Genomic DNA, 288,358 nt, shown 5'->3' on the forward strand with positions numbered 1-288,358 from the left:
CGGCAAAATCCTCGGGTAAGATTTTCTGACGGTCCTATCCCAACCACCCATTACAGTCCAAGCACGTGAGTCAAAACAGAAGGAAAGTGTGCCATTTTATATAGTGCCTTTCATATCCTCAGCATGTCACAAAATGCTTAGCATTCAATTCATTATTTTGAGATGTAGTCACTGTTGCAGCCACTGCCGATCTTCCTCTCTCCATTTATATGCCACGCGTTTCCATTGCAGTTTCCTGACACCCGACCAAGAGGCCTGCTGATCTCTTCCCTTTCCTCACTCCCAGCCCACCCTCATACAGACGCTGCTTCCTCCCCACTCGCACCTTCTCCTGCACAGGTCTGCTAATGTCTCCTGGGGGAACCTAAGCCTCCCTACACATTGTTCCTGTGGCTGAGTTGCTGGTCATTGATTCTGGGTCAATGGATCCTGTGTGAAGGGTAGGGTGGACTGTGGACCATCCATCTCCTACATGATGCTCTGACAGACTTCTGTTTTCCTTACAGAAGTACTCTGTACCCTATGCCTGCAAGTGCTTGTTCTTTTAAATCAGGATCCTAATTGCTGATTCTGGTTTTCAGGCAGACACATATCCCATGAGAATATCACTTGGTTGGGTAATTTTGGTTGGGTGACTGAGCAGATGCTGGTATTGTGTTACCTCCCTCGTGTGAGAGCCTTTCGATCTCTGGGGTAGGGATCGGTGGTGTAAGTGCTGATTCTGGAGTGATGCTTGGGGTTGAAGAATGCTCGTGCTCTCTCCTGAGATATAATACTGACACTTACTACTGCCCGTAGTCTTTATTATTTTGCGTTAAACGGTTGGACAAAACCTTTGTGAAGACACGGGGAGTCAACACCGAATTGTAACAAGAAACAAAAGTTTATTTACAAGATTCAAGGTACACTGCCCCTGGTCGTACCCAACCGTGTCTGAGATGGCCAGTCCAGAACTGGCCGACCTTATATATAATGTTAATTGAGCTTCCCCCGCTCGCTTCGCGGGGAAGCCCGTATTCCACAAGGGAATACAAGCGTTCCCACCCCGTATGCCCCATGCGGGTGCAGGCTATGACAAAAGCCGCTTGAATCATAATTGGCCAATTCTAACCAAGGAAAGAGCATTTTTGAGTCATCCAAAACAAATAACCATTAAATAAAGATGAAAGAGGAGGAACATCAACAAAGACTTCAATTGCAATCTCCCTATCCTGGACACAGTCTTGCTTTTTCTCAGGATAAGGCATACAACAGGAAAGGAGCTTGCATTCCAGGCAAGAATATAAATCATTGTAAACGTAATTCATAAGTAGGCTATTGAGAAGCGTAATTGAGGTCAGTTTGATGTGTAAATCGAGAGAACAGCCTGGAATTCCACAAACAAAAACTTCGCGAACAATTCTGGCAAATTGCAAATCTGAAAAGCATTTTATCCTGAAATGTTAGGTATAAAAAATAAACCCCATGTGAGTTAATTTTACTGCTCATCTTTCTGATGGATATAACATGGTTAGTGGCATTCACTAATATCATAAACATTGAAATATTTTATATTAAGCTACTTTGTTCCCCAGTTTTTTTTCTCCTCTTCCTCGAGATGAGTTTCCCAACCAGCAGACACACTTTAAAGTTTCATCAACAGGCGGCTGGATATAGCACAATAGAATGGGATCAAAGGCTGTGGGGGAAAAGCAGGATTAGGCTATTGAGTTGGATGATCAGCCATGATCGTGATAAATGGTGGAGCAGGCTTGAAGGGCCAAAAGGCCTCCTCCTGCTCCTATCTTCTATGTATCTCTGAGCCCAGGGGCATCACACCTAAATCCTTCCTTACCCAACATTTAGACAATTTAAAACCAGAACCACTGACTCGAGACGCCTGGCTGATTTTTTTTCTTCTTTCCTCCTTAGCTGAGCCAGTCTCAGGCTAAATGCAGGTTCTCACCAACAGAGCTGGTTGAAATCCATATAGACCAGACCATAGACCATATAGGGGCAGAATTAGGCCATTCGGCCCATCGGGTCTGCTCTGCCATTTGACCATGGCCGATAGGTTCCTCATCCCCATTCTCCTCCCTTCTCCCCATAACCCCTGATTCCCTTATTAATCAAGAAATCTCCTTATTAATTAAGAAATCTCCTTATTAATTAAGAAATCTCCTTATTAATTAAGAAATCTCCTTATTAATCAAGAACATTAGATTTGTGCTTGAGGTGCTGTTACCTACAGGGCAATAGACCAAGAGCTGGAGGGTGAAATTTGATAAAATAGTTCTTTCTTAGAACGTAAGAACATAAGAACCAAGAGCAGAAATAGGCAATTTAGCCTCTTGAGCCTGCTCCATTGCACAATACGTTCATGGCTGATCTCATTATGGCCTCACCTCCACCGCCCTGCCTGTTCTCCGTAACCCTTCAACCCACAGCTAATTAGAATATGTCCAACTCCTCCTTCAATTTACTCACTGTCCCAGCAGCCACCACACTCTGGGGTAGCGAATTACACAGATTCACGACCCTTTGGGAGAAGTAGTTTCTCCTCATCTATGTTTCAAATTTGCTGCCCCTTATCCTGAGACTATGACCTCTCGTTCTAGAATGTTCCACAAGAGGAAGCATCTGCTCCACGTCTACTTTGTCAATACCTTTTATCATCTTATATACTTCCATTAGTTCTCCTCTCATCCTTCTAAACTCTCAAGAGATTGGCCTAAATTGCTCAATCTCTCTTCATAAGACAAACCCTGGGCGGGATTTTCCGTTGGCTGACGCTAAAATCACGGAACACGATTGGGCGGAGAATAGGTTGCGACACCAAAATCGCAGCGGGTGCTAATTTGACGCCAAATCGCAATTCTCCGTCACCTCGACAGCGGCGTCAATGCGGTCCGGAACGCAAGTACAGTAAACACCATTTGCATGTCATTAGTGGGTCTAACCCGGTACCTCCTCCGATGTGACGAGTTCCCGATGGCGTGGTTCACTTGAAACTGGCTTTATGGCTGATGAGGGAGAGAGAGGAGGTACGACAAAGAGAGGTGAGACTGTGGGCTGCCGGGCTGGACACTGGCCGGGCTGGCCGGAGGGGGGGGGGCCTGCCAAGTCCAGGGCAGGTGGGGTGATGGGGGAATGGGCTGAATGGCCGGGGTGACCCCCCAGGGGACTGTGGCAGTGTTTAGTCATGGACCGCCAATACCGCGGCCTGCAAGGCAGCCATCGTACTGACCACCCACTTGGCTTCTGGTTCTCCAGAGTAACACTGGCCGTATGGGTACCCACAACCATCCCCACCCAGCCACCATCCGCCGGTGGGCATCAGGCGGCCCACCCAGGGCAACGGCCACAGTAGCCCTTATGGGGGCGACAGGCGGGGGCTGCGGAGCGTACCGCTGGCAAGGGCAATGCCAGCCAGTGGTACCCCTTGCATCAGGGATGGGCGCCAAGGCCAGAGGCCCCCATGGTGCTGGGCACGGTCGGGGCCAGGGATGCGGAGATGTGGGGGGGAGGGGGGGTGATGCACGGGCAGTACCCGCAGTGCCAACCGGAGCCACCAGGGTGTTCAGCGGGGTGCGCAGTACGATGGCTGCCTTGCAGGCCGTTGTAATGGCGGTCCATGACTAGACACCGCCACAGTCCCCTGGGACCCCAGAGTGCGGTTGGTGCTGGACCAGGTTTGGCATGGGAGTATGCACATACAAAGATGTCGGCCTTTCATCCCCTGCAGACACTGAGTATTGGAATTCAAACAGAAACGGTGGCCTTCCTGCTCGTCGCCTCAACCCTGGAGGATGTCCTGCGGCTGTACGAGCTGGTGCTGCTCGAGGAGGAGGAGGAAGCTGCAGCAGCACAGCGTGCAGCAGAGCAACAGTAGGCAGCCGCCCAGGGTGGAGAGCCAGCTGCCCAACAGGCCGAGGAGCAGGAAGTGCAAAGGAGGCGCTGCATGAGGCCTTGGGTGTACTGGCACGCCTGACATTTGAGGACCTGCCGTCGAAGACTCCGGCGAAGAAGAGAGACAGTGCGACATATCTGTCAGATCATGGCACACCTGACACCTGGGGGATATGGGGGAGGACACCCTTCCCGGTGGCGGTGACGGTCAACCTGAACTTTTATGCCATGGGGTCCTTCCAGGCTCCAAGTGGGGACCTGTCCGGGATCTAACAGACCTTGGTGCACAGGTACATCCGTCGTCACAAAGGCCCTATATGCCCAGGATGCTCAATTAAACCACTTCAATGTGGACTGAGCCCACCAGGATGTCTGGGCAGCAGGTTTTGCCACCATCGACGGGATGTCCCGGGCCCAGGGGGTGATCGACGGGATGCATGTCCCTCTATGGGCACCTGCAGATGATAGACCACTTTACACAAACCGAAAGGGGTTCCCCTCGATGAACGTGCAGCTGATATATGACTGTCGGCTGCGCATCATACACGTCCGCACCCGATACCCAGGCAGTGTGCACGACGCCTTCATCCTGGCACTCTATCATTCCTGACATGTTTGAGACATCAAGGGAAGGGTGGGGGGGGGGGGCGGGGAAGACAGGCCAGGGGCACGGACATCGCATCCCATCCACACACACCCTCACTCACCCTTCCCCCCCCCCTCCCCGCCTGCAACTCCCTCCGTGAAACGTATCTGCCGCACCGTGGGGCGGGCGCCCTGGGTTGACAGTAACAGCTGGTCTGGTCCATGGGATGGAGGATGATGACAACCCGCTCTGTGATGAGCTCTGGAGCTCCGCATCGTATGGCGAGGTCTGACTCCTGCCCACGGTAGCACTTTCCACCGTCCACTTGGGTGATCCCTGCATGTGAACTGGCCATTCCATCACGCGGTCCCATCGAATCCCTGTGGTAATGGTGATGGGGATGTTTGCGATGGGGGGAGGCGGGGGGGTGGGAGGTTGGGGAGCACGGGCCACCCACAACGTACCCCCTCTCTGGTCAGCCCAGATCAGCCCACATCTTTTCACCATTAGACAGAGCAGCAGGCAGGTAACAATGGTAGCTGGTATTTAATGTGAAGAATTATACACAGATATGTGCCCTAGCCCCTATACCTAAGCTATGCCCTGCACCCGTGCCAACTTAACTTGTCTAACCTTCTGGCCTTAAGGGCCCTAATGCTATATCGAGGTGGACCCCCAGATGGTGCAGCAGGAGTGGAGGTGGCCTCCTGTGATTCTCGCCCTACGACCTGGATTCATGGGCATCTTCTGGGGCGACCGGGCCTGGATGGGCCTGGCTGCTGCTCGGGTGAATACCATTCCGCCCGCTGTCCACCAGATACACTGGGGACAGGAGGGGGAAGAGTCCAAGATGCTGTGGTGTTCTGGCACGTCCCCTGCTGGAGTCACCGGCACGTGCCCCATCATCTCCCCCTCCCTCAGGGTGCCCGATGGCCCCTGGGATACTCCATGGGATGGGGGTGCGAGCAGAGCTAACCCCCGAGGTTCCCCTGCCAGTTAGTGCTGCCACTCCTGGAGGCCCGCCCGGGTCTAGACCAGGGTCTGCATGCTCGTGGCCATGGAGCACAGGAGGACCATCTCTGCCTGGGACTGGCCACATAACCCATTTACTGTGCCACCACCTTCAGGATTTGTGTCACATCAGCCAGTGACTACGCCATCTCCCTCTGAGACAGGGCCACCTCCCACCGCTGACATTCGCAGCCATGGCCTGCTGTGATTGGGCCATGCTCAGGAGCGCCGCTGAAATTTCCAGGTGGTTCTGGCACATGGTCACCTGTGAGTCAGCGACCCTGTCAGTGCACAGAATGCCTCAGGCCTTGGACAACACCCGTGCGGTGTTGGCCTGGGTGACACGCATGGTCGGCACAACCTCCTGCTCCTGCACGCGGTTGGACTCCTCCAACTGCATCTGTAGGTGCTGGATGCTCGCCGACAACCCCTCATGTAGTCCCTGGCTCTGTGACTGCATCTCCACATTTGATAGGACTGTCCGTTCCAGAAGCCCGAAACCCATCTGGATGACAGTTAGTTCCTGGGGTCGACCCACCCTCTAACCGTCCGCCCTCTTGGGTTCCTACCTCCCCCTGCTGTACCGGATCAGCTATGTGATGAGCACCAGGAGACTTCAATAAAGTGCCCAACCGAGGTGAGTGTTTCTGGGATACTGAAGGGTGTTGGAAACACCTGTGACGGAAAGTCAGTGTCGTCCTGAGACTCGAGCTCCAGGGCCTCCTGGGTCTCAGGCGAAAGGCTGCCATCCGAGCTGCTCTCGCCGCTGCGCGGCTCAGGGGGGGGGGTCCGGCTGTGGCACTGGCTGGGGGTGGGGGACACCGGATGCAATCGCCCCATCTCCAGCAGCACCTGCAAAACACAAGCCAAGACACGTGATTAGACCTTGGGCTGTGGGGTGGTCGGGGTGAACGTGTGGGTCGGGGTGGAAGTTGGTGAGGGTGGGGGTGGTGTCGAGGGGTTGAGGGGGTGGGAGTGTGTGGGGTGGGGATGGAGTGGGGTGGTGTTGGGGGGGTGAGGGGGTGGGGGTGGTGTAGGGGGTGGGGGGTGTAGGGTGAGGGTAGAATGGGGTGGTGTGGGGGTGGTGTGGGGGTGAGGGTGGTGTGGGGGGTGAGGGGGATGTTGGGGGGGTTGTTGACACATGTGTCATGGGGAAGAATCCTAAGTGGAGTCTCACTTCCTCGCCCGCGACAGAACTCCACCCCGGCGATCTCCCTTTCCTCCGGACTGCCGACCACATCCAGGGCCCTCCATGGTTAGGGGGCACAAGTCCAGCGGTCCCCCTCCTGTCATCTCCCGCTCCTAGCGTTGTGGACTGCCATCTCCTGGGGGGGGGGGGGGACGACAGAAAAAACAGTGTTAGACAGTCCGATGCAAGCAGGGTACCATTGTGGATAGCACAGTTGCTTCACAGCTCCAGGGTCCCAGGTCAATTCCCAGCTTGGGTCACTCTGTGCGGAGTCTGCACAGCCTCCCCGTGTGTGCGTGGGTTTCCTCCGGATGCTCCGGTTTCCTCCCACAGTCCAAAGATGTGCAGGTTAGGTGGGTTGGCCATGATAAATTGCCCTTAGAATCCAAAATTGCTCTTAGTGTTGGGTGGGGTTACTGGGTTATGGGGATAGGGTGGAGGTGTGGACCTTGGGTAGGGTGCTCTTTCCAGGAGCCGGTGCAGACTCGATGGGCTGAATGGCCTCCTTCTGCACTGTAAATTCTATGAAGCAGCACAGGGGTGGGTAGCTGGTGGCCTCAGTGGCCAAGACACTCGGCCATGGCAGCCGGTATAGGTGCCAGCATGTGGTGCAGGGTGTGGGTTCGGACACCCTCCAGGTTGGGGGGGGGGGGGGGGGGGGGGTGGGGGGGGCGTGTGGTAGGGCTACAATTGTATGGGCCAAGGGTTCGTGCTAGGGGCACAGTGCTGCCTACGCACACTGGACGTCTTAGGTGACGTCCTGAGGCCGTCCCAATGGCGTGCGGCGGCGTACTCAGCAATGATGCCGTTTTCGAGGGGGCGGAGCATCCGGAAAGCGGCGCCGCCCCACCATTCCGGCGTAAAAATGAATTCTCTGGGCAATCTCCGAACGTGATTTATAATATAATAATAATAATCTTTATTGTCATAAGTAGGCTCACATTAACACTGCAATGAAGTTACTGTGAATATCCCCGAGTCGCCATATTCCGGCTCCTGTTCGAGTACACAGAGGGAGAACTCAGAAAGTCCAATACACCTAACAGCACGTCTTTCAGGACTTGTGGGGTTTCGGCTTCGGCAATCGGAGAATCCAGCTCATTGTCTCAGAAATGAGAATCCGCCCCTCATCGAGCACAGTGGTTAGCACTGTTGCTTCACAGTGTCAGGGACCCGGGTTTGAGTCCCGATCTCACGTTCATCCACGTTCAATGCCATTGCACCTTCTATTGCTGTATCAAAGTCGTTAATAGATTGTAAATTGTTGGGGCCCAAGGACCGAACCCTGTGGCACCCCATTAGTTACATCTTGCCATCCAGAAAAATAACCATTATCCCGACTCTCCGTCTTCAGTCCGTCAGCCAGTCATTTTTTTAATATCTTTATTATTGTCATAAGTAGGCTAAGCCTCACTTTGTTTTTCTCTGTCCCTACCATTCTCTCTGTGCTCTTTATTGTAGTCCTGCCTCTCTCTCCGCGCTCTTTATTGAAGTCTCACCTCTCTCTCTGTGCTCTTTATTGAAGTCTCGCCTCTCTCTCTGTGCTCTTTATTGAAGTCTCGCCTCTCTCTGTGCTCTTTATTGAAGTCTCACCTCTCTCTCTGTGCTCTTTATTGAAGTCTCACCTCTCTCTCTGTGCTCTTTATTGAAGTCTCGCCTCTCTCTGTGTGCTCTGTGATGAAGTCTCCCCTCTCTCTCCGCGCTCTTTAATCAGGAATTGAATCCAGGGCCTGCGGTTCTGTTTGGCTAGACTTTGAGGACATTAGGGATAACCCATTTGGATTATATTAATTGAAAGAAATCTACTTGACTGGAGAACAACTTCCTGAGCACGGGATATCCTACAATATCTTGGCCAAGCATCCTTCACTCAAGTCTGTACCTTACAACTGTGGACGGCGTCACTACCAAATCCAACCCTATCCTCATCCAGTGCTCACGCGCATATTTTCAGCAGGAATTGAAAGCTGGGTACTTTGTCTTTTCCAGCCCAGCTCATTAATCAGACAAAGTGGCATGCTTGCCCTTGCTTGAGCTTAAATGAGTTCTGAGTGTGTTTTATGTACAGTGTTTTTTATATTTCTAACTAGTGTCACGGGTAGAACTTACGTTTTTTTCTTACTTGCCCGTGATTGGTGCGTTTTGTATGTGAGCGGTGTGTGTTTTCTTAATCTTGAGTGATGATCTCAATTTAAATAATTCCAGCAGCAAATCTTTTGTCAATTTTAAAATAAGGAAGGTTATTTATTATCACATACTTTCCCTCGAGTTTTAAAACATGACATCTCACTCACCTGGCTCACCTACATGATCACTCGAAAGCTTAGATACAGACGTGGGGGAAAAAACACAATGGTTACAATACATGATTGCCTCAGTCTCTCTTTCATTGCAGACCTGTAGATTCTTAGATGAGCTAATGCTCTGGTTGAAGTGAAGGTCTTGTAAAGCAGAGGATATTCAGTAAGCAGTGAAGCCTCTATGTCCTCCAGGAAATTGGTTCTCAGATGAACATACAGTTGGGACAGGTTACAGAGGGCCCTTCTCCCACTTTTAAGATGCAATTGTTCATTACCTTTACTGCATAGGTGATGTGCAGGTGGTTCTTTGTTTTGTTCATTCATGAGATGTTGGCATTGTTGGCTCGGACAACATTCCACTGCAGTCTTGGAAGTGTTGGTGGACCACCTTCTCGCAGACAGTTGCTGTCCATTTGGTGAAAGTGCTGTTATAATGCTGACTTCGGGTCAGACTCCAGCGCTCCCTCCTTCTGGACAATGCCTGTAGAGCCCTGGGGTCACCTTGGGACAGAGTGGCGGCTGTAGTGGCCCCTGCATCATATGGCTCTGCCAATCCTGACAGCTCCTCAGTGTATGCACTATGGTGTCGATGCCCTCAGTGATGACCCTATGTGACTGGGCCATGCTGTGGAGTGCCTCAACAATGCCCACCTGGGACTGGGACATGTTCTGCAGTGCCCATCTGGGACTGGTACACAAGACCATAAGACATAGGAGCAGAATTAGGCCATTCGGCCCATTAGGTCTGCTCCGCCATTCAAACATGGCTGATATGGTTCTTATCTTCATTCTCCTGCCTTCTCTCTATTCCTCCTGATCCCCTTATTAATCAAGAACCTATATATCTCTGTCTTAAAGACACTTGGTGACTTGGCCTCCACAGTCTCCTGCAGATTCATCACCTTCTGGCTGAAGAAATTCCTCCTCATCTCTGTTTTAAAGGATTGTCCCTTCAGTCTGGGGCTGTGCCCTTGGGTTCTAGTTTCTCCTACTGGTGGAAAGATCCTCTCTATGTTCACTCTACATTCCCCGAAGCTCCTCGGCAATGCCCACCTGAGACTGGGATATGCTTTGCAGCACCTCGGCAAGGTCCACCTGCATCAGGGACATGTCCCCCAGCGACCGGAACACGCTGTCAAGGTGCTCAGCCATGGCCGTCTCCGACTGAGCAATACCTTGGATACCACCACTCATGGTGCTGGCATTGTGCTCCAGGCCCTGCACTGCAGTCGCCACCCTTGCAGTGTAGGCCTTGGTGCCACGCATTGCCAGCGCTATCTCCTACTCATGTAGCCTTTGGGATTCCTCAAATCATGTATGGACCCACTGAGGGTTGCTGACATCTCCTTCTGAATCTCACGGCCGCACCCTAGTGTCTGCACCGGCTCCACGATAACCTTGTTCAGAGGCTCGCCATCGGATTGGGACCCAGCTGGGTCCTGGGATCCAGCAGGCATCTGACTGCTGTCCCCCCAGATGTTCCTGCGTCCACCTACGTGCATCAGCAACTGTGTGGTGCTCTCCAGATTGTGCCTCAGGAGCCTGTCCACCTCAATGGTGGCATCTTGGGAGCTCCCCTCCGAGGTGTCCTCTTGGAAGGTAGGGGGTGCGGGAAACCATGGATGGGCTGGCACCATTGGACGACTCTGTGGTAGAATGGACATATGGTCAGTGGAAGGGAAGGATCATTCTGTCTGGCATGAGCAACTCACATGTGACAGGTCATTTGGGTGGGGGCCAGGGGATCCTCACCTCTGCGGTGCAAGCCAAGCTCAATCCTCGGTCACCCTCGTGACCGCCAGGGCCCGTTCCATGTAGGAGGTGAGGACTCTGATGTCAGGTACCCCGCGACCCTTCTGGACCCTTTCCCACCGATTGTGTGTCAACTCCTGTGGAGTGTGAGGTGCACGCTTCATCCATCGTGAGGGCGGGGGGGGGGGGGGGGGGGGGGGGGGAGGGTCTATGGCAGGGGACAAGCGTGGGCGTCGCTGCTTGGCATGGTGATGTGTGGTGTGCTGGTGGGTGCTAGGGTGTGCTGGGGCTCAAACACAATACCGAACTGGGGCGGGCGGTGGGGGGTGTCAACCATTGGATCCTCGGAGGGCGGTGGTGGCACGTGGGACTGGTGCCAGGGGGCCGATGACAACTTACCCTTGCTGTTTGGTGGACGTTGTTGAGTTTCTTGCGGCACTGGGTGCCGGTCCTCCTGGTAACACTCCCTGCACTGACGGCCACTGCCACTACCTCCCTGGCAGCACCAACTGACCTGTGGCTGACCCTTCAGCTCCCTCGGGGCAACAGGGTGTCACGTCACGACTCCACAGCATCCAGCAGTCTGGCCAGATCGGCATCTCCGAATCGTCGTGTAGGTCTGCGCGGTGGCATGGCAGTGCTGTCTGGGGTTTGCTCTGCGAGATCAGTTTAAGAGTTGCTCCCACTTGTTAGCGGGGTGCTGCCGGGTGCAATCCAGGCGAATCAACTGGCAGGACAGCCATTTTTGCCGCTCAGCCCGTGGGGCATCATTACCAGCCCTAACTGGCATGAGATACTGGCCACAGTCTCGTTGGGTCGGCCGCCGGCAAGCACCCGGCAATTCTCGCTCGCTACCGCACTTAGTGCTTCTCCTGTTAGATCGCGCCCTTTATATATTAACATCCTGAGTGCAGCGGTAATTGGATTCATGGGACTAGTGTTGGGCAGGCCTCATGACGCACATATTCCTTTAGCATGCCCTGGTTTTTCAATCCGATTTCGGCCATATTATCCAGCTTTGATCACAATAAGGGAGGATTAGTGAGTTCTCTTGCTACATCCTGCTTTTATACTATCATATACTTGGATACTGGGCACACTCGCACATGAAAAATCAGATGCTCAGATTACCAACAGAAATCACCAGAACCACTGGACCCCAGCAGATCTGAAATTTGTAACACCTAGGCATATTGAAGGGGTTGATTTGTGACCGACACTTTCTTAAAACAACCAGTGCTGGAGGCAGTGTTTAAAAAGACCAAGGAATCTAAACGATATTGCTAGCTCTGACATTGCAATCAGTTCGGGGCTAGTATTAAAGAAATTAAAAATAAACATAATTGTTTCATCTTCAGATTTTATTGCAGTCACTATGGAACCTAAGGATGCGAGATTGCTGGAAGGGCGTGTTCTAACATATATTTCCTCAAAGCAATCCCTATAAACTCACATCCAAACTACATTTTACAATTCACATTGATGCAATAGTAAAACTGCTGAGTTGTAACACAACTGATTATCACAAGCAAAGCTGTGTGCGAATCGCAGAGAGGCATTAGGAGCGAGGGTTTTGGCCTAGGTTGGTGTCAGTACCAGTACAGGCTTAGAGGGCCGAAGGGCCTCTTCCTGTGCTGTATTGTTCTTTGTTCTTTGTTCAAAAAGAATAAGATAAATTGCAATGCCATTTAAACAAATGCGGCAACATTTAAAATCATGTAACATCAAATTAATTACATTTTTTAACCTTAAATGAATGGATTGTATTGCAGAGTTCAACAGGTCTATGTGAAAGTTTTTTATAACATGTAGCAAAACCTTCTATTTAAAGATGGTAAACTGACTTGCTTTTAAATATTGTGAAAAGTTTTGAATATTAATTCTGCATTAAATAGAAGTGCTCGGGGCTATTTCCCTCACTGAAGAAATGGCAGTTTAGGCACTAAAGAGTCTTCAAGGTGACCAAGATGGAATCCTGATGGAAATGTGCCAGCCTGCTTTTAGACCAAAGCATCGTGCTGTTCTATGAGTTTAAGCATACGCTAAGAACAGCTGTTAGATAGATGATTAACCCCGTAATCAACAGTTAAATTGGCCCCAACACTCATTGAAGAGGTTACATGCTATTTTGCTGGCTAATGATCTCTCCTAGAGACAACCAACTGAATCAGACCAAAAACGCTGTTGGTGGGGATTACAAGTGCTACTTACAGCCATACTCAGCTTCCACTGTTCACAGGCTAATTGAGATTGACTGGTCCATTACATTTGAGGAGGACTTTTGACATAAAACTGGGAAACTTTCTGAGACATCTGGGACAAGGTGTCACCAATACTCTACCAATATTTGTTTTCTGTAAGTTCACTAAGGACTTCACCGACAGAGAGACAGTACAGTGCTATTGTACCATAAGGCAGACCTTACAGGCGTCAGCAGAGAAGGGGCAGTACCAGAGGACACCTGCAGCACCAGGAAACATCTCTCTATTCAATGGCATTTTGTCATTTCTTTTGGTCGTGGGAAGATTTCCTCCATGGAGGCTGCACGTAGAGGCTCCTCGCAGATCATGGTGCCATTTCAGAAGACTGCCCTGATCTTCCCCCTCTCCCCACCCTCCCCCTTTCAGGTCCCCTCCCCTAACCCCGCCCCGTTTCCAACTACTCACATCCCCAACCTTGGGGAGGCTCCCGCAAGTCCCTTCTAATCCCCACTCTACCTGGTAAGGCCTCTCACCCACCGAGAATGTCAACCTGGCACCTGGGCACCTTGGCACTGCCATCCTGGCAGTACTAGGGTGGCACTGCCAGGGTGCCAGGTTGGCAGTGCCATGGTACCCAGGTGCCAGAGGGTGAGCCAGGGTGCCACTCTGCCCACTCTCTGACCACCCAGGAGTCTCCAATAGATTGGGATTCCCCCCAAAGGTGCCATTATGCCTGGTCCACATTTGTTTGGACAAGTACTAAACAGTTCCAGGCACAGCCATTGAGTCCTGGGTGCCAGGTGGATCCAGCGAACCAAAATCTAAATGGCTATATGGCTCATTAAAATATGTTTATCTCGATCACACCCAGTGAGGGCGTGATCCAGATGCAATGTCTCGCGAGTTATCTTTCAAGCATTGCAAATCTCACAAGAGGTTCTCATCATGAGATTCAACGGTCTCGTCCCAACACCAAGTCGGGTTCGTCAAGGCCGCTGAATCACATCCATGGTTGCAAAGTGACCACGGCTAGCACCTGAATATTCAAGGGTGTTTGACATTTCAGAAGGACAGATTGAAAGGAAAAGGAGGTAGGGTGACTTTGTTAGTAAAGGTTGAGTTCAGTACAGTAGTGAGAAATGAACTTCGTTCAGAGGATCAAGATGTGGAATCGGTTTGGGTGGGGTTAAGAAATAGCAAAGGAAAGAAGTCACTCTTGGGAGTGATTTATAGGCCCCATAACAGTAACTACACTGTAGGATGGAGTATAAATTAAGGAATAATGGGGACTTGTAAGAAAGCTATCGTGATAATCATTGGAGATTTCAATCTTGTTATAGGGAAAAATCAAATTGGCAAATGTAGTCTGGAGGATGTATTGTATTAGATTCTATTTGTGGCAGTTTCTTGGAATAATAGGTTCTGTAACCAATCAGGGAACAGGATATTTTAATGTGTAATGAGGGAGCAGTCTTGTGGTGCAATAGATAGCACCCGTGCCTTTGAGCCAGATGCTCTGGGTTCGAGTCCCACCCCAGGACTAGATGACCAAGGAAGGTGTGTTCATAACATGGCCAACAGGTTGAGTATCAACCTGCAAAATCATCCAACACACCAATGGCAGCTGGTAAGAGTTGAAGAGACTCCTGGTCAGCCACACGGAGTAGTGTCCCTCAAGTTATCAGCCTCTGCCGACAAACTGGTGGCCTGTTTCAGGAAAAACCTCACTATGGGAACAGATGAAAGTCTGCTTTGTGCAACACTAGGGGTAGAAAGAGGGAACAAAAATGTGTCGGGAGACAGGATTCATTAATGATCTCATAGTAAAGGATTCTCTTGGTAAGAGTGAACATAACATGATAGAATTTCACATTCAGTTTGAGAGTGAGCAATGTAAGATAGGAAACATAGAACATAGGAAATAGGAGCAGGAGTAGACCATTTGGCCCAGCAGTCCTGCTGTTGGAGGTAGTGTTTAAAAAGAAGGGATCTCCCATTTGAGATGGGGAGGAATTTCTTCTCTCACTGGACCGTTAGTCTTTGGGATTAATTCCATAGAAATAAGTGGAGGATGAGACGTTGAATATATTCAAAGCTGAGTTAGACAAATCTTTGGGTTATGGGTTATTGGAGACAGGCAGGAAAGTGGAGTTGAGGCCACACTCAGTTCAACCATGATCTTATTGAATGGTGGGGCAGCCTTACTGGGCCAAGTGGCTTTCTCCTGCTCCTTTTCTTGATCTGATGTTCAATATATGATAAAGCAAATTTCTGTGGCTTAAAAAAGTTAATGTATCCTTGTGCAGTCATACATGGATGAAAACAACCATTTTGTCAGCCAACTATACTCAGGTTTCTACAAATAACTCTGGCTCTATCAGCATGGGAAGCTATTAGAGCCCAGTAAAACAGTGGCTGAAAATGATTAATGAGTCTTTTCAGGAGTACCCACCCCAACCCCATGGTGTTACTTTTCCTGTTTGAAAAGACTTTCCTTATACGTTGTTGTTTCTCTGTGTTTCCACCACTGTTGCAGCTCACACCGTGGTCTGCATTTATGTTTGGAAATAGGGCAGGAAGAGCCTTATTTACAAAAACAATGAATGCAGGGCCCCTGGGATGGAATCCTAGTGGTCCTCCGTGCTTTGAAATAAGTTGCAATTCAGATACAGCATCGACTCAACCCCACCTTTCATTTTTGCCACTAGCACAACGCTTAAAATTCTCCCTTTCTGTATTGAACAGAAAGTGGGAATGATTTTTGCTTTTGTCCCTTTGGGACCATCATCCACAGCGAACACATTTTACGAGTTACCCTTGCCATTTTCCAGTATATTATGGATCTTCGGTCAATACTTTATGGCTGGAATCCTCCGGTCATTGGGATTCTCTTTTCCCTCTGGCAGTGCACACCGGCTGTGCATTTCCCGGCAGCATGGGGTGGTTTATGGGAAATCCCATTGACAAGCGACGGGGCGAGAGAATCCCACTGCTAGCGAACAGCGCGCCGCCGAGAAACATGTGGCTGGGGGTCCAGAGAATTCCGCACCATATTTTTTTAAACCACAAATGTCTACAGAAAATGGCCACCCGAGGATCGCCGGATTTCCCTTGTGGATCAGTACAAAAGGAATTTTCCAGGCTCAATGCCTTTTCCTGAAACTAATTCAAAAGGGTGATTGCAAATGAATTAGTCACCTAGGAGGACAAGGGCAGCAGGTACTGGGAACACAACAACTTGGAAGTTCCCCTCCAAACCACTCAATATCCGGACTTGGAAATGTATCGCCGCTGGAAATATATTCACTGTTGTTGGGTCAAAATCCTGGAATTCCCTCCCTAACGACACTATGGGTAAATAGGGGTGGGCCATAAATGCTGGCCTTGCTAGTGACAACGCAATCATGCAAAAAAATTAAAAAGGTCTATCAAAATCCAGAACAAAAATGGTGGGTTAATATTTAATGTAGAGATGCCTGTAGTTAAAGCTGAGATTCTGGCTTTGAGAGTTAGTAAGCTAAGTATCAGTCAGCTCTGCATTTTGGACTATCGTTAAACTTTATTGTAAAGCAAGGCAGAAAAACAAATGGACTTTGACCAAAACTGGTGAAAGATCAATTTAAGATTGAGGTTTGAAAATCTCTTGGAAGAAATGGCCAGCATTTAGCTATGATTTTCCACTCCCACCAGCAGCAGGGTATCGTGTTGGGCAGGGAGCAACATTTGGTGGGAGGTTTCTCGATGGCAGGGAATTAGTTTGGAATGTTGTTCTCCCAACTTAAAGGTGAGTTGAGTGCCCCGTGGAACAATGCCAAGTACCCCATTTGAATCTCATTAAAAGGCCAGCACACTGGATTCTTGTTCCTCCTCCATGGGCAACCTGGCAAGGCCAACCTGGCATCTTGGCACAGCCAGCCTGGCACCCTGGAAGTGCCAGTTGGCACTGGCAGGGTGCCAGGCTGACAATGCCAAGCTACAGGTGCCAGAGGCAATGTCAGGGTGCCACCTTACCCAGTGCCCGACCACTCAAGGGCCTCAACTCTCCAGTGAGACCCCAGAGGTGCCATCATGGCTGGTTTCAGGCCTCACTGACGAGGCTGATGAATCCCGGGCCCTGGATAAATTGCGTGAGTGCATATTTAAATGAACCTAATGACTGATTTAAATATGGGCAGGCGAGATCCAGATCGCGACACAGCGTGAGATTCTGTTAAATCTCGTGACGGGTTTCAAGCATCACGATGCTCGACGAAGCTGTCTCGCGCGATTCAATGGCCTCATTCCGACACCAAGTCAGACGCGACGAGGCCGCTGAATCGCGTCCCTAATTTTCTTTCCACGTACCAGCTTGATTTAATCGTTGAGATTTCTTGCTGATAGTTTTGGTGTATATTGGAAAAATGGCCATATTTCCTAAGCTCAGCAATCAAATAACGATCAAAGATTAGTTAAAAAGAATAGTGCTAAAATGTTAACAAAGCAGAATGTTAACACAACCTGTTAAAAGACAAGTGGAAATGACAGGAACACATCCCAGGTGATTGCCTGGTCAACATCAGTATCCTGACCCTACTTAGTTATGCTCAAAATTAGCAAAAAGATTATAGACGATTAAATATACTGGGGCAATAAACCCTTAATTCTCTCAGGCTTCCCTCGCTCCTACAATTAACAAGCATTTGAAATTTAGGGCAGTGTTTGACGTAATGTCAAGGTTCACACTTTCCCTGGCAACAGTGAACCCATCTTGGCTCTGGTAGGCTGCCCTGCAACCACTTCATAGATGGACGGCCGTTACGTGGCTCACCCCTGTCTGATGATGAAGTCCTGCTGCTAAGAGGTTCTAGCCAATCAAACAGCTTACTGGTCGCTGGTTACAGCACTGGCACCGGGGGGCAGTGGTCACTGCTGGGACTGCACCCAATCCCTGATGGTGATCTTTGACGGAGCTGGCTGGGGAGGTAAATTGTTGGGGCCATGTTCTGTTGGTGCCAGGGCAGAAGGCCCCAGCAAGTGAAGCAAAGTGAGTGAGCACTGGAACACAAGTGAGCTGGGGGAGGGGAACCCCTGGAGCCAGACCTTTGGTGAGGCGGGGCGGGGGTGGGGGGGGGGGGGGGAGGGAGGGTGCCTTAGATACTCCAGAGACCTGTAAAGGAAGCAACCACCAGCACCACAAACCCCGCCCACCCCACTTCTCTCCACTGTGTGAAAAGTTTCAGCTGGCCAGGAAGACGCCATTAATTAGCACCTTAAGACCCTCATTTGGCCCATGAGCAGGTGGGCTACCTGACACCTGCTATGCCATGTGTACAATGGTGGTGGAGTTGGTGGCAGGCAGGTAGGTGCTGGGAAAGGTGCCCATGGCATCACGCTTAATTTTATGCCCCCAGCCACCTGCCAACTCGCTCTTGGGGAGCATAAAATGCTAACTCCAAATTTGGCATCACATAGACATTAACTAGTCTTCGATTTTCCTGCCATGATGATACCCTCCACTTAGAGCCTTTCACATTTATCTTGATTTCTCAACTTATAAAAAAAAAAGCCTGTAAACTTACTAAGATTGGGTGAATCATTATCACACTCTGCATTTGAATACGGGGCGGAATGCTCCGGCCCCTCCTGCCCATCAGATTTTCCGGTCCTTCCGAAGTCAATACACGTTTAAATGGGTCGGCACATTTTGCGACCTTCACCCAGCCGCAACATGGCCATAAAAGTCCGTCCATGGCATTTACCATAAAAAAATTTACCAAGTATTATTCTCCCCAATGCTGCAAAAAACTCCATGTTCAAAATGTTTCAAAACAGATTGATAATTGAAATAAATGCAGCACCTGAGCTTTACAAAGAAATGTGAATGCATCAAAACAGCCCCAAGTGAAATTTGACTCTGCGTTCCACACTGTTCCAGAAACATGTAATCAAACAATACGGTTAAGAGTCAGCGCCCAATCCAAAAACGTCAGTCATTCTGTTCAGCCTTCCTGTTCACAGGGAGGTTCAAAGTTGAAGCTTTGCATTCTTGAATTTCCTATGTGTGTGTGATCGTTTCTTTTTATAAACTGCAAAATAGGAGATATTTGAAATGCTTTAAGAAGATGGATATTCCCACGATCATATATTTAAAACCCATAGAAATCACAGTGATCCACTAACGCATGTAATGTGACTTCCACAAGAAACGTGGAATGCTCAGAAATTCATCTTACTCTTCAGTTTAAAAATCATCACCATCTGTCTTATTTAGATCCTGTTGAGGTTTGAAACGGCTGTTCACTTTGATGAGTGATTTTGATTTAGATTTTGAGCTCTGGCATCAACAAAAGCACACTTACCGTTCTTCCTCCTCCCCAGTGGCTTCTACCTCCTTCCCCTCGCACCCCATTTCCCAAATGGGCTGGCTCATTCTAGGATATAATCCAACGAGGGCCAACCATCCACTGCCTCCTTGACATACCCCAGTCTGGTTAGTGAAGCTCCGATTTTAATCAGGAGGGTCAATGCACCGGGTCAGGAGCAAAGCCCCACCCCTGACCTGACCCACGAAGCAGAAGGCCTGGGAAATCTTAACCCATTGGCTTTGTCTGATTGCCACTGGCCAGCTGCCCACCCAAAATGGATGAGAAGTGGCAGCTGGCCAATAGATGGGAGCGTACTTTAAGGCAGCAGCAGGCTGTCAGTTGACACCAAAGGAATGGTCTCCAACAAGAAAGTAAACTTGAAGGGGGAGATTTCTGGAGGTTCTCACAGGAGGAAAAGGGGTGAAGGGTGACGTCCTTGTCTGGTCTGGGGAAGCACTTCTATTCCTCTTGGTCACATGTAAATTAAAAGAAATGTACCTGTTTGGGTCTTTTTGCACTTCCTTATCCACTTCCTGATGCCGTCACCAGTTAACTTTCCCACCTAAGCCCCAGTTCAAATTATGTCATTAGACCCTGCTCTGCATATTTATGGAAGATCCAATTGACTTTAAATGTGTATGCTTGCTGCCAAGTCAGAGAAATATGTTAAAATTCCAGACAGCGTGACCAGTAAGTGTATGAGCGGGTATGTCACTTGCCCGATTTTAACTGCCCACCTGCCTGGCTTCCGTCGAGCAAGTAAGATTAAAAGTGATTCAGCCGGCTAATCAACCATGTGGGGCATAATATTCAAACTTTATCCTGACCTCACCCAATGTCTTAATTCATGCAGCAGTAGTTGAATTAAGGTCAGGTGGGAAAAACCTAATTAAATAGTTCCTCTCGCATTCCTTTTTCTACCCCTCTTGAGGGCAGCTAATTCATCACAGGTGGCGGGGGAGTGGTGGGTGGTTGGTTGTGGGGGGGAGCAGGGAGGATTGAACCAGAGAGTCATTACCAGAGAACTGTAAGTTAACACTGTGAGTTGCATATATTCTGGGACTGAGATCAGAATGACTTGTCAACTGGTGTGTCAGTTAATCAACACAATGTTAATTGTATTATCTGAAATACAAAGTGCTAGTGAATACTGAGAATTGGAAAAGAATAATTTTTCAGAGGGCTGCTTTTTAAAGTTAGGGCATGAACTAGTGAATCAGACTGTTGTGCAGTCAGCACTAAAGGGTTACAGCAGAATGAGGCACAGCTAGATGAGGATGACCTTATTTAGTCAGTAAGGAGGAACAGCCCATGGATCAGAATAGGACTCTGTCCCAGCTCAGTGGAAAGAAAAACTGTGCAGCTCACATCCGAGATCAAACAACAAGTCCAGTCAGATCATTATCAGGGGATTTATGCAGATTGCAAGAGCAAATACTGTACACAAATCATTCCTCCTGTTGGACATGGGAAGCAAGGAACATGTGCACTGAAGAATCGATTCAGAATCATGACTCCCCTGCAGAATAACAGAAACCAGAGGAAAGAAATAGCAGAAAGTGGAAGCCGAATGTTTAAAACAGCAGAGACAGAAAAGGTTGGTTTGAAAAGATAATTCCCAACCACAGAGGTAAATTTTACAAAGCTCTCATTTTAAGAGGTAGCTTTACAATAGGAATCAAGCTAGAGTTTGGAGTAGCATGAAGAATTTTCTTGTTTTGTTTTTATATTTTCCCAAAGAAGTTCTTTATGTTATAAATAACATGTCATAAGTATAGTAAATGATAGATTCAAAGGAAGTTGCTATCAGAGAGAGATTCTCTACTACAATAACAATAACTGGCGGCTGAGATGAAGGGAATTTTCTGTTTCTAATATTTTTAACTGTACTTTTGTATTCATTCAATTCCAACAATTGAAAATATCAGATTACAGTTTTGCATCCAGAGATTCCAGAGAGAGCAAATGGTAAAAGTGTATGTTTTATTGTCTGTCTGTAGTATATTAATGTATTGATAAATTACAGACTACCTCCGTTAGTGTGATTAACCAATGGCTAACTAAAAATGCTGAAACACCTAATCCAGTGGCAATGTGCTGATCACTTCCATTCAAGTGACTGAGCCAATTTTAGATTACCCAATTAGTGAGATTAACCCATTGATGAGTTTTATGGACTGTTTTGTTAATGTGACTTACCGATCGGTAATTTATACACAGTCTCTGTTCGTGTGACTGATATATGAACCATCTCTCCTGTACATAACTGTGTCAAAGATTTGCGCAGTGTAGCGGTTCAGTCCAACCTCACAACATTTGTACAGAACAGCTCATCAGCGCAAGACCCCAAAATCCCACTCCTCTGCTTCACTACTCGATCCAACATATGCAGACTCTGTGTCATTCCACTCTGTATGGAGTGATTTCCTGTGTTCATTGTTGCCACACATTCTCTGCTTCCCCACCTTCAGGATACACCTGACAAACAATTTTACCATCTGGTGTGGGGAAGCAACTCCAGTGAGCTCTGTCTTCAGAGATCCTTCCGAGTATCACTGGGAACCTTTTGTGGAGAGTGCCTCACTGTGTAGCATTCTCTAATTAGTGCCAGGGCCACTTTAAAGATTTCCAGGCCATTCCGCAGACTACCGGAAACTGTGTTCCGTTTTCACACACAGTGTCAGAGGTTGCAACCCTTTTTTCACTACCTGGAGAGGCTGCTCCAGAATTTGAAGTTTCACTGCTTCCCCACATTGAATGCCACTTTTGGCTCTTAGATCTAAGTTAGCAGGTGATGGGTTTAATGTCCACTGGAGGATTTAAGAACATAATCGGGTTCGGTGGGAGTGCTGCATTCTTGGAGGTTTCTTGCCCTATGAACGAGGCACATTCTGTCCAGTCAGATAGATGTAGAAGACTCCCTGACACAATTCGAAGAAGGGTGCCTGACCAACAATTATCCCTTGACCAACAATACTTAGAATACATTTCTTGGCCATTCATTTCATTGCTTGTCATTGTGGCACCATGCTGTGGACAAATTGCATTTGCCTAAATATAATCGTGACTGCACTTTAAAATAAGTAATTAATTGGGTGTAAAATGCTTTGTGGTGTCCTGAAGATATGAAAGGCTCTTTATAAATGTAAAGTTCTCTCATTCTTCACTTTTGTTACCTGGTGAACCAGGTAAGCAGATTGGAAGTACTTCAGGGAATCTGCTCTTGGGCTTGGCATGACTAACCATTCACCAATACAGGATCTCTGAAACTGCTTACCCATATTTCAAACACTGCATGCCCAAGTGATCATCGAGTAGAAAACGTTCATTCCAAACCTGGTGGGCACAGCAGAACATTTTAAAACAATAGTAATTTGAAATCAGAAGCACACATTTTTATTTTGTTTTGGGTGTCCATTCTTTATTCGTAATGCCTTCCGTCTGGAGCAAAAGGGGTGACATTTGTACTGTGCTGATGGCACTGGGACACTGCTTGGCCAAAAGGTGATAGAATGCACATTTTGAATTATGGCAGTAATATTGTTAGCACCAGTGTGACAGCATCATTTTTTTAGAAAAGCAAAATATTGCAACAATGGAAATCTGGGATGGGATTCTCCATTCCGCCATACCCGGTTTCTGGTGCGGTGCATCTCCACCTGCAGCGGGATTCTCTGTCCCGGCAGTCAGCCAATGGGCGGAGTTCTCCGAGCCTCCGCACCAAAATCTCGCTCAGCGCGGGGGGTGGGGGGAGAATGGGCGTCAAACCTGAGATCGGGTCCGACGCCGCTCCCGGAGAATTGCCGCTAATCGCACGTGCGCGTTTGATGCGGCGCCGGTCGGGCGCCATTGAAAGAGGCCCCTGCGATAGCGTAGTTCTCTCATGGTTCCACCCGGCGGGAACTTGGCGTGGCAGTTGCGGACTAAGTCCACGGCCACCCTGGTGGGGGGGCGGAGGGATCATTCAGCAGGGGGGGGGGGGGGGGGGGGGGTCGGGGGGGGGCCTCCAGGACGGCCAGGCTACCGATCGGGGGCCACCGATCTGAGGGGTTTGCGTAATCTGTGGGGGGGGGCTATGTTGTCAGTGTCGGTCTGCCGCATGGGTCGACCATGTCGCGCGGGGCGGCCGACACAGGCCGCCGTCGAGCGCATGTGCGGACCCCCAACCGGAAGTGCAGGGCGCCGTATCGGCAGCTGGAGCTGTGTGGAGCACTCTGGGGCCCTGCTCACCCCTGAAAATCAGAGAATCACCCTGGGCTTTCTCCAGGTTAGTCCAGAGTGATTTGCGTGTGTTTTTTCGCGTGCGTGGGGGACACGGCCCCTTTATTGGAGAATCCCGCCCAATATTTATGGCCTGTGATGTTAATCTATTTGGTTTTAGCCTGTTTAACTTTAGTGCTATTTACTTCCATGTTGCAATGTCACTTTTGCGTTTGAACATAGAATTCATCTCCGCACTTTTGCAATGATTTGAATGTGAAGGGCTTAAGAAAGAGAATGCTGTAATTAATCAAAACCAGCTTAGCGACGTGAATGCACAATTTCAAACTGGGAACTGCCAACTTTTGTTTAGATCGTAACAATAGAGTCCACACATGCTGTTATCACATGAAGAGAGTTGTTGCTCTCTTACATAAATCCTGCTTTAGGTTTCTATTGTGAGGTGGGTGGCTTAACTCTCAAATCCATCAAAGCGTCAAAATCACGATTTGACCTGTTAAGTTTGATACCTTTCTTCTGCCTCCCCGGGACATCCTAGCCACCTCGGTGTTTCAATTCTGAATACTAGTAAGATGGGATTTCAGGAAAATGTGATGGTAGATGGGTGAGATCTTTGTACCATGCTCATTGGAAATAGGAGGAAAATGCACAGCCATGCAATTTGTAGATTTTGCCCCTTTCAATCTTGCAATTTGGCCTTGGGAGCACCTTGAGCTATTTAACACCAGCTTGAAATGCTGGTGGCTACATGTCTTCCCTTGATGGTATGACTATTTTGAAACGCAGAATTACAAACATCACACAGGCTTCCCCTCCGACTCAACTTGTTAAATCAACTGTGGTGTCAGACCAGAAAAATCTAAGTCCGGGCTGAGTTTACTGATCGGAGCCATAAAAGTAGTTGGGATGCTGGAATTAGCTGTGACACCTTGGGTTAGAAAATGCAAGCTCTTATGGAAAGGGATAGTGCGAGGGGTGGGGGGGGGGTGAGAGCATAGGGTGTCCTTATATGCCGACAACTTGTTGTTATACGTGTCGGAACCGAGTGTGCTGATAGGGGGAATACTGGAGCTGCTTTGGGTGTTTGGGTCTTTCTCGGGGTACAAATTAAATCTAGACGAGTGAGTATTTTGTGGTGTCTCAGCCGGGGGTGGGGCAGGAGTGGGGGGGGTTGCCATTCCGTAGGGCAGGGACTCACTCTAGATATCTGGGGGTGCAGGTTGCTCGGGAGTGGGGGGGGGGCCTCCGTAGGTACAACATTTCTAGTTTGGTGGGGAGAGTGAAAGCTAATCTGGCAAGGTGGGATGGTCTCCCTCTGTCACTGTTGGGTCGGGTACAGGTGATTAAAATGAACGTGTTGCCGCGATTTCTGTTTATTTTCCAATGCCTGCCGATTTTCCTGCCATTTTTAAGAGAGATTGAAGGAAGGATTACTTCGTTCATATGGGAAGGGAAGGTGGCCAGAGTTAGAAAGGTGCTGCTACAGAGGGGAAGGCAGGCAGGGGGTTTGAGTCTTTCGAACATGATGTATTATTACTGGGCGGCGAATATGGAGAAGGTGCGGAGCAGGGTCAGAGGGGTTGATTCCCAGTGGGTCAGAATGGAGGAGAGTTTGTGCAGGGGGTCAGGATTGAAGGCGCTTGCAACTGCGCCGCTCCCAATGGTCCCGGGGAAATATTCAGGGAGTCCGGTAATAATAGCTTCATTGAGAATTTGGAGGCAGTTCCGCTAACACTTCAGGTTGGGGGCAAGGTCAAGGGAAATGCCGATTCGGGGGAACCACAGATTTGAGCCAGGGAAGTGGGTCGGAAATTTTTGGAAATGGGAGGAGAAGGGGATTAAAACACTAAAAGATTTGTTTCTTGGGGGTCAGTTTGCAGAATTGAAGGAGCTGGGAGCAAAGTATGGGCTGGAGCAGGGGGAAATGTTTAGATACATGCAGGTTCAAGATTTTGCCAGGAAGGAGATACAGAGCTTCCCGGTGGAGCTGGCCTCCACATTGCTGAAGGAGGTGCTGACGACAGGGGGACTGGAGAAGGGGGTAGTGTCGGCGGTTGACTGGGCTATTTTGGAAGAGCAGAAGGCACCACTGGAAGAGATCAAAGCAAATTGGGAGGAAGAGTTGGGAGAGGGTGTGGAGGAGGGGTTCTGGTGTGAGGTGCTCCGGAGAGTGAACGCATCCACCTTGCACGTGAGGTTGGGTCTGATATTTCATAAGGGTGAGGATGAGCCGCCGCTTTGAGAGGGTAGACGATGTGAGTGAACGTTGCTGGGGAGGGGGGCCTGCAAATCCCGTTCATATGTTTTGGTTCTGTCCAAAGCTGGAGGATTACTGGAAGGCGGTTTTTAGGGTAATCTCTAAAGTGGTGCCCGTGAAACTGGACCCGGGCCCTCGGGAGGCCACATTCGGGGTGTCGGACCAGCCGGGGTTGGAAACGGGTGCGGGGGCAGGTTTGTAGCCTTTGTCTCATTGATCGCCCGGAGGCGGATCCTGTTGGGATGGAGAGCAACCTCCCCACCCTGTTCCCTGGCATGGCGGGGGAGCTGTTGGAATTCTTGACTCTTGAGAAGGTTAAGTTTGAACTGAGGGGCAGGATGGAGGGGTTCTACAATTCATGGGCGTTATTCATTATGCACGTTCAAGAATTGGATAACGTCGAACATTAGTCGTGGGAGGTGTGGTTGGGAGGGTTGGGGGGAGGGGGCGGTGTGTGTTAATGGTGACTATGGGCGATTCCTGATTCCTGTTTGTTACTTGTTTATGTTAACATGTGGGCAGTTGTTTGAGGTTTGTTGGGAGGATGGATTTGTTGTTATTGATATGGGGATTGACATTATATTCGTTACTGCTTATTGTTTATTGCTGGTGGGTGCAAATTTGGGAGAAAATGTGAAAAAGGAGGAGAATAAGAATATTAAAAAAAAAAGAGAAAATGGAAGCTCTCATTCCTGATCATTATCACGATAAGATCAGGTTTTGTTGATTAGCATACCAGAAGCATTCCACTGATCTTGAAAAATGAAATGAAAATCGCTTATTGTCACAAGTAGGCTTCAATGAAGTTACTGTGAAAAGCCCCTAGTCGCCTCATTCCGGCGCCTGTTCGGGGAGGCTGTTACAGGGATTGAACCGTGCTGCTGGTCTGCCTTGGTCTGCTTTCAAAGCCAGCAATTTAGCCCTGTGCTAAACAGCCCCTTAGAATATTAGAATATTAATTAATGCATTTTACTCTCTCACTGGAAGGAGGAACTGGAAAACAGAGCCTTGATTTAATTTTTAATTAGAAAGGCCTGAATTTGCAGAAAAAGGAAGGAAATTAGTCATCCACTTGTATTGTCACAACACTAAAGCTTAAGGATAACTTTTCCTGTACCTCATTTGCACCAGCATGCAAAATACTAATAATATTGGCATTATTCGGTCATCTATTACGTTAAACTGTCTCAACTGAATTATTTTTGGATGTCAGTGACTGTTGTTATGCTGGCAACCATAGCTACCATTATCTAACAGCAAGATCACACAGCAGTGAGAAGAATAACCAGGCTGCGGAATCCTCCACTTCGCCGACAGTGCATCCACGCCCGCGGGTTTCCTGACGGCATGGGGTGGGGCCACAATGGGAAACCCCATTGGCCGGCTGTGGGAATGGAGGCTCCCGCTGCCGGCGGGGGCGCGACGTGCAGGAAATCGGTGTTGGCGGGACGGAGAATCCCGCCCAGGGTATTTCTTCGCAGACATTAGTTAAAGGCGGAATATTAGTTACGAAATTGAAATAAATCATGATTCTTCCTCAAATAGTGCCACTATATCCACTGGAACAGGAACATAAAGCTTCAGTTTACACCTCATTCCCTCAGTACTATTCTGGGGGATTCCGTTTAAATAAGCCTGGTGACAATATCAGGAAGAATTTTAGAAATATTCAAATGTATGTATTACTTTATGAAAATCAGGCACATAACTGAAACTTTCTTAATGGCCCTTTAGACAGTGTGAAAATATACTTATACTTAAAACAGAAAGAGATTGTCGTACAGTACATATCAGTACAACTGAGGTATGAATTCAGAACATAACATAACATGACAATAACACAAGCAGTGTTTTTTTTAATATTCTGGGACCTGAGTTCAAATCTAGCCCAAATGATTAAATAAAAACATTTAACACTTTGCCAAACAATTGCAAAGCATTTCATACAGTGAGTGCAGTGATCTTCATGATGTAAGAAGAAGTGTTCCATTTCATTTTGCTCAGCACAAAAATAGTAAAAGTTTATTTGCAGTTCCAAGTTCAGAGCTTGAGTGTTGTGTAGTAGAAGTTTTGTACCAACACGGTTAAATTTCTCACTCAACAACTAAGATCGAGTGGCCAACTTGCTGTACACTTGTAAAGATTTTTTGGCTTGCTGCATACTTATGGAGCCATTTCTACAAAGGAACCTTCGTATGGTTATCATGCTACATTTGGGAATAGCTCTTCAAGTTTGCTCATAAAAGGTTAACACTTTCAGAGGTTGCAGAAATGGAAAAAAAAAACGGATCACAGGGACATTACTAAAATTGACATTGCAGTTTCTTGTTGGGAAACATAATAAAATATGGGCCAAATTTAATATGTATGGTTGTATCAAATCCAATATTTATCATACAATTTTACAGTCAAGTTGCATCTGCAGTTAAAGTGTCAGTCATGTTAGCTGTGTTTAAATAGTTACGTTTGAAAGCATATTCCTTGACCTCTACCAGGGCTTCAGCATATTCTAGTTGATAAAATATTGAGTACATCAACAATAAGGGTTGAAAAAGGAATGTATTTTATTCATTTACTTACACGCTTTCCAAGTGCACACTTTAATTGTCTCTTTGATAATGCAAGGGGCAATAGGGAAACAAAATTGAGACATCTATTTGAAGGGCTAGAGAGCAAACTACTGAATGATTCAAAGGGCTGAAAAGAAATGCAGATGAACCTAAAAACTAATGATCAAGTGATCTATGCTCGGATTTAAAAAGCTTGAATAATGAAGCAGATAATCCCTGGTTTCAAGGAAGGAGTGTGAGCAGAAAACTGTGAGACATTTTGAATTAAACCCGGGGAAATTGTAATGAGGAGGAAGAGTATCTGTAGTGGGCCATAGGATCAGGAGTAGGCCATTTGGCCCATTGAGTCTGCTCGGCTTTTCAAGCAGATCATGCCTGATCATTTATCTTGGCCTTTCTTCCCCATGATCGTCATATCTCTTGATGACATTAATATCCATAAATCTGACTATTTCTGTCTTCAACGTGCTGAATGATTGTTCCACAGCCTTCTGGGGTAGTGGCACATTGACAGCATAGAACGAACACTAGAGAATGGTTGAGGGGACCATAGTCGTGTTAATAAAAATAATGCGTGGCAAGGAAGATTGTGACAGATTAAATAGGGAATCGCTTATCAGGACGCAGGCTTTCTTTTATATTTTGCCCAGAGTAGAAAAAGGGGGCGGAATTCCCCCCCCCCCCCCCCCCCCCCGGGTGGGAGAATCGCCGGGGCGCCGTGCGAGTCCCGCCACGCCGCCCCGGCACCCGCACGCGATTCTCCCACCCCCCACCAAACCGGCGCAGCGAGAATCACGGCTGACCACTCGGAGAGTCGCCGCTTGCCGGTTGTAACGGGCGAGTGGCGATTCTCCGGCCCAGATGGGCCGAGCGGCCTGCCCAACATGACAGGTTCCCACCGCCGCCGTCCACACCTGGTTGCTGCCGGCGGGAACAGCGCAGGAATGCTGGGGGGGGGGGCTGGCTGGGGGGGGGGGGGGGGGGGGGTCCTGCACCGGGGGGGGGGACTCAAAAGGGGTCTTGCCCGCGGTCGGTGCCCACCGATTGGCGGGCCGGCCTCTCTGAAGGAGGACCTCCTTTCCTCCGCCACCTCGCAAGATCCATCCGACATGCGTGGCTTGGCGCTGGTCAACCTGCGCATGCGCGGATGACATCATTTACGCGGCATTGGCCGCGTCATTTACGCGGCGCCGTTTTACGCGGCGGCAAGGCCCGGCATGCATAAATGATGCGGCGCCGCTCCTAGCCCCCCGGGGATGGGAGAATAGGGTGCTGGGAGCGGCCTCTGACACCGGAGTGAAACACTCCGGTTTTCACTCCGGCGCTGGGACTTAGTCTCCCGATGGGAGAATTGAGCCCAGGGTTTTTACATAAAGAAAAAACAAATGACTTTTTGAAACTGTTACGCGGACAAACTCAATGGTTATTTTCACATACAGGGTTTGATTTTTAATCCATGTTTGGGAATTTGATGCCCAAACCACTTACAGTTCCGACCCCGCTCCACATACTATGTGTTGCAGACTTGACACTATCTTCAAACGCAGATCCCCTGAATGGATTGGAAGTGAAATTGGCATTCAATTAGTGGTAGCAGGCGCTGTCAGGAGGCAGGAAGAGACTTTCTGGTACAATCCTCAAAGGCAGACAGCAACAATGAGAGGGCTTGCTACTACCTTGCAGGGTAAGTAAAGTCACCATAGTCCTAGATGACCATAGGCTGCTTTCCCCTTTGAAGGGGAGAGCTGACTGGTCGTAATTTAACCTGAGGATCACCACACCTCCGGTGAGGGGAAAGGTTGAGAAGGCGGGGCCTTCATGAATAACCTCAACCGGTATGGGAATGAACCCATGCTGTTGGCCTCGCTCCGCAACACAAACCAACCGTCCAGCCAACTGAGCGCAAACGGTCTTGCAGAACACAGGAGGCAGCAGATCAGAAGACTATCAGCCTCAAGTCGCAGGATAAGTGGCCAAATGGTTAACAAAAAGGTGCTAGACCCACTCTGTGAGAATATCCCTTTTCTCTCCAGTAATCTTTTATCAGCAAAAAACATGGCTTTTCACTGTAATTTCATTGCAGTGTTAATGTAAGCCTACTTGTGACAATAAAAATTATTATTATTAATGCATCCCCATTGCACCAGACAGCTGTGCACTAATGTGTATGAGATTTTTCAGATTTGGTAATCTGCAATTTGAAAATTGCCTTCAGACCCTCCCCAGCCCTTGAATTGGAGCTGTGTGGGTTTCCAGCATTCACAACCACCCACACCCCCCAAGCACACATCCCATCTCCCTCTCCATCCCCCACAACTGCCTCGCTTTCAAAATAGCAGAGCAACGCAGACACTAATATGCCATCCGCAATGTGATTGTACCCGAATGTACCCTTCCCCGCCGGCGTTCAAAGAAGACCTCACAAACTCTAATCAGATGAACAACCAGTTTAACAGTGGTGCTGGTTGAGGGAGTAATAACAATAAGGGGACTGACATAATTCCCTTTTCATCAAATAATGTCACAACATCTTTGGCCTGAACCTGCGGTTGCAGCCATAGTCAACACCTCATAGAAAGTATGAAACCTCCAATAATGTATTACATTGGACTGAAAAAATATAGGTTATTTAGGCCGAGTGTTTTCTCAAAGGTGCCCCTACTGCACCACTGTAGCTTAATTGGAGCAACTCTGAGGAAATATGACGTTAAAGTATGAAGAATTGACTCATAATAATAATGATAATCTTTAGTGTCACAAGTAGATTGTCACTGCTATGATGTTACTGTGAACAGCCCCGAGTTGCCATATTCCGGCGCCTACACAGAGGGAGAATTCAGAATGTCCAAATTACCAAACAGCATGACTTTCGGGACATGTGGGAGGAAACTGGAGCACCCGGATGGTGCAATCTTCTGGCTACGCTGCGTCGGAAAGGTATCTTGCCGGAACGCAGCGTGGCCATGAAAGCTGGGAAACCCCGCTCCTGAGATCTCGCGAGACGTTGCAAGGGGAATCCGGCCCACAATGATCAGTTTTTGGCAAATCTGCATATTAGAGCGAGGCAGTAATCCTTACTCTACCTGAGGCTTTGGGATTCAATCCCTTTGCCTCGGGGACCTCGGGCGAGCGCCATTTGATATTGGTCCCCACAAATGGGGACCAGACGGAACGGTATTCATGGGGGTCTCCAAGGGGATCAGGAGGCCCCCAGTTGCATGTCCTTTGGGCAAGATGGTGCCCTGGCACTGCTGGTGCCACCTGGGCACCCTGGCAGTACCAGTCTGTCACCCTGGCAGTGCGACCTGGGAGCCAGCCTGGAACTGCCAAAGTACCCAGGTGGCACTGTCAGCTTGCAGGGGCACTGCTTGGGTGTCAAGTTGGCACTGCCAAGGTGGCATTTTCTGTGGCACGTGATTGGGCCAGGGTTGTCCGCCGTGGGTGTTGGGGGATGCCTGGGGGGTCGGGGGATGCACCCATGCTGCGTTTGGGCTGGGGGAGGTCAGGTATTTTTTTTGTGGGCCTTGGAGAACGGGACACCATTTAAAAATGGCGTCCCGATCTCTCGCTACAATGGGGAATTCCGACGAGCGGATCTCCACATTGTAAAAAATGGGGCTATGTGCGGCCTCGGCAGCGCGGTATTCAAAGCGAGTCGTGTTGAATAGCCATGTGTTTCTCGGCACTTGGGAAGATCGCTCCCATAATTCTTTTGACCCAGAGGTAAATCTGGTAGAACTGAATAAAACAAACAAGGTTAGCAAAGTATGAATGGAATGTGGTTGTTGCTAGTACTTCAGTTCCAGGTCCAATTCATCTACATTAAACGCAATCCAGGCAACAATTCTTGAAATCAGTATGGGTAGATCCTGTAACAAATATCAGCTCAACATTTGTCCATAGTGAATGAGTTAACAATGACCAGTACTTGAAATATGTCACTGTCATCTTTTTTATTAATGTGTTGGATTTAATTTTTGTGTCCGGAAAATGTTTGGTAAAATACTGTAGGTTTTAAATCTAATCTCACCAAATCATTGTTTTCTCAGTTGTGTGCCAAGGGAGGGACAAACAGTTTCATTGTAATAACATTGAGTTCTGGGGTAAGTGGTGAGGCCCAGCTGGGATGGATCATTTTATTTAAACATGCCTTTCCTTCTGTGGGAGTACTGGGTGGTATGGGTCAGAACACAGTTAAGTTTTTTTATCTTGCGGTGAGGGCTCATGAGAGGGGCACTGACAAAACCCTCTTTTGTTTACGTGTGGCAATGGGACGGAGGCCACAATATCGTGCTGGCTCAAACAACGACTCTTCCAACCCATAAACGTTCAACTCTTAGGTGTCAATGGTAGAACATAATTTGCCTTTTATACTTTAAAGTGTGGCAGCGATGAGATTATCATGTGGCTATTACTGATGACACATTAGCAGTATAAAATGCTGTCAGATTACTCTGCTGTACTGCAAATGGTACTGAGATGTGGTTGATGGTTATTTTAGTTAATTGTTCATATACAGTGAGAACAATTTCAATGGACCCATTATTCACAATTCTGTTTAAAAATAAAGTAATTGACATAAGTTTATTAATTAGAAACTTAACAATGCAGTTGTCCCTTGAACGCCGAGTGGGAGGTTACAGTCATTGTGACATTAAATTTCACAGACTAGAAAGCCTAAATATCAATTCCTGGGTCTGAATTTAACCCTCGGGGCAGGGTCAGGCACCTAATTGGCTTGAGGGAGCCTATCATCCTCATCAGATGCATTGCTGAGAGCTGCCAATCAAATGGCTGGCAGCTTTCTTGTTCCAGCAATGCTACCAGGAGTGTGCCCACTGCCAGGACTGAAGGCAGTTCCAGAAAGGAACAAGTAACGATGGAGCCGGACTTAAAGATACGTTCGGGTCAAACAGGAGCCAGGCTGCCAGACCCTGACGAGGGAGCTGTGGCAGGGTGGGTGGGTGAGCAGTATCATTGGGGCAGAGGCAGGAGAAACCTGGGGTGCGTGAATTGCCATGGGGGATGCTCTCCGAATGGCACATGGGTTCCAAAAAGCGGCAATGCCCTTTTGTAGCCACCAGGTGGGCTGGTACCAGTTCCTCCTCCTATCTATCTCCTGACCTCCCACATGGGTAAAATCCCAGCATGTGGGAGGAGTCCACAGACAAGCCCAGCAGCGACACCCCCCCCCCCCCCTCCTCCCCGCCCCACCGGTAAAATTGAATGAGGGCAGATAGGCAGTGGGCACAGTGTCATTATCATGGCACCCAATTTCTTTCAGCTTGATCTTTCTCCTTCTCTTGTTCAGTGCTCAAGAGACCAGTTGTGCCATCTCAGCTACTGACTGGCTGAGATCAGCTAATCCAGCACTGGAATTAAATATTCTACTCTTCTGGTCTTTTTGCCTTGGTGCTACACAAGTTGATATGTTTAACTGACACTGCATTACAGGAATGGCACACGAGAGATTCAATGTGTGACTGCGGTAACACAGTGTGACATGAAATGTAAAGATAAAGAACTTTTTCTTGCAATTGAACGCTTGGCAAGTTGCACATCTTTGCTGCAGGCGCCCAGCAGAAGTGGGATGTTTGGATCTGAAAAAAGGGGGTGGCACAGTGGCAAAGTGGTGCCCTGCTGCCTCACAGCGCCAGGGACCAGGGTTCAATTCTGGCCCCGGGTGACTGTCGGTGTGGAGTTTGCACCTTTTGTTGAAATAGGACAGGGCTTCGGGCGGCTTGGCCCTTGACCTCTTTCTCGTGGCACCTGTAAGTGAGAGAAGAGAGAATGAGTGACAGCATGACCTGCTGTACCCTTGGCCCTGAGGTTTCTGTAACCTACATGGATCCTTACTGGTTGGAGGGCAAAAGCCAGTCTTCCCATCTCCAATGGCTGGCTGCTCCTCGAATTCTGTCACATCCTTCAGTTGTGGCCAACCCCCTCCGACCTTCTCTCTCTTTCACTGGTTATGGCTTAACTTCTCCTGCTCAAATAGAGCAGAGAAGATGGGGTTTAGAGGAATTGTATTTAGCATCCATTTGTACATAGCCATTTCACGTGTTGTTCTCGTGCTTCCAGTCTTAGCGTCAACTCACTGGATTGTGATTGATGCAGTGCATGTTGTCCTGGAGGGTTCTAGGACATCATCCTCCGGAGCGGTGAGCCCATCTATATTTAAGGCCCAGAGGGGAATGCCACTTGCGGAGCTGCTGGTGCCCTCATCGCCTGAGCCCCTTATTCCCCCACCTTTCCTGCCTGCTTCCAGGCAGCATTGTGAGCTCTCTGTGTCTTTTATGGACCCACGGTGACGCCTTAACATGCAGAGTGGATGGTCTGCAGTGGGGCAATGAAGCATGACGGTATGGCGGTGTCATTGAGGCCCACATCCCCTGAAACATTAATTGTGGGTAGTGTGAGCAGAGATGGTTCACTTAACGGGGCGGAGAAGATCATTGATCCTCTTCTGACATTGGGATGCTGACCTGTGCTGAACACCCTGGGCACAGACTGCCCTGGTGACCAGCTCCCATGCAGGGTTACTCTCCCGGCCCAGCCTCCTTTTCCTATCAGCTTGTTACAGGGTGTCTCTCCTAAGCCTGGGACATCCAGCACAAAGTTTAGTGACTTATCCCTCAGCGTCCTCCTCAACCAGGTGGAGGTTAGGAAGGGTACCCAGGAAGTGCTGCTGTCTGCGGAACTGAACTCCAGTGCAAGCCAATGCTTTTCAGAGGGCAGAGAAAAGAAAATTAAATAGGAAAAAAACAATTGCTATCAGAAGAGTTCAGTTTGATGCTTGATGTGCCTACTTTACCTCCCTTTCTTTATGTTTTGGGGCCTGTTCCTTTAAATGTTGGCAGGAAGCTCTGCTTTTTTCTCGGCTTTGCTGGCAGGAAGTGCTTGGAGACTTGCTCCCGTCACCCTGTCGCTGGAAAGTCTTCATTCTCTCCACTGCTTTATTTTCTTAAAGGACCAGGGGCCCCCATGCTGAAAGAAATTATGAAAAAACTTACTATTTATATATCCAGGAGGTGAGAGTGGAAGTAAGACAATGTGCTAGCTTTGCATTGCAGCTGAAATGATTCTATATATTTGTTTTGAATTTCAATAAAGCATCTCCGGAAAACCCGAATATTTCAGTTTAACATTTCATTTTATATAGTGTTAAACTAACGCTGATAAAATAATGCTCACTTCTAACACTTCAGATTGATTGACACCAACCACGATTTTAACAGTCCTGCGATACATCAAATACAGTGTTTGCTGTGGCTTGAATTTACACTTGAGGCCAACATGGTTGCATTTTAGTGGGATTTTGAAGCCAGAATGAATCTTAACTGCACATTCATACAGGCTTCCACTGGCCTTCAGTTTATCCAGTAGATACCTGATTTATACAGGTCCCATTACACTGAATTCATTGATCTTAGTAGGGTGAGAACATGAATGTGCGAAGTTAGCTCAATTCCCCTGCATTAGAGGATGTCCTTACTTTTGAGTGATCCCTATTGCACTGTGTAGGTGTCATCTGAATGGCTCGCCCACCCTCGTTATCAAATTTGCACCAGGATAATGCGTAAGTAATTGGAGAATGAGCTGTACATTAGGAACTGTACCCAGGAACAAGTCAGCACTTCCATGAGAAATGGCAGGTAAAGAAGAGAACTATTTCCTATTTTCCATTAGACACCCCAGCCACTATTACGTCATAACCAATGAGTCAGTGTGTTAGATGCAGCCTACGTTCTGTTTTTCTATATGGTTCTCAGCACTGTTTCTGGAGCAATATTTGTTGGTTTCTGACATCAGCCCAATGATGGGATGTTGCTGGAGCTGGGATTCTTGGTGGGTGGGGTGGAGTAGGGTGGGGGGTGGGGTTGGTGTTGGGACGGTGGTCTTAAGGAGGAGAAATAAAGGAAAAAAAGTAAAGAGGACATAAATACAGAGAGAAAAAATAGAACAATACTATAAACAAGTCACTTATGACCTGCTTTCATTAACTGCTAACTAACACTTTGGAGCTATTGGAGCTAAACCATCCAAGATATCAACTTAATTTGGAATTTGAGAAGAGATAAGTCTACATTGCTTGTAGGTGTAACTTTACATACATTGGTCAGCATCCTACGTACAGTGGAGCAGCCCCCTTTGCTGCAAATCTTCGACAGCAGTTCATTAAGACCACTTTACCTGAACAGTGCCTGCTCCTCTGCATTAACAATCAGGTCCAACACCCTTCCAAATCCTGAAAATAGTTTGGCTCACTGGCAGTATACTAGCCTCTGAGTTAGCAAAGACCACTCCGGAGGCTGGAGTGCAAAGGTCAGTCTGATACTTCTGATTGTGATGTGTTTTTGAAGGGATGTTGCTGTCTCGCTATTTTGAAAGGAATGTGCTGCTACATCCCGACAAGGGGCTCAGAGGGTTTTTCTGTCGACAGAAAGCCTCCTGGAGTTACATGGGGTGCAGTTGCTGTCGTGTTGGGTGCTCTGCTACATAGACGAACCAACACGGTTGCGGATGGTACAACTCAGTTTTATTACTAACAATAACAACATCGGTAAACTGGTTACTGTGGTTCGTTCATTACCCTCTAACCTGTGGACCGAGCCCTAACACTATCTTGGAGAAGCACTCAGCACATGGTGAATGTCTGAGTGGCTTGCTGTGAGCTCTGTGCCCTGAGCTGCCTCCTGCTGGAATGCCCGGGAAGTGTCGTGTTCCCCGGTTTATAGTGTGTATGCTCTTGCCTGTAATTGGCTGTGATGTGTGTGTATTGATTGGTCCGTTGATCTGTCCATCAGTGTGTATGTATGTTTGCACCATGATGTTTATCTGAATATCATGACATCCCCCCTTTTTTGCAAGAATATGTGCCTATGTGGTAATAAATATAGATGTGTACTGAGTGCAGCTGAATGTGTGTGTGCAATATCTACAACATGTACATGAAGCTAAACTATGTACATAGGAAGGTGTCAGGTGCAACAAGGAGGTTGTACCATGAACAAAACAAGTGTAAACATCAAGCATCAAAACAAATTCCTGTAACGACAAAAGAGAAATATATTAACATTATGGCATAATACTTCAGTGAGTCCAATATTCAAACAGGCTCATAAGTCCAGCCTAGTAGGTGGGCGACGAATTTGGGTTGACCACCTCAAGGGTGGGTCAGGATCCACCGGCTGAGGAATGGGCCTGGCCACAGGCGACAGAGGAATGGGCATGGTGGCAGGAAGCTCCACGAAGTCGACATCAGGAACAACAGGAGGGCATGGCACCGGTGTATGATTACGTAGCGAGCGCGGAAGTAGGCGAAGAGCCCGGCGTTTGCGCCTACGAATGGAGCCATCAGGCATGCGAACCAGGAACGAGCAGGGAGCCACGCGTCGGAGAACTTCGGCAGTTGCCGACCAGCCACCCTCTGGTAGGTGGATGCGGACGTTGTCTCCTGGCGCCAGGGCAGGAAGATCAGTTGCCCGAGTGTCATTTGCCACCTTCTGCTGAGCACGCTGCTGTCGCATCCTTTGCAGTACTGGAGCATAGTTGGGTGTAGGGACCAGAATGGATGGCACAGTGGTCCTGAGGGCGCGACCCATCAACAGCTGGGCTGGTGAGAGGCCAGTGGCTGGTGGGGCCGAGCGATAGTCAGCAGGGCTAAGCAGAAATCCGATCCGGCATCAGCAGCCTTGCAGAGGAGCCGCTTGACGATGTGAACGCCCTTTTCCGCCTTGCCATTTGACTGGGGATGCAGAGGGCTGGACGTCACGTGTGTGAAGCCATACGAAGCAGCAAAAGAAGACCATTCTTGGCTTCCAAAACAGGGTCCATTGTCCAACATGACAGTAAGCGGAATGCCATGGCGAGCGAAGGTGTCTTTGCATGCCCTGATGACAGCGGACGATGTCAAATCGTGCAGGCGTATGACCTCTGGATAATTCGAAAAGTAATCTATGATGATGACGTAGTCACTGCCAAGCGCATGAAAAAGGTCCACACCCGAGGCCCCGCCCCTGAACCCCCTGCCGCGAGCAAAGACCCCGGCCCCGCCCTGCTGCGAGCAGGTACCCCGGCCCCGCCCTGCCACGAGCACAGTCCAAGACTCCGCCCAGCCGCGAGCAGGGACTCCGCCCAGCCGCGAGCAGGGACCCGCCCGAAGACCTGCCCTGCCGCGAGCACGGACCCCCGCCCTGCCGCGAGCACAGACCCGGCCCCGCCCTGCCGCGAGCACAGACCCCTGCCCCGCCCTGCCACGAGCTCAGACGCCTGCCCCGCCCTGACGCGCTCACAGACCCTGGCCCCACCCTGCAGCGAGCACAGACCCCTGCCCCGCCCTGCCACGAGCTCAGACGCCTGCCCCGCCCTGACGCGCTCACAGACCCTGGCCCCGCCCTGCAGCGAGCACAGACCCGCCCCCGGACCCCGCCCTGCCACGAGCACAGGCCCAGCCCCCACCCTGCCGCGAGCACAGGCCCTGCCCCCACCCTGCCGCGAGCAGGGACCCCGGCCCCGCACTGCCGCGAGCACAGACCCAGGCCCCGCCCTGCCGCGAGCAGGGACCCCGCCCCCGCCCTGCCGATAGCTGGGACTCCGGCCCCGCACTGCCGTGAGCACAGCCCCAGGCCCAGCCCTGCCGCGAGCAGGGACCCCGCCCCCGACCTGCCGATAGCTGGGACTCCGGCCCCGCACTGCCGTGAGCACAGCCCCAGGCCCAGCCCTGCCGCGAGCAGGGACCCCGCCTCCGGCCCCGCCCTGCCACGAGCACAGACCTGCCCCCGGACCCCAGCCTGCCACGAGCACAGGCCCCACCCCGTCCTGCCGCGAGCACAGGCCCCGCCCCCGCCCTGCCGCGAGCACAGGCCCGCCCTGCCGCAAGCACAGGCCCCGCCCCTGCCCTGCCGCGAGCACAGGCCCCGCCCCCGCCCTGCCGCGAGCACAGCCCCCGCCCTGCCACAAGCACAGGCCCCGCCACCGCCCTGCGCGAGCAGGGACCCCGCTCCCGGACACGCCCTGTCGCGAGCAGGGACCCCGGCCCCGCCCTGCCGCGAGCACAGGCCCCGCCACCGCCCTGCCGCGAGCAGGGACCCCGCCCCCGGACACGCCCTGTCGCGAGCAGGGACCCCGGCCCCGCCCTGCCGCGAGCACAGACCCCGGCCCCGCCCTGCCGCGAGCACAGACCCCGGCCCCGCCCTGCCGCGAGCACAGACCCCGGCCCCGCCCTGCCACGATCAGCACCCCGCCCCTGGACCCGCTCTGCCGTGAGCACAGACCCAGGCCCCGCCCCCTCCTGAATTGCTCTCGCGGGTCCGCAGGAAAGTTGTTACTTTCGGTTTGAAGCATTGCTAAGTAACAATTTGGGCGGGGGGGATTGGCCAGAGGATGAGGAGTGATGGGAGGGAAATAAGAGAGTGGGCATGGACAGGCGCTTGGTATCAGGACATGGGGAGGGGATACATATTTGGGGAGAATTTGGGAGAGGGGGATATGGAGGAGGAGTAGGAATAGGAGGGGAAGGGGATTTGGGGGAATGGGACAGGCAGTAGTGGGATACGGAGTAGGGGATAGGAGGGAGGATACGGGGATATGAAGGAGAGTGAGGGGAGGGTGTATGGAGGAGGGGAGGGTGATAGGGTATGGAGGACAGAGGTAGATGGCGATAGGGAGAGGAGGGGAGGGGAATAGGGAGGAGGGGAATGGGGAATAGGGAGGAGGGGAATAGGGAGGAGAGGGGAGGGGAATGCGGGAGGGGAATAGGGGGAGGGGAATGGGGGAGGGAGGGGAATAAGGGGAGGGGAGGGGAATTGGGGGGAGGGGAATGGGGGGAGGGGAATAGGAGGGGAGGGGAATGGGGGAGGGGAATAGGGGCAGGGGAATAGAGGGGAGGGCAATAGGGGGAGGGGAATAGGAGGGGAGGGGAATAGGGGGAGGGGAATAGGGAGGAGGGGAGGGGAATAGGGGGAGGGGAATAGGGAGGAGGGGAGGGGAATAGGGGAGGGGAATGGGGAGGGGAGGGGAATAGGGGGAGGGGAATAGCGGGAGGGGAGGGATGGGGAATAGGGGGAGGGGAGGGGAATAGGGGGAGGGGAATAGGGGGAGGGGAGGGATGGGGAATAGGGAGAGGGGAGGGGGGAAAAAAAGGTCCACACCCACCTTCGCCCAGGGGGACGTCACCAACTCATGGGGCTGAAGCGTCTCAGGGGGTTGCGCCGGCTGAAACCTTTGGCAGTTGAGCACCATGTTGGCAATGTCATCGCTGATGCCCGGCCAGTATACGGCTTCTCGGGCCCTCCGTCTGCACTTCTCAACCCCGAGATGGCCTTCGTGTAGTTGGTCGAGGACCAGCTTGTGCATGCTGTGTGGAATCACAATCCGGTCCAGCTTTAGGAGGACACCATCAATGACGGCCAAGTCATCCCGGGCATTGTAGAATTGTGGGCACTGTCCTTTGAGCCACCCTCCCGCCATGTGGTGCATCACACGTTGTAGAAGGGGGTCAGCCGCAGTCTCCCGGCGAATACAGGCCAGACTTGAATCATCAGCTGGCAGATTTGCCGATGTGAAGGCCACCTGCACTTCGATCTGACAGACGAACCCCTCTGAATCGGGTGGTGTGCTCACTGCTCTGGATAGGGCATCCGCAATGATGAGGTCCTTTCCCGGGGTGTAGACCAGTTGGAAGTCCTACCTCCGGAGCTTGAGCAGAATGCGCTGGAGGCGAGACGTCATCTTGTTCAGGTCCTTATGTATGATGCTGACCAGGGGGCGATGGTCGGTTTCCACGGTGAACTGGGGGAGACCGTACACGTAGTCGTGGAACTTGTCTATGCCGGTTAACAAACCAAGGCACTCCTTCTCGATCTGCACATAGCACTGTTCTGTGGGGGTCATGGCCCGCGAGGCATAGGCGACCGGGGCCCATGATGCAGTGTCATCCCGTTGCAGGACTACCGCCCCAATGCCGGACTGGCTGGCATCAGTCGAGATCTTCGTATCACGAGAGGTGTCGAAGAACGCCAATACCGGGGCTGTTGTGAGCTTAATTTTGAGCTCCTCCCATTCCTTCTGGTGTGCGGGCAGCCACTGGAACTCCGTGGACGTCTTTACTAGGTGGCAAAGAGCCGTTGTGTGGGAGGCAAGGTTGGGAATGAACTTCCCCAGGAAGTTGACCATGCCTAGAATGCGTAGCACTGCTTTCTTGTCTGCCGGCTGCGGCATGGCTGTAATGGCGCTCACCTTGTCTGCATCCGGACGCACTCCTGACCGGGATATGTGGTCCCCCAGAAACTTTAGCTCAGTTTGGCCAAAAGAACACTTGACTCGGTTGAGGCACAGGCCGTGTTCCCGTATCCGCGCAAAGACGCGCTGGAGACGACTGATGTGCTCCTGTGGTGTGGTGGACCAGATGATGACGTCGTCAACATAGACGCGCACCCCTTCGATGCCCTCCATAATCTGTTCCATGATTCTGTGAAATACCTCGGATGCCGAGATGATGCCAAACGGCATTCTGTTATAGCAGAACCTGCCGAAAGGAGCGTTGAAGATGCACAGCTTCCTGCTGGACTGATCCAGTTGGATCTGCCAAAAACCCTTTGAGGCATCAAGCTTTGTGAAAATTTTAGCCCGGGCCATTTCGCTCGTGATTCTCTTCCCGTTTGGGTATGTGGTAGTGTTCCCTCATTATGTTGTTGTTCAGGTCTTTCGGGTCGATGCAGATCCGGAGTTCGCCAGAGGGCTTCTTATCATAGAATTTACAGTGCAGAAGGAGGCCATTCGGCCCATCGAGTCTGCACCGGCTCTTGGAAAGAGCACCCTACCCAAGTTCAGCACCTCCACCCTATCCTAACCCAGTAACCCCACCCAACACTAAGGGCAATTTTGGACACTAAGGGCAATTTATCATGACCAATCCACCTAACCCGCACATCTTTGGACTGTGAGAGGAAACCGGAGCACCCGGAGGAAACCCACGCACACACGGGGAGGATGTGCAGACTCCGCACAGACAGTGACCCAAGCCGGAATCGAACCTGGGATCCTGGAGCTGTGAAGCAATTGTGCTATCCACAATGCTACCGTGCTGCCCTACCGTTCTTAACGCACACCATGGAGCTGACCCATGGCGTGGGCTCCGTGACCCGGGATAGCACCCCTTGGTCCTGGAGATCCTACAGCTGCTGCTTGAGGCGGTCTTTGAGTGGCGCTGGGACCGTGCGAGGTGCGTGAATGACCGGGGTGGCATCCGGTTTGAGCCGCATTCTGTAGGTATAGGGCAGTGTGCCCATGCCCTCGAATGCCTCCTGGTTGTCGGCGAGGAGCGAGTGGAGCTGTGCCCTAAATTCTGCATCCGGGAAGTCTGATGTGCCTTCTGGAGACAGAGCGTGTACCCGTTGAACGAGGTGGAGAACTTGCATGCCTGTGCACCTAGCAGGGAGTCCTTCGATGATCCAACTATCTCGAAGGACAGTGTGGCCGTGTATGTATTGTGTGTCACCTGGAGCTGGCAGGATCCCATTGCCGGGATGACTTTTCCGTTATAGTCGACCAACTTACAACGGGATGGCCGAATTGGTGGTCTGACCTTCAAGGCGTAGCAGGCTCACCATGCTATTAGGTTGGCGGAGTCTCCAGTGTCCAAACGGAATGTGTTTGGTGATCGGTTGACCGTTAGGGTGGCACACCATTCATCACCCGGATTGACACTGTTCACTGGCATCGGCTGGTGGGTCCTGCTTGGAGACATCCGGTTCCTGTCAATGACCACAACGCGGAAGGCTTCCCGGTCGTCTGTATCACCGGTCTGTATATCGTCCGGGTATGACTCGGAGTATGGAGGCTGAATGGCCTGCACGTCCCTGCGAGGCTGTCGGAATTGGGGAGCGTTGGCAGGTTGAGCTGCTCGACAGCAGGCAGCGTAGTGGTCCATCTTGCCACAGCGGAGGCATTGTCAGTTTTTTGCCGGACATTGCCGCTTTAAATGCGTGGATCCACAGTTGCCGCACGTTGTGACGTCATGGCGTTCGTTGCGCCATCGTGCATGCGCAGTTCGGTCCTGCGTAGAGCACGCCTGCGCAACACGTCCCTCTGCGTCAACGTCTCTTTTGGCGCGTACAAGCGCGGGAGGCCGCGGAAAGCGAGCGAAATGGCCGCCCTCGTCCGGACCGCGGGCCGTGAGGAACTCAATCGTCTGGACCCGCTTGGCCTCGTAGGACCCCTGCCTTGCCGATTCGGCCGCGTAGGACCCTTGCCGTGCTGATTTGGCCGCCTGGAATTGGGAGTAGCGGCTGGTTGCGTTTTCATGGACGACACAGGCTTCGATGGCGGTGGCTAGGCTGAGGCTTTTAATTTTGAGGAGCTGCTGGCGTAGGGTGCCCGAGGTGACCCCAAAAACTATCTGGTCCCGAATCATGGAATCGGAGGTGGCCTCGTAACTGCAGGACTGCGCGAGGATACGCAGGTGTGTTAGGAAAGATTGAAAGGGCTCATCCTTACCCTACAGGCGCTGCTGGAAGAGGTGCCTCTCGAAACTCTCATTTACCTCGACGCTGAAGTGTTGCTCGAGTTTGAGAAGGACCGTCTTGTACTTCGTCTTGTCCTCATCTTCCGTGAACACCAGGGAGTTGTAGATGTGGATGGCGTGTTGCCCTGCCGTGGAGAGGAGGAGGGTGATTTTCCTGGTGTCCGAAGCATTCTCCCTTTCTGTGGCTTCTAGGAAGAACTGGAAGCACTGTTTAAACAGCTTCCAGTTGACACCGAGGTTTCCAGCGATTTAGAGCGGCAGCGGTGGGCTGATGGTGTTCATGGCGCAGGATGGCGGATTCCTGAAGATGCGTAGGTAGGTCTCACAGTTACTGGGTTCCAATCCTGGTACTATGTCATGTTGGGTGCTCTGCTACATAGACGAACCAACACGGTTGCGGATGGTACAACTCAGTTTTATTACTAACAATAACAACATCGGTAAACTGGTTACTGTGGTTCGTTCATTACCCTCTAACCTGTGGACCGAGCCCTAACACTATCTTGGAGAAGCACTCAGCACATGGCGAATGTCTGAGTGGCTTGCTGTGAGCTCTGTGCCCTGAGCTGCCTCATGCAGGAATGCCCGGGAAGTGTCGTGTTCCCCGGTTTATAGTGTGTATGCTCTTGCCTGTGATTGGCTGTGATGTGTGTGTATTGATTGGTCCGTTGATCTGTCCATCAGTGTGTATGTATGTTTGCACCATGATGTTTATCTGAATATCATGACAGTTGCTAGCCCTCTTGGAATGCAACACGACATGGAGATGGAATACAGGCAGAAGGGACAAGTTGCGGCAGAAGAAAGAGCAGGATGGCCCTTACAAAAAGGACCCGCCCACCAAGGATCTTCAGAGAGCATTTCTCCCATTTCTATCTTAGGCAGCAGCAATGTCGGTTCCTATGATTCAGCAAGGAGGTGGTCACTGAACTGAAGCTTCAACAGAGCTTACAGCTGTTCAAGGGGCAAGGTCGATGCTATCCACAGCTGTGAAGATCACTGGCACCCTCAACATCTAAAGAAATGGATCTTTCCAGCTGGGAGCTATTCTTGTACAGAGACAATTACTGAGTCTGCTTACTAAAGAACGTCTAGTTCAAGACTAGTTAGTTTTATTATAGTATAATAAACTGTGGGTAGGAAACTAATGCTATAAAACTGGAACTAATACAAACGCGACTAATCATGATGGTTTCTCCTCAAGACACCCCCCAGGCTACAGTGTCATGTGCTACTACTTGCCTGACATCTACTGGTCGGGGGCTATACATATTTACACATACACTTGTTAATGCATATCACTACAGGAGCAGGAGACACAGGCAACATTTTCAGCATTCACCCTTGCATCCTAGAGCAAGCCAAGGAAGAGGACTCCATTGTCTTCCTCATACCAGAGAGAAGCAGGGGGAATGAGCATGTGGCTTTGTCAGGGTAATGGGTGTGGTGGTATGTATTAGGGGTAATACGATACACCATGAATGCCGAGGAGCTATGGGAGGACAGATGCTGGGTCCTGATTGGATCTGTCGCCTACTGGGCTCCACCCAGATAGGCAGGGTATAAGAACCCGGTTTTGCTCCCAGCAGCTGAATTCTGTGACTGAGCTGTTGGGGAACAAGTCTGCTCAATAAAGCCTCGATTGAAGTTCTCTACGTCTCGCCTCGTGTGTGATCGATGGTGCTACAATTTATTGAGCAGACTTAAAAAAGGAATATGGAGCTCCGGATCGCCCCGGAGTGCCTGCGAATCGGCCCCCAAGCAGCTAACGCAACATCGCCGTTTAAGCACTGGCTGGCGTGCTTTGAGGGATACCTCCGAACGGCCCCCAGCAGACCAACAGAAGACCAGAAGATGCAGGTCCTGCATTCCAGGGTGAGTCCCGAAATCTACTCACTGATCGAGGACGCGGAAGAATTCCCAGCGGCGATCAACTTGCTGAAAGAGATCTACATTAGGCCCGTCAACCAGGTCTATGCACGCTACTAGCTCGCGACGAGACGACAAATCCCCGGGGAATCGCTAGACAAATTCTTCAATGCTCTAACGATCCTTGGAAGAAACTGCAACTGCCCAGCAGTAACGGCGAATGAACATACGGACCTCCTGATCAGAGACACTTACGTAGCAGGTTTGGCATCGTCGCAAATTCGCCAGAGACTTTTAGAGAAAGACTGCAGGAGCTACAATCCCCTTAACATGCAGCTGGCTTGCAACCATACACAGAACATCATGCTGGTGAGTATCTGCTATCCTGACAGCAACCATGACACCATCACTTTGAGGCATTCAGCCATTCGCACCATCTTTGGCCACCATAACAGACCAGAATGGGTGAAATGACTCCCCTAGTCCCCCACTCTAGGTATGACCGTAACAGGGTTTGCTTCTGTTGTTCTAGAGAGGACGTGCTTTGCCAATATTGCAAGTGCCACTGTTTACGCTTTCAGATTGCAAAGAATTAGACAGGCTTTCATGGGCCAAACAAAGAACAGGATAAGTTTACTGAAACTATTTGCCAAATTGAAAAACAATGAGATAAATCATAACCACCATTCATAGGTCACTCATATTAACCTCTGCGTACGCAATGTACACACATGTACAGATGGCAGAGTAAGAGGATAGCTTAATAATTTTTTAAAAGTTTGCGCAGAAGTTAAAACAAATGAGTTTACGGTTAGCAGTCCTTTGGCAGGTCTCAATGCAGTGATTCCACATTGAGGTTGTTTCATGGAATCATAGAATTACAGTGCAGAAGGAGACAGAGACAGGTCCAGTTTGCACAAGGACTATGGCAGGGACGCATTTCTCCCCTGAGAAGTAATTCCGAGCCAAGCCCATCGAGTCTACACCAGCCCCTGAAAAACACCCTACCTAAGCCCATACCCTATCCCCGTAACCCAGCAGCCCCACCTCACGTTTGGACACTACAGGGCAATTTAGCATGACCAATCCATCTAACCTGCACACCTTTGGGCTGGGGAGGAAACCGGAGCATCCAGAGGAAACCCACGTGCAGACTCCGCACAGACAGTGACCCAAGCCGGGAATCAAACCCGGGTGTCTGGCGCTGTGAAGCAACAGTGCTAATCACTGAGTTACCATGCCTATTTAGGCTATTTAGTAGTCTTCTTGGGTGTAGCTGTACGGAGCAGATTTCCACATTTATTCCCCAAAGATTTCAGTTTGCAACAGATTTCTCTTCTCAGGATGGTTGCTTTGAAAATTTGGACATAATACTTCAGAGAGAGAGGAGGAGAGAGACAGAGAGGGCAAACAAGTTTGGCAGCCTATTTCAGTGTAGCATTCTGATCTTGCTGCTTTGTAATACAATCTCTTAAACTAAGTACCTGCTGGCTGTATATTCCAGAAATATCTCATTGGTCCATGTCTGCTGCATATTCAATTTTAGAACAGATAATTGCATTTCGATGTCTTATCTCAGAAACCTGTGCAAAATTTCAGGAATATGTAAAGCCAATAGGAGATATGGGTCTTTCATGTTCCCCAGGGGGTTGAGTGTCTTGGTCCACTTGGGTGGAATGCAAGCTGTATGTTGTAGCCAGCTGACAGTCTCCATTGTCTTCAGAGGGTTTCAGATTTTATTTTAAATCCAGACAGAAAAAGGAAAAATTAGAAATGATGTCTTGAAAAATAAAATCCTCATATCAGTTGAAAAGAGACAAATGATTTATGTTGTGTATTTGGAGAATGACACTTAGGAACACTCGATAAGGGAACCTAACTTATCGTAGTGTGTTCTCTCTCGTACCTGCTGCTTCTCTGTTTCTGGCTCGATATCACATTACTTCCTTGTATACAGTATTATACAGAAAGGCTCTAAGCTGAGCCAAAGGGACAAAGATAACATTTTCTTCCCCTTAAATGTCCCCAAAATGAGTTCAATATGAACAATAGTCGATAGGTTAGTCACTATTATAAATTCAGGCAGTCTGGAGTTTGCCGCTTGCAGGACGATTGACGGCAAACCTTTGCCGTTTTCATCTTCACATTGACGGGAACCTGTGCCGTTTTCATCTTCACACTGACGGGAACCTCTGCCCGTTTTTCACCTTCACACTGATGGGAACTTCTGCCCATTTTCATCTTCACACTACGTCAGTGGCGGTTGGTTTAATTGATGTTGACATGCAAACTGGAGGTTGTCTCTGCCCCTGAACAGAGGGTGAGGTCGTGACTTCCTCAACAGTGTCTGGTGGTGTAGGGGTCACAGGGAAATCCTAACTTGGTATGGTTGAACCTGAATTCGCAACAGGTTCCAATTTTAGAGGGTTTGTTTTTCCAGCCAATATCTGGTCTGCATGTCTCTTTCAGATAATGTCATTTAAGGTCTTGACAGTGTAAGAGACAGGTCCAGTTTGCACAAGGACTGTGGCAGGGACGCATTTCTCCACTGAGAAGTAATTCCGAGCCAAGCCTCCTTGTCTCTGGTGGGAAACTCTGCCTTGCTTTCATGCTGTTCCACCTCTCACACAACGTTCTTGGTTTTTGGAGGTTTTAGAAGATCAAATGCAGAACACAGCTGCCTTTTCATCATAAGTAATGCAGGAGAGGTCTTCAGGCCACTGACATGGATGCAGGGGAGCTAAGGGCAGCAGGCTTCTCACCTTTGCACAGGAACACCATGATCTAGTCTATTCTTTGATCTCAGCATCAAGTTTAGGCCACCAGAAATAACTTCTTGCTATTTCCTTCATGTGTACAAATACACAGTGGCCTTCATGTGGCTTCTCTAACACCCGTTTCCTCATTGGTGGTGGAATGATCACTCTGAGCCGCCATAGAAAACAGCTTCATTCTCCTAGAGGAGGAGGATTTCAGGTTAGAAAAATACATGGAAACATACAGAGAAAATAGAAGCAGGAGGAGACTATCCGGCCCTTGGATCCTGCTCTGCTATTTATTATGATCATTACCGATCATCAAGTTCAATACCCTGATCCCACCTTCCCCCCCCCCCCTTCCCCCCCCCGCCCCATATCCCTTGATCGCATTCGCTATATCTAACTCCTTCTTGAAATTACATAATGTTTTGGCCTCAACTACTTTTTGTGATAGTGAATTCCACAGATTCACCACTTTCTGGGTGAAGGAATTTCTCCTCACCCCAGTCCTTATCCTCAAACTATGACACCTAGTTCTGGACTCCCCCACTATGGGGGAACATTGTTTCTGAATCTACCCTGTCTAATCCTATTAGAATTTTTAAAGTATCTATGAGATGTCCTCACTCTTTAAAACTCCAATGAATATAATCCTAACCAACTGAGTCTCTCCTCATATGACAGTCCCGCCATCCCAGAAATCAGCCTGGTAAACGTTCGCTGCACTTCCTCCATAGCAGGAACATCCTTCCTCAGATAAGGACACCAAAACTGCGCACAATACTCCAGGTGTGGCCTCACCAATGCCCTATACAATTGCAGTCAAACATCCCTATTCCTGTACTTAAATCCTCTCACTATGAGGGTCAACATACCATTTGCCTTCTTTACTGTCTGCTTTACCTGCGCGCTTACTTTCAGCGACTGATGCACGAGGACTCCAAGGCCTTGCTGAGTATCCACCTCTCTCAACTTGCACCCATTCAAATAATAATTTGTCTTCCTATTTTTGCTACTGAAGAGGACAACCTCATATTTATCCACATTATTCTGCACCTGCCCATTCACTCAGCCTGTCCAAATCCCGCTGAAGCATCTCTGTATCCTCCTCCCAGGTCACCCTCCCACACAACTTTTCATCATCTGCAAATTTGGAGATAATACATTTAGTTCCTTCATCCAAATCATTAATACATAACATGGACAGTTGGGGTCCTAGCACAGATACCTGAGGTACCCCACTAGTCACTGCCTGCCAATTAGAAAAAGACCCATTTATTCCAACTTTTTTGCTTTCTGTCTGCTAACCAACTCTCTATCCATCTCCAGACACTGCCCACAATGACATGCGCTTGGTGTTAGTCCCGAAGTATTTCCTTGTAAAACCATATCCATCACTTCTGAGAGCACAGTATCATTCCAAGTGTGTTTTCTCACTTGGTTGGCAGAGTGGTTAGCACAGTGGTTAGCACTGCTGCCTCACAGTGTCAGGGACCCGGGTTCGACTACGATGTTGAGTAACTGTGTGGAGTTTGCACATTCTCCCCGTGTCTGTGTGGGTTTCCTCCAGGTGCTTCGGTTTCCTCCCACTGTCCAAAGATTGCAGGTTAGGTGGATTGGTCATGATAAATTGCCCCTTAGGGTGGGGTTGCAGGAATAGGGTGACGAATTGGGCCTAGGTCGGGTGGCTAGAACTGTACCCAGCAGCTTCGATACAGAAAGTGAAGGCTGCTGGGACACCATTGGTTCTTTTACCCGCCTCTCAAGGCGGAGCTATGTACGTTAACCAATGGTCATCCACCTCTCAGGTACTGTAATACCTGGTATTACCACATTCACCCCCTGTTAAAAAGAACCCAGCGGGGTGATGGCCAGCGTTACTGTCGCCTTTTGCATGGTAGGACCAGATATGGAGGTACCGTGATGTCGAGGGTAACAGAAAAAGCGTTTATGGTGCAGCAATCAGATGATCGGGTGGTCTGGTCTTCCTTCTGGAGCGTCTGGGCTCTGGCGATGATACTGGTGGGGGCCCCGGCGGTTGCGACTCCGGGAACATGGTGTCTTCCTCCCAGGCAGCTTCGTCACCCCTAGGCGGCGCTGTTGGGGCAAAAAGTGGGCAGGGGGAGGGGCGTCGGTGCCTGTTCGATGCTGGGTAGGGGCGGCGGCAGTACTGACCCTCCGGTCAGGTGCTGCGGGGAGGGTGGGGGTGGGGGCAATGGTGCGGGTGTGCTTGGGGCTCCGGTGGGCACCAGGTCCCGAAGGGAGACCGTGTCTTGGCAGCCGTCAGGGAACGCTACGTTGGCATACTGGGGGTTGGCGTGCAGCAGGTGGACCCTCTCGACCAACGGATCTGACTTGTGCGCCCTCACATGTTTCCGCAGCAGGACGGGTCCGGGTGTCGCTAGCCAGGTTGGGAGCGAAGTCCCGGAGGAGGACTTCCTGGGGAAAACAAGGAGACGTTCGTGAGGTGTCTGGTTTGTGGTAGCATAGAGCAGCAACCGGATGGAGTGAAGGGCCACTGGGAGGATTTCTTGCCAGTGGGAGACTGGAGATTCCTGGACCATAGGGACAGCAGGACGGTCATCCAGACCGTTCCGTTCTCCCTTTCTACCTGACCATTTCCCCGGGGGTTGTAACTGGTCGACCTGTTGGAGGCGATGCCTTTGCTGAGCAGGAATTGACGCAGTTCGTCGCTCACAAAGGAGGACCCCCTATCACTGTGAATGTATGCGGGGAAACCGAACAGTGCAAAAATACCCTGGAGGGCCTTGATGACAGTGGTTGTGGTCATGTCCGGGCAGGGTATGGCGAATGGGAACCGGGAGTACTCATCAATCACGTTCAGGAAATACGTGTTGCGGCCGGTGGAGGGGAGGGGGCCTTTGAAATCCATGCTGAGGCGTTCAAAGGGATGGGAAGCCTTTATCAGATGCGCTCTCTCTGGCCGGAAGAAGTGCGGTTTGCACTCCGCGCAGATTTGGCAGTCCCTGGTGACTGTCCTGACCTCCTCGATGGAGTAGGGCAGGTTGCGGGTCTTGACGAAATGAACAAAACGAGTGACCCCCGGGTGGCAGAGGTCCTCGTGGAGGGCTCGGAGGCGGTCCACGTGTGCGGTGGCACAAGTGCCGCGGGACAGGGCATCAGGAGACTCGTTCAGCTTCGCAGGACGGTACAAGATCTCGTAATTGTAGGTGGAGAGTTCTATCCTCCACCGCAAGATCTTGTCGTTCTTAATCTTGCCCCGCTGCGCGTTATCAAGATACGGGAACGTTGCGCGTAAGCCGTACAGGTCAGCCATTCGGTCCATCTCTCGTTGGAAGACCGAGACCCGTTCGTGACACCGAAGGGAACCCTTAAAAAGTGATAGAGCCTCCCATCTGATTCGAAGGCAGTGTACTGGTGGTCACCATTACGGAGGGGTAGCTCGTGGTAGGCAGACTTGAGAACCACCGTGGAGAAAACCTTGTATTGCGCAATCCTATTTACCAGGTCAGCTATACGGGGGAGAGGGTACGCGTCCAGTTGCGTAAACCTGTTGATGGTCTGGCTATAGTTGATGACCATCCTATGTTTCTCCCCGGTCTTTACCACCATGACTTGATCCCTCCAGGGGCTGTTGCTTGCTTCGATGACCCCTTCCTTCAGCAGCCTTTGGACCTCGGACCTGATGAAGGTCCGGTCCTTGGCACTGTACCGTCTGTTCCTGGTGGCGACGGGTTTGCAATCCGGGGTGAAGTTCGCAAACAGGGAAGGCAGGTCGACTTTAAGGGTCGCGAGGCCGCAGACAGTAAGGAGGGGTATAGGGCCGCCAAATTTAAAGGTCAGGCTTGGCAGGTGGCACTGGAAATCCAGCCCAAGAAGGGTGGCTGTGTAGAGGTGCGGCATAACGTACAGGCGGAAATTGCGGAATTCCCAGCCTTGGACAGTGAGGTTCGCGAGGCAGAACCCCTTTATCTGCACTGCGTGTGACCCGGAGGCCAGGGAGATCCGTTGGTTTACGGGGTGGGCGACAAGAGAACAGTGCCTTACCGTGTCGTGGTGGACAAAACTTTCCGTGCTCCCGGAGTCGATCAGGCACGACGTCACGTGGCCGTTGATGGCGATCGTTGTGGCTTTCGCTAGCGCCCAGGGCCGACTCTGGTCCAGGGTAACGGAGGCCAGCTGCAGTAAGGAGGAGTTCTGGTCGGGCAGCGTGTAGTCGGCTGTGCTGGGGGCCTGAGGCCCCATCCAAGATGGCGTCAGCCACGGGTCGCACATGGAGTCCGGGGATGTCGAAGATGGCGGCGGCGAGGGACAAAATGGCGGTGCCCACCCATCCTGCATGGTGGCCGGGGGGCAAAATGGCCACGGCCGTGGGTCGCACGCTGCCTGGGGATAGGAGGGCGGCGGTGGGCCTTGGACGGCTGAGGCCTGAAAGAAAGGCTGCTGATAGTCGCTGGAGACCGCGTCCATGCGCGGGCGTGGCAGACCGCGACATAGTGGCCTTTCTTGCCGCACCCTTTGCAGGTAGCGGTGCGGGCCGGGCAGCGCGAGCGGGGATGATTCGCCTGCCCGCAGAAGAAGCAGCGTTGACCGGCGGTGATAGCGGGCCGTCTCGCCACGCAGGCCTGCGGGGTTAGCGGAAAGTCTGGGGGGCTGCCGCGACGGGGTGCCACGCAGCCCAGTGGGACGCCATGCGTCCGGGAGCAAAAGCCAGTGCGTTTTTATACGCAACGTCCATGGACCTCGCCTCAGTGAGGCCCAGTGTGTCCATTTCAAGGAGCCTTCTGCGGATGTCGGGGGAAGTCATACCTGCCACAAAAGCATCCCGAATTAAAAGTTCCGTGTGCTCGTTCCCCATAACTGGTGGGCAGCCACAGTTTCGGCCCAGCACTAGTAGTGCCCGATAGAAGTCTTTGAGTGTTTCTTCAGGGCTTTACCTTCTAGTTGCCAGCAGGTGACGGGCGTAGACCTGGTTCACAGGACGGATGTAATGTCCTTCTAGCAGCTCGATAGCTGCAGCATAGTTCACCGCCTCTTCGATCAGGGGGTAGATCCCAGGGCTGACCCGCGAGCGTAGAAGGTGCATTTTCTGCCTTTCCGTGGGGGTGTCGGCGGCCGTGTCGAGGTAGCCCTTAAAACACGCCAGCCAATGCTTGAAGATAGCAGCGGAGTTGCCTGCGTGGGGGCTGAGCTGAAGGCATTCCGGCTTGATGCGGAGATCCATCCTTTCAGAAGTAATAGCTGATTAAATTGATGCACAATCAATTACTCTTGAGACAAGGTGAGTCATAACTAATAGGCTTTAATCAGCTAGAACTGTACCCAGCAGCTTTGATACAGAAAGTGAAGGCTGCTGGGACGCCATTGGTTCTCATACCCCGCTTCTCAGGGCGGAGCTATGTACGTTAGCCAATGGTAGACTCCTAGGTCTAGCCAATGGTCATCCACCTCTCAGGTACTGCAATACCTGGTATTACCACAATCTGAAACACAGGTAACCAGACCTCATCGAAACCCTCGCTTGTTTGCATTTTAATGGCCCATTTCCGAGGACAATCGAACTCCAATCAAGCAACTGGTACAACCACAGACTGATCGGCGCCACTCCCCTTACTCCGAAAGCCCAACTGCCAAGGTCAATGACCGCTAAGGGCCCGAAGACAGTGATTAGAGCCCTGTCGAACTATTGGGTCCAAGGTTAAGGACCACCCCAAAGAGCGTGAAATCCCAGAGGGATAAAAGAGGACAAAGCAATGTGTTCTGTCTCTTTTGGATCCGACCTGAAAAACATCTATTTCCACTACCCTTCACTCAGTCAATTTCATAACTATGTTACTCGTGTACCTTTTATTGTGTGAGCTATAACTCTCCTCACACGTCTGTTGTGCAACATTGAATCAAATGCCTTTTGGAAGTCCTATATACCTCATCAGTAGCATTGCCCTCATCGACCCTCTCTGGTATCTCATTAAAAAATTACCCGCAAGTTAGTTAAACACCATTTTCCCTTAGGAACTACATGTTGGCCTTCCTTAATTAAACTGACCGGCCTGTAGTTTCTGGGTTGATCTGTACAACCAAGTTCCAAAAAGGGTGCAATTGGCCAACTGCTGCAAAGCAGCATTTAACAAAGCAAATGATGTTGAACTATATTGTAGATTGGAAGTCATGCTCAAACTGTATGTTGTTGATCCTGATGCTTAATTTTTCTCTTTTCCTTGCTCTTACATATTTACTTCAGTAATTCAATTAATCCAATTGAATTTGACATCATTTTTAACACTATATAATAGCCACGTGAGGAAACACTTAAAAGGGCAAATAATTTGCTGGGATATATATCCTGAACAACTGAGCTCAGTTATATTCTTGATAGCCAGTTGGTGAAGGAAGAAACCAGATGGATTAATTCACAGAGTGAAACATTACAGATATATCTCCTGACTCGACTCTACTCCTGTATAAATACATGTCTCTCCATATGTGCTCAAGTCACTATCCAATAAACGTCCTCCACCTGAAGTTATGCTAATATTTTACAAAGTTACTTCACTTTTCTTGAGTTTTGCACCCTGTTCTGCTCATTTCATTGGAAAAAGTGCCCATGTGTTTTGGAAAGGACTCAGAAAAAAACATCAGGAATTATTGCAAATGGACAGCAAAGGTTTGAGAAAATAATCAGAGAACTCAAGCTCTACAGAAAAGGTTATAGGTGAAATAATCCTCATACAGATAACATAAACCTAGATGAGTTTGATATGTTAAGATAGTAACATAAGACAAGACAACATAAATTTAGATTGAGAAAGAGTGATAAATATTTTGAATAATCTGGTTGCCATGTTAGTAGTGTCAGAAATATTACGATTGTTTACAGTACAGTTTAATGCTGCCTGAAAAGGTTAGCGTACTAGAAATATAAGCATTGATATAGAAATTAACCTTTCTCATCTTACGGTGATTACTTTCTGAGGTACAGTTGCATCCCTTTGGAACTTTGCACCCTTCATGTGTCGACCCAAATTGGCGAGTGACCCCCAAGCTACACACAGCTGAGTTCAAGTCTGCCCTGGCTTAATACCCACAGACCATTGCTTTGTAGCTGGAATCACTAGGTAAAGGTTTCATTCCCTCCCTAGCCAGAAAGTCCTGAAGTTTTTACTCTGACCTCACTTTAATCACTGCCCTGTCTAAAGAAGACAGGTTAACTTATTGCAAAAGTGTGGCTTTAACCAAGTATCTTCGCCCTGACTGGTGAATTGACACATTAAACCTTTGGGTGGTGTACATATTTCTTGTTACCGAACATTTAACTGGATTTGAGTAGTGCACTCTAGTCTATGTACTTGGCCTTGCTGTGTATCCAAACTATTCTCATGTTTCATTCTTTTATTTTCTTTGTTGTTATGGCATATACAAAAGTTCCCTAGATTGTTATAAATCAGGATTGAAACATCTGCTGTTATTTCTTCCTCAACATGTCATGCATGTTGTCATGCATGTTGTCATGCATGTTTCGTAACCTTTTGAACTCAATAGTATTTTTTTGAGTCTCCAGTTTCTAATCCAAATTCAGAAAATTTGTATCGCTTTAGATCTTTTATTTATGAAGTTTCAGACTAACAAGCAAAGCATTATCTCTATTTCTTCAGAGTATTGCAGCTGTATTTTGCAGTGTTATTTTCAAGTTATTAGGAAATGTGAGAAAATATATTCCCAGTCACTATCATGGTGAATGTGGGTGCCAAAAGAATCACAGATTTGGAAGCGCTTTTTATGAATTTTGCGATGATCAAGGTGAGAGATGTTAGCTGATGAAGGAATTTCCCATTTTAAGCACCCAATACAATACCAAGCACTCTCAAGTCATTATCCCAGAGTTAGGGACAGAATTAAAGTCTCACTACTCTGCCCCAATTATGCCCCTCTACCCTATATCAAAGGAGTGCACCAGTGGCTATTTTGGCATTTCCCTCGCTTAGCTATTGTGTCCTGTCAGGGTGTAATTGTTTTTTTAAAAAAATTTTTTTTAGAGTACTCAATTCATTTTTTCCAATTCAGAAGCAATTTAGTGTGGCCAATCCACCTACCCTGCACATCTTTGGGTTGTGGGGGCGAAACCCACGCAAGCACGGGCAGAATGTGCAAACTCCACACGGACAGTGACCCAGGGCCGGGATCGAACCTGGGACCTCGGCGGGTGAGGCGGCTGTGCTAACCACTGCGCCACCGTGCTGCCCCGTCAGGGTATAATTGTTGCCTAATGCTGAATTAGGGGTAATTCGATACTGCCGAGGAACTGGACTGAAAATCCCCATTCTCATTTTGGGTATGATCCTCACAATTAGCATTTGATTTAAGCCCAAGTCCCGTTGGTGAATGGTCACCATCTAACCATTGTACTAACTAGTCTTTCTCCCCCACAACTTAAGATTCTTATTCTTCCCATTTCAAAATTTAAAGTCACTTTTTTAAAAAATGCTGTTAAATCACTTACTATAACTTTGCCCCAATTTGCATTTCCTTCTTTATAGCTGCCTCACTTTTACTTCCCACAGTCCTATTGTCATGTGACCATGGTCCCATCACTATTGTTGTTGTTTATTTAAAAGTGGATGTCCTCTGCCCATGGGGCTTGATGGGCTTCCTTCTCGGCTGGGACATGCATCCCCATACTATGAAATTTGCCATTTACCTGGCAGCCATCCCCCAAAATGTAACATTGTAACGTTAGTTGAGTGCCGAGTTGTCGCAGAACTTATGGTCCACTCTGTCTTGGGACTATAAATTATGGCAAATTAACATGCCATACAAATATCGGGGTTAGTGGAGTTAGTAAAAATTTAAAAAAACAGATCTTGTTTTTTAGTTTAAAGCAATCAAGTTGATTTGTCGACTTTCTAACACAAACTGTACATTGAAACACTGTACTTGGTCCAATAGTGTCTATTATGAGTCAATATCTGGCACTGAAAGCATAAACCTTAGTTTAATTTATGGAACATCCATGAAGTCAAAGCCATCACTCTGAGCAGTAATTGCTTTGCAGCATTGGAATCGTTAAATTTATGACCCAATTATGTCTTTTACATCAATATTCTTTGTGCAATTGCTCTCAATGTGGACAACGTCAGTCTCTGGCTTTACAAATGCTTAAATACCAACGCATAATTGTATGAGGGATGAGAGCAAACATGGCTATTGCAGTTAATCTGGTCAGTGTACATTTTGTTTTGAACTGGCTTGTTTGACGATGTTCTTAATAACTATTTGTGTGGAAATGAAGACAAGGCAGATTGCAACAGATAAATCAGAGGCTTCTCGCTGGCAGAAGAATTTTTGTTTAACAAGTCTGAAGAGTTGTAACACTGATCTGATACTTATGAGACACAATAACGAATGGCTCAGGTTAATGTAGACCAGATGGAGAAGGTTGAGTTTTGAAACAACCAGTGCTGTGTGCCAGCTGAAATAACTAATTACTGACACTCCTCTCCCCGACTCGACAGTTGAAATTCGGAGAACCAGTGGAAAAAATAGAGAACAGCTTCAACTGAGGACTGCATACGTCTATTAACAGGAGAAAGCTTTCTGGTAGAAGGTGTCAGGATTTAATTGTAAATGCTGTGCTTCTGGAAGAAATTATGGAAGTTGCCAGGTAAATATGGAAAAAAAAACATTTGGGTAATTTAGGTATTTATTTATTCCGTGCATTGGTACTTATGTGAATCCATTCAAAGCCCTTCCTACATTGACGCAATCATAAGATAGGTTTTGAGAACTATGAAAAATAATTATAATTGTGAACACAAAGGTCGTGGCAACAAGGCATCTTTGAGGGGGTGAGCTCGCTGATTAATGGCTATTTAGCTTCTATCAGGTTATTTGAATTATTAGTTTGCCCAATACTGTGTTAACATTTTCAAGACGCTGATAATGACATTGAAAGTTTCCGGGCCAAAATAAACAACATTTAGAAAAGGGCAATATCACCACTGAGACAGGAATTGAGTTTTTCTATATTTAGTTTTCATGAGAAAGACCATTTTGTGTTCATGAACGCAAGGGATTTGGGGAGATGTGTGCTAATCACCTTCCTCTACATGTTCTCTTTTCTTAAATGTTGAAATATTTATGGCTACCTTCTTCAAGCGAGCTAAGGGATTCTGATTTCTGAGCCATTTTCTACTTTACAGTCTGCACAACACTAGGGCATTGCAAGAAAACAATCAGAGATGGACTGTCAAAGTAAGTTCTCTAAAGGAGCTTAGACAATTGCAGGTATGTGCCCAACCTGTATCCATTCTGCGTGTCAGTAACCAACTGTGTTGTGTTGGTTGTATTATGTCTGAAACTTTGGAAAATGTTAACATAACAAGGTTTTCAATTGGAGTGGCAGCATTAAGTTGCAGCTTAAATCTGTGTCCTGACGTATGGTACACCTGGGATGTTATGAAAGAGCTGTGAGGTTGCATTGAGATTTGACATGTGTCATGTGAGAGTACCCTTTAAGAAATGGGTGTTTAAGAAATGTACCTTTATGAAATGGAGCTGCTCATGTTACTGCAGTGATGTCAGAGTGTGGGTGGAGCTGAGCTCCACTTCTGCTTTTTAGTTTCAGTTTGAGAAGAGCTTGGGTGTGTCTGTGTTTTTCTGGGAGCTGCATCTGAAGTCTGCCATCCAATGACTATCTTAATCATTTGGTGAATTCAGAATAATAAATGATTTCAGTATTGAATGTGAACCCTGATGTGCTTCTGTTTAGAGGTTTGTTAAGTTTTTGGATGTTAAAAGAACAACATACAGATTAGCTAGTGTTGTATTCTTTGGGGGGTGTATTTGATTTACTGGTTGCTAAGGTATTCACTGTTTGTTTTAAAAAGGTTAACTTGAGTTCATAGAATAAACATTGCTTTGTTTTAAAAAACCACTAGTCCATTTTCTGGTGTACCATGCCTGTAGAGTAAGCCGTGTGCTCCCCATACCACAATCTATTAAAAGTTGTGGGTCAGTTGAACTCCATGATACACTTTGGGATTCTCTAAACCCTGACCCATAACAATTGAGGGCTCGAGGGGATAAAAGTCTATCTATTGGATTGGCTTAATGAACTTAAAGACAGTGAGGGGTGAGCATATTGTGGTTGCTTTTCAGGTGTGGTATTTTAGTTTAAGTGGGGAGTGTGTTGTGGACAATGGCTCTTTCAGAGGCGCAGACGTTTTTGGGGTTGGAGACTGTCACACTCAGTACCTTATGGACAGAGACTAAAAGCAGACTGTTAGATTTGACAAAATCATTGCAGTTAACATTACCTGACAAAATGCGAAAAGATGAGGTAATTATGGCAGTGGCTAAGCATTTAAAGTTGCCTGAGATACAGTCTGACTGATTAGAAATGGCAAAGATCCAGTTGCAGATTAAGCAACTTGAACATGATTAAAGAATTAAAGCAGCTTGAATACGAAAGAGATAGAGAGGAATACGAAAGACATAGAGAGGAAAAAGAAAGAGAGAGAGAGGAAAAAGAAAGAGAGAGCGAGGAAAAAGAAAAGGAGAGAGAAGAAAGGAGAAAAGAAAGAATAGCCCTAGCAGAACAAAAAGAAAGAGAAAGGGAGATACAGATCAGGGAAAAAGATAAAGAGAGAGAGTTTGAACTTCAGAAAATGGCCATGAAACATGACAGTCAGTTAAAATTGGCAGACGTAAAGGGAAACGTACAGTTGGATGATAATGTTGAGGATAGTGAGAAAGAGCATCAAAGGCTCAGGCTTGGTGGAGATCTATTTAAATATGTCCAAGCATTGCCAAGGTTTGACGAGAAGGAAGTGGAAGCCTTTTTCATTTCATTTGAGAAGGTAGTGAAACAAATGAAATGGCCACAGGAGATTTGGGTATTACTGATTCAAACAAAGCTGGTAGGTAGAGGTAGTGAAGTCTTTGCGTCACTACCGGAGGAGGTATCTGGGACGTATGAGGAGGTGAAAAAAATCCATCTTAGGTGCATATGAACTAGTGTCTGAAGCCTACAGACAAAAGTTTATAAATTTAAGGAAAGAATTTGGTCAAACATACATGGAGTTTGAAAGGATCAAACAGAGTAATTTTGAGAGGTGGATAAGGGCTTTGAAAATAGACCAAACGTATGAAGCTCTCAGAGAAATTATACTTTTGGAGGAGTTTAAAAATTCAATTCCTGATGTAGTGAGAACTCATGTGGAAGAGCAGAGGGTTAAAACTGCAAGGTTAGCAGCAGACATGGCAGATGATTATGAATTAGTTCATAAATCAAAGCTTGGGTTCCAACATCAGTTTCAGCCTATGAGGGATAGAAACTGGGGATATGAGAAATACTCAAGTGATAAAGGTAAAGGTGATCTGATGGGAGATAATACGGAGAGTGTACCTCAGATTAAAAAAGAAATCCAGGAAGGTGGAAAAGAAATGAAAAGTTTCAAATGTTTTCACTGTAATAAACTAGGCCATGTAAAGGCACAGTGTTGGTGGTTGAAGAAAAGCACTGGGAAGACAGATGTGGTAAAACAGGATAAGACAGTGAGGTTTGTTAGAGTGGTAAAGGAAAGTCCAAGGGAAGCGAAGGAAGTGCAAAAGATTGTACAGCCTGATCAAGAGGTGATTGATAAGAAGGTGCCAGATCTCTTTAACGAATGTGGGTAAAGTTTACTGATGTGTATCAGGAGGAGTAGGTAAAGAAGTCACAATTTTAAGAGATACGGGAGCTAGTCAATGTTTAATGGTAAGAGATGAGGAGTTATGTAGTTTGGGAAGAATGTTGCCAGAAAAGGTGGTAATATGTGGAATTCAGGGTGAGAGGAGTAGTGTTCCATTATATAAGGTAAGGTTGGAAAGTCCAGTGAAGAGTGGTGAAGTGGTAGTAGGAGTAATAGAGAAACTATCTTATCCAGGAATACAGTTTATCTTGGGTAATGATATAGCTGGATCGCAGGTGGGAGTGATGCCTACTGTGGTTGATAAGCCAGTGGAAATTCAGACAACTGAAGTGTTGAAGGACAAATATCCTGGGACTTTTTGGGATTGTGTAGTAGCAAGGTCGCAAAGTCACAGGTTAAGACAAGAGGAGAAATCAAAGAGTGAAGATGATGTTGAAGTGCAATTGTCAGAAATGATTTTTGATCAGATGGTTGAAAAAGGCCAAGAACAGGTGGAGGATGAGGCAGATATTTTTAGTTCAGGAAAATTGGCGGAGTTACAACACAAAGATATAGAAATAATCAGAAAGCGTATACGGAAGAGGATTCTGAGTGTATACCAGAGTGTTATTACCTTAAAAGTAATGTCTTGATGAGAAAATGGAGACCTTTACATATGCAGGCGGATGAAAAGTGGGCAGAAGTTAATCAAGTAGTATTGCCGGTAGGGTATAGAAAGGAGCTGTTGCGAGTTGCACATGAGGTACCAGTGGGAGGTCATTTGGGGATAAGGAAAACTCAAGCTAAAATCCAGAAACATTTTTATTGGCCTGGACTACATAAAGATGATGTTACATTTTGTCAATCATGTCACACATGTCAAGTGATAGGGAAAATTCAAGCAGTGATAAAACCAGCACCCTTAATACCCATTCCAACATTTGAGGAACCTTTTACAAGGGTCCTAATTGATTGCGTAGGACCGCTTCCCAAAACAAAAAGTGGGAATCAATATCTTTTGACTATAATGGATGAGTCTACTAGGTTTCCAGAGGCCATTCCAGTACGGAGTATTACAGCTAAAAAGATTGTGGAGGAATTACTTAAATTCTTTACGAGATATGGACTACCCACAGAAATACTATCGGATCAAGGATCAAATTTTACCTCGAGGTTATTCAAAGACGTAAGGGATAGCTTAGGAATAAAACAATTCAAATCATCTGCGTACCATCCAGAATCGCAGGGTGCGTTAGAAAGGTGGCATCAGACATTGAAGACAATGTTGAGGGCTTATTGTCAAGATTATCCAGAGGATTGGGATGTAGGAATTCCATTCGTACTGTTTGCAATTAGAGATGCTCCTAATGAGTCAACCAAATTTAGTCCTTTTGAACTAATTTTTGGTCATGAGGTAAGAGCACCACTTAAATTGATTAAGGAAAAATTGGTGAGTGAGAAATCGGAAATTACATTATTGGATTACGTGTCAAATTTTAGGGAACGATTAAATAGAGCAGGTGAATTGGCTCGACAACATTTAAAAGTTGCACAAAATGTGATGAAATGGGTCGCGGACAAGAAATCCAAAGTTCGTAGTTTTGCCAGTGGGGATAAAGTTTTAGTGTTGTTACCAGTGGTAGGTGAACCTTTAGAAGCAAGGTTTTGTGGACCTTATCAGATTGAAAGGAAATTAAGTGAGGTGAATTATGTGCTTAAAAACACCAGATAGAAGGAAGACGCACCGAGTGTGTCATGTGAATATGCTTAAAAGGTACTTTTGAAAGGGAAGGAGAGGAAAAGGAGGAGGTTTTCATGATTCTAACTCAAAGTGACGAACAAAATCCAGATGACTGTGAATTTGACATACCTCAAATTAAATTGGAAAATGAGGATGTTCTTAAAAATTGGGATAAATTGTTGAGTTATCTTCCAGAGGAAAAACAAACTGACCTGAAGAGTTATTGATATCACATGCGCAAGTTTGTGGAGATAAATTGGGAAGTACTAAAATGGCTATACATGATGTAGATGTGGGAAATGCTGTTCCAATCAAACAACATCCATATAGACTTAACCCTTTAAAATTGGCACAGGTTAACAAAGAGATTGAGAGTATGCTTAAAAATGGCATAATTGAAGTGGGTTGCAGCCAATGGAGCTCACCCATAGTGATGGTGCCTAAACCAGTCGGTACTCAACGGTTAACTAACACAGTCGTTTCAGGATTACCCAATCGACGATCTGGTAATTTTCAGCCAGACATGGACAAAACATTTGAAACATCTGATGGAGTTATTCGATTGACTTCTGAAGGCGGGTTTGGTGATAAACCTAGCCAAAAGTGAATTTGGAAAAGCCTGAATCACTTTCCTTGAGGAGTTTTTGATACTTCGAGACAAAGGGAAATAATGCGATTTCTTGACACGAGTGGATTTGATTGAACATTTGTGAAAACATTTTGTAGCATGATTGCTGCACTGATGGACTTGCTTAAGAAACGTCGAAAATTTCAATGGACAGCGGACGTTTGACAGGCATTTGACTGCCTGAAAGCTGTGATAACCAATGCGATTGTGTTGGAGAATTGCAAGGGACTCTATGATCAGATTGAACTAAATTATCTGACTTTAAAGAGAAATGCCGAGGCGTAGTGCGTGCAGAGACCTTCTTGTGCAAAGAGACTGTTAATCAAGACGAATTTCAGTTGGAGGAAGAAGAACAGGGAAAAAACCTACATTATTATACCTGTTTGCGTATGTTGTCTTTTTGAAACGATAAAGTATATTGACTGTGTGCATTTCTTAAAGGATGGTGAAAAGGTGAAAAATGAAACCATCTTGAAGTTGATGGTTTATTTCTTTTTCTTGGGGGGAGGTGTCATGTGAGAGTACCCTTTAAGAAATGGTGTTTATGAAATGTACCTTTTAGAAATGGAGCTGCTCATGTTACTGCAGTGATGTCAGAGTGTGGGTGGAGCTGAGCTCCACTTCTGCTTTTTAGTTTCAGTTTGAGAAGAGCTAGGGTGTGTCTGTGTTTTTCAGGGAGCTGCATTTGAAGTCTGCCATCCAAAGACTATCTTAATCATTTGGTGAATTCAGAATTATAAATGTGATTGATCAGTATTGAATGTGGACCCTGATGTGCTTCTGTTTCGAGGTTTGTTAAGTTTTTGGATGTTAAAAGAACAACATACAGATTACTTAGTGTTGTATTCTTTGGGGGTGTATTTGATTTACTGGTTGCTAAGGTATTCACTGTTTGTTTTAAAAAGGTTAACTTGAGTTCATAGAATAAACATTGTTTTGCTTTAAAAAACCACTGGTCCATTCTCTGCTGTACCATGCCTGTAGAGTGGGCCGTGTGCTCCCCATACCACAATCTATTAAAAGTAGTGGGTCAGGTGAACTCCATGATACACTTTGGGATTCTCTAAACCCTGACCCATAACACATGGACAAGCAGTAACTGTGAATAGATTTACGGGCAACACTTTATGACATGCATTCCATGCTGATATATCTGGTACATGGTACAGCTGAGTAACCTAACTCTGCCTGCAGGATACTTTAAAATATGCTTTCTTCTCTTGACCTGTTCTCATGCTCCACAGGAAGAATATACAGTGTAGGATCTTGTCATTACATCCTGGCAGGTATATATTGCTGTTGGCTGTGGAAAAAAAAATGTTTGGTGTTGCTGTTCACTTATCTACCTGCAAACTCTGTTTCATACCTATTATTTTGCTAACCACTGAGTATTTTCAGCCCCAAACAGCCTTTGAAAAACCTGAAATGTACACTTTAAATATTCACAAACTGTTCAAATGTTGACTCTCACATGTGGCCATTTATTTTTTGATCCCACTCCTTAATTTTTCCAACAGCCTTTTAATGGTTCCAGTCTTGCCTGATTTTCATACCCCTCTCGGCTGAATTTCTGGCCACAAACACAAACAAATTAGATTGGAATACTTTATGCACTCGGCTGACCCTGCAAATAAAAAATTGGGTGCGATCTTCCAGCTGTGTTGCGCCCGAATGGTGGCGCGGCGTGGCCGATAGATGCCGGGGGATCCCTCTTCTGGAATCTACCCGGCTCACCATGCCTTGGGAGATCTTCGAGACTTCGCAAACTGAATCCCGTCCATTGTGGGCAGGATCACTATCTGGAAAATCTGCATTTAAAGCGAGGCAGCTAGTCTCACTTTAATATGCACTCACTGGATCTACCGAGGACCTGGGATCTAACCCCTTCGTCTCTTCGCCTTGCAGACCTTAGGCAAGCGCTGCTCAGTGCTGGTCCCCACAAATGGGGGACAGACGGAATGGCACTTGAGTGGATGTCCCAGGGGATTGGATGTGCCCAGGTGGCTGCCATATGGGCAGGGTATCATGCTGGCACTGCTGGTGCCACCTGCCTACCTTAGCAATGCCAGCCAGACACTGTTAAGGTGCCCATATGGCACTGTTCTTCATGGGACTCTCTTCCAATGTGGTTAGATCATGTCCATTGTTTCAGGCCCAACTCCAATTCACTGACACCATAACATCAACACTTTAATGCTAGATTTGTGCTTATGAGTTTGTGATCATTCAGAAGAACATTTATGCATATAACTTACATTGAGCTTTCTCTTTATTCTATCCAATGCTAGGTTTGTTTGAACAGGAAAGTTACATCTGAAAAATCATTTGAAAATATAATTCAACTGAGGCCTCAAATTAAGTGGCTGGCACTTCTGCCTACAAAACACTTTGGGTGCAATGTAACCACTGTGTTGTGCCCGGTGTGAATCTGGGCACGCCAGTTAAATAGCGGGAAAGGTCAGAATCGAGACTTGCACTGGGCGCAATTAAGTTTGCAATTTAACTGGTCCGTTCCCAATTGCGAGTTCCGGATCTCTCCTAAATTTGACCAGCATTTCATTTAGCCTCATTTGCATTCATTTCAATCTCATTGGTGAGATTGAAGTCGAATGCAGCGGCCTCCTGGGAATTAACAGGCTCCACAGCGGGAAGTCACACAGTTCACAACTGAACTGAATGGGAACATATAAATCAGCAAACTTGACTGAAAACCATCATTCATGAAGCTCATATGAAGAGCAATAGGCTATTCAGCTCTTCAGGCCTATTCTGCCAACATTACTTTGAGGAAAGATGTACAGCTCTAAGTGCAGTATAATTACCTTACGTGATCAGCAAAGGTGAGTACATCTCTTCACTTTACCACCTCTCTCAATATCCTGGCATAACACTCTTTTCAATTGATCTCCCATAACTCTCAACAATTCCCTCCCATCCATCATATCCTATAACTTCCTATTGTACCAGCACACTGAGACATCTTCTTGTTCTCATTACAAGCATATTCACCTTTCTTTCCTCTCTGCACACCAACACTGTAACACTATTTGGTTTCACATTCGAAGACATGTACAATTACCAACTCTTCCCAGCATTCCTTCCTCACTTCAAAATTGTACATGTGTCCCGTTACATTCAACACGTTTCACTTACCATTCCACCTTGCTTTTTCTCCATCTCTGGCACATGCATTATATGTACAAGCCCAAAACATTTCCACTTAGTGGGCAGCACGGTAGCCTTGTGGATAGCACAATTGCTTCACAGCTCCAGGGTCCCAGGTTCGATTCCGGCTTGGGTCACTGTCTGTGCGGAGTCTGCACATCCTCCCCGTGTGTGCGTGGGTTTCCTCCGGGTGCTCCGGTTTCCTCCCACAGTCCAAAGATGTGCCGGTTAGGTGGATTGGCCATGATAAATTGCCCTTAGTGTCCAAAATTGCCCTTAGTGTTGGGTGGGGTTACTGGGTTATGGGGCTAGGGTGGTGGTGTTGACCTTGGGTAGGGTGCTCTTTCCAAGAGCCGGTGCAGACTCGATGGGCCGAATGGCCTCCTTCTGCACTGTAAATTCTATGAAATGAAAATCTATGAAATAAACAGCTATTCACTGACTCTCAAGATAGCACACAACGTGAAGGTAAAGAACAAAACCAAGAAAGGAACACTTCTTTTTTACTCTTTCAAGGGATGTGAGCATCGCTGGCTAGGCCAGCATTGATTTCCCATTCCTAATTGTCCTTGAGAGGGGGCTGGTGAACCACCTTTTTTAACTGCTGCAGTCCATGGTCCATCTACAGTGCTGTTAGGAAGGGAGTTGCAGGATTTTGAAGCTTCCCCAAGATGGGAGTGATCATAATATGATTGAATTTTACATTCAGTTTGAGGGAGGCAAAAGTACGTCCAAGACTAATATTTTAAACTTAAATAAGGGCAACCACGAGGGTATGAAAGGCGAACTAGCCAAGTGAACTGGTAAATATGCTTAAGTGATAAATCAATAGATGTTCAGTGGCAGACGGTTTAGAGCGATATTTCAGACTATACAGAATAGACATATTTTAATGAGAAAGAAAAATTGCAAGGGAAGGGCCAAAAATCTGTGGTTAACCAAAATCGTTGAAGACAGTGGGTAGATTCTCTGCTGCCTGCTACCAGTAGCGGAGTCCGCGATGCAGCAGGTAATCGTGCGTCGAACAAAAAACGGGATCGGCTCCAGACTCCGGACCCAGCTACACGCCCCGTGCCAGTGGGAGGATGCAAATGGGTCATGTGAACACATTTGCATCCGATTAATGAGCTGGACACCCAATCCGTCACGTCTCCATGATGCTCCGGCACTCTCAGCCGGGATTCACATGGGCGTGGATTGGTGCAAGTATTTTCCATTGTGGCTCTGACAGTGGGGACCTCATGGTGTGCCCCCAAAGCTCATCAGAGGGCCACCGCAACACAAATCCTGTCCACCCCAGACACCCAAATCAGACACCCCTCATGTCAAAGGCCCTAATTTCAGAGACCCCTGGATACAGACTGTTACAGCATCTGAGGAGTTCAAATGGTGCCTAACAATTGTGCAATTGTGAGCAAACATCCCCACTTCTGACCTTAAGAAGGAGGGAAGGTTGGGCGGCATGGTGGTACAGTGGTTAGCACTGCTGCCTCACAGCGCCAAGGACCCAGGTTCAATCCCGGCCCCGGGTCACTGTCCGTGTGGAGTTTGCACATTCTCCCTGTGTCTGCGTGGGTCTCATTCCCACATTCCAAAGATGTGCAAGGTAGGTGGATTGGCCACGCTAAATTACTCCTTAATTGGAAAAATATATATATTTAAAAACGATAGAGGTAAGGTCACTGATGAAGTAGCTGAGGATGATTGCCATCCTCAGTCAAATGCTGCTCGATGTCTAGGGCAGTCACTCTCACCTCACCTCTTGATTTCAGTTCTTTCATCGCTGTTTGGACCAAGGCTATAATGAGGTCAGGAACTTAACGTATCTGGGAAAAGCCAAACTGAGCATCAATGAGCAGCTTATTGCTGAGTAGATGCCACTAGATAGTGCTATCATTGACCTCTTCCATCTCTTTGCTGTTATGGGCCAGGGTTTAGAGAACTTCAACAGCCCAGCTCCACCCACACTCTGACATCACTGATAAACACCCATTTCTTAAAGGTACATTTCTCAAACACACATTTCTTAAAGGTACTCTCACATGACACCTCCCCCCAAGAAAAAAAAATAAACCATCAACTTCAAGGTGATTTCATTTTTCACCTTTTCACCATCCTTTAAGAAATGCACACAGTAAATATACTTTATTGTTTCAAAAAAAACAACACACGCAAACAGGTATAATAATATAGTTAATTTTTTTTGTTCTTCTTCCTCCAACTGAAATCCTTCTCGATTGACAGTCTCTTTGAACAAGAAAGTCTTTGCAGGATCCATCCATTTCTCTATTCCTTGGCATTTCTCTTTAAAGTCAAATACTTTAGTTCAATCTGATCACAGAGTCCCTTGTAATTCTCCAACACAAGAGCATTTGTTATCACAGCTTTCAGGCAGTCAAATGCCTGTTGAAAGTCCGCTGTCCACTGACATTTTTAACGCTTCTTCAGCAAGTCCTTCAGTGGAGCAATCACGTTACAAAGCTTTTTCACAAATGTTTGATCAAATCCACTCATGCCAAGAAATCGCATTATTTCCCTTCGTCTTGAGGATATTGGAAACTCCTCAATAACTGTTGGTTTCACATCCTGTGTGACCATTCGACCCAGTCCGATTGTATGACCAAGGAAAGTGACTTGGGCTTTTCCAAATTCACTTTTGGCTAGGTTTATCACCAAACCCGCCTCCTGAAGTCGATCGAATAACTCCATCAGATGTTTTAAATGTTCTTTCCATGTCTGGCTGAAAATTACCAGATCGTCGATGTATGCCGCACAATTGGGTAATCCTGAAACAACTTTGTTAGTTAACCGATGAAATGCAGCTGGGGCGTTTTTCATGCCAAATGGCATAACTTTGAATTGGTATATACCATCTGGAGTCACAAAAGCTGAAATCTCCTTCGCCCTTTCGGATAAAGGTATCTGCCAGTAACCGTTAAGTAAATCCAGTTTGGAAATAAAAGCTGATTGTCCCACCTTCTCAATGCAGTCCTCCAAATGTGGGATAGGATAAGAGTCCGTTCTTGTAACTGCATTAACATTTCTATAATCCACACACAACCATTGGGTACCATCTGGTTTAGGTACCATCACTATGGGTGAGCTCCATTGGCTGCAACCAAGCATACTCTCAAACTCTTTGTTAACCTGTGCCAATTTTAAAGGGTTAAGTCTATATGGATGTTGTTGATTGGAACAGCATTTCCCACATCTACATCATGTATAGCCATTTTAGTACTTCCCAATTTATCTCCACAAACTTGCCCACGTGATATCAATAATTGTTTCAGGCCAGTCCATTTTTCCTCTGTAAGGTAACTCAACAATTTATCCCAATTTTTAAGAACATCCTTGTTATCCAATTTAATTTGAGGTATGTCAAATTCACAGTCATCTGGATTTGGTTTGTCACTTTGAGTTAGAATCATTAAAACCTCCTTTTTCTCTCCTTCCCTTTCAAAGTACCTTTTAAGCATATTCACATGACACACTCAGTGAGTTTTCCTTCTATCTGGCGTTCTTACCACATAATTCACCGCACTTAATTTCCTTTCAATCTGATAAGGTCCACAAAACCTTGCTTTCAAAGGTTCACCTACCACTGGTAACAACACTAAACCTTTATCTCCACTGGCAAAACTACAAACTTTGGATTTCTTATCTGCTACCCGTTTCATCACATTTTGTGCAACTTTCAAATGTTGTCTAGCCAATTCACTTGCTCTATTTAATCGTTCCCTAAAATTTGACACGTAATCCAATAATGTAATTTCCGATTTCTCACTCACCAATTTTTCCTTAATCAATTAAAGTGGTCCTCTTACCTCATGACCAAAAATTAGTTCAAAAGGACTAAATTTGGTTGATTCATTAGGTGCATCCCTAATTGCAAACAGTACGAATGGAATTCCTCTATCCCAATCCTCTGGATAATCTTGACAATAAACCTTAAACATTGTCTTTAACGTCTGATGCCACCTTTCTAATGCTCCCTGCGATTCTGGATGGTACGCAGTTGATTTAAATTGTTTTATTCCTAAGCTATCCATAATGTCTTTGAATAACCATGAGGTAAAATTTGATCCTTAATCCGATTGTATTTCTGTGGGTAGTCCATATCTAGTAAAGAATTTAAGTAACTCCTCCACAATCTTGCTAGCTGGAATTTTATGTACTGGAATGGCCTCTGGAAACTGAATAGACACATCCATCATAGTCAAAAGATATTGATACCCACTTTTCGTTTTAGGAAGCAGTCCAACCCAATCAATTAAGACCCTTGTAAAAGGTTCCTCAAATGCTGGAATGGGTATTAAAGATGCTGGTTTTATCACTGCTTGAGGTTTCCCTATCACTTGACATGTGTGACAAGATTGACAAAATTTAACTACATCTTTATGTAGTCCAGGACAATAAAAATGTTTTTGTATTTTAGCTTGAGTTTTCCTTATTCCCAAATGACCTCCCACTGGTACCTCATGTGCAACCCGCAACACCTCCTTTCTATACCCTACCGACAATACTACTTGATGAACTTCTGCCCACTTTTCCTCCGCCTGCATATGTAAAGGTCTCCATTTTCTCATCAAGCCATCACTTTTACGGTAATAACACTCTGGTATACCCACAGATTCCTCTTCCGTGTATGCTTTCTGATACATCCGGTTTATTTCTACATCTTTCTGTTGTAACTCCGCCAATTTTCCTGAACTAAAAATATCCGCCTCATCCTCCACATTTTCTTTTTCTTTTTCAACCATCTGATTAGAAATCGTTTCTGATAATTGCACTTCAACGTCATCTTCACTCTTTGATTTCTCCTCTTGTCTTAACCTGTGACTTTGTGATCTTGTTACTACACAAGCCGGAAAAATCCCAGGATATTTGTCCTGCAACACTTCTCTACATAACTCCTCATCTCTTAGCATTGAAGATTGACTATCTCCCGTATCTCTTAAAATTGTGACTTCTTTACCTGCTCCTCCTGATACACATGAGTAAACTTTACCCACACAAGTCAATTCTTTGAAGAGATCTGGCACCTTCTTATCAATCACCTCTTGATCAGGCTGTACAATCTTTTGCACCTCCTTCGCTTCACTTGGGCTTTTCTTCACCACTTTAACAAACCCCACTGTCTTATCCTGTTTTACCACATCACCCTTCCCAGTGCTTTTCTTCAACCACCAACACTGTGACTTTACATGGCCTAGTTTATAACAGTGAAAACATTTGAAAATTTTCATTTCTTTTCCACCCTCCTGGATTTCTTTTTTAATCTGAGGTACACTCTCCGTATTATCTCCCATCAGATCACCTTTACCTTTACCACTTGAGTATTTCTCATGTCCCCAGTTTCTATCCCTTACAGGCTGAAACTGATGTCGGAAACCAAACTTTGATTCATGAACTAATTCATAATCATCTGCCATTTCTGCTGCTAATCTCGCAGTTTTAACCCTCTGCTCTTCCACCTGAGTTCTCACTACATCAGGAATTGAATTTTTAAACTCCTCCAAAAGTATAATTTCTCTGAGAGCTTCATACGTTTGGTCTATTTTCAAAGCCCTTATCGACCTATCAAATTCTTTCCATAAGTTTCTAAACCTTGTTCTGTAGGCTTCAGGCACTAATTCATATGCACCCAAGGTGGATTTTTTCACCTCCTCATACATCCCAGAAACCTCCTCCGGTAGTGATGCAAACGCTTCACTAGCCCTACCTATCAGCTTTGTTTGAATCAGTAATATCCACATGTCCTGTAGCCATTTCATTTGTTTAGCTCCCTTCTCAAATGAAATGAAAAAGGCTTCACACTTCTTCTTGTCAAACCTTGGCAATGCTTGGACATATTTAAATAGATTCCCACCAAGCCTTCAACTTTGACGCTCTTTCTCACTATCCTCATCCACTATCATCCCTTTACGTCTGCCAATTTTAACTGACTGTCATTTTTCATGGCCATTTTCTGAAGTTGAAACTCTCTCTCTTTATCTTTTTCCCTGATCTGTATCTCCCTTTCTCTTTCTTTTTGTTCTTTCTTGGGCTATTCTTTCTTTTCTCTTTTCTTCTCTCTCCTTATCTTTTTCCTCTCACTCTCTTTCTCTTTCTTTTTCCGCTCTCTCTCTTTCTTTTTCCCCTCTTTCGTACACAAGCTGCTTTAATTCTTTCTCATGTTCCATTTGTTTAATTTATAACTGAATTTTTGCCATTTCCAACGAGTCAAACTGTATCTCAGGCAACTTTAAATGCTTAGCCACCGCCATAATTACCTCATCTTTTCTGAGCCTCTGAAAGAGCCATTGTCCACAACACACTCCCCACTTAAACTAAAATACCACACCTGAAAAGCAACCACAATATGCTCACCCCTCACTGTCTTTAAGTTCATTAAGCCAATCCAATAGATAAACTTTTAGCCCCCTCGAGCCCCCAATTTGTTATGAGCCAGGGTTTAGAGAACCCCAGAGTGTATCATGGAGTTCACCTGACCCATAACTTTTACTCGATTGTGGTATGGGGAGCACATGGCCCATTCTACAGGTGTGGTACAGCAGAAATGGAAAAGTATTTTTTAAAGCAAAACAATGTTTATTCTATGAACTCAAGTTAACCTTTTTAAAACATACAGTGAACATCTTAGCAACCATTAATTCAAATACAACCCCAAAAGAATACAACACTAAGTAATCCTTAAGCTGTCCTTTTAACATCCATAAGACTTAAAAAAGAACTTTTAACAGAAGCACATCAGGTTAAAGTCACTACTGAGAGCAGTTATTAGTTTTAAATCACCAAAGGATCGATTTACAGTTTATAGATTACAGAGCGAGAGACTAATACCCCTTCTGGCTGTGACTGCAGCTGTCCAGCTCTGGAAACAAAACTAAAACACACCCTGCAGCAAACAGCCTAAAACGAAAGTAAAAAGCTGACAGACAGCCCAGCTCCACCCACACTCTGACATCACTGATAAACAGCCATTTTTTAAAGATACATTCTTAAACACCGATTTCTTTAAGGTACTCTCACATGACATTGCCGATGATCGAGAGTGGATTGATGGCTGGTAATTGGCCAGGTTGGATTTGCCCTGCTTTTTGTTGACAGGACACACCTGAGCAAATGTTTACAATAGCTGGGAGCTATTTCTGGAGGAGAAATTTTCAGTGTTATTGTCAGTATGTTGTCAGGACCCATAGCCTTTGCATTATGCAGTGTCTTCAGTTATTTCTTGATAGCGTGTAGATTTTTAAAAAAATTTGTTCATGGGACGTGGGCATTACTGGCTGGGCCAGCACTTATTGTCCATCCCTATTGTCCTTGAGAGGGCAGCCAAGAGTAAACCACATTGCTCTGGGTCTGGAGTCACATATAGGCCAGACCAGGTACGGACGACAGATTTCCTTCCCAAAAAGAAAATAGCGAACCAGATGCGTTTTTACGACAATCAATAATGGTTTCATGATCATCATTAGACTTTTAATTCCAGATTTTTATTTAATTCAAATTTCACCACCTGCAGTGGCGGGTTTCAAACCTGGGTCCCCAGCATATTACCCAGAGTCTCTGGTTTACTAGTCCAGTAGCAATACCACTATGCCACTGCCTCCACTGAGCCTATCCTTCCAATGGAATCACATGAAGCATCCTTCAAGGCACAACATCTACAATATGATGGAGCACTGCAGTTACAATTCACCTGGTATGTTGAGTACCTGAGAGAATTGCAGATACGCTGCACTACTTCCTGAATTATCTTGAAAATGTATCTCTCCGGTCAGAAGATAACAAAATGGATGCCAGTAAACTTGCTGTAGTGTTTGCGCCAAATTTGTTCCGTTCATGTGAGGGAAGTGAAAAAATAACTGCACTGATAGAGAAGTGGAACAACCTTCTGCTGCAACTGTGCACATGCTGATGGACATTTTTGAACACATTAGTTGTGTTTCAGAGTTTCCCTTTGATAAGATTCCAGCAATGATTGGTGTTATGTAGATTTACCATACTGTCTGTAATAACATCAAGAATTGGCTCCATTAGTTAACTTTTAATAAACAATGATTTATTCCAAATAGTTACAGGTTGCTTTAAAATGGTCTTTCCACACTCAGCTCTAGGGTCCAACTGCTGGGACAAGTCCCAACACATCCCAGTGAATTCCCAATGCCCATCCTGATTGGACTAGTGGGTCACATCATCTCCTCAGAGAACATCCTTTAAGGTGCTAGCTACTACATACCTCCCCCTTTAAGTCCCGTTTTACACATGGGAATAATTAAATTACACAATTGCCAAAACAGCAAAAATCATGAACACTTTTTTACTTGTCCATCAATAGCTCAAGAGTGTCCGGTGACGACTTCTTTCTCATGGAGTGAGGTAGCTCAAGTGACTGAGGTTCTTCAATTGAGGTAGTTACTGTTGGCCTTATTTCACAAGGGCTCACTCCTTGTACTGATGTTTCACCTTCCTCTGTTTCCACTGTTTCCTGGGGCATCTGGCCTTTAAAATCTTGTCCTGCACTTTAACCTCACAGAACACCAGCCCTATTCTGGCCACAGCAACTTCTGGAACCCAATTGGGTCCATTACCAAAAGTCTTCACAAACACTGGATCCTCTTCAAATGCTCTGACACCTTTAAATGAATAGTGGTTCCTCTGGGTCGTCTCCACCCTCCCCTCTAAATTTGGGAACACCTAGTCCACAACTGATGACCCATCAGCAGTTCAGCTGGAAAGACTCCAGTAGTCATATGTGAGGTGATCCTATATTATGGGATTCCTGTAGAATGGGATCAAAGGCTATGGGGAGAAAGCAGGATTAGGCTATTGAGTTGGATGATCAGCCATGATGGTGATGAATGGCGGAGCAGGCTCAAAGGGCCAAAAGGCCTCCTCCTGCTCCTATCTTCTATGTATCTATGTCTGTATCTATGATGGCAGGAACCTAGTCAACGTAATGTTTAAAGATGCAGATGGTTGCTTCTTCAAACCAGCTTTGAAAGCCGGCACTGCCCTCTTGGCCAGTTCATTGGATGAAGGTTGGTACGGTGCCATTCTGATATGTTTTATTACGTTAAAAGTCAAAAACTTCTGATTGCAAAACACTGGCTTAGCTTCTCAACTGTGGTGTAAGTAGTTGTAGGTCTCATCTCAAACACCTCTATCCACTTAGAATGGGCATTGTAATAGCGTGGCCCTGTTAAGGGATAATCCTTTGCAGGCCACGTGACCCACCCGGAACCTATGGGATTGGAAAGCATGAACTTGAGCCTTTCAGGTGCCAGGGTGTGGACCCTGGTATGGAGGGATCATCAGTTTAAGCCCGGGAGTTGGTGGGACTAGTCCTATATTGGAGTTGTGCTGTTCTGTATGTATAAAGTTCTTCCTTTGTTAATAAATTACTATTGTGATTTAACACTGCCGTGACGCATTACCTTGCTACAGTAGGCGTCCACTAACAACAGCAATATTGTGCCATAAACGGTCCCACATAGTCGATGTGGACCTTAATCCATGCTCGTCCTGGCCATTGCCATGGAGGTAATGGAGCTGTGGCAAGTAATGTCTGCTGACATTGGCACTGATCGCAGTGCTTTACCACTCTTTCAATTGCAGAATTGATGTCAGGCCAGCACACGTAGCTTCTCACCAGCATCTTCATTTTTTGATTTGATTTATTATTAGATTTGATTTATTATTGTCACATGTATTAGTATACAGTGAAAAGTATTGTTTCTTGCATGCTGTACAAACAATGCATACCGTACATAGGGATGGAAGGAGAGACTGCAGAATATAATGTTACATTTATTGCAAGGTGTAGAGAAAAGATCAACTTAATACAAAATAGGCCCATTTAAAAGTTTGATGGCAGTAGGGAAGAAGTTGGCTTGAGTCGGTTGGTACATGACATCAAACTTTGGTATCTTTTTCCTGACGGAGGAAGATGGAAGAGAGTATGCCGGGGTGCGTGGGGTCCTTAATTATGCTGGCTACCTTTCTGAGGTAGCGGGAATTATAGACAGAATCAATGGATGGGAGGCTGGTTTGCGTGATGGACTGGGCTACATTCACAACCTTTTGTAGTTTCCTGCGGTCTTGGGCAGAGCAGGCTCCATACCAAGCTGTGGTACAACCAGAAAGAATGCTTTCTATGGTGCATCTGTAGAAGTTGGTGAGGGTCGTAGCTGACATGCCAAATTTCCTTAGTCTTCTGAGAAAGTAGAGTCGTTGGTGGGCTTTCTTAACTATAATGTCGGCACGGCGAGACCAGGACAGGCTATTGGTGATCTGTACACCTAAAACCTTGAAGCTCTCGACACTTTCTACTTCGTTCCTATCGATGTAGACAGGGGCATGTTCTCCACTGCGCTTCCTGAAGTCGATGACAATCTCCTTCGTTTTGTTGACATTGAGGGAGAGATTATTGTCGTCGCACAAGTTCACCAGATTCTCTATCTCATTCCTGTATTCTGTCTCGTCATTGTTTGAAATCCGACCCACTACGTTAGTGTCATCAGCAAATTTGAAAATCGAGTAGGAGGGGAATTTGGCCACACAGTCATAGGAGCATCATAGGAGGCTGAGGACACAGCCTTGTGGGGAACTGATGTTGAGGATGATCGTGGAGGAGGTGTTTATCATAGAATTTACAGTGCAGAAGGAGGCCATTCAGCCCATCGAATCTGCACCGGCTCTTGGAAAGAGCACCTTACCCAAGGTCAACACTTCCACCCTATCCCCATAACCCAGTAACCCCACCCAACACTAAGAGCAATTTTGGACACTAAGGGCAATTTATCATGGCCAATCCACCTAACCTGCACATCTTTGGGCTGTGGGAGGAAACCGGAGCACCCGGAGGAAACCCACGCGCACACGGGGAGGATGTGTAGACTCCGCACAGACAGTGACCCAAGCCGGAATCGAACCTGGGACCCTGGAGCTGTGAAGCAATTGTACTATCCACAATGCTACCGTGCTGCCCAACTATTGTTGCCTATCTTTACTGAGTGTGGCCTGTGGGTTAGAAAGTTCAGGATCCAGTCGCAGAGAGAGGAGCTGAGGCCAAGGCCACGGAGTTTGGAGATGAGTTTCGTAGGAATGATGGTGTTGAAGGCTGAGCTGTAGTCGATAAATAGGAGTCTGACATAGGTGTCTTTGTTATCTAGGCGATCCAGGGTAGAGGGCAGGACCATGGAGATGGCGTCTGCTGTGGACCTGTTGCAGCGGTAGGCGAACTGTAGTGAATCAAGGTAATCCGGGAGGCTGGAGTTGACTAACCCTTCGAAGCACTTCATGGTGATGGATGTCAGAGCCACTGGACGATAGTCATTAAGGCACGCTGCTGATTTTCTTTTGGTACAGGGATGATGGTTTTTGACCTGTCCGGATGGACATTATGCAACTCTTCCAGTAATAATTCTCTTCCTCACCTGGGGGTGACCACTCTCGATCCTCAATGGACGATACCATCCTCACAGCTAAGCTCATCTATCCTGATCCGGTAAGGCTTCATTTCCTCTGAAGCTCTCTCGTTCTGCCATCCATGCAATATCATCTGTTTCACCTTCAACAACACTGGGTCCCTGTTTGTCCAGTACTTAATCTGTTCAGCTGACACTGACAAAGTGTCTAGAAAATTCATAGCCATTATTATCACTTCTGGCAGTATGGAGGATGCATCCATCTCTGGCAAAGGAATACGACTCAGGGCATCCACAATGGCTACTTGAGTCCCTGGACAATGTTCAATAGTGTATTCATAAGCCAACAAGAATAATGTCCAATGCTGTATCTGGCCCGAAGCTATTGGTGGAGTTCCCTTATCTTCCTTGTATAAACCCAACAGTGGCTTGTGGTCTGTTACTAAAGTGAAATGTCTCCCGTGCAAATATTGGTGGAACACTTTGATTCCACAGGTTACAGCTGGGCCCTCTCTCTCGATTTGTTAATAGTTCTTTTCTGTGTTTGTAAGGGTACTTGATGAATACCCTAAAGGTCTCTCTGACCCACCATCCATTCTGTGGAATAAAACTGGCCCAACACCATTTGGGGATTTATTACGTTAGTATTATCTTCTTGGTGGGCTTGAAGTGCAGAAGTAAATACAATGACTGCAGCAACTGCTTAACCTGACTAAATGCCTATTTTTTTATTGCACCTTCCAGACCTATTTCTGGCATTTCTTTAATAATGCATGTAGTGGAGCTAACACTGTTGGCAGGTTTGGGAGTTAACCATCCCCAGAGAGGATTTAAGTTTTGAAGTATTCCTAGGAACCGATGCCTCCTTGATTGCTTTCACTTTGTCCTCCATGGGGTGCAGCCCCTGTACCTCCTCCCAATAACCCTGGTAAACCACCTCATCAGACTGGAAGGTGCACTTCTCTCTCTTGAGGCGCACTCCTGCTTCCTGGAATTTCGTTAATACTTTTTCCAAATTTGTCACGTGTTCTTCTGTCGGTCCTGTTGTCAATGCATCATCCAAGTACTCGATGGCCCCCGGCAAGCCTTGCAGTAAACTCTCCATGGTTCTTTGGAATATAGCACATGCTGATGGAACTCCTAAAGGGCAAGCGTGTGTATTGGTACAACCCCTTATGGGTGCTTATGGTCACATAATCCTTCTAGACATCATTCAGCTCCTGCTGCTGGTCGGCATGACTCATGTTTAACTTAGTGAAAGTTTGACCTCCAACCAGTTTTGCACATAGATTTTCGATTTTGGGGATGGGATACTTGTCCAGCTTCGCGGCCTGGTTCACCATCAGCTTGTAATTCCCGGAGATGCAAATGATTTAATTTGGTTTCACTACTGGCCATTCTACAAGTTGCACTAGTTGAATGGTGGCTAGGTCTTCCAGCCTTTCCAACTCTGTTTTGACCTTCCCCAATAGTGCATAGGGCACAGGTTCAACCCTGAAAAATCTTGGGGCAGCTTCTCGGTTCACATGAATTCCCATCTTGACTCATTTTATTTATCACAGTTCTTCCTGGAAAACATATTGGTACTTGCTGATGATCTTTTGCAAGCCCCCTCCTTTAATGTGAAAAAACTCTAGCCAATTTACTTTGATCTACTGGAGCTAGCCACCCCCCATTAAGCTCGGTCTCTGGCCAGCCAACATGACTAAAGGCAGCTGAGCGGATTCCTGTTGTTAGCTCCCTGAGGTCATTGTACATATTATCTTTATGGTCTCCCATGTATATATAAACAGCCATGGTCCCAGTGTTCTTCACCCTCAGGGGGTGGACCCCTTCTTGAAGGTAGGTCTGTTCCACCATCAAGGTAGCTGAGGCCCTAGTGTCAACTTTCATTCGTTGGGCCTTTCTGTTAACCACTAACTCCACTATGTATGGAGCCACTTTACCCGCTTTTACATTATTGACAGACATAACTTTCTGCTCCGCTTCAGGACCATCTTCCATATGGTATACTGGTGCTGTACTGTTCAATCTAGTGCTAGGCAGGCTCTGCACACACTTACACTTATGTCTCATGTCTTTTTTCCTTCACCTGAAGCATTCCGCTTCCCTAAATCTGCATAAGTCTGAGGGGTGACTTCCTCCACATCTGTAACACTCTGGGTCCATCTTAGGCTGTGGGTTTAATCTTCTATACCTTCTGTGTCTTCCAGTTCCCATGTTCATTTCCTTGCTTAGATCAGCACCTTAGCTCCTGGCGCTACTACTGTTTGCGGTTTACCAACCTAACTGGTGGAGTTCACAGCTCAGAGCACTATGTAATTCCTGGGCACCCTTCTCCATGCTCATCACAACCAAAGACATCCGCAGCACCTTTTTTTAATCTACTTCTGATTCTGCCAAAAGCTTCATCATTAACGCCATATATTAAACGATTTCTTAGCATCTCATTCAACATAGTCCCCAAATCACAATGCCCTGCAATCCTTGCCACAAAGATTATATTGGTCTCCCATGGATTCTGCTGGTCAAATTAAACTTGCAATGCTATACAATTACTGGTGGTTTGGAGTGGTAGTTCCCTTTGAGTAACTATCTCTGTGAATGTTTGGTATCAAGGACATCCGGGGGTGTTAAGCTTTGATTCAGGTTGTATGTCTGTGTCCCTCACACAGTTAACAAAATTACTCTATTTCTCTTCCCCCCTTATTTGTTTATCTTCCCCCCTATTTCATTCAGAAGGAAAAATAATTTGAAGTGTTCCACAGACTGTACCCAATCTTCTGTCACAGGATCGAAAGGCTCTAGTTACCTGAAAAGAGGCATTTCGACTGTTCTCTTCCATGCAGTCTGGACTTGTTCTGTAACTCTTGCAATCGGACACTTTCCACAAATTCTTGCAATTTGTGTCGCTGGTCTTTACCTCATCGCCAATGTAATAACGGCAAGAATTGGCTCCACCAGTTAACTTGTAAGAACAATGCTTTATTCCAAATAAAAACAACTATTTATAGAGGGTGGGATTCTCCATACTGCCGCTCCCATTTTCTGGTGTGGCGCACCCAGCTGGCAGTGGAATTCTCTGTCCTGGCAGCCGGCCAATGGGGTTTCCCATTGTGCCCCCCCCCCCCCAGCTGTTGAGAGATCCGCGGGTCTGAGTGCCCTGCCAGCGAAACGGAGGATCCGGTCGCCTGATAATCAAGCTGAGAGTGTTTTAAAATGGTCTTTCCACAGGGTCCAAATGCTGGGACAAGCCCCAACACATTCAGGGAAATTCCCAACTCCCTGATTGGATTAGCAGTTCATATGACCCCTCCCTCAGAAAATGTCCCTTAAAGGGGCTAGCTACTACACTGTCATTGGACAATTTGGAAGATGGCGATGACTCGACAATGAAGGGATCCTAGGGCTGGAGTAACAACTGGATTATCTTCAGAAATGGCATAGAAACAGGCAATACTAGCAGATTCTTCACAAAGCCTTGTGCGATTCAGCGACATTCGGCGTGGGTCTGGGCACAACGGATGAATTGCGTGCGACGCTGAAATCGGACTCTGCACCGGGCCAATCTCCAATCTGGATCTCGGCCTCGCTGGGCGAGATTCCAATGGCGGCTCATTTAAATACCCGAATGCCGTGCCTGGGAGACCTCACTGGGGTGCACGAACGTGGACCAGTCGTAACGGCATCAGGGCGTGGGGGGTGGGGGGGGGTGCGGGCGTTCCCAGGCCATTAGAAACCTTTGGGTGTTTGGCAACAGTGCAGGATGGCACCCTGGAACTCTCCCTGGCACCTGGGCACCTTGGCACTGCTAGCCCGACACCCTGGCAGTACCTGGTAGCAGTGCCAGGGTGTCAGGGTAGCATTTCCAGGGTGCTGGGCCATTTGCATGGTGCCAGGTTGGCGGTGCCAGGGTGCTTAGGTGCCAGGTTAGTACTGCCAGAGGTCGGGCCCGAGGACCCTTGCTAGGTGGGGAGGGGGGGGGGGGGGGGGGAAATGGTTCTCAGGGACGTCTGCAATATTGGGGGGCTGAGTGGGGGGGGGAGGGGTCAAAAGAGTGGAGGTGGCCTGAAATGGGGAGAAAGAACGGGGCTGTCGGAGAAAGTAGCGGCCCGACACCCTGGCAGTACCTTAAGCTCGCCAGCAAGAAATTCCTCTAAGTGCAGCCTTGGCGGGGAGAAACTTCCCAAGGCTGAAAAACAGCACAGTACCGTTGGATAGCGGGGTGTTTCTTGGCGCTGTGACCACTGAGAAACATCCTGCTAAATGGCCTGTTCAACGGACTTTAACTTGAGTCCACTGCATTGTGCCCATTAGGTTTGTGCTAGAAAACCCAGAGAAGGTTCAGTGCTCATAAGGCTGACACAAATTCCCTTGCATTAGTTGGGAAAACCACCTTAGCTTGGTTTAAACACGTTTCAATATATCAAAATTGCAGACATTCACTTTAGATCTAAAAATGATGGAACACAATACATACTAAATGGTGAAAGGCTAGAAATGGGGGATGTCCAAAATATTTGGGGGTCTAGGTAAACAGATCAGTAAAATGTCATGAACAGATACAGAACTTAATCAAAAAGGATAATGGATGGAAAGTTGATCTCTACACAGAGAGGATTTTAACACAAGGAGGTTTGGGGGTGAGGGGATTGGGCGGTGTGGTGGCAGTGGATGTTATGTTACAATTATAAAAAGCCTTGGTTAGACTGCGCCTGGAGTCTGCTGTGAGCAGTTCTAGGTACCACATCTTAAGAAGGATATATTTGCCTTGCAGAGTATAGTGTAGATTGCCAGAATGATACCTGGATTCCATGAGTTAAATTATGAGGCGTGATTGCACTGGCCTGTATTGTCTGGAATTTAGGAGACCAAGTGGTAATTGATCAAGGTTTTAAAGATATTCAGGGGAACTGATAGGATAGATAGCTGGAATCTATCCACTGGTTGGAGAGAATCAGAGCCAGGCCTTTCAGAAATGATATTAAGAACCTTTTCTAAATGCAAAGGGGCAGAGCTTGGGACTTTCTTTTACAAATTGCAATTGATGCTTGTCAAATTGTTAATATTAAATCTGAGATTGATGGATTTTCTTAACCAGAAGTAATTGTACCAAATTGTTACAGTATTTATATGGCTGGTCCAGTTCAGTTTCTGGTCAATGGTAACTATCAATATCCTGTGGTTTAGCATTGAGCAGAAACCGAAGCGGAGTAACAGGCGGAACTGGAATGTGGTTGACTCTTAACTGCTCCTCAAGGGCAATTAGGGATGGGCAATAAACGCTAGCACAATCTGTGACACACACGTCCCATGAAGAATTTTTAAAAATTAGCCATATAAATACTGTTATTACAAGAACAGGTCAGAAGCAGGGTATTTTGTGCCGAGTAACTCATCCCTTGACTCCCTAAAGACTGTTCACCATCTACAAGGTGCGAGTCAAGAGTTCACTTGCCTGGATGAGTGCAGCTCCAATGCCACTCGAGAAACTTGACACCATTCAGGACAAAACCATTTGCTTGATTGGCATCCCATCGTGGAACTCACTCCCTAACAGCACAATGCGTGTACCTATACCACTTGACTGCAGGGGTTCAAATAGTCAGTTTACATCAACTTCTCAAGGGCATTTAAGGATCAGCAATAACTGCGGGCCTAGTCAGCAATGTCCACACTCTTGAAATAATTTATTTTAAAAGGTAATAGGGATATGGGGGGAGGGCACATATATGGTGTTAAGTCATCGATCAGTTATGATCTCATTGGATGGTAGACAGGCTCAAGGGGTAAAATGGCTTTATCCTGTTCCTATTTTATATGTCTATTTAAATTATTGCATGTCACTTATAATCTGGAGAAGTCCAAAATGGGGACACGACCTACAGGCCACGTTGTACCCCAATGTGAGAGCAACATGGCTCTCCCCAGCCAGGATGCCTCGCAGGATCTACCCAAGTCCCACGAGACGTCAAGATCAGCAACCCACCCACACCGCACTCGCATAAGGCTGCAGCCGAGTGCCATTTAGTACTGGTCCACACAAACATGAACCAGGCGGACCCCTGGCACACCCAACGGGAACATGGGCACCTTAGCACTGCCAGGCTGGCACCAGGGTGGTCCTGTTAAGCCAGCAGGAGCACTGTCAGGATGCCAGGGTGCCCAGGTGCCAGGGTTGCACCGCCAAGAGTCGGGGCACGATAGGGGTCATGACCTTGAAAGGAGGGTGGAGTGGGGTATGAAGGGTGGGGGTGTGCAGTGCAGCTAAGAAGGGGCCTGTGGAAGGTTGGGGGAGGGTTGACTGGTGGGGGGTCCTGTAAGGAGGGGATCCTGTAAGGAGCGGGTCTGTAAGGGGATGTGGGGGGGGGGGGGGGGGGGCGGAGCCCCAGGGACACAATAGCGGGGTGTCCTCACTTGGGATGGGGGTTAATGCCCATGTGTGTGGGAGGTGACATTGCCCATCCCACAAGCTCACTAAGAGATTGGGGCACCCCTTCAAAATGACAGCCTGATCTCAGAGTTCAGCTCCCCAGTGATGACAAAAAATGAAGGCTAAACCAGTGAGATACACCCCAGGACTCAGAATAGTGACTATGGGCGGGATTCAACTAAATTGGAACAACGCCCATAGCAAGAGCATTTAGCCGGGTGTTTCCCAGGACTTGCAGTGCTGAGAAACACATTATAAAACGGTACCTGGGTTAGGTCAGGGGCCTCACTAGGGAACGTGTGGCCAAGGTCGCACATAGCCCAGTTTTGTGCACTGAGGGGCTCCTCTCGCCAGAACCATTTTAAAATGGCATCCCGGTCTCTGGAGCCCCCAAAACGATCACTGACACCCCCACGCTCCAAAGCACTATGGGAGGATCCCCGGCACCCCACAACACCCACCAGGCACACTCAGCCTGATCGTCACCTCGCAAAGAAATGCCAGCTTGGCACCTTGGCGGTGCCAACTTGGCACTCTGGTAGTGCCTCTGCCAGCTGGCAGTGCTGCCTGGGCATCTTGTCAGTGCATGGCTGGCACCCAGGTGGCAGTGCCAAGATGCCAGACTGGCAGTGCCAATGTGCCCAGGTGGCACCAGCAGTACCAGAGTATCACCCTAGCCCAAAGGACATGCACCTGGGGGCCTCCAATCTCCTGGAAGACCTCAACGAGTAGCGTTCCTGTTTGTGGAGACCAGGGGCGAAATTCTCCGGAAACGGCGCGATGTCCGCCGACTGGCGCCCAGAACGGCGCCAATCAGACGGGCATCGCGCTGCCCCAAAGGTGCGGAATGCTCCGCATCTTTGGGGGCCAAGCCCCAACATTGAGGGGCTAGGCCGACGCCGGAGGAATTTCCGCCCCGCCAGCTGATGGAAACGGCCTTTGTTGCCCCACCAGCTGTCGCGGAAATGACATCTCCGGGCGGCGCATGCGTGGGAGCGTCAGCGGCCGCTGACAGTTTCCCGCGCATGCGCAGTGGAGGGAGTCTCTTCCACCTCCGCAATGGTGGAGACCGTGGCGGAGGCGGAAGGGAAAGAGTGCCCCCACGGCACAGGCCCACCCGCGGATCGGTGGGCCCCGATCGCGGGCCAGGCCACCATGGGGGCACCCCCCGGGGCCAGATCGCCCCGCGCCCCCCCCCAGGACCCCGGAGCCCGCCCGCGCCGCCTTGTCCCGCCGGTAAGGTAGGTGATTTAATTTACTCCGGCGGGACAGGCAATTTATCAGCGGGACTTCGGCCCATCCTGGCCGGAGAATCGAGCGGGGGCCCCGCCAACCGGCGCGGCGCGATTCCCGCCCCCGCCAAATATCCGGTGCTTGAGAATTCGGCAACCGGCGGGGGCGGGATTCACGCCAGCTCCCGGCGATTCTCCGACCCGACGGGGGGTCGGAGAATCTCGCCCCAGTACTGAACAGCTCTCGTCGTAGGCCTCTGAGGCGAAGGGGATAGATCCCATGCCTCGGGTACCTCGGAAAACGGCACATTAAAGTGAGACTGGTTCTTGCGAAGCGTTGCGAGCTGGGTAGATCCCAGGAGCGTGGTCTCCCGGCTTCCATCGTTCACGCTGCACCGCGGTGAGTTGCTTTTTGGGCGCAGTGTAGCTGTTCAGTTGCGCTATTAGAAACCTTTGCATTAAGTCACGCCCTGAATCAATTGTTTCATCCTGTTGTATTTGGCATGAGAAAGGACGCCTTGGAACCCTACTGGCCATGACTCTGATCACGTCACCAGTGGGGGGTAGGGGAGAGGAGAATATCCCAAACCAAAATCTCACCGCCGCAAATCCTGTTTCTGGCCTCTCGCGAGGTTTGGCGACCAACACAGGATTTGTGCCCATGGCCGCTGAATCATGGCCATTGAATTCTTTAAGGAAGGCCTGTTTTTCGTTTAAAAAAACGAACAAGAAGTCTGATACTGCAAGTTTTTCACCTTTCTGGTAAATTTCTATATGAATTGGGGGTGGCACAGTAGCACAGTGGTTAGCATGTTGCTTCACAGTTCCATGGTCCCAGGTTCAATTCCCGGCTTGGGACATTGTGAGGAGCCTGCATGTTCTCCCCATGTCTGTGTGGGTTTCCTCCGGGTGCTCCGGTTTCTTCCCACAGTCCAAAGATGTGCAGGTTAGATAGATTGGCCATGTTAAATTGCCCTTAGTGTCCCAAAAATGTTAGGTGGGATTACTGGGTTACAAAGATAGGGTGGAGATGTGGGCTTAAGTGGGATCTTCTTCCAAGGGTTGGTGCAGACTCGATGGGCCTAATGGCCTCCTTCTGTACTGTTTCACTCCTGCGTCGGAGCCCGCTCCCAGCCCCCTATTCTCCCTCCTCCGGGGGGCTAGGAGCGACGTTGCGTCATTTACACGGGCCAAGCCTTGGCGCCACATAAAAGCGGGGCCGCATAAATGACGTGGCCGGCGCCGCGTAAATGGCGTCACCCGCGCATGCGCGGTTGCCGGCCTCCCTGAGGCCGCCCCTCAAGAAGGTGTCGGATGGATCTTGCGGGGCGGTGGAGGAAAGGAGGTCCTCCTGGCACCGATCGCGGGCCAGACCCCATTTGAGGCACCTCCCCAGCGTTCCCCCGCTGTTCCCGCCGGCAGCGACCAGGTGTGGACGGCGCCAGCGGGAACCCGTCGTATTGGGCAGGCCGCTTGGCCCATCCGGGCCGGAGAATCGCCGCTCGCCCGTTGCAGTGTAGTTGAATAGTCTGTGAGCATTGCCATGGGGAGACTACAATGTTATTCCTCTTGCTATCATAAGGACAAAAGTATGTATAAGCTGTTAGTTTCATAACTGGTGGAGGGATTTTCACTGATCAGAATTGCAGTTGCAATACATTTGTAATTAATCAACTTGGGCAGTGTCATGGAAACTCTCTGAAAATCCAATTTTATTTGCCAGAACAAAATTATCAGCTATGAGTAGCAAATGTTCTGACAACTTTGCAAAGAACAGTCAGTAACTAAACATGCTGAGGGGGTAAGAAAATTGAACATAAAAAAAGTTATCATTATAACTGGCAGACAGAAAGATACGAAGACTGGCAGCCCATTAATGTAGTCTTTGCAACTCTCCATCTGAAATTACGAGTAGCAAAATGTTCATAGGAACAAGCAAACAGTTGACATTCGCCGGGCCCTAGCAAAGATATATATATACACATATGTCTCATGTGTGACTTATATTAATTTCTAAAAGCAACATGCTGTGTCTGTTTCAGGGATGACAGGAGATAGTCAAATAATATTAATATATTTTCCTCCATTTGTTCTACATTTCTCTCTTTTCATAGCCTCCTGGCTATGAGGTTTTCCAAGTATTTTTATCCTTGATCTTACTAGAGAGCAAACAGCATGGAAGAGACTGCTATATATGGCAGCAGGCCCATATTGATCCCAAAAATGAAATCTCTCTATTAAAGCAAGAGGACTTACACTTCTAATAAAGGATTGCACAGATAGTACTATCTCCATAGTTGTCTCTTGTTTTCTCACTGAGAACACACAGGGGAAGTGTCAGAGCAGTCAGCATACTTAGAATCATAGAATCATAGAAACGTTACAGCACAGAAGAAGGCCTTTCGGTCCATCTTGTCCATGTCAGCCCAAGGACACCCAGGAGTCTCTTATAATCCCACCTTCGTAGCTTAGAGTTTATGGTCCCTGCCTCCGCCACCAACCTGGGCCGCAAATTCCAGACTCCCACCACCCTCTGTATAAAAATGTTTTTCCTCATGTCCCCTCCACACCTTCTGCCACTTATCTTGAATCTATGTTCCCCGGTTCTAGAATTCTTCACCAAGGGAAACAATTTAATTTTGTCCAGGCTTGAGGGAGGTCATCATCCTCAGTTGGAAAATTATGACTTCCTGTTTGGAACTCTTGCTAGATGCGGGCGAGTCAATTGAGATTCAAAGCTTCAGTGTCTCTAGGTTAATGGGTACCATTCAGACATTGTATATCATATAGTAGAGTTTGATGTTTGTAGATTGAAGTAGAGTGAGACAGATGATTTACAGTTAAGTCAACATCACTTAACCAGAGTGTACTGAAGGATAGCTACCAGCAGCTCATTAGATAAATATTGTATATATTGAGTCCCCACTCGTATTCTGTTCATACAAAAGATATAGACAAAAAGATGCATTGCAAAAGCAAATAAGGAAAGAAAGAACTTGCATTTGTAAAGTCTCTTTTACAATCTCAGGACATCTCAATAGTCTTTAAATCAGTTCATTTTAAGTGCATAAAAATGTAAGCATCTGTTACGCAATCAAAAGCAAAATACTGCAGGTATTGCATATCTGGAATGTAAAATTTCCTGAGTGAGTGCAACTCCAACAGCACTCAAGAAGCTCAACCCTATCCAGAAGGAAGTAGCCTGTTTGATTAGCATCCACCACTTTAAATATTGACTCCTTCCACCATTGGCGTATGGTTACCATTGGTTACCAACATTGGTTACCAAAATGGTTGCCATCTACCATCACTGCAGTGAATCACCAATAGAAACATAGGAAATAGGAGCAGGCGTATGAATTCAGCCCTTCATTCCTGCTCCATCATTCAATATGATCATGGCTGATCCTCGATCTCCACACCATACCCTTTCACTTTCCCCATACCCCTTGACGCCTTTAGCGTATAGAAAGCCATCTATTTCCTTCTTAAATATGTTCAGTGTCTTGGACTCCACAGCCTTCTGTGGTAGAGAATTCCACAGGCTCACCACCCTCTGAGCGAAGTTCCCCCTCATCTCTGTCTTAAATGGCTGACCCCGTATCCTGAGATTGTGACCCCTTGTTCTAGACCCCCGTGGCTCAGCCAAAGGAAACAAGAATCCTGCCTCCAGTCTGTCGAGCCCTGCCAGAATTTTATGTCATGTTATGAGCCTCTCTCATTCTTCTAAATTCTAGGGAATACAGGCCTAGTCAACTCGATCTTTCCTCATACGACAACCCTGCCATCCCAGGAATCTATCTGGTGAACCTTCACTGCACTCCCTCTGTGGCACGGAGATCAAAACTGCCACGATACTCCAGGTGTGATCTCACCAAAACCCTGTACAGCTGCAGCAAGTTATCCTTACTCCTGTACTCAAGTCTTTCTGCAATAGATACCAACATGCCATCTGCCTTCTTAAACCTGCATGTTTGCTTTCAGTGATTGGTGTACAAGGACACCTAACTCTGTTTGTACATCAACATTTCCCAATCTATCAACATTTAAACAATACTCTGCCATTCCGTTTTTCCTACTGAAGTGGACAACTTCACAATTATACGCATCATACTGCATCTAGAACTCCTTTAGCAGCACCTTCCACACCCACAATGCCTACCACCTAGAAGATCAAGGACCGCTTGCGCATGGGAACACTACCACCTGCAAGTTTCCCTCCAAATTGCACACCCATCTGATTTGGGAATATAGTCAGTGTATTACTGTCACTGGCCAAAATCCAGGAATTCATTCCCTAACAGCACGACCTATACCACATGGACTGTAGTGGTTCAAGAAGGCGGCTTGCCACAAACTTCTGAAGAGCAATTAAGTCTGGCTATAAATGCTGGCCTTCCAACGATGCCCATATCCCATGAAGAAAGACACAAAAACAGAAATGTTGGGTCAGGCAGCATCTCTGGAGAGAGAAATAGAGTTAACACTTCAGGCTGATAATCATTTATCAGATAGTCAATATATTAATTATATTCTTAATGAAAATGTACTGTATCACATATTTCGTAGAATGATTCTATCTTTTTCTGCTTCCATTTATATATTGCAGCATTTTCAATTTCATAGAAATTACTGGATTTAGGATAAGATTGATATAATATGGAAAGGAATAGTGGGGGGGGGGTGGGATAGAGCATAGGGTGTCCTTATATGCCGACGACTTGCTGCTGTATGTGTCGGAGCCGAGTGCGTCGATAGGAGGAATATTGGAGCTACTGCGGGTATTTGGGTCTTTCTCGGGGTACAAGTTGAACCTGGACAAGAGTGAGTACTTTGTGGTGTCTCGGCCAGGGGTGGGGGCAGGGGTGGGGGGCTGCCATTCCGTAGAGCAGGGACTCATTTTAGGTATCTGGGGGTGCAGGTTGCCCGGGGGTGGGGGAGGCTTCGCAGGTACAACATCACTAGTTTGGTGGGGAGAGTGAAAGCCGATCTGGCAAGGTGGGACGGCCTTCCTCTGTCACTGACAGGTCGGGTACAGGCGGTTAAAATGAATGTGTTGCCGCGATTCCTGTTTATTTTTCAATGCCTACCGATTTTCCTGCCAAAGTCTTTTTTCAGGGAGATTGAGGGAAGGATTACCTCATTCATATGGGGAGGGAAGGTGGCCAGAGTGAGAAAGGTGCTGCTACAGAGGCGAAGGCAGGCACGGGGTTTGCGTCTCCCGAACTTGTTGTACTACTACTGGGCGGCGAATGTGGAGAAAGTGCGGAGCTGGGTCAGAGGGGTGGATTCTCAGTGGGTCAGAATGGAGGAGAGTTTGTGCAGGGGGTCGGGGCTGAAGGCACTTGCAACAGCGCCGCTCCCGATAGCTCCGGGGAAATATTCAGGGAGTCCGGTAATAATAGCTTCATTGAAAATCTGGAGGCAGTTTCGCCAACACTTCGGGTTGGGTTTAGGGTCAAGAGAAATGCCGATTCGGGGGAACCACAGATTTGAGCCAGGGAGGTGGGATGGAAGTTTTCGGAAATGGGAAGAGAAGGGGATTAAGACGCTAAAAGATTTGTTTCTTCGGGGTCGGTTTGCAGGATTGAGGGAGCTGGAAGCGAAGTATGGGCTAGAGCAGGGAGAAGTGTTTAGGTACATGCAGGTTCGGGATTTTGCCAGGAAGGAGATACAGAGCTTCCCAGAGGAACCGGCCTCCAAATTGCTGGAGGAGGTGTTGACGACAAGGGGACTGGAGAAGGGGGCAGTGTCAGCGGTGTACGGAGCTATTTTGGAAGAGGATAAGGCACCACTGGAAGGGATCAAAGCAAAGTGGGAGGAAGAGCTGGGAGAGGTTATAGAGGAGGGGGTCTGGTGTGAGGTGCTCCGGAGAGTGAATGCCTCCACCTCATGTGCGAGGTTGGGGCTGATACAGCTGAAGGTGGTATATAGAGCGCACCTAACGAGGGCGAGGATGAGACGATTTTTTGAAGGAGTAGAGGATGTGTGTGAGCATTGTGGGGGGGGGGGGGGGGGCGCGAATCACGTTCATATGTTTTGGTCCTGTCCAAAGCTAGGGGAGTACTGGAAGGAGGTGTTTAGGGTAATTTCCAAGGTGGTGTGTGTGAAACTGGACCCGGGTCCCCAGGAGGCCATATTAGGGGTGTCGGACCAGCCGGAGGCAGATATCATAGCCTTCGCCTCGTTGATCGCCCGAAGGCGGATCCTGCTGGGATGGAGAGCAGCCTCTCCACCCAGTGCCCTGGCGTGTCGGGGGGACCTGTTGGAATACTTGACCCTTGAGAAGGTTAAGTTCGAACTGAGGGGAAGTTCGGAGGGGTTCTACAAGTCATGGGCACTATTTATTATGCACTTTCAAGAACTGGATAACATCGAACATTAGTTGGGGGGGGGGGGTGGTGGGGGGGCTGGGTGGGGGGAGGGGGGCTGTGTAGATTAAGGGTGACTATGGGTAATCCCTGATTCCTTTTTGTCATTTGTTTATGTAAACATGTGGGCTGAGGTTTGGGGGTTGGTGGGCTGATGGGATCGTTGTTATTATGGGGATTGCCATATCTTGCTGATTATTGTTTATTGTTGATGGGTGTAAATGTGGGAGAAAATGTGAAAAAGGAGAATAAAATTTTAAAAAAAAAGATTGATATAATAAGGAGAAGGTGTTTGGTGCAGGGATTTGAGACTGTGGACTACAGACTTAATCTTAAAAAGCAAGGAAATGTAATGGTTGCTATCCTTTACTCACACAGAGGATGAAACCTGCAGTGGAGAGGAGACGTTCAGCACCCACTATGGTCATTAACAAAGCACTCAGCAAATCAAGAACACATTCTAGGTGAGGGCTTGATTTTCTCAATAACTAAATTGTGGAAAATATTTGAGTGATTTTACTGATGTGATTGAGTCAATGGTCCCGAACACCAGAAAAAAACAAGCAACAAACTTCACAAAAAAGTCCTGAATGCGGTGAGTGTGAAATCAATAAAGTTGCAAATTAAAGCAGTCCTGCCACATCTGACCCTGAAACATTTACCAGGTTTTCTCTTCCACATGTTAACTGGCCAGCTGTGGCCTTTGAAGATTTTCAAGTTTTTGATTCAAACAAAGTGCTGATTTGAACGTTTGCAGATTGCAACTGTGCACTGCAACAATTCTGTAAGAGCTACTTATTATATTTACTTTCTGCAATTCTACTGACTCATTAAGCAGAATCCCATCAGCAACGGTAGCAGATGATTCTACATTTATACAGATGGCTACAAATATTTTGAAAACAGCAAAAATGGGTTCTATTTTGCTTCCAATTTTCTCCTCTTCTGCCCTGATGGCACTTAGTCATGCTGGACGCCTATTATACAGATGCCAGAAGAGCTTAGTGATTTAAAATAAGTTATCTAAACCCTTTTCAAGAGTTTAAATTAATCTTAGGTTCATTCTTGTCTCACATTAATAACCTCAAGGTCATGTATTACCAGATAAATATATTTCTAAATTAGGATAATACTGCCATTAGAGAAGAATAACATCAGCGACAGTGTAGAACAGCTTTGTTGGTATGTGAAAGTTGGACTGGGTATGAGGAAATGAGGGAAGTAATTGTGATGCCAATAGCAGTGTGGGCCAGTAATAGCAGAAGGAGGTTAAGTGGTATGCTCCAGTAATCGAAGCAGAATGATGGAAAGTGGGTAGAGGAAGGCTTATGAGTGTTGGAGCAACAGTTGGCACTGGGCTGAACAGAGATAATGGAGTGAGTCTTGCCTTAGCAGCTCTGCTCAAATCATTTAATATTTTTCCTGGATAGCAGATTGCTCTTAGGTGTGATGCTCCTTCCTCCCCTTTTAGGGATGCATTCTGATTGAAACAAATGCTGTTCGAGCAGTCTTAATTGCTATTTTTTGACATTTCCCCAAGGGCTATAATGTTATTATGAATGCTTGGCTGCTTTCCACAAGCTATAATTATATGGGGGGGGGGGGAGAGGTTTTGTATTCACAGTTTTATTGACAGCTCAAAGATGTTAAAAATAGGTTATTTGTCTTTGCTGTGGACTTATTAATAGAAGTTTGTTTATTTCTAACAGGAATTATGTAATTGAATATAATTAGATATTTTGAATGGGCTTTCGTTAATGGGAGATTGTTTAATATAGTGAAGGCTGTAAAGGATATTTAGATAACAAAATATTGTGGATGTTGGAAATCCAAAATGAAAACGGAAAATGTTGGGAAAACTCAGCAGGTCTTGTAGCATCTGTGGAGAGAGAAACAGAGTTAATATTTCAAGTCCAGTATAACCTTTCAGTACTGAAGAGAGGTAGAAATGTGATGGAATTTATGCCGTTGAAAAGGGTGAGGTGCAGCTGGAGCAAAATAAAATGTCAGGGGTAGGTTAGAGTGTGGGGGAGATTAAGTTACAAAGATGTTGTGGTACACAAGACAATGGGAACAGTAACAATGTGATTAGAATCAAAAACTTTGCTCCAAAGTATGTGTTAATAACAAAATGAAAGTCAGCAGTGTCTGAAAGCAAAAAACAAGAGGACAAAATACAGACTGGCACTTGGGGAGGATAAAATTCAAAACAGAGGACAGAGTTCATGGTCTGAAGTTGTTGAACTGAATACTGAGCCGAGAAGGTTGTATGAATAGATATAGACCTTTATTTCATCTCAATGCGGCCCTTGCGGACTACCCATGGTTAGGGTTAGGGATATTGGGTGGATTGCATGGAGGGTGTAAGGGAAAGTGTGGTGGGTGGGTTGGCATGAGTTAACATTAAATTGACATGGAATCTATAAGGGGCTATAGGGGTGGATGGGGCATGTACTGACAGCAAGTTGGCATAGGTGCACAGAGGTGCACAAGGGGTTTGTAGGGGGGAGTATTGGGGTTTGAGGGGTGAGGCCTAGAGGGTCTAAATTTAACAAAACAACTGGGACAAAGTCCCAGAGAATGGAGGTGGCCCTTTTAAGCAGCCTCCCACCCTGCCCCAGATTGTGCCATTTGGGGGAGTTTCACCCCAGGGCAGGTGTGGCAAGCTGGGAAATTTCACGAGTCGAGCTTCCCACCTCATGAGTGAAAATCCGAGCCTCAGTCTCCCCTTCCAGGGACACTGCTTTATGATTGGATTGTAATATACCAAAGCTGAGTTTATAGATGTTGCAGCAGGTTTTGAGCCTTTTCAATCAGGAAAGACCCAACCAACCATGAAAGAGTCTTCATTGTTTTTATTTTCCCACTTCTATTTCCACCATCAAAACTCCCTTAAAATGTGCTATGTTTTTGGTCACAAATGGTGGATGGAATTTTCCAGATGGAACAATGTGGCAGGTGCTGGAAAGTTGATTTCTCAAAAGTGACCTATCATGGTGAATCTCCATATCCATCAGAGGGGGCTGTGGAACTGTTTTGCATCCCATTAATGGGACGAAGGCCTGACCAGAACCATCCCTCTCTGTCCAATCTTCCAAGCCGCCAGTGAGTTTTCGTGTGGTCCACATGTCTGGGCCAACATGGCATGCAAATATCAGGCTTACCTGTAAGTACATAGATACATAGAAGATAGGAGCAGGAGGAGGCCTTTTGGCCCTTCGAGCCTGTTCCACCATTCATCACGATCATGGCTGATCATCCAACTCAATAGCCTAATCCTGCTTTCACCCCATAGCCTTTGATCCCATTCTCCCCAAGTGCTATATCTAGCCGCCTCTTGAATATATTCAAAGTTTTAGCATCAACTACTTCCTGTGGTAATGACTTCCACAGGCTCACCACTCTTTGTGTGAAGAAGTGTCTCCTTATCTCTGTCAGAAATGGTATACCCTGAATCCTCAGGCTGTGACCCCTGGTTCTGGACACACCTATCATTGGTAACATCTTCCCTGCATCTACCCTGTCTAGTCCCGTTAGAATTTTATAAGTCTCTATGAGATCCCCCCTCATTCTTCTGAACTCCAGCGAGAGCAATCCCAACCTAGTCAATCTCTCCTCATATGACAGTCCCGCCATCCCTGGAATCAGTCTGTTAAATGTTCACTGCACTCCCTTGAGAGCAAGAACATCCTTCCTCAGAGAAGGAGACCAAAACTGCACACAATACTCCAAGTGTGGCCTCACCAAGGCCCTGTACAATTGCAGCAGCACATCCCTGCTTCTATACTCGAAACCTCTTGCAATGAAGGCCAACATGCCATTAGCCTTCTTTACCGCCTGCTGCACCTGCAAGCTTTCCTTCAGCGAATGGTGCACAAGGACACCCAGGTCCCACTGCACACTCCCCTCTCCCAATTTACAACCATTCAGGTAGTAATCTGGCCTTCCTGCTTTTGCTTCCAAAATAAATAACCTCACACTTATCCAAATTATACTGCATCTGCCATTGGTTTGCCCACTCGCCCAACCTGTCCAGATTTTGCTGTAGGATCCCTGCATCCTCGTCACAATTCACCCTCCCACCTAATTTGGTATCATCTGCAAACCTTGACATGTTACATTTTGTTCTCTCATCCAAATCATTAATATATATTGTGAATAGCTGGGTTCCCAGCACCGATCCCTGTGGTACCCCACTGGTTACTGCCTGCCAATTTCAAAACGACCCATTAATCCCTACTCTTTGTTTCCTCTCTGCCAACCAGTTTTCTATCCATCTCAATACATTTCCCCCAATCCCATGTGCAATAATCGCACAATTTTGCACAATAATCTCTTATGCGGGAAGTGGGCCTGGGGCAGCCCACAGAAATCGGATGGGATGTTGGAGGCCTCCAGTGATCGGACCATGGAACACCACATACAGCAGTGGGTGATTTGAGGAAGGATGTAGTGACATTGGAGGCAGTTCAGAGGAGTTCACTAGATTGATTCCAGAGATATGGGGTTTGTCGTATGAGGAGAGATTGAACAGTTCAGGCCTATACTCTCCAGAGTTTAGAAGAACGAGGGGAGATCTAATTGAGGTGTACAAGATGCTAAAAGTTATGGATAAAGTCGATGTGGAGCAGATGCTTCTTCTTGTGGGGCATTCTAAAACGAGAGGTCATCAATCTTAGAATAAGAGGTAGCAAATTTAAAACAGATTTGAGGAGAAACTACTTCTCCCAAAGGGTTGTGAATCTGTGGAATTTTCTACCCCAGAGTGCGGTGGATGCAGGGAAGTGAGTCAATTTAAGGAGGAGTTAGACAGATTTTTAATTGGTAATGGATTGAAAGGTTATGGAGAACGGACAGGTCGGTGGAGTTGAGGCCAGGGTGGGATCAGCCATGATCACATTGAAGGTGGTTTGGCTCGGGAGGCTAAATTGCCAACTCCTGCTCCTAGGTCACGTGTTCTGGGGAGGAGATGCTCTGGCTGATTTCGCAATCCAACTCTTGGTCTGTAACATTGTAAGTAACAGATGAGGAACATATCAGCCATGATAAAATGGCAGAGCAGACCAGATGGGCCGAATGGCCTAGTTCTGCTCCGATATCTTATGAAACCTTATGATTGGAGCCTCTATGATGTGAATCTTCTAAATTCAGGACCTTCCAGGAGATGGATCTTCTCCTTCAATGGTGCGTAAGTTGATGCCTGGCCACTTTTGAAATTTGGCATATAGATATGACGGTGGGGCACGTGCTATCCAGTCCACCCCGCCACGCAAAACATCAGAAAAAAGTGGTGCGATACAATGCTGTCCTCCAGATGTTCCTGCCTCCAGCTGATGTGCAAAAGCAACTGTGTGGTGCTCTCCAGATTGTGCCCCAGGAGCCTGTCCACTACTTTTGCCAACTGAGGTGGGGCCGATTCCCATTCACCCATGCGGCCCGGTGGGGGTCGCTGAGCTTCTTGCAGCACTGAGTGGCGGTTCTCCTGGTTACACTCCCAGACCTGACAATCGCTGTTACTGCCTCCGAGGCCGCACTGGCTGACCTGTGGCTGACCCTCCGGCCTCCTCGGGGAAACAGGGTATCCTGTTTCAATTCCACCATGTCCAACAGTCTGGCCAGATCGGCATCTCCAAAGCGCGGTGGCATGGCTGCGTGCTGTCTGGGGTTTGCTCTGTGGGATTAAGAACTCCTCCCCCTTGTTAGTGGGAAGCTGCCAGGTGCGGTCCAGGCGAATCAGCTGGCGAAACAATTGATACACGTATAGTTATCTCATATCAGTCATTATTTCTACCTATCCATATATACGCATAGATAATCATTATAATGTACAAAGCAAAAGCATTGTGTACGTATGTAACATAACTGAAACCTGTAATTCATTAACGATGCAGTTTACATGAAACTGTCCTCTGGCTGTAAAATGCATCAATCTCAGAACCCCTGCTCCCCGTGGAATGTACTGCACATGCTCAGTAGCATTGCAGTGTTCCCAGCAACTGAAGCTCAGAGTGAGCTTTCAGCCATCACTGCTTTCTCAGAAATTCTTGCCTGTATTTGGCAAATGGCTGTGCAAACCTTCTCTCCATCCTGAAAACAACGACTGTAAAGTCTAAACAGCTTCTTTGATATATTGCTTCGTAATTAATTGTTGTCAGTTTGGCTTAGTCTACAAGAGCATTAGTGGAATTTTCTTGCTCCTCATCTGTTTACAGAAGCCAGAATTTATGCAACTAAAAGCAGGTTCAGCCTCTCACTGTCAGTGATTTGATGCTATACTGACGCACGGGAAAACGGCAAGAGCCATTATTGGTAATCACAAACTTTTACAAGATTTGGCATTTTACCCAAATATTTTTAATCAAAAGAACTGGTTCAAATTTTACACAAAAACTGTTACCAAAAAAAAGTTTAGGCATTCATAACCAGAAATCATCTTCTTCATTTAATGACCCGAAGGCAGGTCTGACCCACAGCACCGTGACCCCCACCGCAGACAGGGCAAAGATGCAGGTTCCAAAACCACCCCAACCAGAACAGTGACCAAATCCCATGTGCTTGGCACCAATCTGGTCCACATCAATCATCCAGCCAATTGAGACAGCCTGCCCCCTAAAGATCTGAATGGCTGTGGCAAATACAAACATACCACATAGTATCAGAAGCAGGCCTTTCAGCCCCTCGAGCCTGCTCTGCTATTCAATAAGATCATGGCTGACCTGTTTGCATTTCGAATTCCACACTCCCATCTACCCCGATAAGCTTTAATTCACTTGCCTAACAAGAATCTATCTACCTCCACCTTAAAAATATTCAATGGCCCCGCCTGCACTGCCTTCTAAGGCAGAGAGCTGCAAAGTCGCACAACCCTCAGAGGACAAAACTCGCCTAATCCAGATGCATTTTTACATGAATAGTGATGCCAAAGGTGGCAGTTATCTTTCCATCACATGCCTGACCGGATTCTCTCCTGCTCTTAATACTTGTGATATTTTGGAAGGATTTACAGGTTGATACTCTGGTCATGTATTGAACACATCTTCCTTGGCTGTCAAGTCCTGGAGGGAGATGTGAACCCAGAGCTTCTAGTTTCGAGGCAGAGACACTAGGCATTGCACCACAAGACCTCTCATAACTAACAGCGGTCCATGAAAATTGAAGGCCTGTTTTATTTTGCCCATTAGTCCACTTAACCCATTTTTCTTTTCAATCTCAAATACTATCTGAGTACAAGTCGTTCCATTATCATTCTTTCCTTCCTCCCCTTTCTGTCCACAATTCATCGACCCTTGCTGGGGTTTGGTTCCACATGCACAAGACACTCTCAGATCCTTTGCTCAGGAGGCCATTATTCATACTATTCATGTTTCTTATGTTCTTAAATACAAATATGCATTGATTGGAAACAGGGACAATGGGTGAATAGTTGATAAACAGATTTAGGTGATCAGCAAAAGAGGCTACACAAGGAAAAACATTTTTAATACAATGAGTGGTTAATATCTGGGATGCAGTGCCTGATGGAAGCAAATTCATTAGTAGCTTTCAAACGGGAACTGGGTAAATGTTTGAAGGATCAAAAAAATCAGGGATACAAGGAAAGAACAAAGAAGTGGAACTAACTGAATTGCTCTTCAAAACAGCGTAAACAGACTTGTTGAGTTGGATGGCTTCTTTTGTGCTGAACTCTATAATTCTATGGTTCTAGGTTCTGGCAGACTCTTCAATCAAAGGGTGTCATATCCAATCCTACCAATCATATCATTACATCATGATCATCATATGATGCTGGCTACACAAGCTCACTTTCCACTTGGAAAAAACATAAAAAGACATAAGACCCTGCCATGTTTTCTCCCTCCTACATCTGATTGTTACATCCCAGCTACTGCCGTGCCAGCCTGGCAGTGCCACCTGGGCACCCTGGCAGTGCCATGCTGGCACCCATGTTGCACTTCCAGGGTGCCAGGCTGACAATGCCAAGGTAGCATCAGCAGTGCCAGGGTGCCATCTTGCCCAGATACCAATCCCCCGGGGGCCTCCGATCACCTGGGAGACCCTCAAGTGCCATTCTGTCTGGTCCCCGTTTGTGGGCACCAGTACTAAACTGCGCTCGGCTGGTGTTTCCTCGGTGAGGCCAGTCGATCCGGGGCCGGCTAGATGTGGAGTAACCAAGAGGGTGAAATAGTTATGAGGGCAGTATCAGCTTTGTTTTTATTATTCAATCATAGGATGTAGCCATCGCTGGCAAGGCCAGCATTTATAACCTATTCCTAAGCCCTTGAACAGGTATTGGTGAGCTGGCTTCTTGAACCACACCAGTCCATATAGTACTGTAGGTACACCACTGTGCTGTTAGGGAGGGCAATCCATAATTTTGGTTCAGCTACAATAAAAAAAGGGCAAAATATTTCCAGGTCAGAATGGTGTGTGAAGAAGAGGAACTTGAATGGCTTGAACTATTGAATGCAAAAAAGAATGTAGTGAAGTGATGTTTGCTTACTTGAAGAGAGCCCTGGGAGGCTGCAAAGGGAAGATTTGATAGTGATAAAGCTAAAGGATTGGTGTATAGGTCAATTCAGACAGCATGGCAGAGGTGAAGGCAAACTTTACCTTGGCAGTCCTGATCAGATCATCACATATTTTCTTGCACTGCAGCCAGGTCCTGGGAACAGTACTGATGTCATTGACATGGTTTGCCACCTCTCCTTATGCCTACTAATTAATTTGTATTTTCACATGTTGCTGATCTAAGAGGAACAAGGCCTCTTTTCTGCTCCCAATTGATCAATCAGCGTTTCCATGAATACATGAAAGTATTTCTTGCTCCTGGTTAAAGTTACCTTGCTTGATGCTCTATAATCTTGTTGCCCGTTACCTATTGTCATAAGAATTGCCTCCCCTTTAAAGTGTGATGAGATGCCTTAACGTAGCAGGCAGCTACCTGATTTCTTTCCTTCCTAATCAGTAAGTTGCCTATAAGGCATTAGCTGCACATGTCTTCATTCACTGCCCGCTTGACTTGTACTGGAGATGGCAATCATCCCATCAAGCCTGTCAGTCATTTGTCATACTACAATGGTGATTGAAATGGGTGGATTCCATGAGCTCATGCATCTTTTGGAAGTTTGAAGATGATAGTGTTTGAAAATTTGAAAATGTGTTTGAAGTATATGCACGTAGGGATGTGACCTTTGTCAGCTCGGAGTAGATATGACAATACAAGTGCTACATTCCAAAACTGTTGCTATATTTGATGTGCCACGTACAAAACAGGGGAGGCATTTAATCTTCCCGTCACTCAACCCAATAGACATTTTCAAAGAGAGCTTTCAGAATATCTTTGACAAGTGGGTGCTGTATTTTTTGTTAACCCAGTGACGGCTTCAATCCATGAGGTAAAATTAGAACATAGAACATAGAACGGTACAGCACAGAACAGGCCCTTCGGCCCTCGATGTTGTTCTGAGCTTTGTCCAAAACCAAGATCAAGCTGTCATTCTGGTGTGCTCCATGTGCCTATCCAATAACCAAAAATTGTTGCAGAGAAAGACATTCCACATTGAGGATTTTAATGTAGGAGAAATTGAGCATTTTCCGTAGATTATCCCAGTATCTGTCAAGCATAGAGCTGGTTAACTGTAAAACGAAGGTTTCTACATCAGTGTTCCACCGTTTTTAGAATTGGAGAAGTTTGGATTGTTAAAGGTAATTTAACACAATACTGGCCCTTTCAGCATTCATGTTTTACTATAAGATTCAACCCAACACCCACTCTATTTTAAGGAACATTAATTCTTTCCCTTACTTCCTTTGAAGCAAACCTGTGGTGGCTCGAGACATAAACTGGAGGCTTCCAGTAGTTAGCAAAGGAATTTATTGATGAAAGGCAAAGGGAGTTAGATAACAGGCACAGATCACTTTACAACCGGTCTTTATTCTTCAGCTCCCTGTTCAACACTGCCAGGGGTCCTGCTCCCAGGGCCCCGCGTATACTTCCACATTGACTGGTAGCAATTGAATCTGAATCAACTCTTAAGAAATTTGTTTTTAATGACAATTTGAGAAAATGAAAAAGAAAGACTCACATGTATGTCTCAAAGCTCCTTACAACCAATGAATTGCCACTGCTGCATTGTAGGAAATGTGTTACCCACTAAACACCAGTGTTACAATTTTAATTTTGCATACAGGTGAGTGGGAATACTTGTTATTGATTAATTGAATCTAAATCATGGAATAACCCTATGATTATTTTTCACTCCCCTTGTGAGCAAGTGTCTGCACTCTACTTGGTTACTGTCTACAGATACAGACAATCACTCTGTGTTGCAGCATTCCTAAAGAGTTACCTTCAAGTAAGACAGGGATTGCAATCCAGAAAAAAGTGACTACTGTCAGTTCTCGGACTTACAACATAATTGGTTCCCGAAATCCATGCTGTAAGTCAAACAGTCATAAGTCGGAACCGGTTTACGTGTAGGAACAGTGTTCTAAATGAAAGATTGGTTCCTGAACCTTGGCACGACACCCTGGGAGGGAGGCGGTTTTTTGACCGCGTTTGCCATGGACGCAAATTCCGTTCTGGCCACTAACTCTCGTGAGCCGGTCATAGCGAGATTTGGGCCGTGGAGATCTAAAGGTGAGATTGCCATCAATTTAGGTCAGCTAGACAGCTGGTTTGTGATGCAATGTTAGGCCAGCAGCACGGGTTCAATTCCCGTATTGGCTGAAGTTATTCATGAAGGCCTCGGCCTATCAAACTTGCCCCTCGCCTGAGGTGTGGTGAGCATTCAGGTTAATTCACCACCAGTCAGCTCTCCCCCTCAAAGGGGAAAGCAGTCTATGGTCATCTGGGACTATGGCGACTTTAACTTACCTAAATAGATTTAAATATGGCTAAATGGCAAAACGCCTTACCTTCCGGGTTCACCGTATGCGCCCCTCGCCAGCCCTGGCACCGCCCCCTCGCAGTACCGGAGTGGAGCCTTTAGTTATGTGGGGAGGGGGGCGATGTTGGAGGGTTGGGGATGTTCCCCTTGTCTGCCAGGTATCCCGATTTCCAAGGGGTAGGGTGGAGGGCTTTAACTTAGCTTTGAGAGTGTCCCAGCTTAAGCGGCGAGGTTAGGCCATGCCCCCGCCCTCCCCAAGCTGGCTGTGTAATCCTCGACAGCACCTTGAAATTGCACTGAGTGCCGTTTGACCTGATTAGAAAAGGAAGTTGTGAAACCAACAAGTTTGACACTGCCTTTCTCGCCTGATCCAGCACGAAAACTCCACTCCCTATTGCCGCTGAATAATGAAACATTTTTGAGATCTTGCTTCAGTTTAATTGCCTTACTGTAGTGTATTTCCCATGATGTACTGGTACCTACACTTTCAAAAACACTTATACACTGTATCTGAGAAGGAATTTGCCCTTCCTGCGGTTGGGAAAGGTGGACCATTAAGGAACATAACAATTGGTAAAGATCAACGGTTCGCTGGCATGGCATTGTAAAGTTGAAACGGGTAAAGTCGAAACAGGGTGTCAATTAATAAACGTTAGAAGGGCCATTTGCTGTAATTCGAATGTCATAAAGTTGAGAACTGCCTATCATAAAACCAGTTACATTTATAACATGCCTTGCATGTAACAAAGCATTCCAAGGCATTTTACAAGGGGAGCACTGAATAGACCATAGGATAAAAAGGTATATCACACTTTCTTGATGGGTAACTTGACAAGAGCCAAAAATCCTTAAGAACAAATGTTTAATATCATTCACTTTCCTATAATTTGGCCCAATTTTTGACGACTTGTTTTTCTGCACAGAGATGGACTGATTTCCCCTACGTCTCCTGACAGCAAATCACTTGTTCGAGCCTTCAGTAGCCCCACTACAGCCTTCATCATGGATGAACGAGTCCAGCTCACAACAGGACTGCAGACGCAGGAGCGCCACCTCTTTCTCTTTAGCGATGTCTTGGTGATTACAAAATCAAAGTATGTATTTCATACACATTATTTCCTTCTTAAAAAATTTTTTTTCGAAAAAGAATTTTTCATTACTCCAAAATAAATCAACACTAACCACCAAATATATACAGATACAGTACATGAATATCACCTTCAAAAGTTTACCCACTAACACCCCTCACACCCTCCTCTAACAAAATTTAAACTAATAACAACCACCCCTCCCAACAGCTGACCGTGACTAGGTCACTGAAAAAAGAAATGAATGGCTACCAGCTCGAGTTGAACCCTTCTATCGAACCTCTAATAGTGTACTTGACCTTCTCCAGGTAGAGGAACACCATTAGTTCTCCCAACCAGGCCGAGGCACTTAGTGGACCATAAGACACAGGAGCAGAATTAGGCCAATCGGCCCATCGATTCTGCTCAGCCATTCAATCATGGCTGATATTTTCTCATCCCCATTCTCCTGCTTCTCCCCATAACCCCTGATCCCATATTAATCAAGAACCTATCTATCTATGTCTTAAAGTCACTCAGTGATTTGGCCTCCACAGCCTTCTGCAGCAAAGAGTTCCACAGATTCACCACCCTCTGGCTGAAGAAATTCCTCCTCATCTCTGTGAGTATGAGAACTCCACCCCAGCCGAACTCTCTTCCAGGCTAACAACCAGGCAAAGATGACGACATCCGCCTTCACCCCCGACTGCAGCAACGTTGAGTCCGAAACCTCCAAACTGGCCACCAGCGGGCAAGGCTCCAGCATGATCTCATGAATCCCTGACATGCTGTTAAAGAAGGAGACTCAAAAGGTTACAAGTTTAGGACACTATCATGATTCACTGGCCCCGAGAACAACGTTCACACCTATCCTCCACCCCCGTGAAGAAACCACTCATCCACGTCCTGGTCAGGTGCACCCTGTGCACTATCTTGAACTGCATCAAGCCAAAACTAGCACAGGAGGAGGTTGAGTTGACCCTGTGAAGAGCCTCACTCCACACCCACACCCTCAAAATCCGGACCCAACTCACCCTTCCACTTCCTCATTACCTCATCCAATGGAGCCTGCTCCGCCGACAGGATCTGTCCATAAATCTCCGAAACCTTTATCTCACCCACCACGGCCAGAGACCACATCCTATTCAGGAGGGAGTAAAAAGGCGCCAAATAAAACAAAGAGATCTCCTTCCACAGGAAATCATGTACCTGAAAATACCTAAACAAAGTAGACCTCAGGAGTTGGAATTTATCCATCAGATTCTGCAACCCCAAACTCTAAGCTCATTATCTATTCCTATCCTAAAACAATGAGCTGCAGCTCCCCCTATCACTACGTTCCGGTTAGCTAACCTTTTCACTTACTAGGGCAGCCCCTGCCTGGGATAAAGATAAATAAAAAGCCTTATCAACTGGCCCCCTGCCCACGTCCAACTTAACCAATGTGGAAAAGAAATACACCAATCCCACACAAGAACAGTAAACAACCAAACTGGTACAAGAAACCCCAACAAATCCCCATAACACATGTCCTCCCCAATAACACCAAGACCCCATCAAATAACAATTAGCTCACCCCTAGCCCATGCTTCCTCACAAAAGAATCAGCCTCCTTCAGCACATCAAATAGTCTTTCGAGTCAAAAGTCACTCAGAGGTATGCAGGGAATACCACTCCAAACCGCACTCCACTTCTATATAGCGCAGCCTTGGCCTTGTTAAACACCGGCCACCTTTTTCCAGCTCCACTTCCACATCTTGTTAGAGCCTGATGGCGTGAGCTTCCCATCTGTAGTCTCAGTGCTTCTTTGCCTACCCCAGGACTCGTTCCTGCTCCTGGTAGCTGTGGAACCTGACAATCATTGTCCGTGGTGGTTCACCTGAACAGGGCTTCTGTCGGGGCAACTGGTTGGCCCGATCCAGCTTGTGAAGAGACGACGATCCACCCTCCCCCAATGTCTTTCCAAACAACTTTGTCATATAATCAGTTGGATTCGGGCCCTTGACTGACTCTGGCAGCCCCATGACTTTTAGGTTCTGCCTCCTGGAGCGGTTCTCCTAATCATCCACCTTGGCACGTGTTTGATTAACACCGGCCAACATTGCCATCCCAGCCTCCAATGGGACAATACGGTCACCCTGGTTCGAAAGAGCTGCCAACACACTCTGCAACACTGTGCCATGCACCTTTACTGTTTCATCAGTTTTTGCTAGCGCCGAATGAATTGGATCTAGGGCCATCTCTATTGAATTATGGAGGTCCTCGGAGACAACCTGCTGCTGTTTGTTAAAGTCCGCTGCCAAGATGCCCGTGACCACCCAGCCTCAAGATGCTGCAGCACATCTTGTAGTTGGTGTACACTGCTGCAATTGTGTGCTGGTGCTGGAAGGGGTGATATTGGACACTGTGCAATCACAAGTGAGCATTCCCACTTTTGCATTAGGTTGGGAGGGAGGCCAATGCTGAAATTGGCTGGGATTAGGGAACTACCGTGAGCATCTCTGCAGTGCTGTGCTGGGAACAAAATGATTGACCTCCAAAAACCACAACCAGCTTCCTTTGTGCTATAGTTACGACTTGAAGCAGTGGAGAATTTTTCCCCAAACATTCCCATTGACTTTATTCTGCTAGGGTTCCTTGACGTCACAATTGACATCAAAGGCAATCACTCTCATCTCGTCTCTGGAATTCAGTTTTTTCATCCTTTCCTGACAGCACTGTGGGGTCAGAATTTTATGGTCCTCTGCCAGCAGGTTTACAGGCTGTAAACTTCCCCAGTGGTCTTCGGACTGCCCACCCACCCATCCTGACCTGTCAATTTTACAGGGGACATGCAAGGTTTCAGCCGATTGGCTGGTCCTAACTCCAGGTGAGGCCCTTGAATGGGCAATTAATAACCACTTAAGGGCCATTTTCCACCCAGCCTCAATGTTGAGGCTAGCAGGAGGAGTTCGGGGGGGTGGAACCCTGGTAAGTCGCTTGGACCTTGGGCAGGAAGGGTGAGGGTTCACCTACCTTAACGGCCTCCTTTCCACATTGGGCAAATTCCACAAGTTCTGGCATCCATGAGTGCTCCCTCCACCCCCACCACCAGCCTCCATAAAGACTCCTACCTTTCTTTCCCCACATCCCCCACCTCAGCTTGCTGTGAGACCACCTGCACTTACCTGGTCCTTGACTCCGATACTTCAAATTGGTAGCACAGTGGTTAGCACTGTTGGGGGAATACCGCCCTCACAATTCGGTAACTTGGACATTCTGAACACTTCCTCTTTTTACTCCGGCGTCTGCGCCCGTTCCCAGACCCCTATTCTCCACCCTCCATGGAGCTAGCAGGGGCGTCGTGCGATTTACAGGGGCGGGGCCTCAGCGCGGCGTCAGAGACCCGGCGGCGCGTAAAAGACGTGGCGCCTTCGGTCCCGTGCATGCGCAGTTGGGCCGGCGCCAACTAGCGCATGCGCGGTGGCCGCCCTCCCCTAGACCGCCCCGCACAAAAATGGCCCATCGATACAGGTTCGCCCATGGAAGAAATGAGGCCCGCTGACAGAGAGGCCAGCCCGCCGATCGGTGGGTCCTGATCGCGGGCCAGGCCACTCTGGAGGGCCTCCCTGGGGTTGGAACCCCCCCCCAAAGGCCGCTCCCGGCCCTTGAAGCCCGGTCCCGCCGTCCTGAGAGCAGGTCAGAACGGCACCAGCAGGACTGTCACTTTTTTCGCCGGCCGCTTGGCCCATCCGGACCGGAGAATCGCCGCTCGCCGTTTGCGCCGATTCTACAAGCTGCCCGGTGCGATTCGCGCGCTGCTGGTTTCGGGGGGGGGGGTCACGTGCGGGGGCCGGGGCGGCGTGGCGCGATTCGCACGGCGCCCCGGCAATGCTCCCATCCGGCCGGGAGGGGGGGGGGGAATACCGCCCTCGCTGTTTGGTAATTTGGACATTCTGAACTCTTCCTCTGTGTACCCGAACAGGCTCCGGAATGTGGTGACTAGGGACTTTTCACAGTAACTTCATTGCAGTGTTAATGTATGCCTACTTGTGAGAATAAAGATTATTATTATAACGCTTCTTGTCAACGGTGTCATTTTTTGTTTAATGCTGCATCTGTACAGCATAATGGGGAATGTAAAAAATGACATGGACACTTCTTTGAACTCGTTATATCACAGCATAACCTAATAATAATAATAATCGCTTATTTTCACAAGCAGGCTTCAATGAACTTACTGTGAAAAGCCCCTAGTCGCCACATTCTGGCGCCTGTTCGGGGAGGCTGGTACGGGAATTGAACCCACGCTGCTGGCATTGTTCTGCATTACAAGCCAGCTGTTTAGCCCACTGTGCTACCTAACCCATAAAGGTAACAACAAAAGTCACCATAGTATTTCAAAAACACCATATATACATTTTTTTAATTTACAGGACCCAATTCATTTTTTCAATTAAGGGGCAATTTAGTGTGGCCAATCCACCTAGCCTGCACATCTTTGGGTTGTGGGGGTGAAACCCACGCAAACACAAGGAGAATGTGCAAACTCCACACAACAGTGACCCAGAGCCGGGATTGAACCTGGGACCTCGGCGCCGTGAGGCAGAAAAACACCAGATATGATTATTCTCCAGCTCCCACTCCACTCTCTAATATATTTGTTTATGTAAAATGCTAAATAATTTAATAAGCAGACTCCCACTGCTTTCTTTGGGTGCAGCACTGTACCTTCCAACTGTAGCTTCTGATGTGTGCACCTTTAACATGTTGCAAGTGCATTCAGTAAATGTAGTACTACACTGGGAGTTGACTTGTGTATAAGATTAGATCCAAGTTTCGCCATGAAATGGATGGAAACATTTATTTTTAATACACAAGTTTATAGGACACTTGAGGACTATGGAACATAGATGCTTGGAAGAGGACGCCCTCTATGATTTAAGACTTGCAAACAGCATGGAGGGAGAGTGCACACATAACTGTCCTGGAAATTGAATAACTGAATATACCCACTTTTAGACCACCATTATTTCTTTTCCTGAGGCACTGATTCTTGGCGAGGTCACACAAACTGGCAACCCGCCGTTACCGTACCCAACTGGCAATTCTTCATGTGTGAACCTACATAATTTGCGGCAAGGACCCCCCCCCCACCCCCCACCCACACTCCCCTCCCCCCCCTCCCCCCACAGCTATTCAACTGTATCAGCATCACAGCCAAGCCCATAATTCACCGGACATTCACACACAACACTTTACAGCAAAAGTCACTAGTCATCATCTGCAGGAAACCTGATTGAATTTTCTATTCCATCCCTCAATACTACACAGGTCATCAACAAACTTAAAGCTGAAGAACCAGGTCAGCTTGTGTGAAATGTGGACAGCCTTCTGCATCGATGAAGTATGTGAGAGGAAGACAACTCCAGAGAATTCTTTTGTCATCGGATGGCCCACAACTAACTGTGTGATCACTTTTAGGTGAAAGATCATTTTGAAACTTCCTGTTTAAATTTTGTGGGAGGGTGCATATGGAGAGACTTTAATGCAACATATCAAAAGCTTACCCAATTTTTACTAAATATTTTTCAGTTCTGCAGAAGGAAAGGAGAAATGGCTTTCAGCACTGCAATGGTAAGACGTTCAATTCTTCTTCAAGCTATGGTATATGTAACATTTTATGTGATGCAGAGTGGTGTCTCTGTGATATGATTCTGACTAAAGGTCGCAAAGTGGACATTAACATTTTTGATTTCTTTCCTGAAGTGGGATAGAATTCCACTGGCGTCGGGTGCTTTCTGCTACCTTGCCATGGGGACATTCTTCATGAGCGAGTTGGACAATGAGTATCAACTGGCTATTCCCCAATAGCCAGTTGATAATCTGACCCTAATCTGCTCTCATTCAATTTCTACATTTCCATATTTTCTGTTCATGGAAAAGTGATCAAAGCTTTAAAATTGCTGTTAGTGTATCACTCAGGAGTAATCAAAAAGTTACTGTAATGTAGGAGGTGGGGAATTGCTACTCATACTGCTGTTTCAGCCTATATCCGTACCTCGTGCTGAGGTTCAAGACTACTAGATTTCCATCAGATTGTATTAACAGACATATGTTGCCTGATAACGGGCTTATAACATTCACAAAGGAGTCACCTGGAAGAAGCTGCAGGTTACGTATCACACACCTGAAATAGAGTGCAAACACCATGCAACATTAGCTGGTGGCATTCACCAATTACACGAAGGGAAAACAAACACTTTGCATTCATTTGAAGATTATTTTAGGTTACAAAGTATCAAGAGCTGAGCTTAAGATAGCAATGGATGGTACTTGAAGAATTGATCATGAAAGGGAAGGTCAAGGTAGTTTGGACACTAACTTGGGCAGGCATGGGTTTCCTCTTCAATAAATAGTGTAGCTTGGAAGTAGCCTTCAAAGATAGTAGATCTATAGACCATTTCTGGTACTGGGGCCAATTAGTTACTTTGCTCTTCCATGGCTTTGCCATATGGTCCTCAAGATAAGGACAACAAATAATGATTACTCTGGAAAGTCAGGTGGAGGTGCCTCCTGTAATTTTAGATTATGCGCTAAGCTGTTTTCAAATACATTTGCCATCAACTCTGCTTGTGATTTTTCAAAAACATTATTTACCTGTGGAATACATTGCTTCAGACCTTCTTTGGTGATTCAAGATCAAAGCAGATTGTTCACAATATCAAGTTGCTGTGAGTAGTCTTATGTGTTGAGATACTAATCATAGCTGTTTGATCTGTATACAGGCAAATCAATGAGATGAAGCAGAATGAGCATCCAAAGAAAATATCCATGAAGATGCTCGTGATGACAAAGCAGAGTGGTGCCTCAGTATGTATTGTCACTTCTAAGTTGTATTTGTTAAAAAGCACTGCCAAAGACACACTTTTCACATTTCTTGGGATTAAGTTTGTTTTGCTGATTTTTCTAAAATTAAATAAATAGCTTCTATTCAAAAATAGCCACAGTCATGTCATTGTAGCAAAGCTGTAAATCATAATTTTCTTGCCCACCCTCGCCTTGTGTTTCCCACAGTTACAGGTTCTTGCTGTGGTGCAGTGCCACACTTACCAACAATTTACCCAAGTAGTTACTTATGTCTGGCTTTACACAGTGAATGGTGGGAGACTGTCTGAGAGGTTAAATAAACTTGGTTTGTTCTCACTGGAAAAACGGAGGTTGAGGGGTGACCTGATAGAGGTCTCACAATTATGAGGGGCATAGACAGGTAGATAGTCAGAGACTTTTTCCCAGGGTAGAGGGGTCAATTACTAGGGGGCATAGGTTTAAGGTGTGAGGGAAAAAGTTTAGAGGAGATGTACGAGGCAAGTTGTTTACACAGAGGGTAGTGGGTGCCTGCAACTCGCTGCCGGAGGAGGTGGTGGAAGCAGGGACGATAGTGATGTTTAAGGGGCATCTTGACAAATACATGAATAGGATGGGAATAGAGGGATACAGACCCCCGAAGTGTAGAAGATTTTAGTTTAGACGGGCAGCATGGTCGGCGCAGATTTGGAGGGCCGAAGGGCCTGTTCCTGTGCTGTACTTTTCTTTGTTCTTTGTTCTATTAAAGCTGAGACTGACCCTGCTCTTATTTGATGTCAGACATAGTTCAATGGGTCTTATAAAGGTGTTCATAGTTTAGGTAGTTCAACAGAAAGTATTTATTAACTAGTAGAAACTATATACATAGGTTCAGTAAACATCCAAACCAGGAATTGTCTCCATACTTGCTTCTATACAAAGCTCTGTCCAACATCTCACTGAGCCCTATGTAAAAGTCATGTACTCTGTTACATTACTATATTAGGCAGTATTGTACTCAGTCCCATGTTAACCCTTTATTAAAAAAACTAAAATAATCTTTATTGTCACAAGTAGATTTACATTAACACTGCAATTAAGTTACTGTGAAAAGTCCCTAGTCGCCACATTCCGGTGCCCGTTCGGGTGCATGGGGGGAGAATTCAAAATGTCCAATTCACCTATATGCTTTGCCCTTATAACACACCCTACCCCAATCTTTATCCAATATATTTACAAGTTATCCCAGTTTACCCCATGTACTTACGTCATGACTACTACCCCATCTCCCCTGCCTCTCAAGTCTCTGAGTTCATAGGTTCAGGCAGTCTGGAGACATTACAGCCCTTCCATATCTCATTTACACCACTGTCGGAGGGGTGATAGGCCCTGTCACTGCAGATTAACTTTATTGAATCGGAGGTTGTTCTGGCATCTGGGTATCTTTTCAACTTTTAAAAATTCTTTGGCATTGAATCGCTCTTGCGGATTCTCCTATTGTAGTGATAGATTGATCCCACTCTTTAGGGGCAGACAAACTCTGGACTCATACCTATAGTGTTTTTTCTCTCCTTCCTTCATACAGCTCTCTGTGACACACCTGTGATGGAAGATGGCTCTTCCTCTGTGAGGTTGTGACTTGGGGATTTATCCACTTTTAGGCACGTTTAAACCGTTAAATCCTTCCCCCTCTCAATGTTAGGTCGTTCAAGTAAATCACAATGCGCCTCCCTAATTTCTATGCCAACATCATCCTTCTCCGTAGTGAACACAGATGCAAAGTATTCATTTAAAACCTCACCAATATCTCACTGTTCCACATACAAATTGCCACATTGGTCCCTAAGGGGCCTGACTCTTACCCTGGCCAAACTCCTGCGCTTAATATACTTAGAAAATACCTTTGGAATTTCCTTTATTTTACCCTCCAGTGCTTTTTCATGCCCATCTTTGCCCTCCTAATTTCTTTCTTAAGTAACCCCCTATACATTCTATACTCCTCTTAGGCTTCCGCTATTTTGAGACCCCTGTTCCCTGCCATAGGCTTCCCCTTTTTCTCCTCATCCAACCCTGGTTATCCCTTGATATCCAGGGTTCATAGAATCTTAGAATTTGCAGTGCAGAAGGAGGCCTTTCGGCCCATCGAGTCTGCACCGCCCCTTGGTAAAGAGCATTTTATCTAAGCCTACACCGCCTCCCTAACCCTGTAACCCCACCTAATCATTTTGAACACTAAGGGCAAATTAACATGGCCAATTCTCCTAACCTGCACATCTTTGGACTGTGGGAGGAAACCGGAGCACCCGGAGGAAACCCACGCAAACACGGGGAGACTGTGCAGACTCCGCACAGACAGTGACCCAAGCTGGGAATCGAACCTGGGACCCTGGAGCTGTGAAGCAATAGTGCTAAGCACTGTGCTACTGTGCCGTCCACGGGTTCTCTGGACGTATTTCTTCCGTCCTTCACTCTCACGGCAACATGGTGGCCCAGTACTCTCTTATTTCCATTATTGTATGAATAAGACCATAAGACATAGGAGCAGAATTAGCCATTCAATCATGGCTGATATGTTTCTCAACCCATTCTCCTGCCTTCTCCCAGTAACCGTTTACCCCCTTACTAATCAAGAGCCTATCTATCTCTGTCTTAAAGACACTCAGTGACTTGGACTTCACAGAGAATGGGTTCCACAGATCCACTACATTCTGGCTGAAGAAATTCCTCCTCAACTCTGTTTTAAAGATTCGTCCCTTCAGTCTGAGGCTGTGTCCTCGGATTCTAGTTTCTCCTACTATTGGAAACATCCTCTCCACGTTCACTCTATCTAGGCCTCTCAGTATTTTGTAAGTTTCAATGAGTTCCCCCTCCCCCATCTTCCTTAACTCGATCAAGTACAGACCCAGAGTCCTCAACCGCTCCACATATGACCAGTTCTTCATTCCAGAGTCATTCGTGTGAACCTCCGCTGGGCCCTCTCCAAGGTCACACATCCTTCCTTAGTTACAGGGCCCAAAGCTATTCACAGTATTCCATATGTGGCCTGACCAGAGCCTTCTATGGCATCAACAGTACATCCCTGCGCTTGTGTTCTAGCCCGCTCGACATGAATTTTAACATTGCATTTGCCTTCCTAACTACCAATTGAATCTGCATTTTAACCTTAAGAGAATCATGAACAAGGACTCCAAAGTCCCTTTGTGCTTCTGATTACTGAAGCCTTTTCCCATTTAGAAAATATTCCTCTATTCTTCCTACCAAAGTGTATTACCTCACACTTTCCCATGTTGTATGTCACCTGCCACTTCTTTTCCCACTCGCCTAGCCTGTCCAGGTCCGTCTGCAGCCTCCCTCCTTCCTCAACACTACCTGTCCCTCTATATATCTTTATATCATCTGCAAACTTAGCAACAATGCCCTCAGTTCCTTCTTCCGATCATCAATGTACAGCATGAATAGCTGTGGTACCAACACTGACCTCTGCGGAACACCACTAGTCATCGGCTGCCATCCTGAAAAGGATCCCTTTATCTCCATTCTCTGGCTTCTGCCAGTCAGCCAATCCTCTATCCATGCCAGTACCTTGCTCTGATGTACATTTTTCTCCAAGCAGCAGCTCCCAGTTAACTGAGACAGATATTGTATTATTTTATTAAAATTAGCCCTCCCTCAATGCAGACTCTTAATTTCCAGTCTATCTTTGTCCCTTTCCATAATACCTTAGATTCTACTGAGTTATGGTCACTGTTTTCAAAATGCTCCCCCACTGAAAGTTCAACCAATTGTTCGGCTTCATGCCGTAAAACTATATGTAGCACCACCCTCTCCCTTGTAGGACTTCTCTGCATTAACATAAAATGCTTGCCTTGATGCGTTTCAAGAATTCCGCCCCCTCTAAGCCTTTCACACTTTGATTATCCTCGTTAATATTGGGAAAGTTGAAATCCTGTACTATTATTACCTGATTTTTCTTACAATTCTCAGACATTTGCCTACAAATCTGCCCTTCTATCTCTCCCTGACTGTTTTGGGGCCTATAGCAGACACCCAGCAATTGCTAAATTCTACCCATATGGTTTCATTTGAGGAACCTATTACATTTTAATCCCTAAGTACTGTCATAATGTTCTCCCTAATCAATGCAATTCCTTCTCTTCTTTTACCTCCCCCTCTATCACAGTTGAACCTTCTGAACCCTGGAACATTCATCTGCCAATTCTGCCCTTCTTTCAACCAAGTTTCTGTGATTGCAATAATACCCTAATTCCATGTGCTGACCAACAATGAGTTCATCAATCTTACCCGTCAGGCTCCTTGCATTGAAATAAATGCAGTTTAGCCTACCAGTCCTTCCATGTGCCTTATGATACCCCTGGCTGCTCTGCCCACTGGACTAGCCTGGTTTATCATCTATATTTGACTCCAACTTCTCACCCACTGGACCCAATTTCCTAATATCTCCCTCAGGTAACAAACTGTTATATCAACAGCAATCAGCCCTACCAAATAAAGCAGTGTGTTAACTATTTCAGCTTCTGGCATTTTATCCACATCTGAAGCAGTCGTGCATCTATGGAATCTCCTTCTCCAGAGTCTCCAATGTTCTGGTTGATCTCGGACTTGGAGAAGTCCAAATTGATTTGAAAAAATGAATTTCTGATCTAAGGTTAAAATTTTTAACAGGCTAATATTTCAGAGGCTTCTGAAAATCCAGGCTGGCGCTGCCATACGGTTCTCCACAAATGGTTTTCCCATGCGTGCTAGTTATGGTGGGCTCCTGCAGTAATGTTGTTTGCAATTTTACATTTTTCAAAAATGGCTGCCTGGATAGACTGGTTAGAGTCTTCCCTACTTTGGCGCAATGTTCTTGGGTCTGGGAAGCATTGAATCCCGGCTTTTGCTGGGATTTTTAAGCTAGCCACTCAGTTGCAATTATCTTTTCATTAATTATTTTATTCCTCTTTGTTTGGAGCGAATTCAGCTATCATGTGTTCCAGAGCCAAATCAAGAATCGGGTTTCTTGGACTGCGATTTAAACGCCAATTTCTGACTATTGTATTTACGTTTTTTCAGGACTTGTATTGTCCAGGAATTTAACATTTTTATCTCACTCCTCCTCATTCTGTGGACTCTGCTCACTCTGGGTATTGAAGCTGGACATCCATAGGAGTCAATGGAGTCTTCTGCTGCAGTGAAAAAATTTAGTTTCTGCCTTCAGTTCCCAAGCCTTTCTTTGGAGTTTTTCTCTGCTGGTTTCCTTCTATGCCTTCCCTTCTTAAGCTTTTCTTCAGGTCAGAATTCTTCTTTGATTTTTGTCTTCAATTTTGCAGGATTTTAGTTTTCTTCTGCAGCTTCTGCAAGGTTTTAAGTTGTTCCATTTGCTGCTGCCATGTTTTAAGGTGTTGGGCACAGTTTGATAGGTCTTATTAAGGAATTCATTGTGTTTGGTAGTTGAACAGTAAGTATTTATTAACTACTAGAAAGCAACATAGGCACAGTAAAAGTCCAAGCTAGGAGCTGCCTCTATAGACAACTCTGTCCAACATGACCCTATGTGTTCTCTTACATCACTGTCTGTGCAATTCTATACTCAGTCCCATGCTATTCCTTTATGTGCCAGATCCTTATGCGATGAATGTAGAAATGATTATATATTGTATTGTATTTCTGTTACAGTAATGTTTTTAAAAGCCTGGGTTAAGAATAATATTTGTTACAACAATATTATTATGGGACTTAGGTTAAGGTAGCCGGACTATGTGTCTGCTGAAGTTGTAATTAAGAAGTCATAGACGAGTGAGGTAATTATTGATTTTAACCACTTACTTAGTTACAGATAACTGGCTAATGGCATGTTTTGATTGCTGGAGATTCCCTGGAGTGTAGATAATTTATGAGGGAGTGGTATTTAGTCCTAGATAAGCAGGTAATGGACTTAGTTGGATACAAACAATGTAATTAATGGGAGAAGCCAGGTCTGTCTGTAGTTTTGGATTTTGCGTTGAATGTCAGTTTTACCAAATGCTGTTAGGTTGAACAGAAGTGTACTGGTTCTGCTCTTGAAAGCAGCTCTCTCCAAAAGTCTCCATGCAGCTGAACAACTAAACCTGTCTTGTTAACTTTATTCATAAGTGGCATTTGAACTGTATTGGGTTGCTTAATTGGAGTTACTCACAGGTATAGATAGTAAGTTGAAGTTTTTCCTTGCGTTTAAGAACTGTTTAACTGATAACTGTAAAGCTATTTCTTTGATGTTAATGTGGCTAATTCTGTGTTTAAATTAGAGTTTGTTTTCACATAAAAGATACCTATTAGTCACCCTCCTGGGTGAAGTCACCATTCCTCACAGTTTTACACATTTAAAAAAATTGTTTGGTGTTCTCGTCCGGTATCCTAACAAATGTTGGGATCTGGTCCAGTATCCTAACATTTATACTACATTCACTTTACAACATAAGTCAATGGGTAGTGATCATAGGTTCTACCCTTGGTTTTATTTTCATCTGCTCAGGCTGGGGTTCCGAAACTAAATGTAAGTTCCCCGACTGCTGCCGCAGCTGAATACAATTAACTCTGAAAATAAATTATTGTACCAGTACTAAATTAGTCAGTGCATTTATTCAAAATAGAGAGGGTGTTATGATGACCATGAAGGATATGGGGGATCGTCGAAAGATGTCCTGTGGGGTTTGTGGAATATGAGTTCCCCTATTGAGCGGACAGAAGCTTGTCCGATAGGAATTATTCAGAAGCCCAGGCCTAGATGGATATTCCCGATGGTCCCCGGACTGGGACGGAAGCATTGCATGCTGTAGCAGTGGCTCTTTCTATTGTTGAAATAAACATGAGTTTGTATGAAGTCTGGCCTTGGCAGAGTTATTGCAGAGGGAACAAGTTCTTAGATCTTATGGAGCAAAATATATGCACTTTCTCAGAAATGAGAGCAGCTCCAGCAAATAAAACACACAAAAAGAATGAGAAAAACATGCTACGTTAGCATATATGGGAGGAAAACGTGCTTGGATCTATAGTTCCTGAAGGTTTCCACCATTGGGTCTTCACAAATTGTATCTGACAGTCATTGGCATTGATTGAACACTGAAATTAATTTCTAGGCTCTGACATTAAATCCAGTCCATATTATGGTAGGTGTTGGTCCTATCCTACTGACAGCTCTGCAGAAATCCTAAGTGGTCACCTTCCATACATGAGCAACAGCAGTAATTATTAGTAGGTTTACTGTGAGTGAGCATCAGTGGTGAACTCTGAAGAAGGGTCATGTGAACTCAAAACATTATCTCAGTATCTCTCTCCACAGATGCTGCCAGATCTGCTGATTTTTTCCAGCATTTTCTGTTTCTATTTCAGAATTCCAGCATTTTGCTTTTATGATAGTGGTGAGCTCAATCCTGCCCTTAAGCCATATCAAAACATTTCAGCTGAGTACCAGAGGATGCCATTATCCTTCCATATACTACTGGAACTGCTAGGGTATTCACCAGCAAGTGCTACCTTTCAGGGGAGAGGGGAGAAAATATGTTTGCTGGCTTCAATGGTCCTATGCTAGATCCACTTGGAAAACTCAGTTTAATTCCTACCAAGCATATGCAGACTCTAATTCAGCACTAGAGTGGTGATTTTATGAAATTTCGCTCCCGGTGCAGAACACTTGGTGTGAGTTTGAATGTATTCTCCTATGAGTTTCTATTCATTGAAATCATTGGATGGAAAATTGTGAATTGCTGAGATGGAGACAGGATTGGGGGTGGGTGTGCTTGAACCAAAAATTTCCACGCTGTGGTAAACCCCTGTTGCACCTGTATTAGGTGATGTACGGTAGGACCTGTACTACAGGTTCGCCGGTAGTCCCTCCTGCTGGCTCCGCCCAGGAGGGGGGTTTAAATATGCATGTGCTCCAGCCAGCAGCCATTTCGCCAGCTGCTGTGGGAGGCCACACATCTGATAGCAATAAAGCCTCAGTTGGATTCAACTATCGTCTTTGTCCAATTGATCGTGTCTCAATTTATTGCTATCAGTTGGATGGACTTCCGTATCAAACCGGATCGCCTGCAGCTGGACCCGCACTCAAGCGACGCCAGAAAGGACTTCCAGCACTGGCTAGCTTGCTTCGAGGCGTATATCAACGCGGCACTAACCCCTGTTCCAGAGGCTCAGAAGATTCAGATTTTATATTCCAGGTTGAGCTACAAAGTCTTTCCGCTAATCCAGGATGTGCTGAACTACACCGAAGCCATGACTCTACTCAAGGACAACTACGCACAGAAAACGAGCACGCTCTTCGCCAGGCACGCACTTGCCACTCGCTCTCAACTCCCTCGTGAGTTCATAGAAGACTTCTGGCGGGCCCTAATCCCACTAGTCCGGGACTGTGACTGTCAGGCCGTTACGGCCACGGAACACTCAGACCTCCTTATGCGGGACGCTTTTGTGACTGGAATTGGGTCAGATCTCATACGCCAGCGACTCCTAGAAGGGGCCACGCGCGACCTCGCAGAGACTAAAACGCTAGCGCTCTCCATGACAGTCGCCCTGCGCAACGTCCAGTCCTGCACCCCCAGCTGCGTGGCCCACCCCTCCTACGCTTCGTGGACCCCACAGACAGCTGCCCCAGCGGGGGCGCTGCCCACCATATATGCCTGCGCTGCATGCCAGCCAGCGAACCCTGGGGGCCCCCGATGCTATTTTTGCGGCCAACAGAAGCACTCCCGCCAACGCTGCCCGGCCCGTGCTGCCCTTTGTAAAGCCTGTGGGAAGAAGGGTCACTTTGCTGCGGTGTGCCAGGCCCGTTCAGTAGCTGCTATCACCCCCACCTCCCTCGGTCACGGACAATAGGCGACGCCATCCCCCCTCCCTCAGACCACGTGCGGCCAGTTGGCACCGCCATCTTCCCCTCCACGCAACATGTGCGTTTCATGGGTGCCGTCATCTTGTTCCATCCCCCCAGCGTGCATTTCATGGGTGCCGCCATTTTGTAACCCTCAAGATCTTCGGGCGCCGCCATCTTGTCTACCCCTCAGCACATGGGCACCACCAGCGTTCCAGGACCCGGGCTCACCAGCTGCCCCATTATCTGATGCCAGCGACGACCAACCAAGACTCGCCTCCATGTCAATCGACCAGTCTCATCCGCATAACCTGACCAACGCATCCACCAGCGTGAAAGCCGACGGACATGTAACCTCCTGCCTGCTGGACTCCGGGAGCACCGAAAGCTTCATACACCCGGATACGGCAAGGCGCTGCTCCCTCACGATACACCCCGCCAACCAAAAAATCTCCCTGGCTTCCAGATCCCATTGCGTAGCGATCCGGGGGTACTGTACGGTCACGCTCACGGTCCAGGGCGTAGAATTCAGCGGCTTCCGCCTCTATGTCCTCCCTAACCGCTGTGCTGCACTAATCCTCGGCCTGGACTTCCAGTGCAACCTCCAGAGCCTAACTCTGAAATTTGGCGGGCCCTTACCACCCCTTACTGTGTCCCACCTCGTGACCCTAAAGGTCGATCCACCTTCCCTCTTTGCCAATCTAACTCCAGATTGCAAACCCGTCGCCACCAGGAGCAGATGGCACAGCACCCAGGACAAGACCTTCATCAGGTCCGATGTCCAGCGGCTGCTTCAGGAAGGCATCATCAAGGCCAGCAACAGGCCCTGGAGAGCTCAAGTGGTAGTAGTTAAAACTGGGGAGAAACACCGAATGATCGTGGACTACAGCCAGACCATCAACCGGTACACGCAGCTCGATGCATACCCCCTCACACGCATATCTGACATGGTTAACCAGATTGCGCAGTACCGGGTCTTCTCAATGGTAAACTTGAAATCCGCCTACCACCAGCTCCCCATCCGTAAATCGGACCGTCCATACACCGCCTTCGAGGCAGACGGCCACCTATACCACTTCCTTAGGGTCCCCTTCGGCATCACAAACGGGGTCTCGGTCTTCCAGAGGGAGATGGACCGAATGGTTGACCGGTACGGGTTGCGGGCCACCTTTCCGTACCTAGACAACGTCACCATCTGCGGCCATGATCAGCAGGACCACGATGCCAACCTTGCTAAATTTCTCCACACCGCTACTCTCCTAAACCTCACTTACAACAAGGAGAAGTGCGTGTTCAGCACAAACCGCTTAGCCATCCTCGGCTATGTGGTCCAGAATGAAGTTCTGGGGCCCGATCCCGACCGCATGCGCCCCCTCATGGAGCTCCCCCTGCCCCAAGGCCCTCGAACGCTGCCTGGGTTCTTTCCGTACTACGCTCAGTGGGTCCCAAACTATGTGGACAAGGCCCGCCCACTCATACAGTCCATCCAGTTTCCCCTGATGGCTGAGGATCAGAGCTGATATTGCCAAGGCCACAATGCACGCTGTAGATGAGACACTGCCCTTCCAAGTAGAAAGCGACGCATCAGACGTCGCCCTTGCTGCCACCCTCAATCAGGCAGGCAGGCCCGTGGCATTCTTTTCCCGCACCCTTCATGCCTCAGAAATTCGGCACTCATCTTCGAAAAGGAGGCCCAAGCTATCGTTGAAGCTGTGCAACATTGGAGGCATTACCTGGCTGGCAGGAGATTCACTCTCCTCACTGACCAATGGTCGGTAGCCTTCATGTTCAACAACACACAGCGGGGCAAGATCAAGAACGATAAAATCTTGAGGTGGAGGATCGGGCTCTCCACCTACAATTACGAGATTATGTATCGCCCCGGCAAACTCAATGAGCCCCCAGATGCCCTATCACGAGGGACATGTGCCAGTGCACAGGTAGACTGACTACAGGCCCTGCACAACAGCCTTTATCACCCAGGAGTCACACGGTTGTACCACTTAATTCAGGCACAAAATCTGCCCTACTCCGTCGAGGAAGTAAGGACAATCACCAGGGACTGCCAGGTCTGTGCGGAATGAAAGCGCACTTCTACCGGCCGGACCGCGCGCATCTGGTGAAGGCCTCCCGCCCCTCTGAACGCCTCAGCGTGGACTTCAAAGGCCCCCTCCCCTCCACTGACCATCACACATATTTTCTCCGTGTGATCGACGAATACTCCAGATTCCCCTTTGCCATCCCATGCCCTGACATGACGTCTGCCACCGTCATTAAAGTCCTCAACACAACCTTCGCTCTGTTCAGTTTCCCCGCCTACATCCACAGTGACAGGGGATCCTCATTCATGAGTGATGAGCTGCGTCAGTTCCTGCTCAGCAGGAGTATCGCCTCCAGCAGAACGACAAGCTATAACCCCCAGGGAAACGGAGAGGTAGAAAGGGAGAATGGGACGGTATGGAGGGCCGTCCAGCTGGCCCTACGGTCCAGAAATCTCCCGGCCTCCTGCTGGCAAGAGGTCCTCCCTGATGCGCTCCAGTCCATTCGCTCATTACTCTGCGCTGCCAGTAGCAATACACCCCATGAACGTCTTTTTGCCTTCCCCAGGAAGTCCACATCCGAGATGTCACTCCCGACTTGGCTCGCAGCTCCGGGAACCGTGCTTCCCCGTAAGCACGTTCGACTCCACAAGGCGGACCCGTTGGTGGAGAGGGTGCACTTGCTCCACGCAAAACCCCAGTACGCCTACGTAGCGTTCCCCGACGGCCTCCAGGATACGGTCTCCCTCAGGGACCTGGTACCAGCAGGTTCCACCCCCACACTCCCTCCGCCCCCGCCGCTCCCCCGTCGCTCCCAACAGCAGCCCCCCCAGGACCATCCGTCCTCCCTCTGCCCACGCCCGACGATGAAATGAAAATCACTTATTGTCACAAGTAGGCTTCAAATGAAGTTACTGTGAAAAGCCCCTAGTCGCCACATTCCGGTTCCTGTTCAGGGAGGCTGTTACGGGAATTGAACCGTGCTGCTGACCTGCCCTGGTCTGCTTTCAAAGCCAGCGATTTAGCCCTGTGCTAAACAGCCCCTAAAAATCGCTTATTGTCACAAGTAGGCTTCAATGAAGTTACTGTGAAAAACCCCTAGTCGCCACATTCCGGCACCTGTTCGGGGAGACTGATACGGGAATTGAACCGTGCTGCTGGCCTGCCTTAGTCTGCTTTAAAAGCCAGCGATTTAGCCCAGTGTGCTAAACCAGCGATGAAGAGGGTTTTGGCATGGTCCCGGAGTCACCATCGACCAGATCAGCACCAACATCGCCGACACCACTGTGTCGCTCCCAGAGGAACATCAAGGCCCCGGACTGACTAAACCTCTGACCGGTCTACCGGACATCAAAGGACATTTGTTTGCTCAAATCTTGTAAATATTAACTCATTGTTATATGTAGTTATCCATCACTCCCGCCGGACTCAATTTTTAGCAGGGGGTGAATGTGGTAAACCACTGTTGCACCTGTATTAGGTGATGTACGGTAGGACCTGTACTACAGGTTCGCCGGTAGTCCCTGCCTGCTGGCTCCGTCCAGGAGGCGGGGTATGAATATGCATGTCCTCCAGCCAGCAGCTATTTCACCAGCGGCTGTGGGAGGCCACACATCTGATAGCAATAAAGCCTCAGTTGGATTCAACTATCGTCTTTGTCCAATTGATCGTGCCTCACATGCCCATTGTCCTAGTGGGCGAGGTTCCATGCTGGAATTCTACAACGTTAACTATTATGTTAATTTCCATCTGATAAATCATTGGGTGGTGATTGTAAAAATGCCAAATCGATGCTTTCCCGAAGCTAGAATTTGAGTATTTTGGAGAGGTCTTTACCACATCTCGTCTTCCTGTAGCTAATCTGGGAGTGCTTACAACTGGAAATGTCCCATTTCCTAGCAAACACCTCTCATTCTGAAAAGCACAACGATTGAAACCTGTTCATATGAAACTGACGTGGACCTCTGTTTTTAATTTATTAGGCGTTGACACTTATGGTGGCTAACACGGATACAGCAAAAAAGGTCATTAAAATGGCAGTTCAACAGCTCAATACAAAAGTAAGTTGAGTTTTTTTTTCGTACATGGTTTCGGAACTATTACATACCAAATCCTCTTTACCTTGCATTAGCAGCTCTCCTAAGGTTCTGCTCACAGATAGTTCTGAATGTCACCCGCCCAGTACGCACCTTCCCCCCACAACCTCCCTAGGCATACCGCTCAACTCTTGATTTCATTTCATTTCTTGATTGCCTATTCCCAAACGGTCAGAAATGTGAGAGTTCGCAAAGTTGCAGCGGTAATCCTCTCCATCAACTAGCACAAGAAACTGGAAAACTTCTGCGGACAAAGTGAATGATTGGAAAGTCCAATGAACCTTCCCGCCTGCTTCACTCTCACATGAGCAGGAATCAGTGCCACCTTTGTTCACTTCCAATGCATGAGCCAAAATCAATCCCTTCCTGCACTTCTGAGATGAAACTTGCCTGCATCTACTGAACAGAAACAAATACACTCACCCGTCCAACACACGTCCCCTAAACCTCACTCACCAACAATTAGGCACAGCTCACCTCCCACCCACCTAATAACCCCCATGACTGAACAGAAATCTTGGTCGTTGTGACACGGTTTGAGCTGATTCATAATATTAATTGCTTACTTTATTTTTTTAACACGAACAGGACAGAACTAGTAATTACCAGCTTTGGGTCATTTCGCGAAAAGAGGCGACACCCTATCCACTGATTGGTAAGTGTTATCTTTAATGCTGCTTTTATTTTGAGATTATTAGTTGATAGCAATCCATAAAAAGGACAAATTTCACTTCTGTATAGAGGCAGAAACATTCAGTTCATGGTGAACTCCAGTGATGGGTTAGTAGGTAAAGGCAAACCTGTCGCTGTGTTAAAGTCAGACTCTCCGGATTCAACCCAAAATACAGAGGACCCTGGAAATCTGAAATATAAACAGAAAATGCTGGTAGCACCTTTTAGGTCTGGCAGCATCCATGGAGGGTGAAATAGAATGAGTATATCCGTTTAATGATCCTTCATCAGGATCTTGAAGATGAATTTGAAAGATTAACACTGAGAGCAGAAGTTTCCAACAAGCCCTGACATCGAGACCAAATGCAGGTCTTGAGACCATGCCAGGCCTCAGCACAGCCACCAGAGGAACTTTATGTGAGACGGCCACCTACTCCGCTTCCTCTTCATTTGTCATCCAATTAAGGTCCGTAGGCACACCAGTGGACTCAGTAGGAGGGCACACAACAGTTGTTACTATCTGTTTTTATGTTTCTATTTCACTTTCTCTCATACCCTGATTTATCCCACCTTATCAATCTTTTAGTCATCCTTTACTGTTTTTTATATTCTGTGAATCTGATCTGCCACCCAACTTTGCATAAATATATGCTTTTTCTTTTGATACTATGTGTTATTATCCTACTGTTCATCAATAATCCTGGACTTTATTCCCTTGTGATTTTGCTGCTGGTTTAATATTATCCTGACAAGGGTATGCTACTGTGCTGCCCCTTGATTTGTTATGTTGTAGGTGTAACATAAGCGGCTTCCTTGTGGTGCACGTGACAAAGGAAGGTTCAGACATGGAGATAACTTCAACATATTTATTAAACTATTTACACTTCTATTACTCGGGTTCGACACTACTGATAATCCTACTATAGCGACCCAGACTGACTAACCAGTTGCTGCAATACAGTGGTGGGTGTAATATTGAATCAACCCTGTGTCTGTACTCACTGACTGTCTCCACTGGAAAGGAGGCAGATCATGTGTGCGGTGTCCTTTATATATGGGTTGGTGTAATGCCCCCCTGTGGTCGTGTCACCTCCGTGTGTATCGTGAATGTCCATTGGCCGTGTCCTATCTACCTGATCTATTGGTTGAGTGTGTGTGTGTGTGATATCTTTGGTGCTCCCTCTAGTGTCTAGCTAGCCTACATGTATTTACATTGATGCACATCACCACATTCCCCCTTTTTTATATGTTACATATTTTCTGTACACTTTAAGAAAATTGAACAAAAAACAGGTAGATACGTTAAGGTGTATACAAGTCCTAAAACATAGAACGATACTGCGCAGTACAGGCCCTTTGGCCCACGATGTTGCACCGAAACAAAAGCCATCTAACCTACCCTATGCCATTATCATCCATTTGCTTATCCAATAAACGTTTAAATGCCCTCAATGTTGGCAAGTTCACTACTGTTGCAGGTAGGGCATTCCACGGCCTCACCACTCTTTGCGTAAAGAACCTACCTCTGACCTCTGTCCTATATCTATTACCCCTCAGTTTAAAGCTATGTCCCCTCGTGCCAGCCATTTCCATCCGCGGGAGAAGGCTCTCACTGTCCACCCTATCTAACCCCCTGATCATTTTGTATGCCTCTATTAAGTCTCCTCTTAACCTTCTTCTCTCCAATGAAAACAACCTCAAGTCCATCAGCCTTTCCTCATAAGATTTTCCCTCCATACCAGGCAACATCCTGGTAAATCTCCTCTGCACCCGCTCCAAAGCCTTCACGTCCTTCCTATAATGGGAACAGTGATTAAACAATAAGTCCAAATCATTTGTGTGAGTCCAAAAGCCATCAATCATCATGGTCAAATGTCTCTCTTGGTTATGAACGCCATCAACGTCCCTGTGCCACAGGAACCAAGAAGTGGTCAAATCACTTCGCTGTCTGATTTGGAGTCCCTTTCTTTTTCCGATGTCAGTGATGGTGCTGTCGGATGGCATCTTGTAGCTGATAAGGTGTTGATGTTGAAGAGGTACCATCAACAGTATCATTCGAGGTCATAGATGTGCTATATGTCGAAGTTGGATCAGACTGTACATACTGGTTCTGGCCACATGCTGAGCTGGAAGGGTGATCCTGCTGAGAACTGTTGAAGATTGTCGAAATGGAAACAGAATTGCTGCTCGCATAAATACCTGGCGATGGTGTAAAACTAGAACCTTGCATCTGATAGGAATATGCCGTCTGGCCAGGCTGGTGTGCAGCAAATCCCAGGCTGTAACTAAGTCTGTAGTCCAGTCTGTAGTGCAGATTGCGCTTGTGGTAGTCCTCCTTCGGTCTTGATTCCATTAGTGGGCAATCCGTAGTGCTGGCCTGTTTGAGAATATGCTGCATAGACTGCTGGCTGCTGCATGCCTGAATACTGGGTTTGTCCAGCATGAGCTGTCATTGGCTGAACTGCTGGTGTGGAAAAAATGTGTGGATATAGCTGTGGTGAATATTGGTGTATTCCTCTTGGACTGTAGCCGCTGCTTGTTATTACTGACCCAGTGTAATTGTTAAGTGATCCATCTCCTGTCGTTGTGGCATTTGCCGTTTGGTTGCTCCCCATCTGGAGTCTGGTCTGTTTTAACTGAGTCAGTGTTGGTTTGTTGATGCTCCCCGTCCGGAGTCTTAGCAGGTTCACTGGAGTCAGCTGAGATTTCTTGAAGCTGCACATCTGGAGTCGGAACATGCAGGAATGCATTGACTTGTGGAGAGGTTTGAGCGAATGAGGAAGGAAGTATCATGGTGTCACCGGAGTCACCAGTGGTCTCACAGTGATCGTCGAGTGCCTCTGTACACACTAGCTGAGGTCTGTCACTTTGCACATCTTGCATGGGAAATGGGATGCTGTCGTCACTTGTCTCACATACCGTGGGTAGATCCTCAGTAGCTGCTTGTTGTTCACTTGGGTTGGGTAAATTGTCAGATTCTTCATCTGGTGGCGCAAGCAATGTGGGTGGACTGTCTTTGTCTTGCTGTTGTCCTTCATTTGGGCTTGGACTGTCATCGTCACTTTGTTCTTCACTGTAGCATGATAGACCGTCATGGTCGTCCTGCTGTGCACTGGAGCATGGTAGACTGTCATAGTCATCTTGCTGTTTACTTGAGCATGGCAGACTTGCATCGTCTGCCGCTAGTTGGTCAGAGGAGGTTGCTAGACCCTCATGGTCTTGTTCCTGCAAGCACTGCGCGTCGGAGTCTTGCGTTGCTTCTATCGTGGAGGCTGTCCACGAGCTCACTGCGGAGGCTTGTGACACTGGAGTCACATCTTGTGCATGCAAGGACTGTGCTCTGGAGTCTTGTGTTTCTTCTATCGTGGAGTCTGTCCACGAGCTCGCTGTGGAGGCTTGTGACACTGGAGTCACTTCTTGTTCGTGCTAGGACTGTGCTCTGGAGTCTTGCGTTGCTTCTATCGTGGAGGCTGTCCACGAGCTCGCTGCGGAGGCTTGTGACACTGGAGTCACTTCTTGTGTGTGCAAGGACTGTGCTCTGGAGTCTTGCGTTTCTTCTATCGTGGAGTCTGTCCACGAGCTCGCTGTGGAGGCTTGTGACACTGGAGTCACTTCTTGATCGTGCAAGGACTGTGCTCTGGAGTCTTGCGTTTCTGCAATTATGGAGTCTGTCCACTAGCGTGCTGTGGAGGCTTGTGACACTGGAGTCACTTCTTGTTCATGCAAGGACTGCGGTGTGGAGTCTTGCATGTCTTCTTTCGTAGAGTCGGGAACCCTGAGCGGTGCGTGGACCACGCTCTGTGTGGCAGCAGGCCGCTCTCTGTGGGCTTGTGCCGCTCTCTGTCTCATACTTTCCGGCTGCAGCATCATCCTGCACTCACGAGTTGGGATGTCATATCTGCTGGGCTTAAGATCCTCAAATCCAAAGAACAAATCCGCGTCTGCGTCGGATTCAATAGGGGGGGTCGCCAATGTGCAACACGCCTAGTTGCGGTTCGGATTTGGTACTGGGGTAGCCTCCCAAGGTGAAAGGTTTGTCTGCGTCGTAGTCTTCTAGGACCATATCATCACTGTTTGCGCCGGAGCTGGCATTGGGCTCACAAGGTCCAGAGAAAATGTAAAGGTCAGTTTCGAAGCATTCAAGGTCGGAATCATCGGTTTGGGCGTAGGTAACTGCTTGTTGCAGGGTTCTTTGGAGGTTAATTTCATTTCCTGGTTCAATTTGAGGCATTGTGCTGTCATTCCAGGTGAAGGAAGGTTATTTTACGGCTTTAAAAGATTTTTCCTTTGATTTGGGATTTTTCCCCTTTAAATAGGCGTGGTCCGGGGCCTCTGACATCATGACGCGCGTGACGTAGTGCGTAGGAAGAGATTGCGCATGCGCAGATCACTGTTGCTTTACTTTGGGCCTTGTTCTCATTTGCGCATGCGCGGCTTCGCGCAACTGCGCAAGTGCAGTACCTTTAGAAAGATGGCCGCCGATCAAAATTGTTCTCTGCTCCGGGATCTCGGCCTCGTGGTGAGTACTGGCACTTCTCTTACCTTTTCTTGCTGGTTGGACTGTGTTTTCCTCACAGTATTTGCCGAATTTGTCCAGGACTGCCTGGAAGTCGCTCCTGTTTTGCCCCTTGGAGAACTTGAATTTTTAAAAGATTTCTTCTGCTCTGGCACCGGCGATGGTGAGGAGAAGCTCTGTCTTTTCAGCATCGGCCATGTCTTCTAGTTCGGCTGCTAACAGGAAGATTTCAAACATTTGCCGGAATACCTGCCAGTTTTCGCGGGGATCGCCGTGGCACTGGAGCTGCTGCGGAACCCGGATCTCGAACATCTTGCCTGGGTATCATTGCTGTTTGTCACTGTACGCTGAGGTATGGCTATATGGATTGAAACAGTTCAGTCCTGGTACCATGATTTGTTATGTTGTAGGTGTAACATAAGCGGCTTCCTTGTGGTGCACTTGACAAAGGAAGGTCCAGACGTGGAGATAACTTCAACACGTTTATTAAACTATTTACACTTCTATTACTCGGGTTCGACACCACTGCTAATCCTACTATAGCTACCCAGACTGACTAACCAGTTGCTGCAAACCAGTGGTGGGCGTAATATTGAATCAACCCTGTGTCTGTACTCACTGACTGTCTCCACTGGAAAGTGGCAGATCATGTGTGTGGTGTCCTTTATATATGGGTTGATGTGTCACCTCCATGTGTATCGTGAATGTCCATTGGTCGTGTCCTATCTACCTGATCTATTGGTTGAGTGTGTGTGCGTGATGCCTTTGGTGCTCCCTCTAGTGTCTAGCTAGCCTACATATATTTACATTGATGCACATCACCACACCCCTTACTCCAACTGCTCCAAAGATGCCAGTCACAAGGAAGAATCAAAAAGAACAGTCCTCTCCAAGGTACATGATCTGCCTGGGCCTTCATACGAATAAGCACAGATTCTCAAGATTCAAAGTAACAAAAGTGCAAAATAAATCAAAGGTATGCGATGTATGAGCACAAGGGCTGTTACCCTGTTTTGGCAAAACCATATTGGGCCGCTAATGTGATATGTGATTTGTGCAGTCTTGCCCTGTTCTGTTATCTATTTGTATCGGGTTTTTATTTTGCACTTTTGTTACTTTGAATCTTGAGAATCTGTGCTTATTCGTATGAAGGCCCAGGCAGATCATGTACCTTGGAGAGGACTGTGTTCTTTTTGATTCTTCCTTGTGACTGGCATCTTTGGAGCAGTTGGAGTAAGGGGCAGCACGGTAGCACAAGTGGATAGCACTGTGGCTTCACAGCGCCAGGGTCCCAGATTCGATTCCCCGCTGGGTCACTGTCTGTGTGGCGTCTGCACGTTCTCCCCGTGTGTGCGTGGGTTTCCTCCAGGTGCTCCGGTTTCCTCCCACAGTCCAAAGACGTGCAGGTTAGGTAGATTGGCCATGATAAGTTGCCCTTAGTGACCAAAAAGCTTATGAGGGGCTATTGGGTTACGGGGACAGGGTGGAAGTGAGTGCTTAAGTGGGTCGGTGCAAACTCGATAGGCCGAATGGCCTCCTTCTGCACTGTATATTCTATATTCTATGTTCTATGGGAAAATGAGTAGTGGTGGGCGCCTTGGTTGGTTAATCTTTGCTCGATTTGTTGAAGTGAGAGTCTGTATGCTGTGGATCTGCATTATTGGAGCCCTTGATAAAGGAAATTACTGTGGATGCTGGAATCTGAAACAAAAGAGAAAATTCTGGAAAATCTCAGCAGGTCTGGCAGCATCTGTAGGGAGAGAAAGGAGCTAACGTTTTGAGTCCGATGACTCTTTGTCAAAACTAACAGACAGAGAAAGTGGGAAATATTTATACTGTGGAGTGAGAATGAAAGATGAGTCATAGCCACAGAAACCCAGAGAAACCGGGTGCTAATGGCCACAGAAACCAAGGGGAAAGAGTGCTAATGGCAGTCCCCAGAGAGAACAAAAGATGTGAAAGGTCAAACAGTAGAGAAACTAACATCAGAGGATGAACTGTAGATGTAGGGGGAGGGGAATGGGGAAGCAAAGATGAGAAAGGTGAAGGAAAGGTGGATAAGATTGGGGGGGGGGGGGGGAATTAAATATATATTAAGAAAGAAAGAAATGGTAAAAGACTGTTAAAATGAAATGAAAACAAATGGTTCGAGGTGGGGAGAGCTGATCATCGGAAGTTGTTGAATTCGATGTTCAGGCCGGAAGGCTGTAGCGTGCCTAACCGGAAGATGAGATGTTGTTCCTCCAGTCTGCGTTGAGCTTCACTAGAACACTGCAGCAGGCCAAGAACAGACATGTGGGCATGGGAGCAGGGTCTTTTGTTCAAATGGCAAGCAACAGGAAGGTCAGGGTCCTGAATGCGCACAGAATGGTGAGACCAAACGCAGACTGGGTGATCGCTTTGCTGAGCATCTTCGGTCTGTGCTCCTAGCAGGAGCACTACCAGGGTGATAGAGTGACAATGCCAGGATGCTTGCATGCCAGGGTGGCACTGCCAAGGGGGGCCATGTCCATGAATGTAGGGTGGAGGGGAAATGAAGGGTAGGAGGTGCAAGGCATTAGATAGGGGCCTCTGGGAGGTTGGGGGGAGGGGAGATGAAGGGTGGGGGTCCTGGAAGGAGGGGCCTGTAAGGGACTATGGTGTGTCCTGAAGAGGGGAGCCCTCCGGAATCCATGCCAGGGTGACATCACTTGGGCAGTTGTGGGGTAATGCCCATGTGTGTGAGCGGTGTCATTGGCCTTGGGTTGGACGTGTGGGGGACCCACATGCTCACCTAGAGGTTGGGGTATCCTTACAAATTGGCGGTCTGATCTCTGAGGAGCCTGTCTGGCCAACAAATTCAGCTCCCCAGAGATGAAAATGATTCTAAGTGTGAGTTAAACCGGTGCGAAACACCCCATGGCCCAAGTGTGGTTAGATGGCAGTAGGGACCCCGCCAGCAGTGTCAGCAGGAAACTCCCAACAAAACCCTCCACAAATGACACTTTGAAACTTTTCCATTAGATTGTGCCCAGAGTCTCTAATATAGGTGTTAACACTCTGGTTCCCGAGTTCATGCTGACTAGAACCCCGCTCCCCGTGCTGATCCCTCATTGCCCGGGGTTCACGCACTCCCTGAGCCAGTCACATGGACCATTAAAGGTGCTGCGCTATCACAGCAGTAAACTCACTTCTGAATTACAAGGTTCTGGGTTCAAGTCCCCCTCCAAAGCTAGAGTGGAAAAATCAAGGATGAGACTGCAGGTGCGTCATTCTCCGACCCACCGCCGGGTTGGAGAATCGCCGGGGGCTGCCGTGAATCCCGCCCCCGCCGGTTGCCGAAGTCTCCGGTACCGGATATTCGGCGAGGGCGGGAATCGGGCCGCGCCGGTTGGCGGGCCCCCCCGCTCGATTCTCCGGCCCGGATGGGCCGAAGTCCCGCCGATAAATTGCCTGTCCTGCCGGCGTGGATTAAACCACCTTTTGAACGGCGGGATAAGGCGGTGTGGGCGGGCTCCGGGGTCCTGGGGGGGGGCGCGGGGCGATCTGGCCCCGGCGGGTGCCCCCACGGTGGCCTGGCCCGCGATCGGGGCCCACCGATCCGCGGGCGGGCCTGTGCCGTGGGGACACTCTTTCCCTTCCGCCTCCGCCACGGTCTCCACCATGGCGGAGGTGGAAGAGACTCCCTCCACTGCGCATCCGCAGGAAACTGTCAGCGGCCGCTGACGCTCCCGCGCATGCGCCGCCCCGATATGTCATTTCCGCGCCAGCTGGCGGGGCAACAAAGGCCGTTTCCGCCAGCTGGCGGGGCGGAAATCCCTCCGGCGTCGGCCTAGCCCCTCAATGTTGGGGCTCGGCCCCCAAAGATGCGGAGCATTCCGCACCTTTGGGGCGGCGCGATGCCCGTCTGATTGGCGCCGTTTTGTGCGCCAGTCGGCGGACATCGCGCCGTTTGGGGAGAATTTCGCCCCAGCTCATAACTGAGGGAACATTGATTGCATTATCGGAACTGTTGTCTTTTGTTAACCCGAGGCACAAAAGATCCCACTGCACTGTTTCAAAAAAGAGCAGGGAAGTTACCCCTGGTATCCTGGTCAATATCTACACCTCATGAAACATTATCTGGTCATTATTATATTGCTGATTGTGGGAGCTTGCTGTGCACAAATTAGCTGCCACATTTCCTACATTATGACAATGACTACACTACAAAACAGAAGTATTTAATTGATTGTGAAGCACTTTGAGACATCTGGTGCTACGTAAATTATTTATTTTCTCACAGAACTCCAGTAACTTAAGGAAAACAGGGCAAAAATATTTAAAAATTAGATTGATGTAAATTGTCATCCTTGGCAGTTCTGGCGCAGATCTTAGCATGCTGGAAGCAATCCTACTTCTAAAGATCTGACTACTCACATCCTGGATCTCTTTCTGTTCATCCATTTGGAACTTTACCACTTTGGATATATTCCCATTACCTGTTCATTTTCCCCCCAGACAAACTAAAAATGTCTTGAAACTCATTTGTGGCAAGTGTTTTTGCTCACTGAGGTGAATGGAATACTTCTAAATGTTTTATATGCATTGTCAGTTTGAGTGTAGTATTATGTCAATTCAGAACAAGGCTTACTCACTCTAGACTGTAATTGCCCTTGTCTGGTTTTGCATCTGTCTGGCTGGTGTTTGAACAGGTGCCTCTAAGCTTCTGAAATGAAAACCAGACGCCAGAAATGTTTTTTCTTTCAACTGATCTAATAAACATACGGTCACTATTGATCTATAAGCCAATGTGACCACCAGATTGCACAAAAACAAGGTCCTACAGGAAACAGTAAGATAGATGAGCAATTAGATATATTGGACTTATTAGCTGAGGGAGAAATGTATGCTGGGATATCACAAAGCCTACTTTGCTCTTCTTTGAATTGGGCTCGGGAACCTTTTACATCTATTTTCACTGGACAGTTGGTAGTTGAGCATTCTTCTTTTTTTAAATTTAGAATACCCAATTGTTTTTCCAATTAAGGGGGGCAATTTAGCATGGCACCTATCCGGCACATCTTTGAGTTGTGGGGGTGAGACCCACGCAGACACGGGGAGAATGTGCAAACTCTACACGGACAGTGACCTGGAGCCGAACCCGGGTCCTTGACGTCGTGAGGCAGCAGTGCTAGCCACTGCACCAACGTGCCACCCCGGAAGTTGAGCATTCTAATACTGTAATGCGGTTCAGAAATCTGAGGGCAATCACTGCACTGGATAGGACAGACAGCACAAAACAGGCCCAGTCAGACCACGCTGGCATTAATGCACCACTCAAGCCTCCTTCCATCTTTCCTTATCTAAATCTACCATGTACCCTTCTATTCCTTCACACTCAAATGGTTGTCTAGCTTCCCTTCCCGTTAAATCCATATCTACTATTTGCTTCAATCACCCATAGGTGCACATAGTTCCACATTCTCACCGCTCTTTGGTGAAATGTTTTTTATGAATTCCCTTGTGGATTTCTTGTCAACAATCTTATATTGGCGGCTCATTATAAACTGTTTAACTTCTCAAAGCTGAAGGAATAATGAGTTTTCAATTTTGTGTTTCAGGGCACGAGCAACCATTTAGTATAATCATGAACTGCCTCAGAGACTTTACTGCGCAAGTGGAAAGGTCTGATGTCAACGTCCAGTGCCAGGGGGGCAATAGAACTCTCCTGTTTGAGGACCTCCCAAAGGCCAAGCAATGCCAGTTTATTCTGAAGCCAAGGCCACAGCCTGACATCCATGTGACCAGGGGTGAGTGATGAGTGAAATAGTCAAAGACATTGATTGAAGAAAGATAGGAAGTTTTCATTGAAAAGCATGTGACTTGATTCCTCTGAAATGCCTCAAAATATTTCCCATATGTGGACACAGAAAGCAGCCACTTTACACACAGTATCATCACACACGTCACAGTGAGATGAATGACCAATTAATTTGTTTTTGGCTGTTGATTGAAGGAAGAATGACAGACTGGACACCAGAAGAATGCGCTGCTCTTCTTTGGGGAGTATTATCAGCTTGGACTGATAAGTAACATTTGCAACACAGCTGCCAAGCAATGACCATCTCCAAGAAGAGAGAATCCAACCATCTCCCTTTGACATTGCCATCATTGAATCCTGGGGGTTATCATCGACCAGAAACTGATCTACATCGGCCATATAAATGCTGTGGCTACAAGGGCAGGACAGAGGCTGGGAATTCTATGGAGAATAACCTCACCTCTGACTTCCCAAAGCTTGCCCACTATCTTCAAGGCACAAGTCAGAATTGCGATGGAATACTCTGCACTTGCCCGGATGAGTAAAGTTCCAACAACACTCCATCGAGAACAAAGCAGCCTACTTGATTGGCACCCCATCCACCACTTCTTCCACCACAGACAGACAGTAGCAGCAGTGTGAACCATCTACAAGATGCACTGTAAGAACTCACCAAGGCTCCTTAGACAGCATCTCCATACCTGTGACCTCTACCACCGAAAAGGACAAGGGCAGGACATTCATGGGAAGACCACCAGCTGCATGTTCTTCTCCAAGCCACACAACACCCTGACTTGCATCTATATAGCTGTTCCTTCACTGTCACTGGGTCAAAATCTTGGAGCTCCTTCCCAGACAACACTGTGGGTGCACCTACACCACATAGACTACAGCGGGTTCACCTCCACCTTCTCAAAAGCAATTAGGCATGGTCAATAAATGTTTTGGCCCATGAAAGAAATTTTAAAAAAGGAACATTTAACAGCCACCTGGCCAATGTTCATGACCTTGGTTTCACATCCCATCAAAGTGCAATGCCTTCAACAATACAGTATTCCCTTAATACAGTATCCACAGGGGGCCAGCACAGCACTGGAGCGGTTCACACCGCTCCAGCGTCCTTACGCGGCGTCAAATGGGCGCCGCGCCAACCCGCGCATGCGCAGTTGGAGCAGCCCAATCCTGCGCATGCGCAGTTGGGTCGCGCCATCCTGCGCATGTGCGGGGAACGTCTTACGCACGCCGGCCCCTCACCAACATGGTGGCGGTGTTCTGGGGCCGCGCGCGGAAGGAGGTAGGTCCAGGGGGGAAGAGGCCGGCTCGCCGATTGATGGGCCCCGATCGCGGGCCAGACCCCATCGGAGGCCACCCCGGTGAAGGAGCCCCCCTCCCCCCACAGGCCGCCCCCCCAGCGTTCCCGCAGAGTTCCCGCCGGCAGTGACCAGGGATGGACGGCGCCGGCGGGAACCTGTCGTGTCGTAGCGGCCGCTCGGCCCATCCGGGCCGGAGAATCGCCGCTCGCCAGTTCTCCGAGCGGCCCGGTGCGAATCGCGTTCCATTGGTTTCCGGGGGGTGGGAGAATTGCGTGCGGGGGTCGGGGCGGCGTGGCGCGATTCGCGCGCCGCCCCGGTGATTCTCCCACTCAGCGTGGGGGTGGGGGGAGAATAGCGCCCGAGATGTCTGAGAAAAAGAAGATGGTATGGTGTGGAAAATCCAGAATACTACTTTAAAACAGTGAAATGGGACAGGGAATCATGGGTCCAAGCTATTAAAATATGACCTTTGAACTACCATCAGGAGATTTCTCTTCTTGCAAAGTAATTAACACTTGGAACAAATTTCTAAGCAGAATAGAGGATGCAGAAACCCTATAATTTAAGAAACAATTAGATACTACAATTAGTGGAGTGTATGGTAGTAAATTCTTGTTAGGCAAGGGAATCAAAGGCTATTGGGGGTAGATGGGAATATGGAATTTGAAACACGAGCAGATCAGCCATTATCTTATTGAATGGTGGAGCAGGCTTGAGGGGCCGAATGGCCAACTTTTGTTCCAGTCTCGTATGTTTGTATGTTGTTCTGAATAGCCTTTTGTTCCTATGTCAATCCCGGCAACATCAGGATAGGTATCAGAATAGCAGAGAGGCATGGTTTTAATAAGTACTTGCTGTAATTATATGTCTGAACAGAAATGCCATTTTGTGATCCGAAGCCCAGTGTTCTGGGTTAGTCTGTTTTCTTTTGTTTGAGAGACAAATTTGAGATCAGTTCGCTGCAGGAGATGGATGCTTATTTATCTTTTCTGAGGCATTAGTGGCTGGGCCCATTTTATGGCCTTCCACCAGGTGCGTTTTCAGCAGGGGTCACGCATAAAATACTAGGGGTGGCAAGCCTGCCATCTACTTGCCCACCACCCAATAGGTCACCATAATGTGGTGGATGTGGGGAGGTGCACCAAAATGGGCAACCTTCCCATGATTTTTAAATGAATAATTAACAGTTGAGTCAATTGATTTGAATTTCACACTGGGTTGGTGTGGGCAAGTGGACGTGAGCGAGAAAGCTGTCTTTGAAAAAAAAGGTTTGGAAAGGTGGGAAGGAAGAGTACAGCATTCGGGGGCTGTCCCCAATATGTCATCCCCTTTTGTTCCTCCCCAATTGGCCCCCAGAACCTGATCCCTCCCTGCCCAAAAAGGTCCAATTTGCCTGCTTGCCACATCTGGCCTCTCTTGTGGGCCTGCTTGCAGTCCCAGTAGTGCCCACTATTGAGTTCTGGCACTACTGGGATTGCTAGAGCTACCGGTCAATCAGATTAGCTGGCAACTCTCGAGGGTGGCACTTCCTCTCAGTGAGGGGTCAAATTCTCACTGACATCCTGTTTAGCCCACTGTTAGTGCATTACCACTGCAATGCGGACTTTTATTGGGTCCGTTGCTGCCGGCTGATTCTTGCAATGGGGAAGAGGTGGGGGTGAGCAAGATGCTCCTCCACGAAATTCAACCTTGGGTGATAGGCCTGGTGGAAACCAGGTAATCAGGCAGTTAAAATTGGTCAGGAGATTTACTTGCCATGTCCTGCTGCAGTCCTGTTGTCTCATATTTTGCCATTCTGAGCAGTTGGCTAAGGCAGTCACCCAAAATTGAAGGGCATTACATTAAAGATGTAGACCAGGCTCTGATGTTGTCCCTGAGTCCTAATTGCAATTTTAACCGGTGGCCTGAGCAGGAAAATCATTGTCATTTTTCCGCCAGGTGGAGATAGTGGAAAGAGGAACCAGGACAAGATGAGACCTAAATAGGTAATCTTATTTAACTTCTTGTCAAATTATCCTGCGAAGCCCGACACAGAAAGGTTAGGTCTGCCGTGGGCTTCCTCCCACTCCACTCTTCCAAAATCCAGTAGTCTCCCAAACCTCTCTCCCTGTGACTTATCTGAGTGCCAGTAACCGTTCCCTCATCCTGGCCAACTGCTGCTGCCGGAAATTATTACTTTGCATGCTGGCCAGCATCCCGTTTGTTTCAATTGGGCACCAGATGGCCTGCAGAGGTTCAAGAAGGAAGGTTACAGCCACTGTCTCAAGGGAAATTAGAAATGGGCAACAAAACTTTGGCCTTGCCTGCTACACCACATACCACGAAAGAATTTAAACAAAAACATTGCGCACAGGCAGTTGACCATAGCAAGCAGATGAGGAGTTGGATTTAAAATTGCACTAGCCCCAGCCCTCCCCACCCTCCCTTCATTATCTTCTCTTCTGGTGTAACATTACCTTGGCATTTTGTTTCTCTCATGGCCTTCCATCATATAAGGACATATATGGAAGTACACATAATGAACCCAATGAGAAGGGTGCTATGTCACAAGCGTGGGAATCAAATGATTTCCCAGCTTGAAACTGCTGAAAGGTAGCTTGGAGAATACTTTTTTAACTCCATGCTCAGCTGTCTTTTGTACTCAGTTCAGTCAAAGTTGATATCTCAGAAGGGGTTTCCAAGCATTCCAAACCTGGAATTTTCTGGGATTCTCTGGTCCCGCCGGCACACACCCCTGCCACGTTTCCCAGCAGCGTAGAGTGGCTTCAGTGGGAATTCCCATTGACAGTGGCAGGAGCAAAGAATCCCACTGCCGAGGTTCCCGTCCATGAATTCTACCTGGTTTGAGAAGAAGCCATGTGTGTTCAACAAGCTTAAACCAGGTGCGATTCTGGTTTAGTTCGTAGAATTTCTGAGAGAACATCTTTGGTTCTCATTAGTACATAATTTGCATACACCAACCATTTTGTGTGCAGCCAATTTTACCAGAAATCAGTGTTTATGACCAAACGGGTGTTACTTCAGCGTATCTGACTAACGCCGCCAAAAATGATTCCCAGTGCCAGGACTACACCCAGTTGAAGTGCTATATTTATTATTTCAATTTACATTTGTTAAGGAAGGGGAATAATATCAGTCAGCATTCATTAGCAACAACTGATGCTAATCAATACAATATATAAGATTTGGCCTCAGTGTTTGAAAAGCTTGCTGACAATCCGTGCTTAAGACCTGATGTGAAGAATAGCCACTTGATGAGGGGCTGTTCACAGGATATGAGCAGTGTTCCTTCAGTATTAAAGGCTGGACTCAGGGCTTCCATAATAGCTTAGGGCAAACATCAAGTGAGTCACTGATCTAGGTAACCACTGAGTCAGAAGGTCATCGCAGTTATTTTGGTGAAATGGTGGATACTGTGCAAACAAGATATCTCTTTGAAAGTTGGGTTTTAATGCACAGAATTTGGGCTAATTGGTGATTACTATGATTTAAATGTGTCTGTAGTCACTAAAACAGACAGCGGCAGGTTTAGCTGCCAAGTGCAGATTAGAAGCGATTTTCATGGAGCAGTATTAGGTCTATGCACCTACTCGTGCTGATGATGTGTAGTGGCTGGTGGATGAACACACAGTGCCAGGTTTTGGAATGGTTTGGGGACTGAGTGAGAGTGCACAGAATTTCTCAGAGGCGTCACTTGAGGTCCTGCTGGAGGAGGCTCAGAGAAGGAGGTGTGGTGTTCTTTGTGTTGCTTATTTCAGGATGGTTGGCGTATTGTTCACAAAGACCACAGAACTTAAACAAAGCTATAAATTTATTAACACTACTAATTTGGATTTGATGCATACTCCTACACAGTTGATTAATAACATTTAACTACACTCATTTACAGCTAATCTTGCTACTGATATAAACTATGATCTGCTCTCACTTACACTATTTGTATGTCTGACTCTCTCTAGCTAACTCCTGCACTCACTCTCCCCACAAGCCCTTAGCAACACTGCCGTATATAGGTGTAACTGTAGCTCCCTCTAGTGGCGACTCTGGACATTTCATTAACCCTTGCAGTTCTAACAGTTATGATAATACCACAGGAGGGATGTTCCTGTGCACACAAGCCATCTCACCCTCCCATTCCTCCTGTTCCTGGTGCTGTCTGTCTGCTCTCAAGTCCTCCTCCAGCAGATCAAGAGTGACCCATTTCATGATGCTGATGACCAATCACACCCTTTTCCCGATGGCTTCTATAAGGTGTCCAATAAGGTGCAGTAGCAGAGCATTTCCTCTTTTTAGGTACAGTTCTCAGAGGATATCCAGAATAAATATTGGTAAAGTGTTGGTGAAATCTTGATAAAATGTCCCAGAATATTTCCGGGTGTGTTTCAAAAACTCTCCTCAAACGTCCAACAGCAAAATGTGATGTACAATCAAGTAGCACACAAAATCTGCCAATTTGTTTCCAATCAGCAGGTCACTGTTGGGAGAGGGGTTATGTCAAGCACTATCCATTGAAAAACTGCAACTGCATTAATGAACGGCAGCAAGCAATTTAAATGACAATCAGCCCTTTAACAACCCTCCAGCCAACCTTCCCAATGCAGATGACAAACCTTTTACCAAGATGGAGTCTTGTGCTAAAAGCAGGTTGAAACAAAGTTTCAGCTTAAGACACTATCTTAGACATCTCGGCGGCTCTTTTAAAATCTAGGGAAAATCAGCCCCTCACACCTCACTGTCTTAGGTAGCATGGCAGTGAATTGTCAAATTGGCTTCAGTGCCTCTGAACGAAGGAGAAGAAAAAAATAAGCTGGACAAAATTATCTGCCTTTAAAGCACATTAAATCATAGAATTTACAGTGCAGAAATAGGCCATTCGGCCTATCGAGCCTGCAAAGAGCACCCCACTTAAGCCCACACCTTCACTCTATCGCTGTAACCCAATCAACCCCACCTTTCCTTTTTGGACACTAAGGGCAATTTAGTTTGGCCAATCCACCTAACCTGCACATCTTTGGACTGTGGGAGGAAACCGGAGCACCCGGAGGAAACCCACGCAGACACAGGGAGAACATGCAGACTCTGCACAGACAGTGGCCCAAGCTGGGAATCGAACCAGGGACCCTGGAGCTGTGAGGCAACAGTGCTAATCACTGTGCTAATGTGCCGCTACTGTGAAGCAATCAAGGATGAACATTCTAGGAAAAATATATTTAATAACTGATAATTGTTTACTACTTGTGATTTCTCATCCCTATTTTGCAATTTCCTTAAATCATAGAATATTGGATAGTATTCAACTGATGGGTACTTTAATTTCGAAAATATTTCAGTGTACCAAAGATATGCACTCGGGCAGATTTCCCACCCTAGCCCTCCAACCTTTGCCTCATCTATAGCACAAATCATGAAATCAAAACTGGTACTATTCTGTCTAGTCTCGAGCAGAGGTCACGGCTATTCTTAAACTCAAATGAAACAATTCCATTATTATGCAATTAAGAAGCCCTCTGAGACAAGATTGCTATTTTAAATGTTGGAACAGGAAATGCCTGATTGTAGATAATATCTTCCTGTGGCTCCTGGTGAATTTATTGTTTAGTAATTGTAACATTTTTAATTATAGTGCTCTCCTGGTGTCCATTGCAGCTTTCTGTGAAGTGGTCAAGATTTTATGGCACTGTGACATGCAAGCTGTTCCTGCTTATAGTTCCATAGCAGCCCCTGTCTACAGCCCATTTATATTGCAGATCTGTTCCCCCAAAATGGCCTGTTTGATAACAACTGCTTCAGGCACCAATGTTGTTGGATAGTTTCTACAGCGGACTATTCTACTTTGGAATGAACTGGCATATGTGCACATTTATATCTTCCATGGTCAGCGTGGAAGACTTTCCGCTGGTGAATGCTGAGCTGATGTAATCGGGCAGGTTTCGTTGGAGTCAATTGATTACTGTGATTTGTATGGTTCTCTGCCATTTCCCCTCAGCATGAGCTAAAAAATATTAAATGACTTGATTGGTATTTACCGGGCAAAGGTACAATTTAAATTAATACCTCATTGTTGTATTAGACTTATTATTCCAAATCTTGGCGTTGACTCTCTGCCAGGACTTCCCACTCATTTCCTGAATCTTGCCGGAATGGAATCTATGCCATTCTTCTGGTGTTTCCCTGTTGTGGACCAATGGGACTATTCCTGCAGAATTTATCCCCCATTGTGTTAAATTTCTTTTGTCCTCATCAAGTTCAGGAGTACTTTGGCTGGGGAATGGGAACAGTTATTGTTTCAGACACTATCCATCAGCATCAAGCACCCTCAGACCAAGTAGCTTATGCATATGAGGTAGAATCTTGCACTCTGTGCACACAGTGCTGGCTGGGGTGAGAAAACGGGTGTGTAGCTCTCCAGCGGCACAGCTGAGATTTCCCTCCAGATTCTCTGGCACTCTGTGCACAGAAAATCGGGGGTCGTGGTTTCCACCATCACGTTAGCGGAGCGGGGCCTGATAGAGCCGGCAAAGTCGACTCCACAGAGATGTCGGGGCCTGAACTGCTTTTAAATGAAACTCCCGCCCATCCCCTCATGGACACAGGGGACCCCTGGTCCACAAGCAATGGGACAAGCCCCCCCTCCACCCGCACAAGCACTGGGGCAACCACCCCCCCCCACACATAAGTGTGTGTAAGCACCACATGGGGCTGCCCTGTTGCCCACCCCTGGCACAGCCCATGACCGTGCCACCCCAGCACTGCCAAGTTGGCACTGTCAGGGTGCCAAGGCACTGCCCAGGCAGGTCCCTATCCCCCCCTCCCCAAGAGCTATACTTACCTTTGCACCTCCAGGGAATATCCAGTGAAAATCGGAAACGAGATCTCGCATTTTCCGATTCTCGTGAGATTTTGAGCCCAGGTTGCCGTTTGCACTCACGAGTAATACGAATTCCTATTGACCAACTCCAGTTTCAGAATAGTATTTCGTAATCATTGAAACACCTTGGGCGGGATTCTCGTTTCTGAGGCTAAGTGTTGACGCAAACGCAGAATTTGTAGACTTTCACGGCAGAGAAACTGGCGCCACACCTGGACCGATTCAGCTACTATTAAGGAGCTAGCACCTGTGCTGCGTGGAACACAATCGATTGCAATGAAAAAAGGTGCAGGATTCTCCGGGTCCGTGATTGACACTCGGGAGGCTGACAATCTGCAGGTGCGCATACACATTACGCTCCCCAAGCTCACTCATCCCAGACAACAAGATGGCACAGGTTTGTGCTGGAATGCATCCATACAGCTGATGGTTCGGCTGGGGCCAGAAGGCACCCAGGGGGGCGCCCTGAGGGGGGACCCATACAACCTGTTGATTTGTTATGTTGTAGTTGTAACATAAGCGGCTTCCTTGTGGTGCACTTGACAAAGGAAGGTTCAGACGTGGAGATAACTTCAACACGTTTATTAAACTATTTACACTTCTATTACTCGGGTTCGACACTACTGAAAATCCTACTATAGCTACTCAGACTGACTAACCAGCTGCTGCAATCCACGTGGTGGGTGTAATATTGAATCAACCCTGTGTCTGTATTCACTGACTGTCTCCACTGGAAAGAGGCAGATCATGTGTGTGGTGTCCTTTATATATGGGTTGGTGTAATGCCCCCCTGTGGTTGTTTCACCTCCGTGTGTATCGTGAATGTCCATTGGTCATCTTCTATCTAACTTATCTATTGGTTGAGTGTGTGTGTGTGGTGCTCCCTCTAGTGTCTAGCTAGCCTACATGCATTTAAATTGATGCACATCACCACACCCGTGACACTAAGTTCAAAGTAGCATGTTAGCGGTGTGCGCAGCTGCATGGCTGCCTTGCCGGCTGTGGCAATGGTGTTCCATGCCCATCCACCCTGACCACACACCCCACCTCCTGTCCCTGCCCCGGTATTCCCCTTGGCCCTGGGTGAAGACCCCCGGCTAGTGCCACAACTGTCAGCAAACTATGGCAATGTTGGACACTTTCCATACCCCCTCCCTCTCCCTCAGCAGCCGCCAAGCCAGCTTCATGATTTGCAAAAGCACACGTGAACTGCGCCATCGGGAACTCAGCCCATCAGAGGCGGAGAATCGCGGAGGCTCCGGACAATACCGGGTAGGGCCCACTAATGATGTGCAAATGGTGTTTACTGTATGTACGTTCCGGAATGCATTGACGCCACTGTCGAGGTGTTGGAGCATTTTAATTTGGTGTCAAATTGGAACCTGCCGCGATTTTAGCGTCAGAACTGATTCCCTGACCAATCACCTTTCCTGATTTCACCATTGGCTAATGGAGAATCACGCCCCTTACATTTTCCACACTAGCCTCCCTTATGTCTCTCTATGTGAGATTACCGGTAAATACCAAATAGGATCAGTTTTGCTCTTGGAAGTAGGAACCAGATTAACAGTGCACCAAGTATGTTTCATGTCTGAATCTTGCAGCAAGTAAAGACAGAGCATGATGATCGCATGAGTTTGGATTGGTTTAATATCCGGACCCCAAAAGTAAAGATTTAACTAATTACATCATCAAAAGCATCTCATATCTTGTATAATGCAAGAAAGTGCACTTCTTTAGAAGCAGCAAATGGGTCAAGGACTCAGTTACACACTAATAAATTTGAATAATATGTGATGAAACAAAATGTACTTGATGTGCATCTTCTCTACTGTTTTGTACTTTCTCCTGTTGCTATAATAAGCCCTTCCTTGAAAGGATAGTTGAATACTTGAATCAATAGTATCCCATTTATATTTCCATGTTTTGTTTCAGAATCAACTCCAAAAACTCTTAAAAAGAAGAAGTCATTGATAGACTGGGCTCTCCGCCGTAGTTCTAGCAACCAGTCAGACAGCAGTCTTACCTCAGAGTCTCCAATTACACCAAGGAAGCTTTTTGGTCTGTCTCTACCATCCATCTGTAAGAATGGCACCCTTCCGAAGCCCATCATGGTAAGGCATGCAGTTGATCTCCAAGAACAATTAATTGGCAATGAAGAGCTTTCAGATGTCCTAAGGGCATGACAGGCACTACATAATTTTTTTTTCTCCTTTTTGGTCTGTTCCTTTTCTCTCCACAGTGAAACTTTTCTGCATATATTCAGATTAGGGCTCCAAGTTCTAGTTCTACAATAGATTTAGAGTTTCTGCTGTGGAAAAGAGGAAGTGAAACCACTCAGCTGCTTTTGATGTGGTGGGAAGCTGTCAATCATAGCAAGAGTGTTTGTAAACATTGTGGTTAGCATCAAAGCAGGGTAATGGGAATGCATTCAAGCATGAAGGGAAAGATAAGTAAATAATCCACCAAGCACCAGTGTCTGGAACAAAAAACTGTCCATCACTGACTGGTGAAATGTATTGCAGTGTGAAATTGAATGGAACATTTGCATTTCTGTCAGGGGATTTGAAGCCCTTTCAAGTGTACTTGGCTTTGGAGGAAGCCTCTGAGATTTCTAATAATTGCTGCTTTAAAGACTTTTATCTGAGGAAGCATATGTTAGGAAAGGGTAAGTGAAAATGCAGTGATAGTTCCTGTACTGCGTGGACTGCTCTTCAGCTTTCAGGCAGGGATGGCTGATGGGAGTGACTGATGGGGTCTCTGATGGGGAGGTCTGATGGAGGTCACTGATGGGGCGTCTAATGGGGGTGACGCTTGTGGGGTCTGATGATGGTGACTGATGGGGGGGGGGGTGTCTAAGCCCAGAATCCTTTGGGAAATCCCTGTCTGCATCTTGGCAGCAGCAGAGGGGCACTTCATCAGTGCCCTCACCTCCTTGAGCCCCATGGGCACAATTGTGGCAGGACTGTGCTTGGCCAACTTTGTAACAAAATCCGCCTGGTGGAATTCCCAGTGAGGGGATCAGAGCATTCTTTGAGGGGGTGCGGTGTGATACGAGCTCCAAGCCCATTAAATGAATGCATATGCATACTTTGAATTAATTTGCATGTTTCCGCCGATGCCTGGCACCAAATCCGTTTTTTGGGGACGCTCCATTCTCCGCCCAGTCAGGATTCCTGATTGGAGAGAAGGTTAATGGTGAATCCAGGCAACTAGAACCATAGAATAGTTACAGCGGAGAAGGAGGCCATTCAACCCATTGTGTCCATTCTGGCTCTCTGTAAGTATACCTCAACTCGTCCCAATCATTCACCTTTTCCACAGCCTTTCTCTTCAGGTGGTTATCCAATTACCTTTTGAACACCACAATTAAATCGGCCCAAGCCACTTGCTGCGTAAAAATGTTTTTCCTCATACCGCCATTGGTTCTTCTGTCAATCATCTTAAATCATTGTCCTCTTGTTCTTGACCTTTCTGTCAATGGGAACAGTTTCTCTTAATCTACTCTGTCTATAGCCGCATGACTTTGAAAACTTCTACCAAATCTCCTCCTAAACCTCTCTTCTGTAAGGAGAACACCCCAGTTTCTCTAATTTATCCACACAACTGAAGTCCCTCAACCTTGGAACCATTCTCATGAATCCTTAAACTCCCTCACTTCTTCACATCTTTCCAAAGCATGTTGTTCAGAATTGGATACAATGGGTGCTATTTACTGGCCCTCTGACCGGAAACGGAGACCAGGCATATCAGCATGGCGGGCGGGGGGTGTCTCCCAGGCGATCAAACGCTCCCGGGTTGCCGGCCTCTGGTAGGGTGCACCTTGGCAGTGCTGGTGCCACCTGGGCACCTTGGCACTGCCATCCTGGCACCATGGCAGTACCACCTGGGTGCCAATGTGGCACTGCCCAGGCACCAGGCTGGCAAGGTGCCTGGCTGGCATTTTGCCTGCGCTGGGGATCGGCTCCAGGGGTGTGGTGAGGTGGGGTGGGGTGGGGTGTGTGTGTGGGGGGGTGGTGGTGTCAGGGGGTCATGATGGGTGGTCAAGAGTTCAGGCACCATTTTTAAAAAGTGTCCTGATCTCTTCCTGCACTGAGGAGCGGCGCCGACAGTGCAGGAAGTAACGCTAAGTGCAGCCTTGGGGGGGTGGGGGGGGGGGGGGGGGTGCGATTGCCACTGAGGTCAAAAGTAGCAAGAGAGTGTTGTTAAATAGCAGGGTCGTTCCCAGCACTACAAGCAGCAGGAACGACCCTGCTAACCTGCCCAGAACGGACTCTCATTTCTTTTGGTTAGATCGTGTCCAATACTTCAGTTGAGAATGAACTAGTTTTTCAAATATTTATAATGGCATAGGTTAGGGCCTAGGTTAAAGACAGGATTAAAATTAGCCTCTTCATTAAGATTAAGGATTGGGTGTGTCTCTTTGTACTAAAAGTTGGCTTTACAATTACAACCTGTACATACTTTAAAAATGAATCAAGCATTTAGTGAAGTTTTGAGTGAACTCTGCTATTTCTCTGCAGGATATGTTTGTCCTGTTGTATCACAGAGGCCCCTCCACCAAAGGGATTTTCAGGCGTTCAGCTAATGCCAAGACGTGCAAGGAGTTAAAAGAGAAGCTGAATTCTGGAAATGAGGTGCAAATGGACAAGGAATCTGTCTTTGTGGCAGCTGCTGTCATCACGGTATGAGATTATATAACATTCCTGTTCCAAAGTAAATTAGATTCGACCTTAAACATGGATCTGTAGTGCCCTTGACTTTAACCTAGAAACGGCACAAGAGATCAGACTGAACAGAGCAGAATACAAGCAGCTGAATCCCCCATTTTCCATTAGGATACAATTTACAAACCTAATCTCACGACATGGAGTTTTGCCCTCCAGGAAACCCATTTCAAATTATATTCCGTCAATTAAACCTAGATTTGTAAACATGTGGAGATGTTGAAGTTGGACTGGGGTGGGCACCGTAAGAAATCTTACACCAGGTTAAAGTCCAACAGGTTTTTAGAATCACGAGCTTTTGGAGCATAGCTCCTTCATCAGGTGAGTCCTGATGAAGGAGCTACGCTCTGAAAGCTCATGATTCCAAATAAACCTGTTGGACTTTAACCTGTTGTTGTCAGACTTCTTACTAGATTTGTAAAGTTAGTGCTTACAATGTAGTTGTAAGCTCTAGCCACAAGGTGCCTCTGAGGAGTGAGTATCTGAAGCCTCACATCCAAATTCCTTCAGCATCCCATACATCAAACAAACTTTTAGATGTCAACTGATTGGTTGCAATGCCACAGGTAATTTACTGTTTGGAATGATTCAATCTAACATGTATCCATTGCTCACTAAATCTTATGTAGCTCAAATTTTCCAGGAGCCATTCCAAAAACATAAATTTCACGATTATCAGTATATCTCTTTAGTTTCAAAGGCTACGTCCTCTCTTCTGTTGCCACATACCTTTCTTTGCAAATTGGTAGCTTTGAACTCACTGACAGCAACATCACAGGGGAATGAATCACTCTGGGATGGTGCAGGGTTCCTTGTTATCTAGGCAGCTTGCAGCAGGCATTTTGCACACAGCAAAATCCTACAAACAGCTACAGGAGACAAATGAGGCAACAGTTCTCTTGGTGCATAATCTGACTCAGTCACATTCATGTAATATGTTAAATCAAGAGCGACCAAGAACACTTATCATGAACAGTTGCATGTTCCGTGAACATTCAGAACTTTTTCCTATTTTCTTAGCGGTAATTAATACTACAGGTAAAACAGAAATAAATGCTAAGTCTTACTTTTAGAGACATCAAGCCATTCTTTATTACCAACAGCTATAAAATATATGAAAAGGGAGAAAGAGATTAAAAGGCACAAAAGGGTAAATTTCATGACTCCTTGTCCAATGCAGGACTTCTAGTCTATCACTGGTGAGGAGTCAGAATATCTACCTTAAAAATAAGACCTAAGAAGCACAGGTGTAATGAGTTACAGATGAATATAGTGAATAATACAGAGTGGTATAAACTGTTTGTAAGTGGGAGTGTCCGGATCTGGATTTTGTTCATTTCTTTTGTTAGTACTTACACCACTCTGTCAGAGCTACTAGGATAAAACACTGATCTGAAATTCATTAGTGTGGCGCTCAACAAAATAATTATTTGATCACAATGCTGCTTTATGTCACCTTTACTTTTGTTAAGTTGAGAAAATCTGAGAAACACTTTGGTGGAGTTTTAAATGTACATGCCTATGAATATATTAATTCCAAAAGTTTGAGAAGAACTTGATAGCTGTTGTTTTTGTAGGACTTTCTACGTAACATCCCTGGCAGTGTCCTGTCATCTGAACTATATGAGAAGTGGATGGATGGAATAGAAAATGAGAATGAAGAGGAGAAAATACAGTCCATGAAGAAGTAAGAGAACAATTTTTTTTGACAATATAACCAGCATTGAGACACCTGAAAGGGTGGTGGAGGAGGAGACCCTCGTAACATTTAAGAAGTATTTAGATGTGTACTTTCGATGCCAGAGCATACAAGGTTATGGGCCAAGCGCTGGAAGATGGGATTAGAATACTTAGAATCATAGAGTCCCTACAGTGCAGAATGAGGACTTTCGGCCCATCGAGTCTGCCCTCCGTAAGAGTACCTTACCTAGGCCCAATTCCCCACCCTATCCCCGTAATCCCACCTAGGGGCAATTTAGCATGGTCAATCCATCTAACCTGCTCATCTTTGAACTGTGGGAGGAAACCGGGGCATCCGGAAGAAACCCACCCAGATGCGGGGAGAACATGCAAACTCTACACAGATAGTCACCTGAAGTCAGAATTGAACCTGGGTCCCTGGTGCTGTGAAGCCGCTGTGCTAACCACTGTGCCACCTTGTCACCCACTTAGGTGAGGTTTTTTCCACTGGTGCAGACACGATGGAACGAATGGCCTTTTATCTGCTGTAAACCTCCATGACTTGATTCAACTGCCTAGTACCCATCTCTTGAGTCAGGGCATTTTAGGATAGTGGGGTTTCTCATCCCGCCATCCGATGAGTCGGCAGTGAACACGTCCCCGCTGATACTGGCTGCCATTTAATACTTCAACGAATGTTAATTGACTGGAAATGGGACTTGTGTTCTCATTCAGGAGGAAGTCCCACCTCACAGAGCTGCCGGTCAATCAGGTTAGGCCACCAGCTCTCTAATCCCAGCAGAGGGTGTGATCAATGGGAAAACCCGTTGACAGTGGCAGGACAGGCAGATCCCACCACCGGCCATTTCCGCCACCCCAAAACATGGTGGACTTCCACCCTAATGATTGGATTTCACGTTAGTGGTATTTTATGGTCCAACTGGAGTCATTGTATTTTTGAACGCTCGTCGCATTTTACGGCCCCTCCTCCACTGCGAGGGGGCCATAGAATTCTGCCTGAAGTCCTGAGAATCCAGGATCATATGAATGTGGATTCTCAGTTGACAGAGAGTCGGTGAGGCCCGGGGCCTGAAAATTGTGCCCTCAATTGGGGAAAGGATGGACAGGCCGCCCTAGGCCTCGCCTGTCCAACCGTAAAATTGGGGAGAGGTTGGTGTGGGCTCCCCTGCCTGCAAACCTGCCAACAGTGGCAGGTAAATTCTCCCCTTGGGCTGCATTGATTTAACATGAGCTGAGTTAACTGACCTCAGCGAGGGCATTAGTTTGGGAATTTCAGTGGAGAAAATGAGCCAAGTTTCCTGCTACTGATCAGCATTTTCTGACTGTGTGACTGAACACCACCTTTCCACAGCACATAGCATCCCAGCACTCGTTGTTTAGACTCACAAATGATGAATGCCCTTTTGCTGACCTACCAGAGGGCTGTCAATCTAGCAAGAGTCAACATTTTCTAGAAAGAAGGGTAAAAGTTCCCACCTTCCTCCAACATCCATACGCATGTATTTAGCAGCAGAGTGGCTAGAAAGCAGTCAGGAACTATTATCCTGGTTCATCTTCTGCTTCCTAGCCAAATAATACCAAAGCTAACTTTAACTCACCAGCTACTATTCTGCCTGAAGTCACCAGCACAAAACTGGAATGAAACCAGGAGTCATCTGGACCTAATGACTTAATAGTTTTCCTAATTAGACCATGAAGAGGATATAGGTCTTTGAGAGCAGAAGTGCTACCTGAAACATTTATCGATGGACTAGAAAAACTGCATCGCCTTTTGTATGTGGTAACCTTTAGATATGTTATACTGTGCCAGCATTCTGAGGTTTGAGGCAAAAGGCCAATGTAACAGGGGCATTTTTGATATGTTGCAGTCTGGTGGATGAGCTTCCTCAAGCAAACGTCCTTCTTCTTCATCATTTGTTTGGAGTACTGCATCACATTGAAAGAAATTCAGAAGAAAACCAGATGACTGCTTTTAACCTAGCTCTTTGCATAGCTCCAAACATGCTATGGCTTCCTAGTCCCATGGGCCCAGAGGAAGAGAGCAAGTGCACAAGAAAGGTAACCTACTCATTTTGAACTTTCGTATTGGAATAGGTAAATTTGTAAGGAGATGAATCTAATTGTGGGTGATTGAAGAACACTATTAGTTTTACATTTCTATTCTTCATTCTGAATCTTATAAACATGAGAAGCATAGCCTAAATAGATAGTTTATGGGGAAGACATGTGTTTAGCATTCATCTAATGTTGTAATGATCTTGTAGATGGGAAATGTCACTTACTTTCTCCAACCTCTACATGCCTCAGGAGCTGAGCCATTTTGACAATTCCTTCTGTCCCAACTAAGATGCTATGCATCCTATGTCAGTTCTATTACTACCACAATTTTGCTACAAAGTCTTTAACTTCTTTAGAGGAAAGGTTAGATTATAACATATTTACACACAGGAGGGAGTTTAACAATTGCACTGATTTCTCCTCTCACCACCCATCAGTAAACAAAGGGTGTTTTGATTTTTGATTTCCCCCCTTTGTAAGTGGTGGCATATTTTCCAACCTCTTGGTTTTGGTGTGATCCGCTTTTCCAATAATAACCCAACAGCAAACCCGAGATAGGAAAAACTTAGAGGGTTAGTTTATTTTACACACACTCAAACTGCGGGAAGAAGGTTTGTATTGTACCCCCTTCTTTTGTTTTCATACAGTATAAGAAGGATAAAGAAAAGAAAGAGTAATAGGGTAAGGAACAGAGAGAAAATAAGAATTATTGTTTCACATGAATCCAGAATCAAAAGTCCAATTGTGTATTCCTTCACAGAGGTCAGCAGCTGAAACTGATGATGCATAATCAACTTTTTCAGTAGAGGTGACTTCCACGATGAGCTGGGCAAGCAGAGGCGAATTAGTCTTATAGGTGATGGTACAGAAGTTCCAGTAGAAACAGTTCCAGTAGATGGGGCCAACCATTCACATCCAGACAGAGCCCTTTTTCTGAGCTGCTGCTTTGTTGTTGAAGGTGGCTGATTGAACTTTGCATCTCCATAAGGCAATATTACAGGTTTCACCAATTTGGGGGTGGGAGGTGGGGTGGGGGGGTTATGTCACTCCCACTTCTCCACTTTGGCTTTGACATAGGATGTATATTCCTTAGTCTGCATTCTTGAGGTTGTTAATGCTTCAATCATTAAGAATTTCAAAAGAATTTCGGGATCTTTTATCCGAGCCAACTGGCAATTTCCATTGGTCAGGTCTGACCTTTGAATAATCTCCTTTGGAGTTGGTCTTCTGCAGTTCATTAGGGCATTAGAGATAACAGGGCATCTGCCTCTCTGAATGCCAGAAAGTTCCTTTTGTGCAAGTTAAAACCCACTCTGGCTCAGTAATTTTAAAGTGTTGTCCAATTTTTAAAATGTTCTAAATTTAAAAAAAAAAAAATTGAAATACCCAATTCATATTTTTTCCAATGAAGGGGCAATTTAGAGTGGCCAATCCACCTACCCCGCACACCTTTGGGTTGTGGGGGTGAGACCCATGCAGACATGGGGAGTACATGCAAACTCCACACGGCTGGGATCAAACCCAGGTCCTTGGCACCATGAGAGTAAACTTGCTCAGAATATAAAAACAGATAGTAAAAGTTTCTACAAATACATAAAACAAAAAAGAGTGGCTAGGAAATATTGGTCCTTTAGAGGATGAGAAGGGAGATTTAATAAAGGGAGATGAGGAAATGGCTGAGGAACTGAACAGGCTTTTTGGGTCGGTCTTCACAGTGGAAGACACAAATAACATGCCAGTGACTGATGGAAATGAGGCTATGACAGGTGAGGACATTGAGAGGATTGTTATCACCAAGGAGGTAGTGATGGGCAAGCTAATGGGGCTAAAGGTAGACAAGTCTCCTGGACCTGATGGAATGCATCCCAGAGTGCTAAAAGAGATGGCTAGGGAAATTGCAAATGCACTAGTGATAATTTACCAAAATTCAGTAGACTCTGGGGTGGTCCCAGCGGATTGGAAATTAGCAAACGTGCCACCACTGTTTAAAAAAGGAAGTAGGCAGAAAGCGGGTAATTATAGGCCAGTGAGCTTAACTTCGGTAGTAGGGAAGATGCTGGAATCTATCATCAAGGAAGAAATAGCGAGGCATCTGGATGGAAATTGTCCCATTGGGCAGACGCAGCATGGGTTCATAAAGGGCAGATGGTGCCAAACTAATTTAGTGGAATTTTTTGAGGACATTAACAGTGCGGCAGATAACGAGGAGCCAATGGATGTGGTATATCTGGATTTCCAGAAAGCCTTTGACAAGGTGCCACACAAAAGGTTGCTGCATGAGATAAAGATGCATGGCATTAAGGGGAAAGTAGTAGCATGGATAGAGGATTGGTTAATTAATAGAAAGCAAAGAGTGGGGATTAATGGGTGTTTCTCTGGTTGGCAATCAGTAGCTAGTGGAGTCCCTCAGGGATCAGTGTTGGGCCCACAACTGTTCACAATTTATATAGATGATTTGGAGTTGGGGTCCAAGGGCAATGTGTCCAAGTTTGCAGACGACACTAAGATAAGTGGAAAAGCAAAAAGTGCAGAGGATACTGGAAGTCTGCAGAGGGATTTGGATAGGGAAAGTGAACGGACTAGGGTCTGGCAGATGGAATACAATGTTGACAAATGTGAGGTTATCCATTTTGGTAGGAATAACAGCAAAAGGGATTATTATTTAAGTGATAAAATATTAAAACATGCTGCTGTGCAGAGAGACCTGGGTGTGCTAGTGCATGAGTCGCAAAAAGTTGGTTTACAGGTGCAACAGGTGATTAAGAAGGCAAATGGAATTTTGTCCTTCATTGCTAGAGGGATGGAGTTTAAGACTAGGGAGGTTATGCTGCAATTGTATAAGGTGTTAGTGAGGCCTTACTTGAGAAAGGACGTACTGGGACTGGAGGGTGTGCAGAGGAGATTCACTAGGTTAATCCCAGAGCTGAAGGGGTTGGATTACGAGGAGAGGTTGAGTAGACTGGGGCTGTACTCATTGGAATTTAGAAGGTTGAAGGGGGATCGTATAGAAACATATAAGATTATGAAGGGAATAGATAGGATAGATACAGGCAGGCTGTTTCCACTGGCGGGTGAAAGCAGAACTAGGGGGCATAGCCTCAAAATAAGGGAAGTAGATTTAGGACTGAGTTTAGGAGGAACTTCTTCACCCAAAGGGTTGTGAATCTATAGAATTCCTTGCCCAGTAAAGCAGTGGTGGCTCCTTCATTAAATGTTTTTAAGATAAAGATAGATAGTTTTTTGAAGAATAAAGGGATTAAGGGTTATGGTGTTCGGACCGGAAAGTGGAGCTGAGTCCACAAAAGATCAGACATGATCTCATTGAATGGTGGAGCAGGCTCGAGGGGCCAGATGGCCTACTCCTGCTCCTAGTTCTTATGTTCTTATGTTCTTATGACAGTGTCCTGGGGCTGGGATCAAACCCAGGTCCTTGGCACCATGAGGCAGCAGAGCCAACCATTGCACCATCGTGCTGCCCTAAAATGTTCTAAATTAGCCATAATGATATATTTATTTTATAAAAATCAGCAAGGTCTTAGCCCCCTCACGTTGCATTTTGAAGCACATCATCATGTCTCTCAGACACATCACAAGGCACACTTCACCTGGAATCACTTCAGAGTGCAGTGGACCATTGTTATGCAGATAAATGCAACAGTCATTGTGCACACATGGTGCAACAATATTGTGACTATATTACTGGACTAGTAATCTAAAGGCTGTGTATTCTGAAACGAGTCTCCCAAAAGCCTTTTCATTACCTACAAAGCACAACCAGGTATGCTTTCCTGGATGTACTTTACTGGATGCCTGCAGCTCCATTAACACTCAGAAAAGCTCAATACCATCCAGGAAAAAGTCAGCCTGCTCTCACTAGGAAAGAAAATCTAGGAAAGGCCTACAGGTCCTCTGTGGAAAGTTCCTATCTGCACCAGGAGTGATTGAGGACAACACACCTGAGAAAGGTGATGAAAGTAGAGACCGATAACCCCTCGCGCTGGCATTATCTGTTTTATTTCAGATTTCCAGCATCTGCAGTATTTTCCTTTTATTTGCCTGATACTTGGCTTGACTGATGGATGGTGCCGCCTTGTCATCCAGTTATACTTTCCTTCTACTGCCTTACCAATACAGCCATAGTGGTTGTGTAGCCTTTATCACCAAGTTATACATTCACCTCTCCCCCTCTTCTCTGAGTAACTCAACTTGTTCCACCTTCCCACCTCCTTTAAAATCCTAGCTATCTACCCAACCCCAATCCCCCAAATGTCATTCAATTTTCTCTCTGAGATATCCTCCATCCTTCCTTCTCTCAATATTTTCACTGTTCAGCTCTTCATTCTTCGTGATTTCAATCTTCTCTCTCAATTAATCTTGTCCTCTCTTCTCTGATTTTATTGGTCCTCCCAGCATTCCTAATATCTTCTTCAATATTCACCATTAAAGAGGTTGGACTGCCTATTTCTTCTTCTTACTGAAGTGCTTCACCCCTTAGCTGTAATAAATGTGATCTGCCTACTTCCATAGTCTGTGAACACTGAAACCCTCGTTGTATGGTAACTTTCCACAATAGGTGCAATTGAATGCCCAAATCTAGGAAAGGCCTACAGGTCCCCTGTGGAAAATTCCAATCTGCACCAGGAGTGATTGAGGACAACACACCTGAGAAAGGTGATGAAAGTAGAGACCGATAACCCCTCACGCTGACATCATTTTCATGTTCCTTATGGTCACGATCCTTGCAGACTTTGAATATAAAGATTTGTTTCAGCTTACAGGATCACCTTCCTTAAGCATATAATCAATCAAACTTACAGCATCCACAGGAGGCTGCATGTTCTAACCTTATATTGATCACAGAGTCAAAAGTTGTCCAGAGAGCTGACTGGATAGTAGACTGTGGGGCAGCAAAATGCCAGCTTTATCACACTAACTGCTCTGTTACCCTGCCTCTTCACAGAATGGAGACATGGAGAGGGAGGGAAATAAAGGACAAACATTAACATTTGAAATTTATACAAATCATATTCTTGGCAAGTAGTTGAAACAAAGCCTTTTTCTTTAAGTATGGCAAAAATTTAGCGTGATCATTCTTAAAATAAAATATTTACTCTAATAGTCAAATGGACTTTCTCCCATATTCTTTGATCATTAAAACAGTTGTAGATTCTAATCATGAGATATTTATAGCTCTTCTCCTCTTATCTTTGATGAAGATTCTTACATTTAGAATTGCAATTGTTTCCAACTGCCAGTGAAAGTTTAATCCAAAATGATTCAGGTTATAAGACACAGGTTGAAGATGTAATCAGAGGAATAACTGAATTTATGGGGTGAATTCCTTAATCCCAGAGAGGTACATTTGGGGAGGTACATTTGATGGGAGCATGCATCAATCTATGCTTCTTTTGAGTGCTCGCAGCATCAGATAACCAAATTAACACTTATACATCTTATAGTTGTAAGCTAACTGATTTCAGCCAGGATAGGAATTGTGACATAAAAATTAGTATAAAAAGCCCACCTTCCCAAACTTGCCCCTCACCTGAGGTGTGGTGATCCTCAGGTTAAATCACAACCAGTCAGCTCTCTCTGTCAAGGGGGAAAGCAACTTATGGTCATCTTGGACTATGGCAACTTTACTTTACATAATACCCATGGTTGCTGATACCAAACTATGCTATCTTCATAGAATTTACAGTGCAGAAGGAGGCGATTCAGCCCATCGAGTCTGCACCGGCTCTTGGAAAGAGCACCCTACCCAAGGTCAACACCTCCACCCTATCCCCATAACCCAGTAACCCCACCCAACACTAAGGGCAATTTTGGACACTAAGGGCAATTTATCATGGCCAATCCACCTAACCTGCACATCTTTGGACTGTGGGAGGAAACCGGAGCACCCGGAGGAAACCCACGCACACACGGGGAGGATGTGCAGACTCCGCACAGACAGTGACCCAAGCCGGAATCGAACCTGGGACCCTGGAGCTGTGAAGCAATTGTGCTATCTACAGTGCTACCATGCTGCCCTTCCTTCTTGAGGACCTTCCTTCTATAGATCTCTGTTTGCTGAGTTTATTTCCTTTGAGTGGACAGCAGGTGTAATATCATCGGCAATCCCCCATGTTGCGATGACCCTCCCTTGTGGATGGTTGGATTTAAGTGAGATATCAGTGTTGGTTATGGGTTCACACAGGTCGCATGGTAGCACAATGGTTAGCACTTTGCTTCACAGCACCAGGGTCCCAGGTTTGATTCCCAGCTTGGGTCACTGTCTCCCCGTGTCTGCGTGGGTTTCATCCCACAAGTCCTGAAAGATGTGAATTGGACATTCTGAATTCTCCCTCTGTGTACCCGAACAGGTGCTGGAGTGTGGCGACCAGGGACTTTTCACAGTAACTTCATTGCAGTGTTAATGTAAACCTACTTGTGACAATAATAAACATTATTATTATTAAGATGGCTTATGAGCCCTATTTTAGTCTTACAAGCTTTCAGACGGTGAGGATATCGGTTGTTAGCCAATGAAGTTGGTGGTAGATTGTTGCCGCACGCAGCCGCCCTCTCTCCCTCCCTCTTGCCATTCTCTCTCAGAGGCTGCTATTGACACCATTTTTGATGATGGATCAGCATTTTGCTAATGGTTGGATATCTTCTCTCGTGTTGATGTTGTAGAGCAAATCTTCATGGAGACTTTGAGATCAGTTTTGAATATTTCTTTGGTGCCTCTATGCCAATGGGCTCCCTGATGTAGCTCTGAGTAGAGCACCTGTCTGACAGCCTTGAGTCAGACATTCTATTGACATGTCCTGTCCATCACAACTGGTGTGAGATGATCATATCCCCTATACTCGGCATATCTGCCTCTTGGATGATGCTCATGTTCTTTTGTCCTCCCACTTGCTTCGTAAGATGCTTCTAAGACAATGTTGATTATGTTGTTCTAGGGTCCTGATATAGTGCCTATATGTTTTCCAAGCTTCAGTGTCATAGAAAAGGCAATACAAGCCAGATGAACAGTACGTCATCTTCCAATTAGGTACTTTACAGCCTTCTACCTCAACATTAGGTTCAACAACTTCAGATCATGAACTCTGCCCTCCTTTTTGAATGCTTCCCCCTAGTGCAAGTCTCTGGGCATGATTCACAATCGCATTGAGTCCAGCGCAGATCCGGGCACAACGGGTGAATTGCGCGAGAGCCTCAAATCAGGCTCCGTGCCGGGTGCTGGACCAACCACGAGTCACCCGAATCACTCCGCCTAACACATTCTGGATCTGCATATTCAAATGAGCCAATAGGCTCATTTAAATACCCGGACGCCGTATGCACCTGGCACCCGGGACTCAACGGCTGCACCTGCAAGACCATGAGAGGGCACCATTTAGCAGTGATTTCCACAAACGTGGACCAGGCATGATGGTACCTCGTGTGTGTGTGTGTGTGTGGGGGGGGGGGGGTCCTGCTGGCCATTTGAGACCCCTGGGTGGTTGGGGACAGGGCAGGGTGGTACCCTGGCACTCCCCTGGCATCTGGGCACGAAGGCAGTACCAGCCTAGCACCCTAGCAGCCAGTATGATGAAATACTTCCACCTTGTCTAAATTAGAGCAGTTCCAAAAGCACAAAAACCATGACTGCATCCAGGACAAAACAGCCCTCTTGTTCGGCCATCCTAAATGCTCACTCCCTCCATCACCAAGGCACAGTGCATCAGCATGCACCGACAAGATGCACTGCAGCAACATGCATGGCTCTTTCAAAAGCATCTTCCAACCTTTACCATCTAGAAGGGCAAGGGCTTTGGAACACCACCACCTGCAAGGTGCACTTACAAGCCACACACCATCCTGACTTAGAACAATATCACTATTCACTCTCCCGCGCCACTACCCTCACCCCCTCCCCTCCCTTCTGGAACAAGAATAGAGTGTCCCTCGTTCTCACATTTCACTCCACCAGCCTCCGTATGCAAAGCATAATCCTCCACCATTTTCGCCAACTCCAGCGTGATGCCACCACCAAACACATCTTCCCTTCACTCCCTCTGTCAGCATTCCGCAGAGACCGTTCCCTCCGGGATAATCTAGTTCACTCCTCCATCATACCCAACACCTCTCCCATCACCCATGGCACCTTCCCATGTAACACCTGCCCCTTTACCTTGACCATGCTTAACATCCCAGGCCCAAAACACTCATTCCAGGTTAAGCAGCGTTTCACTTGCACCTCTTTAATTTGGTCTGTTGTATTCGCTGCTCCCAATGTGGTCTCCTCTATATCGGAGAGACCAGAAGTGGACTGGGTGATCGCTTTGCTGAGCACCTTCAGTCTGTGTACATTCAGGGCCCTGACCTTCCCGTCGCTTGCCATTTTAACAAATGACCCTGCTCCCATGCCCACATGTCTGTCCTTGGCCTGCTGCAATGTTCCAGTGGAGTTCAAGCATACTGGAGGAACAGCATCTTATCTTCCGGTTAGGCACGCTACAGCCTTCCCGTCTCAACACCGAATTCAACAACTTCAGATGATTAGCTCTACCCCACCTCAATCCCTTTGTTTTCATTCCATTTCATTTTAACTGTCTTTTACCTTTTATTTCTTTCTGTTTTTCTCTATATATATTTCCCCCCCACTCTTTCCCCCTATCTTATCCCCCTTTCCTTTCCTTTTATCCCCTTTGCTTCCCCCTTCCCCCCCCCTTTTTTTCATTTTACCTCTCTCCCCCATGTCTCCCCTCCCCCCACATCTACATCTGTCACATCTTCCTCTCTGATTTCCGTCTCTCTGCTGTTTGGCCTTTTACACCTTTTATTCTCTCTGGGGACTGCCATTATTTTTCCCTTGGTTTCTGTGGCTATGACCCATCTTTCATTCTCTCACACCACAGTATGAATATTTCCCACTTTCTCTGCTTTTTAGCTTTGACAAAGGGTCATCTGGACTCGAAACGTTGTCTCTTTTCTCTCCTGACAGATGCTGCCAGACCTGCTGAGATTTTCCAGCATTTTCTCTTTTGGTCACTGTTCACCCTCATCAAACCAGTTTTGGTGTCTTTAGTAATATAAACAGTCAGTATGGTACAACTAGCAGATAAAAAATGTTTTCATTTCCATCCAGCAATTTCAAGCAGAAAATTTAAAATATCACTCAAGTAATAGTTCTGATATATTTATCTAATGAGTGCTGACTAAATGATTATTTTGGGGAAAATTATTGGATGTTATTGTTACAATCTCGGCTGATGCAACTGGACAAGTCAGAATCCAGGATGGAACTTGGCTGGATTGATCCTAACTTTTATTTTTTGTTTAGATACGAATGGCAAGTTTTTCCAGCTGTTCAAGCCAGCGGGATCTTCTGGTAGCTCCACTGTGGGTTTCCCAGCAGCGTGGGGCGGATTCAATGGGAAATCCTATTGACAGCAGTGTGACCGGAAGATCCCACTGCTGGCTACTGGCGGACTTTCCCGCTGCCGATAAACACGCCATGGGGAGGCCAGACAATCTCACCTACCCATGAACAGAGTCTCTTTCTTTGTTAAAATTTTTTTTAAGTAACCTATTATTTTTTTTTCCAATTAAGAGGCAATTTAGCGTGGCCAATCCACCTACTCTGCCCATTTTTGGGTTGTGGGGGTGAGACCCACACAGACATTGGGAGAATGTGCAAACTCCACACGGACGGTGACCCGGGGCCGGGATCGAACTCGGGTCCTCGCCGCGGTGAGGCAGCAGTGCTAACCATTGCGCCACCGTGCAGGGTCGCAGGATTGCCGATTAACTTGTAACAAAATAATAAAACATTTATTAAACAAGAAAACATTTTGCCCAAGATTGGCAGTCTTTGGGGTGTCAGAACAGCCAGATCTCTTCTTGGGAAGGAGGGCGGATGCCCTTGCCTTTGCCTCTCTAATCACCCGCCGGATAATCTTGCTATGCTGGCAGTCAGCAGCATCACCCATATCTGCAGACTGGCTGTCCAACCTATCGGAATTTCTCCAAATGGAGAAAATTAAATTTGCCATCAGAGGGTCAGAGGAGGGTTTCCACAAAAGGTGGGAGGCATTTACTTGGTCGTTCCAAGACCGGTTTCTAGTCAACAACTAAGAAATCAAAGAACATGAAAGAGTAGCCACGACACAGCAAGGAAGGGGGAGTGAATGGGGAGTGGAAGGGGGGCAGGGAGGCATGGAACCCAACCATGCCCAACAAAAGAAGCACGAGAAGCAGTATCACACCAACACAAGAGGAGCAGGGTACAAGTACAGATGAGGGAAGAATGCAAAATAAATCACCAAGTTGGGGGGGGGGTTGGGATGGAAAGGATAAGATATATACAGATTTACAAGGATAACACAAATTGCAAAGTTTATCTTATACTCTAATTTTCTCGGTCAGACACACCAAACTCTTACATCAAGTTACAGGTACCAATCAATAAATGGTTAGCACTGTTGCCTCACAGCGCCAGCGACCTGAGTTCAATTCCGGCCTTCGGTGACTGTCTGAGTGGAGTTTGTACATTCTCCCCATGCCTGCGTGGTTTTCCTCCGAGTGCTCCGGTTTCCAACCAAAGTCCAAAGATGTGCAGATTCGACGGATTGGCCTAGCTAAATTGCCTCTTAGGATGGGGTTGCAAATGTAGGATGGGGAATTGGGCCCAGTTAGGGTGGTGTTTCAGAGGGTCGGTGCATGTTTATTAGGCCAAATGGCCTCCTTCTGCACTGTAGGGATTCTATGATTCAATACAATTCCTGAAAATTTCTCAGCAACTCCCCAGATGCTTGTCACATTGTGAGCAAACTGGTTTCACCAGACCTCTGGTTTCCACATGAGGGTAGCCAAATTCCAGTCTCCAAAAACATGCTTTGGAATCTTCTCCTACGCAATGTTTTCCCTTGGAAACTTACATGAAGGATCCACCTCTAGTATTTAAACCTCCTTTTGGTATTCCTCTGCTCTGGCTCACCGCATTCAAGATTCCACGCTACCTCCCAGCCATACCAACAGAGACCACTGCTTCACAGGCTATGTTATGGTATCACCAACCTTTTGATTACACCGGATATCTGGCTTCTCATTAGCCGATGTCTCCAGGTCTGCAACTTGCAGCCCTGTCTTTAACTGGGAGCCTCTCTTTCTGTTCTTGACTTTGTTGAAAATAATTCTTTTTCCAGATTCCTTTTCTTTTTCTGTTCTTGGAACTTTCTTCTGTCTCATTGCCTGGTTTCTGCAACTTTCTGTTCTTTAGCTTCTGGGACTTGTTTTCTGTCCATTTGGTTAGCCTTGCTTGTTCTGGCAGTGTCCCTTGCTTCTCTTAAGTTCTTTTGCTTTTCAGTGTGGGCCTCTGCTTAGTTTTCTATACCCTGTGTTTGCTTTAGGAGTTGTAAAACCTTATTGCAATGCAGGCAAAGATTAAAGTGAAACTAAAATTGAACCAAACTGAATTTATTAACCCTTTCTTAGTATACAAATACAGGAACACAAAATTAAGCTTACTTAAACTTATGGCCTATTTCTAATTCTCACAATATTAATAGAAATTACTTGAACTCTCTCTCTTTCCTAACATTGTAAAGTATTTTATGGTCCAGCAACAAAAAGTTTAAATAATACAATGCAATGCTCAGAACAAATACATGAGACATTTGCTATTTCAAAAAAGAGGTTAATCTATTTAAAATAAATGTGTTAATAATAATCTTTATTAGTGTCACAAGGAGGCTTACATTAACATTGCAATGAAGTTACTGTGAAAATCCCCTAGTTGCCACACTGTGGGTACACTGAGGGAGAATTCAGAATGTCCAATTCACGTGATAAAGTGTCAATGGTCGGAATGTAAATGTGCTCATGCATTTGTTACTAACCTCACACAATTTAATTTCAAATCTGAAGATACCATCACTATTTATATGTTCAATTAGCAAGGGTAAATAGTGCCTGATCAAATTAATATTTTTAGATTAGTATTTTTATACATTAGATTTACAGGTACCTTTATTCATACATGAACATGGTGAATACTTAATAGACTTATATGTACCTGTGAGAGAGGCTAAAAGTACATTGGATTTTCAGCAGACATTGGGGAACTCAGTTTGGCTTCAGCCTGGCAGCTGATACAAGAATCCATATGAGTCTATCCAAGTGCTCTTACTGAGTGAGATCACTGCCCTTGCCTGGGTCATGTTGTTCACCTTATCTTCTCAATTGGTTCACTTGCACTAGCATTCAAACAGACGAAAGAAAGCACTTGAATTTATGTAGCACCTTATTGTGTCCTCAGGCTATTCCAAAATAATTTGTAACCAGTAGATTAGTTTTGGAGTCCAGTCACAGTTAACAACAGCAGCCAAATTGCTAATAGCACTGTCTCACAAGCAACACTAATGCATCATTCCCTATTGTCAGCCTGGATTATGTTCTCAAGTCAATAGCAAGGCAAGAATCTGCCAACTGTGTGAACCTGACATTTAAAAGAGGAGAAAATTATCTTGCGGCTCCCAGTGTGTGCCAATACATTTTTTCATAACCAATCCATCTTTAAGTCCCCTAACTCCTGAATCCTAGAACAAAAATATTCTTCTCTTTTCACTTTTTTCATGAAGAGAACATGAAGTTAGTCTCAATCACAAGAGAGACACAAACAAAGAAGGCCACTTGCCCAATCTGGAAAGGGCCTACAATCCCATCATTCTAACAACCCCTGCCTCACTCTGCAACTTTCAATTGTTCACTGATTGTTTCACCATTCACCACCTCATCATGGATGAATCTATTGGTAGGATGTCTGGCTGATCTTTTTTACTAAAACGTTATATTATGATTTTTAATTATAATATTTAAATTAAAGGGAAATTATTTCTTGTGCATCCTTTCATGTGGGCTGGTGACCCTCAAATACCTTGGGCATGTCCATAGGGGCTGTACAGCTTCCAATAACTTGGTTGGATAGTGATTTTTAACGTGTGAGTATCAGCAAATAATATGACCACACATACCATCAACATCAATCATGTCCAATCATGTCTGCATCCGATGTTCATACACTTGCACCTTCAAGAACAGCCTCTCGAGATAGTGATCAGCTTTAGCCACAGTCACAGAAGAATGTTTCAGCTAGTTTAAGGCATTGTTTGCCAAACAGATGCCTCAGAGAGAAAATTCAAGTAATTCAACTTTTAAAAATACCCTGGGATAGATTATTGGATGGCTGACCAGGATATACCTCAGGTGGCTGCCCATTAGTTCAGCCCGTTCATTTTGAGAGCTGTTCCTCATCGTCATCCTTCTGGCCAGTTCTGACCACTATGTTGGCCAAACTAGAGGTTGATTCATCCAGAAGCATGTTAGACCCAGGCAGAAAAGGTGAAGCTCACCTTATTCTCTGATGCCTAGAGGAAGACTCCTGCTTCTTCTGGCCCATACAAATAACCTAAACTTGCTATTTTTGATCCTCTTTGGCAGCACTTCCCAATCAATAGACCTGATATACAAAGTAAATTGACCTCAGACAGACCCAGCCTTCCAGAAGTAAACCATTTTTAATGTGATATCAGCCCAAGGGCAGCACGGTGGCGCCGTGGTTAGCAGGCTGCCTCATGGCGACGAGGTCTCAGCTTCGATCCCGATCCTGGGTCACTGTCAGTGTGGAGTTTGCACATTCACCCCGTGTTTGCGAGGGTTTCGCCCCCACAATGCAAAGATGTGCAGATTGACCACGCTAAATTGCCCCTTCATTGGAAAAAGTGAATTGGGTACTCTAAATTAAAAAAACATTATATCAATCCATACAATTTTTCACAATTTTCAAGGGACTACCAACCTTTTTCTGCCTGATAATGCCAGTGAAGATTTCCCTCCCAAGCATGATTTGTTTAAATATCACTTTGATTGGCAACCACTTTTGAACGCAGCAGTTATTTGAATTTATCAGTTCACGGTTAATTTTGTGAAGGCATTTATTTGCCTGCCTATTTCAAATCAGACAGTTTGAGGCTTTCAAAGAAAGCTAGCCAGGCCAAATAGCTTCCATAGATGGTGAGAAGAGAAAAGTTACTGCTGTGGAAGGGTATCACTTACATTGTGCTTTAACATAATTGTTATAAACGTTACTACATTTTTACTAGATGAAGAATAAGCTACACTTAATCACAAATGTAAAGCAGATGTTTTCTGACCGCTCCCATTGAAGCTTTAATATTCTTTCTAGAATGGCTTGCTCAAAATTGCACAAATTGCTCCATCTGTGGCCTGACCATCACCTTCTACAAATTAATCCTTAATTCCCAATTCTCTCCAAAATCTCTGCTACACCCTATATGAAAGACCTGGGCTACTTTGCTACATTAAGTACAAGCCACTATTGTTAAATGTGGTGATGCATCTGTGACTTTGTGCTTTTTTCCAGGTGGCCATTCTGGTACAATTCATGATTGAAAACTCTTATCGAATCTTTGGGAGTGGTCTGAATTCACTCTTCGAAGGATCAGGAGATGTCCAGCGGGGAAATACTAAGGACTTACTCGGTTTGTAGTGTTTTTTTAATAGATACTTCTTGACTGATTTGCAAGAATGGGGCTGATTTAGCACACTGGGCTAAAGAGCTGGTTTGTAATGCAGAACACAGCCAGCAGCGCGGGTTCAATTCCCGTACAGGCGCTGGAATGTGGTGACTAGGGGCTTTTCACAGTAACTTCATTGAAGCCTACTTGTGACAATAAGTTATTATTATTGAACACATATTTTGCTGGGTGGATTTATTATCCCCGAACAGGCGCTGGAATGTGGCGACTAGGGGCTTTTCACAGTAACTTCATTGAAGCCTACTTGTGACAATAAGTTATTATTATTGCACACATATTTTGCTGGGTGGATTTATTATCTATAAAATGCTCGTGCAAGCATAGCTGTAAAAGCTCTGGCAGCAAGATTTGTAGATATATTTAGACTAATAGTAGTGACAGTCAAAGCTCACTGGTTCAAATGAGTATTTTTAATAAACGATATTCGGATAAACAGATCTGAGTTTGTTACACATGTACGTGCTCTTTGTTTCCTCTGCAGTTCTGCAATTGACCTCAAAATAAATCTCAACTGAGATTTATCATCATCATGTTATACCTGAATTTATTTTAGCCAGGTAGTCATTTACAAAAGGATAAACATTTCTGAGTAACCATGTAAATTATTTGTGCGTCATTTGATAGAACCAAAGAAGGTATCAAGAAGGAACTTTGAGCCTAGAATGCTCATGGATAATAAACTTGTTCCTTTCCCCATTCTTCTTTGTCCTTGATGCAATGTGAAATAATGGGGTACATATTAGTATGTAGTTTTCTGGGAAGCAAAACATATGCAAAAGTATGCCATTGAAGTCCAAGGATTAATTTTTATTGATGCTCAGGTCTTTTGCTTTGGACGGGTGCTGGTGACATGGAGCGGAGGAATCTGGACCCAATAGCATGCCCAGGCTAATTCTTACCCCAGTGTTTCTTCAGTAGGTGCAAACACCACACCGCCACACAGGTGACAGCCCACTGCATTCCCGCCCGCCCTCAAGCTGTCCCCCATAATACAGTGGGCAGGTAAGACATCAGCCAACTCTCCCGCCTTAGGCCATTTGAGGTCCTTAACAGGCCAGTAAATGCCCATTTAAAGGCTTATTTCCACCCTCGTTGCGATAATACTTCTGGCTGAGGAATGCAAAATGAAGGAGGCCAGTGTACATTTTCACCAACTCAGGTAAAATGGCAGGAAGGGGTATTACCTCCATCATGGAGTACCTTATGCTCATCGGGGGCACTCCCCCAAGCTGTGGCCCATCCTTTGTGACACACCTTGGCATCCAAAACTTGGCCACCCAATCCCCTTCACCCCCTCCCTAAAGAACCTGATTCCTCCCCACCCAGACTTGCTTTCAGTTCAGCATCCAAGCTTAGGACTGCTTGTAGCCTCAACAGTTGCCACTACTGAGTCTGGAGCTCATGGGACTATCCAACAACTTTTGAGGGCAGGACATCCTCTCCCCAAGGGGCAGAAACCTACAATCACCTTATTAATATCACTCCCGGAGTAGTATTATTGTGGGGCAGTCTTTTTTAAAGTTGGTCAGCTAATGATCAACTTTTCTACAGGAAGGGATGAGCAATATGTTCCCATGTAAAATTCCTCCTCTAATTTCAAAGTCAGGGAGTCATTGGTTAAAGCTACATTCCAGAGATTTGAAGACATGATCCAGGTTGACATTTCAGTATAATAATGAGTGTTAGGCGTTGTCCAAGGTGTCATCTTTCAGATGAAATGTTAAACTGAAGCCCAGCTCCCCTCTCAGAGGTACATAAAAAGCCTCATGGCAATATTCATAGGATAGCTCTAGCCGAGAGTGAGGTGGCCCTGGCCATTATTTATCCTACAACCAACATCATCAAAAAAGATGCTGCTTCTGTGATTCCCCACATTACACTTCCTTGGTTAGACAACATTTTAGGATGTTCTGAGCTCATGAGGGGCACCAGAAATGCAAGTCCTTTTCTTTCCATTCAGTTGGTTAAGTTGCTAATTGAAAGATTTTTTTTGCTCGATTATATTGTAAATCTTCAGGCTGTCAAATTAGGTTTTGTCATGCTGCTAGCTCTGGGTTTGTGGAAAGTCTAAGGTCCATAAATGACACACTTGACATCTCATACTGGGAAGGGAGCTAATGTGGTCATGTCATACATGCACCATATACACCAGGAGGATTAGATCACAATGTCAATCAACTGCTCCAGCTTTCTTTGACACACAGTTTTGAAAGGGGTCGCACAGGTCCTGTGAGCACCTGTACCGTTCACTCCTGTGCAACAAAGAACAATACAGCATAGGAACAGGCCCTTCGGCCCTCCAAGCCTGCGCCGATGACGTGTCCTGTCTAGGCCAACTGCCTGTATCCTTCTATATCTATGTCTGTTCATGACTCCCTGACTTTGAAACTGGAGGAGGAATTTTACAGGGGAGCATATTGCTCATCCCTTCCTGTAGAAAAGTTGAACATCAGCCAACCAACTTTAAAAAAGACTGCCCCACAACAATATTACTTATCTATTCAGATAAGTCTTAAAGGTCGCTCACGTATCTGCCTCAACCACCTCACTTGGCAGTGCATTCCAGGCCACCAGCACCCTCTGTGTAAAAAACACACATCTCCGCTGACCCTTCCCCCTCTCACCTTGAACTTGTGCCCCTTTGTACTTGTCATTTCCGCCCTGGGAAAAATCCTCCAACTGTTCACCCTATCTATACCCCTAATAATTTTATAAACTTCTATCAGGTCGCCCCTCAGCCTCCGTCTCTCTAGGGAGAACAATCCCAGTTTATTTAATCTCTCCTCATAGCTAACTGATCACTGCCAGCAGCACAGGCCCTTGAACACCTGCACTAATCACTTGCTGCAGCACAGGTCCTGTGAACACCTGCACTAATCACTGACAGCAGCACAGGTCCTGTGAACACCTTTGCTAATCACTGACAGCAGCACAGGTCCTGTGAACACCTGTACTAATCATTCACAGCAGCACAGGTGCTGTGAATACCTGTACCAATTACTCCCAGCTGCACAGGTCCATGAACACCTGTACTAATTACTGCGAGCAGCACAGGACATGTGAACACCTGTACCAATTACGCCCAGCTGAACAACTGTAATGCACGAGGGACCCCTTACTGAGAGCAAATGATCTTTTAGCGCCTGGTGTTTGTCCCACAAGATCTGGACATGTGTATTCTTTTAATTAGTTAACCCTACTTACAACAATAGTAATGGGTAAAGGCCTTGTCAAACTAAACCATAGGGCCGAGAAGTCCAAATGATGATCTGAGATTGCTGATATCTGCCAGGGTGACTATAAAGAAGCTAAAGTGCTGTTGTACCATGAAAGAAATTAAATCAGCCAGGCGTTCTGCTATAATTAACTATATTTAGTCTGTGGTTCTAACAGGTGAGTGGGCTATTCCTGTCAATTTTCCCATTCAATACTCTCCTGCACTTTTTTTCAAAATGTGAGTTTATTAACAGAGATTAAACTTGTCATTTTTTAAAAGTTGGGATCAATTTTGTTACTTCTTAATAAGTGGAAACAAAGCAGTAAAAATGTTTCTGGAAATATGTTCGAATATGTCCTGCTTCAAACTGGAAAGATTGTCAAATGGGGACAAATTTTGGTTTGGCTATGTTGACCATGGCTGTTGAATAGCCTACTCTATTTCACTGCCTACATCACACACATGACTGACCATATATCTCTTCGAGCATCTGAGGGACAATATTGCAGTGAGGGTCAGCGCCTTCAGGTGAGAGCATATGAAAACCACGTTGAAAACTTATGACATTCTGATCTTTCTTTCAATGTTACCTTTGCAGATGTGGACTTGCTGCCGCCACGGTATTCTTCTGAGAACATGGATTCAGCATTGTCCGGTCAAAAAAGGCAAAAAGTTCAAAAGGACAATCAAAGCAACTCCATCTTCATCAGCCTGAATGAATCTGGAATGCACACGGCTGAAGAATCCAAGAACATTTGGAGCCAACAGAACTTGTTCAATGATGAAGTTCCATGTATGAAAATCCTAGAGAAGAGTGACAGTGGAGACCTCTGCGAGCAGTTGGAAAATGAGTCTTTATATTCCTGCTCCTCCGTCTCTTCACTTGCAGCAATCCAGAGCATTGACTCAGCACGAGACCGTTGCTCATCCGAGCCCAGTGTTTGCCTGTCACACCAGCTGGCCCTGTCTCATGAGCCAGTGGCCCGCCAGTCGAGCTGTGATGCAGCCATGACTCACGGCCACCTTGATTATTTGCAACAGCTGAAAAGGCTTCAGATTGAAAGTCAGAAGCTGTTGGATGATGGGAAAGTCCCGGGTTGTAATAAACCAAGATATACTTATTGGAGGTCTCCTCAGATTAATACCAAGCTGAAACAGCCTAATCCACATAGAATGAATCTGTCAACAAGGTCAAGTCTGTCAAGCTTGTCCTCTCCCACCATGTCACCCTCAGGGTCTTCACTAAGTTCAATAGATAGTGCCTTCTCTTATTCCGACTCATCAGTGTTTGGTCGCAGTGACAGTTTGCACTTTGGAAATTCTGGGAAAAGCCAGATATCCTCACCTTGTACCTCCAATATGCTTCCTGGCAAATTATCTGGGTCATCACCATCTTCAGTGGCTTATTGTCTTGATGATTTGGATTGGTACAATGAGGAAACAGTAGAAGAGGGAGACTTGGACTGTGAGAGTGATGGAGAGGATTCGGCCCGAATACCAATGGAGCGTGTGTCTCATTCAAAAAGTCAAAGATCTGAGGATGATGAAGATTCTGTAAAGGACGTTGAATGTTTTACAAGTATAGCCTGTATCGAACACGATGAACTTGGAACAAATTGTGTCCAAAATGATACCGAGGAATTAAACAGAGAAAGTAATCAGGAAAGAAGGAATAGGTCCACTTTTCCCAATACAACACAATTTGTCACATTACCCGAGGAGCCCACTGTAGTGCCTTCTTTTAGTAAGAATGTTAAGCGCACTAAAATAACTTTCTACATGGCACCCGGTAAGCTGTTAACTATACAACATATGGATCAAGAGAGACAGGACCCTGAAGTTGGCAATGCCTCACAAGATAACAATAGTCATTACTGTGTATTGCCCCCCAGTAAAGGAAGTACAAAACCATCAGGGCAGACCTTAAAGGTTCACATCCCGCAAACTGTGTTTTATGGACAGGACTCTCCCTTGGTTCTCCAATCTGTTACACGAAGACAGATCTTTGATGCATCCAAGGCATCACAGCAAAACATTATACCTGGGGATATTTTAACGAGAACTTCTTCAAGAGACTCTCCTTCACAGAGCGATAAGCAGTTATTAGATGGCTCAACTCAGCCTGTAACTCCTCAGCAATGTAGCAATAACACTAGTAATAAAAGGCACACTATTCGCTTTATTTTACCGCCTTCTGTTAAAACTACTGTTAAGGACTACTTCCGTCACAACGAGGCCAAACACTGCCTCAGAGACGCTAAAATAGTGGAGAGTGAGCTAATTAGGAGAAGACAAGAGTGGCAAAGCAGACGGTGCACTGAATCACAATTGGAAGACTTTGAAAATATTATTTTTGCAGATGAATCTTATGTCTAAATATGTTACCTTCTGTTATTTTTATGTTATTTTTCTCACACATTTTTAAACAAAGGCAGCCCTCCATAATTTGCTACTGATAAAACTAGTTCCTGCATAAAAGGCTATCTGGTCATATATATGTATGTTGAGCACCAGCACTATTACCATAGCTTAGAAGTTACTACTTTAGAAATTGGCAAACTCCTAAATGTATAGAATCATTAGTTACAACACAGATGGTGGGCATTCAGCCCATCAAATTGGTGCCAACTCTTTGAAAAAGGAACTTAACTTGTTCCATTCTCTTGGCTTTTCACTGTTGTCATGTAGATATTTCCCTTCAGGTGCTTGTCCAATTACCTCTCAAAAACCAAGATTGATTCCATCTCCAACAGACATTTGTGCAGTGCATTCCAAATTGTAAAGATTTTTCCTCATGGCACTTTTTGTTCTTTTGCCAATATATGTTCTCTGGTTCTCAGCCCTCTCACCAATGAGGTCAATTTCTCCCTACCTACTCTATACAGACCCCTCATGATTTTGAATAACTTTATCAAATCTCCTCTCAACCTTCTCTGCTGGAAGGAGAACAACTCCAGCTTATCCAACCTATCCATGTTACTGAAAGCCCTCATCCCTGGAGTTATTCTCGTAAATCTTTAATGAACAAACTTTGAAGCCTTCAAATCCTTTCTGAAGTGTGGTACCCAGGATTGATTACAATACTCCAGGCTGAGGATGAAGTGGTGTTTTATTAAGGTTCACTATAAGTTCTTTACTTTTGTACTGTATATCTCTATTTCTAAAACTCAGTTTCCTGTGTGCCTTTTCAAGCACTTTCCCAGCCTGCACTGCCACCTTCAACGATTTGTACACATAGGCCCCCAGGTCTCTTTGTTCCTACATCCTTTACAGAATTATACAATTTAATGTATATTGTTTCTCCTCATTGTTCCTACCAAAATACAAAACTTCACATTTTTCTGCATTAGATTTCTTCTGCCACCTATCCACCTATTCCACCAGCCTCACTATGTCCTTTTGAAGTCTATCAGAATCCAAAAAATTTGCACACTTCCAAGTTTTGTGCCATTTGCAAGTTTGGAAATTGTGCCTTGCACACCCAAGGCTTTAATATAGATCAAGAAAAGCAGTGGTCCTCATACCAGTTCCTGGGGAAACCGCACTATAAACCTTTCTTCAGCTCAAAGACCAATCATTCACCACTTTTCTGTTTGTGTACCTCACCCAACTTTGTATCCCTGTCACTTTTATTCCATGAACTTCACCTTTGCTATGAGGCCTACCAAGTAGCACTTTAAAAAATCTTTGGGAAGTCAATATACACCACATGAACCACATTTCCTTCATGTATTCTCTCTGTCACCTCATGTAAAACCCCTGTCAAGTTGGTTAATTAATCCACACCTGACCAAGTGACTGTTAATTTTGCAGTAGATTATTGTTTCTAAAAGCTTTTCCAATGCTGAGGTTAAACTGACTTACCTGTAATTGCTGGGTTTCTCCATGCACCCTTTTCCGAATTACATTTGCAATTCCTCAGCTCTATAGCACCATCCCTGTAACCCATGGAGAACTGTTAGGCCTGAATTCTCGCTCCGCAAACTAAACTCGGGAGAACGTGCCCGAGGGTCTAATTTTCTTTGGGTTTGGTGGGGGCACACAGTTGTTAGCTGGAGTGGGCCTGTCACCCCCAGGAAGAGTTCAGAGGTAGCCACAGGGGTTGCCAGGATCAGAGGCAGGTCATGCGAAAGGCCCATCTCAGTGATCTGCGACTTGGTCCCAGCTGCAAACAAAAAATAACAAAACAGCACCCTGCATATGCCCTCACTGCCTCCCACACTCACATTCCCTGTGCCCCATTTGGCAGCCTATGCCACCACATGACCCCACCCACCCCCATGATCCCTCATACTCTTTGTACCAAACTATGTCCCAATTCCCACCTCCAAATGGGCCTTTATAGCGCCATGCCAATTTAGTTCCAATCTTGCCAATCCATGGCCCACACCCATGGCCCTTTGTGCTTACACCCATCATGGCAACTCACCCAGCATCCACCATAGGCAGACCTCAGGACCCAAACTGAGATGAATGAAATAAAGTTCTAAGTGTCTATCGCGGACTTCATTTTCTTAGAGTCACTCTCAATCATAAAAAAAATTCACTACATTTACATTCCTTCAATTATATAATCCTATATAAAACAAACATTTTTTTCAAGTGCTTAATCTCTTATAAAAACAAGCATTTGTATTTATAGCCCCACATCAAAGGTTTTATAACCACTTGGATCCTTCAAGCAAACTTTGAACTGACAGCCTCCCCACTGTGATAACAATAGGTTGTGAAATCAGTCATGCAGTAGAAATCCCATAATGATGGCTCTCAGGTTCATGTCACAGACAGAGTGAAATAGCAAGTACATTTTAAAACTGCAACATATTTGCTTTTTTCCTTTAAAAGGCAAGGTGATTTAAATATTTTGAAAACTTGACAGTCCCCATTACATCAAATCTTGATAGTTCCTATAGTTTATCCACTTTTACTGCACATTGACCTCTACTTTTAACACTCCTAAAGGGTGTTTGACCTCTCTCAAAGTGCATGCTACCTCTCCTAAAGGTGTCCCTTGACTTAACCAAAAGAGTACCCCATCTTTCCAATGAATTCCAGCAGCTGTAGACCTTCTCCTTAAAGATCTGAAGTGAAAACATTGTGTTTCAGATATTTTATTTATAAAAATGGATTTGTTTGAAGGCAGCTGCACTTTTACATGTGAACCACAGATGTGCAAACTACAGCCTCCCCCATTCCCTCCCCAGTAAAAATGGTAGATGGTGGGTTTGGGGTGGGTCTCTAGGGCCAGTTAGGCTAAGGCAGAGACCCTTGTCATCTTGGCGAAATTTCAGGCTGATCTGTGCAATTACCTTCCTCAGCATTCACAAATGCATTCCATCCAATCCTGGTGATTTATCAACTTTAAGTACAAACAGCCTATCTAATATCACCTCATCAAATTTTAGCTAATATAGTATCAGCTAACTTCTCTTTCACTATGACTTTTGAAACATCTTCCTTGGTAAAGGCAAATGCAAAGGAGGTTGGTTAGCTAGCTCAGTTGCCTGATGGCAAGAGTGTGCTGTAGAATCACAACAATGGCACAGGTTCAGTGCCTGTACCCACTGTGGTAGTTCATGGAGGCTTCTGTTGTCCTATGCTTGATGCAGAAAAATATGCCGATGGTCCCATGTGGAGTATGGCTAATTACCAAAGTACTCATTAATAATCCACCCATGTGCTTTTCCTACATGTCAAGGTCCCCTTTTTGTTCCCTAATTGGCACGCCTCCTCTTAGTATCCTTTTACTGTTTCTCTGCCTTATTGTAAAATTGTGGATTCCCTTTCATGTTAGCTGCCAATCTCTTCTCATACCTTCTCATTGCCTCTTAGATTTCCTAGTTCACTTCTCCTCTGAACGTTTTATATTTAGTCCGGTTCTTGTTGATACACATTTTCTGCTTTTTCTTACGGTCTGTATTTTTTGTCATCCAGGGAGTTCTGGTTTTGATTGTATGATATTCCTGCATTCATTATTTTCATGGAGAAGTTAACTGGCACATGTCTGTTGAACTAATGGCTAGAAATACGTTAATTTTTTGTCCAGCAGTTTCAAAAGCATTGGCTTCTAGAGTTATGTCACCACAATGTTTTTCACAGCGTTCTTCCTAATGTCAGACATCCTACAAGTTGCACTATAGGGTCATTTGTGTCACCTCCAGTTTGTAAATGGTATTTCTTTGGCACTCTGCTGGTTCCACGATGATACCAAAGAGTTTCTGTTCTGATACCTGAATCAAGCAGGTCTGAAGTTTATGATTAACCAACTAACCTGACTCACTTTATGCTTTAATGCATAAAGCCAACCTAACTGAACCAGCACGTGGAGATGGCTGGCATATTGTGCTGGAAAGCTGCAGGATTTCAGCTGATTACACTCTAGAATTGTCCCTGCAAACATTTGGAGGCCTTAGGTTATAGTACTGCCAACCTATATGTAAGTGCTGTGGATTTTTGTAAGTGTCCCGAGGCAGTGTTTGCACAAAGGATTGTTCAGACATAGATTTTACACAGATAGAGGATAGAATTGAATTTTATGCCCCACCCCCACCCCACTCAGAGTTGGGGTGCATAAATTGGGTTGAATGTCATGAGCAGCAATTCCGGTGCCTAGCTTCCCACCCTGATTACCCCCACAATTTTACCCTTGACAGGGGGGAGGTGTTCAGATGTCCATCCACCAGTTGGACCAGTTGAGGACCTTGACCTACCAATTAATGGCTACTTAATAGGAATTTCTTCATGGTGGGCAGAGGCCGACACCAAGTGCAAAGCCTATTGTGGTGGGAAATGGGTAAGGTACTTTCTTTATGGGACCCGTGCCTATAGGAGCCCTCAAAGATCTTCCCATCCCCATATATCACCATTCCACCTTCCCTCTCCACCTCGGCCGCCCCAGTTCCCTTGCCCTCTTCAGTGGGACCTGCGAGGCGTGTCGAAACCCCCCCACCCCCTGCACTTAATTTTGCAACTGGCTCCACGGACGGTTGCCATTGGCAATCCCTGGCAATTGGCAGTCCCTGCAGTGGCCACTGCTCCAGCTGATGTTGCTGGACCCAGAGAGCTGTCGGTCCTTTGATTGACTGACAGCTCTTAGAAGCAAGATTTGCTCTCCCATTGGGGATGGAAGGCTTGGTTCAAGCAACTTAAAAGCCCACCAGCCGTAAAATGGCGGCAGGGTGAGCTAGACAAGTGGAGCAGGGCTTGCCCCCTACTTTATTGTCCAGGACGACAAGAGGGCAGGTATCCCACCCCCAGCTTTAAATCCAGGCCATAGGTACTTTTGGCTTGGAGACTGGTGAAATCAGCGATAGTTTTCCACTTGGCTGATCAAAATAAAATTTCCCAATGGCTCTGTGTGTAAAAGCATAGCACTGCCATGCTAATCCAGGGGAAGTCCCACTGCAGCTGCATTTGGGGTGTTTTAATTGGCTTTGTATAGAGAGAAGACACCGTTCCTACTTCTGCTTTGTATCCAATGACTCCTGCTACAAAATGTTTGTGCATGGATATCAGGTGAGAGCAAAATTGAGCTTTGTTGCAAAGCAATTCATGTTTAAATAGCCTGGCAAAGCGTATTGTCTGGCTTCATGGAAATTGAACAGCTGCTTAGGTCCTGGAGGACTGTTGACACTTCTGTAACAGTATCCTAGTGAACAATAGAGCAAGGGAAAAACCTAAAATAAAAATTGTTTAAAAATCCCTCATGTCTGGCGTTGGGCCAGGCATTTATTTGCTTAGTTGTCTGTTGCTTTTCCTGCCTCTGTACGATTTCTGCAGTTACGTTCCTGTGAGATTGAGAGACATCTTTCAAACCTGTTGCTTTGGTACATTCCATTTACCATGCATTTGGATTTCTTTTAACAATGGTACACATTTCCTCAATGTTATAGAAGATGTTTATAATTTTCAGTTGAAAAGCATGCTGCTTCTTTCTCCAGCATGAACATTGATTGTATAGTGTACAGTGTCGAACCAAATGTTAAACTGTTGCATTCATTTTAATCTGAGTTATTAGCCACCTTGAATGTTGCTCATTATGAAGAATACTGTAGAGCACCATATTTATTACAACTAATAGACACTGAAGATTTTTAATTGTGTGTAGCTTTATTAAAAATGATCATGTTGTGAGCCAGAGGGAACGTAAAGATCCCAAATCCAGGCCCTCAGAACTGCACTGAAATAAACTGGCCTCAGACAGAGTGGATCGGGGGTGGGGGGGGGGGGGGGGGGAAAGAATCATCCATTACCATTACTTTCTGCTGATCTTGTTTGGAGAGTGTGCCTGTCTGGAAATTGATTGAAGACAGGATTGGGCTTGGATGTGATGACCTGCACAGTTCAATAGTTAACGAGAACACATTGTTAAACATACAGACGAAGAATGGCCACATGCGTGAGGTAATAATGAGCTGCAAGTGCCTATGACAGCTAATGCCACCAAGAACTGGCACCTTCACAGCAGTGCGAGAGAAAACTGGAGAAAAAAATTATAATACTGTAATTTGTTTGAACTGGGCACTGCTCGATACTCGTACTACAGTACTATCTTGATGAAATAATTTAGTTGAAATTTTTCATATTAACTCGCAGTCATGAAGCTTCAGAAATCTTGCTGGGTAGCATGCTGATTAAATATGAAAACATCTCTCTGCTCAGCCGCGGGTGTATGTCCCACATCTGCCCAGTGGCACACAGGAAGAGCATGCATTTTTTTATCATAAAGAAAACTAGATGAAAAAGCCAAGGTTAATAGTGCTCTGCACCATCTAATTAAAACAAGCTTTAACAACAAGAGAGAAGGGCAAAGTACCAGGAAGTAGTGATTAGGTAACCCCCACATTCGGATTTTAGAAGCCTGTAAATTAAAAACAGAACGAAACACTGAGGGAGGTAAGGAGGTATGCAGCTCTGAGGTTCCAGGAAATGTTAGGGGGTAGTTTTCTGGATACCCTGGGCACAATGATTATGAGGAAATAGGGCAGTTGGAACAGATACTTGGAGAAGAACTTGATGGTTTTCTTTTCATTGGGGGAATAAAATACGGCAGGATTATTTATACTCATGCATTCCAATCTGCCTGATCCAGCCATCTTGGGGCAGACCCACTTTACAATGAATTTCAACATATTCTATCCCAGAGTAGGAAAGGAGTATTTGGAAAGTTTTTGCAGTCATAACAAAAATAAATGGGATTTATTTATATTGAAAGAACCAGTAATAACAACTTATCTGTTTGAGCCTCTTCTGTCCCCACATCCTCTTCTCACTACTTTTACTTGGCGGGAAGGACACTAAAACATCCCCAAGCCCAGTAGGTAAAATTGTAGCCGATGGTTATTGATACCGCGGAGCCCAGCATTGCATATTTGAAAAAGGACCCAGCTGCGTTCAGGCAGGTATCCTTGCAGTTTGCTCAGAACAGACAGCCAAACTTCCAGACAATGGGAATGCAGCAGGATGTCAACAAGTTTGTCAGCCAACCGATTGTGGATGCTCATCTACCCAGTGATGCACTATCAATTACCACAAAGAGGAGTGTAGTGAAATAATCGAGGCTTTATTGAGCAAAGATGTTGTGCCTCCTGTAGCTGCTACCAGAATGGCTGCAGCACTGGCGAGCACACACATTTATACACCGCCTACTGGGCGGAGCCAGCAGGCAGGGATTTACCCATGTACCTCTACTATTCGTGTCTTACCGTAATACATACAATACTGCTAGTGGTGACCACCACATTCACCCCCTGTTAAAAGAGTCCGGCGGGGATGGTGGAAAAAAAATTACAAGTTCAGTCTGTCGGGGGCCGTGACCCTCCTCTGTGATCGTCTCAGTCCTGGTGGTGATGTGGGCACCGACTTGGTCACCTGTGACTCCGGGAGCGTATTGTCCTCGTCTTCGTCACCCCTGAGTGGAACCAGTGGGAGGACGGATCCTCCTGGGGTGGGGGCTGCGGTGAGGTCCGCTGGGGGGAGGGTGAGTGGCACAGGGGTGAATGAGGCAACCGGGGAGGGGGGGGGGCGGTGTCAGGTCGGGGTCCGTGGGTGAGGATCCAGCGGGTGCCAGGCCCCGGAGGGAGACAGTGTCCTGGCGTCCGTTGGGATGTGCCACGAAGGCGTACTGCGGGTTCGAGTGTAGTAGGTGGACTCTTTCGACCAAAGGGTCCGACTTATGGGTCCGCACATGCTTGCGAAAGAGGACGGGTCCAGGAACTGTCAGCCATGTTGGGACCGAGACCCCAGAGGTGGACTTCCTGGGGAAGGCAAAGAGACGATCATGAGGGGTCGCGTTAGTTGCGGTGCAGAGGAGCGATCGAATGGAGTGGAGCGTGACGGGGAGGACCTCCTGCCAGCGGGAGACCGGAAGATTTTTAGACCGCAGGGCCAGCAGGATGTCCTTCCAGACCGTCCCGTTCTCCCTCTCCACCTGTCCGTTTCCCTGGGGGTTGTAGCTGGTCGTCCTGCTTGAGGCAATGCCCTTGCTGAGCAGGAACCGACGTAGCTCATCACTCATAAGAGGATCCCCAATTGTTGTGGACATAGGTGGGGAAACCGAACAGTGTGAAGATACTGTAGAGGGCTTTAATGACCGTGGCAGAAGTCATATCGGGGCCAGCAGGATGTCCTTCCAGACCGTCCCGTTCTCCCTCTCCACCTGTCCGTTTCCCTGGGGGTTGTAGCTGGTCGTCCTGCTTGAGGCAATGCCCTTGCTGAGCAGGAACTGACGTAGCTCATCACTCATAAGAGGATCCCCAATTGTTGTGGACATAGGTGGGGAAACCGAACAGTGTGAAGATACTGTAGAGGGCTTTAATGACCGTGGCAGAAGTCATATCGGGGCACGCGATGGCAAAAGGGAACTGGGGGTACTCATCGACCAAGTTCAGAAAGTACGTGTTGCGATCGGTGGAGGGGAGGGGCCCTTTGAAGTCCATGCTGAGGCGCTCAAAGGGGCGGGAGGCCTTCACCAGGTGTCATCGATCTGGCCGGTAGAAGTGCGGCTTGCACTCTGCGTAGACCTGCCAGTCTCTGGTGACAGTCCTGACCTCCTCAATGGAGTAGGGCAGTGATTAAATGGAAGAACCGGGTGACCACCCGGGTGGCAGAGGTCATAGTGGAGAGCCCGGAGTCGGTCCACTTGTGCGCTGGCACATGTACCGCGGGATAGGGCATCAGGGGGCTCGTTGAGCTTCCCCGGGCGATACCAAATCTCGTAATTATAGGTGGAGAGCTCGATCCTCCACCTCAAGATCATGTTGTTTTTGATCTTGCCCGGCTGTGTGTTATTGAACATGAAGGCAACCGACCGTTGGTCAGTGAGGAGAGTGAATCTCCTGCCGACCAGGTAATGCCTCCAATGCCGCACAGCTTCCACAATGGCTTGGGCCTCCTTTTCGGCAGAGGAGTGCTGAATTTCGGAGGCATGGAGGGTGCGGGAAAAGAAGGCCAGGCCTGCCCGCCTGGTTGAGGGTGGCGGCCAGAGCTACCGACCTGAAAGGGGAGGGACTAGTCAACCGCGTGCATCATGGCCGTGGCGATGTCTGCCTTGATGCGGTTGAAGGCCTGGCGGGCCTCAGCCACCAGGGGAAAAACTGTGGACTGAATGAGTGGGCGGGCCTTGTCCGCATAATTAGGGACTTAATGAACATAGTAGGAAAAAAAACCCAGGCATCGTTTCAGGGCCTTGCGGCAGTGGGGGATTGCCATGAGGGGGGCGCATGCGGTCGGGGTCGGGCTCTAGGACTCCATTTTCCACGACATAGCCAAGGATGGATAAGCGGTTGGTGCGGAACACGCATTTCTCCTTATTGTACGTGAGATTAAGGAGTTTGGCGGTCTGGAGTAATTTTTGGAGGTTATCGTCGTGGTCCTGTTGATCGTTGCCGCAGATGGTGACGTTATCTAGGTACGGGAAGGTGGCCCGCAGTCCGTACCGGTCAACCATTCGGTCCATCTCACGTTGGAAGACCCATTAGTGACGCCGAAGGGAACCCTAAGGAAGTGATAGAGGCGGCCATCTGCTTCGAACGCAGTGTATTGGCGGTCCTCCGGGTGGATGGGGAGCTGGTGGTAGGCGGACTTCAGGTCCACTGTGGAAAAGACCCAATACTGCATAATCTGATTGACCATGTCAGATATGCGTGGGAGGGGGTACGCGTCGAGCTGCGTGTACCTATTGATGGTCTGACTGTAGTCAATGACCATCCTGTGTTTCTCCCCAGTCTTTACTACCACCACTTGAGCTCTCCAGGGGCTATTGCTGGCCTCAATGACCCCTTCCCGCAGAAGCCATTGGACCTCCGATCTGGTGAAGGTCCTGTCCTCGGCACTGTACCGTCTGCTCCTGGTGGCGACGGGTTTGCAATCCGGGGTGGATCGACCTTAAGGGTCGTGAGGTCGCATACGGTGAGGGGGGGTAGGGGTCCGCCGAATTTTAAGGTTAAGCTTTGGAGGTGGCACTGGAGGTCCAGGCCGAGTAACAGGGCAGCGCAGAGGTGGGGGAGGACGTAGAGCCGGAAGTTGCTGAACTCTACGGTGAGGGTCGTGATGCAGTACCCCTGGATTTCCACAGAATGGGATCCGGAGGCCAGGGAGATTTTCTGGGTGACGGGGTGTACCGCGAGGGAGCAGCGCCTTACTGTCGTGGGGTGGATGAAGCTCTCTGTGCTCCCGGAGTCAGAAAGGCAGGACGTCTCGTGCCCATCGATCTTCACCATCATCGTCACGGTCGCGAGGTTGTGGGGCCGGGACTGGTCCAGGGTGATCGAGGCGAGCTGCGGCAGATGCTGCGAGGTCCTGGGCTGGTCAGTGGTGGCGTAGGTAGCGGCAGGCAATGAGCGGCCAGACGAGCAGGGGTCCTGAGGCGTCGTCCAAAATGGCGCTGAAGATGGCGGTGCCCATGGGGCACACATGGCTGGCTGCATCAAAGATGGCGGTGCCTACGGGCCGCATGTGACTTGTGAGGAGGAAAATGGCGGCGCCCCTGGGTCGCACATGGGGGGGGGGGGTGCAGGAACGCTGGGCCTGGAAACAGCGGCGACTGTCCTTGCCTGGCAAACAGAAACAAAGTGTCCCTTCTTTCCACAACCGTTGCAGATTGTGCTCCGCGCTGGGCAGCGCTGCCTGGGGTGTTTGTTCTGCCCGCAAAAATAGCACTTGGGCCTCCCAGGGTTGGCTGGCTGCCGCGCTGCGTAGGCTTGTGGTGAGCTGGAGTTGGCAGCTGGTGGGGCCCGCGATGCCCATAAGGGTGCCGTGCGGTCGGGGGCGTACGACTGGACGTTACGGGAGGCCACTTCTAACGAGTTCGCGAGCTGCCTAGTTCCCGCAAGATCAAGCGTACCCCCTTCCAGTAGGCGCTGGCAGACGTACGCAGATCTCATGCACGTAATGAAAGCGTCTCAAATTAAAAGTTCTGTGTGCTGGACTACCGAAACTGCCTGGCTGTCACAGTTCCTTCCCAGGATGTGCAGGGCACGCCAGGAATGGTCCAGAGACTCACCGGGGAGTTGCTGTCTCGTGGACAGGAGGTGCCTGGTGTATAGTTGGTTGACTGGCCGAACGTAATGTCCCTTTAGGAGCTCCATTGCTTTGGAGTAAGTGGGCGCATCCCGGATGAGAGGTAAAATGTCAGGGCTCACCCGTGAATAAAGGACTTGGAGCTTCTGCAAGTCCGAGGGTTCCTCAGTGGATGTTCGGAGGTAGCTTTCAAAGCAGGCTAGCCAGTGGTCAAAAGCGGATGTAGCACAGTACGAATATGGGGAGAAGGCGAGTAGGTTGTTGGCCCACCAACTGAGGAAAAGGGGAGCAGCGAGGGAGATAGGGGGGGTGAGAGATGAGGAGGGAGAGATGGAGCGGGGAGTGGAGAGAGTGAATGGAATGTTCAAGGCATTTTATGAAAGATTATATGAAGCGCAGCCCCCGGACGGGAAGGAGAGAATGATGTGCTTTCTGGATCAGCTGGAATTTCCTAAGGTGGAGGAACAGGAGAGAGTGGGGCTGGGAGCACAGATTGAGACGGAGGAAGTAGTGAAAGGGATTGGAAGCATGCAGGCGGGGAAGGCCCCGGGACCAGACGGATTCCCAGTTGAATTCTATAAGAAATATTTGGACTTGCTGGCCCCGTTACTGATGAGAACCTTTAATGAGGCGAGGGAAAGGGGGCAGCTGCCCCCGACTATGTCAGAGGCAACGATATCGCTCCTCCTAAAGAAGGAAATAGACCCGCTGCAATGCGGGTCATACAGGCCCATTTCCCTCCTGAATGTGGATGCTAAGATTCTGGCCAAGGTAATGGCAATGAGGATAGAGGATTGTGTCCCGGGGGTGGTCCATGAGGACCAAACTGGGTTTGTGAAGGGGAGACAGCGAAATACAAATATACAGAGGCTGCTAGGGGTAATGATGATGCCCCCACCAGAGGGGGAAGCGGAGATAGTGGTGGCGATGGATGCCGAGAAAGCATTTGATAGAGTGGAGTGGGATTATTTGTGGGAGGTGTTGAGGAGATTTGGCTTTGGAGACGGGTATATCAGGTGGGTGCAGTTGCTGTATAGGGCCCCGATGGCGAGCGTGGTCACGAATGGACGGGGGTCTGGCTATTTTCGGCTCCATAGAGGGACGAGGCAGGGATGTCCTCTGTCCCCATTATTGTTTGCACTGGCGATGGAGCCCCTGGCAATAGCATTGAGGGGTTCCAGGAAGTGGAGGGGAGTACTCAGGGGAGGAGAAGAACACCGGGTATCTCTGTATGCGGATGATTTGTTGTTCTATGTGGCAGACCCGGCGGAGGGGATGCCAGAGATAATGCGGATACTTGGGGAGTTTGGGGATTTTTCAGGGTATAAACTGAACATGGGGAAAAGTGAGCTATTTGTGGTGCATTCGGGGGAGCAGAGCAGAGAGATAGAGGATTTACCGTTGAGGAAGGTAACAAGGGACATCCGGTACCTGGGGATCCAGATAGCCAAGAATTGGGGTACATTACATAGGCTTAATTTAACACGGTTGGTGGAACAGATGGAGGAGGATTTCAAGAGATGGGACATGGTGTCCCTATCATTGGCAGGTAGGGTGCGGGTGGTTAAAATGGTGGTCCTCCAGAGATTCCTTTTTGTGTTCCAGTGCCTCCCGGTGGTGATCACGAAGGCTTTTTTCAAAAGAATTGAGAAGAGCGTTATGAGTTTCGTGTGGGCTGGGAAGACCCCGAGAATGAGGCGAGGATTCTTGCAGCATAGTAGGGACAGGGGGGGTGCTGGCACTACCGAGCCTAAGTGAGTACTACTGGGCCGCCAATGTTTCAATGGTGTGTAAGTGGATGGGAGAAGGGGAGGGAGCGGCGTGGAAGAGATTGGAGAGGGCGTCCTGCAGGGGGACTAGCCTGCAAGCAATGGTGACGGCGCCGTTGCCATTCTCACCAATGAAATACACCACAAGCCCGGTGGTGGTGGCTACATTGAGAATTTGGGGGCAGTGGAGACGGCATAGGGGAGGGACGGGAGCTTCGGTGCGGTCCCCGATAAGAAACAATCATAGGTTCGTTCCGGGGAGAATGGATGGGGGATTTGGAGCATGGCAAAGAGCTGGGGTAGTACAATTAAGAGATCTATTTGTAGATGGGACGTTTGCGAGTCTGGGAGCGCTGACGGAGAAATATGGGTTGCCCCAAGGGAATGCATTTCGGTATATGCAATTGAGGGCTTTTGCAAGGCAACAGGTGAGGGAATTCCCGCAGCTCCCGACACAGGAAGTGCAGGATAGAGTGATCTCAGATACATGGGTGGGGGACGGTAAGGTGGCGGACACATACAGGGAGATGAGGGACGAGGGGGAGATCATGGTAGATGAGCTGAAAGGGAAATGGGAAGAAGAACTGGGGGAGGAGATTGAGGAGAGGCTGTGGGCTGATGCCCTACGTAGGGTAAACTCATCGTCCTCGTGTGCCAGGCTAAGCCTGATACAATTTAAGGTGCTACACAGGGCGCATATGACTGGAGCACGGCTCAGTAAATTTTTTGGGGTAGAGGATAGGTGTGCGAGATGCTCGAGAGGCCCAGCGAATCACACCAACATGTTCTGGTCATGCCCGGCACTACAGGGGTTCTGGGTGGGGTGGCAAAGGTGCTTTCGAAGGTGGTGGGGGTCCGGGTCGAACCAAGCTGGGGGTTGGCTATATTTCGGGTTGCAGAAGAGCCGGAAGTGCAGGAGGTGAGAGAGGCTGACGTGTTGGCCTTTGCGTCCCTTGTATCCCGGCGCAGGATATTGTTAATGTGTAAGGAAGCCAAACCCCCGGGGGTGGAGACCTGGATAAACGATATGGCAGGGTTCATAAAGTTAGAACGGATTAAGTTCGTGTTAAGGGGTTCGGCTCAGGGGTTCACCAGGCGGTGGCAACCGTTCGTCGACTACCTCACAGAAAGATAGAGGGAATGGAAAAGAAGTAGATAACAGCAGCAACCCAGGGGGGGAGGGGGGGGAGGGGGGGGGGGGGGGAGGAATCGGACAGACTCTCAGGGATGTTATTGTATATGTATAGGTATTTGGTATATGTAATTGTATATTGGATTGATGGACTGTATTTTTGGAGAGTATTTATTTTGGACAAGGCAGTTGCCATTTAGTTTTGTTTTTTGTTTTTGTTTATATATTACTTATTTATTTGTTTAAAACTGGCCACGGTTATTTATATTGCTTTATTGCTGTGTAAAAGAAACACTACGTATTGTTATGTTTGGCCAAAAAACTTGAATAAAATATATATATTTTTTAAAAAGCGGATGTAGCATTGGCTGCTTGAGGGCTCAGCTGCAGGCGATCAGGCTTGATGCGAAGATCCATCGTTTAAAAAAATCTTTGCTCAATAAATTGATGCACTATCAATTAGCACAAAGACGAGAGTAGTGGAATAATCGAGGCTTTATTGAGCAAAGATGTTGTGCATCCTGTAGCTGCCACCAGAATGGCTGCAGCACCGGTGAGCACACACATTTATACGCCGCCTACTGGGCGGAACCAGCAACAGGGATTTACCCATGTACCTCTATTATACGTGTCTTACCGTTATACATATAATACTGTTAGTGGTGACTACCACACCCAGATTTTGTTAGGTGGGAAGGCCCCAAATCTCCTCATATCCTCACATTGATTATTATCTTAAAATTGAGTCCAAATTTCTCTTTATAAGCTGTCTGGTTAGATCACTGCTTGGTAATGATGAGAAGCAGCTGGGGGACATTCAGCTTCAATGTTTTGTGTCGTTGGGTAGACCTTATTTTATCAGACTCACTTGCCATATTGAGGCCGGTTATGGCTCAGGAACCCATTTTATTCAATAGCAGGTTTTGCTGTAGCTCTTCCAACTCAGCCACAATATCAACATCCCACTTTCAGTTTCCGACCAATTATAGAGGGCTGGAGGGATGCCCAATCTACCAAAGGGAGGGATTATACTTGCAGCAGTCAGAATACCTGAACTGGACATCACTTCCTGAAGTTGCAGCAACCACAGGAATGGAGAAGAGACCTGGGAAACCTGCTCCCCATGTTGCTCTTGTATGGGGGCCCTGCTGAGGGCTCTGAGGGATGGAAGTAAGGTCATACTTGCCAAGAACAGGAGGGAGCATTCATGAATGGAAGTAGCTGAGGACGTCAGCAGGAGTGTGGTCCCTTGAACCTGATGATATTGCACCAAGAGGATCCAGGACCTCAAGATGGTAGGTGAGGTGAGTGGCATAAAACTTTCAGGTGTTAAGACCAACACTTTGAGTTTTCCAGCATTCTCCTTCTCAGCACTCCTCAGACCAATACAGATTGCAGGTCCACTCTGTCTCCAGGCACCTCCACACACCCTCTTTCAAACAGCCAAAATTCACACTAAGCCTCATCTTTTTATCATCTGAAACCCCGGCTTCACAGTCATCCTCCTCAAATATTGTCCTTCCTTTCGCTTTACACAATCCATTTCTCACACTCATCACACTCTGATTTCTCACCTTTTAGGAGAAGAGAATGCAGAAATTCAGGGAGAGGCAGAGAATTGGGGTGGGGCAAGGTGGCGTACAGTGAAAAGCATCTTGACAATGCATGCTCACCTCGCCCACTGGAAAGGAGGCCTTGTTCCAGGAGGCTGCAGATATCAGTACCAACCTGCCATGAGAGCCTGAACCTCCAGAAGCACTGGTGTTCACACGTGTCGAGATAGATGATTCTCTGCCCATAAATCATGTGTTGGGGTCTCACCTCCTCTGAACTGGATCAGCCGAATCTTTCTGCCCATTTATGATGGCGATATCTTCTGGCTCCACTGACGGAGCACCCACAATGGGTACATTAAATGGCAAATCCCATTGACAACAGGAGATCCCGTCAGCAGCCAATGGCGGGTGGCCTCCACCACGGCGAAACCTGCGGAAAACCCCGCCCTTAGTGTCTATTCCCTCTGTCCGGTCCTGTGGAGCAACATATGGTTAAGGAGAAGGCAGTTTGACGCTGCTCCAGCTGCTTCTGGTGCTGTTGTTATTCTGTTCGAGGAAGATTGAGCTCTTAGACAATGTGCTGAGAGCAGCAGCCTTACATCTAGACAGGGCTACAGCTAATCAATTTTGCTGCTTGAAGCCTTCCCAACCTGTCAGTTTCACTGAACGTGCACTCACCACTCTGTTCTTGCCTGATTGACCCAGGTGAGTTCCACAAAGCGTGGAAAAGCCACGGGCTGACAGAGCCAGAATGCTGGTTTAGATCCTGAGTTAACTGAGGATTTAAATTATTTATCCGACAGCCCCCTGGGAGTTACCCACTTGCCTGCAAACCCGCCTAAGTCAAAATCAAAGGTGGGTGGCATCATGTTGAATGCCCAGTCTGGATGCCACTTTTCGGAGCTTTAACCTCCTGCCTGCAACTGAACCGAAGTCCTAACCACCCCACGACTGGCATTTTGAAGTTCTGCCCACTGTCTCAGTTGCCTTGGTGTGATTTTCCTGTTGGAAAGTGATTTTGTGTGATCTTTGGAGCAACACATCATGGGACCTGGCTGAAACAGCCTGTGAAATTGTTGAATTTCACATATAAAACATGAGGACTTGGTGAGATGTAGGGCGCGATTCAGTGGACCCAAGTTACGCTGAATAGCGTGTTTGGTGGGATGTTTCTCAGCGGCTGCAGCTTCGAGAAACACCCTGCTATCCAATGACGCTTTGCTACGTTTATTGACCTTGGGGAGATTCTCTCCACCGAGGCCGCACTGACTCACCAGCAGGGCAGGTCCCTCACAGATCGGGGCTCCATTTTGAAAGGCTGCCCTGATCCTCTCCCTGATCCTCTCCTGTCCCTCTTTCAGGCTCACCCCATTTCTGTGCCCCCCCCCCCCCCCCCCTCACAGCCCAACCTTGGGGAGAGCCCTGGAAACCCCCTCACCACCACCCTCCATCTACCTGGGAAAGCCTCCCCCCCCGGGCCTGACCCCTGGCAGTGTCAATCTTGCATCTGGGCAGCATGGCACTGCCAGGCTGGCACCCTGACATTGCCCCTTGAGCCCTATTAATGCCACCGAGTCACCTTGGAAGTGCCAGGGTGGCACTGCCAGGGTGCCCAGCTGGCAGTGCCAAAGTGCCCAGGTGTTAAGGGGATTGCAAGACTGTCACCCTGCTCTGTACCGACTACCCAGGGGTCTCAATGGCTTGGCAGACCTCCCCAGATGCCATCACAACTGATCCATTTTTGTCTGGACCAGTACTAAACGGAGCCCTCGCGAGGTCTCCCAGGCACAGCGGTGAGTCCCGGGCACATATAGTGTCCAGGTATTTAAATGAGCCTAGTATCTCATTTGAATATGCAGATCTGGATCTCACCCAGTGAGGGTTTTACTCATTGGGAAGTGACTGTATTATAAGGAACCCATAGGAGGACCTTTTAACCTCCCAACAGGAATGGAACAGGTCATTGGAGCCTTAAATCCGATGGGATGCAATATACGTTCCTTTCCCAATGTGCAAGTAAGGTCAAAATTGCAAACCACCTGTGCACCCCCCCACCCCGCCCCCGCACAGACACTTCTATTCATATTCACATGTACTGCTCTTCTTTATGCTTCTCATTTGATGCAACAGCAATGCTTTGGGGCACAAATTACTATTCTGTTTCCCATCAAAGTGTTGAAAGGTGGCACTAACGCTGCTATTTTAAACATTTATAGCTGCAAGCATTCATGATATTTAATGCGCCATACTTTGTGTTCTAAATTCTTCCATAGATGGTACATCTTCTGAAAGAGTTGTGCACTGGAGCTGGTGAAGAACTGCTGCCTGATTGAACATGTCCTGTCCCTTGAGCTATCAGTAAGTACAAAAAGTAATATTAACAGAATGTGCTGGAAATGAACCACAGCCTTACCAACATCTGCAAAAGGAAATGATAGGACCTAACTGCTGGCTCACTCATTCCGATGAAGCAATCTTTTATTCAGCCGCTGACTCACATGCATTTCCTATATGTGAATTCGGAATAGTTTCAGGCTACAACTTAAAATCTAGAGTCAAAGTTTAAACTTGAATAAATAATGCTTGCATTTATATAGCATCATTTATATTTAAACACCTCAGAATGATTCACACAATGAATAACTTTTGGAAGTACAGTGACTTGCCACTTAGCCAAATGTAACAGCCATCTTCTGTACTGCAAGACTCCACGAATAGTAATGACATCAATGGCAGTTAATCAGCTAACATGGTTAATGTGCACCTTACAGGGGTGATTTTACACCCGTGTACACAATGAGCACAAAAACGGCGATGCGGGCGCAAAATCTCACAAGATTCTCGTCAACAAGGTCTTGTTTCCTGATTTTCCCCAGCGTGACGAGGTTTCCGCCCATGAAGGGCAAGAACCAAATCAGAATACATTTCAATAAATTTAAATATAATTAACGAGCCCCTCCCACCCCCGCCGCATGATTTGTCCTCACTTAATATTCATACCTCTCCGGCGTGACATCACGTTGGCACGGTTTAGAACAGCATATAACGACGTGAATCAATCGAGGGGATCACACCAGGCGCGCAAAGGTAGATATAGCCTCTGGGGAAGGGCCATGCCAGGGAAGTATGCTGGCACTGCCCCCTGGCACAGGTTGGCACTGCCTCCTGGCATGGGTTGGCACTGTTCCCTGACAGTGCCAACCTGTGCCAGGGCAGTGCCAAGAGTGTACCCTCTTGGGAGCCCCAAGGGGATTTCCTGTTGCATGCGGTGGTGCGCCACCCTTCTCACCCTCGGAGTCCCTCGCGCCCACACAAACCCCGTTATGCTCCTGTTGACCCGCCTAAAGAAGGCCTTCGGGATAAGAATGGGGAGGCACTGGAAGAGGAACAAAAACCTTGGGCGCACCGTCATCTTGACTGACTGCACCCTCCCCGCCAGGGTCAGCGGCAACGCGTCCCATCTCTTAAACTCCTCCTCCATTTGCTCCACCAGCCTCGTGAAATTAAGTCTATGCAGGGCCCCCCAGCTCCTGGCCATCTGGACCCCCAAATACCTGAAGCTTCTCTCCACCCTTTTTAGTGGGAGCGCGCCAATCCCCCTCTCCTGGTCCCATGGGTGAACCACGAACAACTCGCTCTTCCCCATGTTGAGCTTGTACCCTGAGAAATCCCCGAACTCCTTGAGGATCCTCATTACCTCCGGCATTCCCCCCACCTGGTCCGGCACATATAGCAGCAAGTCGTCTGCATAGAGCGACACCCTATGCTCCTCCCCACCCCGCACCAGCCCCCTCTAGTTCCTCGACTCCCTCCGTGCCATAGCCTGGGGTTCAATCGCCAGTGCGAAGAGCAGGGGGGACAGGGGAAACCCCTGTCTTGTCCCTCGATGCAACCGAAAGTACCCAGACCTCTTGTTCGTGGCCACACTCGCCATCGGGACCTCGTACAACAGCCTAACCCACCTGACGAACCCCTCCCCAAACCCGAACCTCTTCAGCACCTCCCACAAGTACCCCCACTCTCCCCTATCGAAGGCCTTCTCAGCGTCCATTGCCGCCACTTTCTCCGCCTCCCCCTCCCTCGCAGGCATCATAATAACGTTCAGGCGCCTCCGCACATTCGCGTTCAACTGTCTCCCCTTCATGAACCCCGTCTGGTCATCGTGGGTGACCTGCGGCACCCAATCCTCAATTCTCGTGGCTAAGACCTTCGCCAGCACCTTGGCATCTACATTTAACAACAAAATCGGCCTGTAAGACCCACACTGCAGGGGATCGTTGTCCTGCTTCAGGATCAAGGAGATCAGTGCCCGGGACATCGTCGGGGGCAAAGCCCCCCTCTCCCTTGCCTCATTGAGGGTCCTAACGGAGCTACCCTCCTAATAACATTGTGGGCGTATCTACACTATATGGACTGCAGTGCTTTAAGAAGGAGGCTCACCACCACCATATCAAGTGCAATTAGGGATGGACAAAAATAGCCAGTGACACCCAGATCCGTTGCATGAATAAAAATAAATTGACCCCATTGTGCCTGTGGTGTCCCTTTGGAAGATCTATCCAATTAGTCCACCTCCTCTACATTTCCCCAGAGACCTGCAATTTTTCTCTTTTTAATATCTTTCCAATCACCTTTTGAAAGTTACCAGTTGATATCTGTTTCTACCACCATTTCAGGCAATGGATTCCAAATCATAACAACTTGTTCCGTAAACAAAAAAAAACCCTTGGCTTTTTTCAAATTTGTTTGCCATTTACTTTAAATCTGTATCCTCTGGTTATATATGGACCTGCCAGTGGAAAGTTTTTCCCTACCTGTCAAAACTTTAACATCTCTATTAAATGCCTCCCAACCTTTTCTGCTCCAAGATAACAATCCCAATGCATCTAAGCTCTTCACATGACTGAAGTCAATCAGCTCTGGTATCATTCAGTAAATCTCCTCTGCACCCTCACCAAGGCCTTGACATCCTTCTTAAAGTGTGGCTCTCAGATTTGAACACGATACTCCAGCTGAGGCATGCTTGGTGGTTTAGAAAGGATTAGTATATTTTGTACTCTATGGGCTCCCAACAACTCCATAGCAGGGTGTCCTCACTTGGGTGTGGAGTAGTGCCCATGTGTGTGTGGGGGGAAGGTGGGGCGGGTCACATTGCCCATAGATGGGGTGTGTGGGGGACCCACAAGCTCACTTAGAGATTGGGGCACCCTTTCAAAATGGCGGCCCGATCTCCACAGAGTTTAGCTCCCAAGTGCTAAAAAGAATTCTAAGGCCGCGATTTTCCGGCTTCGGTACGCTCTCGCTCAAGCGAAACGAGGCCAGGGAATAGTGGGAGAGGCCAAAAACAGGAACCTCGTCAGGCACCAAACAGCTTGCGATGCAACTGGCCCGCTCCCGTAGGCAAAATCAGGATCTCGTATTGAGTGCCGAGAAACCAATTATCCCCACTTAAGCCCCATTTCCATACAATTAATGAGAGACACCCCTTATCCAACAGCCTTCCTTAATTCAGCAGTCTCCCCAGCAGGTGGTCACACTGGCACCGATTAGAACTCCTTTTGAAAACGTGAACCTGGCAGAAGGGCTTCTTTGGGGAGCCGAGGAGGGAGTAGCCAACTTTGCTCACAGGCAAAGAGCCCGGGAGGTGCTGGGCTTGCCACCTCAGTGCTCGGTGGGGGAACCGCGGCTGGGGGTGGACCACCATGGGTTGGTGTGGGGATGTTCTGGGGGGGTCAACCGCTCGCGGTACCACCATGCCAACCTCTGGATCGTGTACCTGTTCCTGGGGCAACCCTCGTCCCTGCTTGTCTGCCCCACCAGCCACCCATAACCCCCACCGACTGCTGAGGTCTAGGCCATGCGGCTGAAGGCTATCACTAATAGGGAATTGGTTAAGTGAGCACTTCACACAACCCAAGTGTGTTCCCATGGGTGGGCGGACCATGTAGCATGTGGGAGCCATTGCCCAGCATCCCAATCAAACCTTGATGCCTGGACACAGTGTTTGAACACTGCGGGAGGCAACACCACACATGCAGCAGCCAACATCTGAAAACCAAGGGGGATGGGACACAGCTCCTATCAAGGGGACATGTCCATGGCCGGAGAGTGGGTGAGTGCCACAGGGAGGAGATGCCTGGGTGATGGATATGGTGGTCAGCCCGCATTGCGGAAGAAGGCGACAGAGGCATCATAATGGTTGTGCCCAAAGAGGTTTATTTTGTTTGACTATTCCCCACCCCATCGGCTCCCCCAGCCCCCTCCCCTGGGTCTTCAGTTCTCCTCAATGTGCTTTGCCCCCCTAGCTCTACCACTACATGATAATAATCTTTATTATTGTCACAAGTAGTCTTACATTAACATTGCAATGAAGTTACTGTGAAAATCCCCTAGTCGCCACATTCCGGCACCTGTTTGGGTACACAGAGGGAGAATTCAGAATGTCCAAATCATCGAACACCACGTCTTTCGGGACTTGTGGGAGGAAACCTCAGCATCTGGAGGAAACCCACGCAGACACGGGGGAACATGCAGACTCCGCACAGACAGTGACCCAAGTGACTGGGAATCGAACCTGGGACCGTGGCACTGTGAAGCAACTGTGCTGACCACTATGCTACATCTAGGTGTCCCCAGGATGCACATCTGAGGTGGAGGCAGCCAGTTGCTTACCTTTTCCCATGGCCTCCAATGCCCCTGGCGGGCATCCTCTGGGGACTCTGGGGCAAGACTGCCCCGGCTCATTTGTCGGTAGCACATGCACAGCTGTACTGCCCTATCCCGTGTACTGCCTGCAAGACACAGCCTCATCACAGGTCAGAAATCAGGGGAGCTGATGGCCACCACCCCCACTCCATGAGACGGGTCCGGGTTGGAACTCAGAGCCCCGTCCTCCCGGTCGGTGCCCATAGGGCCCTGGGATCGCTTTGGGATGGAGGGACAGCTGCTTCGAGCTCCGGCTGCCCCTGCATCATCTCTGATTGCAGACCTCTGACTGCTTTATCACCTGCCTCCACCTGATGTACATCAGCAGCAGTGTGGTGCTCACCAAATTGTGCCCTAGAAGCCTGACCACTAACATTTCCCACCGAGGTGTGTGTATCTGCACTGATGGAGGTGGAGATGACCGCTTTGCCACCACTATTACAATGGCATACTCCGAGTTATCCTCCGAGGTGGTCTCTTGGGAGGCTGGAGAGATTGCCACCCAGAATGGACCAGTGCCGTCGGCTGGAGGGCCCACGGGAGAATGGACATGTGGTCAGTGAGAGGGCTGGGTCAGTCAGTCAATAAGGCAATCAGTACTCACGTTTGACAGGTCCTTCGGGTGGGGCCCGTGGTTCCTCACCTCTACGGCGTCCGCCAGCTCTGTCCTTGGCCACCCCAGTCACCCACAGGGCACGCTCCTCGAAGGTGGTGAGGATTCTTAGGTCTAGCACACCACCTCCAGTCTGGGCCCTCTCCCGGCGCTTGCGGGAAAGCAGTTTCTGAGGAGACACGGAGAGGGCATCATTAGCCACATGCGTAGTTCACAGTTGTAGGAGGTGGTGGTGTGAAGGAGGGGTTGGCAGGGTTGAAGGGGAGGGGGATGGAGGGAGGGTTGGATGTCGCATGGAGAGTTGGGGGGTGGATTCATCCGTGGGGGCGAACAGGTCTCCGGTGGGGAACATTGGTGTCTACTCACTAGTTCTGCCCGGTTTAGGTCATTGAACTTTTTTTGGCACTGGAGGCCAGTCCTCCTGGTCACACTCCCGGCATCTAGAGCTGACGTCACCTTGTCTCACTGGCTGCCCTATGGCGAACCCTCGGGGGAACAGGACATCCTTCCTAGACTCCACGCCGTCCAGGAGCCTCCCTAGGTCAGCGTGCCCAAATCTTGGGGCTGGTCTCCTGGGTGCCATTATTGCGAGATGGCTGGGGTTGCTGAGCAAGTGCAACTTAAGTGCTGCTCGACCTTGTTAGCTGGGGGGGCCAGACAATAGGCTGGCGAGCCTTCATTTGTGGCAAGAAGCCCGTGGGCCACTTAACGTTGAATTGCATTGCCGGCCTCGCTGGGTCGAGCACCGGGAAGCTCACGGCAGTTCCCGCTCGCTACAACACTTGGAAACCTTTCTGGAGAATCGCGCCCTATATCGAAAAGAACAGTAGTCTTAAAACCAACCTATGAGGGATATCATTGTTCACCTTCCTCCAGTTTATAAAAAACAGGCCACCATTATACTTTGTTTTTGATCGCTCAGCCTATTTTGGGTCTGTGTTGCCATCTCCTCTTTAATCCTTTAGGCTTCAATTTTGCTAACAAGTGATTTTGGATGAGTCTAGTTAGGGGCTGGTTTAGCACAGGGCTAAAGAGCTGGCTTTTAGGACCAAAGCAGGCCAGCAGCACGGTTCAATTCCTGTACCAGCCTCCCCAAACAGGTGCCGGAATGTGGCGACTAGGGGCTTTTCACTGTAACGTCATTTGAAGCCTACTTGTGACAATAAGCGATTTTTCATTTCTAAGGTGTTTGTCTCCACTGACTAATTGTTCTTCATGTGACAAAGTTCTTCCCCATTTTAGTCCTCATTCAGTTTTTCATCAATTTTAACTTATATGCACTTGACTCCCATGTTTTGTGCACATCAGTAGCTGAAGGATCCTGTCAAAGAACGAGATAGCGAGGCCGGCAATGCAATTCAACGTTAAGTGGTCCACTTATCGAGGCCCCACGGGCTTCAAATGAACAAAATAGTAAAACAAAGTAATTTAAACTATTCAAGCGGCTGCAAAACAAAGTTCAATGCCAGCACCAAAAGGAGGGGCAGCCAGTGTCGAAAGCTGATGGCACAGCATCTAAATCTGCAGTGACTGTGCAAAGAGCTGGCAAACAGGCAAGGGCCAGGAAATCCTCTCATGAGAGACAGAGAGAGAGAGGCTGCATTGAATAGATAAATTTCCTTGAGGCGGAGGTCACACAATAGCTGAACAAAACTGTTTTATTATAAAATTTAAAGTGTGTTCCTAAACCATGTCCTAGCCACAAACACGTCCATCGTGTGCCACCACCACCACCCTGTATAGCCCCCGACAAGCACCCCCTTCCCAGCTCACCATCTCAGTGGCTTTGTAAGTGACAACTCCACATTTCACATACAGTTCTCTTGGCTGGTTAATACCAATGCTGCTCCCTGCTGGTCAGCTGGAGTCATGGAACAAAATAGTCTCTGGAATCTAGAAATGTATAGCACTCGCCTAAATGCTGATAACTGCAGGTTTTTGGAGGTGAATAGAAGGCAGTGTTACATTATGCATTTTTCTCAAGCCCTGATGTACACAGCACTGGAAATTATAAAGTATCTGCTTGAAACCTGAACAAAACACAGCAAACATCCAATTCTTCATTTGCTCCCCTGAACTAGATCTGCCGCTGGAAAACCAAACAAGTCCTCTGATCCACTGGGCACACTCATCCTAATCCAGTTCATCAGTTTGATGAAAAGCAATGCCACGATGTACTAATGATGGTGCAATACCCACGTTCTGTGACATTTCCTTTTGGGATGCGCTGGATCTCAGGGGACGGGGATCTGGGGAGGTGGGAGCATTGAGCGGTGGGGCAGAAATTAACTAAGAAGATTTTCCAATCTTTGCAGGAGAGGTTGATCTGTAAAGTGGTGACATGGAGCTGAGATTGCTGGATTCCTGCTGTGACACTGGAATTGCAACATCACAGGAACTTCCATCTGTCACTTGACAAGGCCATTGACTCAGTCCTAAATCCCAGTTAGGTGATCACTTTAATATTCGAGTGGATGGCCCACACCTGTAGAGATGCAACAGAGGCATCTGCCTAAAAGAGAGGCCATCACATTGGAGTGCAGCCTGAAGCCTTATCAAATTTAACATTGAAATGTAACGATACTTGATTTTCCCACAGGGCTTCCATTCTGGGACTGATTTCCTATACACGTTAACTTAGGGCATTTGGAAAGGTCAGAAGTCAAAGTAAGTTCAGGGAGCCACTATAACTCAAATGGATGTGGTGGGTGGAATTCCCAGTGTTGTCTTGGATTTGAAAGACAGGGAAAATGGGGCAGAAACTCAGATAGTCTGCTCTGTCCAAAATTTCAACACCCCTTCCCATCCATGAACAAGACAGAAAACATTTTTTGTCATCTTCCAACCCAGAAAGTTTGGTACTCGGCTGGACTTCTCTGTATTTAATCGGCCAAGAGGAAAATAGAGACATTTTTCCGTCTGCTATATTGGTTAAACCCAGTTACAGCCATGCAGAAATGGTCAGTGTGCCAAAACATTATCATGTTATTAGAAAGCAAATTACGCCAAAACAGATGAATGACAAATAGCTAAGCCATGAAATTAGGATGCCAATCACGGAAAATATATTATAGTGATAAGAATTGGCCATCCAATCTCCGTAGATTTAAAAATACCTAAAACCTGATTGTTTGCCTTGAAGGAGACTTTGGCTACAAAGTGGACACCATAGTGACACAGGCACAAATCATTGTCTGGATCTTTCCCACCCCACATGTACTTCCCACCTCCACTTAGCTGGAAAACCCTCTGTCCTGTGTGTCGCTATGAGGATTCTTCAATCTGATTAAAGAGAGACACGGTGCTGGGACCTGGAAAATGCTGTGAGCCAGCCAAAGATCCATTAACTTCGGCAGTACCAGTAAATCCCACCGGTGGACGGGACCTGATGATCCTGACGATTGTTATTTATGTTCCTCCCGTACACCACAAATGTACTATAGAGTATGCTGCTCAATCAAATGTGCAATTGGAGTGAAACCTCTGTTCTCAAGCCTGTCCTTTGGTTGCTGATTGTAAAATCCGAACCACTATGTTTTAGCACTGTTAGTTCAGGGATGAAATTTAGTCAGTCTACCAGAAGAGCTCCCCTGCTCATTCTAACAGTACCATGAGGTCTTCCCAGCTGGGCAGACAATGCTTGAGTTTAACATTTACATTTTTGTGCCAGATTATGTGTTAGATCTCTGGGGTGACAGTTCATTTCATGATCTCTGAGATCAGAGTTTTACCAATAAAGTATGGACAAATTATGTAAATGATTTATGCCTGTGTTATAATAGAATTCTCATGTTAAATTTATACCTGTACCCAGATAAATTTAGAACGAAGATTATTGCAGTTGCATGTTCTTGTTGATAATGCTAGTACCATACGGCCCACAATGTGCGAGGGTCAATTTCCAGTCAATGCTAAGTTAGCTGACTTCTCCTGGATAACAATCGATTGCCACTATTACTTTCTGCATCCCTAAACTAGCAAGGGAGAAAAATCAGTGAGCCTTCTTGCCTATTAACCCATACCTCCTGGTTGCTACACAAAGCTTCTGATAAAGTGTCCACATTTTGTCTTACAATCTTCTTGATGATCTCTGAGAACACAGCATACTAACTCATCAAAGTGAGAAAGTGTCAAGCCTGAGTAAATCTATCTAGTATAAATGGGGAAGGAGAGTGAGAAACTCAGAATGAGATCAGTGACTGTCACTGAAGGCACAGGACTAGCTTTCGACCCACCAGCTTCAAATCACAGATGAATTGTGAAACCTAACTCCCAACTTGCAGTCATTGTCTCCTGTTGAATGAATCGGGCCTCTAATGTACCAACAACATTGGAAAATGGCAACATTTTCTCAGGGCACATTATGGTGAAATGGTTTAGATACTGACTTCTCAATTTTAGGTTCTTCACTCAAAGTCGTTTCAGTCGGTTGATATGAATGATTCCTTTGAAGCTTGCTGTGAAATGAGATTGGGCAATTTCAGCCCACGCAACAGGATTGCCCCGAATTTATTATTTGTGTGCCAATCTCTTTTCCGAGATCATAGACTAGTGGGGAATGGAAATAAGAGTGGGGTGTGGGAGAGGTTGGAGCTGGAGCTGTTCCTCACCATGTAACCCATGCCATTGCATAAGGGTTCAAGCATATTCAATGAAAGGCAATACTTGATTCCTGATAATTTTGCCAACTCATTTGTATATTAGCTATTCTAATTTTTTTAAATGCCTTTCACAATCGCATGTTTACATATTTGGCATCAGATTAAGTGAATAGCAGTCAGCATTATTGTCTATCAAATTGATAGAGCCCCAGTTTGAATCTTTTGCACAGACCTCCTGCAAAGCAAACACCGTTCTTAGTGAAAATAGTAACATTGTTGTGTTACAACACCAGGTTAAAGTCCAACAGGTTTGTTTCGATGTCACTAGCTTTCGGAGCGCTGCTCCTTCCTCAGGTGAATGAAGAGGTCTGTTCCAGAAACACATATATAGACAAATTCAAAGATGCCAAACAATGCTAGGAATGCGAGCATTAGCAGGTGATTAAATCTTTACAGATCCAGAGATGGGGTAACCCCAGGTTAAAGAGGTGTGAATTGTCTCAAGCCAGGACAGTTGGTAGGATTTCGCAGGCCAGATGGTGGGGGATGAATGTAATGTGACATGAATCCCAGGTCCCGGTTGAGTTCCGCACACATGAGTGCGGCCTCAACCGGGACCTGGGATTCATGTCACATTACATTCATCCCCCACCATCTGGCCTGCGAAATCCTACCAACTGTCCTGGCTTGAGACAATTCACACCTCTTTAACCTGGGGTTACCCCATCTCTGGATCTGTAAAGATTTAATCACCTGCTAATGCTCGCATTCCTAGCATTGTTTGGCATCTTTGAACTTGTCTATATGTGTGTTTCTGGAACAGACCTCTTCATTCACCTGAGGAAGGAGCAGCGCTCCGAAAGCTAGTGACATCGAAACAAACCTGTTGGACTTTAACCTGGTGTTGTAAGACTTCGTACTGTGCTCACCCCAGTCTAACGCCGGCATCTCCACATCATTGTTGTGTTAGACATTATTCCTCCGAATTTATGGCAGAAGCTTTGCTCTTTATCGAACCTGAGCTGTGTGACTTGACCTGGGGGTGGCACTGGGTGAAGAAAGGGATAGCATTTCACTCCCCAAATCACTTCCTAAGCACAAATTTTAAAAATAATATATAATAATCTCAAACACCAACAGGCACTTTTCGTACCAGAAATGCACTTTGTTATAAAGTCTTTATCTAATCAGTTTAATGTTTATCCATTACAAGTCCCATCCATCAGTGACATCTTCATTGGCAATGCCTTGTTGGACTTTACTGAAACCTAGTTAAAGTTTCTTAATACGGTGTAGTTTTGTCTCTTCAATTACATGTTTGAGAGTTGTTGTCGGGTAGGTTGGCATTGTAAAATGTGCCACATCACTGTTCCTTTGCATCGACTGATTTTCTGACATTGGTCACGTCTTTTGGTACCTTCACAGTTATTCCATCCAAAGACTTCTTTAAACAAATCTGACAGCCCAGACGGGACCTAGAATGAGAAATATTAATGCTGTGAGTGCATTTTTTAAACATGTTTTTTCCAATGGAGGTTAATGGGGCTCAATAAAGTTTTATCACAAGCAAAGGTCCCAAAACGTGATAATCCCACCTTCCCCTGTCCAGTTTTGGATTTGTTAAATTAGGCAGAATAGAATTGGCCTTTTGGGACAGTTGTCCTCTTGGTTGTGAATATTTATCTGAAGCAAAATTGCAAAGATTGATCTCAAAGCAGAAATAATTTTGAGGCAACGATCTCAGTTCTAAGTTGCTGAATGCTCATCTCATTTAAGATAAAAGTTGACTTGACTAAATGAATTACAAAATAACCATTTTGGTTGGGTTTGATCTGCAACTTTCTGACTATCTACATATTTATCAACTTTCTTAGATCCTCGTCCAATCTTTCTTAGTCAGACCAACATTTCTGAATTGGTTAAAAAATGCACATTGCTGACAACAATAAAAATCTGACAAACTCAAGTGTGAGGGACAGTGTTTTGTATATTGATGTTTCCATGTATTTCTGTTCACTGCCATCGATTGGCAGCTGCACTTCGATACTGTGCAGCAGGTGAAGGCACATGTTGGCCTGGCTGTAATGTCCCAACAGTGGAACAGCCTGTTGACCTTCACAGTCAGGTTTCATGTGAATCATTGACAATTGAGCAAAATACTGGCAGACATCGATGCCATGGAACCAATGGCCTTCAGTAGGTAAGGAAATGTGGGGAACTGATTTGGGTTCTCATCAAACAAAACAAAATGAGCATTATGAGGTGTCAGTTTACGTTTAAACATCTCCTCACAATAACTGCATATTGCGACAGTAATGTTGCAGCACCAGGTTCAGTTCAATAAAGGCTGTGGTCTTTGTAATGCACACGGGTGAAATGGATCTAGTCACGGACTAAATACTGGCATGTTGCTGCTTGACTGAAAGGGCATTTTCTAAATTAGTGACAGGACGGCATTCTCCAGGCCCGTCCGCTGCTGGCATTGCCTCGTCAAAAATCAATGCACCTTTGACAGGGCCGCCAGGATCGGAACGTTCCGGCCACAGTTTGCTTCCATATGGAAAGTCTTGCGTGGGATTCTCAGTCGGTCGACGACAAAATCGGGAAATGCGATTGGGTGGAGAATCGGTTCCGATACCGAACTCGCAGTGGGTGCCAATTTCACGCCAAATCGCAATTCTCTGTCGCCTTGACAGCCGCGCCAATGCGTTCTGGAACACACGTACAGTAAACACCGTTTGCATATCATTATCGTCCCGCCCCGGTATTCACCGGGGCCTCCACGATTCTCCGTTTCCGATGGGCCTAGTTCCCGACGGCACGGTTCACTTGTGCTTCTAAAATTCCGTCAGCGTGGCTGATGAGGGAGAGAAAGAGGAGGTAGGACACAGGGAGGCATGACCGTGGGCTGCCGGGCCGGACACTGGCCAGGCTGGCTGGGGTCGGTGGGGGGTGGCTGCCAGAGCAGGGGTGATGAGGGAATGGGCCGCGTGATTGTCGCAGCCTGCACTCCATTGACCACCCACCTTGGCCCCTGGTTCTGCAGAGTGACACCGGCCATATGGATGCCCCCACACTCTGCCAGACCCTCCACTGCCCAGGTGGCCACCATCTGCCTGCAGGGCATCAGGCGGCCCACCCAGGTCAATGCCCACTGCAGTCCCTAAGGTGGCGCGATAGGGGCTGCGTAGCATAGCCCTGGCAAGTGCAGCGCCAGCTGATGGTACCCCTGGCAGTAAGGACAGGCGCCGGACTCCAATGGGGCCAGGGATGCGGGGATGGGGGTGGTGGGGGGAGCATGCAGGGAAACAGCCCGTTGTGCCAACCCAGGCCACCAATTAGCCGTTCTAACATGTCGACCTTTCACCCCCTGCAAACAATGGATATTGGAATTCAACCAGCAATAGTGGCTAGTTACCACATTCCTGGGGCATGCCCTGCGCCGTACGAGCTGGCTGCTCGAGGAGAAATTACTTTGCTGAAATCCACATAACTACATCAACTGCACTGCCCTCATCTACACACCTGGTCAATCCTCAAAAAAATCAATCAAATTTGTTAAGCATGGACCTCCCTCTGCCAAAGCCATGGTCACTGTCCCTCCTCAAACCTCGCCTCTGCAAGTGGAGATCGGTTCTGTCCTTCAGGATTTTCTCCAATAATTTCCCTACCACCGATGTGAGACTCAATGGTCTGCAACTCCCTGGTTTATCTCTACCACCCTTCTTGAAAAGTGGAACCACATTAGCTGTCCTCCAGTCCTCTGGTACCCCCTGTGGCCAGAGAGGAATTAAAAATTTGAGTCAGCGCCCCTGAAATCTCTTCCCTTACCTCCCAAGCAGCCTGGACCTGGGGATTTGTCCACTTTTAAACCTGCCAATACCTCCAATACCCCATCACTTGTCAAACTGCTCAAGAACCTCACATTCCCTCGGTCTGGATTCTGCAGCCACATCCTCCTCCTCCAAAGTGAAGACACATGTGAAGTACTCGTTTAATACCCTACCAATGTCATCCAGCTTGATACACAGATTACCCCCTTGGATCCTAATGCCTAATGCAGTGTTTTTCAAACTATTTTTCCAGTGACCCATTTTTACACAATGGCCGCCTCTCACGATCCACGCCACATTCACAATAGATTATCCATAGTTCCTTCTTCAAACATCACATTCATTGTTCTGTATTATCACTTCGGTATTCTTAAATGTAAAAAAATGTAAATACAAATATATTTTCTATTTTTTGTTGTTATTTGGAGATTTAAATAACTTGTGATAGAAATCTCTACACAGATCAGTGAGCGAGATTTTTGATCCCAGAGTCTTGAGGTGTTTGAAGGGGAAATGAGGAATTTCTTGGAAACAAGCCTGGATTTGGGGCTGTTGGGGAAGGAAGGAGAGTCACTATCGATCGCGAAGTCAGTCTCACTGAGAGAGCGACTGATCTCAGAATGTGAGTGGAAAACGGCTCCCCATTTAAAATATACATCAAACCCCTTATGCACAACACGACTTTAAACCTAGATGTTAAGAGAAACTGAAACTCACCAGACATCAAGATTAACTGTCGCAGAAATTGAACCAACACTGACAGCGTTAATGGTAACAGAAATTCAAAATGAACAGTGGCAGCTATTAAACATGCATCTGATTCAGAACGTTAACCCTGAATGTAGTCTCTTTGTGTGAGCTGTACCTGAATAGATGCATTCCCCCCCACCCCACCCCCCCCAACACCCGTCGCCCCAGAGCCGAGTTCAGAATGGGGCAAATATAAATCAGCGTTGTGATAATGGACCAATTGAAAGGGGGGGGGGGGAGATCCCCACAGGCTACACAAGAATAATCTGTGAAATTCTGTATATGGCAGTGCTCCAGCTACGGGTTACTGACTGGGGTGCTTGTGGAAACCTATTCCAATCAGCGGTCACTTGGTTTTGGGTGGGAGATGCAGGCCTGGAAAAAAAGAGTGCGAAGCACTGCTGGAAATTAACTCTGTGCAGGAGGAGTATCTGCAGGAAATAAATTGATAGATGATTGATTTTTTTTTTCTTTTAAACTCTTCGGTTGTAGGTGCAGGTGCTGACAAACCTGGCTGATCAGCCGCTGCAGAAAGGGGAGTGGCTGCTGGGGACTGTGTCGGTAGCGGTGACTATATGAGTGACCCAGGGAGGCAGAAAGTCCACGGCACCGGCCTCTACATCAGCCTCATGTAGTGCAGCCAGAATTGACCCAGGGAGAAAATGGGAAACAAGGTCATGTGATCCTCAGGGATCACCTTTGCAGACCTTTTGGCGACCCATTTCACATCATCCCGCGACCCAACCGTGGGTCGCGACCCAACCGTGGGTCGCGACCCCCACTTCGAAAAACACCGGCCTAATGGGTCCTACTCTTTCCCTGGCAATTCTTTTCCCCCGATATACTTATGGAGCATTTTCGGATTTTCCCTAATCTTACCGGCCAGTTCTTTTTCATGCCCCCTCTTTACTCTCCTAATTGTTTATTGAGTTCCCCCCTGCACTTTCTATACACCACGGGGGCCTCTTTGCTCCTTTGTATCTGTTAAAGCCTCTCTTTTCCATCCTATCCAGTCCTGAATATTCCTAGATATCCAGGATTCTCAGGACTTGTTGCTCCTACATTTCGTCCTGGAAGGACCCCACCACCAACCCACTGTTCTGATGTAGATTTACACAGAAGGAGCTGTTCCCCGTCTAGCTCTCAGTTAAAATGCACATTTCTAAAGCAAACTGTGAAGTCAGGTCCTTCTGTTTTAGGAGCTGTTTTCAGAGTACAACATTTTCTATGCCCCCTGATAACCGATCTCTAACTAATTTGCCAGTAAATGCGGGAGCATATAAATAAAAGCAAATGGGTCTTAATGACTCATTTGCATCTATTTAGTGGGCCCGGTGCCTTATGCTCCAGCCTCCCATGATCCTCCGGTCCCCTCGGCCGGGAATCACGTGGGCGCACATCACGTGGTGGATACTGATTTGTTATGTTCTGGTGTAGCATAAGCGGCTTCCTTGTGGTGCACTTGACAAAGGAAGGTTCAGACATGGAGATAACTTCAACACATTTATTAAACTATTTACACTTCTATTACTCGGGTTCGACACGACTGCTAATCCTACTATAGCTACTCAGACTGACTAACCAATTGCTGCAATCCACATGGTGGGAGCGATATTGAATCAACCCTGTGTCTCTACTCACTGACTGTCTTCACTGGAAAGAGGCAGATCATGTGTGTGGTGTCCTTTATATATGGGTTGGTGTAATGCTCCTCTGTGGTCGTGTCACCTCTGTGTGTATCGTGATTGTCCATTGGTCATGTCCTATCTAACTGATCTATTGGTTGAGTGTGTGTGTGTGTGTGATGTTTCTGGTGCTCCCTCTACATGCATTTACATTGATGCACATCACCACATCCCCCCTTTTTTATATGTTACATATTTTCTGTACACTTTGAGAAAATTGAACAAAGAACAGGTAGATAAGGTAAGGTATATACAAGTCATGGGAACAGTGATTAAACAATAAGTCCAAATCATTCGTGTGAGTCCAAAAACCATCAATCATCATGATCAAATGTCTCTCTTGGTTATGAACGCCATCAACGTCCCTGTGCCACAGGAACCAAGAAGTGGTCAAATCACTTTGCTGTCTGATTTGGAGCCCCTTTCTTTTTCGATGTTTGTGATGGTGCTGTCGGATGGCATCTTGTAGCTGATAAGTCGTTGACGTTGAAGAGGTACCATCAACAGTATCATTCGAGGTCATGGATGTGCCATATGTTGAAGTTGGATAAGACTGTACATACTGGTTCTGGCCACATGCTGTGCAGGAAGGGTGATCCTGCTGAGAACCGTTGAAGCTTGTCAACTTGGAAACAGAATTGCTGCTCGCATAAATACCTGGTGATGGGGTGAAACTAGAACCTTGCATCTGATAGGAATATGCCGTCTGGCCAGGCTGGGGTGCAGAAAATCCTGGGCTGTAACTAAGTCTGTAGTCCAGTCTGTAGTGCAGATTGCACTTGCGGTAGTCCTCCTTCGGTCTTGATTCCATTGGTGGGCAATCCGTAGTGCTGGCCTGTTTGAGAATATGCTGCATAGACTGCTGGCTGCTGCATGCCTGAATACTGGGTTTGTCCAGCATGAGCTTTCATTGGCTGCACTGCTGGTGTGGAAACAATGTGTGGCGATAGCTGTGGTGAATATTGGTGTATTCCTCTTGGACTGTAGCCGCTGCTTGTTATTACTGACCCAGTGTAATTGTTAAGTGATCCATCTCCTGTCATTGTGGCATCTGCTGTCACCCTGAGCATGCCATCACTGAGGTTGCGGCACTCCTTGTCTGGAGTAAAGTCCGGCTTACGTGAATCAGAGTCGGCATTTGTTTGCTCCCCATCTGGAGTCTGGTCTGTTTTAACTGAGTCAGTGTTGATTTGTTGATGTTCCCCGTCCGGAGTCTTAGCAGGTTCACTGGAGTCAGCTGAGATTCCTTGAAGCTGCATGTCTGGAGTCGGAACATGCAGGAATACATTGACTTGTGGAGAGATTCGAGCGAATGAGGGTGGAAGTATCATGATGTCACCAGAGTCACCAGTGGTCTCACAGTGATCGTCGAGTGCATCTGTACACACTAGCTGAGGTCTGTCACTTTTCACATCTTGCATGGGAAGTGGGATGCTGTCGTCACTCGTCTCACATACCGTGGGTAGATCCTCAGCAGCTGCTTGTTGTTCACTTGGGTTGGGTAAATTGTCAGAGTCTTCATCTGATGGCGCAAGCAATGTGGGTGGACTGTCATTGTCTTGCTGTTGTCCTTCATTTGGGCTTGGACTGTCATCATCGCTTTGTTCTTCACTGTAGCATGATAGACTGTCATGGTCGTCCTGCTGTGCACTGGAGCGTGGTAGACTGTCATAGTCTTCTTGCTGTTTACTTGAGCATGGCAGAATTGCATCGTCTACCGCTAGTTGGTCAGAGAAGGTTGCTAGACCCTCATGGTCTTGTTCCTGCGTGTCGGAGTCTTACATTGCTTCTATCATGGAGGCTGTCCACGAGCTCGCTGCGGAGGCTTGTGACACTGGAGTCACATCTTGTGTGTGCAAGGACTGCGCTCTGGTGTCTTGCATTTCTTCTATCGTGGAACCTGTCCACGAGCTCGCTGTGGAGGCTTGTGACACTGGAGTCACTTCTTGTTTGTGCAAGAACTGCGCTCTGGAGTCTTGTGTTTCTGCAATTGTGGAGTCTGTCCATGAGCTCGCTGTGGAGGCTTGTGACACTGGAGTCACTTCTTGGTCATGCAAGGACTGCGGTGTGGAGTCTTGCATGTCTTCTTTCGTAGAGTCGAGAACCCTGAGCGGTGCATGGACCACGCTCTGTGTGGCAGCAGGCCGCTCTCTGTGGGCTTGTGCCGCTCTCAGTCTCTTGGTGTCAGGCTGCAGCATAATCCTGCACTCACGAGTCAGGATGTCATATCTGCTGGGCTGAAGATCCTCAAATCTGAAGAACTCGTCGTCGGGGTCGTCAAAGTGCAACACGTCTAGTTGCGGTTCAGATTTGGTACTGGGGTAGCCTCCCAAGGTGAAATGTTCGTCTGAGTCGTTGTCTTCCAAGACCACATCATCACGTTTTGTGTCGGAGCTGGCATTGGGCTCTTGTGGTCCAGAGAAAATGTAAAGGTCGGTTTCAAAGTATTCAAGAATCATCGGGTTGGGCGTAGGTAACTGCTTGTTGCAGGGTTCTTCGGAGGTTAATTTCATTTCCTGGTGCAATTTTGAGGCATTAGGCTGTCATTCCAGGTGAAGGAAGGTTGTTTTACGGCTTTAAAAGATTTTTTCTTTGATTTGGGACGTTTCCCCTTTAAATGGGCGTGGTCCGGGGCCTCTGACGTCATGACGCATGTGACATCATACATAGGAAGCATTTATGCGCAAACCGCTGTTCCTGTACCGATGGCCGTTTTCGAGATTGCGCATGCACGGCGCCTTGCGCATGCGGAAACGGACTTTCGCGTTCTGTGCGCTTCTCGCGCAACTGCGCAAGTGCAGTCCCTTTAGAAAGATGGCCGCCGATCAAAATTGTTCTCCGCTCCGGGATCTCGGCCTCGAGATGAGTTCTGGCGCTTCTCTTCCCTTTTCTTGCTGGTTGGAGTGTGCTTTCCTCACATTGCCGAATTTGTCCAGGACTGCCTGGAAGTCGCACCTATTTTGCCCCTTGGAGAACTTTAATTTTTAAAAGATTTCTTCTGCTCTCGCACCGGCGATGGTGAAGAGAGGCTCTGTCTTTTCAGCATCGGCCATGTCTTCTAGTTCGGCTGCTACCAGGAAGATTTCAAACATTTGCCGGAATACCCGCCAGTTTTAGCGGAGATCGCCATGGCACTGGAGCTGCTGCGTAACCCGGATCTCGAGCATCTTGCCTGGGTATCATTGCTGGTTGTCACTGTACGCTGAGGTATGGCTATATGAATTGAAACAGTTCAGTCCTGGTACCATGATTTGTTATGTTCTTGGTGTAACATAAGCGGCTTCCTTGTGGTGCACTTGACAAAGGTTCAGTCGTGGAGATAACTTCAACACGTTTATTAAACTATTTACACTTCTATTACTCGGGTTTGACACTACTGCTAATCCTACTATAGCTACTCAGACTGACTAACCAGTTGCTGCAATCCACGTGGTGGGAGTGATATTGAATCAACCCTGTGTCTCTACTCACTGACTGTCTCCACTGGAAAGAGTCAGATCATGTGTGTGGTGTCCTTTATATATGGGTTGGTGTAATGCCCCCCTGTGGTCGTGTCACCTCTGTGTGTTTCGTGAATATCCTTTGGTCGTGTCCTATCTAACTGATCTATTGGTTGAGTGTGTGTGTGTGTGATGTTTCTGGTGCTCCCTCTAGTGTCTAGCTAGCCTACATGCATTTATATTGATGCACATCACCACAGATACCAATGTAGCCCTGGCATTGTGGGCCTCGCAATGGGTCAAGGGCATAGTTGCCCAGGGTCGCGCTGGTAGAGAACATCCGAGCCCATCCGAGGGCCACCCCCCAAACAATGCACTGCCTGCCCATGCCTCCAATACCAGGATGAGAGTGATGGTGTAGATGAGGGTGAGGGAGAATCCTGATACTGGGAGTGAGATGGCCTTATGGACACATACTGCCCCCACATTCTCACCCCTGACATTCTCCCACTAACTCCACAGTGACTCATCTCTACACCCCCCCACACTCTCCTACCTCCCCTATACTCTCTTACCTCCCCCGCACTCTCTAGCTTCCCTCCACACACTCTCTCACCCCTCACACTCTCTTACCTCCCCCACACTCTCTTACCTCCCTCTCACATTCTTACACTCCCCACTCACACTCCCTACCCCTCTCACACCCTCTTCTCCCCTCACACTCTCTCTGTCCCCCTCTCTCTCTCCATCACACTCTCTCTCTCCTCATCACTCTCTCATCTCCCTCACACTATCTTTCTCACACATTCTTCAGTTTCCCACTCGCTCACTCAGACGCCAGCAGGCCCCACTCCTGCTGTTTTATGCTTTGCTCCGGACACCTGGGCCCTTTTCCCTGGTACCTGTGCTCCTTGGCACCTCCACTCCCTGGGCACACGGCACCTCCACTTCTAGGCCTTGCTCCCAGCCTTTGGTTTCTTGGCCCTGCACAAAGAACAAGAACAAACAAAGAAATGTACAGCACAGGAACAGGCCCTTCGGCCCTCCAAGCCCGTGCCGACCATGCTGTCTGACTAAACTACAATCTTCTACACTTCCTGGGTCCATATCCCTCTATTACCATCCTATTCATGTATTTGTCAAGATGCCCCTTAAAGGTCACTATCGTCCCTGCTTCCACCACCTCTTCCGGTAGCGAGTTCCAAGCACCCACTACCCTCTGTGTAAAACACTTGCCTAGTACATCTACTCTAAACCTTGCCCCTCTCACCTTAAACCTATGCCCCCTAGTAATTGACCCCTCTACCCTGGGGAAAAGCCTCTGACTATCCACTCTGTCTATGCCCCTCATAATTTTGTAGACCTCTATCAGGTCGCCCCTCAACCTCCGTCGTTCCAGTGAGAACAAACAGAGTTTATTCAACCGCTCCTCATAGCTAATGCCCTCCATACCAGGCAACATTCTGGTAAATCTCTTCTGCACCCTCTCTGAAGCCTCCACATCCTTCTGGTAGTGTGGCGACCAGAATTGAACACTATACTCCAAGTGTGGCCTAACTAAGGTTCTATACAGCTGCAACATGACTTGCCAATTCTTATACTAAATGCCCCGACCGATGAAGGCAAGCATGCCGTATGCCTTCTTGACTACCTTCTCCACCTGTGTTGCCCCTTTCAGTGACTGTGGACCTGTACACCTAGATCTCTCTGACTTTCAATACTCTTGAGGGTTCTACCATTCACTGTATATTCCCTACCTGCATTAGACCTTCCAAAATGCATTACCTCACATTTGTCCGGATTAAACTCCATCTGCCATCACTCCGCCCAAGTCTCCAAACAATCTAAATCCTGCTGTATCCTCTGACAGCCCTCATCGCTATCCGCAATTCCACTAACCTTTGTGTCGTCTGCAAACTTACTAATGCACGTTGGCTCCCCGGCCCTTGGCCACCCAGGCCCCACTCCTTGGCTCCCCAGCCCTCGGCTCCTCAAACTCACCGCTGCTGGTTTCATTCCTCCTCCAGTCACAGATTGTTTCACCCCCTTGTTTGCTGCTGATCGGCTTACTTGTGAGTCTATCAGCAAGAAACATGGGGAAGAAATGGCCTGTGATTGGACGAGCAGCACCATGCAGATACTGTCATTCAAACCTACCTGTTTGACCAACAATTTGAAAACTGGCTCTGGAGGCCACATAGAGGGGCTTCCAGGGCTGCATTCGGCCCTCGGGTCGCACGTTGGACAAGCCTGCTTTAAAAGATGACAGCCTGTCACTGAGAGCTGCCAGCCAATTGGAGGGCCAGTGGCTTCGCAATCTCAGCCTTGCAACCAGATGAATGGAGTCAGGGGTTGACAGTCAGTCTGGTACTGGTGTGGAGAGGGGATTGGTGAAGGCGGTTGGTGGGGGGGAGTTGCTGCCACAAGGGTAGCCATTGCTGCGGAGGGGGCCTTCTGTGGGCCTTAGAGTACCCAATTTGGAGAATCCGTCTAAGCTCACAGGGGGCCAACCAGGGTTCAAGAGACAATCTTCCCACACTGCGGAGGGCCCACCCTTCATTGGTAAAATGGCAACAGTGGTGGGAAAAGGCTCTCAATTGGTCACTTCAGTGGTACAGTCAGCTTTCAGACGGGAGAGCCATCCTCCACCTTCCCTGCTGTGGGTAAAATGGCATGCTGGTGGGAAGGCAATGGACACATCATCCCTGCCTTCCCTCACCATTTGACAGGCTCTTCCCTCCTCTCAGACCATCCAGAAAGCTGTTAAATTCAGTGCCTTGTGTGCAACCACAAAACAATCATGCATGTTTGTGGAAGATTACCAGAGAACTGCCACAATGTGTTGTCCTGCGTCAGTCAACTCTTTGAGCTCTTACCCCCATTGAAGCAAAGTTAGTGGATGACACTTTAGCAATAAGGGCTGCCCAATGGAAGACATGGCTAACAACACCCATTATAAGCCCAGATGGCCAGGAAAGATATCATCAAAGCCGCTTGACAGTCAGGGCTGTGATAGAGCAAGTAATCTGGATGCTGAAGGTGTGCTTTAGGTGCCCAACAGACCTGGAGGGGTGTCCTCCAGCATGAACCAGCCAGGTGTCAAGAATGATAATGTTGTGACAATGGGCAACAATGTCTGGAACTCCAGACCGCACCATGTCATCACCGGAGGAAGAAGAGAAGGAAGAGGAGCAACCTGAGGAGCAGGGGAGGAGGGACTCGATATGGCGAGAGTCTCAGTTAAGGGCTGCCTGGGATGTTTGGGATGGGGTAATCCTGACATGCTTCAGTTGCACTAAAAGAGTGAACCAGTCTGACAGCACATTCGAAACCCACTGGATAGCACTCCTCCCACCCTCAACCTCCTGACAGAAAGCAGTCCTATAAACAACCGAGCACCATGTTAAAGACACGCATTGCCTGTCTTTAACTCTTAACTTACCATTCATCACGGTTGGAAGGAAAGGCAAAAATGGACAATATAGGAAATGGTGCAAAATATTATTTTCATCACAAGGGAAAATTAAGCAGCAATTTAAAAATCTAACATTACACCTCCATTGTGCACCTACAGTTCCCTAATTCCCCGGTGATGTGCATCAATTGTAACAAAGATGAGTTGTGGAACAAAACTGTGGCTTTAATAAGCTAAACGAGAACCTGCTGGCAACTGGTCCCGAACTGGGGGAGGGCCAGAGGTCGGCCACCTTTATACAGAGCCTGAGGGGAGGAGCCACAGGCGGAGCCAGCAGAGACAACAAACAATATATACAATACAGTAACAGTGGTTTGCCACAATATATATAAACAGTAATAGTGGTTTACCACACCCGGACAAGGAAAAGATCCTCCCAGAATCCACCCTCTTAAGTCCCTTAAGAATGTTATACGTGTCAATGAGACCACATTTCATTCTTCCAAATTCCAGAGAATACAGGCCAAGCCTATTTAATCTCTATGTTTAGAACAATTCCCTCCTCCCAGGTGTCTGTCTACTTAACCTTTGGTGTACACCCTCCAATCGCATCCTTCATTAGTGTCATGTGAGAGTGCCTTTAAGAAATGGATGTTTAAGCAAAGTACCTTTAAGAAATACAGTGATGTCAGAGTGTGGGTGGAGCTGGGTTTTATCTCAGCCATTTTGCAGTTTAGTTTTAGTTTGAGAAGAAAGCTGAAAAGTGCCTGGCTGGTTTGCTGAGAGCTGCTGAAAAGTGCCTGGCTGGTTTGCGGAGAGCTGCTGAAGAGGAGAAAGCCAGTTTGAGGAGAATGCTGGGAATGTTTGTGTGTTTTGCAAAGAGCTGCAAGAAGAAAAACGCAGAGCTGATCTGGTGGTGCCTGAAAATCCAAAGACTATAAGTATATTGAGTGTAACCTCATGTCTGTTGATAAAGGTGAAGTCTTTTGGAGGTTTGAAGGAGCTTTTTGAGGGATTATTTACTGTTGTATAATTTTCGGGGTTATCTTTGAAGTAAGGGGTGTTAAGTGATCCAATGTTTATTTAAAAGGTTAAGTTGAGTTCATGGAATAAACATTGTTTTGTGTTTAAAAACCCACGTGTCCATAATGGGCAGCACGGTAGCATTGTGGTTAGCACAATTGCTTCACAGCTCCAGGGTCCCAGGTTCGATTCCCGGCTTGGGTCACTGTCTGTGCGGAGTCTGCACATCCTCCCCGTGTGTGCGTGAGTTTCCTCCGGGTGCTCCAGTTTCCTCCCACAGTCCAAAGATGCGTGGGTTAGGTGGATTGGCCATGCTAAATTGTCCTTAGTGTCCAAAATTGCCCTTAATGTTGGGCGGGGTTACTGGGGATAGGGTGGAGGTGTGGGCTTGGGTATGGTGCTCCTACCAAGGGCCGGTGCAGACTCGATGCGCCGAATGGTCTCCTTCTGCACTGTAAATTCTATGATTCTATGAATTGTAATCCTACACCTGGAGAACAAACCGTGTGCTCGGAAAAGCAACAATAGCATTAAAGGGGGAGGTTGGTTTAACTCCATGATACATTTTGGGGTTCTGAAAACATCTCTCCCATAACATTAGGGAAGGAGACATAGAGCTTGCTGGAGCTGAATTTTAATTATCTGAGATTTATATGCATTGACAGCCAAATCCCTTTGAATACTAAATATTCCTCATTGCACACCTTTAAAAAATATTCTGCTTTTCTATTTTGCCTTCCAAATTGGATAACTACACGTTTATCATGTTCTATTCAATCCACCATGTTCTTTACTGCTCATTTAGCCTGTCTATATTCCTTTGTAGCCTTTTTTATCCTCTTCAGAGCTTACTCTCCACCTAGCTTTGGATCATCAGCAAAGTTCGATACATTGCACTAAGTTCCCGCATCCAAATTATTGATATGGATTGTAAATATCTGAGACCAAAATGTTGATCCTTGCTGTACGCTACGAGTTATAAGCTGTCAATCTGAAAACAATACATTTATTTGCACTCACTGGGCTTGATTTTACCATCGCTCTGGAGATAGGTTGGAGGTGTTGAATCCTATAAAACAATGCGCATTGTCTCCCCTTTGCCATGCCATTATGCCAGCACCTTACACCAGGTCTGTCTGTCTGGCTCAGGCACCCCCAGACCCACACATGTGGTTGTTAGGGCACTTCTGTTGCTCTGCCTTCCACCTCCAGTTGCAGTCCCAGCAGCGGCCACCACTCCCAGTGGTGCTGCCGAGGCTGCTGAACAGCCAATCAGACGATTGGCTGGCAGCTCCTGGGAGAGGTGGGTGATGGTCCTTAATTGGATTAATAGGGATAATTAACTGCCTGCTGCTGACCTGATGCAACCCCAGGTACCACTGACCTACAAAGTGAGGCTTGCCCCCTCACAGTTCACTTGGGCTCCTCGGTGGGACCCCCTCCACCAACATTAAATTCAGCACTTTATTTTTTGTCCGTTAACAACTCCTTGCTAATAAATGTTCCCAATCCCATGGACCCTAATTTTGTGGAATCTCATGTGTTGCACCTTATTGAATGAGTTTTGAAAATTGGGGTATATTGGCCTGGATCGTCCAAGCAGCTGCACTGATCATTGGAATTCCGCTTCACTCAAAACCTCCCGATCCTGTCGCGTATTTCTACTGGTACCTCCCAAGCCCGGCTTTCACAGAAATATGCAGCACAGCATTCCTTGGGGAAGTCCATTGGAGCGGAGTAGAGTCAGGGGAAGACAGAACAAACCCCCCTTTTTATGACACTTGTTGCTGTGTGCTAAATTTAAGGGTCCAGTTTGACTAGGTGAGTGGATCAATGGATAAGTGGATAGGGAAGGTGGGCAAGGGGGTAGGGGATAGATGGGTAGGTGGGTGAGGTGGCAGGTAGCTGAGGATGAGTAAGTTAGTAAAGTGGATAGGTGGGTAACTCAGTATTTGGTAAGGTGGTTAATGGGATGGTGTGATAGAGATTAAATGGATAATTGGGAAGGTGGATGAGGTGGTAATTGAGTGCACTCGGTAGGAGGGTGTGGTGGGTAAGTGGGTGAGGTGATAAATAGGTGGGTGAGTTGGGTAGGTGGTAGGTAGGTAGGTGAGCCGGTACATTGGTGAGGTAGGTACGTGGGTACGGTTGGTGAGGTCATTGGTGAGTTAGGTCAGTAAGTTGGTAAAGTGGATAAGTGGGTAAAGTGGGTAGGGTTGAGGTGGGTAAAGGGATGGTTATGTGAATTAGGTTGGCGAGTGAGGTAGTAGGTGGGTGAGGTGATAAGTATGTCGGGGGTTGTTATGTCTGGTCGGAGGGGTATATTCAATGGTAGTCAGGATTGTGGGGCTACTGGGGCATAGTAGGGTCAGAGGTAGTTAGCAGATCAAGTGGTCAAGTTGAGGTAATAGTCAAGTGCTCAGGGGGTTTAGTTGGGTCAAGGAGATAGTTGGGGGTAGTCAGTTGGTCAAGGTGGGTAGTTTGATCAGACGAGTAGTTAATTTGGATTGGAGGTGGGTAATCGTGTTTGGTTGGTAGGGTAGTCGGGTAGTTAGGGGGTAATTGGTGGAGGGAGGTAGTCAGTCAGGTTGAATACCCTTTCCGGGGGAGGTCGGGTTTCGAACTGTAGTCAGGGGCTCAGGTAATGACTGTGGCTGTCAGTTCTGTAGTTACACGGGTGTTGGATAAGGTTTTAACCTATCTTAACATTTCCTGGGTAACTACCCAGATTAAGTCCCACAGAACAGGGCGGCACGGTGACACAGTAGTTAGCATTGCTGCCTCACAGCTCCAGAGTCCCAGGTTCAATTTCAGTCTTTGGTGACTGTCTGTGTGGAGTTTGCACTTTCTCCCAGTATCTGCGTGGGTTTCCTCCGGGTGCTCCAGTTTCCTCCCACAGTCCAAAGATGTGCAGGTTAGGTGCATTGGCCATGCTAAATTGCCTCTTTGTGTCTAAAAGATTAGGTGGGTTTGTGGGTTACGGGGTTAGGGTGGAGACGTGAGATAAGTAGACTGCTCTTTCCAAGGGCGGAATCGATGGGCGAATGGCCTCCTTCTGCACTGTAAATTCTATGAACAGTCCCAAGTCTCCAATTCTACTCTGAGTCAGAGCGATTCATGAAGGTTCCCAGAGAGTTGAAATTTCCTGGGCAATTGCCGCATAGGCTCTCACATCAGAGCTTCCAAAGTGTCCTGACACACATCTCAGTCGTAGCTCTGGCCTCCAACGATCCAGAGACTGGAAGATTTGGTCTATTAGATAAACTGGCTTCCCCCTTTTCCACCTTGCTGGTTACAACCTCAAAAATCTCCAACAGATTTATCAAATAACATTTCCCTTTCATAGATCCATGCTGACTTTACCTAAATTATGATTCTCGAAGTGTCCTATTACCATGTCCCTAATAACAGATTCTAGCACTTGTCCTCATACTATAAGTAGAGAGAGAACTAGACTCTCAGTGAGAGTAATGGAAGATGTTGGGTGAATGGATGGACATTTGTGACGAGGTGTCACATTGCATTAAGGTGAGTGTCAGTGGTAGGTGGTCAGATTGCAATATGAGGAGGAATCTAGAACAAAGGGACTGAAGCACCTGAAAGTTAAGTTTGAGTGGGGAACAGTGTGTAGGAGTAGGATTGGGAAACCAAAGTGAGAGGGTTGGGGTTACTTAATATGCTATGCCACTCACCTTTCCTGGCCTAATTAGCTTACGAAGGGATTGAGCAAGAGCCCAATGAGACTGGTGAAGAATGGGAGAGGCCAAAAACGAGAACCACACTGGAAGCCAAATTATTTACGATGCAACCGGCCCGGCCCTCGAAATTGGGATCCTGCCACAGCATGGCGAAAATCCAGGTATCACCTCTTCAGCCCTATTTCCATACAATTAATGAGAGCCACCCCATATCCAACAGCCTCCCATGATTCATCGGCCTCCTCAGCAAGTGATCACTCTGGCGTTGATTAGTATTCCTTTTGACAAACGTGAACCTTGTGGATGGGCTGCTGTGGGGAGCCAAGGTGGTGAGTAGCCAACTTTGCTCACAAACAGTGAGCCCGGGAGCACTGGGCATGCTGCCCCTGTGCTCAGGGTGGGGGTGGGGGGATGGGGGGCAACCGGGGGGGTGCAGCCCCGGTTGGGGGTGGGTCTCCATGGGAGGCTGGAGGGTGGGTTCCGCTGGGGGGTGGCACTGATGGAGGCGGGGGTCGACAGTGCACAGGTCCTCCATGCCAAGCTCTGGACCTTTTGTTCCCATTCAGGGGACAACCCTCATCCCTGCCTGTTTGTCCAAGGATCACCCACAACTCCTACTGACCATGGAGGCCTCTGGTTCTCAGGCTGAAGGCTATTGCTAATGAGGAATTGCCAATCGTGGTTAAGTGAGCACTTCACACATCCCAAGCTGATCCCTGTGGGTGGATGGGCCATGTAGCATGTGGAGTTCATTGCCTAACATCCCAATCACACCTTGATGCATAGACACTGTGCTTGAACACTGCAGGAGGCAGCATCACAGATGCAGCAGCCAATCTTCAATCACTGGGCCCAAGCCCTGGGCACATGTCCGCGGCCGGGTGTGCGTGGGCAGAGTGTGTCGGGTGGGAGGCATGGCGGGGGGGGGGGAGGGGGAGGAGGGGGGGGAGGGGGGAGCATGAGGTTGGTGGTTGGCCCGCACCGCGGGACAAAGTACCAGAGGTGTCATTCTGGTTGGAGTGAGGGCAATTGTACAAGTGTAAACCACTGCCCACTGCCCATCTACCCCGATGGTGCCACCCCACATCCCTATCCTCCCCCCAAACACCACCTCCGCCTTCCCCCCAATGCACGTCTTACCCCCAACCTACACCCTCGACGTGCTTGGCCTTCCTTGCTCTCCTGCTACATCTAGTTGCTTCCCCAGGATGCACATCAGAGGCGGAGGCAGCCAGCTGCTTACCTCGTTCTGTGGCCCTCGATGCCCCTGGCGGGCGTCCTCTTGGGGTTCTGGGGACGGAGGGCCCCTGCGCACTAGACGGCGACACATACACAGCTGTTAAGCCCTGTCCCCGGTGCTGGCTGTGGCACGTGGCCTCTTCAGAGGGGTGGAACGTGGAGGGGCTGGTGGCCACCGTCGCCAGTCCATAGGATGGGTCCGGGTTGCCACCCTGCCCTCCCTTCTCCGCTCGGTGTGCACAAGGCCCTTGAGTTCACCTCGGGATGGAGGGGCAGCTGGATTGAGCCCTGGTTGCCCCTGTGATATCTGGCCCTGCCAGCGCTGGCAGCTCCCCATTGTCCATACCATGGCATCGACGCCCGCTGCGATGCTCCTCAATGACTGGGACATACTCTGCAGCACCTCGGCAATGCCCACCTGCGACTGGGACAAGCTCTGCAATGCCTCGGCCATTCCCACCTGAGTTGGTGTTATGGGCCAGGGTTTAGAGAACCCCAAAGTGTATCATGGAGTTCCCCTGACCCACAATAGATTGTGGTATGGGGAGCACACCGCCCACTCTACAGGTGTGGTACAGCAGAAATGGAAAAGTATATTTTTAAAGCAAAACAATGTTTATTCTACGATCACACGTTAACCTTATTAAAACATACAGTGAACATCTTAGCAACCATTACTTCAAATACAACCCCCAAAAAATACAACACTAAGTAATCCTTTAAGCTTTTCTTTTAACATCCTTAAGACTTAAAACACCTTTTACCAGAAGCACATTAGGTTTACATTCACTACTGAGAACATTTATAATTCTGAATTCACCAAGAGATAGTCTTTTGGAAGGAGCTACCATTTAGGCTGGTTGGGGAAAGTTTCCGGTACTTGGGGATACAGGTGGCACGAGACTGGGGCAGGTTACATAAGTTAAATTTGACTTGAGTGGTGGAACAAATGAAGAGGGAGTTTCGGAGATGGGATGCACTCCCGCTGTCACTGGCGGGGAGGGTGCAGACTGTAAAGATGACAATCCTCCCTAGATTTCTGTTCATCTTCCAGCGCCTCCCGATCTTTATCCCACGGTCCTTCTTCAATAGGACCAGCAAAATCATCATGAGCTTTGTCTGGGCGGGAAAATCCCCGCGGGTGAGGAAGGCGATGCTTGAAAGGAGCCGCAGCGAGGGGGGAATGGCATTGCCGAATCTGATCAACTACTACTGGGCGGCTAACATAGCCATGATAAGGAAGTAGATGGTGGGTACGGGGTCTATCTGGGAGCAGGTGGAGGCGGCTTCGTGCAGGGGCACCAGCTTGGCAGCCCTGGTCACGGCTCCCCTACCACTTGCGCCAGCCAGGTACTCCACCAGCCCGGTAGTGGGGGCGGCCCTGCAGATTTGGGGCCAGTGGAGAAAGCATGCAGGGGAGGTGGGTGCGTCAGTCTGGGCTCCAATTTGTGATAACCATCGATTCGCCCCCGGAAACATGGAAGGAGGGTTTCGAACATGGCGCTGGGCGGGGGTGAGGAGGGTGGGCGATATGTTCCTGGAGGGGAACTTTGCGAGTTTGAGGGAGTTGGAGGAGAAAGCTGGGCTGGAAAGGGGAAATGACTTTAGATACTTACAGGTGCGGGTCGTTGTACACAGACAGGTCCCATCCTTCCCACGCTTCCCGCCAATAGGGATCCAGGACAGAATAGTCTCTAGAGGAGAAGGAGGAGAGGGTAGAGTCTCGGATATTTACAAGGTGCTCATGAAGGGGGAAGAGTCCCAGACGGAGAAACTGAAACTCAAATGGGAGGAGGAGCTCGACGGGGAGATGGAGGACGGGGTATGGGCGGAAGCCCTGAGTTCAGTTTAAGGTCGTTCACCGGGCCCACATGACGGTGGCTCGAATGAGCAAATTCTTTGGGGTAGAGGACAAGTGCGTTAGATGCGCGGGAGGACCAGCGACCCATGTTCAATGTTTTGGGCATGCCCTAAGCTTAGGGGGTACTGGGAGGGATTTGCAGGGGTCATGTCCCAGGTGCTGAAAACAAGGGTGGTGATGAGTCCAGAGGTGGCAATTTCTGTGGTTTCGGAAGACCCGGGAGTCCGGGGGAGAAAGAGGCCGATGTTCTGGCCTTTGCTTCCCTGATAGCCTGGCGGCGAATGCTGCTGGCATGGAGGGACTCAAAACCCCCAAAGACCGAACTATGGCTTTCGGACATGTCAAGTTTTCTGGGTATGGAAAAAAAATCAAGTTGGCCTCGAGGGGATCTGTATTGGGGTTCGCCCGAAGGTGGCAACCATTCATCGACTTCTTCGCGGGAGAGTAAATGTCAGCGGGGGGGGGGGGGGGGGGGTGAGTAGAGTAGAGTAGGAGGGATAAATAGGCGGGTAGTGTCTATGGGAGAGGAGCGGGTATGTGCATTATGGTTTGGTTGAAGTGTTGGTTTTCCGTTGCTGTTTGCATATTTCTGGAATCTGTAACTGCTTACAATGCCAAAAAATACCTCAATAAAATTGTTTGTTTAAAAAAAAGAGATAGTCTTTTGATGGCAGAGAGAACAGCAGTACACCTGCTTGGTCTGGCTTCAGCTCCAACACTGAAAACAAAACTAAAACACACCCTGCAGCCTGCTCTAAAACAAAAGTAAAAAGCTGACTCAGCCCAACTCCACCCACTCTCTGGCACCACTGCAGTAGTAAACACCCATTTCTTAAAGGTCTCTGCACAATCCGTCCATGTCTCTACTCCTCTGCATTTCTCTTAAACGTCAGATACTTTAGTTCAATCTGATCACAGAGTCCTTTGTAATTCTCCAACACAGGAGCATTGGTTATCACAGCTTTCAGGCAGTCAAATGCCTGTTGACACTCCGCTGTCCACTGGAATTTGTTACGATTCTTCAGCAAGTCCATCAGTGGAGCAATCACGCTACAAAACTTTTGCACAAATGTTCGATCAAATCCACTCATGCCAAGAAATCACATTATTTCCCTTTGTCTCGAGGGTATTGAAAACTCCTCAAGGAAAGTGACTTGGGCTTTTCCAAATTCACTTTTGGCTAGGTTTATCCTGAAGTCGATCGAATAACTCCATCAGTTGTTTTAAATGTTCTTTCCATGTCTGGATGAAAATTACCAGATCGTTGATGTATACCGCACAATTGGGTAATCCTGAAACAATTTTGTTAGTTAACCGTTGAAATGTGGCTGGGGCGTTTTTCATGCCAAATGGCATAACTTTGAATTGGTATATACCATCTGGAGTCACAAAAGCTGAAATCTCCTTTGCCCTTTCAGATAAAGGTACCTGCCAGTAACCTTTAAGTAAATCCAATTTAGAAATAAAAGCTGATTGTCCCACTTTATCAATGCAATCCTCCAAACGTGGGATAGGATAAGAGTCTGTTCTTGTAACTGCATTAACCTTTCTATAGTCCACATACAACCGTTGGGTACCGTCTGGTTTTGGTACCATCACTATGGGTGAGCTCCATTGGCTGCAACCCACTTCAATTATGCCATTTTTAAGCATACTCTCAATCTCTTTGTTAACGTGTGCCAATTTTAAAGGGTTAAGTCTGTATGGATGTTGTTTGATTGGAACAGCATTTCCCACATCTACATCATGTATAGCCATTTAGTACTTCCCAATTTATCTCCACAAACTTGCCCATGTGATATCAATAACTCTTTCAGGTCAGTTTGTTTTTCCTCTGGAAGGTAACTCAACAATTGATCCCAATTTTTAAGAACATCCTTGTTTTCCAATTTAATTTGAGGTATGTCAAATTCACAGTCATCTGGATTTGGTTCGTCACTTTGAGTTAGAATCATTAAACCTCCTTTTTCTCTCCTTCCCTTTCAAAATACCTTTTAAGCATATTCACATGGCACACTCGGTGAGTCTTCCTTCTATCTGATGTTTTTATCACATAATTCACCTCACTTAATTTCCTTTCAATCTGATAAGGTCCACAAAACCTTGCTTTCAAATGTTCACCTACCACTGGTAACAACACTAAAACTTTTATCTCCACTGGCAAAACTACAATCTTTGGATTTCTAGTCCGCGACCCCTTTCATCAGATTTTGTGCAACTTTTAAATGTTGTCTAGCTAATTCACCTGCTCTATTTAATCGTTCCCTAAAATTTGGCACATAATCCAATAATGTAAGTTACGATTTCTCACTCACCAATTTTTTCTTAATCAATTTAAGTGGTCCTCTTACCTCATGACCAAAAATTAGTTCAAAAGGACAAAATTTGGTTGACTCATCAGGTGCATCCCTAATTTCAAATAGTACAAATGGAATTCCTTTATCCCAATCCTCTGAATAATCGTGACAATAAGTCCTCAACATTGTCTTTACTGTCTGATGCCACCTTTCTAACACTCCCTGCGATTCTGGATGGTATGCAGTTGATTTAAATTGTTTTATTCCTAAGCTATCCATAACTTCTTTGAATAACCTTGAGGTTAAATTTGACCCTTGATCCGATTGTATTTCTGTGGGTAATCCATATCTAGTAAAGAATTTAAGTAATTCCTCCACAATCTTTTTAGCTGTAATATTACGTACTGGAATGGCCTCTGGAAACCGAGTAGACACATCCATTATCGTCAAAAAATATTGATTCCCACTTTTTGTTTTATGAAGCGTTCCTACGCAATCAATTAGGACCCTTGTAAAAGGTTCCTCAAATGCTGAAATGGGTAGAAAGGGCACTGGTTTTATCACTGCTTGAGGTTTCCCTATCACTTGACATGTGTGACATGATTGACAAAATTTAACTACATCTTTATGTAGTCCAGGCCAATAAAAATGTTTCTGGATTTTAACTTGAGTTTTCCTTATTCCCAAATGACCTCCCACTGGTACCTCATGTGCAACTCGCAACACCTCCTATCTCTACCCTACCGGCAATACTACTTGATGAACGTCTGCCCACTTTTCATCCGCCTGCATATGTAAAGGTCTCTATTTTCTCATCAAGACATCACTTTTACGGTAATAAAACTCTGGTATACACGCAGCTTCCTCTTCTGAGTATGCTTTCTGATGCATCCGTTTTATTTCTACATCTTTTTGTTGTAACTCCGCCAATTTTCCTGAACTAAAATTATCCACCTCATCCTCCACCTGTTGTTCTTTTCAACCATCCGATCAAAAATCGTTTCTGATAAGTGCACTTCAACTTCATCTCCACTCTTTGATTTTTCCTCTTGTCTTAACCTGTGAGTTTGCGACCTTGTTACTACACAATCTGGAAAAATCCCAGGATATTCGTCCTTCAACACTTCAGTTGTTTGATTTTCCACTGGCTTATCAACCACAGTAGGCATCACTCCCATCTGCGATCCAGCTATATCATTACTCAAGATAAACTGTATTCCTGGACAAGATAGTTTCTCTATTACTCCTACTACCACTTCACCACTCTTCACTGAACTTTCCAATCTTACCTTATATAATTGAACGCTACTCCTCTCACCCTGAATTCCACATATTACCACCTTTTCTGGCAACATTCTTCCTAAACTACATACTCCTCATCTATTACCATTAAAGATTGACTAGCTCCCGTATCTCTCAAAATTGTGACTTCTTTACCTGCTCCTCCTGATACACATGAGTAAACTTTACCCACACATGTAAATTCTTTAAAGAGATCTGGCACCTTCTTATCAATCACCTCTTGATCAGGCTGTACAATCTTTTGCAGCTCCTTCGCTTCACTTGGGCTTTCCTTTACCACTTTAACAAACCCCACTGTTTTACCCTATTTTACCACATCAGCCTTCCCAGTGCTTTTCTTCAACCACCAACACTGTGACTTTACATGGCCTAGTTTATTACAGTGAAAACATTTGAAACTTTTCATTTCTTTTCCACCCTCCTGGATTTCTTTTTGAATCTTGATGTACACTCTCCTTATTATCTCCCATCAGATCACCTTTACCTTTTCCACTTGAGTATTTCTCATGTCCCCAGTTTCTATTCCTCACAGGCTGAAACTGATGTCGGAAACCAAGCATTGATTTATGAACTAATTCATAATCATCTGCCATTTCTGCTGCTAATCTCACAGTTTTAACCCTCTGCTCTTCCACATGAGTTCTCACTACATCAGGAATTGAAGTTTTAAATTCCTCCAAAAGTATAATTTCTCTGAGAGCTTCATATGTTTGGTCTATTTTCAAACCCCTTATCCACCTATCAAAATTGCTCTGTTTGATCCTTTCAAACTCCATGTATGTTTGACCAAATTCTTTCCTTAAATTTCTAAACCTTTGTCTATAAGCTTCAGGCACTAGTTCATATGCACCTAAGATGGATTTTTTTCACCTCCTCATACGTCCCAGATACCGCCTCCGGTAGTGATGCAAACACTTCACTAGTCCTACCTAGCAGCTTTGTTTGAATCAGTAATACTCATATGTCCTGTGGCCATTTCATTTGTTTAGCCACCTTCTCAAATGAACTGAAAAAGTCTTCTACTTGCTTCTCATCAAACCTTGGCAATGCTTGGACATATTTAAATAGATCCCCACTAAGCCTTCGACTTTGATGCACTTTTTCACTAGCCTCATCACTATCATCCAACTGGATGTTTCCCTTTACGTCTGCCAATTTTAACTGACTGTCATGTTTCATGGCCATTTTCTGAAGTTGAAACTCTCTCTCTTTATCTTTTTCCCTGATCTGTATCTCCCTTTCTCTTTCTTTTTGTTCTGCTCGTGCTAATTCTTTCTTTTCTCTTTTCTTCTCTCTCCTTTTCTTTCTCCTCACTCTCTCTTTCTTTTTCCTCTCCCCTCTTTCTCTCTCTCTTTCTTTCTTTATTTTTCGTATTCAAGCTGCTTTAATTGTTTCTCATGTTCCATTTGTTTAATTTGCAACTGAATTTTTGCCATTTCCAATGAGTCAAACTGTATCTCAGGCAACTTTAAATGCTTAGCCACCGCCATAATTACCTCATCTTTTCACATTTTGTCAGGTAATGTTAACTGCAATGTTTTTGCCAAATCTAACAGTCTACTTTTAGTCTCTGTCCATAAGTTAGTGTGTGTGACCATCTCCACCCCGAAAAACTTCTGAGCCTCTGAAAGAGCCATTGTCCACAACACATTCCCTACTTAAACGAGAATACCGCACCTGAAAAGCAACCACAATATGCTCACCCCTCACTGCCTTTAAGTTCACTAAGCCAATCCAATAGATAGACTTTTCTCCCCCTCGAACCCCCAATTTGTTATGGGCCAGGGTATAGAGAACCCCAAAGTGTATCATGCCATTCCCCTGACCCACAACCTTTAATAGATTGTGGTATGGGGAGCATATGGCCGACTCTACAGGTGTGGTCCAGCAGAAATGGAAAAGCATTTTTTTTAAAGCAAAACAATGTTTATTCTATTAACTCAGGTTAACCTTTTGAAAACATACAGTGAACATCTTAGCAACCATTACTTCAAATACAACCCCCAAAGAATACACTAAGTAATCTTTTAAGCGTTCCTTTTAACAAGCATAAGACTTAAAACAGCTTTTACCAGAAGCACATTAGGTTTACATTCACTACTGAGAACATTTATAATTCTGAATTCACCAAATGATGAAGAGATAGCCTTTTGATGGCAGAGAGAACAGCAGTAAACCTGCTCTGTCTGGCTTTAGCTCCAACACTGAAAACAAAACTAAAACACACCCTGCAGCCTGCTCAAAAATGAAAGTAAAAAGCTGACTCAGCCCAGTTCCATCCACTCTCTGACATTACTGCAGTAGTAAACACCCATTTCTTAAAGGTACTCTCACTACAGATATTTATATGCACACCCATTGATAAACACCCATTTCTGAAAGGCACTCTCACATGAGAATGGGAACATGTCCCTCAGCCTGGCACTGGGTCACATCCCCAGTGAGTTGGACATTCTGCCGAGACCATCAGCCATGGCCGTCACCGACTGTGCCACGCCTTGGACACCTTCACTGATGGTGCTGGCATCCTGCAACAGGCTGTCCACTGTGGTCTCCAGCCTAGCAGTGTTGGCCTCAGTGCTACGCATTGCCGGCGACATCTCCTGCACCCGTAGCCTCTGGGACTCCGCCAATCAGCTATTGACTTGCTGGAGTGTTGCTGACATCTCCCTATGAATGTCCTGGCCGCACCTTAACGTCGCCATCAGCTCTGGGATAGTATGTTCCAGAGGCTCAGCATTTGGCTGGGGCCCAGCTGAGTCTTTGGTACCAGCAGACCTCTGACTGCTGTCTCGCCTGTGGGTTCCTGCCTCAACCTGATGTACATCAGCGACTGTGTGGTGCTCACCAGATTGTGCCTGCCTCCACCAGATTGTGCCCCAGAAGCCTGTCCACTAATTTTGCCCACTGAGGTGTGTGTCTCTGCCCTGGTGGAGGATGAGGATGACAGCTGTGACGCATCGATTGCGGCATCCTCGGAGCTCTCCTCCGAGGTGATCTCATGGGAGGCAGGGGAGGGTGCCACCCTGGATGGGCCGGCACCGTCGGCTGGAGGACCTGTGGGAGAATGGACACGTGGTCAGTGCAGGGATGGGTAAGTGTGTATGGCATTAACAACTCCCGTTTGACAGATCCTCCAGGTGGGGCCCAGTAGATCTTCACCTCTGCAGCGTACGCCGACCTCTGTATTGCTGACCGCTCTGCCCGCGGCCACCCCCGTAACCTCCATGGCCCGTTCCTCAAAGGTCATGACGATTCTTATGCCCGGTACCTCTCTGGCTGTTTGGGCCCTCTCCTGACGATTGTGGGACAGCTTCTCCTGTGGAGACAGAGAGGGCATCGTCAGTCATACGTGCGGTTCACATTGGTGGGAGTGGGGGACGTAGGGTGGTGTGAAGGGGGGTTGAAGGTAGGGTTGGGGAAAAGGGAGGGAGTTGAAGGGAGGGGATGAAGGGAGGGGGTGAAGGGTGGGTTGGGGGCAAATGGAGGGTTGGGGGGGATTGGTCGCGCAGGGGCGGAACGGTCTCTGGGTGCTGCAAACTCACTGCTGAAGCCTGGTGTAGGTCATTGACCTTCTTGCAGCACGGGAGGCCAGGCCTCCTGGTCATGCTCCCCAAACTGACAGCTGCTGCCACTTCATTCCAGGCGGCCCTGACTGCCCTGTGGCTCACCCTCAGGAGAACAGGAGATCCCCCCCCAGGCTTTGATCTCATCTCCAAACCTTGCGCGGTCGTCACGGTGCCATGGCTCTGAGCTGAGTGGCTGTGCAAGTGCTGTTGAAGTGTTCGCAACCTTGTTAGTGGGGAGCTGGCGAGCGTAGTCCCAGCGAATCAGCTGGCCAGCCTTCATTTAGGGCGTGTAGCCCATGAGGCCTTGTTAAGTGGACCACTTAACGTGGTATTGTGTTGTCAGCCTCCTCGGGCCGAGCGCTGGAATGCTCACTTCACTTCCCACTCACTACTACACTTCGAAATCTTTCCAGAGAATCGTGCCCTAAGCCTCTTCCGGCACTGTATCTTGGAATCTGGTACCGCGCTACTGCTGCTAATGTACCCGGCAATTTCCAGCCGTAGTTTCTTGTTTTCTTCCTCCCATTGCAGGGAAGACAGTTTCCCAACAGCTCCTTATAGGGACAGTTTCCCTGCAGCTCCTTAAAGGGCCACCTTCAGAGATGTCAGTGCTGCCTTGTGACATTGTGTGACCATTGCTGTAATTTTTTGCTTTGTTGAAACACCTGGATAACCCTTCAACTTTCATTCGAACATTGTCCCTTTAAAGATTTTAGCTGAAATAGACTCAGAGCCATCATCACCATTCCTGCTCACGCCAATTGCTGGAGAAACCTAGAGTTCGGATACCAACGCAGTTTCATTTAACATAGAACATACAGTACCGAAGGAGGCCATTTGGCCCATCGAGTCTGCACCGACCCACTTATGCCCTCACTTCCACCCTATCCCCATAACGTAATAACCCCTCCTAACCTTTTTGGTCACTAAGGGCAATTTATCATGGCCAATCCACCTAATCTGCGCGTCTTTGGACTGTGGGAGGAAACCGGAGCACCCAGAGGAAACCGACGCAGACACGAGGAGAACGTGCAGACTCCGCACAGACAGTGACCCAGCGGGGAATCGAACCTGAGACCCTGGTGCTGTGAAGCCACAGTGCTATCCACGTGTGCTACCGTGCTGCAGTGACTGAATTAAAAAGCCACAAACAAATCTGCTGCTTAAACTTCTAGGCCCTGCAAGCACTACTGAGCTGCCAGTGTGTCAAACAATTAAAATCTAACGCACATTATTATTATTACTGTAGGGCTGAGGGAGGTAAAGGATTTGAAAACAAGGATGAAAATTTGAAAATCTAGGCATTGTTTAACCCGTGTAGATCCGCAAGCACAGGGGTGATTGGGGGGGAAAGAGAACTTGGTGGGAATTAGGACACGTGCAACAGAGTTACGGAGAGTAGAACGTGGGAGCCTGGTCAGGAGAATGTGGAATAATCAAATTTAGAGGCAACACAGGCATGGATGAAGGTTTCAGCAGAAGAAGAGCTGGGGCAGTGGTGAAGCTGGGTGAAAATAGTCAGTCGTGTTGATGGTAAGGATATGGGGTTTGGAAGCTTATCGCGGGGTCAAATGTGGTAACGTGTTTCTGAACATTCTGGTTCAGCTTCCGACTTTGGGGCAGCACGGTAGCACAATGGTTAGCACAGTTGCTTCACAGCTCCAGGGTCCCAGGTTCGACTCCCGGCTTGGGTCACTGTCTGTGGGCAGCACGGTAGAACAAATGACTAGCACTGTGGCTTCACAGCACCAGGGTCCCAGGTTCGATTCCCCGCTGGGTCACTGTCTGTGCGGAGTCTGCACGTTCTCCACGTGTCTGCGTGGGTTTCCTCAGGGTGCTCCGGTTTCATCCCACAGACCAAAGACTTGCAGGTTAGGTGGGTTGGCCATGATAAATTGCCCTGAGTGACCAAAGGGTTAGGAGAGGTTATTGGGTTATGGGGATGGGGTGGAAGTGAGAGCTTAAGTGGGTCGGTGCAGACGCGATGGGCCGAATGGCCTCCTTCTGCACTGTATGTTCTATGTTCTGTGCGCAGTCTGCACGTTCTCCCTGTGTCTGCGTGGGTTTCCTCCGGGTGCTCCGGTTTCCTCCCACAGTCCAAAGATGCTAGGTTAAGTGGATTGGCCATGCTAAATTGTCCCTTAGTCTCCAAAAAAGGTTAGGTGGGATTACTGGGTTACGGGGATCGGGTGAAGGTGTGGGCTTGGGTGCTCTTTCCAAGAGCCGGTGCAGACTCGATGGGCCGAATGGCCTCCTTCTGCACTGTAAATTCTATGATTCTATGACTGCTGCCAGGGAGAGGATTGGAATCAATGGTTAGGGAACAATGGCTTCAGTCTTCATACTACTTAACTGGCAAACATTTCTGCTCATCCAGTATTGGATGTCCGATAAACAATCTGAAAATTTAGAGACAGTCAAGGAGTTGAGAAAGCTGATGATGAGGTGGAAATATACTCTCTAAAGTTTAGAAGAATGAGGGGAGATCAAATTTAAATATACAAGATGATAAAAGGTATGGATAAAGTTGAATTGGAGCAGGTGCTTCCTCCTGTGGGGCATTCTAGAATGAGAGGTCCAACTCTTAGGTTAAAAGGTAGCAAATTTAAAACGGAGTTGAGGAGAAATTTCTTCTCCCAAAGTGTTGTGAACCTGTGGAGCTCGCTACCCCAGAGTGCAGTGGATGCTGGGACAGTGAGTAAATTTAAGGAGGAGTTAGGCAGATTTTTTATTTGCAATGGGTTGAAGGGTTATGGAAAACAGGCACAACGTTGGAGTTAAGGCTGGGATGAGATCAGCCATGATCGAATGTTGAAGCAGACTCGATGGGCCAAATGGCCGAATTTTGCTCCTATATCTTATGAATTTATAAGAAATGGTGTCATCAGCTTCTGGAAACGAATGCTGTGCTTTAGAATGATGTCACCGAGGAGCAACATTTAGATATGCAATATAATTGTTTTGTCCCACTGAGACGAGGAAGGAATGGTAAGGTCAAGGAGCCTTGGATGACAAGAGAAGTGGAGCTTCTAGTCAAGAGGAAGAAGGAAGCTTACATAAGGTTGAGGAAGCAAGGATCTGACTCGGCTCTAGAGGGTTACAATGTAGCCAGGAAGGAACTCAAAAATGGACTGAGGAGAGCTTGAAGGGGGCATGTAAAAGCCCTGGCGGGAAGGATTAGGGAAAACCCCAAGGCGTTCTACACTTATGTGAGAAATAAGAGGATGATCAGAGTGAGAGTAGGGCCAATCAGGGATAGTGGAGGGAACTTGTGCCCAGAGTCTGAAGAGATGGGGGAGGCCCTAAATGAATACTTTGCTTCAGTATTCACTAGAGAGAGGGACCTTGTTGTCCATGAGAACAATGTGAACCAGGTTAATAGACTCTAACAGGTTGATGTTAAGAAGGAGGATGTGCTGGAAATTTTGGAAAGCATCAGGATAGATAAGTCCCCTGGGCCTGATGGGATATACCCAAGGTTACTACGGGAAGCGAGGGAGGAGATTGCTGCGCCATTGGCGATGATCTTTGCGTCCTCACTCTCCACTGGAGTAGTACCGGATGATTGGAGGGAGGTGAATGTTGTTCCCCTATTCAAGCAAGGGAATGGGGAAATCCCTAGGAATTACAGACCCATCAGTTTTATGTCTGTGGTGAGAAAAATATTGGAAAGGATTCTGAGAGATAGGATTTATGATTATTTAGAAAAACATAGTTTGATTAAAGATAGTCAGCATGGCTTTGTGAGGGACAGGTCAAGCCTCACAAGCCTCATTGAATTCTTTGAGGATGTGATGAGGCACATTGATGAAGGTCGGGCAGTGGATGTGGTGTATATGGATTTCAGTAAGGCATTTGATAAGGTTCCCCATGGTAGGCTCATTCAGAAAGTTAGGGGGCATGGTTTACAGGGAAATTTGGCTGACTGGATACAGAATTGGCTGGCCGAAAGAAGTCAACGAGTGGTAGTGGATGGAAAGTATTCCGCCTGGAGGTCCGTGACCAGTGATGTCCTGCAAGGATCTGTTCTGGGACCTCTGCTCTTTGTGGTTTTTATAAATAACTTGGATGAGGAAGTGGAAGGGTGGGTTAGTAAGTTTGCCGATGACACAAAAGTTGGTGGAGTTGTACATAGTGTTGAGGGTTATTGTAGGTTACAACAGGACATTGGCAGGATGGAGAGCTGGGCTGAGAAGTGTCAGATGGAGTTCAACCTTGATAAATGTGAAGTGATTCATTTTGGAAGGTCGAATTTGAATGCTGAATACAGGGTTAAAGGCAGGATTCTTGGAAGTGTGGAGGAACAGAGGGATCTTGAGTTCACGTTCATAGATCCCTCAAAGTTGCCACCCAGGTTGATGGGGTTGTTAAGAAGGCGTATGGTGTGCTGGCTTTCATCAACAGGGGGATTGAGTTTAAGAGCCGCGAGGTTTTGCTGCAGCTTTATAAAACTCTAGTTAGACCACACTTGGAATATTGTGTCCAGTTCTGGTCGCCTCATTATAGGAAGGATGTGGATGCTTTGGAGAGGGTACAGAGGAGATTTACCAGGATGCTGCCTGGACTGGAGGGCATGTCTTATGAAGAAAGGTTGAGGGAGCTAGGGCTTTTCTCACTGGAGCGAAGAAGGCAGAGAGGTGACTTGATAGAAGTGTACAAGGTGATGAGAGGCATGGATAGAATGGATAGCCAGAGACTTTCCCCCAGGGTGGAAATGGCTGTCACGAGGGGACATAATTTTAAGTTGATTGGAGGAAGGTATAGGGGAGATGTCAGAGGTAGGTTCTTTACACAGATAGTGGTGGGTGTGTGGAATGCACTGCCAGCAGAGGTGGTGGAGTCAGAGTCATTAGGGACATTTAAGCGACTCTTAGACAGGCACATGGACAGCAGTAAATTGAAGGGGTGTAGGTTAGGTTGATCTTAGATTAGGATAAATGGTCGGCACAACATCGTGGGCTGAAGGGCCTGTACTGTGCTGTACTGCTCTATGTTCTATGTTCTAGAAGGAGTCCAAGGGGAATGGGAATAAATGTCACTGATGTGATTCTTTGGCTCCAATTAGACAGTTAAGAAACAAGGTGGAACCTACAGTAAAAATAGCTGGATATCAGTTGAGGACAGAGCTATACTTCTCCATGGCTGAATAATGTACTGACACTCATTCTCCAGGCTCACACATGAAGGAGAATTATTTGGATAATTTACTAGGCAGCTAACAAATCTCATGACTCTGTCCTTCCGCACTTTTGGTGTTGAGGGGAAAGACTGTACTTTAAAAATGTGTTGTTGAAAGACATTTGACCACAATATACACAATTACTGGAAGGCAGTCTCAGTTGGGAAATAATTTCTTACGTGGTAGTCAGTCCAAAGGCTAAATCCAACATGTCCATTTCTTCGTCTGCGATCTCATCCAAATTTTCAAAAATATTCTTGTCAAAGATTAAATGGCACGTTGAACAAGCCAAGGTTCCTTCACAGGCACCTGCAGTAATGGCAAAAGTTAGACTTCCTTTGCATTCTTACCTTCTCTTCTGAAGGCTCTGACCTTGCTAAGGTATAGTTCCACAACCCTCCTGTACCTCACCAAGTTGGCCTTTATTCCTCTATAAGCCTGAACAATGAAGGACAGCAGGTTATTTGATCATGGAGAACATTCTGGTCAAGCCTGATCCTGCCTCACGAGGATACTTTGAGAAACTGAATAGGGATCAGAAGGTGAACCCTGGTTACTGTCTGGAGGGCAATGTGTGCTATTCAGATATTTTAATTTTTTGACATCTGTTTCCTTTGAAGCTGTTGCTTGGATTGTATCCAGGTTTATCCAATGAGAAGCTGTCCCAGAAATTAGGAAGCTTGATAGCTCCAATCAAGGTTGGAGGATGGTTGTTGGATCACTAAAACAAGAAGGTGTTCCCCTGTCATTGTGGGGAGGGGGTGGAAAGGGAAGATGAACAAGGTTTTTAAACTCTGAATGATTAACCACTGAAATGATTAAGGTCGAGTGGTTAAATCGTTCAATGGACTGTTTTGGCAAGTGGCCTGGATGGGCTGAAATATCTCATTAATTTAATTGATACTTTTCTTTTTGATGTGCATCATGGTAGAGTGTCTGGTCAGATTCAGTACTGCAACTCAAGCGGGAAGAATAGCAATTAAGTCAAGGTACCATGTCATGAGAATGTCTCTTTAAGAAATGGTTAGCTGCTCATGTTACTGCAGTGATGTCAGAGTGTGGGTGGAGCTGAGCTCCGGTTCTGCTTTTTAGTTTCACTTTGAGAAAGCTTGGGTGCTGAGCTCTCTGCCATGAAGGACTATCTCTTAATGATTTGGTGAATTCAGAATTATAAATCTTTTCAGTATTGAATGTAAACGCTGATGTGCTTCTGTTTAGAGGTTTGTTAAGTCTTCTGAGTGTTAAAAGGACAGCATACAGATTACTTAGTGTTGTATTCTTTGGGGGGTATATTTGAATTAATGGTTTCAAAGATATTCACTGTTTGTTTTAAAAAGGTTAACTTGAGTTCATAGAATAAACATTGTTATGTTTTTAAAAATACTGATCCATTTCTGCTGTACCATACCTGTAGAGTGGGCCGGGTGCTCCCCATACCACAATCTATTAAAAGTTGTGGGTCAGGTGAACTCCATGATACACTTTGGGGTTCTCTAAACCCTGACCCATAACAATTGGGGGCTCGTCCGGGATAAAAGTCTCTCTATTGGATTGGCTTAGTGAGCTTAAAGACAGTGAGGGGTGAGCATATTGTGATTGCTTTTCAGGTGTGATATTCCAGTTTAAGTGGGATGTGTGTTATAGACAATGGCTCTTTCAGAGGCTCTGATGTTTCTCGGGGTGGAGACGTTCACACGCAGTACCTTACGGACAGAGACTAAAAGTAGACTGTTAGATTTGGCAAAAACATTGCAGTTAACATTACCTGACAAAATGCGAAAAGATGAGATAATTATGGCAGTGGCTAAGCATTTAAAGTTGCCTGAGGTACAGTTTGACTCATTGGAAATGGCAAAAATTCAGTTGCAAATTAAACAAATGGAACATGAGAAAGAATTAAAGCAGCGTGAATACGAAAGAGAGAGAGCGGAAAAAGAAAGAGAGAGAGAGGGAAAAGAAAAGGAGAGAGAAGGGACTTCCGGGTGCGGTGATGACCAGCTGAGTCGCACGTTTCGGCAGCTCCCGGTGAAACGGACTTTTGGGCTCTTGATAGGAGCCCCAACGGCAATTTTGACGGCTAAAAACACTGTGCGGTAAACCAGAAGGGAATCCCCCCTGGATACGGATGAAAAAAGGAGGAGAAAGTGGCCGGATTGCAGTGGATCCTTTAGAATAGCGGCAAGGAAGGCAAGCAAAAAACAAGATGGCGTCGGAAGGTGGCAGTTTAACATGGGGCCCTGAACAACAAGAGTTCTTGAAATGCTGTGTGGAAGAGCTCAAAAAGGAAATGAAGAAAGAGCTGTTGGCCCCGATACTACAGGCGATCGAAGGGCTAAAGGAGGAACAAAAGACCCAGGAGCGGTAGCTTCGGGTCGTGAAGGCAAAGGCAGCCGAGAATGAGGACGACATACAGGGCCTGGTGGTGAAGACGGAGACGCATGAGGCACATCAGAAACGATGTGTGGAAAGGTTGGAGGCACTGGAGAACAACGCAAGGAGGAACAACCTGAGGATTCTTGGTCTTCCTGAAGGTGCGGAGGGAGCGGACGTCGGGGCATATGTGAGCACGATGCTGCACTCGTTAATGGGAGCGGAGGCCCCGGCGGGTCCGTTGGAGGTGGAGGGAGCATACCGAGTGATGGCGCGAGGACCGAGAACAGGAGAAATTCCCAGAGCCATAGTGGTGAGATTCCTCCGTTTTAAGGATAGAGAAATGGTCCTTAGATGGGCAAAGAAAACTCGGAGCAGTAAATGGGAGAACATGGTGATCCGCGTTTATCAAGACTGGAGTGCAGAAGGGGGCGAGATGGAGGGCGAGCATTAATCGGGCCAAGGCGGTGCTTCATAAAAAGAAGATAAAATTTGGAATGCTGCAACCGGCAACACTGTGGGTCACATATCGAGGGAGGCACCACTACTTTGAGACGGCGGATGAAGCGTGGACTTTTATTGTGGAAGAAAAACTGGAATGAGCGGGTTATTAAAAAGAACGTTTGAACAAAGTGGTGGGGCGAATGTGGGGGGCGACGAGGCGGGTTAAAAAGGGGGGAAAGAGGAGTTTTATGTACTAATCCTGCCTGGGGGAGATACAGCTGCGTGGGAACCGGGTGAGAAGCTGGAAAAAGGGGGTGGCTAATCGACAAGGGGGGGGTGGTAGGAAGCCCCCCAACCCGGCTGATCACGTGGAACGTGAGAGGGCTGAACGGGCCGATAAAGAGGGCACGGGTACTCGCACACCTTAAGAAACTTAAGGCAGATGTGGTTATGTTACAGGAAACGCACCTGAAACTGATAGACCAGGTTAGGCTACGCAAAGGATGGGTGGGGCAGGTGTTCCATTCGGGGCTAGATGCGAAAAACAGGGGGGTGGCTATATTAGTGGGGAAGCGGGTAATGTTCGAGGCAAAGACTATAGTGGCGGATAACGGGGGCAGATACGTGATGGTGAGTGGCAAACTACAGGGGGAGACGGTGGTTTTGGTAAACGTATATGCCCCGAACTGGGATGATGCCAATTTTATGAGGCGGATGCTAGCACGCATTCCGGACCGAGAGATGGGAAAGCTGATAATGGGGGGAGATTTTAATACGGTGTTGGAACCAGGGCTGGATAGGTCGAAGTCCAGGACTGGAAGGAGGCCGGCAGCAGCCAAGGTACTTAAAGATTTTATGGAGCAGATGGGAGGTGTAGACCCGTGGAGATTTAGCAGACCTAGGAGTAAGGAGTTCTCGTTTTTCTCCTATGTCCATAAAGTCTACTCGCGAATAGACTTTTTTGTGCTGGGAAGGGCGTTGATCCCGAAGGTGAGGGGAACGGAGTATACGGCTATAGCCATTTCGGATCACGCTCCACACTGGGTAGACTTGGAGATAGGGGAGGAAACAGGAGGGCGCCCACCCTGGAGAATGGACATGGGACTAATGGCAGATGAGGGTGTGTGTCTAAGGGTGAGGGGGTGCATTGAAAAGTACTTGGAACTCAATGATAATGGGGAGGTCCAGGTGGGAGTGATCTGGGAGGCGCTGAAGGCGGTGGTTAGAGGGGAGCTGATATCAATAAGGGCACATAAAGGGAAGCAGGAGAGTAAGGAACGGGAGCGGTTGCTGCAAGAACTTTTGAGGGTGGACAGACAATATGCGGAAGCACCGGAGGAGGGACTGTACAGGGAAAGGCAAAGGCTACATGTAGAATTTGACTTGCTGACTACGGGCACTGCAGAGGCACAATGGAGGAAGGCACAGGGTGTACAGTACGAATATGGGGAGAAGGCGAGCAGGTTGCTGGCACACCAATTGAGGAAAAGGGGAGCAGCGAGGGAAATAGTGGGAGTGAGGGATGAGGAAGGAGAGATGGAGCGGGGAGCGGAGAGAGTGAATGGAGTGTTCAAGACATTTTATAAAAAATTATATGAAGCTCAACCCCCGGATGGGAGGGAGAGAATGATGGGCTTCTTGGATCGGCTGGAATTTCCCAAGGTGGAAGAGCAGGAAAGGGTGGGACTGGGAGCACAGATCGAGGTAGAAGAAGTGGTGAAAAGAATTAGGAGCATGCAGGCGGGAAAGGCCCCGGGACCGGATGGATTCCCAGTCGAATTCTATAGAAAATATGTGGACTTGCTCGCCCCGGTATTGACGAGGACCTTTAATGAGGCAAAGGAAAGGGGACAACTGCCCCCGACTATGTCTGAAGCAACGATATCGCTTCTCTTAAAGAAGGAAAAGGACCCGCTACAATGCGGGTCCTAAAGACCTATTTCCCTCCTAAATGTAGATGCCAAGATCCTGGCCAAGGTAATGGCAATGAGAATAGAGGAATGTGTCCCGGGGGTGGTCCACGAGGACCAAACTGGGTTTGTGAAGGGGAGACAGCTGAACACGAATATACGGAGGCTGTTAGGGGTAATGATGATGGCCCCACCAGAGGGGGAAACAGAGATAGTAGTGGCGATGGATGCCGAGAAAGCATTTGATAGAGTGGAGTGGGATTATTTGTGGGAGGTGTTGAGGAGATTTGGTTTTGGAGAGGGGTATGTTAGATGGGTGCAGCTGTTGTATAGGGCCCCGATGGCGGGCGTGGTCACGAATGGACGGGGATCTGCATATTTTGGCTCCATAGAGGGACAAGGCAGGGATGCCCTCTGTCCCCATTATTGTTTGCACTGGCGATTGAGCCCCTGGCGATAGCATTGAGGGGTTCCAAGAAGTGGAGGGGAGTACTTAGAGGAGGAGAAGAACACCGGGTATCTTTGTATGTGGACGATTTGCTACTATACGTGGCAGACCCGGCGGAGGGGATGCCAGAAATAATGCGGATACTTGGGGAGTTTGGGGATTTTTCAGGGTATAAATTGAACATGGGGAAAAGTGAGTTGTTTGTGGTGCATCCAGGGGAGCAGAGTAGAGAAATAGAGGACCTACCGTTGAGGAAGGTAACAAGGGACTTTCGTTACCTGGGGATCCAGATAGCCAAGAATTGGGGCACATTGCATAGGTTAAATTTAACGCGGTTGGTGGAACAAATGGAGGAGGATTTCAAGAGATGGGATATGGTATCCCTGTCACTGGCAGGGAGGGTGCAGGCGGTTAAGATGGTGGTCCTCCCGAGATTCCTCTTTGTGTTTCAGTGCCTCCCGGTGGTGATCACAAAGGCTTTTTTAAAAAGGATTGAAAAGAGCATCATGGGTTTTGTGTGGGCCAGGAAGACCCCGAGAGTGAGGAAGGGATTCTTACAGCGTAGCAGGGATAGGGGGGGGGGCTGGCACTACCGAGCCTAAGTGAGTATTATTGGGCCGCTAATATTTCAATGGTGAGTAAGTGGATGGGAGAGGAGGAGGGAGCGGCGTGGAAGAGATTAGAGAGGGCGTCCTGTAGGGGGACTAGCCTACAGGCTATGGTGACAGCCCCATTGCCGTTCTCACCGAGGAACTACACCACAAGCCCGGTGGTGGTGGCTACACTGAAGATTTGGGGACAGTGGAGACGGCATAGGGGAAAGACTGGAGCCTTTGGGGGGGTCCCCGATAAGAAACAACCATAGGTTTGCCCCGGGGGGAATGGATGGGGGATATGGAATGTGGCAAAGAGCAGGAATAACGCAACTGAAAGATCTGTTTGTGGATGGGAAGTTCGCGAGTCTGGGAGCGCTGACCGAGAAATATGGATTGCCCCAAGGGAATGCATTCAGGTATATGCAACTGAGGGCTTTTGCGAGGCAACAGGTGAGGGAATTCCCGCAGCTCCCGACACAAGAGGTGCAGGACAGAGTGATCTCAAAGACATGGGTGGGGGATGGTAAGGTGTCAGATATATATATAGGGAAATGAGGGACGAAGGGGAGACTATGGTAGATGAACTAAAAGGGAAATGGGAAGAAGAGCTGGGGGAGGAGATCGAGGAGGGGCTGTGGGCAGATGCCCTAAGCAGGGTAAACTCGTCGTCCTCGTGTGCCAGGCTAAGCCTGATTCAGTTTAAGGTATTACACAGGGCGCATATGACTGGAGCACGGCTCAGTAAACCTTTTGGGGTGGAGGATAGGTGTGCGAGGTGCTCGAGAAGCCCAGCGAATCATACCCATATGTTTTGGTCATGCCCGGCACTACAGGGGTTTTGGATGGGGGTGACAAAGGTGCTTTCAAAAGTAGTGGGGGTCCGGGTCGAACCAAGCTGGGGGTTGGCTATATTTGGGGTTGCACAAGAGCCGGGAGTGCAGGAGGCGAGAGAGGCCGATGTTTTGGCCTTTGCGTTCCTAGTAGCCCGGCGCAGGATATTGTTAATGTGGAAAGAAGCCAAGCCCCCGGGGGTGGAGACCTGGATAAATGACATGGCAGGGTTTATAAAGCTAGAGCGGATTAAGTTCGTTCTAAGGGGGTCGGCTCAAGGGTTCACCAGGCAGTGGCAACCGTTCGTCGAATACCTCGCAGAAAGATAGATGGAATGGAAAAAAGAAGGCAGCAGCAGCAGCCCAGGATCGGGGGGGGGGGGGGTGGGGGGGGGGCAGTGGGGGGGGGGGGAGGAGGAACCAGAAGGACTCTCAGGGTTGTTAATATATACTGTATAATATGTATAGGTCGTTGCGACAGATAATTATATATTGGACTGTTAAATTATATTTTTGGAGAGTGTTACTTGTGATAAGGCAGTTGCCAATTAGGGTTAGTTTTCATTTTTGTTATTTATTATTTATTCATTTTTTGTTTATAAAATAGGTCATTGTTATTTGTGTTGTTATAATATTGTGTAAAGGATGCATAATGTACTGTGTTGGTTGACCAAAAATTTTCAATAAAATATTTATTAAAAAAAAAGAAAAGGAGAGAGAAGAAAGGAGAAAAGAAAGAATAGCCCTTGCAGAACAAAAAGAAAGAGAAAGGGAGATGCAGATCAGGGAAAAAGATAAAGAGAGAGAGTTTGAACTTCAGAAAATGGCCATGAAACATGACAGTCAGTTAAAATTGGCAGACGTAAAGGGAAACGTATGGTTGGATGATAGTGATCAGGATAGTGAGAAAGAGCGTCAAAGTCGAAGGCTTGGTGGGAATCTATTTAAATATGTCCAAGCATTGCCAAGGTTTGACGAGAAGGAAGTGGAAGCCTTTTTCATTTCATTTGATAAGGTAGCTAAACATATGAAATGGCCACAGGACATGCGGGTATTACTGATTCAAACAAAGCTGGTAGGTAGAGCTAGTGAAGTGTTTGCATCACTACTGGAGGAGGTATCTGGGACGTATGAGGAGGTGAAAAAATCCATCTTAGGTGCATATGAACTAGTGCCTGAAGCCTACAGACAAAGGTTTAGAAATTTAAGGAAATAATTTGGTCAACCATACATGCAGTTTGAAAGGCTCCAACAGAGTAATTTTGATAGGTGAATAAGGGCTTTGAAAATAGACCAAACATATGAAGCTCTCAGAGAAATTATACTTTTGGAGGAGTTTAAAAATTCAACTCCTGATGTAGTGAGAACTCATGTGGAAGAGCAGAGGGTTAAAACTGCGAGATTAGCAGCAGAAATGGCAGATGATTAAGAATTAGTTCATAAATCAAAGCTTGGTTTCCAACATCAATTTCAGCCTGTGAGGGATAGAAACTGGGGACATGAGAAATACTCAAGTGGTAAAGGTAAAGGTGATCTGATGGGAGATAATAAGGAGAGTGTACCTCAGATTAAAAAAGAAATCCAGGAGGGTGGAAAAGAAATGAAAAGTTTCAAATGTTTTCACTGTAATAAACTGGGCCATGTAAAGTCACAGTGTTGGTGGTGGAAGAAAAGCATTGGGAAGGCTGATGTGGTAAAACAGGATAAGACAGTGGGGTTTGTTAGAGTGGTAAAGGAAAGCCCAAGTGAAGTGAAGGAAGTGCAAAATATTGTACAGCTTGATCAAGAGGTGATTGATAAGAAGGTGCCAGATCTCTTTAAAGAATTTACTTGTGTGGGTAAAGTTTACTCATGTGTATCAGGAGGAGCAGGTAAAGAAGTCACAATTTTAAGAGATATGGGAGCTAGTCAATCTTTAATGGTAAGAGATGAGGAGTTAAGTAGTTTGGGAAGAATGTTGCCAGAGAATGTGGTAATATGTGGAATTCAGGGTGAGAGGAGTAGTGTTCCATTATATAAGGTAAGGTTGGAAAGTCCAGTGAAGAGTGGTGAAGTGGTAGTAGGAGTAATAGAGAAACTATCTTGTCCAGGAATACAGTTTAACTTGGGTAATGATATAGCTGGATCGCAGGTGGGAGTGATGCCTACTGTGGTTGATAAGCCAGTGGAAAATCAGACAACTGAAGTGTTGAAGGACGAATATCCTGGGATTTTGAAATGAAATGAAATGAAAATCGCTTATTGTCACAAGTAGGCTTCAATGAAGTTACTGTGAAAAGCCCCTAGTCGCCACATTCTGGCGCCTGTTCGGGGAGGCTGGTTTGGGAATTGTGCTGCTGGCCTGATTGGTCTGCTTTAAAAGCCAGCGATTTAGCCCAGTGTGCTGAACCAGCCCCGGCAGTGTGCTAAACCAGCCCCGGCTGGTTTTCCGGATTGTGTAGTAACAAGGTTGCAAAGTCACAGGTTAAGACAAGAGGAGAAATTAAAGAGTGACAATGAAGTTGAAGTGCAATTATCAGAAACTATTTTTGATCAGAGGGTTGAAGAAAAACAAGAACCGGTGGGGGATGAGGCGGATATTTTTAGTTCAGGAAAATTGGCGGAGTTACATCAAAAAGACATAGAAATACAACGGATGTATCAGAAAGCATACATGGAAGAGGAATCTGAGTGTATACCAGAGTGTTATTACCGTAAAAGTGATGTCTTGATGAGAAAATAGAGACCTTTACATCTGCAGGCGGATAAAAAGTGGGCAGAAGTTCATCAAATAGTATTGCCAGTAGGGTATAGAAAGGAGGTGTTGTGAGTTGCACATGAGGTACCAGTGGGAGGTCATTTGGGAGTAAGAAAAACTCAAACTAAAATCCAGAAATATTTTTATTGGCCTGGACTACATAAAGATGTAGTTAAATTTTGTCAATCATGTCACACATGTCAAGTGATATAGAAACCTCAAGCAGTGATAAAACCAGCACCCTTAATACCCATTCCAGCATTTGAGGAACCTTTTACAAGGGTTCTAATTGATTGCTTAGGACCGCTTCCTAAAACAAAAACTGGGAATCAATATCTTTTGACTATAATGGATGTGTCTACTAGGTTTCCAGAGGCCATTCCAGTACGTAATATTACAGCTAAAAAGATTGTGGAGGAGTTACTTAAATTCTTTACTAGATATGGACTACCCACAGAAATACAATCGGATATAGGATCAAATTTTTCCTCAAAATTATTCAAAGAAGTTGTGGATAGCTTCGCAATAAAACAATTTAAATCAACTGCATACCATCCAGAATCGCAGGGAACTTTAGAAAGGTGGCATCAGACATTAAAGACAACGTTAAGGGCTTATTGTCACGATTATCCAGAGGATTGGGATAAAGGAATTCCATTCGTACTGTTTGCAATTAGGGATGCACCTAATGAGTCAACCAAATTTAGTTATTTTGAACTAATTTTTGGTCATGAGGTAAGAGGACCACTTAAATTGATTAAGGAAAAATTGGTAGGTGAGAAATCGGAAATTACATTATTGGATTATGTGTCAAATTTTAGGGAACGATTAAATAGAGCAGGTGAATTGGCTAGACAACATTTGAAAGTTGCACAAAATGTGATGAAACGGGTAGCGGACAAGAAATCCAAAGTTCGTAGTTTTGCCAGTGGAGATAAAGTTTTAGTATTGTTACCAGTGGTAGGTGAACCTTTAAAAGCTAGGTTTTGTGGACCTTATCAGATTGAAAGGAAATTAAATGAGGTGAATGTGATAAAACACCAGATAGAAGAAAGACTCACTGAGTGTGTCATGTGAAAATGCTTAAAAGGTACTTTAAAAGGGAAGGAGAGAAAAAGGAGGAGGTTTTAATGATTCTAACTCAAAGTGACGAACCAAATCCAGATGACTGTGAATTTGACATACCTCAAATTAAATTGGAAAATGAGGATGTTCTTAAAAATTGGGATAAATTGTTGAGTTATCTTCCAGAGGAAAAACGAACTGACCTGAAAGAGTTATTGATATCACATGGGCAAGTTTGTGGAGATAAATTGAGAAGTACTAAAATGGCTATACATGATGTAGATGTGGGAAATGCTGTTCCAATCAAACAACATCCATATAGACCTAACCCTTTAATATTGGCACAGGTTAACAAAGAGATTGAGAGTATGCTTAAAAATGGCATAATTGAAGTGGGTTGCAGCCAATGGAGCTCACCCATAGTGATGGTACCTAAATCAGACGGTACCCAACGGTTGTGTGTAGACTATAGAAAGGTGACTGCAGTTACAAGAACAGACTTCGTATCCCACATTTTGGAGGATTGCATTGAGAAAGTGGGACAGTCCGCTTTTATTTCCAAATTGGATTTACTTAAAGGTTACTGGCAGGTACCTTTATCCGAAAGGGCGAAGGAGATTTCAGCTTTTATGACTCCAGATGGTATACAGCAATTCAAAGTTATGCCATTTGGCATGAAAAATGCCCCAGCCACATTTCAACGGTTAACTAACACAGTCGTTTCAGGATTACCCAATTGGGCGGTATACATCGACGATCTGGTAATTTTCAGCCAGACATGGACAGAACATTTGAAACATCTGATGGAGTTATCCGATCGACTTCGGGAGGCGGGTTTGGTGACAAACCTAGCCAAAAGTGAATTTGGAAAAGCCCAAGTCACTTTACTTGAGGAGTTTCCGATACCCTCAAGACGACGGGAAATAATGTGATTTCTTGGCATGAGTGGATTTGATCGAACATTTGTGCAAAAGTTTTGTAGCGTGATTGCTCCACTGATGGGCTTGCTGAAGAAACGTCAAAAATTTCAATGGACAGCGGACTTTCAACAAGCATTTGAAAACCTGAAAGCTGTGATAACCAATGCTCCTGTTTTGGAGAATTGCAAGGGACTCTGTGATCAAATTGAACTAAAGTATCTGACTTTAAAGAGAAATGCCGAGGCGTAGAGAAATGGACGGATCGTGCAGAGACCTTCTTGTTCAAAGAGACTGTCAATCGAGAAAGATTTCAGTTGGAGGAAGAAGAACCGGGGGGAAAATGGACTATTATTATACCTGTTTGCGTGTGTTGTTTTTGCAACGATAAAGTATATTTACTGTGTGCATTTCTTAAAGGATGGTAAAAAGGTGAAAAATGAAACCATCTTGAAGTTGATGGTTTATTTTTTTTGTGGGGGAAGAGGTATCATGAGAATGTCACTTGAAGAAATGGTTAGCTGCTCATGTTACTGCAGTGATGTCAGAGTGTGGGTGGAGCTGAGCTCTTGTTCTGCTTTTTAGTTTCTCTTTGAGAAAGCTTGGGTGTGTCGGTCTTTTTGGTTTTGGTTTTCAGTGTGTTGCAGCTGAAATCGGAAAAAGCACCTGTACTGCTGAGCTCTCTGCCATGAAGGACTAGCTCTTAATCATTTGGTGAATTCAGAATTATAAATGTTTTCAGTATTGAATGTAAACCCTGATGTGCTTCTGTTTAGAGGTCTGTTAAGTCTTCTGGGTGTTAAAAGGACAGAATACAGATTACACAGTGTTGTATTCTTTGGGGGGTGTATTTGATTTACTGGTTGCTAAGATATTCACTGTTTGTTTTAAAAAGGTTAACTTGGGTTCATAGAATAAACATTGTTTTGTTTAAAAAAATACTGATCCATTTCTGCTCTACCATACCTGTAGAGTGAGCCGTGTGTTCCCCATACCACAATCTATTAAAAGTTGTGGGTCAGGTGAACTCTTTGATACACTTTGGGGTTCTCTAAACCCTGACCCATAACAACCATACAATAACAATTAAGCCAAGGTACCATACCTCGACCGAAATAAATGCCATCAAATCAAAGGGGTAACTGTATGAAGTACTGCTTTGAAAACTACATACATAACTTATCCCATTGACTCTCTGAGATAGAATGAGATTGACATTCTGTATTTTGAACACTCACCAAATCCATCAATATCTAAGTTATGGTTAATCACAACGTCAAGCAGACTTTCACCCTCCTTTGCCACTGCTGTTAATTTTTCATTATCTCGGTTGATGAAGTGCACTATCATTTTTTCATCTGACCTGTTGGAGAATTATACGAGAAAATAGTTAAATCTCCAATTAAACTAATACTAAATGTTGTACTTATTACGATCCCAGACCAGACTCTAACAGTGGCCAGGATAGTGGACAGAAGCCCCAATTACTTATTTTAATTTTGTAAGACTGCAACGATAGGATACTTCCCTTTAGGAGTGATTACACAAAGAAATAGATTGCAGGTGCCTGTGAAGGAACCTTGGCTTGTTCAACGTGCCATGTAATCTTTGACAAGGATATTTTTGAAAATTTGGATGAAATTGCAGACGTAGAAATGGACATGTTGGAGTTAGCCTTTGGGCTGACTACCACGTAAGAAATTATTTCCCAACTAAAATAAAATTACCAACACAACATTAAAATCTTTAACATCACACCCAAAAACTAGCTTAAAATTACCCCTTAAACAATACTACTCAATACAATGAATACAAACCCTTAATTTATATCTTTATTTCCACTTAAACAACAAGAAAACAACCATCTTAAGTCTCATCCATCTTAAATGCCAATGGCACAGAGAAATACTAACTTTACAGTTATTCTTTGAGGAGAGATCTTTTGATACTGCTTTACAGAAATGATCTGACTCCTGTCAGAATGTCTAGCTGTATGTCTTCAAAATTTGTTTAAATTGACTTGTTTCAGCTCCCCTTTGTCCTCAGACAAGTCTGCACTGCTTTAAACACTGTTAATTTATTTTAACTAACTCACAGTGAGAGCAGAACTGTTTCACTGTGCACACAGTTTCAGCCAGATCAGAACTGAACTGAAAATGCTTTCTCAAAAAGCCTGCTTTCTTAGCTCCACCCAGCAATGATATCATCTCACCAAGCTGAAACTAATTAACTCCCCAGGGAATCCCCTTAATCAAAACAAAATTGCAAAGCTTGAGATTTTTACGATGGTTAATTGCACCTCTGGCTCCTAAAAGCTTTGTTGTCTTTTAAACCAAGATTCTTTGAAAACGTTACTTCAGCAATCAAACATACTCCAACCCTGGCTTTTGACCCTTACTTCACCAAATACTTATAATATTAAATATCTGAAATTCCTACATTCACCACATACTCAACAATTAATTTAAATTCTATAATTACAGGGAATGTGACACAATATGGAATGAGAAAATCACATTCGCTCCATCAAGCGTATTCTTCCAGTAAGATAATGAGCGGGAATCACCGAAATCGGCGCGATGGCCCGACGCCGGCGTCAAAAACGGTGTGAACCACTCCGGCGTAAGGCCGACCGGAAGTAGCCGAATTCTCCGCACTTCCGGGGCTAGGTGGACTCCGGAGGGATTGGTGCCACGCCAGCCAGCGCCGAAGGGACTGCGTGAGTCCGTGCATGCGCCAAAGGGCCGGCGTGATCCCGTGCATGCGCGGATCCGCCGGCGTATTCTGGTACATGCACAGGGGGGTGTCTTCTTCGCGCCGGCCGCTGCAGGGCTCCGCCATGGCCGGCGTGGAAGGAAGAAGTGCTCCCACAGCACAGGCCCGCCTGCAGAGCAGTGGGCCCCGATCCCCCGCGACCCCTCCCCGCCCCCTGAGGACCGCCCCAGCCGACTTACCTACCAGGTCCCGCCGTGTGGGACCATGTCTAATCTACGCCGGCAGGACCGGCCAGAAACCGAAGGCCGCTCGGCCTATCGGGGCCTGGAAAATTGCCGGGGGGGGCCGCTGCCAACGGCCCCGACCGGCATCGCATGAACCCCGCCCCCGCCCGTAAACCGGCGCCAGAGAATATGGCAGCTGGCATTGGGCGGGATTCGCACCGCCACCCGGGGATTCTCGAACCCGGTGAGGGGTCGGAGAATCCCACCCAAAACCTACAGTCTACAGAAAAGCACCTTGGGCGAGATTCTCCGACCCCCCGCTGGGTCGGAGAATCGCAGGGGGTTGGCGTGAATCCCGCCCCCGCCGGTTGCCGAATTCTCCAGCACCGGAGATTCGGCGGGGGCGGGAATCGCGCCGGTTGGCGGGCCCCCCCCCGCGATTCTCCGGCCCGGATGGGCCAAAGTCCCGCTGCTACGATGCCTGTCCCGCCGGCGTGGACTAAACCACCTCTCTTACCGGCGGGACAAGGCAGCGCGGGCGGGCTCCGGGGCCCTGGGGGGGGCGCGGGGCGATCTGGCCCCGGGGGGTGCCCCCACGGTGGCCTGGCCCGCGATCGGCGCCCACTGATCCGCGGGCGGGCCTGTGCCGTGTGGGCACTCTTTTCCTTCCGCCTTCGCCACGGTCTCCACCATGGCGGAGGCGGAAGAGACGCCCTCCACAGCGCATGCGCAAGGATGCCGTGAGCGGCTGCTAACGCTCCCGCGCATGCGCTGCCCGTCAATGTCATTTCCGCGCCAGCTGCCGGGGCAACAAAGGCCTTTTCCGCCAGCTGGCGGGGCGGAAATTAGTCCTGCGCGGGCCTAGCCCCTCAAGGTTGGGGCTCAGCCCCCTAAGATGCGGAGGATTCCGCACCTTTGGGGCGGCGCGATGCCCGACTGATTTGCGCCGTTTTTGGCGCCGGTCGGCGGACATCGCGCCGATACCGGAGAACCTCGCCTGAGAGAGAGACAATTGTTTATATATAGTTTGAGTGGCACCATTCTGCGAGCAGGGGGCAAAGCGAGGAGGAAGGTCTCCCTAAACTACCATCACGGGTAGGGTTAAATCTGTACTATTAGCATCATTCTGCATCACACCCTTATCTTCTTGCCAACTGTACTTACCGACCCCTCCTTGGTTTTATTTTTCTGTAGCCCTTGTACAATCTTTGGATCTAAATGGCAAGTTCCAAAGCATCCCTGATATTGGGCTGAAGAACTCACTAACATCAAGTCAACGATGCACTACGAATGTTACTGCACCCCTCAGGTATATAAGGGTCGGGTCAAGGGGATTGGTGCCTGGGAGAACGAAGAGCTTGAAGGCCAGAAGGAGATAGATCGAGGGTCAGATGTGGAATCATAGAATCCCTACAGTGCAGAAGGAAGCCATTCAGCTCATTGTCTCTGCATCGACCCTCTGAAAGAGCACTCAACCCAAGCCCACTCCCCCACCCTATTCCAATAACTACCTAACCTAACCAACATTAAGGGGCAATTTAGCATGGTCAAACCACCTAACCTGCACATCTTTGGACTGTGGGAGGAAATCGGAGCACCCGGAGGAAATCCATGCAGACACGGGGAGAAAGTGCAAACTCCACACAGTCATCCAATGCTGGAATTGAACCCGGGTCCCTGGCGCTGTGAGGCAACAGTGCTAACCACTGTATCACCGTGCCATAAGAGATTGAGAGGGCGAGTAGATTAGCGACCAGGCCACAAATCTGGCCCGAGAGATACAGCTCAGGTTGGGGTGGGAGTGCTGCTTGGCTGGAGAAGTGGGGGGGAGTGGGGGGGATGCTGGGGGGGATGCTGGAGCTCATGGCAGAAATCGGCAGGACAATGCGGTGAAGGGGACAGTGGCCAACAACAGCCATGATCCTTAAGGAGTCGAGAGCGGCACTTTTGCTTCCACATTTAAGAAATTTACTTAACTTCCTTTTTACAAACGATTCCTAGGGCTGTTTTCTCTGAGTGCAGCCCACAATGGTTGGTCAACAGGCTATTTTATCACGGGGCCTTTGCCACCAAACATGTTCTTTTTCTCACTTAATATTTGTCCCTTTTAGCTGGGCTATGGGATAATGATCAGGAACAAGCCCTTGCTGGTTTTCTGTTCAGGAAAGGAGTACTAAACAAAGTCAGTCATTACAGTTTTGTATTTTAAGTCTAAATACCTTTACCTACTTACCAAATATGAAGGTACTTTGGCATGAGATCAAACAGAACATACTTCATGGGATGTGGGTACTGCTGACGGCCAACATTTATTGCCCACCCCCTATTGCCCTTGAAAAGGATACTATACAACGTGATCTTCCTTGACTTTAATAGACCTTTTCATAGGCTATAGACTTGCAGACACATTTATTATCCAATAAAGGGATTAAGTTACCAGATCAATGGCACACATTAGATAGACAGGAGATAGAGCAAAAAATTAATCTTTGGAATGTAGAATTAATAGCAAACAGCAATCCTTCTGCGCTGAAGTGCAGTACCAATCTTTACATTCTGTTGTTTTTGCTGACTGTCTGACTCATTGTATGCGACCTTGCTGTTTATTTCCATTGTTTCCATTTCTTTTATTTTATTATTTTTGGTCCGTGGACCCATAATAAGAATGTGCCTTTAAGCACTAGAGTACATGCTAGGACATTGCGTTCCTATGTTTTGTATTTTGGAGAGGAAAAACAGACTTGTCGGTGCCAAGTGAATCTTCTTTTGGAGGAAGTTGGTTCAATTGGCTAACTAGCAACCCATGGGTTGTGTGGAGCTTTGCACATTCTCCCTGTGTCTGCGTGGGTCTCACCCCCACAATCCAAACATGTGCAAGGTAGGTGGACTGACCACATTAAATTGCCCCTTAAATAGAAAAAGGGGAAAAAATTAAGACATTGAGATTATGACTGATCTGATATGATAATCTTCAACTCCACTTTTCCGTCTTTCCCCAATAACCCTTGACCCAGCATCTACTCGTCTCTGTGGTAAAGAATTCCACAGATTCACTACCCTCTGACAGAAGAAATTCCTCCTGATCTCTGCCTCAGATGGGTGACCCCTTACTCTGAAATAATGCCCTGTGGCCCTAGATTTTCCACAATGGAAAACAAGAGGAAATCTCTCATCATCTGCCCTCTGATAATCCTAAGGCCGCTTCACATTCTTTTAAACTCCAATGAGTTTAATGTAGACCTCTTTGGGACCTCTACACTTGTAGTGTCCCCCACCCTTCCACCTCCTCTAACCTAAGGGGTAGAGTGAATAACAGGTAAGCTCTTTCTTTCTTTTTCTTATTTATCTAGAGGGGATGGCAGGGAAGGCAGTGCAATGTTCCTCCTGCAGAATGTTTGAAGTGAGGGACGCCGTCAGTGTCCCTGCTGATTTCATCTGTGGGAAGTGCATAATCTCCAGCTCCTCAGAAACTGCGTTAGGGAATTGAAGCTGGAGTTGGATGAACTTCGGATCATTCAGGATTCAGAGGTGGTCATAGATAGAAGCTTCAGGGATGTAGTTACTCTGAAGAATGAAGATAGATGGGTGACGGCGAGAGGGGCTGGGAGGAAGCAGTCAGTACAGGGATCCCCTGTGGTCGTTCCCCTTAGTAACAAGTATACCACTTTGGATACTGGTGGGGGGGGGGGGGGGGGGGTGGGGGGGACTTACCAGGGGTAAGCCATGGGGTACAGGTCTCTGGCACAGAGTCTGTCCCTGTTGCTCAGAAGGGAAGGAGGGAGAGGAGTAGAGCATTAGTCATTGGAGACTCGATAGTTTGGGAGATAGACAGTAGATTCTGTGGGAACGAGAGAGACTCGCGGTTGGTGTGTTGCCTCCCAGGTGCCAGGGTCCGTGATGTCTCGGATCGTGTTTTCAGGATCCTTAAGGGGGAGGGGGAGCAGCCCCACATCATAGTCCACATAGGCACCAACGACATAGGTAGGGAAAGGGATAGGGATGTAAGGCAGGAATTCAGGGAGCTAAGGTGGAATCTTAGAGCTAGAACAAACAGAGTTATTATCTCTGGGTTGTTACCCGTGCCACTTGCTAGCGAGACGAGGAATAGGGAGAGAGAGCCGTTGAACACATGGCTGCAGGGATAGTGCAGGAGGGAGGGATTCAGATACCTGGATCATTGGGGCTCATTCTGGGGTAAGTGGGACCTCTACAAACGGGATGGTCCACACCTGGACCAGAGGGGTACAAATATCCTAGGGGGGAAATTTGCTAATGCTCTTTGGGAGGGTTTAAACTAATTCAGCAGGGGGATGGGAACCTGAATTATAGCTCCAACATACAGGAGGTTGAGAGTAGTGAGGTCATGAGTAAGGTTTCAAGGTTGCAGGAGTGTACCGGCAGGCAGGAAGGTGGTTTAAAGTGTGTCTACTTCAACGCCAGGAGCATCTGGATAAGGTGGATGAACTTGCAGCATGGGTTGGTACCTGGGACTTCGATGTTGTGGCCATTTCATAGATATGGATTGAGCAGGGACAGGAATGTTTTTTGCAGGTTCCGGGGTTTAGATATTTCCGTAAGCTCAGGGAAGGTGGTAAAAGAGGGGGAAGGGTGGCATTGTTAGTCACGGACAGTATTACGGTGACAGAAAGGACGTTTGATGAGGACTCGTCTACTGAGGTAGTATGGGCTGAGATTAGAAACAGGAAAGGAGGTCACCCTGTCAGGGGTTTTCTATAGGCCTCCGAAAAGTTCCAGAGATGTAGAGGAAAGGATTGCAAAGATGATCCTGGATAGGAGCAAAAGCAACAGGGTAGTTGTTATGGGTGACTTTAACTTTCCAAATATGGACTGGAAACGCTATAGTTCGAGGAGTTTAGATGGGTCCGTTTTTGTCCAATGTGTGCAGGAAGGTTTCCTGACACAGTATGTAGATAGGCCAACAAGAGGTGAGGCCACATTGTATTTGGTACTGGGTAAGGAACCAGGACAGGTGTTAGATTTGGAGATAGGTGAGCACTTTGGTGATAGTTTACTTTAGCAATGGAAAGGGATAGGTATATACCACAGGCAAGAGTTATAGCTGGGGGAAAGGCAATTATGATACGAAGAGGCAATACTTAGGATGCATAGGATGGGGAAGGAAACTGCAGGGGATGGGCACAATTGAAATGTGGAACTTGTTCAAGGAACAGCTACTGCGTGTCCTTGATAAGTATGTACCTGGCAGGCAGGGAGGAAGTGGTTGAGCGAGGGAACCGTGGTTTACTAAAGTAGTTGAATCACTTGTCAAGAGGAAGAAGGAGGCTTATGTAAAGATGAGATGTGAAGGTTCAGTTAGGGCGCTCGAGAGTTACAAGTTAGCTAGGAAGGACCTAAAGAGAGAGCTAAGAAGAGCCAGGAGGGGACATGAGAAGTCTTTGGCAGGTAGGATCAAGGATAACCCTAAAGCTTTCTATAGGTATGTCAGGAATAAAAGAATGACTAGGGTAAGAGTAGGGCCAGTCAAGGACAGTGGTGGGAGGTTGTGCGTGGAGTCCGAGGAGATAGGAGAGGTGCTAAATGAATATTTTTCGTCAGTATTCACACAGGAAAAAGACAATGTTGTCGAGGAGAATACTGAGATATAGGCTACTAGACTAGAAGGGCTTGAGGTTCATAAGGAGGAGATGTTAGCAATTCTGGAATGTGTGAAAATAGATAAGTCCCCTGGGCCGGATGGGATTTATCGTAGAATTCTCTGGGAAGCTCGGCAGGTGATTGCTGAGCCTTTGGCTTTGATCTTTATGTCGTCATTGTCTACAGGAATAGTGCCAGAAGACTGGAGGATAGCAAATGTTGTCCCCGTGTTCAAGAAGGGGAGTAGAGACAACCCCGGTAACTATAGACCAGTGAGCCTTACTTCTGTTGGTGGGCAAAGTCTTGGAAAGGTTTACAAGAGATAGGATTTATAATCATCTGGAAAGGAATAATTTGATTACAGATAGTCAACATGGTTTTGTGAAAGGTAGGCCGTGCCTCACAAACCTTATTGAGTTCTTTGAGAAGGTGAGCAAACAGGTGGACGAGGGTAAAGCGTTTGTGGTGTATATGGATTTCAGTAAAGTGTTTGATAAGGTTCCCCACGGTAGGCTATTGCAGAAAATACGGAGACATGGGATTCAGGGTGATTTAGCAGTTTGGATCAGGAATTGGCTAGCTGGAAGAAGACAGAGGGTGGTGGTTGATGGGAAATGTTCAGCCTGGAGTTCAGTTACTAGTGGTGTACCACAAGGATCTGTTTTGGGGCCACTGCTGTTTGTCATTTTTATAAATGACCTGGAGGAGGGCGTAGAAGGATGGGTGAGTAAATTTGCAGACGACACTAAAGTCGGTGGAGTTGTGGACAGTGCGGAAGGATGTTGCAGGTTACAGAGGGACATAGATAAGCTGCAGAGCTGGGCTGAGAGGTGGCAAATGGAGTTTAATGCAGAAAAGTGTGAGGTGATTCATTTTGGAAGGAGTAACAGGAATACAGAGTCCTGGGCTAATGGTAAGATTCTTGGTAGTGTGGATGAGCAGAGAGATCTCGGTGTCCATGTACATAGATCCCTGAAAGTTGCCACCCAGGTTGCTAGGGTTGTTAAGAAGGCGTACGCTGTGTTAGCTTTTATTGGTAGAGGGATTGAGTTTCGGAGCCATGAGGTCATGTTGCAGCTGTACAAAACTCTGGTGCGGCCGCATTTGGAGTATTGCGTGCAGTTCTGGTCGCCGCATTAGAGGAAGGATGTGGAAGCATTGGAAAGAGTGCAGAGGAGATTTACCAGGATGTTGCGTGGTATGGAGGGAAGATCTTATGAGGAAAGGCTGAGGGACTTAAGGCTGTTTTCGTTAGAGAAGAAGGCTAAGAGGTGACTTAATTGAGGCATACAAGATGATCAGAGGATTAGATAGGGGGGACAGTGAGAGCCTTTTTCCTCGGATGGTGATGGCTAGCACGAGGGGACTTAGTTTTAAATTGAGGGAAAGTAGGATAGGACAGATGTCAGAGGTAGGTTCTTTACTCAGAGAGTAGTAAGGGCATGGAATGCCCTGCCTGCAACAGCAGTGGACTCGCCAACATTAAGGGCATTTAGATGGTCATTGGATAAACATATGGATGATAAGGGAATAGTGTAGATGGGCTTTAGATTGGTTTCACAGGTCGGCGCAACATCGAGGGCCGAAGGGCTGTAATGTTCTATGTTCTATGAGTACAGGCCCAACCTCCTCAACCATTCCACATAAGAAAATTCCTGCATACCTGGGATCAGCCTAGTCAATCTTCCCTCGACTGTCTCCAGTGACAGGATGGGGGGCGATTCTCCAATATGGAGCCCAAGTGTTCATGCCGTCATGAGCGCTGTCGCGTTTCACAACGGCGTGAACCGGGCCCGGATCTGACCCATTCTGGCCCCCACACGGCGCTGGAGCGGTTCACCAAATGGTGCCGCGCCAACCCACGCATGCGCAGTTGGGCCGCACCAACCTGAGCATGCACGGGGGACTTCTTTAGCGCGCCGGCCACGACTCAGATAAGCGGATCAAAACTCTTCACAGTATTCCAGGCACGGTCTAACTAGTGCCTTGTATAGTTTTAGCAGGACTTCCCAATTTTTAGACGCCATTCCCTTTGAAATAAAAACCAACATTCCAATTGCCTTTCCAATTACCTGCTGAACTTGCATGCTAGCTTTTTGTGATTTATGCACGAGGATCTCAAAATCCATCTGTGCTGCAGATTTCTGCAGTCTTTCTCCATTTAAATCTCATTCAGCTCCTTTATTCTTCCTAACAAAGTGCGCAACCACATTTTCCTATGTTATATTCTACCTGCCTGGTTTTTTGCCCACTCACTTAACTTGTCTATATCCTGGGAACCTCCCTCTCACCCTGGCCTATCCACCAATCAACTCCCTCAGGGTCTCTCCCAGCAATCCCCTCCCCTCCCTGGGACCCCTGGCACTTACCTGGCCTCCATGCCCCAACGCTTAGTCCCGGACATGATGCTACAGTTCCTCTTTGGGAACTGCAGAACTGTGCCTGGATCGGCTGGAGATCCAAGTGTGGATGGAATTCTCACCTGCTGTCAATCAATGCCCATTAGAGCGGAAAATGGCAGCGGGCCTTTTGGAATCAGTGGGGATATGCGCGCCAAATCTCCCAGTAAAGCACCCACCATCCTACAAATTCAGGCACAAGTATGTCTCCAAAGGTTAAAGACATGAAAATAAACAAAATCCACAAGGTGTTTGATTTTAAATCCAGTGCTTTTGGATGCATGACTGAGGGCTCGATTCAGCGGACCTAAAACGAGTCAACTGTCGGGCATGTTTGGCCGGGTGATTCTCAGCAGCTGCAGGAAAGGCTGTTCGCAGATTGGGGTGCCATTTTGATCAGCAGCCCCGATCTTCCACCTCCCCCTCTTTCAGGCCCTGCCCTGCATTCTGCCCACCCCCCCCCCCCCCTCCACCCCACCACCACTATGCCAACCTTGTTGAGGTCCCTGAAAACCCCCCTCAACTCCCCACTAATTGTCAAGGCCACCCGAGCCCAAACCCTGGCACTGCCAGTCTGGCACCCCGGCACTGCCAGCCTGGCACCCTGGAAGTGCCCATGGCAGTTACAAGGAGCCCAAGCGCCAGGGGACGTTCCTGTGTACCACTCTACCCTGTCCCCAACCACCTGGGGGTCTCCAATGGCCTGGGGGACCCCATGAGGTGCCATTATGCCTGATCCAAGGTTCTGTGAACCAGTACTAAATGGCACCCTGGCAAGGTCTCATCGGCATGGCCGTTGAGTCCTGTGTGCCGGGTGAATCCGACGTCCGGATATTTAAATTCGGCTAATTTAAATTCACCCATTGCGCCCAGCCCTGTGAAACATGGCCTGAAGTTCTATAGCCTAGAACTATCCTATCAAAAGAAGTTGGCCCATTTGCAGTAGGTGAATCTGGTTCTTAACTAATTTTTACCATGATGGAGAGAAATAAACTAATGCAAATTATACATTTTTGGCATAGCAATGCTATACTTATCCCTCGTATGAGACCAGCCACCTAGACACAAATTGGGAAATTAGCCTGGAATCTTCCAGTTTGTATGGTTAAATTGAATAACATGTAGACCCACCAGGGGATTACTGATGAGTGTAATTAAGATCGCGTCAGGTTTTGCACACCACAAGAAAACAAGGACAGTGAGAGGAAGGGGAACCGCATCATTAGTGTTAGGACACCATGTAACTCTTTCTCATGGTGAAATTAATGTTATATTTTGAAGTTTGTCCTTGTGCCCTGATAAGTTTAAATATCAAAACCATGACCCACAGACGTTAAAGCAATGTGTTCAATACTTGCAAGGTTACCTGGAAGATATATTGGTGATTCATGTCAAATTTGGCCTGTAAGTACATAGTTAAGGGATTGGGCCATGATCACCATGTCCTTCATGTATAAATCAACATCCGACTGATTGACTAGAAGAAGCTCTTATTTAAAACATATTTAATAATAACTGATTTATACAGCAATTTGATTTTTTTTGTGTTAGATTCCTCCCCTCCTGAAGTTTCTGTTGCTTCACTAAAGTATAATTTAATGGATGCTGGACACTGGGCCCCCCTAGTACCAAAGTGACCATTGTTCATTTTTAAAATAAATTTAGAGTACCCAATTCTTTTTTTCCAATTAAGGGGCAATTTCGCATGGCTAATCCACTTACACTGTAGTAGGGAGAGACCCACGCAGACACAGGGAGAATGTGCAAACTCCACGCGGACAGTATCCCGGGGCCGGGATCGAACCCGGGTCCTTGGCGCCATGAGGCAGCAGTGCCAACCACTGCGCCACTGTGCTGCCCCGTGACCATTGTTCATATGTGAGTCTAGAAAGTGAATGTTGGCAGATAGAACTCGAGAAAATCACCCAGGCTAACCTGAGTGCAGAGTAAGGGGATGTTGCCATGTCAGAGGTGCCAAGCTTTGAATGAAATCAAAGTCCAATTTGCTTGTCCTGGTTTTTCAAGTGGACATTAAAAATATCACTGTAGAAGGGCAGAGAACTCCTCTGATATCCTGGCCAATATGTCACCTGCAACCAATATCACCAAATAAACAGACTAATTGGTCATTCATGCCATTGCTGCTGCTAAATCATAACAGAATCATGTTGGTGCAGAGTGACAACCACATTTGGCTACAGAGTGTCAGTCAATGTACTTCAAAGAAATCCAATGTACGCAAAGTCATTTCTAAGGGGCATGATAGTGTATTGCATTGGTGTAAATTGTCTTTATTTACTTTCTCTTAACTATGAAAGCTTGCAAAATATTTATTCATAAGTATTTATGACAAGTTACAAGACTTTAATTGATCCTATCTTAACGATACAAGTGCAGTTAAATAGATCAAAATAGAAAGCTTTCTCTACCTCTGCAATTCCTTAAATAAAAGTACAGTGCTTAGATGACAATTTAAATTGCACCCTGTAAGTGCACAATTTGTATGACTTGTTATCGAATGCGAATGCAATTGCCAAATCACTTTCATGGGCAGGAGAAATGCATGAATACACAACGTCTATCATGCATTTGTTCAACAAAAATGGATAATAGCCCACTATTAATTCAGGAGCAGTTTTGGCTTATAGATAAAACAAAATCATTATTGGTGTAGTGCTTCCCAGATGTCAGAGAATTTGGTGGATAAGCAAAAATCACCCGAGAGGTAGGAAGTTCTGGTTGGTCAGTTTAGATACCAGAAATTGCTGGAAAAATCCATAACTTCTCTTTTAAAAAATGCTCTTGAAAATAAAATGTTGCTTCCATTGTGGCGCCACGTTGGCACAGTGATTAGCACTGCTGCCTCACAGTGCCAGCCAGTCGGTTCAATTCCGGCCTTGGGGTGACTATGTGGAGTTTGCACATTCTCCCCTTGTCTGCGCGTGTTTCCTCTGGATGCTCCTGTTTCCTCCCGCAGTACAATAATGTGTGGTTTAGGTGGATTGGAAATGTTAAATTGGCCCCTATTGTCCAGGAAAATGCAGGTTAGGTTATGGGGTGACGGAGATAGGGTGGGGTGAATGGGGTGGGGGGGGGGGGGGGCGGGGAGCGGGTGGACCTGGGTGGAATACTCTTTCAGATGGTCAGTGCAGGCTCAATGGGCTGAATGGCCTCCTTCTGCACTGTAGGGATTCTATGATATGATTCTATGATCCTGGACTCAAAGCTAAGCATCGAACATTTGTGGCAGTAATTTATACCAGAGGCTGAAAAAATCAGTGAAAAACACTCAGTTGCATTGCATTGAATTAACCCACGAGTTCCCTGAAAACTCTGACAGATAGTCGACAGTGCAGATTATAGAAGCAGGGATGTTGGCTCTCCAATGCATATGGTTTTTTCTGTTGTTGAGTTGAAGCATTAAACCCCATAACTTTTGATAACTATGTTTTTGTAACCTGGAGCTACCCAATTGATGTGCATCTTTTCCCCTAACCCCCTCCCCTTTCTCCCCCACTAGCCCCATTTGGAAGTCCCCATATAAGGATTATATTAGCGTTGCATGGCAATTGCCAGGGAAGTTCAAACTTCCTTTGAGCAATTATTCTGAACTGGGAACCATCCGATACTTTGATTTAAATCACAGACTTTGTATGGTTATGATTGTCTTGCAGGAATAGTAATCCAGGAAACTGTAGAAGAATTAAACCATTTCTAAATCCTGGGTAACGATACCCCGATTACACACCTTTCCCCTGACTATCCTCCCAACCATTCTCACACCCCAATTATCCTCCCACCCTGACTATACTTCCAACCCCATAAAATCCCCGATCCCCAACTACCTCCTGACCCCTCCAACTACATCCCATTCTCCAACTACTCTCCTGAACCCCAACTACTCCTGACCCCCATCTATCCTCCACCCCTCTAACTACCCCTCCCCACTTACCATCTGACCACCCCAGCACCCAACCCTCCCAATGGATCACCCCTCCATTGACCATGTGTTAGCTCCCCACTGACACCCTACCAGCCCACTGATCAGTCTCCCCACTGACCACACCCTCTTCTCTACTGACCACCTGATACCCCACCCAATCCTACCCACTTACCTTACACACTTACCATCTCTCTGGCTTCTTAAAGTGGCTGAAACTTTAAACTTACCTATTTTTATGGTAACTAGTGCCATAAAAACGAAGACGTGGCTTCCTTTCCGCCTACTCCTCTGTACTCAACTGTGGGGCCATGACAACCCACTGAACTACACTATTCTCGCCTGACCTTTATCGGAGTGGGAAATGCGAGGCTGCATTTCAGTGTCGGTAAAAAGGAACAAAGTGGCAATCTGACTGTGAATTGCACTCCATGCAATTGCTGATCCATTATATTAAATACAAATTAATTAAACTGGAAGCTAAAAGTAAGAAAAGCTGACAATTATTTTTTTCACACCAGGTACTTTGTTTTACAAATCACAAGAGTTACAGAGTACTTCAAAGAAATCCAATGCATGCAAAGTCATTAATGATTTCTTGGATTGCCACAATAAGATGGCTAGTCATGTAGCTCAAACAAAATCTTCAGGAAAAAAAAACCTATTAGTTCTTGTGGTGGTATGTATTAGGGGTAATACGGTACACCACGTGTCGACAGGCTATTGGTGGAGGGATGCCAGGTCCTGATAGGATCTGCCACCTTCTGGACTCCACCCAGAAATGCCGGTATAAGAACCCAGTTTTTCCCTCCATTTCCCTCAGCAGCTGCATTCTGTAACCACGCTGCTGGGGATAAAGTTCTGCTTAATAAAGCCTTCAATTGACATTACCTCAACCTGCCTCGCGTCATATTGACAGTGCTACAGTTCTACGACACACCATGAATACTGCATTATTTCTAAAATAAACATCTGGGAAAATTTCTATTTGACATTCAAGTTACCTTCTCTTTTCCATTCTGGATTCCAATTGTACTTATGAGCACAAGTGCCACAGAATGCATTTTAAAATGGGGAACCGTGATGGTGGTGAAACAGGCACTCGGACCCGGTTCCTCAGTGCTGCCCAGAGGTCCTCCGCTTTGTATTGGAGGGGGTAGAGATGGTAGGAGTGCTGTATGTATGCTCACCAATGGCACTTATTAATATGAATTATATTCACATAACTTTAGTTAACAAACAAACAACATCAGTAGCAATTACTCACATTTATACAGCACCTTTAACATGGGGGCATAATGAGACAAAATGGATACCACCACAAAGAAGTAAATATTGAAGGGAAGACACAGCTTGGCCTAAGAGCTGGGGTTTAAAGAGGAACTTAAAGGAGAAGAGGGTGGTGTGGGAATAGAGGAATTCAGAAATGGAACTCCAAAGCATGAGGCTCAGACGGCTGAAGGCATGGCCCAAATACTGGAGGGGGGAGGTGGGAGATGCTTGTGTACAAAATGCCAGAGACAGAACAACGGAGAGTTTGTGGGCTATGGGTTGTATGAAGATCCCGGACCAGATGCCAACATCTGATAGGATACTGGACAAGAACCCCAAACACTTTTTAATTTGGAAAACTGTGAGGAAAAGATACTTTGTTCCAGGAGTGAATCATTGACAAATAGGGATCTTGTATATTAAATCAAACTTTATTCTTAACACAGGATTAAACACATTAACATCACAGTAAATAGATTATGATTAACAATTAAACAATTCTCAGCAATAAAAGGAAACACTTTAACTTCTAATGGATAACTTCTCTGTCTCTAATTAAGCAAAACCCACTACAGTTCAAAAATCACTTATAAATAAAGGGTGGGATTCTCCGTACCAGGATAGCCAGATCGTGTTCCCTGTTGGGCCGGAGAATCCAGTGTCGGGACAAAGTTGGGATCGACATCGGGATCGACGCTGGGCACCAATCTGAATGTGATGCTCTGATACCCCCCACTGGCGGCGGGAGTGAGGGGCTGGATTCTCTGTTCCAGGGGCTAAGTGTTGACGCCATCGTAAACGCCAGAGTGTTTTACGATGGCGTCATCTGGCCCCTAGGATCAGCGATCCTGCGTGGCACAGGGAGCCAGCACGGCATTGGAGAGCCTCACGCTTCTCCAGCTGCTGATACAGGTGTCAGCACGGGCACCACGGCCGGCGCGGGTTCGCGCATGCGCGTGGGTTGCCGTCTCTGCGCCGGCCCCGTGCAACTTGGCGGAGACCTACAGGGGCCTGGCGCAGAACAATATAGGCCCTCACCGGGATAAACCCGCCCGCCAATCGGCGGGCCCCGATCGCGGGCCAGGCCACCGTGGAGGCCCCCCCCCGCCACCCCCCATGGTCGTATCCCTCCTCCCCCCCAACAGGCCACCCCCCGCAGCATGAACGCCGAGGTTCCGCCGGGTAGGACCACATGAGAACAACGCCAGCTGGATTCGGCCTAACTTGGCGGGCACTCGGCCCATCGCGCGGGGAGAATTGCCGGGGGGCCGCGTTGAGCGACCCCGGCCGCAGCGGTGCCAATGGCGGCGATTCTCTGGTCACCGGATCAGAGAATCCCGTCCAAGGTCTACGCTGCATGACAGCGGGAGCATGTAAATAAATGCATACTTAGGGTGAAGGGGAACATCCAGGCAATTTGGGGATGGGGGGCTGCTGTGCGGTGCGGTTGAGTGGTTCAGGGCTGTTTTGCAGTGCGGGAGGGGGTTGCTGGCCGCTGGGCCACGCTATCGGTCCGCCTCTTGAGCATCGGGATTCCCGCATATTCCACACCATGCATAAATTTGCGTGGCAAGGAATACGGAATTGCTTACCGGTTTGTACTCCCAGGGGGATTGTAAACGGTTGAAGTTCAACTCCCATATGGAAAATCCCACTCAGCTAGCAAACACTGGGATACTTGCGGCCCTCTGGATAGAGATTTCTTGGAAATACTGGTTGAAGAGAGAGAGATACCCTTTCAGGCAGGAGCTGCAAGTCTTACTGTCTTTAGGAGAATACAACCCCTCAATTATGTAAACTGCAGAAAATCCTCTTTCTAAAAGCAAAATTCCATGAGCCCTATATAGGAAAGCAATATACATGCTTGGAATGGATGATGATCTCATAGAACATAGAACAGTACAGCACAGTCCAGGCCCTTCGGCCCACAATGTTGTGCTGACCATTTATCCTAATCTAAGATCAACCTAACCTACACCCCTTCAATTTACTGCTGTCCAAGAGTCACTTAAATGTCCCTAATGACTCTGACTCCACCACCTCCGCTGCCAGTGCATTCCACGCATCCACCACTCTCTGTGTAAAGAACTGACCTCTGATATCTCCCCTTTAGCTTCCTCCAATCACCTGAAAATGATGTCACCTCATGACAGCCATTTCCGCCCGAAGGAAAAGTCTCTGGCTATCCACTCTATCCATGCCTCTCATCACCTTGTACACCTCGATCAAGTCACCTCTCTTCCTTCTCTCCAGTGAGAAAAGCCCTAGCTCCCTCCACCTTTCTCCATAAGACATGCCCTCCAGTCCAGGCAGCGTCCTGTTAAATCTCCTCTGCACCCTCTCCAAAGCATCCACGTCCTTCCGAAAATGAGGGACCAGAACTGAACACAATATTCCAAGTGTGGTCTAACCAGGGCCGGGATTCTCCCCTACCCGGCGGGGCGGGGGTTCCCTGCGGGATGGAGTGGCAGGAACCACTCCGGCGTCGGGCCGCCCCAAAGGTGCGGATTTCTCCGCACATTTAGGGGCCAAGCCCTCACCTTGAGGGGCTAGGCCCGCGCCGGAGTTGTTGACACGCCACCGACCGGCGGGAAAGGCCTTTGGCGCCATGCCAGCAGGGGCCAAAAGGACTTCGCCAGCCAGCGGAAGTCTGCGCATGTGTGGGAGCGTCAGCGGCTGCTGATGTCATCCCCGTGCATGCGCGGGGGGGGGGGGTCTCTTCCGCGTCGGCCATGGTGAAGGCTGTGGCCGAGGTGGAGGGAAAAGAGTGCCTCCCACGGCACAGGCCCGCCCGCGGATCAGTGGGTGGGCCCCGATCGCGGCCCAGGCCACCGTGGGGGCACCCCCCGGGGCATATCGCCCCGCGCCCCCCCCCCCAGGACCCTGGAGCCCGCCCGCGCCGCGGATCCCGCTGGTAAGAGAGGTGGTTTGATTCTCGCCGGCGGGACTGGTGCCCCCACGGTGGCCTGGCCCGCGATCGGGTCCCACCGATCCGCGGGCGGGCCTGTGCCGTGGGGGCACTCTTTTCCTTCCGCCTTCGCCATGGTCTCCACTATGGCGGAGGCGGAAGAGACCCCCTCCACTGCGCATGCGCGGGGATGCCATGAGCGGCCGCTGGCGCTCCCGCGCATCCGCCGCACGGCAAAGTCATTTCCGCGCCAGCTGGCGGGGCACCAAAGGACTTTCCCGCCAGCTGGCGGGGCGGAAATCAGTCCGGCGCGGGCCTAGCCCCTCAAGGTGAGGGCTCGGCCCCTCAAGATGCGGAGAATTCCGCACCTTTGGGCCGGCGCGATGTCGGATTGATTCGCGCCATTTTTGGCGCCGGTCGGCGGACATCGTGCCGATTGCGGAGAATCCCGCCCGAGGTCTCAGACCCACGGTGCCAAGACGCGATTCTCCGCAGACAGAGAATCGCCACCAGCCACGCGCGGTCGACGCGGCGCCGGTCAGGGGCCGTTGAAAGAGGCCCCTGCGCCGATTCTCCGCGATCGACCGGCCGAGTTCCCGACAAGTTCCGCTGGCGTGGTTCCAAGCTGGTTCTACCCAGAGGGAGCTCAGACCCGCGGCCGCGCTGGTCGTCCTGGTGGGGTGGCGGGTGATCAGGCTTCGGGGGGGCCTGCACGACTGATAGGCCCACGATCGGGGGCTACCGATTGACGGGCATGCGCGATCCAGGGGAGGCCTATCTTCTTCCGTGCTGGCCCGCTGTGTGGCTCTCCAATGTTGCGCGGGGGCCGGTGCGAAAATGGCTGCGTGCATGCGCGGACCCATGGCCAGCTGCTGCGCTTATGCACGGACCCGTGGACGGCAGGCATGCAGGGCCCCATATTGGCAGCAGGAGCTGTGCAGTGCATGCCGGGGCCTTGCTATCCCTCTTAACACCGGAGAATCACTCCAGACTTTTTGAAAAAATCCTGGAGTGATTTGCGCCCATTTTCCGGCGGCCATGGGGACATAGCCCCATTTTCGGAGAATCCTGGTCCCTCTCTTTTACCCTGTATTCAGCATTCAAATTCGACCTTCCAAAATGAATCACTTCACATTAATCTAGGTTGAACTCCATCTGCCACTTCTCAGCCCAGCTCTGCATCCTGTCAATGTACTGTTGTACCTGCAACAGCCCTCGACACTATCTACAACTCCACCAACCTTCGTGTCATCGGCAAACCTACTAATCCGCCCTTCCACTTCCTCATCCAAGTCATTTATAAAAAACACAAAGAGCAGAGGCCCCAGAACAGATCCCTGCAGGACACCACTGGTCACTGAACACCAGGTGGAATACTTCCCATCCACCACTCGCTCTCACTTTTACAACATCTTAATTGCTCACTTTCCAGCCACAGAGCCTTGATACCTTAACCGTGATTATTTAGTAATGTTACAGGAATAGATATATACACCTGCCTCACTCTGGGGTGGGGTCCCTGGGTTGGAAGTAACACCGGGTCTGGTCCAGTAGGGTCAGTAAGGCCAGAAAGGTAGACACCAGTTAAGTTGGCATGGGTGCAGCACACAGGATAGCATTAGGAGCTTGGGCACAAACTGTGATAGTGGTGTTCACCTGTTATGTTCACAATAAGCACCTATGCACAAATGTTCCAGTGAGGGGCAGGCTGGGCTGAACAAAGAACAAACAAAGAACAAAGAAATATACAGCACAGGAACAGGCCCTTCGGCCCTCCAAGCCCATGCCGACCATGCTGCCCGACTAAACTACAATCTTCTACACTTCCTGGGTCCGTATCCCTCTATTCCCATCATATTCATGTATTTGTCAAGATGCCCCTTAAATGTCACTATCGTCCCTGCTTCCACCACCTCCTCCGGTAGCGAGTACCAGGCACCCACTACCCTCTGTGTAAAAATCTTGCTTCGTACATCTACTCTAAACCTTGCCCCTCTCACCTTAAACCTATGCCCCCTAGTAATTGACCCCTCTACCCTGGGGAAAAGCCTCTGACTATCCACTCTGTCTATGCCCCTCATAATTTTGTAGACCTCTATCAGGTCGCCCCTCAACCTCCGTCGTTCCAGTGAGACCAAACCGAGTTTATTCAACCGCTCCTCATAGCTAATGCCCTCCATACCAGGCAACATTCTGGTAAATCTCTTCTGCACCCTCTCTAAAGCCTCCACATCCTTCTGGTAGTGTGGCGACCAGAATTGAACACTATACTCCAAGTGTGGCCTAACTAAGGTTCTATACAGCTGCAACATGGCTTGACAATTCTTATACTAAATGCCCCGGCCGATGAAGGCAAGCATGCCATATGCCTTCTTGACTACCTTCTCCATCTGTGTTGCCCCTTTCAGTGACCTGTGGACCTGTACACCTAGATCTCTCTGACTTTCAATACTCTGGTTGCGGAGGAGGCTCTGAAGGATTGGAGTGGGAGATGGGCGGGACTAGGTGGATCCTCAAGCAGTACATCAGGGATGGAGGCAGCCAGCTGCGATTCCCACTCGGCGACCGGGTCCGCTTTGGCGGCCATCCTCTGGAGCGACTGGGCCTGGATGGGCCCTGCAGTCACTTGGTTGTCCCATATGGCGTGGTTCCACCCTGTTCTGCACGCTGCCCATCGAATGTGCCAGGGTCAGGAAGGAGAGGAGGGAGTTGGAGACGCTGCAGTGTTCCGCCACCTCCCCTGCAGGGGTCACCTGGGACCCATCAGCTCCTCTTCCCTCAGGTTTCCCGCCCGATGGCCCCCAGTCTTCTGTGTGGAATGGGGGTGCGACTGCAGCTAACTCCTGGGGTTCTCCTGCCACCTGATGTCCTGCCAGTCCTGAAGGCCCGTTCTCATCTCGACCAGGGCCTGCATGCTTGCGGCCATGGAGTACAGGGACTGGGCCACGTCCTTCTGGCACAGTGCCACACCACTCAGTGACTATACCAGCTGCCTCTGGGACTGGCTCAGGTCAGCTAACGGCCAGGCAATGCCATTGATGCCCTCAACCGTAACACGTTGTGACTTGGCCAAGCTTTGGAGCGCTGCTGCAATGCCCAGGTGGCCCTGGTACATAGCTGCTTGTGACAAGGCAGCCATGTCCTGTGCCTCGGCCACTTCCCGTACAGATTGCTCCAGCCTTAGACATCCTGATCTATGGTCAATACCTTCGCCCCAAGTCCGCCACTGCAGATGCGACCCGTGCGGTGTTGGGCTGGGTGGCAAGCATGGTCGACACCGCCTCCTGGCCCTGAACGTGTTTGGACTCCTCCAACTGCACCTACAGGCACTGGATGGATGCCGACAGCCCCTCATGTAGTCCCTGGCTCTGTGACTGTATCTCCATTATTGACGGGGCTGCCCTTTCCAGAAGCCAGCGACACGTCTGGATGGCAGCTAGTCCCTGGGGTTGTGCCGCCCTCCAGCCATCTTCCCCATCAGGGGTTCCTACCACCACCTGATGTACTGCAGCACGGGTGTGGTGCGCACCAGATAGTGCCCCAGGTGCCTCTTCATTTACATGTCCAACCGAGGTGAGTGTCTCTGTGATGGTGTAGGTTATTGGAGACAGCTGTGATGGAACATCGGTGTCATCCAGAACTGGTGCTCTAAATGTCTGGGCCTGGTGTTTGGGGGCTCTCTTCACTATCCGTTGCTGTTTCATTACTGGAATCTACTTGGGGTGGGGTCGTGGGATATCAGAAGGGCCTGCCTCACCGCCAGGTGATCCTGCAAGGCGCAAGACATGATGCATGATTGCATCGCAGGTTGGGCTGGAGGGTGGTGTGGGGGAGGTGGGATGGTGTAGGGTTGGTGTGTGGGTGGTGTGGTGGTAGTCGGGGGATGAAGTGGGGAGGTGGGGTAGGTGTCGTGCCACAGCATGCCATAGGGTCACCGCAATTCAACGGGGACTCACTTGGTTGCCCGATGCCCACCTCAACTTCTGTGACTGCCCTCTCTCTGGGCCCAGCAACAACTCCAGTGCCTGCTGCTCATCAAAGGTGAGGGGCCACAGGTCCCGCGGTCCCCCTCTGGTCTTCTCTCTCTCCCTGCGGTTGTGCGCTGCCTCCTCCTGGGGAGGGGTGTGGGCATGGGGGAGAAGACAGAAAGGACACAGTGTTAGGCAGTCAGACACGTGTGGCACAAGGTGGGCAGCTGGTAGCCTTTGTGGCCAGGGCACCCGAGCATGGTGGGTGGTATGGGGGCTGGCATGTGGTGCAGGGTGGAGTGCCAGCAGACTGCTGGCGGGTGGGGTTCAGTCACCCTCCGTGTTGAGGGGGGCTTACAGGTGTGTGGAACAGTGGTTGGTGACAGGGGTACGGTGCTGCCGACTCACCATGGCCTTCCTGCGGAAGTTGTGCACTGCTGTCTAATGCTGTGGGGCCCATAACACTCACAACCTCTGCCACCTGTGCCCAGGCCTGGTATACGGTGTTGGGTGGCAGCCTCCTTCCCACCCCAGGGAACAGGGTGGCCCGCCTCTCCTCCAGGGTATCGAGCTCTGCTCTACTTGCCTCTCTTCGTGCTGCCATCTTGTCAATTGGGTAAGTGTTGTGTGGGGAGTGGAGTGCTGATATGCGGCTACAGCTTGTCTACCTCTTTTCTGACAATCCCAACCTGTCAAATCAGACACCATTTTTCATTGGATTCACTTGAGTTCCACGTGACGTTAGCATGAATTGCTCCGAGCGCGGCACCAATTTAGTTGTCGTAGAAGTCCGCCGTTTCTGTCACGGCATCAACACTTAGGGCTGGATTCTCCCTCCGTTCCTGCATCTAAGTGCTGACGCCAACGGAGGATCTGTGGAGTTCCACGACGGAAAAATCGGTTTTGCACCGGTTCCGCTGCTGGTGCGGGGCTAGCACCGGCGCCGCATGAAACACCCGCGGAACACGCGTAAAACTGTGGTAGAATCACTGGGTCCGTGCTAGACATGTGCAGGACTGACACGCTGTAGCCGCGCATACACTTACACCCCTCACATACTCACCGTTCGGGCCCTAAAAGATGGCGCCGGTTATGCTGGATCGCGTACCCATCCACCCCGACCCCACAGCCCACCTCCCGATGCCCCCCACTGCTCCCTGGCAGATGCCCTCCAGCCAGCGGCACGCCTGTCGGCGAAATATGGCGGTGCTGGACACTATCCGTATGCCCGCTCTCTCCGCAGCCACCATGCCAGGTGCATGACTGTTGAGAGAACACGTGGCCTGCGTCATCAGGAACTCGGCCCATCAGAGGCGGAGCATCACGGGTGGGCCCGATAATGAGATGCAAACACGGTTGCAACTATGCACGCCACGCAATGACGCCGATTTGGAAGGGGGCAGGGCATTACGATTCGGCGCCAAAATGGCACCTGATGCGATTTTGGCGTCGGGAGCTATTCTCCGCCCGATCGCCGTATCCGATTTCGGCATCGAGCAACAGAGAATCTCGCCCTTAGTCTCCAATAAGAATTCCGCCCCACATATGTATCAATTTCTTACATTCATCACAGTTGCAAAAGTATAGGGTTTATAGAGATAGGGAAGATTAACATCTTGAGGATACAGAAATAAGCGGATAAGAATTTAATAATTGGGGAACCAGGAGCCAATGTCGCTCAGTGAGGGGCAGGAGTGATGGATGGGTAGGATTTAGTTGGAATACGTATGGGCGACAGAGGTCCAGGTTTTCTCTCCCAGGTCGGGTGCGCAGAGATGGCAGAATCATCTGCTCCGGGACCCCAAGCTTTAAAAATGCCTGCCTGGGCGTGGGAATTTCGATCTAGGGGTGCAGGAGTCAGGCTGGGCAACCTGGGAAGAAGTGAGAAGGCTGCTGGTGCAGAGGCAGGCTGGGCAGAAGTCCTACCTCGGGTCTCCAGCACTACGTCCAAAATAAAAAGTATAGATTAAAACATAAAATACTACTCTAACCTTTATCCCTCACACCCCACACACTCGCCATGTCCATCCATACAACATCATGGCCCCTCATGTACATGTCACCTTATGCCCCACTATTCAACACTATGCCAACCCATGTCCTCTCCTCAACCTCATGGTCATGTTTAGCCCCCATTTCAACTTAGTGCCAATTCATGTCAAGTCAACTCACGCTTCCTACCACCACTCTTTCTTAACCCCTCGATGCCAAGTCACCTAGTATCCAACATGGGCAAACCTCAAGATTCATGCTGACATAAATTAAAGTTTTGTGTCTATTGATGATGTTGATATTTTAAAATAACACTTACTGATAAAGTAACATTCAATGCAAAATCATTCAATACATTGCAATTTCTTCAACTAGTCTCTGATGAAAACAAACATTTCTATTCTATAACTATTTCAGGCCGTCAACTAAACTACTCACTTAACAGGCACCCCACTGTAATAACATTAATTTGCAAAATAAGACATTACAGCACAAATCCTAAAATGGTGACCCTCAGACTTACATCAACAGACAGAATTAAATATGAAGCACTGATTTTTTTGAACTCCACACTTTTCAAACAAAATCAAAGCCCAGCAAAATTAAATCCTTTAACAGTTTTGAGAGTACCAATGAGTTTTTACAGTTCTTTGACAGGCTCACAGTTCTTTGACAGCATTAACAGATACTATGAGTTGATGCTGGTTTTACACGCCGTCATGTATACTTTTAATAATCCCAAAGGGTGTCTTACATCTCCCAAAATGTCCATTACTTACTCTCCCAAAGGTGTCCTGAAAACATATCGAAGGGGTACTTTACCTCTCCAAAAGGGCACTTTGGCTCTCCAAACAAATCCACCAAGTTCAGATCAGCTCTTACCTGAACTAATCTGCACATGCTGGGTTTCATACTCCTGGCCTACCAAACACCCACTTCAATGGAGGCAACTGATGATTCAAATGGCCAGCAGCCACTGTGAAATACACATGTGCCTATAAAAATAGAAAGTGCCAAATGCAGGGGTGCGACTTAGGAGTTTTGGCCATTTCTGCTACTTGCACCATGACAGAGTATGTCTACTGTGGGGGAAATCTGTACTAGAGTATAGTGTCAAGCTGTCAAGTTATTCAAATCCCTAGCCCTTTACTTAAAAAACAACAGCTGTTTGTGAGCATTTGAAAAAAATCTGGTCCAGCAGCTATCATAAATGTATGTTGACATTACCCGAAGGCTATCATTATTTCATTATTAATGCTTGGCTGCTTTCCACGGCCTATCATATCTCATTAGAGGGTTGCATGTTCACAGTTTGTTTGACAGCTCAAATAAGGTATTAAAGGATTTGTTGGTTTTGAGTTATGAATACAAATATTTGATTTTAAATTTAAGTACTTGAGGACATTTAAATGTTTTAAATGGGTTTTCATGAATGGAAGTTTTTTTAAATCTATAGTAAAGGCTGTAATAGATATTTATAACTTTATTTTATTTCACAACAACATGGCTCCTGAGGTCTGCACATGGTGGATACTAGATAGGCTGGCATGAATGATGTAAAGGCAAAACTTAGTGGGTTGGCAAGAGTTGGCATTAAGATGACATGTAGGATATGAGGATCCATTGAGGGGTGGGGGGAGATTTGAGTTGGCATGGATGATGCCGAGGGAGTTATTGGGAGCTGAGGACAAGTGGGGTGGGGGGGGGGGGGGGGGTGGAGTGCTACAAGGACTAATATTTAACACAACAACTGGAACAAAGTCCTAAAGAACTGAGGCAGGCCTTCTAAACAGCCCGGCTCAGCATTTGGCAGCCCATGAGCCTGCTTCCACTCTGCATCTGGGGGTAGCAAGCCAATTCCATCCTGTACCCATATCCTCATCTGGAGTGACAATCGTCCCACTTGTGGGGTTCTCTCTCCTGAGGTGGGCATAGCTAGCTAGGAGATTTGCCAACTCGAGTTACCCAGCTGCGGACAACAATCTGCAGGAGGATGGCTTAGTATCAAATTATTATTTGACCATATCGCTGTTTCAGTATGTGCAGCACGATCTGACTTTGATGCAAATTACACTTACAACTCACAGCTCATATGCGCACTGTTAACTAGCAACTTTGACAGTCACCCTTCTCCAACACATCACAGAAGGCTCAGTAACAAATCACTCTTCCTTGTAAGAAAAGGTGGCACACAGCAGCAGTCAACAAGTTTCCACTACAGTGAAAGCATCAGTCTGTATACCCTTCTCCCCCCACCCTTGGAGAGAGGATCATGCAGTTATGAGAAAGTATAAAGTGACCACTGGCAATACCGGAGAAGATAGCATGCAAAATGTCTTTAATCCTCTTTGTCTCTTCTGATCCTCCATCACGCCACACACTCCGCATGACAAATTGCAGTGCTTTCAACATTTGCTTCTTTCTCTCTGCTCTCCTACACACAACTTGCTAACCCTTGTCCCTCTGCTTTATTTCAGCTGCCGAGAATGTCAATGTCAGTCAGCAAGAAGTGGAATGCAATGTTGTAGAAAATGTTTCATTATTTGGTCCGACTCTCATTGGTACAGGTTCAAATACTCAGCAAGCAGACTTTAGAGGTTAGGTTAGAGGAAGAATTTGTACATGGTAAGTCACTAGGCATATGTCTACAAAAGCTAGGACAGAGGCCTACCCAATTGTACACTGAGGGAATGATAAAGCTGTCGGGCTGGTTACAGGAAGTATGTGGTCAATGGCACTTTACACAATGGTAAAATCTCTAATGCAAAGAAAGCCTAGTGCTCTTTCATCCTTTCTCATCTTCTAATAAGAAAGCAGGTGTAAGTGTTTCCCCTGGTATAGAGAGACTCAGTGGTCCCTGATACTTTGGTGAAATGCAAACTGGGAGATGTAGCTAACATCGCCTGTTACAGCCTAAACGGAGGCCAAGGTATAAGATTATGGTAACTGTGAACATGACAGCCACAGGCAGTGCGGCCCATGCCTTGGCTTGAGGCTGCAATTGTGGCTGTAACAGTGACATAACCAGATCTCAGCTCTTTGGTAAAGCAAAGAGGCCACTGACATTGCTCCGCAGTTAAGCTGAGGTAGGCAAGTGCCCTCTGAAGACCCACGATTGGTATGACCTTCTATTCCAAGCTATCCCCCTACCTCTTTGGGTTTCTTCTCCAGCTCTGTCATGTATTTAGGGCGGAATGGTGGCATGGTGTTTAGCACTGCTGCCTCACAGCTCCAGGGTTCTGGGTTCAATTCCAACGTCGGGTAACTGTCTGTGTGGAGTTTGCACTTCCTCCCCGTGTCTGGGTGGGTTTCCTCCAGGTGCCCCTTTTCTTCCCACAGCCCAAAGATGTGCATATTAGTTGTATTAGCCATGCTAAATTGTCCCTTGGTGTCCAAAAAGGTTAGATGGGATTATTGGGTTACGGGGATAGGGTGGAGGTGTAGGCTGAAATGGGGTGCTCTTTCCAAGGGCCGGTGCAGACTCGATGGGCCAAATGGCCTCCTTCTGCAATGTAGGGATTCTATGATCTATGCCTTGCAGTTTCGTTTTTCCGCTATCCCCAAAAACAATCTTTCCAAATCACCCCTGCCTATAGCTGGACTATTTGTGAGGCAAGTTGGAAGAGGAATGCAAAAACAGCAAAAACTCTCTTTTCCTCAACAAAGTGAACTTTCAAGAATGATGGAGCATTGTTGAAAATGACCATGAATCAAATCATAAACTGAAATCCCAAACCAGCATTTAATCCATAAATGCTGTAACATCTCATTTGATGGTGCTGGCACGGGGCCCTTTCACACTGGTTAGCATCAAGTTTGCCGAACAAAGTTAGCACACGGTGACTGAAGCACTGGTGGTCTAATATGGAAATCGGATTCTACATGAAGCATAAGGCCCAAATCTTCGTACATTAATTTCTATTTAAAGGTGTACCAGTGGGCAATCATGCCATAGCTGCTGTATCCTGACTAATGAATGGCTCCACCTCATGGGGTACAAAAAGATAAGCAAGGCAGAAAGAGCCTGCATTTACGTCACTTCTATCACATCCTCAAAATGATTAAATGTGGTACAGTCTATGAGGCATATTGTCACTGTTGAATGGAATTGTTGACAAAATTTAAATCTGCATGCAGCAAAGTAAATTAATGACCAGATAATCTGACATTTGGTGATATTGCTCGAGGATTGGATATTAACAGCAGCGCCAAGGTAGGTTTCTCCCATTCAAATAGTGCTCAGGGATCCTTTGCATTCACCTGTATATGACAAGGACATATAACAGTGGCATTTCTTCATTACTGAATCTCGCAATAAAAGAGGACTGCCCAGCCCAATGGGAATGGTTGATAAGCAGACCCTGCACTCCCAAAACATGACCCCCACCTCCACACTACTGCTTACTACTCAACCTGACCCGGGCAGAATTTTTGCCCCAATGTGGGGTTGGGAACGAAGGTGTGTGAGCACGTAATTTCGCACTGCAGGCTGGTGTGGTGATCCGCTGGTGCCATAGGAACTGGTTTAGCACAGTGGGCCAACAGCTGGCTTGTAATGCAGAACAAGACCAGCAGCGCGGGTTCAATTCCCGTACCGGCCTCCCCGAACAGGCGCCGGAATGTGGCGACGAGGGGATTTTCACAGTAACTTCATTGAAGCCTACTTGTGACAATAAGCAATTATTATTATTATTATTATCCCATTCCCTGAGTCATTTTCCTGGGGACGGAACAGTCACCTGCCTGCAAGGTTGTATAATTAGGTGGCTAATTAAGGCCAATGATCAGAGGCTAACTGGACAATTCCAGTCAGCCAGTGGGCCCCCTGCAGTGCAGAAACACAGCATCGGCCTGGAGGCCGTCTCTCCATGGTAGAGTCTGTTTGCAAAAGTAACTGGAACTTTGCCTCACCTGTTGCCCTCGGATACAGTTGACAAACTGAAGGGTCTTTTCTGTTGGTTTGCAGCAGGCTGACAAATTCCAACTCTCTGAACTGTCGAAGCTCTGAAATACCAAGCTCTCCCACGAAGCAAACAACATAGGGATTGTAGCTTGAAAGCACCACGAACCACCACCATACTGACTATTTTCTGGTGAGTTTGCTGCTGCTGTACTTGGCCGGGTGTGGATTGTTTCACTTGTGACTGGTTATGGTTGCGGATAGACTTACATAATAATGGTGAAAAGGGGGCTGGGACAGTTGTATTTTTCCCAAGGTTAGAAACTGTTGCAATTTTAAATAGTTTTGTTCTTATCGTGTTGTTATTCTGTGCTGCTGCCAAAGTCAGATGAGTAGAAAGAAAAAGAAAATACTGAATGCTGTAAATCTGAAACGGAAACGGAAAAAGTTGGACATGCCACACCGACTCTGTCAGCAATTGAAAAGGAAATCGACACGTTACTGTTTCAAATAGGCATCCTTTATCTGAAAATGTCTCAGTTCTGATAAAGGTCTGTACCAAAACATCCTTGTTCTTTCAGATTTTGACAGGTTTGTATTCCAACATTAGAGATTTTTACTTTAATTAAATAAAAACTGTTTGTGGCCATAAAGGTTCCAACAAAAGTTAAATCACTGCATGGACGTTTTCCACTGTCATTGCCTCCAGAGTTAAAAGAAATCCTCAACTTAAGTAACAGTGAATCAAGTGCTCAGCGTTCATCCCAGAATCCAAATCTTCCAAAAGTAATGTTCAAGGTCAGGCTTCCAGACAACACAAGGCATCAGGCCAACTCCAGCTCCTCCTGTCAAGTGGCTGTGAAATTAAATTGAACACCTTATGAAATATGAAAGTTTATTCAGAAATAGGACAGTTTCATGTTGCATTACATTCATCCCCCACCATCTGGCCTGCGAAATCCTACCAACTGTCCTGGCTTGATACAATTCACACCTCTTTAACCTGGGGTTACCCCATCTCTGGATCTGTAAAGATTTAATCACCTGCTAATGGTCGCATTCCAAGCATTGTTTGGCATCTTTGAATTTGTCTATATATGTGTTTCTGGAACATACCTCTTCATTCACCTGAGGAAGGAGCAGCGCTCCGAAAGCTAGTGATATCGAAACAAACCTGTTGGACTTTAACCTGGTGTTGTAAGACTTCGTACTGTGCTCACTTAAGATTGTTTGATAAGGCCACGAAGGAGACTTCACCGATTAGTTCAAAGAAACTTAGTTTATTTACAATAACTACAATGTTACAATGTTATTTACAAGACATTACACAGTAGATCCCAACTGCAATACAACAGCTATACATGAGGTCCCTGCCGCCTTAACGGGGGAGCTCATATTCTGCAAGGTTGACGGGGAAATAAATTGCTCCCCCCCAATAAGATACTTGTGGGTTAATACAGATTGAAAAGAGAAAATGGTCAGTAGTTGCAAATGTAATACCTCTGCCTATAATTACTGTAGCACAATGGTTAGCACTGTTGCTTAACAGCACCAGAGTCCCGGGTTTGATTCTGGCTTGGGTCACTGTCTGTGCGGAATCTGCATGTTCTCCCCGTGTCTGCGTCGGTTTCCTCCATGTGCTCCGGTTTCCTCCCACAAGTCCCGAAAGACGTGCATATTAGGTGAATTGGACATTCTGAATTCTCCCTCAGTGTACACGAACAGGCGCCGGAATGTGGCAATTAGGGGATTTTCACAGTAACTTCATTGCAGTGTTAATGTAAGCCTGCTTGTGACACTAATAAAGATTATTATTATTAGATTATTAATTAAGAATCTTCAACATTGGCAGCTAACAACTTGCACTGAAGCTAACTGGACTTGAATGAATGTAATGTGTTCCAACATTGAAATATTGTCCGTACACTATTGCACAATTAAAATCTATGACTGTGCGGATTGTCTATTGACCTGGTTTGGAGATTAAGCAGAGTGATGTACTTCCATTGACGTCTGGTACTGACTGACTAAAACAAAGGATATTACATTCATTAAAAAAATTATTTCATTTATTTCCCAGTTTTCTTTACTGAAAACGACTTCAGCAGTTCCCCTGAGTGTGGGCACCAGCCAAAATACATGATACAAAATACAAAGAACATTTTTCCTGTGAATCCAGATAGGAGAAATTAACCAGTTATTTGAAAATGGAGGGTGTCGCAACCAAACACGACATCCCATAGGTGAACATTAAAATAAGAATCACTGGCAGCACGGTGGCACAGTGGTTAGCGTTGCTGCCTCACGGCATCGAGGACCCAGGTTCGATCCCGGCCCTGGGTCACTGTCCGTGTGGAGTTTGCACAATCTCCCCATTCTGCATGGGTCTCACCCCCACAACCAAAAAGATGTGCAGGGTAGGTGGATTGGCCAGGCTAAATTGCCCCTTAATTGGAATAAAAATGACTTTAAATTTAAGGGGGAAAAATGAGGAATCTCTGAAAAATATTCAGGGGCAGGGAACTCTAGTTGGTTCCCGATTCTTAATCTTGGGCATTAATTTTCTATTCATCATCAGTCTCATTGTTTCTCAGAAAGTAATGCATCCTATTGTGAAATGCAAAAGCAAAACTTCCATGAACCATTACAATGTTCAATATTGTGACTACAGGTCACGTATCCATTATCCAAAATCTGTGGGGCCAATTGTATTTCAGATCATTTCGGATTTTGAATTCTGCATATAAACCCAGGCCTACATACATTACAGTGGCTTAACATGAGACTAGCTGTAGTAGAAAGTAAATAAAATGGCCAGAAAAATAAGAAGTCCCACTCAAAAATAAAGATTGGGTGCGTTTGACATTGTTTGGGTCGTCTTAGCTCATGTCAACTTGGGTCACAAACTTCCACGCCAAAGGTCAATGAGTTTAGAAAAACCTGCAGTTTCTCGATGACTTTAGTTGTCGTATTTACGGATAAAGCATATTCAACCTGTATTAAATTAGCCGATGATAAATTTGTGAATTCTGACGTGTTCAGTGAAGTCAAAAGCATTGTATAAATGTGGGACGGGATGCTCTCTCGGCCAACGCTGGAACCGGGAAACATGATTGGGCGGAGAAACCCGTGTCAGCCGAAAATCGTGGCCGGTGCCAGGCACCAAACGGAATGCCATCCTCCGACCCCTCGACTGCGGTGTGAATGCGTTCTACGCCGTACGTCGGCATGGCCATGCAAATTGTACAGTAAATGCCATTGCCATATGATTTACAGGCCCTCCCTCGTATTTTCTGGCCTCCACCGATGCTCAAGGAATTACAGACGGCGAGGTTCACTTGTGATATATAAAATCGGAAAGCAGGCGCCGTGGCTGCTGAGGGAGAAGGAGGAAGTAGGTCATGTTCCCAAAGGCTCAACCATGGGCTGCTGCTGTTGCCGCTGGCTGCTAGGATTGTGGGGAGGCGTCTGCTAGGACTGTGAGGAGTAGCGAGGGGTTACCAGGGGATGGCAGCGAGGGTGACCAGGGGACTCCCCGGGACCAAGGAGTCCATTGTCGCAGCCTGAAAGGCAACCCTCTTACTGCACACCGACTGCCCGCCCACCGTGGCCCGTGGTTGCGCAGAGCGACACCAGCCGTGTGGGTCCCTGAACCACCGCCACCCATACCCGGTTGCCACCCTGCTGGTGGGGCATTACACAGCCCATCCAAGGATGACACCCAATGTAGATCCCACAGGAGGGCGCAGTACAGGAGCTGCAGAGAGTACAGCTGGTATGTGTAAGGCCAGAACCGGTACCATTGCTGGCATGGATGGGTGCTGGGGCCAGAGCCCCCCCCCCCCCGGGTTCCGGGCACCTTCAGGGCCAGGGCAGAGTGCCAGTGGGAATGTCTGGGGGTGAGTGTGGGGATGGGATGGGAGTGGGACATGCTACTTGTGCGGGGGCAGGGGTTGCAATGCAGGCCGGGGTCACCGTATAGCCCATTGGGCCTGATCGGCACAGGGGTACCCACCATGCTAACATGTCCGCACTTTACCCCCTGTAGACAATGGATTTCGGTATCCAACTGGATATGGTTGCCATCATTCTGACCACTGCAGCCTTGGCAGACGCACCGAGGCTGTAGGAGCAGGAGCTGCTCGTCAAGGGCCTTGCAGAACTGGAGCCTGCCCCAGAGGAACAGGGGCCAGCCAATGAGGGTGGAGAGCCAGCCGCTCAACAGGCCGAGGAGGAGCTGGGAAGGAGCCGCTACAACACACCTCGTGTATATCGGAAGCACGTTATTTGAGGGCTGCCGGACCGAGCATTTCGGCAAAGACTCTGATTGAGCAGTGGGACCATGCAACATCTCTGCCAGATCATGGGGAGGACACCCACATCCGGTGGCCATCTAGGTGCCCTGAAAATGTACGCCACGGGGTCCTTCCAGGCATTGAGTGGGGACTGGGACGGGATCTCGCAGGCCTCGTGCACAGATGCATCCGTGCCACAACCGAGGCCCTGTATGCCCAGTCGGCGCTATACATTATCTTCAGCATAGGCCGAGCCCACCAGGCAGTGACATTGGCCGCCATCACCAGGATGCCCCAGGTCCATGTGTCTCCCCTACGAGCACAGACACATGAGTTGGTGGTCTTCAGGAACTGAAAGGGGTTCCACTCCATGGACGTGCAGTTGGTGTGTGACCACGAGATGCACATCATGCATGTCTGCAGCCAATACCAGGGCAGTGTGCACAACGCCTTCATCCTGGCATACTCGACAGTTCCCGGCAGCTTCTAGGCGCACCCCCAGGTGAGGGGTTGGCTCCTGTCGACAGTAGTTATCCGCTGTTGTTGTGTCTAATGATGCCTATCCGTAGGCCACAAACTGGCGTGGAGAACTGCTACAAGATGCCATGCAGCAACCAGGGGCGAGATTGAGCATCGTTGTGCTCAAGATGCGATTCAGCGGTTTGTGAGGTTGGAGGTGTTGACGGAAAAGTTTGGAATTCCACTGGGGCATGCCTTTAGGTATATGCAGGTATGTGTCTTTGCAAGGAAGGTTTTCCCAATGTTTCCAGTGACACCCTCCTTCCTGGCAGGGTGTGTTGTCGGTGGTGGAGTTTGTTTTTGAAAACTCACCCCTATACCAAAAAGGGCCGACATTCTAAATGATGATCAGGGATTCTCACTCCCTGACTCCGATGCAGGCTTCAGTGGGTGCTATTCAGGTCAAACTATGTTTCGAAGTTATCCCCCAGTATAACCCATACCTTCACCGAAGATTTCATCTACTTACCACTTAGTAGGATCGATCCTGGGTCCCGCATTGCTAAGTAAGTAAAGTAGACTTTGGAATAACCACTATTTCAGGTTAAATTAAGTTATTTTATTATTATATTTTTTCTTTTAAAAGCTGCAATTACTTTCTTCACAGAAAAGAAAAAGATCTTGTTTCTGGATCCTTCTGGTTGGTTGAAGGGACCTTCAGGCCCAACTTGACAATCAATCTTCTTTAAAGTATGGTCTTCTTTAGATGTATTCGCTGGTTAGCTCGGTTGCTGCGTCCTATCTTTCCCATGTACCGAGCTGTGAGAGCCGGCTCTGCTGGCTATCTCTGAGCTGACTCTGCCTACTCTTTAAATTGTAGTCTTCCTTAGATGTATTAGCTATTTTAGCTCAGCTGCTATGTCCTGTCTCTTTCCCATGGCCGAACTGACTGTAATCTGACTCTAGCTGTTTGTTCCTTCTCTGCTTCTCTCTCTCTCCCTCTGAGTTCTCGTTCTGGGTAGTTCCTGCTCTGGTCTCTAGGTTTATATATTTTTCTAACAGTTATCTAGTTTTTATGACTTTATTGTAAAGTAACTCTTTTCACTTTGATTGTAAAAGGTATCTTTGAACTAAACCTTTTAATCCAACTAAGTACTCATTTTGACATTACCTCAGCTCTCGGGTCTCTGATTACATTGTTTCCTTTGTGATGTTCAAAATGCTTTGACTTCAGTAGAGGTGTTACTTTTAATTCCCGCCATTTCTACAGTTTTATTTTCCAATTGTGTCCTCAGCTCATAATTTTGACTTTGATTTTGGCTTTGAATTATGTTTCTCGTAGACTGATAGTCTCCAGTTTTTTTTAATTTACCTGGTATTAGCAAATTTTCACACCTAGAATTGTCCCAAATTCAACTGAACCTTAGCTTTTCCTTTCCAGATGATTACTAAGATAGTTACTTTCAATGAAGGTGTGAGCCATTGTTTTTGGCTTCATTCAAAATCCTGTTTGTCTTGTTTGCTAAGCCTGCTTGACCAAGGATATCTGCATTTTACAATCCTGCTCTTTGCAGCTGCTGTTTACCCTTTGTGGGATCTTTCCCTGTATCCTCTCACATTTCTCTCAGACCAGATATTGCCAGACTTTCATGTTTCAAATGACACATTTTTCCATATTATCAATTACAAGTTGGAAGGGGAGGTCATCTTGGCGAATTATGGGAGGATTTTGGAAGTGGATATGGTATTGCTGGAGGGGGTTAAGGCCAAATGGGGGAGGAGCTGGGGTGGCATTGGGCAGAGGTTGTGGTGTGAATTTTGCGGAGGGTGAATATCTCAACCTTGTGTGTAAGGCTTAGGTTAATACAGTTAAAAGGGGTGCACAAGTCGCACCTGACGAGGTCGAAGATGAGCCGGTTGTTTGAGGGGTGGTGGACGCTTGTGAGCGGCCTGGGAGAGGTCCGGTCAACCATGTTCTGTATGTCTGGCCCTGCCTAAAGTTGGAGAAATTTTGGGGGGTTTTCTGCACCATGTCAGCGATCTCACACTTGGATATGGAGCCCAGTCCTCTGGGGGCCATATTAGGGATGCAGGGCTTGTTGGAGCTGCAGTCAGGAGCAGGGGCAGATCTTTAGCCTTCATTTCGCTGATTACTCACAGGTGGGTCCTGTTGGGGTGGAATCAGCCTCTCCGTCCAGTGCCTCAGAGGGGTTTGGGGACCTGATTGTGTTCCTTATTTGGAGAAGGTTAAGTTTATCTTGAGGGGGGAAATTGAGGGGTTCCACAAGAGATAGTCTGTTTATTCTTCATATTAAATATATTGCTACCATCAGCTGCTAGGGGGAGGGGGGATTGTGGGGGGTATGGATGGGGGGAGCTATTCTTTGGGTTATTGGGGTGTTGGTTGGTAGAGTGGGGGGATTTGCTTTCTTGTTGTTTTGCATTGTTTTGTTCCATGTGTAAAATGTTAAAATGTTAAAAACAAAATAAAAATATTTTTAAAAAGATATGGTTCACGTGCCTGGATCGCTCTGGAGGGGCCCTCCAGTATAGCACTAGGAGAGTCTCCACATCACAGGCGGCCTGCTGCATCCTCCACACCATTGCGCACCAGAGGGGCAATGAGGCGGAGGACAAATTCCAGGCCTCGTCTGATGAAGAGGATGCAGAGGAGGGCCAAGATGGGCAGAGCATGGGGAACACATGCAGGTCACCAACACTTAAAATAGTGCAACACTATTTTCTTGAATCATTAACTGTTTAACATACTCAGACTGTGGGTTAACACGATACTAGCTTTAACTAAAGATCTTTGCCTTGTCCTAACCAGTCGATGCACTCAGCACATGGTGAATGTCTGTGTTACAGGCTGTGAGCTCTGTCCTCCTAGCTAGCTGCAACTCGAATGAGTGGGAAATCTGATGCCCCCCTGTCTTTATAGTGCATGTGCTCTAACTGGTGATTGGCTGCGGTGCATGCATGATCGACACCACCTCCTGCCCCTGCAGAGGTAGGACTCCTCCAACTGCATCTTTAAGCGCTGGATGGTTGTGGACACCCCTTCATGTAGTCCCTGACTCTGCTCTTGCATCTCGTGAATTGATGGGACCGCCATTTCCAGATACCCGAGACCCATTTGGATGGCAGCTAGTCCATGGGTTTGGGCCAAGCTTCGACCATCCGCCCCCTTGGGGATTCCCTTCTCCGCCTGATGTACCGCAGCATGTGTGTGGTGCGCACCAGATAGTGCCCCAGGAGCCTCTTCACTAACATGCCCAACCGAGGTGAGTGTCTCTGTGATGGTGGAGGTTGTTGGTGACTGCAGCACCGTGGAGTTGGTGTTGTCACAAGATGTGTCCGCCGAGGTATCACGGGGCTGCAGCTGGGGCCAGCAGGTCACACCTCATTGCTGGATGAGTCTTCGGGTTGGGGTTCAGGCCGAGAGCAGGGCATGCCAGATGGGTTCGCCTCGTTGACAGGTAGCCCTGCAAGACATAAGACAAGATTCTTGGTTAGAATGCAGGTGAGGGGTTGGTGATTGAGGGGAGGGGGGGTGGGGGCTGCCGCAAGTGTAACAGGGACATCACAATCCATCGCAGGCTCACTTGCGTTCCTGGTGCCAACCTCCGCCTTGGCGACTGCCTATCTCTGGGTGCATTGACCTCGTCGAACACCCTCCACTCAGCAGCGGTGAGGGGCCGCAGGTCCAGCTGGCCTCTTCCGGTCTGCTTGCTCTCTCTGCGGTGGTGGCTCACCCTGGCTGGCCTGGGGGTTGCCACCCAAGCCCAGCACTGCCTACTGGTCCGCCGGTAGGGACCAAATGGCAGGGGGGGTTATGGGTGGTGGGACGGGGGTGGTGCCAGGAGTGCAGGGCTGGTTACTCACTCTGGCTGCCCTGAGTAGTTTGTGCAACTTCTTGCGACACTATTTGCCAGTCGTAGCCATGGGGCCCATGACGTTCATGTCCTCTGCCACCTGAACCCAGGCCCAGTTGATGTCCGCGGATGGTAGTCACCTTCTCACCCCAGTAACAAGGTGCCCCACTTCTCCTCCACGGCATTCAGCAGGGTCTCAAGCTCTGCATCAGCGAAATAGGGTACCACTCTTCGGGGTGTCATCTTGTTGGCTGGAATAAGTGTGTGTGGGAAGTGATGTGCTTATATGCGGCTGAAGTTTGTCACGCTCCCGAGTGCCGGTCCCGACCCCGGTAAATCAGATGCCGTCATGCATTGGAATTGCAGTAGTTCCATGTGGTGCCGGTGCTAGCCCATTAACGGGCTCTGAATTGCTCCGGGACTGCTATTGTCAACTATAACACTCGTAATTCAGTCCCGGCATTAGCTCTTAGCCTCCCAAACAGAAAATGGTAATATTTGGACTCTGATGCCAGGGATTTGTATGTGTGTGTTTGTTTTATGGATACGTTTCAAGAATTGGGTGCCATGTTTCAGGAATCTCGATATGGAAGCTGGGCAAATTAATCCTGTCTTCTAGAACTGGGGGTGGTGTGGCCTTCCAACCACTGGTCCTGTGTTGTCCTGTTCCATAAAAGGATGGTACAAATCATTACAAGGGGACATAAATTTAAGGTGAATGGTGGAAGATATAGGGGGGATGTCAGAGGTAGGTTCTTTACCCAGAGAGTAGTGGGAGCATGGAAGGCACATCCTGTGGAAGTAGTTGAGTCGGAAACATTAGGGACTTTCAAGCGGCTATTGGATAGGTACATGGATTACGGTATAACGATGGGGCGTAGATTAATTTGTTCTTAATCTAGGTCAAAAGTTCGGCACAACATCGTAGGCCGTAGGGCCTGTTCTGCGCTGTATTTTTCTATGTTATATGTTCTATGATATCTATTCTTTCTTGATTCTCAAGAGGGGGGGAAATCAATAAAGATTGGATAAAAGATTGAATTCAAGATTACTGGAGCTTTTTGAGCATTATAAGAACTTGCTTTTCAATTTAAACTGGATGACATGATGTGAGCGCGTGAGCGGTTGCGTTTTCGCGAACTCCAGCTCTGCTCTCTTTTAATCCATCTTTCATTCTTGCCCATATTTCTTTCTTGTTTTTCCTTGGTTTACCTAGTTTATAGTATGTTTTGAGAATTGTTGGTGTTTTTTACTGCATGATAGGGTCGAGTTAGAATGTTTGAATCCTCGCTTGTTCTTGGTGGCTGGAAGACGTTGGGGTGCGGCCGTGCCTTGAATGACACAGTTGATTTTGAGGGGACTCCTGCCCCTACTGTGCAGTGTGTATTGACGGAAAATTGGCTGCCATTGAAAATGCTGTTCTGGGAAATCCTGGCCTGCGGAGGCCAGGAGTCATCAAGGCTCAATTCCACGAGTTGCAGGGTGTTTTCATGGAAACAACAGCAGCACATGAGAAGTTCTTACAATAGAGAGAGCACTATCTCTGGTGGAGGCCTGCTTGCGTACTGTTGTGAAAATCAGAATAAAGACAAATTCCTCGAGGTTCGATTTAAGGACATTTATTTACACAAATATACTTGTGGAGAGAGAGTGTTTCAGCTGCAAAACCAAGGCACTGCACTCTGAGTTATGCAGTCAAAAACCATAATATTTATAGGTTGAAATAAACTTTGAAGAGATAAAGTTTGGGAACATACGCAAGAGGAAATATGAATGTTTTGCCCTTGGTTTAAAAACAATTTAAGTACGCATTTTGTTATCCTTCGGAAGAACAACTTATTATCATAATAATGCAGAGTACAACATACTAAGCAGAATTTAGTTTACATTACTTGACCTCCTTATTTTCGCTCAAAAGCAGTGTTAAAATATAGTTAATATTCCCAGCATGCTTCTAAATTGGTAACTCATTAACTCCCCTTCCACACGTATGGTTGAGTTCCTGCTGCATGGTCTTGCCTCCATCCTGATAGATTTGGGAGAGAGAGAAGGGGAACAGGAGGGGTGTGGTGCTGAGGTCAATTTCCAAGTCGAGGCGTTGGAGACGTTTCCTGTTGAGTTCAAGAATTGGGTGCCATGTTTCGGGAATCTCGATCTGGAGGCTGGGCAAATTAATCCTGTCTTCTAGAACTGGGGATGGTGTGGCCTTCTAACCACTGATCCTGTGTTGTCCTGTTCCACATAACAGCCATGGTGAGTTGGATGTGGCTGAGCCGATTGAGTCATTCCCCAACGCCCCCCTCCCAGTTTTCTGTGGGAGACCCTGGGTTTGAGGTCTGAGGCCTGAGATTTCATGGACATGTGATACCTGGTCCTCTCCTTATTGCCTGTGGATATATGATGGTTGTCTGTTCTGTCCTGGGCCTGGAAGGGAGTTTGATTGCATTGTGGATATCACAAGTTATAAGTGATTCCCCCTTAGCTCTCGGGGTTTTTTATTCCTGTTATTGTTCCTTGAAACTATGAGCATGATGTAACTCCATGTTGTGGACTTTTCCAGCTGTTTTGCATTGATGCCTATGGCTTTTCATAGAATCATAAAATCCCTGCAGTGCAGAAGCAGGCAATTTGGCCCATCGGTTCTGCACCTGCCTTTGCTCCGATACAGCACCCTATCTCAGCCCAATCCCCATCCCTGTTATGTTCTACTGCTTGGTCGGTAGTTCATCTAGTTCTTGGCTCGTTAAAGTATTTTATTATAAAATAAATGTGTACTAAAGATAACTATCACAAATATATTACAAACTACCAATACTAATAAGTTATCCTATATAACTATCCACTACTAACTCCCAACTCCTTAAGTTACAGAGTCACATGGTAGATTTACACTGCCACCTGCTGGTTGGATGTCATTTGCATCATTAAATGATAGTCTACATCCCCTTTCCTTTGGAAATATAACTATTTACATTCATGACTTTGTTTTACATTACAATATATGTGTAATTCTTTATAACATTTAACTATTTACAGTCCATCACAAATTCAGTCTCTATCTTGTTGACCTTCTGAGTAGTGGTTGAACTTGTGAGCGTGTTTCATGTTCATTTGTCGTTGTTGATGATTCTTGTTGTTCTTCTTGAATTTGTGTATTTTAACTTTGTTGTGGCTCTGTATGCAGAAATGTTTCTTTCTCGACTGTCTTAGGAGTGCTCACAATATCTTCTTGTAGAGCCATAACAAAAGGTTGCTGAACCTTAAGAAAAGCTCTATTGTTTCTCTTTAAGACTGCTCTATCATTAATGTTGATCAGATACAAATGAGGACCTGCCTGTCACAGTATTTTGGCATAATTTAACCATTCGTTCCTTCTGGATCTTCCAGCCTGATTGTGTCATCTGGTTGCAATGGCCATAGTTGGGGAGCAAGTTGCAGGAATTTGAACCAGCGACAGTAAAGGAACGACGATAGTGGCTTGGAGGGGAACTTTCCGGTGGTATTGTTCCCATGCGGCTGCTGCCTAAGTGAGGAGGCCGGAAGTGTTGAAATTCCGGTTGAAGAAACCTTGGAAAGTTACTGCTGTTGTAGATGTTACTCACTGCAGAGACACTTCCCCCTGGGTGGAGGGGGTGAATGTTTAAGGTCATGGAGGGAATGTTAATCATGCAGGCTGCTTTGTCCTGGATGCTCTAGAGTTTTGAGTGTTGTTGGCACTGCACTCCTCCAGGCAAGTGGGGTTCATTCCATTCCATTCCTGATTTGTGCAATGTAGATGGCAGACAGTCTTGGGAAGTCAGGAGGCGAGTTATTCGGTGCAGAATTTCCAGACCCGGACCAGCTCTTGTATCCGCAGTATTTAGGTGTTTCTTTATTTATTTTATTAATGACTAGGTAAATGGTAAACCCCAGGATGCTGCTGAGAGTTGACTCAGCAATTGTAATCCTGTTGAATACCAAAGGAAGCTGGTTAGACTCTCTCTCTTGTTGGCAATAATCATTATCAGGCACCAATGTTACTTGCCACTATTAGCCCAGGCCTGAATGTTTTTGTTTAGAAATTTAGAGTACCCATTTATATATTTTTTCCAATTAAGGGGCAATTTAGCATGGCCAATCCACCTAGCCTGCGCATCTTGGGTTGTGGGGGTGAGACCCACGAAAACACTGGGGGAATGTGCAAACTCCCACAGACAGTGACCCGGGGCCGGGATTGAACCCGGCTTCAGCGCCATGAGGCAGCGGTGCTTAATCACTGCGCCACTGTGCTGTCCCTGGCCTGAATGTTGTCCAGATTCTGCTGCATGCTGGAACAAATTGCCTCATTACCTGAGGAGCTGTCAATGAATACTGTGCGAAATTACATTATATTGCCCCTTGACAGAATTCCCATATACTGGCAGGAAGCCACCTACAGCACACCATTTATTAGTTGCACATTGGGATTTCTGGGACCTGCTTGGATCAGGCAACCCCTTAATCAAACATAAATGTGTTATAAAGTGGTTGTCTTTTTTTTCATTTTTCAAGTATTTCTGCTGCATTGAGACCCATGCCCTCATTGCCATTTAATTATTCTATTTGGGCAGTATTTCTGTTCTTTTCCTACCAATGAAACTTGTTTGCTGCTGGGGACTTTGCTATAGGGAGTAAGGATACTCCTTTTGGAGTTCCAAACCTGCTGAATTCTTAAGATGAAGAATTCATATGAGGTTTTTAAATATAAATGCAACAACTGAGGTTATTTGTTCGCACCAATCATATATCCCATATCTATATTTATAGATTTCCCCACAAGTTCTTGGAAATGTCAGGCAAGACCTGTGCTCATTACCTCAACCTCACAAGACTGATTCATTTGTGCTATATGCAGCAGGATGTGCTGGAAATAATGGCCGCAATTCTCCGGCTGTCGCGATTCTCTTTTCCCACTGGCAGCGCCTGCGGGTTTCCCAGTAGTGTGGGGCGGCTTCAATGGGAAATCCCATTGACAAGCGGCAGGAAGAGAGAATCCTGCCGGCAGCAAATAGCGTACCGACGAGATGCACGCGGCTGGGAGACGGGAGAAACCGGCCAACATCTACAGCAAGATCAACACTCTTACAGAAATAAAGGTTACCAAAGGATCCATAAATGTGACACGACAGGTAATTTGGAATGTACAACTGTATCGAGCGAGTAATAAATGATGTTCAGGGTCCAGGTGGCATTCTTTAGAGTTTGACTGTTTCCCTCAGAAAGCTGTCCAAGACTGTAGTTCGGAAAAAAAACACATTATTTATTTCCCGCTCTATGCAATCTCAGTTACTCTGCATAAGGTTGGTTGAACTTTTCCTTCCCCCCGTGATCTCTGTTACTTAGTTATATGCCATTGCATTGTCGTAACATCAGCATCAGGTGCTTCTAATGTTAACCCTTTACTCTGCATTAACGATCCACTTAAGGGCAGCACGGTGGCCTAGTGGTTAGCCTTGCTGCCTCACGGCGCTGAGGTCCCAGGTTCATTCCTGGCTCTGGGTCACTGTCCGTGTGGAGTTTGCACATTCTCCCCGTGTTTGCGTGGGTTTCGCCCCCACACCCCAAAGATGTGCAGGTAGGTGGACTGGCCATGTTAAATTGCCCCTTAATTGGAAAAAATGAATTGGATACTCTAAATTAAAAAAAAAACAATCCACTTAATGCTGAATTGCCATCATGCCACCGTTCTACCTTCATAACCTGTTGGTAGTTTTGCTAGTTCAACTTATCTGCTAAATATCTGAATGCTCAGAGTTTAGATTTAAATATTACAAATGAGGATTTTGAGGTTGGTAAATAGAGTGCGATCTGCCGGCTGGGCCCCCGTTCGGGATAAAGATCGCGCCCTCTTCCAGGATCCACTGGGCTCGCCACACACTCAAGATCTAATGGGATCTTGCAAATCATCACGATCTGAATCCAACCCATTGTGGGCGGGATAAGT

The 288,358-nt window shown here is 47.1% G+C and overlaps 2 protein-coding genes across 5 annotated transcripts; one reads left to right on the plus strand and one right to left on the minus strand.

Moving 5' to 3' along the window:
- The first annotated feature begins 20,601 nt into the window (after positions 1-20,601).
- Positions 20,602-177,428, plus strand: arhgap20b (Rho GTPase activating protein 20b). 3 transcript variants are annotated; one of them, XM_072505578.1, is made up of 15 exons: positions 20,602-20,901; positions 92,504-92,589; positions 103,938-104,108; positions 109,395-109,544; positions 109,656-109,697; positions 110,849-110,933; positions 123,773-123,850; positions 124,475-124,541; positions 134,657-134,845; positions 144,973-145,151; positions 147,561-147,722; positions 149,342-149,451; positions 151,334-151,523; positions 165,940-166,057; positions 169,930-177,428. In XM_072505578.1, the coding sequence occupies exons 2-15, from the start codon at positions 92,507-92,509 to the stop codon at positions 171,705-171,707; spliced, it is 3,402 nt and encodes a 1,133-aa protein (XP_072361679.1). In that variant the 5' UTR covers positions 20,602-20,901; positions 92,504-92,506; the 3' UTR covers positions 171,708-177,428. The 3 variants fall into 3 exon arrangements, with proteins under 3 accessions (XP_072361679.1, XP_072361678.1, XP_072361680.1); XM_072505577.1 differs by having other exon boundaries at positions 20,602-20,868; XM_072505579.1 differs by lacking the exon at positions 20,602-20,901 and adding an exon at positions 58,003-58,113.
- Positions 177,429-200,389: 22,961 nt separating this feature from the next.
- fdx1b (ferredoxin 1b) lies at positions 200,390-274,359 on the minus strand. Of its 2 annotated transcripts, none has more exons than XM_072505580.1 (4): positions 273,779-274,353; positions 245,072-245,196; positions 232,696-232,825; positions 200,390-200,700 (listed from the first exon to the last, which is right to left on the minus strand). In XM_072505580.1, exons 1-4 carry the CDS (start codon positions 273,943-273,945, stop codon positions 200,589-200,591), a joined length of 534 nt encoding a protein of 177 aa, XP_072361681.1. In that variant the 5' UTR covers positions 273,946-274,353; the 3' UTR covers positions 200,390-200,588. The 2 variants fall into 2 exon arrangements, with proteins under 2 accessions (XP_072361681.1, XP_072361682.1); XM_072505581.1 differs by lacking the exon at positions 200,390-200,700 and adding an exon at positions 209,851-209,917 and having other exon boundaries at positions 273,779-274,359.
- Between the last annotated feature and the right edge of the window lie 13,999 nt (positions 274,360-288,358).

Source organism: Scyliorhinus torazame, chromosome 5 (assembly GCF_047496885.1).
Source record: "Scyliorhinus torazame isolate Kashiwa2021f chromosome 5, sScyTor2.1, whole genome shotgun sequence".
NCBI classification, from domain to species: domain Eukaryota; kingdom Metazoa; phylum Chordata; class Chondrichthyes; order Carcharhiniformes; family Scyliorhinidae; genus Scyliorhinus; species Scyliorhinus torazame.

What these genes read in the sequence shown, in the direction of transcription:
- arhgap20b (XM_072505577.1), top strand. Translation starts at nt 20,782, where the DNA reads ATGACTCCCCTGCAGAATAACAGAAACCAGAGGAAAGAAATAGCAGAA. An exon ending in AAATCAAGAACACATTCTAG is followed by an intron (nt 92,590 to 103,937) that starts GTGAGGGCTTGA and finishes TTTTCTGCACAG; the next exon opens with AGATGGACTGATTTCCCCTA. An exon ending in AAAATACAGTCCATGAAGAA is followed by an intron (nt 149,452 to 151,333) that starts GTAAGAGAACAA and finishes GATATGTTGCAG; the next exon opens with TCTGGTGGATGAGCTTCCTC.
- fdx1b (XM_072505580.1), bottom strand. Translation starts at nt 273,945, where the DNA reads ATGGTGGTGGTTCGTGGTGCTTTCAAGCTACAATCCCTATGTTGTTTG. An exon ending in CTTAGATATTGATGGATTTG is followed by an intron (nt 232,826 to 245,071) that starts GTGAGTGTTCAA and finishes CCATTACTGCAG; the next exon opens with GTGCCTGTGAAGGAACCTTG. An exon ending in GCCTTTGGACTGACTACCAC is followed by an intron (nt 200,701 to 232,695) that starts GTAAGAAATTAT and finishes TTCTCATTCTAG; the next exon opens with GTCCCGTCTGGGCTGTCAGA.